Source organism: Budorcas taxicolor, chromosome 4 (genome assembly GCF_023091745.1).
Source record: "Budorcas taxicolor isolate Tak-1 chromosome 4, Takin1.1, whole genome shotgun sequence".
Lineage (NCBI taxonomy): Eukaryota > Metazoa > Chordata > Mammalia > Artiodactyla > Bovidae > Budorcas > Budorcas taxicolor.
Genome location: NC_068913.1, coordinates 7,981,804 through 8,270,161, shown reverse-complemented (window position 1 = coordinate 8,270,161; position 288,358 = coordinate 7,981,804). Strand labels below are relative to the sequence as shown.

Genomic DNA, 288,358 nt, shown 5'->3' with positions numbered 1-288,358 from the left:
TGGGTCTTTGTGGACATTTGGCCAATTATCTCATTTCTTTCTTCAACTCTGACTCGTTCTTAGACCCTCCTCAACATGACTGTGCAAATTTTTGCTAAGGTGGATTTGCTAAGGCAAATTTTGCTAAGGTGTGCTAAGGCCACCACAGAGGCCTGTGGGTACATGTCCATGGTTATTATGGGGGGCCCCCCATTTTTTGACCCCCAAGAAGTCTTTTTGTGCATGTGCACACAGGTAAATCTTCTTTGACCTCAGAAGTGGGCACCTCATCTCTTTCCTTCAGCAGAGATCAGCTTTTGTCACTAGCTTCATCCTTGGAGTGTCTGGATGAGAACAAAGCTTGAATTTTACTCTACTTGATAAATACCAGCTGTCCAGCCTAGGGGCCCATCTGTCTTCTACCTCAGAATGACGGTTTCCAAGATCTTTATGTATTGAAGGTAAAGCCAAAAATTCTCTAAACTTCCTTTCAAATCTCGAATAGTTCCCAAATGAATTGATCCATTTTCTCTCATCCCCTTTCAATAATCCTAGGAAAAAGAAACTGCCAACACCTTGTCTTTCATGGAATATTGTAACAACCCCCTAACTGACGTCCACACTGCTACACTGTCACCCCAGCTCCAACATATTCTCTGTACACTTGGAGAAGCATATTAAAATGCAGCGTAAGCCAGTTACCTGCTTAAAATTATCTCCTTAAAGTTCCTTGACAGTGGCAATGAAAATTGAAGGGAAGACTCTTCTGCCTCAACTTCTAAGATTTCATACAAACAAAATATGATGAGATAACAGCTACGAAATGTATGGTCCTGTAGAAAAGAAGCAAAGAGATTTAGAGAGAGGAGCATGATTAGACATGTTATAAAAGGGAAGATGGAAAACAGATGGATGCAGGGACAAGGTGTGAGAGCCGCAGAGAAGGTGGACAGCTGAGTTTGCGGATTTGGGGCCTTAGATGTGCTGCTGCTGGGTGAGCAAGTATCAGGGCACTGGTGACTTTTCAGAATGCAAGGGAGAGGCCCAGACCCTCTGAGAAATGATGCCAGGATACCCAGGGGGCAATGAACACGGGAGGATGGGTAAAAAGTCTACCTAAGGAGAAGTTGGACACTCAGATATATTCCACATTCTAAGATATACTCCACATTATAGTCACCCCGACCTAGAGAATAAAAACAAACCTGGAATAAGTGTGACTCCCTAAAGAGATTAAATCAGAGCAATTTAGGAAGCAGACACTGGTTAGAGCTGAAGGCAAGAACGAGGTACACAGTGAAAAGAGGGGATGGAACACAAATGTCCATACTCAGGTGTTAGACATACAATGGTGCCTTCGGTGCTCAGTGAGCAGAGTAAGAAACAGCAGAATGAATAAATGAGGGATTTAACCAGTTGACTTCTGGATACTTACAGCTTCATGCCTTTGAGACTGTACAATTTTCCTAGGAGGAAAAATCAATCTAAAAGTTTGCTAATTGGAGGAAAACATCAACACAGAGGGAATATACCAAACATTGGATGAAAGAAAATACCCAACTTCTGTTTACTGGTAAAAAGCTGTTTCATCCCTTCGATACCTTGACTGTCTTGTGTGTCTTGCTGCAACAGAGATGTGGGGACTCGCCAACTAACACCCTTAGGCTGACTTTTAGTGAGACACAGCATCCAAGTGTCAACTAAAAAATTACAAGCAACCTAAAGTTGAGAGTTATGTTTTATTCAGTGGAAAATTCAGTGGGGCCTTGGATGTGTTGCTGCTGGATGAGCAAGTACCAGGGCACTGGTGATTTTTCTGAATGCAAGGGGGGCTCCAGGCCCTCTGGGGAATGATGCCCTTCAAGCCCTGGAGACAGTGTCTCAAGTAACCCTGAGAGAACTGCTCCAAGGAGGTGAGTGGAAGAGCCAGGTTATACAGAAAGTTTTGCAACAAAAGGTAGGTAGCCTGAACATCAAAAGTGAAAGTTGCTCAGTTCCATTCAGTTCAGTTCAGTTCAGTTGCTCAGTCGTATCCAACTCTGCCACCCCATGAATTGCAGCACGCAAGGCCTCCCATCATCAACTCCCAGAGTTCACACAGACCCACATCCATCGAGTCAGTGATGCCATCCAGCCATCTCATCCTCTGTTGTCCCCTTCTCCACCTGCCCCCAATCCCTTCCAGCATCAGAGTCTTTTCCAAAGAGTCAATTCTTCACATGAAGTGGCCAAAGTACTAGAGTTTCAGCTTTAGCATCATTCCTTCCAAAGAAATCCCAGGACTGATCTCCTTCAGAAGGGACTGGTTGGATCTCCTTGGAGTCCAAGGGACTCTCAAGAGTCTTCTCCAACACCACAGTTCAAAAGCATCAATTCTTCGGTGCTCAGCTTTCTTCAGAGTCCAGCTATTACATCCATACATGACTACGCGAAAAACCATAGCCTTGACTAGACGGACCTTTGTTGGCAAAGTAATGTCTCTGCTTTTCAATATGCTATCTAGGTTGGTCATAACTTTCCTTCCAAGGAGTAAGCATCTTTTAATTTCATGGTTGCGGTCACCATCTGCAGTGATTTTGGAACCCAAAAAATTAGAGTCTGACACTGTTTCCACTGTTTCCCCATCTATTTCCCATGAAGTGATGGGACCGGATGCTATGATCTTCGTTTTCTGAATGTTGAGCTTTAAGCCAACTTTTTTGCTCTCCTCTTTCACTTTCATCAAGAGGCTTTTTAGCTCCTCTTCACTTTCTGCCACAAGGGTGGTGTCATCTGCATATCTGAGGTTATTGATATTTCTCCCAGCAATCTTGATTCCAGCTTGTGCTTCTTCCAGCCCAGTGTTTCTCATGATGTACTCTGCATAGAAGTTAAATAAGCAGGGTGACAATATACAGCCTTGACGTACTCCTTTTCCTATTTGGAACCAGTCTGTTGTTCCATGTCCAGTTCTAACTGTTGCTTCCTGACCTGCATACAGATTTCTCAAGAGGCAGGTTAGGTGGTCTGGTATTCCCATCTCTTTCAGAATTTTCCACAGTTATTGTGATCCACACAGTCAAAGGCTTTGGCATAGTCAATACAGCAGAAATAGATGTTTTTCTGGAACTCTCTTGCTTTTTCCATGATCCAGTGGATGTTGGCAATTTGATCTCTGGTTCCTCTGCCTTTTCTAAAACCAGCTTGAACGTCTGGAAGTTCATGGTACATGTATTGCTGAAGCCTGGCTTGGACAATTTTGAGCATTACTTTACTAGCATGTGAGATGACTGCAATTGTGTGGTAGTTTGAGCATTCTTTGGCATTGCCTTTCTTAGGGATTGGAATGAAAACTGACTTTTTCCAGTCCTGTGGCCACTGCTGAGTTTTCCAAATTTGCTGGCATAGTGAGTGCAGCACTTTCACAGCATCATCTTTCAGGATTCGAAATAGCTCCACTGGAATTCCATCACGTCCACTAGCTTTGTTCATAGTGATGCTTTCTAAGGCCCTCTTGACTTCATATTCCAGGATGTCTGGCTCTAGGTGAGTGATCACACCATTGTGATTATCTTGGTCGTGAAGATCTTTTTTATACAGTTCTTTTGTGTTTCTTGCAACCTCTTCTTAATATCTTCTGCTTCTGTTAGGCCCATACCATTTCTGTCCTTTATTTTGCCCATCTTTGTGTGAAATGTTCCCTTGGTATATCTAATTTTCTTGAAGAGATCTATAGCCTTTCCCATTCTGTTGTTTTCCTCCATTTCTTTGCATTGATCGCTGAGGAAGGCTTTCTTATCTCTTCTTGCTATTCTTTGGAACTCTGCATTCAGGTGCTTATATCTTTCTTTTTATCCTTTGCTTTTCACCTCTCTTCTTTTCACAGCTATTTGTAAGGCCTCCCCAGACAGCCATTTTGCTTTTTTGCATTTCTTTTCCATGGGGATGGTCTTGATCCCTGACTCCTGTACAATGTCATGAATCTTAGTCCATAGTTCATCAGGCACTCTATCTATCAGATCTAGTCCTCAGTCTTGTCCAACTCTTTGCAGCCCCATGGACTATACAGTCCTTGGAATTCTCCAGGCCAGAATATTGGAGTGGGTAGCCTTTCCCTTCTCCAGGGGATCTTTCCAACCCAGGGATGGGACCCAGGTCTTCAGCATTGCAGGCGGATTCTTTACCAGCTGAGCCACCAGGGAAGCCCCTGAACATCAAAAGATGGTTGTAAATTAAGGAAAACCAGATAACCCAAGTTAAGGAATATAGTGTTTTTCTATGTATGGGAAGATGAAAGACTCAGGCCTCCCTGAAATCATCACTTTGCTCTGCATTTCAGCTATCTAGGGGTCAGTATCCTCTTTTTATATCCTGAGTTCCTCAAGGCTTAATGTGGAAAGCGGCTGCAGTCTGATGACTACGAGATGGCAGGTATTCTCCTTCTTGAGTCCCCCCAGGGCTCACCAGCTCATATTGGAGGACCACAGTGGCTGATGCGAAGAGGAACTAAAGACCCTCTTGATGAAAAGGAAAGAGGAGAGTGAAAATGCTGGCTTAAAACTCAACATTCAGTCAATGAAGATCATGGCCTCCAGTCCCATCACTTCACAGAAAATAGATGGGGAAACGATGGAAACAGTGACAGACTATTTTCTTGGGCTCCAAATCACTGCTGATGGTGACTGCAGCCATGAAATTAAAAGATGCTTGCTCCTTGGAAGAAAAGCTATGATAAACCGCATATTAAACAGCATATGAAAAAGCAGAGATATCACTTTGCCAACAAAGGTCCGTCTAGTCAAAGCTATGGTTTTTCCAGTAGTCATGTATGGATGTGAGAGCTGGACCATAAAGAAAGCTGGGCATCAAAGAATTGATGCTTTTGAACTGTGGTGTTGGAGAACTCTTGAGAGTCCTTGGAGAGCAAGCAGATCAAACCAGTCAATCCTAAAGGAAATCAACCCTGAATATTCTTTGGAAGGACTGGTGCTGGAGCTAAAGCTCCAATATTTTGGCTACCCGATGCAAAGGCCTGACTCATTTGAAAACACCCTGATGCTGGGAAAGATTGAAGGCAGGAGGAGAAGGGGACAACAGAGGACAAAATGGTTGGATGGCATCACTGACTCAATGGACATGAGTTTGAGCAAGCTCTGGGATATTGTGAAGGATGGGGAAGCCTGGTGTTCTGCAGTCCATGGGGTCACAGAGTTGGACCCAACTGAGTGACTGAACAAGAACAGAAATGGCTGATGACTGTGACATCCTTGTTTACTGATATGGCAGGAAATAATCCACTCCTCACAAGGCTCTCCTATAAAAGCAGAAATTAATGATGATTTTAATAAAAGGTGGCAATTTTTTCAGGCCTTTTCCAGGCCCATAAAATCATAAATAAAGTTAGACTCACTACTTCAAGAAATATGCTAACTCTTATGCCAGCAACATCACTGCTCATTTAATGCAGCTACTACTAAGATACTCTTCTTGTATCTATACATCTCTCAAATTAATAAAAGTCATGAGTAATTTTTTAGTAATTTACATTTATCTGTATTGGACTCATTTTCAGAAGTCTGAGTTGTAAGTCAGGGCAGGTAAACAAGCTAAACACAGGACTCCCCAGGAAAGGTCAGTATCACTGATGAATGATAAGAAATGGAATATTTTCTGCCATACCAGCTAACAAATGATGTCACAGTCGTCAGAGATTGCAGCCACCACAGAAAGTGACCTGGTGAGCCCTGAGGGAACTCAGGAAGGAAAAAATACCTGCCATCTAGCAGCCATCAGACTCCAGTCACTCCCTACAGTCAGCCCTGAGGAAGCTCAAGATGGGATTTTGAGCCCAGATAGTTGAGATGCATATCAAAGAAATTATTTCAGTGAGCCCAGACTCTTGCAACTTCCCATACATAGAAAAGCACTAAATCCTTCAACTTGGGATATTTGGTTGCCTTTAACTACAAGAACATTTTGATGTTCATGCTACCTGCCCTTTGTTGCAAAACTCCTATATAACTTTCTGCCTTCTCAGAGAAGTTCTCTCAGGTTCACTTTAGATGCTGCCTCCCAGGCTTAAGTTGTAAAAATTTCCAATAAATAATACGTAACTCTCAATTTTTATGTTTTGTGTATTTTTTCAATTGACAATGCAAAATTCTCTACTTGATATTAAACCAAACAGAACAGGTATACAAAGGAAGATGCATCATGATCAAATCAGATGTGCTCCAGAAATATAATATGGATTTGACTTAAAAAAAAAAAAATCAGTTAATACTTCCAACCAACACTAACAGAGTAAAGTTTCTCTCTTTTTTTTTTTTTTTTGGTCATCTCAATACACTGAAAAAACATTTCATGAAGATTCCCAGTGGAGGGGTCCATGTAACAAGGAACAGAGGATGGACAAGCCAACAGCCAGCCAGAAACTCAAGCCTTAGGCTTACAGCTGATACAGAACTCTCCAGGGTCAACTCTACATGAGCCCTGAAGTGAATCTTTCACTGTTTGAACTTTGAGAGGAATCCGTGGCCTTTACCAACATGTTACTTTCAGTCTTGTGAGAGAGAAGTAAGCAAAGGATCCAGCTAAGTCATTCTTAGACAGCTGACACCCAGAATCTATGCAATAATAAATGTATATTTTACACCACCAAGTCTGTGCTACTTTGGTATCTAGCAATACATAACAAATCCAGCATCCATGAGCCACATCCAGCTGGTAGTGATAAAGGGTCTAATGGCCATCTCAATCCAATGACCCTCATGGTCAAGACACACTCAGCCATGTCAAATGCATATGAAGTGAAGGGAAAATGGTTCAGGCAATGTTTAGCAAAGTTTTTAAAAATAGAGACTTTTTTTTTTAAGGAGTTACACTTTCAGAATGACAACACAGGACCTTGACAAACCAAATCCCCAGTAAAACTTGTAAAAAGTATTTTTAAAAAGTAAAACCATTTAATGTTTCTAGAAATGGCCCTGAGGACATATTATACAATGACTGAAGAAACAAGTATTTGAGAAAATCTATGAAAACTTGGTAGGAAGACAGGGAGTCATAGTAAAAGACGGAGGGAATGTGCTAACCCCAGTGTCATCCCAGGTGACTGTGTATAAGCCCAAAGGTGAACCTTCTTAGAGGCAGCAACAGAAATCCCCACCAAGGGAGAAATGTACTTAATGAGAGCAACTCAGCCAGTGGGCATCAAACACATAACAGTAAGGAGCAGTACCCAGACTCACTGCCATATTTTATCTGAAAGATCCAGTTTCCATCAATAAATAAAAAAAGAAGCCCCATACTCTTTATCTGCTGGGGCTATGTCTTCATTATGATAGCATGCAGCTCTTTAAGCTTCCATTCTGTGTGACAGGAAGAAATATCTACATATTCCAGAAGTTCCACCCATTTTCATCTCAGTGATGGCACTGCTGGTTTTCCCAGACTCCGAAACTCAAAACCTGTGAGCCATCCCCAGCTTTTTCCTTTCTTTCCTCTCCAAGTAAATGTGTGTTGACTAGGCCTCTCTCATCTGTCTGAGCTGCTTGCTCACATGACACCAAACCTACTAACTCTGTGTTGTGGGGAGGCTTTACCACCCTGGCCACCTCTGCAGACTCAGCCCTGGGCATTGCTGCTGAAGCTCATTGCACTGCTCCAGGCACCTTGCTCTTCCCAGGTCCCCCTCCAGCTTTTGAAAGTTAGCTCCTAGGTTAGGGCCAGCACTTCCTCAGGCCCCCATGACACCACATCCCATTCATGTTTTGTTCTGTTTTTTAATCTTTGGCTCCTAACATACACTCATGCTCAATAACTGTATACTGATTGTGCGCTAAGTTGCTTCAGTCATGTCTGACTTATAGCACACTAGGTTCTTTTGTCCATGGGACTCTCCCCGCAAAAATACTGGAGTAGGTTGCCATGCCCTCCTCCAGGGGATCTTCCCAACCCAGGGATCAAACCCACATCTCTTATGCCTTCTGCAAGTGTTTGTTACTGAATGCTTTATTATTTGAGTAAACTTGTGTGCAATTCTTTTTAAAAGTAATGCCAGTGCAGAACCTCAATCTCAGAACTCATGAAGAGGATCCATTATAACAACTCTATTAGTAAAATAATGTAAACATTTAAAATCATTGGATAATCTGATTCAGTGATCCCATTTCTTTGAAGTGTGTGTTTTTCTGCTGCTGCTAAGTCACTTCAGTCGTGTCCGACTCTGTGCGACCCCATTGACTGCAGCCCACCAGGCTCCCCTGTTCCTGGGATTCTCCAGGCAAGAACACTGGAGTGGGTTGCCATTTCCTTCTCCAATGCATGAAAGTAAAAAGTGAAAGTCAAGTCACTCAGTCATGTCCGACTCTTCATGACCCCATGGACTGCAGCCTACCAGGCTCCTCCGTCCATGGGATTTTCCAGGCAAGAGTACTGGAGTAGGGTGTCATTGCCTTCTCTGGTGTGTTTTTCACCTATATACAAATAAGTAAAATAGGAGAGCATCTCAAGAATACTAACAGTGGTTACCATTGAGTTATAGAATTTATGGTAGATTTCTCTATCCTTTACATTTTGGTAAAATTTAAAATTTTTGAAATGAATTTATACTATTTTAATATTTATATATCTATTTTTAGAAGGAAAAGAATTGTTGGTTCATAATGACTTTCAGTTAAGGAAAATGGACTAAGTAGGACCTAGCAAAGTTCAAGTCCTTCGTCTTGTCTGGAAAATTTGCCCACACAATGTACATTTAAACTTGTATTTGAAAATGGGGATTTTTTTTTCATTTGTTTTAACCTAAAGGAATAGTACCTACAAAAGTAGAAGGAGTAGCAAGTGTTGATGACTGTCTGACTAGGGCTAGGTGTTTCCACATGCATTACATTAGTAAATACAATAATCTCCGGAAGTAGAAGTTGACAGACTCCCTATTTCAATAGAAAATCACTCCCAGAAGAAAGAAGGGTCAAAGTGAAAACTCAAAACTACCTCATCTTGAAAGATAAATGAAGAGATGTGGAAGGACCTGGAGTGTGTCATACAGAGTGAAGTAAGTTAGAAAGAGAGAAATAAATGCATATTAACCTGCGTAGGTGGAATCTAGAAAACTGGTAGAGAGGACCTATTTGCAAGGTAGAATGCAGATGCGAATGTAGACAAGCAGGCACGTGGTCATGGCAGGAGGGAGAATGGGGGTGAGGCAGATTTGCAGAGCAGCACCGACAGACGTACAGTACCTGGGCGGATTGATGGCTGGCAGGATGCATCTGCATGGCACGGGGCGCTCGACTCAGCACTGTGAGACGACCTACAGCAGTGGGGTAAGGAAGCAGCAGGCGAGGAAGCTCCAAAGGCGGGGGCAATGTGTACATAGATACAGCGGATTCACTTTGCCATACAGCAGACACTAACAGGACATTGCAGAGAGATTATACTCCAATGAAAACACACATATATGTTTTATTTTTCAAAGAATTCTCAATGTTATAGCAATCCAATTTTAAAGATTCGATCCCTGGGTCAGGAAGATCCTCTGGAGTAGGAAATGGCACCACGCTCTAGTATTCTTGCCTGGAAAATTCCATGGGCAGAGGAGCTTGAAGGGTTAGACACGACTGAGCAACTAAGCACACAACTTCAAAAATGATAGGTTTAAAATCTAGAGAGAATAATAGCTAGGTGATTGGTAGATAACACGGATAGATACACAGATGAACGATAGAGTTTTGGCTGAACTGTACGCTCCCAAAATTAATAAGTTGAAGTCCTAACCCCCATACCTCAGAATGTCCCTGTATTGAAGACAGAGCCTTTAAAGAAATGATCAGGTTGAAATGAGCTCCTAATGCCATCTGATTAGTGTCTTTCTAAGAAGACACTGGACACACCAAGGGTGGCAGATGCACGGAAAGACCAGGTAAGGACACAGCAAAACAGCTGCCACCTGCAAACCAAGGAGAGAGGCCTCAGGAGAAGCACAATCTTCCCTCCCCTCGATCTTGGACCTCTGGCTTTCTGAATCCTGAGAAAATAAATAACTGATTTAAGCCAACCAAACTGTGGTGTTGTGTGGGGGCAACCTTAGAAACCAGCAGAGGAAGAGCTCATGCACTTGACAGAGACATTTCAATTGCTCTGGACCCTCATTTTGCAGTTCCCATTATGTTTTGAAAAAATAATATGAGGTAAGCACTCAGGGAAGAGTGTATTTTTAGAAGCTATTTTTGCCTTTTGCTCCTAAATGCACAAATAATTCTTCCTGATAGATTGCCAAGATGATTTTTGTCAGAAGCTGGTTTCTCTGGAAATAATTAAGCTTGCAGACAAATTGCAACTATTGTAGTATCATCTTGCTTGGAGTTTCATCTTCTGAAAACAAAGGTTTTATCTTGATAATATAGGAATAACAGATGTTGTTGTTAATGATCTATCCTTGGAACAGAAAGTGTCTTCCCCTGAGCAATAATCACCAGCAAGGGTCACAGGCTCGCTTTGTCACAATCACATGCTTAGGTGACTAGTACTGGCTCTGCAAGCATTTAGATTTATGAACAAGTTCCTGAATAACACAATTTCTCTTCATTGTAATTCTAGTTTAATACACACAGTTAGTGGGTGTTATTATGGAAACTTTTTTCTTATATGAATTGTTTGTGCCTGTTTGATGACTGTTCTTTGTTCATGGCACTGAATTTAACCTAATAATCTCATTAATGTTAATGGGAACTGCCAAGTTAAAATGCATGGAAGCAAATTAATATGCCCTGCAGTCCTTGGACATGACTTTGATACATTTTATATGATTAATCTCACTCACAAATATACTTTATATTGTTATAATTAGACATAACGAGATTGGATGCCTTCTGCAACCCAGGGAGACTACCTTTAGGGGGTTAATTTAGGAACAGTAGATAGCCAATTGGAAACCTCAGAAAGGAAACTCACAGAACACTTTAGAGGGATTCAGTTATTTGTAAAATGTCAAGCCTCCTACCTTTCATTTGGGCAAGATCTCCCACACCTCCAGAAAATTACTTTCCTCCGGGTGCTTTCAAAGAAAGGGCTGAGTCCCAGTGCTAGCGTGGACCCTGGAGAAATCACCTGTCCCCTATTCCATTTCCCCAGGAAGGAGTAGAACCCTCCACATCTTGGGGTGCTTTAATCAGTTTCAGACACTCCTGGGTGTAGGACTCAGCTGAGACAGGCTGGCTTCTCATACAGAGTGAGAATTTGCTCACTTTCAGTGATACTTTTGAGTGTTGTTTAATAGAATTCAGAGAAGAGTCTTGAGGAGCAGGGTGGAAGCAGAGCGCCTCTGGCTGCCTTTCCTCTGCATCCCCACAAACTGCCATAGAAGTAACCACATCCTCCCAGAGGCTCCCGAGAGGAGACTGACCCCAGAGTGAAGCCCTGCTCAGATTCACCGCCCCTGGCTGTGTTGGTTGTTCTGGAAAACACCAAGGGATCATTTTCTTCTCTTTCTTCAATTTTCTTCTCTTCTCTCCTTTTCATTTCATTCTGTTTTCTTTACGTGAGCGATGAGACAAAGAGCAGACTGTGGAAGCAGAAGGGGCACAGTCCCCACAGAGCAACTTTGACTGAAACACCGGGGTCGCCCTTTGCTCTGCTGTCCAAGGTGCTGAGAGCTTTCCTATGCTGTTTCTTTACCCAGAGGAAGGACTTCACCATTCTGTCGCCATTCATCCCCAATCCAGGTGTGAGAGGATGAGCGGGCACAGAAGCTCCCTTTGCACCGCAGTGATGGAATGACAGCCCCACCGTTGCAGCTGAGAACTTGAGGATGAATGGCGAGCCCGTGGATTAGGAGGGAGGGCTCATCTGACTATGGTCCTTCCTCAGCGTTATCTCCATATCAGTTACTGAGTGAAGCTTCAGACACACTCTATGTGAACTTTTCCCCAAATCCGTGAAAAGCACACTTCCTTGGGGAAATTTTTTCATTTCAAAATCTCCAGAGGTACATAGTATTCCAAGTATTGTTTCATACATTAGTAATAGAATAATTGCTAATGCTATAATAATTAATTAACACAATAACATTTAAATTTAGTCTTCATAGATGGCTTTGAGGTGGACACCACAATATGTTTATTTTACAAATGACAAACTAAAACATGGAGAGATTGAGGGATTGACCCCATGTCAATCTAGTGTACAAATCCTAGTGTACAAAGGAGCTGCATCTCCATTCCAGGTACCCACCTTACATAAGTTACTCCCTGCTCCCTCGTACCATATGTTCCACCATACATCGAGGGGCTTCTCTAAGCTAGCAGACACTGTCTGTTTGCTTGTGGTGTCTTTTTAAGGACAAATTAAAATCGCAATAGCTGAAATCATTGAAAGAATCAGTAAACTTTGAGTAAAAATATTAAAAGAATAAAAAATGTGAAATAATATCTTGTAAATACACACCCAGCATCACCATCAACATCAGCACCATCATTGTCATCCCATTCGTTCCTGGTCCCTGGCACAGAGCTCCTAAAACACTTGTCATTTCCTGAGTGACCATCATCATCTTCAACGTCATCCCATCACCATCGTCATCATCATCACAGTCATTGTCATCCCATCTGTTCCTGGTTCTTGGCACAGAGCTCCTAAAATGCTTGTAATTTCCCGAGTGATGAGACCATTAAGAGTATCCTTTGGTTCTATTAATAATGTTTGGTCATTGGCCCTATTTCTTCACACAGAACTCTTAAATTCCTTGGTATCCACCTTCTCATTTGTCCTCATCTGGCCTTTTCTCACTGTGGACACCTTTGAACACTTCCTTTTCCTATAAGGACACCAGTCTTATTGGATAAGGAGCCCTGGTAACCTAATTTAACCTTAATAACCTCTTTAAATGCCTCATCTCCAAACACACCCCCGTTAGATGTTAGGGTTTCATTCTGTTTTTATTCTGTTTTATTTTCTTCCCTGGCACAGCTGAGTAAAATTCAACTTGTTATGTTACAGAGCTTCTTGACCTCCATGGATTCCACTGCTTTTAATATTAGAGAGTAGGTGCCCTACACACTTAACACCTGTATCCTGAATTAAGTGAGATGTGTTGTTGAGGCTTCCTTGAGTAGGGAATAAGGAAGAAATTAACTTTAGAGGATAAAAGAGTGTCATATGTCTTAGTATAAGACTGGGAGTGTGTGTGAGGGGTCCTCACAGACCTGCATGTGAGGACAGAACGCCCTCAGAACACACACAGAGAAGCTAAGACAAACGGGCAGGGAGCCCCATCAACCCCAGTGCTAACCACTTGTCCTGGACCTCCAGGTAGCAGGGAAAGGGAAAGCAGCAACATGCTTCTGGATTAGAAGTCAGAACAACAGGATCAGGATCCACACTTAGTTACAAGAAAACCCTCTGTGCTTTGTGGTTGAGAGCTTGCTAGAGGCCTGAAGATTGAGCCCTCAGCCTGACTGAAAAGTTGAAGATGAGTGACTTGCAAAGTAATGTTCTCCAGTGCATGGTGACTTAGGAGCCCATCGGTTGTGATGCTGGAGTAAGGAAGGTCAAAGAAAGCAACGCTCATGGTACTTCTTCAGGATTCCCCACAAAGGCACAGATAAAGGCAGCAGAAACAGGCAGAGGGGCATCTGTTTTGACAACCTCTCTGTCCAGTGACCAGAGGACAGAGTTAAGAGGGTTTGGGGAAAGCAGGGCATCAGACACAGTGACTAAAGTAATGCAACCAACCAAAAGAAGAGGGAAATAATGCTTTCCCAACACACCACTGGAGGGAACTGCGTGCCTCCGTCACTTGAAAGGCAAGCTGTCAGAAGAAAGAAGGGTTAAATGATCTCAACTGTCCCCAGGAAGTGATAGGACTCTAATTAGCACTGGGGCCCCCAGCTGGAACTCAGGACTCATATCAGAATGGTATCTCCATATCCCTCCAAATGCAAGAGATTATTACAAATCCCAGGATCATCCTTGCAGCTGTTTTCTAATTGCACAAGTTTGCAGGAGATAATTCAGTTGTGCATATATGTGTTCTTCTTCCCTCACCAGAATTAAAAACGAAAAAAAAAAAAAAAAAGCTAAAAGCTTGTACTCGTCCAAGCCTGTCTGGGGTCACAGGGGAAGGGAAATGGGAATCAATCCAGTGGGGCAGAAGCTGCTGGCAGCAGGCAGAAGACTAGATGAGACAGCCTGGATAAATGCAGAAAACCCAGAGTCAGAGAAATAGTCAGGGAGAGAGAACAGAAGTCAGGAAGATGACTGAGGACCAGTGAGACAGATGGAGGGCTGGAAGCAGAGAATTCCATCCTAAAGAATGCCAGCCTTCTCCTGGAAGGAAGGAGGGGTGTCAGAGCTCAGCTCCTCCAGGTGTTTCAACAGCAAGCACATCCTTGATATTAATGAGACTTTTCTAAAACTTATCAACAGTCTGACGCCATCTCAGAGAACGGTCAAATATGCCCACCACTGGTAAGTCCCCATGCCCAGGGCCTGAGCCAGGCATGGTTCTTGAGTTAATCCCACATCCAATGACAAGGGCTCTGGGTCCCTTTTAAAGAAAGCCTTTTAAAGCGAATAATGCAAAGAAATAGAGGAAAACAATAGAATGGGAAAAACTACAGATCTCTTGAAGAAAATTAGAGATACATTTCATACAAAGGGAATGTTTCATACAAAGATAGGCACAATAAAGAACAAGTCATTAAGATCTTTTTTTGTATAGTTTGCTGTGTATTCTTGCCACCTGTTCTTAATATCTTCTGTTTCTGTAAGGTCCATACTATATCTGTTCTTTTTTTTTTCCTTTTATTTATTTTTTACTTTACAATATTGTATTGGTTTTGCCATACATCAACATGAATCCGCCATGTGTTCCCAAGCACGTGTACACCCGTGGCAGATTCATGTTGATGTATGGCAAAACCAATACAATACTGTAAAGTAAGAAATAAATAAATAAAAAGAACAGATAAGGACCTAACAGAAATAGAAGATATTAAGAACAGGTGGCAAGAATACACAGCAAAACTATGCAAAAAAAAAGATCTTAATGACCTGGATAACCACAAACCATAATGATCACTCACCTAGAGCCAGACATCCTGGAGTGTGAAGTCAAGTGCACCTTAGGAAGCAACACTACAAACAAAGCTAGTGGAGGTGATGGAATTCCAGCTGAGCTATTTCAAATCCTAAAAGATATGCCATTAATGTTCTACACTCAATATGCCAGAAAATTTGGAAAAATCAGCAGTGGCCACAGAACTGGAAATGGTAAGTTTTCATTACAATCCCAAAGAAGGGCAATGCCAAAGAACGTTCAAACTACCACACAGTTGCACTCATTTCACATGCGAGCAAGGTAATGCTCAAAATCCTTCAAGTCCTATGTGAACCAAGAACTTCTGATGTACAAACTGGATTTAGAAAAGACAGAGGAAGTAGAGATCAAATTGCCAACATCCACTGGATCATAGAAAAAGCAACAAAATTCCAGGAAAACACCTACTTCTGCTTCATTGACTATGCTAAAGCCTTTTACTGTGTGGATCACAATGAACTGTGATTCTTCAAGAGATGGGAATATCAGACCATCTGACCTGCCTCCTGAGAAACCTGTATGCACCTCAAGAAGCAAGTTATAACCAGACATGGAATGACAGACTGGTTCCAAATTGGGAAGGAAGTACCTCAACACTTATTTCACTTATATGCAGAGTAATCATGCAAAATGCTGGGCTGCATGAAGCACAAAATGCTGGGAGAAATGTCAATAACCTCAGATATGCAGATGACACCACCCTTATGGCAGAAAGCAAAGAGGAATTAAAGAGCCTCTTGATGAAGGTGAAAGAGGAAAGTGAAAAGGCTGGCTTAAAACTCAACATTCAGAAAATGAAGATCATGGCATCCAGTCCCATCACTTCATAGCAAATAGATGGGGAACCAATGGAAACAGTGACAGCCTTTATTTTCTTGGGCTCCAAAATTACTGCCAATGGTGACTACAGCCATGAAATTAAAGAAGAATTTGCTTCTTGGAAGAAAAGCAATGACAAACCTAGACAGCATATTAAAAAGCAGAGACATTACTTTGTCCATCTAGTCAAAGCTATGTTTTTTTCCAGTAGTCATGTATGGATATAAGAGCTAGACAATAAAAATGGCTGAGCACCAAAGAATTGATGCCTTCAAACTGTGGTGCTGGAGAAGACTCTTGAGAGTCCCTTGGACTGCAAGGAGACCAAACCAATCAATCCTAAAGGAAAGCAACTCTGAATGTTCATTAGAAGGACTGATGCTGAAGCTAAAGCTCCAATACTTTGGCCACCTGATGTGAAGAGCCAACTCATTGGAAAAGACCCTGATACTAGGAAAGACTGAGGTCAGGAGGACAACGGTGTGACAGAGAATAAGATGGTTGGATGGTATCACTGACTCAATAAACATGAGTTTGAGCAAACTCTGGAAGATAGTGAAGGACAGGGAAGCCTGGCATGTTGTAGTTCATGAAGTCGAAAAGAGCCAGACATGACTGAGCGAATGAAGAGCAGCAAGTAGTTAGTAATGTGAGGCACTGGAGAAGGACCTCATGTCACAGTCCAGAGCAGCAGGGTCATGACTCAAACACCCCCCAGCCTCCACCCTTGCCCACCTCATCCTGGATAGGAAAGTTACCCAGCACAGAAATTGAGTCTCCACAAACAACCACCACAGGAAGCCATGAGAAGGCTGGGTTCCAACTGTTTTATTAACCACCCTCAGCTCTGTTTCTAAGGTTGGAAAAGTCTCCAAAGACAAAGTGCTTGGCTCAGCGGAACATGAAGCCGAGCGAGTTTTGAGTTAAAACCCTTGAGTTTGAAGATAAAAATCCTCTCTGACCCTCCATGCAAAAAGGAACAAGGTAATGATAAAGGATCTGGGGGAACTGTCTCTCGACATGTAATGCAAATGCTTATTTTCAGTCCATTTTCCCCAAAGTTGCATTTAGATCCTTCCCACACAAACTTTTGCTTTCGAAAGTATCTGGTCATCGCCCCAACAGAGTGGACTTTTCATATCTACATGTGTGCTGTGCTAAGTCATGTCAGTCGTGTCCAACACTTTGTGACCCTGTGGACTATAGGCTGGCAGGCTCCTCTGTCCATGGGGATTCTCCAGGCAAGAATACTGGAGTGTGTTGCCAAGCCCTCCTCCAGGGGATGTTCCTGACCCAGAGATCAAACCCTTGTTTCTAATGTCCCTGGCATTGGCAGGCATGTTCTTTACCACTAGTGCTACCTGGGAAGTCCCTGTGTGTACATGCATATATACAGACCTCTTTCCTTACTTACAATGTAGTCCAAATGGGCAAGCTCTCCCATTGGAGACTGCCCCTCCCCAACTCTCCTCAGCACCTGACCTCATTCCACCTCATTTGGGCATCTAGGAAGATAGGAATTCAAGTCCCAGTATCTCAGATCCCCAAAGTGATTATGGCATTTCATAAAACCTTTCATTGAGCCTTCTATTCTGTGGACCATGTGAAAATGAATGCAAGCAATTAACAAAAAACAGTATCTGGAAGGCAGAGAGTCAAGTTTTCAGTTTTTGCAAAGCCCATAGAGCCCCACTATGAAAACATGCTTCCTAGAAATGTGTTTAAATTTTTCATAACATCACAGGACGTTGTATTTATTTGGTTTTGACAGCTCTAAACAGACATGAAGATGTTTGAAAATCAAATAGATTGATCTTCAAACCGTAGCTCTTCCAATATCCTAAAATTTTGGCTTTTATGAACCTGTTTCTTCATCTACAGAAGGAAAACAATAACCATTGCTTCAGAGAGACTGTGACTCAAAATTTAAGATTGTGTGTATGAAATTACCTACATGGTTCCTCTTACACAGAAAGCAAATATTAGACTAAATCTCCTTCTTTCCTTCCTTGGGGACATAAAGGCAAGATCACACTCCTCAAGTATGATGTTCTTTAGTACGTGGTCTCTTTTTAGAACTAGAGCTCATGAAATTAAAGAAAATCAGACCAACTAATTATTTTCATTCTGGAGGAGAATTAGTAGAGTCAGGTTTCCAAAGCAATAAATGGAAACTGGGCTACAGCAGAAGAATTCAATTATTTAAAGGGATGTCTCTTTCCAGATAGCAGCTTATGAAAGAAGATTTAGGTAAAGCATAAATGTAGCAAGAAACCAAGCAGAGGAAGAATTTTAATAAAGAAAAGAACCCCAATGAAATGTTACTGGCATCAGAATTTATCTCATTATCTCCAAATATTTTTTGTTTATTTGTTTTTTTCCCCATGGAAATTATTTCACTAGGGACAGACATTTCTCTGAGAACTTGCCTGCTTTGCCGTCTGAGAGGTGGGCTGTACAGCTGCTGTTCCAAACTGAGCCCATGTAAGAGTATACCAGGGAGGATAATGCACTGGGGGAGGGATGTGGAAGGCTGGCCCTACAGGCTATTTCTCCCCACCTGGGATCACTTTAGGATCCTGCTGTGGTTGTCAGGCTCTATATACATCCTCACATGCCAAGAGAAAGCAATATCAGGAGACTCTGTGGAGGCAGACATGTGTTCGGAGTTTCTGCTCTGGTACCCACACTATCAGGTGGTAAAGCTTGTGGTTTTTCATCTTGTTTTTGACTTTATGGTCATCCTAGCTGCCTCCCCTGCATCATCTTATTTAATCCTCAAGACAATCGTATGTGTTGGAATTTCATCCCCATGTGATAGAGAAAAGCTGAAGCTCAGAAAATTGAAGGACCTTGGGCTGAAGTCAGGCTTTTGGATTTAAAAACTCATGCATTTCTTACCACTTCAATCCGACACCAATTTCAGGGCCCAAGCCTTCATACTGCCCTCGGTGACCAGTTGTATCCCTTGATTTCTCTCCAGCAACCATGTTTCTTCAGGGTCATGGCTCCACCGCCCCTTACCACCACCTCTTCACGGCAGGTCTCTGTGCTTGATCTCTGCATACCACTGGCTTCTAGACATTGACCTCCACTTACCTGTTTGCAGCTCCATTGTGGCACCTATGTGATGTAGTAAACAGAGACCTCAATAAAACCCCAGTTGTGAAAGTAGCAGGAAGTTCCAGACAGCTCCTCACTTACAGGAGCCACAGACCACCTATAATACAAGCAAGTCTGCAGGTAGGACAGTGCATGTTGGCGGAGAGTGCAGCTCGTGAGTCTCATGAATCTGTTGCTGCTCTGACTGCAGCCAAGAGTGAGTTCGGAGCACCTGGAGAAACAGGTGTATGGAATATTCTAGACCATCCTCTGTGAATATGGATGCTTACACTCACTTGTGAGATAAGAAATACCTGGTAGGGAGTTTCAGGCTATAATCCCTGAAAAGAATTTGGAGAAGAGAAACAACCATGTTGCCATTCAAGATTGTACCCACATGTTGGAATAGAGTCAAGGTCAGTATCCAGATGTTTTCTTCTCTAGTGCTTGAAAGTATGTGGGAAAGTTCCAGAGAGGGAGGAGTCTCGTGAGCTGACGTTCTCTTTCTTCTTTCTTTCTACTGAAGAGAGTTGCTTTACAATATTGTGTTAGTTCCAGGTTTACAGAAAAATGATTTAGTTATATATACAGACATTATGAAACTATGTATATTTGGGACTTTCCTGGTGGCTCAGATGGTAAAGAATTGGCCTGCAATTTGGGAGACCTGGATTTGATCCTTGGTTTGGGAAGATCTCCTGGAGGAGGAAATAGCAACCCACTACAGGATTCTTGCCTAGAAAATCCACATGGACAGAGGAGCCTGGCGGGCTACAGTCCATGGGTTGCAAGGAGTCAGATACGACACAGCGGCTAAGCACAACACATGTGTATATTCGTTGATGTTCAATTGCTAACTCAACTCTTTGCCGCCCCATGAACTGCAGCATGCCAGGCCTCCCTGTCCCTCACTATCTCCCAGAGTTTGCCCAAGTTCATGTCCACTGAGTCTGTGATGTTATTTAACCATCTCATCCTCTGCTGCCCTCTTCTCCTTTTGCCCTCAATCTTTCCCAGCATCAGAGTCTTTTCCAATAAGTATGCTCTTCACACCATGTGGCCAAAGTACTGGAGCTTCAACTTCAGCATTAGACCTTCCAATGAGTATTCAGGGGTTATTTCCTTTCAGATTGACTGGTTTGATCTCCTTGCAGTCTGAGGGACTCTCAAGAGTCTTCTCCAGCACCACAGTTTGAAAGTGTCAATTCTCTAGTGCTCAGTCTTCCTTATGGTCCATCTCTCACATCCATACATGACTACTGGGAAGACCATGGCTTTGACTAGACAGATTTTTGTCAGTGAAGTGCTGTCTCTGCTTTTTAACACACTATGTAGGTTTTCCATAGCTTTTATTCCAAGGAACAAGCATCTTTGTATTTCAAAGCTGTAGTCACCATTTGCAGTGATTTTTGGAGCCCAAGAAAATAAAGGCTGTCACTGTTTCCATTTTTTCTCCATATATTTACCGTGAAGTGATGCAACTGGATGCCATGATCTTAGTTTTTTGAATGCTGAGTTTTAAGCCAGCTTTTTCACTCTGCTCTTTCACCTTCATCAAGAGTCACCTTAGTTTCTCTTCACTTTCTGCTGTTAAGGTGGTGTCATCTGCATATCTAAGGTTATTGATATTTCTCCCAGCAATCTTGATTCCAGCTTGTGCTTCATTCAGCCTGGCATTTTGCATGATGTACTCTGCATATAAGTTAAATAAGCAAGGTGACAATAAACATACTTGACAAGCTCCTTTCCCAATTTGGAACCAGTCCATTGTTCCATGTCTGGTTCTAACTGTTACTTCTTGACCTGCATACAGGTCTCTCAGAAGCCAGGTAAGGTGGTCTGATATTCCCATCTCTAAGAATTTTTGTTGTGATCACAGTTTTTTGTGATCTACACAGTCAAAGACTTTAGTGTAGTCAGTGTAGCAGAAGCAGATATTTTCTGGAATTCTCTTACTTTTTCTATGATCCAACAGATGTTGGTAATTTGATCTCTGGTTCCTCTACCTTTTCTAAATGCAGCTTATACATTTGGAATTTATCCATTCACATATTGTTGAAGCCTAGCTTGAACCATTTTGAGCATTACCTTGCTAGCATGTGAACTGAGGGCGATTGTGCAATAGTTTGAACATTATTTGGCATTGCCCTTGTTTGGGATTGGAATGAAAACTGACTTCTTCCAGTCCTGTGGCCACTGATGAGTTTTCCAAATTTGCTGTCATGTTGAGTGCAGCCATTTAACAGAATCAACTTTTAGGATTTGAAATAGCTCAGCTGGAATTCCATCACCTCTTACTAGCTTTGTTCATAGTAATGGTTTTCCCTTACAAGTTATTAAAAAATTTTAAGTGTAGTTCCCTGCTCTTTATAGTAGATCCCTGTTGATTACCGTTTATATACAGTAGTGTATATAAGTTAGTCCCAAACTCCTTATTAATCCCACCCCTACTTTCCCCTTTGGTAACCATGTTTGTTTTCTATGACTGTAAGTCTATTTCTGTTTTGTAAATAAGTTCACTTGTCATGTCTTTATGTTCTGATTGAGAAAATTCAAGTAGTAAAATGTTTTATAGTCTAAATAAGACAATGTAAGTAAATGTGTATAGCTAATAATGACACACACCAAGCCTTCTACAGATAAACGTTTGTTGACACCATCCATGCTCCATCTTACCACCCAAGCATGGAGCATGCCATTTATACATGGGGAGCCAGGGCAACTCTTTGTCAACTAATTAGTTTTAACTGAAGAGTTTAATTGGTCAGAACTGGGTAATGCATCTCCCAGATAGGGGACATGCCTATTGGAAATTTTCATAATAAATCGTCTCTATCAACATGACATTTACCAGGACAGGTGCAAACTGCCTTCTTTTGTTTTTGTGAACCTTACCTAATAAAAGTGATCATTAAGGAAGCTGTGGACAGGAGATCAGTTGAGAAGAATAACGAATCAACAATGTTCTGGCATTGGAGTGATGGGTCAGCATAAAAGTCAAAGTAAAGCCCCAGGAAGTAGTCATACACCAAGGACAAAGGACAGAATGTGGGCCATTTACTGGAGAGCGTAAAGTAGAAGAGCTTTCTAGGAGCTCTCAAATAACACTTCCTTCAGCTTTGCCAGGACTTTACACCCAGAGATGATGCACATGGCAGATGTCAGCAGAGCAAGGTCATTCCACAGAGCTCCTTAGAAAGCAGTTTAATCTACAGCTAAATCATGCCTATGTCCACACTGCCTCCATTCTGTCACCTTGCAAACATGCATCACAATTACTTGAATCCCTTATGCTTTGCTATTTCTTCCTCAATAACCAATGTGTCCTGAGTGCATGTCCCACCTTTCTTGAACATTTTATTCTGGTTATTTCATCCTTATCTGAAATATTTGCTTAATGATGTCAGAAATAGTAAATGGACTCTGATAGTTTTGAGTCTTTGCTACTCCTAAAATATCATCTTTTGACCTCCCTGGTGAATAATAATTTGAGTGTGTATGGAATGTAAGGATTTTAATCTGCTTCCTCTTAGAAAAGTGAAAATATTGATCTTGTGTCTTCAAGCATTTAGTACTAAGAGTGGCAAGGCTGGTGATATTCTGACTTGTTTTCATACCCTAACCTGTTGACTTGTTGAAATTTTTTTTCAGTCAGAAGCTTGTGGGTTTTTTCTCTATTTCTAAATTCTGACATTGAACCTGATTTAAGATCTGTCTGTGTATATCTCTCTGCAGTGTTCTGAATGGCCTTAAGTGAGCCCTTCGGATGGGAAGCTGTTTCCATATTTTTAGTCACCATTTCTCTTTCATTTGCCCTGTTCTTGCATTTCTGAGCACTTTTCAGATACCAGCCCCAAATATCACCATGTTTCTGAATTTTAGCCACATGTGCTTGAGGGATTCATGAAAATTCGCTCTGAATTTGGCCCCTGGACTGTCATCTAATGAACATTTTTCTAAATCATTATTTCTGCAAAGTTCCCTCAGCCCTAATTTTATAGTTTTATTAATTGCATGTCAGAAGACCAAGAAATCCCTCTTGCTTTCAATTTTCTAGTTTTTTTTCATTCTTCAGAACTTCTTATTCTTATTCTCTAGATATCATTGTGTCTGAATCTCATTGAAGGTAATGGTTTCCTATGTCCTTTACTGTGTCCTGGGTCAGATCCTTTCCGCCTCATGAGCCTGGTCTGCTTCTGTTGAGATGTTGATTCTCCTCAAGGGATGATGGATTCCTTATCTAGGTCAATGAATGGAGAGCTGAGCTCTGGTTTTGTCAGAGCCCTCTGCCGGTGGCCACCTTTGGGTCCTTCCTGCACGCCCTCTGGAACTAGAGCCCCCAACCATGCAAGCAGCCTTCAGCCTCACCAAGAGGCCCTGGGGAGGCAGCGCCATTTCCATGTTCGGGGCGTGAGTGCCATGCAGAGGCTTTGTGCTGCTCTCTGGTAGCTGATCTCTGAGCCCATGTGCCCAGTCCCACCTGCTGACTCTCAGGAGTACCGAGAAAGGGCAAGAGGGCTGTACCCCCTTGGGACATAGGGAAGGCATTGCCGTGGGAGTGGAGCTGTTTAGACAATTCCGCCTCTGAGATGATTTTCCAACCACTCGCCTGAACTTAGCTAGGAGGTAGATCCTTCAGCACGGCTGTCTGGCTCATGCCTCTGACCCACAGTATTTAGCAAAAACATGAAATATGGATGTGAGAGCTGCTCCTGAGGCTGCCAACTCATTCCTGTGTTTGTCTGCTCAGGCTACAAGTACCACAGACAGGGTGCAGGAAGCAGTAGAAATCCATTGCTTACAGCTATGGAGGCTGGAGTCCAAGATCAAGGCACCTTCCAGTTTGGCTCCTGGTGACAGTTAGCCTTCTGGGAAGCTAAGAGCCACAGTTCAGTTGTGTCCTCATAAAATAGAGAGAAAAGGAGAGGAAGCTGGGGTCTTCAGTGTCCTTCACATAAGTCCACTGAATCCATCATGAGGGCCCCACCCTTGTAACCTGATCTAAACTGGATAAACTCCCAAAGGTCTCATCTCCAAATACCATCTCATAGGAGGTTATGGTTCCAACATTCAGCTGAATTTAGAGGGGACCCAATTCAGTCCATCACAGTATCCATCACTGTATTCTTGACATCCAACCCCTCTCTCCCCCTTTGGTATCCATAAGTTTATTCTCTTTCTTTATAGTCCAACTCTCACATCCATACCTGACTGCTGGAAAAACCATAGCCTTGACTAGACGGACCTTTGTTGGCAAAGTAATGTCTCTGCTTTTTAGAGTTGGACTATAAAGAAAGCTGAACACCGAAGAATTGATGCTTTTGAACTGTGGCGTTGGAGAAGACTCTTGAGAGTCCCTTGGACTGCAAGGAGATCCAACCAGTCCATCCTAAAGGAAATTAGTCCTGAATATTCATTGGAAGAGCTGATGCTGAAGCTGAAACTCCAATATTTTGGCCACCTGATGCAAATAACTGACTTATTTAAAAAGACCCTAAGGCTGGGAAAGATTGAAGGTGGGAAAGGGGATGACAGAGGATGAGATGGTTGGATGGCATCACCAACTCGATGGACATGAGTTTGAGTAAGTTCAGGGAGTTGGTGATGGACAGGGAAGCCTGGCATGCTGCAGTCCATGGGGTCACAGAGTCAGACATGACTGAGCAACTGAACTGAACTGAACTGAAATGAACTTTGTTCTCTACATCTGTGTCTCTTTTACACATGAAGTGCACTCTTGATTCCTTGATTTTGAGGGTGCTTCTGACTACCATCAGAGAAACTGGCCCAGCCTTCACTTTTCCAGGGCAGGTTAGCAGACAGCCTTATTAGCTTATTCTGTGAGCTCAGCTCTGAGCTGTTTTTCCATCAAGAAGTCTCACCAGGGAGTGAGGTATTAAAGCCCTGGCCTATGATTCATTCAACCTTTTAGGCATAAAGACCCCTGTGAAAGGAAGAGATGGGAGCAACTTGTCTAGTTCAGTCTCTTTGACAATCATGTCCACAGTGGATACTCGCATTGCCCAGGTAAATGATGACACAGAGTAAATAAATAAGCCCAGAGTCTTGAGACCTGGCTATGGGGAATGCCTTATAGGCACACAATTTTCTTGAAGGGCTTTGTGACTCCCCCTGCTGCTGTGTATCTGACCTCCACCCTCCTCTGCTGTTCTGATGTAGGTGTGCATGTGTTAAAAAAGAAAGGGAGCATGGAGGCCATTCTCTACAGCCCAGACTGCTCTGAGCTGAGCCTTGAGAGTATCCTCATCTCTCCAATTACCCCCATATCTTGACACCCTGAAGCTCTGGTGAATGGGAACCTAATTTGAAAACCAGATCTCATGCCAACTCCCCAATAGAATAAAAAATAATAGAAACTTGCAAAATGTATAGCCCACAGATGGGACCCTTTTCTGTTCCATAGCACTGCTGAAGGTGACTTAATATCATTTATTTTTCTTGGGTCTTTTCTCCTGGTTCCTGGAGGTGGGAGCAGATGATCTGTGGGTTGAATGGGTTGACGTTAAATCCTCTTCATTGCCTTTAATAATGTCCTTATCTTTCCCTCTGCTGGGTGACAAAATAGAGCATTTCAGATGAAGGCAGAATTTGTCACCTTTATCTACAGCATTTTTATTGGACAGAAACCAGTGATACGAGTCAGAATGATAGCGCCTTGGGAGCCAGGGCTCAAAGCAACTTTTCATGCTGAAACGCTAACAGTGAAGTTCCCTGTGCAGACAGGATGTGCGCTCCGGAGGATTCAGAAAGACAAATCACTAAATGGTCACAACATGATTCACACGTGACTGTGCTGTGCCTACATGTTTCAGGACTCCCTACAAGTGACTGACATCTTTCTGTCACTCTCAGGGTATTTCTCTCCAAGGGGTCCTGAGGCAGAGCTGGCCAAGCAGATAGGGAGACAGTATATGGAGAACTCACCCATGCCAGGTGAGGTCATCAGAGGTCAGTGAGGAAGACATTTTATTCACCTAAATGAGCCACATTACTGAATATTGCCAACATGTGAGTGTTTTACACACATTTTTTGTCTTTAGGGTCTTAATTAATAAACTTTATTTTTAGGACAAATTTAGGTTTGCAGAAAATTTTAGGGGAAAATACAGAAAGTCCATAGAGCTTGCAGGTACCTTACATTCACCCCACACGTACGATTTCCTCCAGCAACATCTTGCATCCTGTGGCATATTTGCTAGGTTCAGTCTTTCATAACATACATAATGTGCAGGTATGGTTCACTTACATTACGGTTTTTACAAACAGATAATAACATGTATCCACCATTATAGTACTATACAGAATAATTGTACTCCTCTGTGATCTGCCTGTTTATCCCTCCCTCATCCCCTCAGTCATTTAAGTCATTCAGTCATGTCCAACTGTTTGCAATCCCATGCACTGCAGCATGCCAGACTTCCCTGTCCATCACTTATTCGAATTCATGTCCATTGAGTCAGTGATACCATCCAACCATCTCAACCTCTGTTGGCCAGGTGTACCCAACCCCTGGCAACCACTAATATTTTTATTGTCCCCATAGTTTTGCCTATTTTGGATGTCATATTATTGGAATTAAACAATGTATAGCCTTTTCAGATTGACTTCCCTCATTTAGTCATATGTATTTAAGTTTCCTCATAGTATTTCTGTGGCTTGATAAATCATTTCTTTTTTATCACTGAATAATATTCTATTGTCTGGATGCACCACAGTTTATTTATCCATCACCCACTGAAGGAAATCATGGTTTCTTCCAAGTTTTGACAACTAGGAATAAAACTACTGCAAACATTGGGCTCCAAAATCACTGTAGATGGTGACTGCAGCCATGAAATTAAAAGACACTTACTCCTTAGAAGGAAAGCTATGACCAACCTAGATAGCATATTCAAAAGCAGAGACATTACTTTGCCAACAACGGTCTGTCTAGTCAAGGCTATGGTTTTCCAAGTGATCATGTATGGATGTAAGATTTGGACTGTAAAGAAAGCTGAGCACTGAAGAATTGATGCTTTTGAACTGTGGTGTTGGAGAAGACTCTTGAGAGTCCCTTTGACTGAAAAGAGGTCCAACCAGTCCATCCTAAAGGAGATCAGTCCTGGATGTTCATTGGAAAGACTGATGCTAAAGCTGAAACTCCAGTACTTTGGCCACCTCATGTGAAGAGTTGACTCATTGGAAAAGACCCTGATGCTGGGAGGGATTGAGGGCAGGAGAAGAAGGGGACAACAGAGGATGAGATGGCTGGATGGCATCACTGACTCGATGGACATGAGTTTGGGTGAACTCCAGGAGTTGGTGATGGACAGGGAGGCCTGGCCTGCTGCAATTCATGGGGTTGCAAAAAGTCGGACATGACTGAGTGACTGAACTGAACTGAACTGAACTGAAACATCTGTGTGGGGGTTTTTGTGTGCACATAGTTTTCAATTCCTTTGGGTGAATACCAGGGAGAGTGATTGTCAGATAAAATGGTAAAAGTATGCTTAGTTTTGTGAGAAACTGCAAAACTATCTTCCAATGGCTGCACCGTTTTGCACTCCCCCCAGCAATGATGAGAGTTCCTGTTGCCCCACCTCCTCACCACCATTTGGTGATGTCAGTGTACTGAATTTTGGTCATTATGACAGGTGTATAGAGGGATCTGCCTGTTCTAATTTGAATTTTTCTGATGACAAATGATGTGGAATAGCTCTCCATATGTGCATTTTCCATTTGCATATCCTCCTTGTGAGAAGTCTGTTCAAAATTTTCCTTTTTAAAAAAATTTTTGCTATTGTCATTTTCTAATTTTTGAGTTTTAAGAGATTTTTAAAATATATTTTGGACACCAACTCTCTATCAAAAACTTGTTTTTTAAATATTTTCTCCCATCCTGTAGCTTGTATTTTCATTCTTTTAACAGTGTCTTTCACAGAACAGATATTTTAATATTAATGAAATCCACCTTATCCATTTTTTATTTCATGGATTATGCTTTTGTTGTTGTCTGTAGGAAAGTGAAAGTCACTCAGTCATGTCTGACTCTTTGCAACCCCATGGACTATACAGTCTATGGAATTCTCCAGGCCAGAATACTGGAGTGGGTAGCCATTCCCTTCTCCAGGGGATCTTCCCAACCCAAAGATCGAACCCAGGTCTCCTGCATTGCAGGTGGATTCTTTACCACCTGCTGAGCCACAAGGGAAGCCCATTGTCTGCAGGGAGTTATGTCCAAATCTAATGTGTCCTGGATTTTTCCTGCTATTTTCTGAGAGTTTTATAGTCTTGCAATTTGCATTAGATATACAGTCTTTATTGAGTTAATTTTTGTGAGAAATGTAAAGTCTTTGTCTAGATTTACTGTTTTGTGTTTTGGCATCATTTGTTGGAAAGACTATCCTTTCTCCATTGAATTCCGTTTTTTTAAAAATGCATTTACAAAAATTAATTCTCATCCAAAAAATCATAGAAGTAGCTGTTTTATGTTCATTTTCCAAAGAGAGAAAAGGAAAAACAAGAGCTAGAGAGTGAAGGCATTTGTCTTAGTGGTCAGCCAGTAAACATAGAACCAGGAAGCAGTTGCATGCTTGAGCCCTGAGACTTTTCCTGAGAGTTTCTCCAAATGGGAGATTTTGGAGGGAAATTCTCTGGTAAGTTTATGAAGTGACATGTAATCAATCTTTTCTCTAAGATCAGAGTATATCTACTGGCAGAAAAGAAGGCTGTGTGTGCAGCACAGGGTTCCCCATGTGTGGTTTCAGGCACCAGATTTTAATTTTGCCTCCAAGATAATGCACCTCTATAGGACACCATCAGCAAATAAACATCTGTGATGAAAAATGTCTGTGAAAAACTTCATCCGAAGCCATTTCAGGCCCTGTGCTGGTTCTTAGATACACATCATCTTTCTGCCCACAGTTTGCTCATCTATAAAATGGAGACACTAAGATAAATGTTTTCTTTGCTTTCCTTCTGTTCTGACATATCAAAGACATATCTGGCATATCAAAGAGCCTGTGCCCTCTCCCTCTTCTCCCAACACTGCATTTTTTCTGGACAGTGTTTTTCTTCTTTGTTGAACAACTTGAATGTCTAGGGAGAATATTCCAAGGCACTAGGAATCTGTAAAAATCTGTCTCTTCCCCCAAACAATGGGCTCCAGGGTCCTCTCTGCTCACTGGCCACATCCCAGTTCTGAGTCCTGGGTATGTACCAGGGCAGTCTTCATGGTCCACCTTCAGGAGACTCACAGGAGACACATACTGACTCGATTTGGCTTCTGAAGCAACTTGTGTGGTGGTCACAATCAGAGGATTTGCAGGCTCGTTTCCCCCGATTCTACAGCACCACAGTGGGCTCCACTCACTCTCAGAGGGTGGATCCTCCTGGGCCTCCTGTGGAGACAGATGCTTCCAGACGCTGGACAGCCTGCACCAAGCAGCTCCCAAAAGGAGCCCTTTAAAAAGCTCTCGGGACCCCTCCACAGCCCACACTCTGTCTTAATTGGAGCAAATGATTTGTACCTCCCTAGCCTCGGAGACTGATCCACAGGGAACACAGGGGCCCAGGAGGATCAAGAGAAACAGAAGGAAACTGCCTCAAGTGCTTTTCAGAGTGAAATGGCAGTGATGATTCCAGTAGCAATTTTAAAATACCTTCTTCAAAGTCAAGGCTTTTGGTCAGTTCCGCTCACCTTAAACGCAATATGTCTTACGAATCCTAAATGGACCTCCCAGAGGAACAGAAGGATGTGGGGGCCCTGGAGGAAGATGTGGGTCAGGGGGTCTTCAGTGCTGGGGTCTCTGCCTGTAGCTCCCAGCTCACAACATTCAGGGGAAGACAAAGAGACTTCCCACAGTCCGTTTTAGCACATGGAAGACACATATTGGGTCCTTAATAAATATTTGGAAAGGAAAGCATGAGTAAACCAATCAATTACTCAGCTCACTTAATCAATAGAACCACGCTTGAAACTTCAGTAGGGAGAAGGAGGATGAAAGGAGAAGGTGATGAGTTGAGAGAACAGCTATTCACCAAGGTGTCCACTCACCCAGGTGTTTGGTCGGGTGTTGCTAGGACAGTGTCACAACTGTGGAGATCCGGATCTGAGAGTCAAAAGTTTGGAGCTGGACTAAACTAGTAAAACCTGACGCCTGGTCATGAGAGTAGAGAGATACTGCGAACAGAGACGACTGTGAGATGACGTCTGGAGCTCTGCCCTGCATTGAGGACAGCCATGTTCAAGGGCCCCCTTGGCCAGGCAGCCCACATGAAGCCTCACTGCGGAAAGGGCAGGCTGCCCCTGGGACTGGGGGTGGGGGGGTGGAGGTGGGGGCTGGATTGCAGCACTGATTATCTTCCATGTGCTTGATAATAACACAAAACAAATTACAGTGAAAGGCAGTCCTTGTCGTGTACAGTCCTTGCTTATACAAATGCATAATTTAATTTGAATTAATTTAAAAAATGCTTGTCTCTTCAATAACACAATTTTCATTTCAGCTATATTCACGGCATATTAAGGACCACAGTATATTAAGTGTGAGTAATCGCAGGACGTTCAAACGTGACTGCAGCTCAACAATCCACAAATCACCCATAGATGAGAGACAGAGCATGATCCACGGCCTCCATGCCACACCCTGGAGAGTCTGCTGGTGGCCAGCCCCTGTGCATCTGTGTTTGATCCACTCAGGTCAGGAGCTCAGACTCCCGCAGAGGCAACTGGGCAGCCCAGTGTCAGTACAGCCAAACAAAGCAGACAGAACTAGCAGCGAAGCCTCCAGTCGTGGCAACGATTTAAGAGACCAGACCCACACAGGGCTGACGTTCCCTGTTCCCGTTTCTACACGGAGAAGTCTAGGAGATCAGCATAGACACAGGTCATCTCACTGCTGAGAGAACCCCACAGCAAACGGTCCTACAGTTCCATGGAACCAGGGACTGAGGGAGTGAGAGGGAAGGTCTGACTCCCTATGGATAATTATATATTATGTGCTGTGCTTAGTCACTCGGTTGTGTCCAACTCTTTGGACCCCGTGGACTGTAGCCCGCCAGACTCCTCTGTCCATGGGATTCTCCAGGCAAGAATACCAGAGTGGGTTGCCATGCCCTCCTCCAGGGGATCTTCCCAACCCAGGGACTGAACCCAGGTCTCCTGCACTGTACGCAGACTTTTTCCTGCTGAGCCACCAAAGTGAGGTGAAGTGGCTCAGACGTGTCTGACTCTTTGGGACCCCATGGACTGTAGCCTATCAGGCTCCTCCATTCATGGGATTTTCCAGGCAAGAATACTGGCGTGGGTTGACATTTCCTTCTCCAGGGGATCTTCCCAACCCAAGAATCAAACTCAAATATCCCACATTGCAGGTGGATTCTTTACCATCTAAGCCATCAGGGAATTCCAATTATATATTATATATTTATGCTATGTTATATGTCTTTCAGGAAGCAAACAGCAGAACACAGAGGTAGGTTAATTCACTGCAGATCTCACAGTGTAACTCATAGAACAGGTGTAAGACCTCAGGCCCTGGACTCAGAGGCAGTGCATCCACCTCCTGTCAAGCTCCTGTTCCCTGCTCACACCCTCTCTCACCCTGTCTGTCCCCCAGTTTCCCTCACCAGCATAAGTGGACCTCCAACCTTCCCTTGTTTCTCATGAGTTCATTTGTAGCATGACCTCTGCTCTTTCCCTACGCACCCTGTAACCATTGCCTAGACCCTCTGCTGGGTCCTGGGCTGACCCCTGCAGACCCACTTCCTTCAGTCCCCTGAAACAGTCCTGTCCCCAAGCCCATGCCCTCCTACTCAAAGCCAGATGCTCCTACTGGTCCTCGGCCCCCGTGACTGTGCTTGGCCTGCCCCTCAGAAATCTGTTAACCTTCAGACAGTCTTCAGAAACAAGATTCTGACTCCAGGAGCTTGAAACTCTGGGCACTTCACAATATGAACACAGTTTACATATATCACCCAATGTCATCTTCTCAGCAACAAGAATTGACTTTGGCTTTTCTTTGTTCATTGTTCTTTTGCTTTTATTTTTAGTTTATTGTTGTTTTTTTCTTTATGGCACAAGAGCCCATAAAAGGATTAATCATAATCCTTAGTTCAACAACACTGGCCATCTAGTTAGTAACTTTGTGCATGAAGCACCAGTGTGTCAACTACCCCAAAGGTCAGGACGTTGACATCTTGATGGAAACCAATGGCATCTTTTATTTTTACCTCTTTCATTTTTATTTTTTAAATTATCAAAGTATGATAATACATTTACAGCAGTCTTGGTAAGTACAGAACAAAGTTACATATAGTTTCACCATGAGTGCGTGTGTGAAGTCACTTCAGTCGTGTCTGACTCTCTGCAACCCTAGGGAGCATAGCCCACCAGACTCCTCTGTCTATGGGATTCTCTAGGCAAGAACACTTGAGTGGGTTGCCATTTCCTGCTCCAGGGGATCTTCCTGACCCAGGGATCAAACTCACATCGCTTACATCTCTTGCACTGGCAGGCAGGTTCTTAACCACTAGTGCCATCCACTATATATTACAATTATTTTTAGTATATAAATTAAGATTTTTAGTTGAAGTTCAATGTCAAAATTTCAAAATTTAATAGAATGTCTATACAGAAATGTAGAAGGATATAGTAGACCTGAAAAGCACTATGAACCAAGTCACATCCACAAGATGTTTACAGTTGTCACACAACAGTCCAGCAGAGTAGATGAGAGCCCTGTGTTGCACATCTCCTCCAGAATTTGCTCTTCTGTGCCTGTAGAATGAGTGTGCAACACAACCTCACCAAGTCTTTGCCTTCATCTCTCCTTTTGATCATGCTGTTACACATCTGTGCATGGGTTTACTACATACACATTTTCATTTTTCAAGTATCTGTTCAAGTCTGTACCTCCTTTCTGTCAGTCATCCATGCTGGTAGTAAGCCTGTCACAGAGACCTGCCTTTGCATCTCCTGCTCAAAGAGTGCAACCTCTTCCAGGCCCCTAACCCTGTGTGAGTCCCCATGCTGTCCTCATCTGAAAGGAAGCTTACTCTTTTACAACTTTAGGGCAAGTCGTTGTCACACTAAAGGCAACTTCAGGCAGCTGAAGAGGAGGGGAAATTAGAGTTTGGCCCAAGACATGCCCTTTGGAATGAGGATATATTTTAGATGTCTGATTGGAGTCTAATGATGGCCTTTAGAAATATGCAGTTGGCAGATCTAGCTGTACCTCCAAGTCTGAACCATCCAGGTGTCATTCAGGCAACAAGAGGACACAGTGGAGGGAATCCAAGCATGAGAACATTAAAAAATGTCCTGTGGGAACATGTTCCTCTCCTGGATCTGTCCACTAAACCAGGATGAAGTTGGAAAAACTTCCCTGGAGGAGGGCTCTCTGTAAGTAGGAGCCTGCAGTCCCAGGGGACGGGCGTTGGTGGGTAATACAAGTGTCCCTACAATCAAAAACCCATGAGTCAACAAAAAGAAGGAGGGTGGGGATGGGTGGTAAGTCAGATCAGGATTTTGCACTGGGCCCACACTTCTATGCCATTTGCAGCAACAGGGATGGAAAGATTGTCATGCTAAGTGAAATGCCGTGCAAAGACAAACATCATACGATATCACTTACATGTGGAAGCTTTATTTTAAAAATGATACAAATGTACTAATCTACAAAACAGAAACAGACTCACATAAAGAGGAAACAAATTTATGGTTACCAAAGGTGAAACTGAGGGAGGTATAAATTAGGAGTTTGGATTAACATATTCACATACTAAAATAATATACACATACATAAAATAAACCACAAGGACCTACTGTATAGCACAGAAAACTGTATTAAATGTTTTGTAATAACCTATAAGGGAAAAGAATCTGAATATATGCATCTGTGCTCAATCACTTCAGTCATGTCCGACTCTGTGACCCAATGGACTGTAACCCAGAAGGCTCCTCTGTCCATGGAATTCTGAAGGCAAGAATACTGGAGTGGGTTGCCATTTCCCACTCCAGGAGATCTTTCTGATCCAAGGATCGAACCTGCATTTCTTAGGTTGCCCAAGAACACTGGAGTGGGTAGCCCATCCCTTCTCCAGGGGATCTTCCTGACCCAGGAATCAAACCAGGATCTCCTGATTTGCAAGCAGATTCTTTACCAGCTGAGCTATATAAATACCTCATATATTTATATAGTAAATAGCTATATATTTATATAAATATATATAGGCACTCCAGTGTGTGTGTGTGTGTGTGTGTGTGTGTGTGTGTGTGTGTGTATATATAATATAACTAATATGAAATTTTGAAAATTAAATAAAAAATGCAAAGCCATAAAGAATAAAATGAAAGAATCACTTTCTAAAGCAGAAGGACCCTGGTCTGCCTGGTGGCAAAGGCTATTCTGGAATCCATTTGGAATTGCAGGAGTCATGGGCCACCTATTCTAGGCAGGGCTGGTAGCTTCATTAAAAGGCTGATAGTTGAAAGACAGAGCCATGAACACATCTTCTGATTCATTCAGGACTGAAGCACTAAACCTTTCTGCAAGAAGCCTGGTTTTGCAAAACTAGAGAAAAGGAATTTATTTTAATGAACATTTTTACACTGTAGATATATTCCAAGCATACGAATTTCTTCAGGGACAGAGTTGCCTAATACGTATCACTTGCTTTCACTTTGCCTAGTAATATTAATAATAATATGCATTTAGCTCATAACCATATAACTCACTGTACTAAACATTTTTTAGTTTTGTCATTTAATTTTTTATCATTTAATTATCACCAGCTATCTCATTTAATTTAATTTAAAAAACTATATAAAGTAGGAGCCAATATTATCCCCGTTTTCCAAGAACACTAAGGTTTAAAAAGTTCAAGAAATTTTCGCAAAGTCACCTGTACAGCAGTTAGAAAAGGAGGCATTTGGGTTGTGTTTCTCAAACTTCTTTTATGCGGAGGGGAAGGGCTCACACAGCCTTCTCACAAGATATTAAGGCCAAGTATAAATTCCTTTTGCTCTCATGCAAATGTGATATGGAAAACACCTACAAATAACATACCAAACACAATACCAATATAACTTAAGCTGAATCGTACTTGGATGCGGCAGAGAATGCCATCTTGAATTGCATTGCTGTGTCTACTGACCTGTGTCTGCAATGATTCACGTCTCCCCTCACTTCCCTGTATTGGAACGACTGTGAAACTTCATTAGTGAGTGTGCCGCGGTGCCATCTGGCCTGCTCTAGATGCAAGCACATCTTTTATAAGTTAATTCACCCTAGTATTTTCCCATTAGCTGGTGACAGGGAAAGAAACATTCCTTGGCACCAACACAATTATGAGCACAAGCCCACATGTGGGCACTAAATGCTCCTGGCTGTGATCAGGTGTCAGCTAGCAATCTCCTGGAGAAATCTGGACCCAATTTGAAAACCGTTTTATTATGTTCACCCGCCTGCCACCAATTCTAATCCTAAGCAGAAAGGCACTAATCCCCACTGTGTAATAAATACCAAGACAAAGCAAAATGCAGGGATCAGGAGATGGTACAGAACACCAACCCATCTGCCGTAAGAGTATATGAAAGGTTTTCTGAAGTGTCCTTCTGGGCTGTCTCTTGAAGAAGTTGCCTGGAGAGGGAGAGAAGAGCTTTCCAGGTGAAGGAAACACTGTAACAAAAGGCAAAGGAGCATGAAGCAGCATAAATGTATGTACAAATCAGAAAAAAAATGCATAGATATCTACAATGAGGAGGGAGAGTAGGCTGGACAGGCATGTACAAGGAGGTCCTGAGGCGTCCACCTCTGTACCTGCTGACAGCATCTCCGCATCTGTATCTACATCCACATCTGTGTCTGTTTTCACGTCTTCATCTACGTCTCCTTCCCCATCTCCGCCCCCAGCTCTGTATCTACATCAGCATCTGCCTGCACACCTATATCTGTGTCTACTTCTATTTCTATGTCCCCAAGTGCCCCTGGCCCACACGATAAATGAGAGGGAAGCAAGACAAGGCAATGCTCTTAAGTATTTCCACTTCCCATCATCCTCTGTACCAGCTATACAGAGAGCACCTCTGCTATGTTTGAAATGGAAACATCATGACCTCTGATGGGGCCATCTTCCTCTATTGCCCTGACGTCCACCTTAGTGTCAGTTTCCTACTTCCTGCCAGGCCAGGGCTGCAGCTCACAGGGCTTTTCAGGTGACAAGAGCAGGGCTTGGAGCTCTGATTTCCCAGCACTGGCATTTGCTTGTATTATGCAGCCATGGTTTGCTAGGTCCTTTCCATTATTCTCCCACCTCCCCACGCTCTGATCATTGCAGCTCTCATGGCCACATTCCTTAAAGCAATAACTTGCATTTACAATAATGTTTCTTTAATAGGGGAATGTTGGCCAATATTCATGTGCACTTAAATTGTACAGTGTTTTCTTCATCCCAGAGCCTGTGCCAATACTAAATAGGTGAATTTAGTAAAAGCAGAGAAGCATAAAGAAGAAAATAAACATGACCCATGAACCTCCCTCTCAGAGTAGTTCCTTTGCGTATCAGAAACATCAAATTCTGAGTTTAACCATTAACATTAAAATATAAAGATATCTATACAACTTTGAATATATTGGAAAATAACTTAACATCTGTGTACTGTTTCTTTATAGGCATCCCTGGTGGCTCAGTGGTAAAGAATCTGCCTGCCAATGCAGGAGACTTGGGTTCAATCCCTGGGTTAGGAAGTATATTGATAAACAGATATATCTTCTTTCTCTCTGAAACATTGTTTTAATGGGTATAAAGTCTCCAGGGCCAAAAAAAAAAAAAGGCAGAATATGACAGTCCATTTAAAAACAATTCCAAAAATAATAGCCCTGCTGCACCAGGACAAAAATCTTTATGAATTCTTTCATTCAACAAGAATATATTGAGGGATTTCTCTATGCAGAAGTTGTAGGCTTCGGGAATCAGCAGTGACACTAGATGTTTTATAAAAACTGTTACATCATTCAATCTTTAAATCATTAAAGAGAAATCATCATTATTTTTCTCTAGCAATGAAAAACTGGAGGAGCGAAGAGTCTAAGTTGCTTTCCCAAAGATCTTACCCAGAAAGGGCTGGTCACCAAGCTGTGCTCCTGTGTTGACTTGAGGCAGAAGGTCCTGGCTCCACCACCAGAACTGGGAGTGGATGTCACCTGTCCCAAGAGACTAGTTTCTGCATCTCCCATTTTTTTTTCTCCATCACAGCATGTTCTTTGCTACTGTCAGTTGTAACCTGCCTCAGTGTGAAACTGTGTATGTGTACAGATGCATATATACACAGAAATGCAAGCATCTGATAATTTGTTGGTCCATCCAGCTCCATTCAGTGCAGCACTGAGGAGGCAGAATCATTTCCCCCTGACAAAGATGACCAGGTCTTAATGCCTGAAGTGTGTCAGTCACTCAGTCTTGTCCGACTCTTTGCGACCCCACAGACTATAGCCCACCAGGCACCCCTGTTCAAGGGATTTTCCAGGCAAGAATACTGGAGTGGGTTGTCATTCCCTTCTCCAGGGGATCTTCCTGACCCAGGGATCAAACCTGGGTCTCCTGTATTGCACACAAATTCTTTACCATCTGAGCCACTAGAAAAGGCCCAGGAACCTGTGAACATTATGACATTACCTACAAAGAGGAAGTAAGGTTACAGATGGAATTAATGTTGCCTATCATCTGACTTTAGAATGAAGATATGACCCATTATTGTCCTGGCAGGACCAATGTAATCTCAAGGACCCCTGACATGGGGAGGGGAGACATGGAACCTGAGTCAGTGCCAAAGCGGTGCTGGATGAGAAGGACTGACCCCCCATCTCTAGCTTGAGGATGCAGTCATCCTCTCAAGGAGAAGCCGGACTACAGATGCTTTCCAGAAGGAAAGCGGCCCACAACACCTAGTTAAGAGCTATTTCAGACTCCTAGCCTTCCGAACTACAAGATCAGACATTTCTGTGTCTTAAGTCACCACACGCATGCCAACTGATGTGCACATCTAAGTCCCCAGCCTAGAGAACTGAGCACACAGAAATGATCAAGTAAGAGCCTCAAACTGCCTCTGCAGAAAGGTGCTTTTACCCTGCCTTGAATCCCACAGTGAGCCCACTAATTGATGCATTCTTCATGCCTCACCTGGAACATTTCTGTTTGTTTGTTTGTTTTTTTGATTCAATATATTTTTTAAATTTCTATTTTCACTTTATTTTGCTTTACAATACTGTATTGGTTTTGTCATACATTGACATGAATCAGCCATGGGTGTACATGAGTTCCCAAACATGAACCCCCCTCTCACTTCCCAACCCATATCATCTCTCTTGATCATCCCCGTGCACCATCCCCAAGCATCCTATATCCTGTATCAAACATAGACTGGTCATTCATTTCTTACCTGATAGTACACATGTTTCAATGCCATTCTCCCAAATAATCCCACCCTCTCCCTCTCCCACAGAGTCTAAAAGTTCATTCTATACATCTGTGTCTCTTTTGCTGTCTCGCATACAGGGTTATCATTACCATCTTTCTAAATTCCATATATATGTGTTAGTATACTGTATTGGTGTTTTTCTTTGTGGCTTACTTCACTCTGTATAACAGGCTCCAGTTTCATCCACCTCATTAGAACTGATTCAAATGTATTCTTTTTAATGGCTGAGTAATACTCCATTGTGATACGTACCACAGCTTTCTTATCCATTCATCTGCTGATGGACATCTAGGTTGTTTCCATGTCCTGGCTATTATAAACAGTGCTGCGATGAACATTGGGGTACACGTGTCTCTTTCAATTCTGGTTTCCTCGGTGTGCATGCCCAGCAGTGTGGAGATTCCTTGAAAAATTGCAAATAGAATCACCTAGAACATTTCTGTAGCCTCTAGACACAGGCTCTCCATCTTCAGGTGAGACTTTCTGATCTAATTAGTGTCTTATCTTCCTGCTCAAAGTCTATGAACAGTCCCTCACAGTTTTTCTGAGCAACAACAGTGTGACCGTAACTATGCTACCATCTCTATAACTTCTGGTTGTGTGTATCCAAACCAAAGCACTAGTCCTTCGCCATGAGGCCCTACGAATCCCACTGGATCCCTCTGTCTGGATTCCTCTGCCCTCTTCTCCTTGGGCTCCCTTCTGTGTTGGAAAAAGGCTTATGAGCACTGCCCCAACCCTACTTCTCAGCACATGATGACATACTGGCCCCCAGGATCAGTATTTGTGAGGCGGAGACAGACATCTTTAATATCTGAAAGTTCCACACATGCCAGCCAACTGGGAAACCACTGGTCCCTTTATTACCTTTCAATGGACCCCACTGTTCTGTGAAGACTTCCTAAGCCAGAAATGTCCTCTCCCTCCTTTGAAATTGAATGTCAATTTAACTGTACTTCTGGCTGTCAAACTTAACAGGTTTTAGCTTTCATTGCGTATTTCTTACCCACCAGCAGGGTACTGGTCTGCAGGAAGAGTTCCTGCCAGCACAAGTGGATGTTACAACGCCCTGCAGGCCCACATTTCACTATGCACCCAACTACAGCATCATCAAAAGAGATTCTTGAATGAGCAGTAACAACCATCACCAAGTCTGCACTTTACCATATGCATAAATCATTTCGTTTAATTACCCGAAACTGCCAGAAGACCATGCATCTCAGCCTCATTTTATAGACAAGGAAACTAGACTCAGTGACTTTAAATAATGTGCCTGAGTGTCTGGGCAGGACTCATGCTTGGATCCCATGATTGCCGATCTGCGCTGGTTTAAGTGGCCTTCCCTGTCCAAGAATAAAAAGCCTGACCTGTCTAGATTATATCTTTCAGATCCAGAAGTTTCTCCAGGTTCTGCTTTCAGCTCTCCAGCCTGAAACTGCTCCCTTACACAAACAGCACGTCCCCAGTTTCTCTCCTGTCTCCTGGTTCCAAGATTCCTTGCCAATCCCTCTTGGATTCACAACTTCACCAGACAGTTTCCTGCTGTGAACTGTCTACAGGATCCTCCCTCAAAGCTTCAAGCTTCTCCCACAGCTGGTCTAGTGGCTCAAACTCCCAACCAGGACCCTGAAACTTGGGTTTTTGGGGGAGGGAGCCACAGTCAAAGAAAGTTCCTTGCACAGAAGAGAGCCCAGTGGATATTTGTTCATCTGGAAAATCGTTGAAATGAAGCAACTGCTGTACAGATGGGTCCACGTGTTCGCCCTCTCAACCCCCTCCCCTACTACCCCATCACCAGATCCATAACCAGGCTGGAACACTGGGAAGACCAATGATGAAAGAGAGATTTTCATGGTTACAAGGGCCATTGCTGAATAGTAAACTCTCTGTGGAAATTATGCTGTCAAAAATCTGGGAGTGAAATAAATGAAATCAATAGCAAGGCAAGAAGTGAGTAATAGAGCCAGCTCAGAGCTAGAAGCAGGTTTAACTGTGTCCTCAGAGCATCCTGCTCCGGTCTCTGCTGCCTACTTAAAATGCAATAGACACAAAAGTGGGCAGCTTACTCAGTATCACTTCTCTCTTCCCAGGGAATCGAGTACCGCCATCTAGTCATTAGCACTGGGATGTAAGGTTTTAGGTTAAAGCTTCAGCTCCAGTTATTCCAGGGGACTTCAGGGAAACTCCCACTATAATCAGCAGTTTGAATCTTGTTTGTGTTTGTTTTTTCCTGGCTAGTGTTCATCCTTTTGCAACTAGTCCATTCATTCCTTAATCAGGAAATGTTTATTGAGCATCTCCTCTGCCCCAGTGCCCTGCTCCTTAGAGACATTCAAGATGAAGACGATAGACCTCCACGATGGAAAACCTACGCACTAACTGAGGGTGACTAGAAGCTTATGTTTGCCTGGGAATGATGGGTTTCCTCAGTTCTGTCAGTGCTGAAACTGACAAAGTCCTGAGTGAACCTGGACACCTGGCCAGGCCCACCTCCCTGTTTCAGGGCTCCCACTCTTCAGTAGGTCATGTCGTGGTTTGGGGCCCCTGGCACCCATTCCCAAAGCCTGAAATCACTGTGGGATGGTGTCTGGTAATGTCTGTACTCATGACCCGGTCTGTATTGCCCTAGCCTCCCAGACTTCTAACAATAACTGACCCAGAAAGGCCAAGCCACAGACAAACCTGAGTCAGCCAGGCTGCTGCTTCAGGTCAGATGAGCTGAAATGTCCTAGAGGTCAAGTCTGGGAAGGTCATCCTGACCTGCAGAGGAAAGGGGGCAGGAGAACAGTTACTAGAGACACAGACACAACAGAGACCACACAACCCCAGAAACTTACAAAAGAGCAGGCTTCAGATTCTTACTTTCCAGTTTTGGGGAATAGGGAGATGCAGAGATGAGAAGTGTCATGAAGAACCTGAAAGATAGAAAAAGGGGCTTCAGGTCCTAATTTTCCAGTGTCCATGCAAAAATGAATTTCTTTAATGAACCAATACATATGAAATGATGAAGTACATGGTAAACAGGCCACTATTATTTGTGGCATCCATAAGATTGTTGTAATGTTGGAAAATGTAATAAATACTTTGAGTCCACCTCAGCAAAGACTATGGAAATTTACACAGAACATTGTGTTTCCTCACTCTCTGAAACTTACAGAATTGTGGATGGTAGGCATCTTACTATTCAAACTAATCAGGTGCACACAAAGGTTGTTTTCAGGATCCACTGATATCTAAACACATGCCAGCTTCGGTGTTTCTCTTCTTGCTTGTTAATCATATAATTCTGCATAGGTAGGTTTGGGCCCAAATGAGAGAAAGTTTCATACTTTATAAGGATGGCTTATTTTTAAGCCTGAGGGTCTCTGGCTAATAGACACTCAACCAGTGCATGACACTCACCCTGGTCATGAGTTATAAATTAAGCCTGAACAACAACAACAACAAATTTAATTCTAATACTCAGAACCATAAACCTGACAAAATCTATGACTCAGATGGCTGAGCTGGCATAAGGCAGAGTTCAATTCAATACACAGGACTTCCTTGAAGTCATATCAGTTCAGTGGCTCTTTGTGACCCCATGGACTGCAGCATGCCAGGCTTCCCTGTCCATCACCAAATCAAACTCATGTCCATAGAGTTCGTGATGCTATCCAACCATCTCATCCTCTGTCATCCCCTTTTCCTCCCACCTTCAATCTTTCCCAGCATCAGGGTCTTTCCAATGAGTCAGTTCTTCATATCAGGTGGCCCAAAGTGTTGTAGTTTCAGCTTCAATAATCAGTCCTTCCAGTGAATATTCAAGTCTGATTTCCTTTAGGATTCACTGGTTGGGTCTCCTTATAGTCCGAGGGACTCTCAAGAGCAAGTCTCAGGCAAGTCTGGGTCAGTCTCTTGTGGGGACACTGCTCCTTCCTCCTGGGTCCTGGTGCATACAAGGTTTTGTTTGTGCCCTCCAAGAGTCTGTTTTCCCAGTCCTGTGTCAGTTATGGAGGCTCTGTGGTGGGGTTAATGGTGACCGCCTCCAAGAGGGCTTGTGCTATGCCTTCCATAAGCCTCGTATCCTTATTCCTCAGAGGGCAGATAGAATGAAAATTGCAATCACAGAGAACTAATCAAACTGATTGGATGGACCACAGCCTTGTTTATCTCAATGAAACTATGAGCCATGCCGTGTAGGGCCACCCAAGACAGACGGGGCACAGTGGAGAGTTCTGACAAAATGTCGTCCACTGGAGAAAGGAGTGGCAAACCTCGTCAGTATTCCTGCCTTGAGAACCCCATGGACAGTATAAAAAGGAAAAAAGATAGGACACATAAAGGTGAACTCCCCGGGTCTGTAGGTGCCCAATATGCTAGAATCTTAGAAGAACCTTAGCTAGAACCTTAGAAGAAATGGAGCAGCTATCATAGTCAACAAGAGTCCAAAATGCAGTACTCGGATGCAATCTCAAAAACGACAAAATGATCTCTCTTCATTTCCAAGTCAAACCATTCAATATCACAGCAATCCAAGTTTATGCCTGACCAGTAAGGCTGATGAAGTTGAAGTTGAATGGTTCTATGAAGACCTACAATACCTTCTAGAACTAACACACAAAAAAGATTTTCTTTTTATTAAAGGGGACTGGAATGCAAAAGTAGGAAGTCAAGAGATACCTGGAATAACAGGCAAATTTGACCTTGGAGTACAGAATGAAGCAGGCCAAAGGCTAATAGAGCTTTGCCAAGAGAATGCACTGGTCATAGCAAACCCTCTTCCAAAAATGCAAGAGAAGACTCTACACATGGACTTCACCAGATGGTCAATACCAATATCAGATTGATTATTATTCTTTGTAGCCAAAGAAGGAGAAGTTCTATACAGTCAGCAAAAACAAGACTGGGAGCTGACTGTGGCTCAGATCATGAACTCCTTATTGCCAAATTCAGACTTAAATTGAAGAAAGTAGGGAAAGACACCAGACCATTCAGATATGACCTTAATCAAATCTCTTACTACTATACAGTAAAAGTGACAAATAGATTCAAGGGATTAGATCTGATGGACACAGTGTCTGAAGAACTATGGACAGAGGTTTGTAACACTGTACAGGAGGCAGTGATCAAGACCATTCCCAAGAGAAAGAAATGCAAAAAGGCAAAATGGTTGTTTGAGAAGGCCATACAAATAGCTGTGAAAAGAAGAGAAGTGAAAGGCAAAGGAGAAAAGGAAAGATATGCTCCTTTGAATGCAGAGTTCCAAAGAATAGCAAGGTGAGATAAGAAAGCCTTCCTCAGTGATCAGTGCAAAGAAATAGAGGAAAACAATAGAATGGGAAAGACTAGAGATCTCTTTAAGAAAATTAGAGGTACCAAGGGAATATTTTATGCAAAGATGGGAACAATAAAGGACAGAAATGTTATGGACCAAACAGAAACAGAAGATATTAAGAACAGGTGGCAAGAATACACAGAAGAACTATACAAAAAAGATCATCATGACCCAGATAATCACAATGGTGTGATCACTCACCTAGAGACAGACATCCTGGAATGTGTAGTCAAGTGGGCCTTAGGGAGCATCATTATGGACAAAGCTAGTGGAGGCAATGGAATTCCAGTTGACCTATTTCAAATCCTAAAAGATGATGCTGTGAATGTGCTGCACTCAATAGCCAGCAAATTTGGGAAGTCATAAGCCAGGAGGCTTTTGAAATTACCTTTCTCCATGTGTTAGTTTTTCTCTGAGTTGTCAGCGTGGGCTTGGAAGTCTCAAGATGAAAAATAAGGGGCACAGTATGTTGAAATGTTCTCAAATGACAGGGATCACCTATCCCTGGTGGGAAGACTGACAAAGAAGTTGGGTGAAGAAGTATCACCAAGGCTTAACAGACCCATGCCTGGGAGGGACAGTCAGAAATAAGCTAAGGCAAGGACCAGAAGGCTGATGAGAGCAAGTGTTGTCTATTACGGTCTGGAGCTTGTGAACTGTACAGAGGGTCACCCAGAGGGGCTGAATTCCAGCCACCTCCCATTACTAAGCTCTATACTCTGGCACCAGTCTACTCACTGGGTAGGAAGGGATGCCTTCACTAATTCACTGTATATATGCAAAGTCACTCAAGCAATCAATCAAAAATTAATAAATAATTACTTATCAGATAAAGAATCAATTTCCCAAAGACTTTTTTTAAATAGCTTCAAAATTATGACTCTTTCATTGAAAGAAAGCATTTGAGAGGAAGAGAGCAACAGACCTTGATTTTGTATTATAAACTCTTATATACTATTTATTTTATATGATTTTTATAGTAGTTATTACAGATGTGAGAGTTGGACCATAGTGAAGGCTGAGTGCCAAATAACTGATGCTTTCAAACTGTGGTGATAGAGAAGACTCGTGAGAGTCCCTTGGACTACAAGGAGATCAAATTGATCAATCCTAAAAGAAATCAACACTAAATATTCAATGGAAGGACTGACGCTGAAGCTGAAGTATTGGGCTGAAGCTTCAATACTTGGGCCACCTGATTCAAAGAGCCAACTCATTGGAAAAGACCCTGATGTTGGGAAAGATTGAGAGCAGGAGGAGATGGGGTCTGACAGAAGATGAGAGGGTTGGATGACATCATCAAATCAACGGATATGCGTTTGAGCAAACTCCAGAGATAGTGAAGGACAGGGAAGCCTAGCCTGCTGCAGTCCACAGGGATGGCAAGAGTCAGACATGACTTAGCAACTGAACAACAACAGCTTGAAAAGTACGTATTCCTCTCACCAGTCCCCAAAAGTCAGCCTACAGTGAGATGCATGGATAGTCCTCAGCTCAAAGAGAACAAAGCCCATTTTATCATGATATTACTTTTTTCAGTTAGAATAAATGTTCTTTAATCAAATCATAATGTGAAGTTGAGAGGGAGGATTAATTACAAGGATTCATGGGCCATGGGAGTGGAATCCTGTCCCAACCAAGCTGTGTTTGCATGAACTTTTTTGAAATTCAGCTTAGCTAGCTGTCCTAAATATTTTCTTTTGTGTTTTTGAAAATTGGAATGAACACTTAAGATGCACAGTGGAACTGAGTTTTCGTTTTCTGGTAAAAGGAACAAAGCCATGGCCTGCAGATACACACTGTAAGCATCTCTTTGGCAAGATTCAGCACATGTCATTGGAAGATATTTAGAGGAGGAGGTGGGATGGGGTGTTTAAAGTAGCGAATTACTAAGTTACTTCTGAATTTAAAGAAAACAAAATGGGAGTTAAAGAATAAATAGGCTTCCAATTGGCTGCTACCACTAAAAAGTAAACATTTTTTAAAACAAAGGAACAAAAAATTCAATCAAATAATAAACAATAAATACTTGTCAGATATAAAGACAATCATCTCCAAGAATATGAAGCAAATTTGCTTCAAAGTGACGGCTCTGAGGTAGATAGAAAGTACATGAGGAGAAAGAGATAAACTCTTCCTATTTGGGAATGCTAAATCAGCAATACGTGAACCATGAAATTCCAGATGTTCAAGCTGGTTTTAGAAAAGGCAGAGGAATCAGACATCAAATTACCAGCATCTGCTGGATTTTCGAAAAAGCAAGAGAGTTCCAGAAAAACATCTATTTCTACTTTATTGACTATGCCAAAGCCTTTGACTGTGTGGATCACAATAAACTGTGGAAAATTTTTCAAGAGATGGGAATACCAGACCACCTAACCTGCCTCTTGAGAAACCTATATGCAGGTCAGGAAACAACAGTTAGAACTGGACATGGAACAACAGACTGGTTCCAAATAGGAAAAGGAGTACATCAAGGCTGTATATTGTCACCCTGCTTATTTAACTTATATGCAGAGTACATCATGAGAAATGCTGGGCTGGAAGAAGCACAAGCTGGAATCAAGATTGCCGGGAGAAATATCAATAACCTCAGATATGCAGATGACACCACCCTTACGGCAGAAAGTGAAGAACTAAAAAGCCTCTTGATGAAAGTGAAAGTGGAGAGTGAAAAAGTTGGCCTAAAGCTCAACATTCAGAAAACGAAGATCATGGCATCTGGTCCCATCACTTCATGGGAAATAGATGAGGAAACAGTAAAAACAGTGTCAGACTTTATTTTGGGGGGCTCCAAAGTCACTGCAGATGGTGATTGTGGCCATGAAATTAAATTTCTTACTCCTTGGAAGAAAAGTTATGACCAACCTAGATAGCATATTGAAAAGCAGAGACATTACTTTGCCAACAAAGGTCTGTCTAGTCCAGGTTATGGTTTTTTCAGTGGTCGTGTATAGATGTGAGAGTTGGACTGTGAAGAAAGCTGAGCACCGAAGAATTGATGCTTTTGAACTGTGGTGTTGGAGAAGACTCTTGAGAGTCCCTTGGTTTGCAAGGAGATCCAACCAGTCCATTCTGAAGATCAGCCCTGGGATTTCTTTGGAAGGAATGATGCTAAAGCTAAAATTCCAGTACTTTGGACACCTCATGCGAAGAGTTGACTCATTGGAAAAGACTTTGATGCTGGGAGGGATTAGGGGCAGGAGGAGAAGGGGATGACAGAGGATGATAGCTGGATGGCATCACGGACTCAATGGACATGAGTCTGAGTGAACTCCGGTTGCTGGTGATGGACAGGGAGGCCTGGCGTGCTACAATTCACAGGGTCGCAAAGAGTCAGACACGACTGAGCGACTGAACTGAACTGAAAGTGATTTCTACAATATAAAGTGATAGCATATGTTAATTTGTTATATTTAATTATATTTTTATAAAATTTAAGCTATCAGCCTTATGATTATGTTTCTACTTTATTTGTTTAGATTATATCAGTCTTTGAATCTGAAGCCTTGAAACCAATTTATAGATTTATAAATTGCTACCTTCATCAACTTGACACCAAATATGGTTGGGAAAAAATGGAATATGAATTAGATAACACTCAACCCTTCAAATAGCTCTAAAGAAGAAAACCTAAGACAGTTAAGAGAGCTTCTTAACTGTCCTGGAACTATATCTGGTAGCTATATTTTCACAAGTAAAATTCTTATAAGCATTCAGCTGATATATTCATTTCTTCTTTCAATTAGAGAAGACAAAAATCCTTACAGAAATAAAACAGAAACCAGGTCATAGGACTAGCCCAGAGGAAGGACTGCAAGTTGAAGTAAATGATTTCTCTCTTTTGTTATGAAATTACGTCTTGATATTTTAAGCATTACATGGCATATGCCACGACCATGAGGAGCACACATTATGAGCTTCAGAAAAAGATATCCTTTACTTTCTTTGAAGTATCTCTGGAGAAATAAATATTTTACCATGGAGACAAATAGATTCTAATTATCAGCTCTCCCAAGAAACAGAGTCTCCATTACTTCCAGCAAATTCCTGTTCTCAAAGCTACTCTGACCAGTAAAGCCTGTTTATCCTCAGACATACCCATTAGTGCCTGGTCCTAGGGCAGTGTAGTCAGGAGAAATCCGAATACAGTTTGCCCTCTATGTGCATGCATGCATGCTCAGTCACTTTGGTTATGTCTGACTCTCTGCGACCCTATGGACTTTACCCCAAGAAGCTCCTCTGTCCATGGGATTCTCCAGGTAAGAATACTTGAGTAAGTTGCCATGCCCTCTTCCAAGGGATCTTCCCAACCCAAGGATCAAACCTGCATTTCCTGCATCTCCTGCGGGAAAATTGAAGGCAAATTCTTTACCCACTGAGCCATCTGAGAAGTCTCAAGTCCCCTATAGAAAATCTTCAAGTTGTAGACTTTCAAAGACGTGAACATGCATGCCAGACAATGTATGCCAATTATTGTATTTTTCAAGATACTGCACTATAAGATTACAAATGGTTTTGTGTTTGTTTTTTATGTATTATTTGTGTGAAAAGTATTGTAAACCTATTACAGTACAGTAGTCTATGGTTGATTGTGTTAGTTGGGTACTTAGACTAACCTTGTTGGACTTACAAGCAAATTGAACTTAATGTACTCTCAGAATGGAACTTGTTTGTATGTAGGGGACCACAAGAAAGAACTCCCTCCAGCCTGTGTTAAGGCCAGAGTATCAAAGAACCTTACAGTCAACCATTTGTATAAATCCATACTAATTTAATCATGAACAAGTTAAAAATTCACATCTGCTGTGAACACAAATTTGATAAAATATTTTCTGGAAATTTATTCCAAAATATGCTTTAAGACGTTAAAATTAAGACACTCTGTGGCCTAATAGTTTCATTTGCTTCTAGAAAAAAAAGTTTGTTATCAGAAATTCAGGCAGATATTTATATAGAGACCACACTTTTGTAAATAAGAGCAAAAAAGGAGAATCTCCAATATAAAATAATGGTTAAATACAGTATAGTTTACCCATAAATTTCAGTCACAAAATGAAATTAACTTTACTTTTAAAAGCAAGTAAATGATGTAGATAATTCATATGATAGAATGCTAAGTGAAAAACAAAGATGGAGAATTAATATGCTAAATGATTTTAATTTTATAAAAGTATATCATAACTCTTTATCTCTTAAAGAGGTGGAATTTGATTTGCATCTTTTTGTTTGTAACATCCACAGTTTTAAAATTGCATACAAGGATCATTCATCCACTGCTAGAGGAATTCTCTCTTTTTGAGTTTTGCTTATTCAATCCACACACTTGTATACCCAATTTTGTTTGAAGAGAAATTTTTACTTTGCCTCTTCAAGGTCAAAGCCTGGTCGCAGGTACAAAAGTCAAGTGACACTCATTTTTCCCAAGATGCTATTTGTCCAAAGTATCAGTATGATGTGAATCTCCACACTGTGTGCCCTCCAAGACAATACACCTGTTTTAAAATCCATGTTAGGATAAAATTGCTTCCTAACTTTTGCAAAGTGGCTTCCAAGCACAGTACAAGTGCTAATAGTTTACATAGTCTTCACAAAACTGCCAAACTGGCAAGTCCTGAATTTGCAGCTGTTAGAGTTCCTATTTGCTTTAGTAATATGTACATTTTATTATGGAAAGGACCATCAGGCATAAAGTTAACTCTAGTTTCTATTTACAGATGTGTGCATTGGAATTGTCTGCTTGATGCTTACATATGCTTGCTACCAATAGAGTATTGGTCATATCATAATGTACTCAGGAGAGTACAGAGTTTTAAAGTAGTTATACTCAGGTAGTGAAGGATGAGGTTATTGTCTTTCTAATTAGGAAAGAAAATGGTGTCACTGTCATTGTTAAGTCAGATTATATAGCTGCAATTATGTTGGCACTAGAGTCAGATTGATGCCCTTGGTTCTATTCCATAAACCACTCAAATGAGGAAATTGATCTCCAAACAAACAATGTGATTTTCCCCAAGATTATATGTTGCTAGTGTAGCACAGGGAGGTCTAGAATGTAAATTGTCCTGACAGAGCCAGCCCTTTCATTATGCTACATCTCTCTTGAGATATTCAAACAGAGAAAAAAAATCAAACCAGTGATAATATACTGGTAATAACCAATAATATTAGCACAGGCCATTGACTGAGGGCATTACTATTAGAAATAGTAAAATGTATTCACATATAAAAATGGAAAAATGAAAAAATCCTGTGATCCTGAATATAATGTCTTCATGTAAATAAAATTATCAAGTACGTATTTCTTTATGTGTGGCTTATTTCCCTCAATTACACTTGGATCACAAGTCATTCCTTATTTATCACTTTATGATTTTCCATTCCATGGACATATCACAGTTCCTTCATCCATTTTACTGTTGAATCATCATGCTTCTTAATTATACATTCTTTTTTCAGTTTGTTAAAAATGTCAATCCCTTCTCCTAGATAATTTTAAAGGTTTGCTTATTGGTCTGTTTATGGATAAATAAATGTCTTTTGCTAGTTTACCTTTCATAATATATTATCATTTGTTTTCTCTGGAGTTATCAGGAGTTTCTTTCTTTCTTAGATGAAGCGACATTAAGCTATTTTCTATTTCATTATATTTTCTAAACTTGCTTTGATCCATGGTGGTTTTTAATTTTATCTTAATTATCACTGATTAACTCTTCTGCAAGCTTATTCTACTCTTTAATTGCCTCCAAATCCAATTTCTTTAGTTAATTAAAGGCTTCCTTTCAATGTATTCTTTGTTTCTGCCTATTTTTTTAATATATAAATACTCTTCCAATCAAATTGAGAACAGATAAAAAGCATTCTATACTGAAACGTTTTCAAATGGATGATTTTCCTACCAACCATAAACATCAATCAAATGTTTTCAGATGACTGACTATATGTTAATTATTAAATGTGATATAAAATACCACCTCCACATGGTACTTTTCATTGAACTACTCAACTCTGCCACTGAATGGCTCACAGAAATTATTTCATATATGATATAAGTAGACTGTAAACTTTGAAAGTGCAATCCACTGTGTTGGCAACACTGGCTAAATAAGATTAGTATTCCAACAATGGTAGCACTGGATGAATCTGTTCTGTGACACCACAGTGTCATTCTCACTTAGTCACGGCAGCATTCATGGCTCCGTTGGCATGACAACACTGCCATGTGGTCACCACTTTAGCCCCACGTAATCCCGAGGAGTGCTCAGAAGTCAAGCCCAGCTCTGGATTCAAGGGAAAGGAAATGGTGAGGAAACCCTGGCAATCCCTGCCCTTGTCCTCTCTTCTTGTGCCCATTCATTTCATTCGTCATCTCAAAGGGACACTCGCTCCTACCCCAAGGAATGTACTTCACTTCTTACCTAAATTCCAAAATCCGTTGAGATTTCAAAGCTTCTGGGTGATACAGGATATTCACCTTCAAGTGCAGATGGGTTATTCGTGGGTTGATGGTCTGTCAACCAAGGTGGCTGTGTGATCATAACACACCTATGCTCTGGGTACTGGGAGGTGGGGGACGGGGCAACCTCTGCCCACTCTCCCTTACAGTCTTGCACAAACTGCTCTCCTAGACCCAGAGTGTTCCCAGGTCCTGATGGGCGGAGAATTTCCCTGATTATCTCCACTTTGGTTTAGGGGAAGGATCTCCACAGTCCTCTGTTCTTCACATCCCATGGCTCCACCAATTCAGAAGTTTCCGCTTGTTTTCACCCTGTAGGGCCACATCAGACCGGTCATTGCAGATTTTGCTTTCTTTCCTGGCTGCCTGGTCTCTAGAGTAGACTCACAGTTTGTGAGAATGTAAGTGACTCATACTTGCACATTTCTAACAGTTGAGAGAAGATTTGTACAAGCCAGTGAACTCATATTTTCCAAGTGACTGACACTTACGGTTACAAAAATAATGCATGATATTCAATACATTTAAAAAAAAAAAAAAAGATACATCCAGAGAACAAGCTAGATAAATTCAGCAGTGTATGCAAACTTCTTGGACAGTGTCTGACTCTGTGCGACCCCATAGACAGCAGCCCACCAGGCTCCCCCGTCCCTGGGATTCTCCAGGCAAGAACACTGGAGTGGGTTGCCATTTCCTTCTCCAATGCATGAAAGTGAAAAGTGAAAGCGAAGTCGCTCAGTCGTGTCCGACCCTCAGCGACCCCAAAGACTACAGCCTTCCAGGCTCCTCCATTCATGGGATTTTCCAGGCGAGAGTACTGGAGTGGGGTGCACCGCCTTCTCCAAAGTTCTTGACAACTAACCTTTAAGAAAAAGACAGTATATATCAGGAATTCCTTGGTGGTCTAGTGGTTAGGATTCTGAGCTTTCAATGCCATTGCCCAGGTTCAATCCCTGGTCAGGGAACAAAGACCCAGCAAGCGATGTGAACTGCTCCCAACACTCCAGCCAAAAAAAAAAAAAAAGAAAGAAAGAAATTACTCCACACCCAGTTTTGGTAGAAAATCAAAAAAGAAAGTCTTTAATTACAACTATAATTAACATCTACAATGAGAATACTTTTAAAATGCTAGTCCATTTTCAAGCTACATGTAGGTCTGTCTGAAGTCATATTTCTTTTGTATTTACTTCAACCAAAACAATATATTGCAACAGATTGAATGTAGAAACAGGTGGGTGAATCCAGCATTGTCCTGTTAATTTAGACATAAAAGACATTTGCAAACAAACAATACCATTTTTCTATTTTTCTGGATTTATATCTATATTATTACTTCCTTTTTTATTCAAGTATAGTTGATTTTTAATGTTCTGTTAATTTCTCTTGTACAGCAAAGTGATTCAAATATCAGTTCAGTTCAGTCACTCAGTCGTGTCTGACTCTTTGCGACCCCATGAATTGCGGCATGCCAGGCCTCCCTGTCCATCACCAACTCCCAGAGTTTACACAAACTCAGGTCCATCGAGTTGGTGATGCCATCCAGCCATCTCATCCTCTATCGTCCCTTTCTCCTCCTGCCCTCAATCCCTCCCAGCATCAGAGTCTTTTCCAATGAGTCAACTCTTCGCATGAAGTGGCCAAAGTATTGGAGTTTCAGCTTTAGCATCAGTCCTTCCAAAGAACACCCAGGACTGATCTCCATTAGAATGGACTGGTTGGATCTCCTTGCAGTCCAGGGGACTCTCAAGAGTCTTCTCCAACACCACAGTTCAAAAGCATCAGTTCTTCGGTGCTCAGCTTTCTTCACCATCCAACCCTCACATCCATACATGACCACTGGGAAAACCATAGCCTTGACTAGACAGACCTTTGTTGACAAAGTAATGTCTCTGTTTTTTAATATGCTATCTAGGTTGGTCATAATAAGAACATATATATATATATATATATATAATAAGGATATATATATATATATATTCTTTTCCATTATGGTTTATCATAGGATATTGAATATAGTTCCTTGTGCTATACGGTAGGACCTTGTTGTTTATCCATCCTGTATATAATAGCTTGCACCTGCCAATCCTAAACTCCCATCCATCACTCCCTACCTCCCTCTCCCTTGGCAACTACAAATTTATTCTCTATGTCCGTGAGTCTGTTTTTGCTTTGTAGATACATACAAAATGCCATTTTTCTATTTTTGTTATAGAAAATATAGCTATATCTCATGATAAATATTATTTATTTTAACATGGGCTAGATTTATTATTGTTTTTTACATAAATTAACTAAGATTTTCAAAGTTCTCAGTTTAATTTCCTATATAGCAAAAAGAAATACACAGAATACATACCAATAAAAGCATTTTTAGGGTCATCACCAAGTTTTCAAAGTGTAAAGGGACTCTAAGAACAAAACTTAGAGGACTACTGGTCTAGAAGTCAGTCCAGGAAGAAACAGAAGTGGGATTTGTGATATATTATGTCTCTGCTAGAAACACTACAGAATTCATCTTTCCATGTAGAATCCTCTGTTGTGAAAATCCGTAACACCTGAGGAAAGACAATGCAATCATCTGTGATATGAGAATACATCAATCAAAAGTAGCTGATCTGGGCTATTTTGTGCAGAAAAGACTCATGGGTAAGAATAGAGCAAAAGAACATATGAAGCTATGGTGTTTTCATCATATTACTCAACAAGGAAATGAACAGTCTGTGAAGACATCCATCCAACAAGGCTGGAAACTAGCTTACATTCATGTTCTCAGATGCTCCTAAATTTAGATGATGTGATTTTCATTTTGTGCCATATTTCCAGACTCTGTATTTTCAGTTTGGTCTTTAAATGATTTACAATGTGATGCTAAAGCTGAAACTCCAGTACTTTGGCCACTTCATGCAAAGAGTTGACTCATTGGAAAAGACTCTGATGCTGGGAGGGATTGAGGGCAGGAGGAGAAGGCGACGACAGAGGATGAGATGGCTGGATGGCATCACTGACTCGATGGATGTGAGTCTGAGTGAACTCCGGGAACTGTTAATAGACAGGGAGGCCTGGCGTGCTGCGATTCATGGGGTCGCAGAGAGTCGGACACAACTGAGCAACTGAACTGAACTGAAATCATTCAAAGTATGTTCTCTAACAGGAAATTTGGGACATTCTCAAATGTGTATACTAAATAACACATCTTAAATGACCAATTGATCAAAAAGTAAACAAAGGGAATTAGAAAATATTTCCTAGACTGAAGTGGTAATTCCACACAGGTTGATGACATGGTGACTGGTTTGCCACACCTGTGTCTTCCCTGGACCAGCAGTTGGCCAGCTAAGTGACTGTGTCCATTTCCCATCTCATTACACCAGAGGCTGCTAAAAAACCTCAGTTCAGCCATAAAAACACTCTCTATTAGGTTACAGGTCACTCCAAATAATGCCAACCCAGCAATGGACTCAAATTCACCTCTCAAATTTCATACATCTATAGTCAACCCATGACTGTGTTCACCACACATTCTATTCCACTGATAAATAGTACAAATAATATGCAGTTACAACACATTTCTTGTCATATGACTAAAAAGAGCAATTCCCATTGCCATTAGAACTATTACACCCATTGATGTCAAACTCCCAAACATCATTAGTAAATTAGAAGTTAATGCGGAAAGGAAACAATGTACATCCCAGGAATAATTGACACTTTAGGAAAAAATTGTCAAAATGTTTGTGGGAAAAAGTAATAGTTTCCTTTACATAAACATTTAGAATGAAGCAACTGGAAATGTCCATACCAAAGAAAGCCAAAAAAAATCTAGAATATATTACAAAGGTGTCGATGAATCTCACTCAGGTTCATTCAGAATTATTACGCCCATGCACATATATTAAAGTATTATAACTTTTATATTCACAGTAGTTACTAAATTGTTGAAAAGATAATACATGCATATGATTCAAAATAAGAAGTAGAAGAACAAAGTGAATAATTCTCGCTTGGCATATGATATAATCTTTCTAGACGTAACAAAATAAAAGAACAATCCTAGCACTTGTGCTCCTCCTCTGCCCAATTAACATCCATCTCACCTCCAACCAAGTAACTACTAATATTATTTTCTTGTATATCCTTCTAGACATACTCTCATGATCACATAAGTAAAAACTATAATGCTGTCTCATCTTCCAACTTCTTAACACAGGTGGTAGCATATGGCCCAAAGTGGGCTGAATCTTGGTTTATTTAATCTATGATAGACACTAGAGATATTTTTATTATACAACAGAGTGGGTTCTTTTATTTTTTTAACTGTTTCATAGTGGCAGTTTATAGACAAAAAAAAAAAAAGGACTTGTATTCATGTTACCATCCTGTATTAATGAAAATTTAGAACATTTTGCTGTCAGAAATAATGTTGCAAAAAATTATATGGTGCATATGCTATTTTTACCATGTGAATATATTCATGGGACATATCCTTGAAAGTGGAATTGATAGGCCAAAGGGTATGCATTGATAATTTTGAACAATACTGATAAATTTCTCTCCTATAGAACAATTACATTTTCACATTTCCAATATATGTGATTCCTTGATCCCACAGCCTTACTAGTAGAGGATATTGACAAATTTTCAATTTGCCAAATTTGATTGAGAGTTGAGGAAACTCAATCACATAGCCTGATGCATCTTTTTATTTAGCAAAAATCTAATCATTAAAATTGTGACTATGCTCAGTTTATGTTTGTTTGTTTTTGATCAAGTATATGTTTTGTGGTTTGATTACTATCTCTAAAATAGTGAACTTGTCAGGCTGATTTTTTTATGGCTTTTGGATTGTAAGTTACAGTTAGAAAGTTCTTTACCACAGTTAGGTTATAAATAAATTCCAATTTTCATTAATTACATTTAAATCTTTGACCCACATAGAGTTGTTCCAGCTGTTCATTGGAAGGTGGAGATCCAAATTAACTTCTTTCCAGATGGCTAGCCTCATTTTCTCAATAATATTTATTGCATAGTCCATATTTTTCTCCACTGATTTGAGAAGCCAATTTTAGCTTATACTAAATATCTGTAAGTATAGGTTTTTTTCTATATAGTTCTATTAGTCTACATGATGGTAGTAGAAGAAAGGTACAAGGTAGGTAGGTTTAGTCACCCACTCATGTCCAAATCTTGAGACCCCCATGGACTACAGGAGCCCACCAGGCTCCTCGGTCCATGGAATTCTCCAGACAGGAATACTAGAGTTGGGTTCCAGTTCCTCCTCCAGGGGGTCTTCCTGACCCAGCGATCGAACCCAGGTCTACTGCATCGCAGGCAGACTGCTAACCGACTGAGCCACCAGCGAAATATTTAGTTTATACTGCACACATGTAAGTATAGAGGTTTGCTAAGATATTTCCATTCAGTTCAGTTCAGTCGCTCGGTCGTGTCCGACTCTCTGCGACCCCATGAACCGCAGCACGCCAGGCCTGCCTGTCCATCACCAACTCCCGGAGTTCACTCAGACTCATGCCCATCGAGTCAGTGATGCCATCCAGCCATCTCATCCTCGGTCCTCCCCTTCTCCTCCTGCCCCCAATCCCTCCCAGCATCAGGGTCTTTTCCAATGAGTCAACTCTTCATATGAGGTGGCCAAAGTATTGGAGTTTCAGCTTCAGCATCAGTCCTTTCAAGGAACACCCAGGACTGATCTCCTTCAGAATGGACTGGTTGGAGCTCCTTGCAGTCCAAGGGACTCCCAAGAGTCTTCTCCAACACCACAGCTCAAAAGCATCAATTCTTTGGCACTTGGCTTTCTTCACCATCCAACTCTCACATCCATACATGACCACTGGAAAAACCATAACCTTGACTAGATGGACCTTTGTTGGCAAAGTAATGTCTCTGATTTTTAATATACTATCTAGGTTGGTCATAACTTTTCTTCCAAGGAGTAAGTGTCTTTTAATTTCATGGCCATAATCACCATCTGCAATGATTTTGGAGCCCCAAAAAATGAAATCTGACAGTTTGCACTGTTTCCCCATCTATTTCCCATGAAGTGATGGGACCAGATGCCATGATCTTAGTTTTCTAAATGTTGAGCTTTAAGCCAACTTTTCACTCTCCTCTTTCACTTTCATCAAGAGGCTCTTCAGTCTACTTGATATCAGAAGAAAAATACCAAGCTATTTTAATTATAAAGGTTCTACAAAAGTGTTCCTAATCTGTTAGAACTAATCTACTTACATTTCTCTGTTCCTGTATAGTGTTTTTGTTATTGTTTCTTTTTTGATATAGCCTTAAACATTTTGTGTAAGATCAAATAATATGAAACTCCTAGAGGAAAACAGGCAGAAAACTCTTTGATATAAATCATAGAAATATTTTTTGGGATCTGTCTCTTAATGCAAAGGAAATAAAAGGAAAAATAAATAAATGGGACCTAATTAAAACATTTTGCACAGCAAAGGAAGCCATCAACACAATGAAAAGACAGCCTATAGCATAGACAAAAATATTTGCAAATGATATGACCTGCCTGATAAGGGGTTACAAACAGCTCATACAACTCAACATCAGAGAAACAGACAACCCAGTTTTAAAAATGGGCAGAAGAAATGAGTAGACATTTTTTTCATGGCCAACAGGCACATGAAAATATGCTCAACACTAATCACCAGGGAAATGTAAATCAAAACCACAGTGAGATGTCATCACACACCTGTCAGAATGACCATCAGAAAAGAATCTGCAAATAATAAATTCTGGAGAGGGTGTGGAGAAAAAGGAACTCTCCTATAGTGTTGGTACAAATGCAAAGCAGTGCAGCCACTGCGGAAAACAATATGGAAGTTTCTGAAAAAAATTAAAAATAGGGTTAGTATATGACTCAGCCATTCCACTCCTGGGTATTATCAAAAGAAAAAAAAAGACATTAATTAGAAATATTCAGAGCAGCACTACTAACTGCCAAGATATGGACGCAATCTAAACCTGAGTGTTCATCAGCAGATGAATGGGTAAATGATACACGTGCTTGCACACATGTACACACACACACACACACAGAATGCAAAACATCTAGCCATTGAGAAGAACAATATTTTTCCATTTTCAGGAACATGGGTGGAGTTGGAGGACATTATGCTAAATGAAATAAGTCACACAGAAAAAGACAAGCACTGTATGGTATCATTCAAATGTGGAATCTAAAAAATACAGCAAACTAGCCAATATAACAAAAGAGAAGCAGACTCACAGATGTTGAGAATAAACTATTGTTACCACTGTGAAGAAGGAAGGGGAGAAGGGAAGTAGGGGATTAAGTAAGTGATATAAATTATTAGTTATAAAATAAGCTACAAAGATATATAACACAACACGGAGTATATAGTCAATATTTGATAATATCTATAAATGGAGTATAACCTTTAAAAATTGTGAATTACTATGCTGTATACTTATATAAAATTGTACAGCAACTATACTTCAGTTAAAAATACTAAATAAATAAAATTTACAACAGTAAGTAGGTATATAAAAATATAAATCAACATTCAAATTACTTTGTAAGCTTATAGTATTTACAGTTCTGAAGTTAATAAATCTTAAAAATGCTCAAAGAAAAAAACTGTATTGCTAAAAAATGCTAAGCATTATCTGAGCCTTCAGTGAGTTGTAGTAGTAACATCATAGACTATAGATCACCATAACAAACGTAATAGTAATGAAAAAGCTTGAAATATTGCAAGAATTACCAAAATGTAACACAGAGACATGAAGTCAGCAAATGATGTTGGAAAATGGTGCTCAGAGATTTATTGGAACGAGGATGCAACAAACTGGCAACTTGGGGGAGGCGGGGGGGGGGGTGGGGGGGGTGGGGGAGCAGTATCCTTAAGATACAATAAAGTAAAAAACACAGTAAAATAAGTTGTGCCTGGCACTTGTGTGTGAGCTCCAATAGCTTTATCACTGTGTGCCTCACAGTTAACCATTTTAGGGAAAGTCTTGCTTGGCGTACAGTATAATCTTTCTAGATATAAACTGGAATCTTAATTTTATTTCTTCAAGTATATCTTTAAATATTTTTCATATTACTGCTTTGTTCTATCCAAATACCAATTTTGCATGTGTTGGATTACCTTTCCTTGTGTTTCACGGTTTGAATTCTCTTTTTAATTTTTAACAAACTTTTATTTTTCGTTTATTTTGCTTACTTTTTTCATTTTTTCCCCTCTCTGTCCTCTACTATGCTTCCCACAGTATCCCCTCTGCATTTTACTTGCCTTTATTTCTATAACAATTATATTATATTTCTCTCAGCTCGTTCCTCATTTCCTCCTTTGTCATATATTGTCCTTGATTGTTTCAAATTATTCTTGTTTTGTGGTCTTTCCTCACAGGCAACTATTCACTACGTTTTGGTGTATTGTTTTTAACTTAAGCCAGTGCTTTAATTACAATTTTTATCTCCTCCAGGGAAATATTTCTCCAATGAATGTTCATTGTTGTTGTTCAGTCACCAAGTCACATCCAACAGTCTGTGACCCCATCAGTTCAGTTCAGTTCAGTTCAGTTCAGTGACTCAGTCACGTCTGACTCTTTGCAACCCCATGGACAGCAGCACGCCAGGCTTCCCTGTCCATCAGCAACTACCAGAGCTTGCTCAGACTCATGTCCATTGAGTCAGTGATGCCATCTACCCATCTCATCCTCTGCCATCCCCTTCTCCTCCTGCCTTCAATCTTTCCCAGGATTAGGGTCTTTTCTAGCCAGTCAGTTCTTCGCATCAGGTGGCCAAAGTATTGAAGTTTCAGCTTCAGCATCAGCCTTTCCAGTGAATATTCAGGACTGATTTCTTTGAGGATGGACTGGTTGGATCTCCTTGCAGTCCAAAGGACTCTCAAGAGTCTTCTCCAACACCACAGTTCAAAAGCATCAATTCTTCAGGGCTCAGCTTTTTTTATAGTCCAACTCTCATACCCATACATGACTACAGGAAAAACCATAGCTTTGACTAGGTAGATCTTTGTTGGCAAAGTAATGTCTGTGCTTTTTAATATGCTGTCTAGGTTGATCTTAGCTTTCCTTTCAAGGAGGAAGGAAATTTAATCTCCTCCTTTTAATTTCATGGCTGCAGTCACCATCTGCAGTGATTTTGGAGCCCCAAAAAATAAAGTCTGTCACTCTTGCCACTGTTTCCCCATCTATTTGCCATGAAGTGATGGGACTGGATGCAATGATCTTAGTTTTCTGAATGTTGAGTTTAAAGGCAGCTTTTTCACTCTCCTCTTTCAATTTCATTAAGAGGCTCTTTAGTTCCTCTTTGTTTTCTGCCATAAGAGTGGTGTCATCTGCATATCTGAGGTTATTGATATTTCTCCTGGCAATCTTGATTCCAGCTTGTGCTTCATCCAGCTCAGTGTTTCTCATGATGTACTCTGCATATAAGTTAAATAAGCAGGGTGACAATATGCAGCCTTGACGTACTCCTTTCACTATTTGGAACCACTTTATTGTTCCATGTCCAGTTCTAACAGTTGCTTCCTGACCAGCATACAGATTTCTCAGGAGACAGGGCAGGTGTTCTGGTATTCCAATCTCTTTAAGAATTTTCCACAGTTTATTGTGATCCACACAGTCAAAGGCTTTGGTGTAGTCAATAAAACAGAAGTAGATGTTTTTCTGGAACTCTCTTGCTTTTTGTATGATCCAACAGATGTTGGCAATTTGATCTCTGGTTCCACTGGCCTTTTCTAAATTCAGCTTGAACATCTGGAAGTTCACAGTTCATGTACTGTTGAAGTCTGGCTTGGGGAGTTTTGAGCATTACTTTGCTATAAGTGTAATTGTGCAGTAGTTTGAACATTCTTCGGCATTGCCTTTCTTTGAGATTGAAATGAAAACTGACTTTCCCCAGTCCTGCAGCCACTGCTGAGTTTTCCAAATTTCCTGGCATATTGAGAGCAGCATTTTCACAGCATCATCTTTTATGATTTGAAATAGCTCAACTGCAATTCTACCACCTTCACTAGCTTTGTTCGTAGTGATGCTTCCTAAGGCCCACTTGACTTCACATTCCAGGATGTCTGGCTCTAGGTGAGTGATCACACCATCGTGATTATCTGGGCCTTGATGATCTTTTTCATAGAGTTCTTCTGTGTATTCTTGCCACCTCTCCTTAATTCACAGCCTTGTCTGACTCAAAGAAATTATGAGCTGTGCCATGTGTAGGGCCATCCAAGGCAAACATATCATGGTAGAGTTGTGACAAAATGTGGTCCATTGGAGAAGGGAATGGCAAACCACTTCAGTATCCTTGCCTTGAGAACCCCATGAACAGTATGACAAGGCAAAAGGATAGGCTACTGGAAGAGGAACTCCCCAGGTCAGTAGGTGCCCATTATGCTACCAGATAACAGCAGAGAAATAACTCCAGAAAGAATGAAGAGATGGAGCCAAAGCAAAAACAGCACCCAATTGTGGATGTGACTGGAGATGGAGGTAAAGTCTGATGCTGTAGATAACAATATTGCATAGGAACCTGGAATATTAGGACCGTGAATCAAGGCAAATTGGAAGTGGTCAAACAGGAGATGGCAAGAGTGAACATTAACATTTTAGGAATCAGTGAACTAAAATGGACTGCAATGGGTGAATTTAACTCAGACGACCGTTATATCTATAATTGTGGGCAAGAATCCCTTAAAAGAAATGGAGTAACCATCATAGTCAACAAAAGAGTCCAAAATGCAGTACTCAGTTATAGTCTCAAAAACAACAGAATGATCTCTGTTCATTTCCAAGTCAAACCATTCAATATCACGGTAATCCAAGTCTACGCCCCGACCAGTAATGCTGAAGAAGCTGACGTTGAACAATTCTATGAAGACATACAAGACCTTCTAGAACTAACACCCCAAAAAGATGTCCTTTTCATTATAGAGGACTGGAATGCAAAAGTAGGAAGTCAAGAGATACCTGTAGAACAGGCAAGTTTGGCCTTGGAGTACAGAATAAAGCAGGGCAAAAGCTAATGGAGTTTTGCCAAGAGAATGCACTGGTCATAGCAAACACCCTCTTCCAACAACACAAGAGAAGACTCTACACATGGACATCACCAGATGGTCAATACCGAAATCAGATTGATTATATTCTTTGCATCCAAAGAAGGATAAGCTCTGTATAGTCAGAAAAAACAAGACTGGGAGCTGACTGTGGCTCAGATCATGAACTCCTTATTGCCAAATTCAGACTTAAATTGAAGAAAGTAGGGAAAACCATCAGCTCATTCAGGTATGACATTAATCAAATCCCTTACAAGTATATAGTGGAAGTGACAAATAGATTCAAGGGATTAGATCTGATGGACAGAATGTCTGAAGAACTATGGATGGAGGTTTGTGACATTGTACAGGAGGCAGTGATCAAGACCTTTCCCAAGAGAAAGAAATGCAAAAAGGCAAAATGGTTGTCTCAGGAGGCCTTACAAATAGCTGTGAAAAGAAGAGAAGTGAAAGGCAAAGGAGAAAAGCAAAGATATACCCATTGCGACCCCATGGGCTGCAGCAAGCCAGGTTTCCCTATCTGTTAGTCATGTCCGATTCTTTGCGACACCAAGGACTGTAGCCCTCCAGGCTCCTCTATCCATGCGGATTCTCCAAGCAAGAATCCTGGAGTGTGTTGCCATGTCATCCTCCAGGGGACTCGAACTCATCTCCATTGAGTCACTGCTGCCATCCAACTATCTCATCCTCTGTCATCCCCTTTTTCTCCTGCCTTCAATCTTTCCCAGCATCAGAGTCTTTTCCAAACAGTTGGCTCTCTACATCAGGTGGATGAAGTATTAGAGCTTCAGCTTCAGCATCAGTCCTTCCAATGAATATTCAGGGTTGATTTCCTTTAGGATTGACTGGTTTGATGTCCTTGCTGTCCAAAGGACTCTCAAGAGTCTTCTCCAGCACTGCAATTCTAAAGTGTCAATTCTTTGACTCTCAGTCTTCTTTATGGCCCACCTCTCACAACTGTACATGATTATTGGAAAAATCATAGCTTTAACTATACAGACTTTGTCAGCAAAGTGATGTCGTTTATCTACTAGTAATCTTTGCTGCTCTTTTCTTCATTTTTCTTACACTTTCCTTCTACAAATACTATATTTCTTTTATACCTCATTGTATAATAACTTGACTTTCCTGGAATTTGGTTCCTACTAGCTGAGGAGGACAGAAAGGCTTCTCATGTACCGATGGCTCTTCCTGCCACCTTCTCTGCTCCTTTGACTAAATATTCTCCAGAATGTTTCAGCTGCTAGATTTTTACACTCAAGTCTGTGATTTTCTCTTTCAACACTAGTGTTTCTTAGTATGTATTTCTTATACCTGATGCTACTGGTCTCTTCCTTTATTCATTCCAGCCTAGTATTTTTTTCTCCACTCCTGTTTAGTCTCTTGAATGTTTTTGGAACCTATTAATAATATCTATTTTCTATTTTACTAAAACCTGAGTTAAAAAAAAAGTTTTTTTGCTTATTTTCATTTTATTTTTTAAATAATTTCCAGAAGAAGAAAAATGCAGACTTTTGTTGCCATGTTCAAGATACAACTCCTCTTGATTAAGTTATTGAAACTTATTGGCTTTTTTTTCTAAAACTGAAATAAAAGGCACATGAATTCTTCACAATTAAAATATTTATCAGAAAATAAATTTTAGTTATGAACTTGACACTAAGCTATGTACTTTAAAATATAACATTTCACTTTGAAGCAAAACATATACATGAGGGCAGAAATCTTTTATGATTATATGAGTCTTAGAAAAGAGAACTTAGATACTTGTGTAAATCAAATGTTTCATAACAGAGAATAGTTAGAATTTTTTTTACATTTAAAGTTTTAACTTAAGAATTTGCATCATGTAAATCACTTGGGGGACTTTCTTGGTGGTCCAGTGGTGAAGAATCTGCCTTCCAATGTGGCGGATGTGGGCTGGATTGCTGAGTAAGATTCCACCTGCCACAACCAGAGAGAAACCCATACTTCACAACCGGAGAAGCCAGCAAGCTGCAACCAAGACAAGTACAGCCAAATAATGGGCTTCCCCTGTGGCTCAGTGGGTAAAGAACTTGCCTACCAATGCAGGAGAGCCAAGTGACACAAGTTCGATCCCTGGTTCAAGAAGATCCTCTGGAGAAGGAAATGGCAACCCAGTACTCTTGCCTGGAAAATTCCACGGGCAGAGGAGCTTTGGGGTCACAAAGAGGGAGACACAACAGAGTGCGCACACATGACTGGGTGCGGTCATGACAAGAGTGTGCGCACAGCCAAATAGTAAACAAATATCGGTTGAAATAGTGTACCTCACAGACACATTTCACTAATGCTAGAGTTGTATATTCCTAAAATGTAACAGTAGGTCCAAGATTCATAAAAGAACTTGTCAAACAACATTTCCCATTTCTTACATTCATCTGTTCTCTGTGTCGGTCTCTTGAGGTGGTTGATGATGAAGAAAATTCTCTCCTTTTCTCAGGTTCTTTCAACCCCCTGGAATTCTGCATCCGTGTGGGTGGGAGGGGTCTGCTTTTAACTCTCCAATTCTCCGGATAGATAGATGATTGATAGATAGATAGCCACAATGTTTCTATATAATATTTTGGGGATAAGAAATATGTTCTTGGTGAAGTATCTCTCATGTTAGCAAGATGTTAGTCAGTTTTTTTTTCCATTGTTAAACCTAGTTTCTTACTTTTTCCTCAGTAATTTTTACTTTCTTACTCAACGCTTTATACTGTAAGTCTTCTTTTACCAGCTTTCCTTTTTATTACAAGCAAATGTTGTTTGAAACTTGACTCTGAAAAGTTCTCTGTAGAGTTTGCCTTCAGAGTCTCTTTCTTAGGCACAATCTGTCCCCATGGTTCAGCTCACATCTCCAGTTAGAAATCAGCGCCCATGGTTACAAATGGGCACACTCCCCTAAAGGTGCCAATGACCACAACAGCAATGGACTGTGAGTGCAAGCTGGCAAAGTCCATTTCTTCTTCCAGCAATTTGGAATCAGGATATTAAAACTAAAGTTTGTCCAATAACTATTTAAACTGAGGCTCCTTAAATGTAAGGGTGAAGCCAGGTTTATGAAGACAAGAAAAAATTGAGAGCAAGAAATATAGTGTGATAGAAAGGGGAGAGAGGGTGAGGGATTGGTATGAAAGATGAAGGGCAGATGGGAAAGCATGGGCTCCAAAGGGAATGGAATGACAGCTACGTGGTCCGAGCTGTCAACCCCCCTGAGCCCAAGCCCACCTTTTTAATGCTGGGATCTGCTAGTTTGCTAATGATCCTTTCAGATTTGCTTTTTTGCTTGCCCTGGTTTCACTAAACCAATTCTTTGTGAAACAATTATTCCATAAGGACTTCCCCAGTGGCTCAGAGTTAAAGAATCCACCTCCAATGCAGGAGACCAAGGTTCAATCCCTAGGTTGGGAAGATCCCCTGGAGAAGGAAATGGCAACCCACTCCAGTATTCTTGCCTGAGAAATCCCATGGACAGAGGAGCCTGGTGGGCTACAGTCCATGGGATGTCAAAGGAGTTGGACATGACTTAAACTCTAAACAACAACAATTTTTTAACATAAGACAACATGAAGACACTTATTGAAAAAGACGAGCTTAGTAGGGAATGGACTTGTGGACACAGCAGGGGCTGGTGAGGGTAGGACAGACTGAGAAAGCAACATTGCCATATGTGCACATCAGGTAAAATAGAGGAAGTTGCTGTGTAACACAGGGAGCCCAGCCTGGCACTCTGTGCTGATCTAGAGCAATGGTATGGGGGGAGGGAAGGGAGGCTCAAGAGGAAGAGGATTTTCCTTTCAACTGATTTTCATTGTTGTACAGCAGAAACCAACACAATTTTCCATCATTAAAAAATAAAAGAAAAATGCCACAAAATATTTGAATTCCTATAATAACAGCAAAGATTCAAATTAAAGGTTAGGTGGAGGGGCGATGCTGGACCGTTTGCAGTTCTGACCTATGGGAAATGACTTGTTTGTGCCAGCTCATTAGGCTTCAAAGAATCCTCAATGGAACATATTATGTAGAATAAAATTAAAATAAAATATCACAAGCTCCTAAGTTTTCAATCCTGCTATGAAAATCAGAAAGCTATGCTTCCAAACCTGCTTACACACCAAAGATGTTAATCATATCCTTGAGGACCACTTCAGATGAATTAATCCGGATTCACAGACGTGGGATGAGAATGATTCTTCTTCAGCCAACTGGAGAACCTCTCTAGAGGATAAAACAGCTATTGTCTAGGCATAAACAGTATTTTTAAAAAAGAGAGAGAGAGACTAGCACAAACAGTGGGCATAGCAGGAGGGTGAAGGCAGTAGTCCCACCTGGAAGGGTAGCTCTGCTGAAGCTCAAATCTCAGACACAAGACAGGTCTCCCAACCTCAGGCTTTGGTGAGACATCAAATGAGACATTAAGTAAGATTAGCTATTAAATCCCACTCATGGAAGAGATGCACTGGATGTCCGATGCCTGTCCCCCTAGGGCTCATGATCCGACTTTCACAAGGCATGTCTCCCGTTGTCAAACCAGGGAATCCAGGTGTGTACACACGCACGTGTGAGCCAGGCACAAGCAGGTGCATGCTTCTTCAGATGTGTTTTCTGTCTCCCTACCCATGGTCTCATTCCCATGCTCTGTGCTACTAAACCCATCAGCATTTGCTTAGGAGTTTCCAGTAATGTTTTCTCGCCTAAGTGCAGACTACCTATGAATTTAGAAAAGTTGATGTAGAGCAAGAAGAAACTGGATCACTTTACTCTTTATTCAAACAGAGCTGCAATCATCTGTCTCTGATTGAGTGCATAAACACACTCACTTAACTCGCTTATCTTCCCATGGGAGTGGAGAGCTGAGTGTGTGTATTCTGTTTTTATCCATACACAGGAATGAAGAGGTTTATGTTAATGTTTGTTAATGTTTCTTCCTTTTATTTTATTGCCCAAATGTTTAGTGTTCTAAACAACATCTGAATGCAGATTCAATATGTAGGATCTAGGAGAATGGTATAGATGATCTTATTTGCAAAAGAGAAATAGACACACAGAGGTAGAGAACAAACATGGGCACTAAAAGGGGAAATGGGGGCGGGGTTTGAGATGAGCCAGAAGATTGGGACTGACACGTATACACTGTTGATACTATGTATGATATAGATAACTAGAGAGGACCTGCTGTGTAGCACAGAGAAATCTACTCAGTGTTCTGTGATGACCTAAACGGGCAGGAGAGCCCCTTGGACTGCAAGGAGATCCAACCAGTCCATCCTAAAGGAGATCAGTCCTGGGTGTTCCTTGGAAGGACTGATGCTGAAGCTGAAACTCCAGTACTTTGGCCACCTCATGCGAAGAGTTGACTCATTGGAAAAGACTCTGATGCTGGGAGGGATTGGGGGCAGGAGGAGAAGCGGACGACAGAGGATGAGATGGCTGGATGGCATCACTGACTCGATGGACATGAGCTTGAGTGAACTCTGGGAGTTGGTGATGGACCTGGGAGGCCTGGCGTGCTGTGATTCATGGGGTCGCAAGGAGTCAGACATGACTGAGCGACTGAACCGAATTGAAATGAGAAGGAAATCCAGAAGATATGGGATACATGTGTACGTTCAGCTTATTCACTTTGCTGTGCAGTATAAACCAACACAACACTGTAAAGCAAATGTACACCAATAAAAATTAATTTTAAAAATAAACAGTAAGATCTTGGTGTATAGCGCAGGGAAGTATATTCAGTATCTTGTAATAACTGTGTGTAATGGAAAAGAATCTGAAAAAATACGCATATGTATAACAGCATCACTTTGCTGTACACCAAAAACTAACTCAACATTGTAAATCAGCTATATTTTAATATGGGGAAAGAAACAGCAACCGATTTCAATATGCTCGTCTGGGAAATCCCATGGACGGAGGAGCCTGGCAGGCTACAGTCCATGGAGTCACGAGAGTCAGACATGACTTAGTGACTAAATAACAGGACTTTAATAAAAGACAATTAGCTTAAAAAAAAACAAACACTGAAATATGGCCAGAAGCATATTTGTCCAAAAAGAACTGTATCTAAAGTCTCTCTATAACTTGTTTTGCCCTTGGAGCCCTGCAATCAGGGTGGGCTCCAGCCAGCCTACTTCTCCATCTAGAGCAATGGCCCTGGGAGTGAATGTTCCTGGTAATTTAATAGAAGGTGACAAGTAAAGAATTTGTTTAGAATGTTTGGGTTCACTCTTTGGAATTATAACAATGTACATTTAGCGTTAATATGGAGTCTTCTTGTCTGCTTTCTTAAAGCACCAAGCATTTTTTCCCTTAAAAAAAAAGAAAGAAAAATCTGATTCTAAACCCTGGTATGTTGAATAGGGCAAAATGCAAAACAGAGCTGCTGCATGTAGCGCAGTCATTTCCGACTCTATGTGATCCCATGGGTTGTTTCCTCTGTTCATAGGATTCTCCTGGCAAGAATCCTGGAGTGGGTAGCCTTTCCCTTCTGTAGGAAATCTTCCCAAACCAGGGATCGAACCCAGGTCTCCTGCATTACAGGCAGACTCTTTATGGTCTGAGCCACCAGGGAAGCTATTTCAATACTTCCCAGGAAACTCAAGAGCTTCCTCAGACACTGGCACATGTCTTCATCCCTTCGGTCATCTCTGACTCTTTGCAATCCTATGGACTGTAGCCTGCCGGGCTCCTCTGACCATGGGATTCTCCAGGCAAGAATAGTGGGCTGGATTGCCATGCCCTCCTCCAGGGGATCTTTTTGACCCAGGGATCGGATCCGTGTCTCCTGCAGCTCCTGCATTGGCGGGTGGGTTCTTTACCACTAGCACCACCTGGGAAGCCCAGAACTCTGGCACATAATGAGGAAAATTGAATAAAATAGCCTTTCCCCCGTGGAAGGATGCAGTTTAAACTCTCGTTCTCTTGGATTAAAAGAATGGGCATTAAAATGTCCATACTATTCAACGCAATCTACAGATGTAATACAATTTTTATCCGAAATTATTGGTACCACGTAGTTTATGAAGTTTTTAAAACAGCTTCAGTTATTGCCAGGCCTGAATTCTTTTTTGAATTTTCTTCTTTTATCCCATCCTTTTCTGAGTCCACATGATATAACTGTGAGTTCATCCTAATCTGAACCATATTTACATGACAGTGCTAGTCTTCAGCTCTGTTTATTGACACATTCAAACTCTATCTGATTCTGTTCCTAATCAAAAGCCCTGTGAGGGAGGCTTCCCTCTGTTCATAAGCAAATTAAATATCTGCTACTAAACACATCCGACCCTGGGAAGTGGTTCCCTTCCCTTTTCCTCAGTACTTGAGTCATATTTATAACACGTGTTTAATACTCTTTAGTAAATGTCAGAGTCAGCAATTATCCTTCTCTGACTGCTCCCCTCATAGGTGTGTTTTGCTTTCATTGATAACCATTCTCTGATTCAAATTCACACCGTGGATGGCCTTTACCATGGGACAGAATGACAATCCCGGTGGCCTGTTCAATGTTGAATTTGACCATTACCATTGGCCTGACAGCAGGTCATTTCTTTTCTGTCTATCCAGGGCCTTGTGCCTTTGGTCCAGATGGTTTTGACTAATGAAGTAGAATTTAAATACATCAAATAGAATCAGAATCATTTTGAGGGTCCTGTTGGATTTTTCAACCTTGGCTTCTTATTAGAATTACCTGGGGGAGAATTTTGAAAATGCTGCAATGTCACCCATGTCCAGGCAAATTCATTCAGACTGCCTGGAGGCAGCACACAGCGTTTATGTCCAGCACTGTTCAGGTGATTCCAGCAGCAGCTAAGTGCCGAGAGCTGCCAGGTGCGATATGGGAGTTCTGGCAACATCCAGGATACAAGGGTTCTAAATGTGTCCTGCGGGCTTTTCTACCCCATTCTCCTTGCGTGGCACTACATTGTTTTTCTCTCTAAGCAACACTGTGCTAAATTCGCATTTGAGTGCCCTCCATCTGCCCTCCACCGTTTTAATCGTGTTCCCTGTGATGGGGCACCTGGCTCTGCCTCGGAAGCTCCCTACAGGCAGGAGCTGCCCAGCCCCACACTCCCTGCGCCCTGCAGTGAACACGCAGGGAGCGGACCGATCCAGTGGAGGGCGCCCAGCGGGGCTACTGTTGGCATTTCAAGAAACTCAGGAAACTGAACCTCCAAACCTTGCTATCTTCAGCAACACAGCAGGACTAGTCACTGTAATATTTTAATTCTCACCTGCCTCTGAGATCATTTATCAATTGGTTCAAGATCTTTGCAGCAGAGAGAAGGAATGAATTATAAGATATATAATGAATATATACAATTATATTAAATTAATATATATAATTATATAGAATATAGAACATAATTATATATTATAATTATAAAAATGGTTTCTAAATCTGCACAGCTTGCACCATGGCTGAGCTTTATGGGACTAAGGACTCTGCACAGAGAGGCAGAGTGGCTGCCTCTGAGGGGAAGCAATGGGCATGCTTCAGGCATCCACAGGCACCTCGCCCAGCACCAACACCAAGTGGAAGATGAAGGACGCTCCCACTTCTGCCTGGAGCCAAGCACAGCTCCTCAGTAGTGATAACAGGAGGGAACAGCATCCCTCAGGCAGCACACAACATACATCGCTATGGGGTCATCAGGACACCACCTCATCTCCCACGGAGAGCATGACTGGTGAGGGGAAGCAGCCTGGGTTTTTCCCCTCACTCCTCTTTGTATAGCTGCTGATAAGATGTGGGGTTCAAGAATAAGTACAATTATATTCAGGTTAATAGTAGAATCATTTTATTTCTAAAGGTTCTGGCTAATAATGATTTTTATTTTATTGTTTTCCTTAGCTGAACTTTCCAATCTGAAGTCTGAAGACTTACTGTTTATTGAAAAAGAACAAGAATCAAAATGTATTACTAAAATAAAATGGTGGTTTTGTAATTGGTTTTTTACATTCGTGCAAGTTTATTTAGTAGAAACTATCCCCGACTTTTGCTTTAGATTGATGTCTTGCTTAAATTAAGCCACATGGCAGCTCAGATATTAAAATGCTCAGGATCCTGAAAACATACAATGGGACAGGAATGCAGTTGGTTCTTTATGTTAAATCTGTTTAAAGGAGATAAATTGTTCCTATTTTACGAGTGAAAAACTAAAACACACACACATGTGTACTCACATGCCCGAATCCCCGCCTTCATTCTGAACATCTTATAATGGCCTGGTAAGTATGCTTTACCTTCATTCTGAATGTCTTACAATGGACTGGTAAGTATGTTTTGTACTCAATAGTATGGTCTTTTTTTAATCTAGTCTAAATCAGGAATCAGTTTTCAAAGGGTTGTGTGTTGAATAGCATAAATATTTTAATGTGAACATAAACTCTGCTTTCCCAAACTCTACTGCTTTAATCCATCACTCTCTTCTATTGCATTTTTTTTTTAATTTATATTTGTTAGTAGACGAGTACAAGCTTTGGAGTCTCATGAACTAGACTTACGTCCCGGGTCTGCCTGATGTAGGAGACATGAGCGGTAGCTTTGGATTCAGAGGTCGGGGTTTCAATTGAGAGCAGCCGCTCATTAGCTATATGCTTGGTGCTTCCAGAAGCTCATTTTCCTCATCTGGAAAATGGTGGTTAAATGGCTTTCTTTGTGAGATTATTGTGAGGACACAATGAAGTAATGCCTATAAATACTATTGCACTGTGACTGGCACATCATAAAAGCTGAATTGCTCACACTTCCCTTTCTCGTCTGTTAATCATCCACACAGATATTTCAAGCTTGTGTAGCAAAACCCTTGTGCTATTCAGAGAGTCTCCATCCATATGTCTTTGTGGCCCCCTGACTCTAGTGTAACTGATTACTTAAGAAGGGGTTGAAGTTTACAGCAGCAAAAACATTTCAGTTCTCCCTAATGAATCAATCCAACTTAATGATTCTATGTCAAGAACAATAATAGAACAGAGAAGTGTCATCAGGGCTTTTTCCTCCAAAAAACCACATTTGAGTTTCAACCCCTAGAGTGAAGGCTGAGACAGGTAGAAGTCAGCAGAGCAAGGGAGGTTTCCTCCTAAGAATTCTTTTGCTTCCTGGCTTACTAAGCACTTTACAGAACACTTGCTACCAGAATTCTGGGGGTGGGTGGGGAGGGCAGGAAGCAGATGACAAGTGATCACCTATTTCCAGAATTAAACCCACATTCAAAATCTTCTACCCACTGATGCCAGTGCTACAGAGCTCATCCTAGAGTTTCCAGTGTGTTCATGAAAGAAGAACATAAAGTCATGAGTATTCTCCCCATAAAGTATTTGCCAACTTTGCACTGCATTAGATATTACACTGTCCACTGTGTTCACCCCTGGGCTGCTGTTTATATTATCATAACTCAAAGGACAAGCGGATCTGTGCAAATGGACATGTCGGCTCCCATGGGTACAAAGTCCTGTGTGTCTAGCTGAATCAGACCTCTGAACAGGTCAAGTTCAACCTGCGCTTGTTTCTGGTTACAAACATGCCAGTGTCATCAGCAGAAGAGACAGGCTGGAAAGAATATTTCTTTGTAAACCTACCTATTGCAGAGGTGTCTTCTATACCTTCCCTTATAGCCAGGCATGTGGGCTTCCTGTGAAAGGTGATGAGCTGAAAATATAGTAGAAAAAGCAAAAAAGTAGGCAACCAGCCAGATCTGGGCTCAATTCCTGGCTGCATTACTTACTCAATGCTCTACCCAATTTGAAAATTTTAAGCTTCAGTTTCTATGAGGGATAGCAAGGCCAGCCCCACAGAATGTTCTTCCTCCTTCTGTTTCTCTGTCACACATGGATCCTGTCTGCCTTAATGTGACTTCTGCTCTTGGCCCTTTTCTGTCTTGGTGGCTACCTGTCCTTACCAGGATTTATCTTCAAATAACCTCTCCATCTCCTCATCCCAGGCTAAAGCAGCATCCTGTTGTATTACCATCTTGTCAGGGGAAGGAACAAAAACCCCCTCACGTGCCTTAAGCCAGGAACGGGTTTTATCAGCTCAGTGAGTAGAAAGTTAGGAAGTTCATAGGTTTCACGCTTAGTCTTCTTGGTACTGTTGGTGCAACAGCTATTTCTCTGTGAGGACTTGAGGTTTCAATTCTTAAATGTGTTGCCTTTGCCCCCAAAGATGGCTGTTAGTATTACCAGAGTGCCATGCTGCCCATCTGGGGAAACACCAAGTCTCTTTCATACCGATTATAAAATGTCTTCAGCTTCATTATATGGGGAGCATCTCAAGCCATAAGCCCACTTCCCAACCAATCACCGTATTCCCCTGATTGACCCTCCTGAGTCAGAGGTGGAGTCTACCCAGCTGAGAACACATGACGGCCACATACAAGAAGGGTAGCATAGATTCGAAGAAGGCAGATAAAACTCCCACATTCCCTCACCACCACCACGCCTCCACATTCTTTGAAGTTTCCCAGCCCTGACACCTTTGCTTCTATGTTATGATGTTCTAATCCAACCTGATCCTAGTAGCTGACTCTAGAAGGTTCAATGGGAGGGGCTGTGGCCAGAGAGCCATGTGGTTATGCATCTGCGGGAAAAGGACATCTAGTTGACTGCCTGGTAATATGGAAAGGATTTGCTAAAATTATAAAGACTCTTTATAAACTACACATGAGTGTGAAAGTCTCCTGGCTGGTTCCAAGTAAAACTCATCTACAAAACTAAACTCGCACACTGGTGCAGAGACACTGATTTACGGGAGAGAAAATTGGGGGTGTGGGTGTGGGGGGAGAGTCCAACAGCAGAGGAATCATTACCTAAATGATGGTTTATTGCTTGCTCAGTTACTGCATAGTCATGAAACGTGCTGCTGCTGCTGCTGCTGCTAGGTTGCTCCAGTCGTGTCTGACTCCGTGCTAACTCATATCAAATTGATGTTTTGAAGTAAAAGTCTGTTTCTGATATGATTATATTTACATGAAATAAACTTTACAAAGCAATGGTGGTGAAAATTTTAAAAAATCATGAAAGCATTAAGAGTGTCCATGTGTGGCATTATGGATGTATTTTCAACGATGGAAAGGAGATAAATATTAGCTTTTAAATTACAGATTCCAAAGAACGTTTACCGTATTATAATGAATATGTACAGCCTTTCAAGTGACTGCTTTAAATGAGTAATACATGTTATATTTAGTGAAAAAGAAATAAAAAACAACCTAATACTTAATATATTCAAGATGGCACCCATAATATTGGTTCTGTCATTACTTGTTAATATAGACTTATTTATCATCTCTCAAATTTTTAGACTGTGCTAAACAGTTCTATTAAGTATCCATCCCATCAATATTCAGTCCTGCAGAAAACTTAACAAACAAGCTTCACATAAATACATCACAATAAACTTCTCAGATAAATACAAATATGTCTCTTTCTTTAAGAAATGGCATTCTCATCAGCCAGTAGAACCCTACGTTAGAGAACACCTGTTACAGGACACCCTAAAATATTATTTTTCTCTCTTGAAAACCTGGAGTCACAAGCATCTCCCTGGCTGAATTTCCAGATGCCTGGTGCTTCAGTTTTATTACAAAGCTTGCCCCTTTTAATCTGATTCTTTCTTCATGATACATGAGCCTCTCCTTGCAGGGTACGTTCATCTGAGTATGGTCCTTTCATTTTAAATTAATCGGCTGCTTTCAGCACCATCTAGATTGAAGTGTTGATTGTGTACTATTTATCTTCTTAATAACAAAAAATTAATCTGCAAAGCAAAGATCTAATAGGATGCTCTGTTCTCCATGGTGAGAGATGAAATGGTTTGATCCTCTCACCGAGGGTAACATTTGCCTTCTTAGAGTTATTCCTGGGCAGTCATTATTTTGTTTCATTGTGATTGCTTTCTGGAGTTTATATTTTATCATTATTCCCAGAACACCCATCAGGAACACCTCCAGGTCTCACCAAGATGGAGCAGCTGCTGCCAGGAATGCTGAAAAGCACCTCCTAACTTTCTCTTTTAGGTCAACACCCTTACATCCTTTCTTGGGGCCACAGATGTAACATCCACACCAAAAGCAAATATTACAAAAGGATACTCATGTCTACAAAACACGCCTCCATCCTGTTTGGTCAGTGCAATTCCTTCCTAACATCTCTGCATCTGTTGCTTCCCAGAACCATCTTCCCTAGCCCCTTTGCCTTCCCATTCCACAGGGTTATGCAGGAAATGCCAGGGGGGACCAGGAACACATCCTCAGAAGCCTAAAAAGTAGGTCCCATTCTAATTCTGCTCAGGACTCTACCTACCAAGAAGTCCAGCCTGTGCTTTGAGGAAGAACAGCTGTCTAGGATTGTGCATGATAAGTCACTTCAGTCATGTCCAACTCTGTGCAACGCTATGTTTGTAGCTGGCCAGGATCCTCTGTCCATGGGATTCTCCAGGCAAGAATACTGGAGTGGGTCTCCACGCCCTCCTCCAGGGGATCTTTCTGACCCAGGGATTGAATCCAGCTGTCCGACCTAGGGATTGTCTTTTATGTTTGATGCATTGGCCGGCAGGTTCTTTACCACCTGGGAAGCCCAGTTAGGATTATTCCCAGGTTAAGGAAAGATGCAGAAAAAGACAAGTCCTTCTATGAACTATGCTCAAAAGAATAAACAAAGGAGATGATTAAGTCAGGATAGACGTAATGACAGAGCCCTGCGATGAAGTCAGGTCTCTGTTACATTCCTCCCACCAAACCTCGGCCCTGCACTCAGCATATGGCAAGTACCAACCACTCGCCCTGCCCTGGAAAGACGGCTGAAAACCAGGAGGTCACAGCCCCACCCCCAGGGGACTTGGAGGACATGATAACAAGGCTTTAGATGCCTGGCATTGCCCTACATGTTTCCCAAATATTCATCCTTTCAATCCACAAAAAATACTGTATAGATATTCCTATCATTGTCTCTATTTTTACAGATGAAGTAACATAAAACAGAGTATCTAAATTACTGGTCCCAAAACAGAGGGCCAACGAGTTGCCAAGAGGAATCTGTGAACAGGCAGGAATGGCCCAAATCTGTGTTCTGACCACTCTGACTGCATTCATGGTCCTTGCCACGCTCAACAGTCACCCTCTCAAAACAAGACAAGATTACAGCCTCTTTATGGCTGCAGTCAAGGTGGAGATCATCTCATCCAGCTGTTTGCCATGAGGAGACTGGAGCACAGGCAGGGTTACTAAGAGATCAGGTGGAAGGATGTTTCTGCATTCGCCAGGCTGTCTCCCCCAACTTAAAAGTAGTTAAATGCTTGGGGGTGCATCATACCCAACACAATATTGTAAAGCAATTATCCTCCAATTAAAAATAAATACAATTTTTTACAATAACAATACCAGTTATTTATGGAATCTAGAAATATGATGCAGATGAATTTATTTGCAAAGCAGAAATAGAGATGCAGATGTGGGAAAAAAATATGGACACCAAGGGGGGAAAAAGGGGTGGGATGAATTAGAAGATGGAAATTGACATATACACTACTGATATTGTGTATAAAACAGATAACCGGTGAGAACCGACCGTACAGCGCAGGGAACTCTACTCAGTGCTCTGTGGGGACCTAAATGGGAAAGAAATTCAAGGAAGAGGAATATATATATATGTACGGCTGGCTCACTTTGCTGTACAGCAGAAACTAATACAACATTGTAACACAACTCAACTCCAGTAAAAATCAAAATTTTTAAATGGATATGGGCTCCAGAACAGTGAATATCTTGTACAACTGCCTGAAAACAGCACTCTGATTGTTGATGAGTGATTTTTATTCATGTTGGATGCTTAGATGTTTTCACTTTGCAAAGGTGTATATTTCTTTTCAGCTTTTTTTAATAACAATTTTTTATTGAAGTATTTATTTAATTTGCAATGCTGTGTTAGCTTCAGGTACACAGCAAGATGATCCCATGTGTATACATATACATATCTATATGCCTGTATACATATATATATATATATTCTATTTCAGATTCCTATCCAAAAATGTCACTTTTGATCTGTACTATTTTCTGTTGATTCACTAAAAAATGCATGTGATTCAAAATCACATGGACCTGAGTCTAAATCGCCAGATGCTATTCACTTCTACCTTTGATTCTGGGCAAGTTTCTCAATCTATCACAAATAATCACACCTCCCAGAATTTCCCTGGGAAAATGAAAGTACCCTACACATACAAAGGCATCTAGAACACAACAGCATTCTCATAAAGAAAGAGAATGCCTTTTTTTTAACCTTTTCTCCCAAATACCCACCATGGAATAGCTTAATCAATATTTTGTTTTTAAAGTATTTATTAAATGATTAACTGACTTTTCTCAAAGGGACAAAGCCTTTTATTTACAAAAGGCAATTCTGACAATCCTGAATTTGAGGACTTAGGACTTGTGTTCTTTACACAACCCAGTAGCAGAGGAGATGCTGTGGATCTCACCAAGACTGAGCATTGCCCCGCTGAGCTGGTTAAAGCAGTCCTTCAGGACCCAGTTCTCCCTGAGCTGTGCTCAGCCACCAGACGTGGTGCAGGCAATGCTTCTGTAGGATGTAATGGCCTGATTTGCACAGCTGATCACCCTCCTTCCCTGCCCTGCAGCCCGGCCTGTGCCAGCAGTCTGATGTGGGGCTGAAAGCCAGCCAGCCTGGTGCAGACTCTCTCTCTGCACTGCATTTGCTGAATAGTTCAGACAAATCACTTAGAGTGTCCGCATCTCAATTCCTGCTCTTGAGAACAGTACCCACAGTTTATACTTGTTTATCCATTAGCTGCCTTAGTTAATAAATTTAAATTGCTTTGTAGATAGGTGAAACTGAGTGTGCAGAAGTGTTAATTATCATGATTTATGGACACTTCTCAAGTCCTGCATCTTGTATGCAAATGAGGCAGTAACTACCTCATTTGGTAAAAAGAGAAATAAACACTAAGTAGAAATCATGTCGGTGAGTACAAATGTTTACATGAAAGCGGAAAGGAAGAATGAGAAGACTCTTTGGTGGGAGAGTGTCGAGTTGCCAAAATCATCTGTTGCTTGCGGAGTCTAAAATCTAAAAGAGACGAAGCAGATAAGAGCGTGGGACAGCCTCAAACCTTCAGAGAGGGTGGGTGAGAATCTCAACAACTGGCTCTGGGAGGAGGCGAGGAGCCCAGCAGTCACAAATGCTTCCCTTGGGAGTAATTAACTATTAGATATAGCATCCCTGAACTGAATGTGGATTAGGAATTGCAGACTCTGTGGGGTGAATTGGTGTGACTATGAGAGACAAGAACTAATAATGAGTAACTTTCAGCCCTTGAAACACCCATGGTCTAAGAAGGGAGCGCAGGCAGGTGAATGAAGAGCTACAGTCAACAAGCTGGTAGGAGCAGTCACGAGAGGCTTCAGGAGGAGGTGACATTTGAACAGGGTTCTGGTCATTAAGTAGGAATTCACCAGGAAGAAATGAGGGAAGGGTCAATGGGATACGCCACTCCAGGCACTATATAGAATGTGGACACTAAAGGCCCAGGAAAAGCCAGTACAGGTAAGAGATGATCAGGATAGTGGATGACAGAGAGCAAACGATGACACCTAGGGAGCATCTAAGGCTAGGTCTTTAGTACATCATCACGTAGAAAACCAGATTCTGTGCCAAGGACAGATTTCAGGTCTACAAAAGGATCTCTTCCCTCAGTCACTAAAATTTCCCTTTACCACCAGTTTCAGGAGTGTAACCCATATCAATTAGAAGGTATAAAAATGTTAGGTTTGTGCTACTAAATTTACGAGCCTACAGACATCAGTGGCCTTGACATTATGGATACTCATTTCTGCCATGATACTATACAGGATCATTATCCTTTACTCATGTCTTCATCTGCCCACCTGTCACACAACAGACCCCGCTAAACCTAAGAGTCTGTGCTGGGTATTAGGCCATGTGGGCATCCTGGACTAGTATCCAGTACACTTGGTTTCACCTATTTACAAAGCAATTTTGATTTATTAACTAAGTCAGCTAATGGGTGACCAAGTATAAACCATGGCTGCTTCCTGTTTAGGGGACTCACACTGTTCGCTCCGGGGAAGGCAGGCTCCTCGCTCTGGGGAGGCCACACCTGGAGTAGGGAGGGTGAGTGGAGCAGGGCCACCCTCTGAGCTCCAACAATATGGTCCTGTCCAGGCTGTGCAGGGACCAGGCTTAGCCAGAAAGCACGTGTGTGATGATCGTCATGTCAGTGCTGGCACCCCAACCAGAGCCTGCCTGACATCTCTGGTTCCAGCCTCTGCCCCAGGACCACCATGCTTTTCCCAATAGCTTTTGTATGAGTTTGTGCTTGATTTCTGTTCGAACTTACAAACAAGAATGCTGACTTCACTGAACAAGTCCCATCCCTTATGGAGGAGCATGGGGACACCTGCTCTGGCCAGCACTTCCTGGGGCTCTGTTGGGTGCCCTCTCAGTGGGCACACGAGATCGAGCAGAGTAAGAGGGGGCTGGAAGCTGCCTAGCAGCAAGTCTGTTTCATCTATATCCACACCCCTCAATCCACATAACAGAGGGTGCAGGCAACCATGTATTTATATCCACTCTATGTTTGTCTTGTGCTTTAACACAGACCATCTCATCTAATCTTATTGTTTATGTGGAACAGTGTTATTGTCCCTGTTGACAGAAACAGAAGCTGAGAGTCAGAAAAGAGAGGTGATTTGCAAACAACACAGAAATAATACAGGTTTGCTGGACTCCTGAGCCGCATTGTTTCTGTCTCACCAAACCACCGTCCGCCTGAGACAGGTAGATGTGGGGGATCTATGCTGTCATTTCACACCTGATGGGTGACAGCAGGGCAGAGCAGAATTCAGAAAATAGGTGCTTATTTGTAGGTTTTCCTGTAATAGGCAAAGACCCCTATTATCCTCCAGAAATAGAAGCTGTCTTGCTTTTATCCCTCCAGTATCATTCATGCATACAAAGAAAAAAATCTTTACAAATAATATATCCAATGACATGTACCCAGAATACATAAATAATTCTTTAAAGTGGGCAAAGATTTGAATAGAAATTTCTCCAGTCAAGATAGATACATGGCCAATAAGCACATGAAAAGATGCTCAACATCATTAGTCATTAGGGGAAATTCAACTCAAAAGCACAGTGAGATCACCTCACATCACTGGAATGGCTAAAGTAAACACAAGAGAATAGTAAATGTTGGCAAAGATGCAGAGAAATTAAAACTTTGATACTTGCTGATGGAGATGCAAGATACATTTAATAGCATGCATAAGCCGCAAAAATATTATGCCAAGTGAAAGAAGCTGGTCTCAAACAAGGTACATATTTATGATTTCACCATAGGAAACAATCTGTGATGGATGAAATTTAGAGATAAAGGCTGATTAGTGCTGCCTAGAGCTTTGGGTCAACAAGATGGGGGCAATCATGGGTAGAAATGAGGAGTGACTGATGGTCAAAGGCAGTTTTGTTGCATCTTTTATTTCATTTAAATAAGTTGTGACATGAAGTTCCTAGTTTCAGTTGCCATTAGAGTGCCTTTAAAAACAACCTAGACCTGCACAAACCAAAGCTGCATTTTTTACCTTTTACAAAGATTATATCAAACCCATATTTTCAGTTTTTGTATTTTTAATCAGAACTTAACGTCAAAACTAATATTATATTTCAACAGATGTGTGCAGGAAATGGAATATTCTCACTAAAAATTATTTGTAGGTTCATTTTCTATCCTATCCACATCTGTAAGCTAATTTTAAATTTATTACTGTAACATGACTCTAGAAAGTCCTATTCTTTTCAAAAACTTATTTTTATACAATTTTAAAGGTTACTTTCCATTCACAGTTATTACAAAATGTTGGCTAGATTTCTCCTATTGCACAATACATCCTTGAGCCATCTGACATCAAATAGTTTGTACCTCCCCTTCCCTCACCCTTATATTGCTTCTCCCTGCCTCCCCACCAGTAGGTCAAAGTCTCTTTGAGGGTTAATAACAATGTTATAAAATTAGATTGTGGCTGATTTCTGAATAAATGTGCTAAAAAGTGTGCAAAGCGCACTCCAAGTAGTGAGTTTTGTGGTATGTAAATTATATCTCACTGAATCTTTCCACAAAAAAAAAGGAAAAAAAATGCCATTTTCAATTGATAACCATACCCTCTGACATATTCTCCTACTCAAATAACCTCACAAAATTGGTTTAATGGTTGCCCCTCTCCATGGTGGAGGAATGTGAGGCTGCCGCGTCGGGGCAGGTGACCTTCTCAGGGTGACGTATCCAATGAAGGCTGGATCCAAAACCGATCGTCATCCCTTCTTACAGTGATGGAGCAGCGAGCACCATCGTGTTCTTAACCAAACATCATCTTCAAATGAAAGGACCCAATATATTTTGGAAGCTGTACATTTAACCTCACAATAAGTTTATCCTGTCTTTAATATTATTTCCATTTTAGGGCTGAATAAACTGAGATGCAGAGAGGGTATGTTTCGATTTTGCACCGTTTATTAGTAAGGTGTCCAAATCCACATTTTTGGGGCTTCAAAACGGTAACTCTTTTCTCCTATACACATAATGTTTTGTTCTTTAGTCATTCAAATCCTTAACTTTTTGCTTCAAAGCTATTGAACCTTATGGAAAGCAAAGTTGCAAGCTTCTCATAACTTATACCAAAAAAAATGCCCCAAAGGACATTGTGAAAATTGTCAGAAAGAAACACATTGTGTAGAAATGATGATTCACCATCCACTCTAATATTTCTGAAAATGTTTATATAGTGCAGTTCTACCTAGAACTCATATTTAATTTTGTTTTTGTTAATTGTTGCAAAATATACGTACTCTATTTTTTTCTTCTTTAGGAAAGTGACATAATTAATGCACAAATGACTACAAAAAAAAAAAAAAAAGACCTTTCCATTCTAGAACAGGTGTTAAATTAGCCACAAGAGGACTCTTGTGTTATTTCCCAAATGTAATACAATAAAATTACAAGGAAAGCATCACTAAAAAGGGAAATGCTTTTTAAACTCCTCTTCTCTGGTCTAAATTAATAGCTTCTAGGTTTATTGGTTCCCAGAAGAAAACAAGCTGAATTTGTTTACTCCTACATATGAATAATCATGTCAATAGTGTTCCAAGGGAAGGAAACACGCTAGAATGATCAATGTTCCTGGTTCCAAGAAGTAAACAGAAAGCTCAGTCAGAACGAGGAGGGAGGGTCTGAAACGGAACAGAGATAATGGAGTTTGCCCCAGGAAGTTTGTGTGTATAGATGGAGAGAGTAAGAAGCAATAATTCAGGAAGACAAGAAAGACGTGACCCTACCATGTACCAACCAGCATGGATGAGAACTACCTCCCCCTGCCCCACCCGGCACAAAGCTTATGGCTTCCTCAATTCCGAGTCAGTGGAGTGAGTTTCATTTATGGGGAACAGGGAGACAGAAAACAGGGAGATGGGCATAAACAATTCCCAAAATAAAATGACCTATATATAGATATTTTTTAATTATAATAAAATTACCCTATTTATACAGTTATTTAGAATTTACTCAGTTTGCAGTTTTAAAATATTTTCAAATATTGAATAGGAATTATGAGGTAATAAATTTGCAGGAAAGAATAATTTTTAAAAAAATTCCACAAAGCAAGCCATATAAAAGCAGCAGCCTTTGTATGTCTTTCCTCATTCCTCATGGCTAGAACAGAACAACAAATGCTATTATTCTGTAACAGTTAGCAGTGCAATCTTAAGTGAAAATTTGCCCCTTTACTGTCAACTAGAGCTGGGTGTAAAGAAACATCTAAAAGAAAACTGAGTCACTGAGTGGGAATTGAGTGTAGAATGCATTCAATTTAAAGCTTTAACCAAAAAAGTGTAAACATGAGTAGGCAAAGACATTTCTAGAATCCTTAACCATCTCTCAACCTCCATTCAACCACTAAGGACATACTATGACAGAAACTTGATGATCTGCGTCATGCCCCTCACAATGTATTTTCTCGGTTGTGCTTCTACACAATGCACCTGGAGATGCTGAGCAAGACGGGGAATGAGCTTTCCTGTGGATCCAGGGAACACCTACAGCCTTTTATTCAAAGTTCACGTGTGCACGTGTGTGTGCGTGAGTGCATGCATGCTCAGATGCTAAGTCTGAGCCCATGGACTGTAGCCTGCCATGTTCCTCTGTCCACGGAGCTTTCTAAGCAGGAATACTGGAGGGGGTTGCCATTTCCTTCCCCATTTTTACCCAAAGTGAGGACTCTCAAAATGAAGGTTAGACAAATAGAGGAAAGTAAACACAAAATAAAAGCAATGACTTAAGTACGTTAGCTAAGCATAAATACCATAAGCAAATCTCATTGAGCAGATTAAATTTGCATAACAAATGATTTATTCCTTTGTGCTATTTGTACAAGCCTTATGAGATGTTGTGGTCCACATTTTCCAGATGGGAAAACTGAGGTTAGAGCAGGTATGTGCACTCAAGCTTAAGTGGCCTGGTCCATCTACCATGCAGGGACATTTGACTCCCCAAACCATCCTGCTAATGCTTGTGATTATCATTTTCTCTTGGAAGATCGGGCAGACAAAAGTCTGAAGAAAATCATTCCAGGCATGCACGCCAGCAGGGAAATGATGTAACCAACACAACATGCTCAAGGAGATGCCAGCCTATGAAGCCCCTGGGGAAAAATCCCCAGGGAAAAGCAGGGAGAGGAAGCAAAAGAATTAGGAGGTTCTGGGTCCGAGGCAGTGCTGTAAGGTTTGTAATGGTCAGCTCTCACTGGGTAACAGACAAGCTCAGCATCTCACAGACATATGCGTGTAAGCCTCTGCTTCTTACTCACATGTTAGTGCATCAGCTGGGGTAACTGGTCCGTGTGTCTTTCATCCTCCACGCAGAACCAGACTCTCCCAGTTCCTGGAGATGGTCCGAGAGCCCTCCCAGCTGTGCAGCTGACAGCAGGCGCCCCTGCCTGAGGTCAGCTGTGACCTCAATGGTCAGAACTAGCCACAAGGCACAGCCCACAGCTGAAGGGGAGGGAAGTGGACTTTGTCTTTGTGGGAACAATATCAGGGTGAAAAATCATGGGATGTAAAGACAGTGAGGTATGAGAAACACACACATCACATCCCAGCATTTAAAGAAATTTGACTTCGTGAGAAGCTTCTGGGGAACCACTCCAGCCTTTACTCATCAGTTTGAAACAGATTTGTTTTAGGGAGAAAAAAGGACTTTAGAAGAAGAAATCAGTTTGGGGGATGCTTGATTAAGGGAATAACTTTTTCCTTTTCCTAAAAGAATGTGTGGTGCTAGAAAGAGAGATTCTACTCCGTCTGAAGAGGATGGATGGAATACGTGTGCCCGAAGCACTCGGATGGCTTCTGTGATCTGAGTGCAGATTTTTCCCATCTGACTCTTGTAAATATGTGACTGGAAGCATTTTCCTGGAATTTTTATAGCCAGTTGTTCAAAGACAAAGAAGCCAAAAAGGAACTGGGATGAGATTTCAAACCTGTTTCAAATTAAGCAACATACTTAATACCTTTAAATATAGTTTTGTACTTTTATTCAATAGACAGTTAAGTTACCAACTGACTAATTTTTATTCAGTATGTACATTTCCATTCAATAAATGTGTATGGTTTTCTCACTGTGTCTTTAAATTGACACAATTATTTTTACAGCCCACTCCCAGCTCTACCCACCACTTGAACATGACTCTTTTACCCAAATGTGTGAGCATGCATGCTTGAAATGAACATCATCTGCATGTTTCTGGACTTTGAAGTCATATATCTGAGCACTTAACTTTTCTGAGCCTCAGTTTCCTTGTTTTCAAAAGAAAAATACTAAAACCTACATTTTAAGGAAATTGTGGGTGTTACAAAAGATGCATAGCCAGCATCAAGCCTGGCACAGGGCCTCCAGTAAAGGGGACAATGATGATGGTGACAGTGGTACCACTCAGTTAAAAGTGGACACACAGTTACAACCCTTCAAAGACTTCTCTAGATGAGGATGAGCCACTGCCAACCCTTTTAGAGTAACAACAATCAGGAGGAAAATTGTTTTGTTGCTTAAGTATCCATCAGGCAAGCAACAGGTTTGCAAAAACAAGCTGTGGCATTTTCTTTTTCTTGGTTAGTCTGAATCTAGATCTGTATTTTGAAGACTAAAAGTGATTACTGCCTGATGGCCTGCAATAAAGAACGTGGAACTCTCCATCTAGGGCTGTGGAGACATATGTCTGGCCCAGTAAAATGAATGTCTGTAACTTCAGGGGATGCTCAGAGATGCTGAGATGGATGAAGGATCCACTGAGCACACTGTTGTGTGATGCACAGCATCTCTGGGGGGAGGAGCAGGGAGAACACACACAGGCTTCTCTTTCACTCTCTTTTAATAGAGAGAACTAAGCAGCTTCTTATGTAGCACCAGCAGTTCAGTGAACTCTGGACATTAGGTTCTTACAGTGTGAAAAGCAAGTCCATGGGGATGATGTGGCCCACACTTGACAAAGTTTCTATCACACACATTTGAAGGTCAGGTCCATCCCTTTCAAACACATACAACAACAATACCACAAAGCATAAAACACTTAATCACTGTGAACCATAAAGGAAAGGAGACAATGTATTTGGATTTAATCCCTTAAACACAAGAGCGCTCAGTTCTTCTCAAGATCTCCCAACAATGTCTGAGCAACTCTTCTGGTTATGTCTGCTTTACCCCATAGGAAGAACTATCTGGGTTTTCAGACATTACATTGGAGAATAAGACTATGCTTTGTCCAGATTTGTCCTACAAATGTATCGTAGACATAGTTGACTATTTATTTGGACAGTGCACTCATTGTTTCTTTTGAGTGGACAAAAGCCAGGGTAATTAGCAAATTTATTGAATGCTAGCATCTCAAATGACTCTAATAGCAGTGGCAAAGCCAACGTGATGAAAATTGACGAGGATGAAATTCCCTGCACTAGTGTGGGTAAGGGAGACGGAACTGTGTGTTTGTTTGTTTGTTTTTCTCCTTGCAAATCTGTCCCTCTGTCCAAAAAATGCTCAACTATAAGTCAGGAAGCACACGTGAAGTATTCAGGTAAAGCAAGGTCAACTTCAAGAGCATCAGTGAACTGTGATACCAAAGCTGCTGCTGGTGGCGGTTTAGTCGTTCAGTCATGTCTGACTCTTTTGCAACTCCGTAGTCTGGAGCCTGCTAGGCTTCTCTGTCCGTGGGATTTCCCAGACACGAATACTGGAGTGGGTTGTCATTTCCTTCCACAACCAAAGCAGGAGACAGGGACAAAAATAATGTGGGAAGAGGGATCTTCAACCCAGAGCTTAGGGCAGACAGCAGGGAGGCACGGTTGGTTCCAGGGCAGGTTTGTGAACACAGCATTCCATGTTTGAGAGATTCGTCCAACCCTGAGCAGAGATGGTAAGGATCACTCTGTGCTGTGGAATGAGTATGAGCAGGCTACTCATGTGAGTCCCCTAGAATCTTCTTGAAAGACACACATCATGATCTTGCCAAATGTAATCATGGGAGTGACATCACCTCTGCCACCTCCTGCTGGAGACAGACCCTGCCCACACTAAAGTAGAGAAGGACAGAAAAGGATGCGAGATCCAGGAGATGCACTCCTTGGGAGCTCATCCCAGAGTCTGCAGTCACCCGGCGTCTTACCTGGGGTGTGGGAAAGGAAATGATACAACAGACAGCTAGGCAAAATCCAAAATTGCATGAACCCCCTGCCCAATTCCACTGCATCTCTTCAACTCATTCTCAGAGAGGTCTCTCTACAATTAGGACTTACAAGAGACCCCATGGAGAGTCAAGGGTCATGAGTAACCACCAGAGTTTCCAAGCGGAGGCAGTACAGCTAATCAATCCAGATACCTGCAACCTGCTTACACTACACAGATGTTTGATATCCAGCTTCTAACATAGAAAACTGGAAGAAAGACATGGTCTTCCCTGAGAGTCCACGGTTAAGACTCTGCCTTTCAATGCAGGGGACAGGTTTGATCCTTGTTCAGGGAACTATCAGAGAAGGCAATGGCACCCCACTCCAGTACTCCTCCCTGGAAAATCCCATGGATGGAGAAGCCTGGTAGGCTGCAGTCCACAGGGTCACTAAGAGTCAGACATGACTGAGCGACTTCACTTTCACTTTTCACTTTCATGCATTGGAGAAGGAAATGGAAACCCACTCCAGTGTTCTTGCCTGGAGAATCCCAAGGACAGGGGAACCTGGTGGGCTGCCATCTATGGGGTCGCACAGAGTCGAACACGACTGAAGCGACATAGCAGCAGCAGCAGCAGCAGCAGGGAACCATGGTCACACATGCTATGGGAGGGTGGCCAAATTTTTTTTAAAAAAGAAAATTTGAAAGGACATTCACATGAGTTGCACAGCTACTATTTGCCAGACACTATTATGGAAGCTTTACAGAGACTTGTTTTTAAATTAAATAATGACACACCTCGAGAGCAACTCTATTTTTATAGAAAAAAGAAATATGATTCAGAGAGAAAAAGGATCTTATGAAAGATTTTGTATCTAGAGAATGTCAGAGCTGGGATTTAACCAGAGCCAATCAAGCTTCTATTTTATTTCATGGCAGGGTCAGTTTGCTTTGCTTCGCCTCCCAAAACTACCTGACAAGCCTCGCACATGAGTAATGATCATGTACAATCAGAAGGTGATTTGATGGAGCCTGGCATTTTTCATTAGTGACTAAGCACGTTACCCTGTGAGTCAGAAAGAAAAGCAAATAAGGTATCAGTTTCTGTGGCATCATATCCTCCCAGTAACTTGACTGGACGCAAATGAGAAAAGCAAAAGCTGTTTAAAAAAAAAAAAAAAAAAACTTTGGGGAAAGAAATAAAATACTATACTCCTTAAATAAAAGAAGAGCCTTTTCCTGGCTCCCAACTATCCTGAAGTCAAAAAATGTTAACTTGGCAGACGTTGGGAGGAGAAATGCAGAAAATCAAAAGCTTTCCTTTATAGTAGGACAGGAACACAGAAGAATTATCAAATTTCTAGTTTAGCCCAGAATCAACAAAGAATCTCTACTCAACTTTCCAAATCCCAGGGCTTCCTTGAAGACAAATTAAAATGTCTTGAGTAGAATGAGATGGCTCTGCTGGCTGGAAAGTCTTTGTGAAAGTGAAGTGTTAGTTGCTCAGTTGTGACTGACTCTTTGTGACCCTATGGACCTGTGTCCCGCCAGGCTCCTCTGTCCATGGGATTTTCTAGCAAGAATACTGGAGTGGGTAGCCATTCCCTTCTCCAGGGGATCTTCCTGACTCAGGGATCAAACCCTGGTCTCCTAGATTGCAGCCAGACTTTCTACCTTTTGAGCCACCATGTTGCCTAAAACCTCCCTGTGGAATCCTCAATTTCTGGAAAAGCTGTCAAGAATAGAAAACAGTGAAGAAGGATCTCTCTTTAGCCTTGTTCATAAGAGCAAAACTAGCCAGCCATTTGAAAAGGGGAGACTTATAAGAGAAGGATGCTCATCATGACAGAAGAGGCATGGGAGATGAGATGGGCATAGGTCAACCTTCAAAACCTTCAAAAAGGCAGTGTGACATTGCGACCCCCTCAGATCTCCCAAACTCGGGTTTGGAATTATCCACAGCCCTTCACCCACCCCTTCATTTGATATGGGTGGGGCTTCCCTCATAGATCAGTTGGTAAAGAATCTGCCTGCAATGCAGGAGACTTGGGTTCGATTCCTGGGTCGGGAAGATCCCCTGGAGAAGGAAATGGCAACCTGCTCAAGTATCCTTGCCTTGAGAATCCCATGGACAGAGGAGCCTGGCAGACTACAGTCCATGGGGTTGCAAGAGTCAGACATGACTTAGCGACTAAAGAGAGAGAGAGAGAGAAGATCTTACGTGTTGAATACTTTTCTAACTGCTGATTTCAGACACACAGCATCATTTCTTTGTAGGGACCCAGGACTGTTAGGGAGGGTGGGATCAGCTAGCCAGTGATCAAACTTAGCGTTCTAAGTACTGCACTAGCGGTAGGCTTTCTATATCAACGTGATGCAGAGAGGAGGAGGAGGGGCTGAGCTCCCCTCAAGTTGGGTCAGGGCTTAAACAAAGGAGCTGATGTCAACCAAGCAATTGATGTGACAGTATCAGTCTTAGGCTAGTTCAGTATAAATAAGTACATTAGAAGAGTCAGAATTATGTTTATGTTTCTCATTGAATACAAAAGTTGGGGGACTTCTCCAAAGTCAGATTGCTGAGCTCCAACATTTACTATCTATATAACCTTCAAAAATGTTTCACTCTCGAAGCCCCAGGGTTTTTTTAATTTATTTTATATAATTAATTTACAATGTTGTGTTAATTTCTGCTGTAGAGCAAAGTGAGTCAGTCATACACACACACACACACACATACACACACACACATATGTTCTTTTTTAACATTCTTTCCCATTATGGTTTATCACAGGATACTGACTATATCCCCTGTGCTATACAATAAGAACTTGTTGTTTACCCATCCTATATATAACAGTTGCATCTGCTAGCCGGAGCTCCCAAACCTTCCTGCCCCACCTCTTCTCTCCCTTGGCAAACACACTCTTCTTTATGTTCTAAGCTCCAGTTTTTCAACAGTGTAATGAGTAGGTCCTACCTCGTGGTATTTTTATAAGAATAAGCAGAGGTATCTATGGTTGGCATAGTACTTAAAACATTTGTTGCTATTCAGTTGCTAAGTGATGTATGACTCTTTTATGCGACCCCATGGACTGAAGCCAGAGAAGGCAATGGCACCCGACTCCAGTACTCTTGCCTGGGAAATCCCATGGACAGAGGAGCCTGGGATCCATGGGGGTCGCATAGAGTGGGACACGACTGAGCGACTTCACTTTCACTTTTCACTGTCCTGCTTTGGAGAAGGAAATGGCAACCCACTCCAGTGTTCTTGCCTGGAGGATCCCAGGGACGAGGGAGCCTGGTGGGCTGCCGTCTATGGGGTTGCACAGAGTCGGACACAACTAAAGCGACTTAGCAGCAGCAGCAGCAGCAGCAGCAGGATAACTGGGCTACAAAATAAAAAAAAAAGTTTGCAGTTACTGAGACGAGCCAGTAACATTACTATATAGAAAAGGAAACCGGGTCTTCTACAGTCTAATGTATCCAGTAAGGAAAAATACTCCACCACAAAATGTGAGTACCTGGATGTGCCATTTAAGGCTTTCAGGCACCGCCCACATCAGGGCTCCAATATCCTACACTCATCACAGTCTAGGAGCAAACCACTGACTTCTCAACAAGGAATGCCACTTTTTCCAGCTTCTGACTTTGTTCTGGGCCTCGTTTATAATCATACCTCACACCTCAGTGAGGATGCTGTCCAGCGCCTCCCATCATGAGGATAGCTCCTCCCCTTGGTGATGCTCCAGGCTGCCCTTCCATCTACATGTTTGAGAGAATGTCCCACTCCATGTCCAGAGCCCTTGGCAGGCAATCCTCAAGGGCAAAGCCTTCTTCAGTGCAAGCGATGCTGTGTGTTTCCACGTGCATCTGGCCACAAAATTGATGCAGACGAATGGCAGGGTCTCTTACTCAAGAAGGTGAGAGTGGCATTCTAAACCAAGCATGGGCCCCTCCATGCGGGCATCTGCACAGTGCACTATTTAGGGTCCAATACCCAATTCCATTGCTTGTGAGGGTGCAGGGGGTGTTCCCCCAAAACACCAAGCAGTGCTCCAGACTCCAGCTTTGGGGGGGTCCCACAATTCAACTCAGTTCTGACACTGTCTGCCCAGAGACTACATGAGACCCCCTAAATATGGGGCATAGGTGTGTGTGCTCAGTCGTGTCTGACTCTTTGTGATTCCATGGACTGTAGCCCACCAGCTCCTCTCTCCATGGAATTTTTCAAGCAAGAATACTGGTTTTCACTTCCTTCTCCAGGGATCTTCCTAAAGCAGGGGTGGAACCCAAGTCTTTTGTGTCTTCTGCATTGGCAAGTGGATTCTTTACCAGCTGAACCACCAGGGAAGCCAGTCCCATAAAACCTCCCTCCACTTCAGACAGACAGCCACCACAAGACCAGGCACTTATCTGTACTTCTGACTGGCTATACAATAGCTTCCCACAATTCCTCCTGAGGTCTGATTAATTTTCCAGAGAAGCTTGTAGAACTCAGGAAACTGATGTACTTACTAGATGACCCATTTTCTGCAAAAGGCACTGAAGGATAGAGAGGGGTGAAGAGATACAGAGGATGAATCCCAAACAAAGAGCCTCTGTCTTCATGGAGTTTGAGGTTCTACACTGTGCCAAGTGAATGTGTTCTGGTTCATCAACCCAGAAGCTTTCTGAACAACCCTGTCTTTGTTGGATTTTTATAGAGGCTTCATCACATACATGCATGCTGAGTCACTTCAATCATGTCTGACTTTTTGCAACCCTATAGACTGTAGCCCATTAGGCTTCTCTGTCTGTAGGATTCTCCAGCAAGAATACTGGAGTGGGTTGCCATTCCCTCCTTCAGGGGATCTTCCCAACCCAGGGATCGAACCCGTGTCACTCATGTCTCCTGCACTGGCAGCCAGATTCTTTACCACTAGCATCACTTGGGAAGCCCATCATTATATATACACAATAGATTAAATCATTGGCTATCAGTGATTGATTCAACCTTAGACAATAAAGCAGCTCAGTCAATCCCCTGGGAACTGGAGATGAGGAATTCCCTGGTAGCTCAGTCAGTAAAGAATCTGCCTGCATTGCAGGACACCTAGGTTCAATCCCCGGGTCAGGAAGACCCCCTAGAGAAGGAAATGGCAACCCACTCCAGTATTCTTACCTTGAAAATCCCATGAACAGAGGAGCCTGGGGGGCTACAGTCCGTGGGGTCGCGGGAGTCTGACATGACTTAGCAACTAAACCACCAACAAGAACCTGAATATCTGCTGTGTACAATTCTTTTCTTCAGGTGTTTAGTTAACACTAGTCAACATCCTTCAAGCTCAGTCAGTTCTACAACTCTGACAATATTGAGTGATCAGTGGGAAGAACTCAAAGTCCAACCCCTGGGCTCAGTGTGACATCATATCTTGTACAGAATATGGCATTTCAGCCAGCCTTCCTGGCTATGGGCCAGCCATACTACCTTCCTTAAAAAGTCAGTAGTCTCACTGACAATATTTCTCTTATGAAAAGCTTAAAATGGTAAAATAAGAGGTATCGAAGGTCGCTGGCAGCCACCTCATCCTGGGGAAGGAGCCTTACCTCGTGGAATTCCCACATCTTTGCCTTCTGAGGTTAGTATCTCTTGGCCTTGATCTCTAAACGACCCTTGGTTAGTACTCACTGCAGGAGAAGTGAGTGCACAGATGAGTTCTTTCTTAAAGAGGGCAATGCCCATCAGGGTGTGATTAGAAAATGGCCTAAATAGTAGTGACTGATGTGACAGAAACACAACTTAAGCTCTAGGCGAGAGAAGGGCATCTATTCCAGTTTTATCCACTGCAGAAGCAGCAAACATCCGGGACTCCTATTCCCCAACTCCAGGTAAATGATGCCTATACTCTACATGCTAGCCATCTTTGACATCACTTCCATGTTCAGATTGATGAAGGCTATGAGGATGACTGCAAATGATGGATGCAGCCACCACATCCCTTCTTGCAAAAATAAAATCACATAAAGGTGATTAATGGACTAGGAGTGTCAGCGAGTGAATTGCAGGAAATAAAATACATATTCAGCAGTATTTGTATTCTCCTTCCCAAGGGAGATCTGTGATCAGGCTGCGTGTGGTTTGGATCCTTAAAAAGCCTACTGTTCTTGTAAAGGAAGCATGCCTGATGCCTAACAGCCTGTGTGAAAGGACCAGCCACCACAAAGTGCCCTGAGACTCACCTGCACAGAGGACTCATTTGGGTATGGCTATTTTTGAGGATGCCTGTTAGGGTGACATGGGGCATCTCTGAACATTCTTTACTTTCATCTGAGCTTCCTTCTGATAATATTGACAAAGTTCAAAGTGTTTGCTCAGCTTCATTTGATCTGTTCAGAAATAACTATAACTGGAAAAGACTCCGACGGTGGGAAAGATTAAAGGCAGGAGGAAAAGGGGACAACAGAGGATGAGATGATTGGATGGGCATCACTGACTCAATGGATTTGAGTTTGAGCAAACCCCCAGAGATGGTGAAGGGCAGGGAAGCCTAGCGTACTACAGTCCATGGAATTGCAAAGAGTTTCACATGACTGAGAGGCTGATCAGCAATTTCATATAGAACCTTGAAGGCGTGAACAAAATTCTAATTGAATTTTGTGCTGGTGGGAGGAGCTTTTAAAACTTTAACCCTCAAGAACTGATGCTCACGAAGGAAAGTGAAGACCAAAGCACTCACCTCTTCCCAGGCTTATGAGAGTAAGGGGCAAACATGATCTTTCAAAATCAAGTGTAAAAAAGAATGGCAACCTCACCAGACACTAACCAGTGGGTTAATACCCAAAATAGTCAACTGGAAGGAGATTATTAAAATGTGATGTAGGAGACTGAATAATGGGAACTCATGGCCACAAGAAACTCAAGTTCTACTCAAAGGAAGTGAGAACTGTTCAAACAAAATACAAGGTTGCATATCTCAAGGGAGAAAAGTCAAGGTTCCCAGATATACAGGACTGAGCCAGTGTTACACAGAAAACCCGGATATCTTTGCTCCAGAGATGCGGGTAAGGCAGTCTGTTGGTCAGGAAGTTATACGAGAAGGGGTCCTTAGAGGGCAGCTATGACTCAGAGCCCATGTGTATAAGACAGGAGTCTTTACAACAGCAGACCTGGTAGCCTTGACTTCATGACATCAACATTCAAAAATTTGACTTACTACTAGCAACTTGGAAAATCCCAGAAAAAAAATCATAACATGAAAAATCATAATCCCAGAAAATCACAATACACAGTAAGTCCCCTACAAATATGAATGAGTTCCATTCTGAGAGGATGTTCATTAAGTCCAGTTTATTCGTAAGTCCAACAAAGTTAGCCAAGGTGCCCAACTCACACAATTGGCTATACAGTACTGTACTCTAATAGGTTTATAATGCTTTCACACGAATCATACATAAAAAACAAGCACAAAAATGAAACGTGTTTAATCTTACAGTACAGTACCTTGAATAGTACAGTAGTACAGTACAGCAGCTAACATGCAGGGACTGACATCCAGCGAACAGGCAAGAAGAGCTATGGACCGGAGGAGAAAGGAGGTAGGAGGTGGTGGAGCTGAGGGATGGTCAGCGTTAGGAGACGAAGGGCAGGCTGCAATCTCACTCGCAGCTGCTGCTGATGGCACGGGTTCTACTTCCTTGCTGAATTCAATTCTATCTACCCTCTTGAAAACACGATCCAGTGATATTTGGGTAGTAACTCTTCTTTGCTTATCATAGATGACACAACTGTACTGAAGTGCATTCTGAACGGATGCTGCCACTTTTAGGAACTGTTTGTTCTACATTCGGGTCCTGTACCTCACCTCAGCCACCAGGGAAGCCCTCAAAACTAACAGTGCCTCCTTAAAGAAAATCCACCTGCCACTTCCTGCATCATGAACCTCTTCAGTTCTTCAGTTACTTCTTCACCCTCTTGTCTCTCTTCGTCCTTTCTCTAGGCTTCCAATTCCATCAGGTTTTTGTTAGTAAGCACCTCATGTTGCACAGCAACAATACTGTTCAGTGAAGTACACGTAAAAGCAAAGGATGCATGCATAGGCCTCTATACACTGGACATGAACTAACGTACATGTCCGGACATGTTTGTTGTTGCTGTCATTGTTTTTTTTCTCACTTGAAGGACAGTCAATGCCTATTGCATTCCTCGTGAATAGGAAAATCAATTTTCTTTCCTGCTGCCAATGAGCTGGGAGGACCAAGTGTCTGACTGGGCCTGTCTTCTGCTGGCCTGCTGCCTAGACAGCGTTTAGCTTGTAGCACTGAGACCTTATTAGGGACCGAGACAGGCAGCCAAGGGCTCGAACATGGGGTTGTCTCAGATCCACTGAGCTCCAAAAAGTGTGAGAAAGGATTTGGAGAGAACTGAAGAGGCTCACAGAGCCAGTCAGGACGCAGGGCAGTCAGTGCAGGGGCTGTCTCTCTGGAGGTGGATACCAGGGGGAGGTACTGGGTCAGCCTCAGCCTCCAAAAGAGCAGAGCAGTGATGGGGCTTCTAGGCACAACATCCACCAGGAAGTGGCTAAAGGAGAATCTCGGGTGGTGTTGGCTCCAAGCAGAGCCCTGCTGGTGTTCATGTCCCCAGAACATCCCAGATGTAGCTGATGATGCACCATGAGATTTGAGCTCCCAAAAAACAAACAGTGAGGAGTTCTGGGTAGAAGTTCTGCTGTGGGTAAGGAAGGGATCAGGGGAGCAGAGCTACTTGAGCACAGCTTAGACACAGGATCAGAATTGTAGTAGAGTTACACTTGGAATACTGCTCAGTCATCAAAAATGATGCCATTTGCAGCAACATGGATAGACCTAGAGAAAGTAAGTTAGACAGAGAAATAGACTCACCGACATAGAAAACAAATTTTTGGTTACCAGGGAGGAAAGCTGAGGAGGCATAAATTAGGAATTGCGGATTGGAATGCACACACTATAAAACTGATTATCAACAAGGACCTTCTGTATAGCACAGGGAACCACACTGAACGTATCATAATAACCTACAAGGGGAAAAAAATCTGAGAAAGAATATATATGTTATATAAAATCAGAGAAGGTAATGGCAACTCACTCCAGTACTCTTGCCTGGGAAATCCCATGGACAGAGGAGCCTGGTAGGCTGCAGTCCATAGCGTCGCAAAGAGTCGGACATGACTGAGAGATTTCACTTTCATGCATTGGAGAAGGAAATGGCAACCCACTCCAGTGTTCTTGCCTGGAGAATCCCAGGGACGGGGGAGCCTGGTGGGCTGCTGTCTATGGGGTCGCACAGAGTCGGACACGACTGTCTTGACTTAGCAGCATATATATATATATATATATATATATAAACTGAATCACTTTGCTATACACCTGAAACTAACACAGCATTGTAAATCAACTATATTTCAATTTAAAAAATCACAGAACAAGCAAAAAAGGTATACTTCAATAAGAGCTTCCCCAGTGGCTCAGCAGTAAAGAATCTTCCTGCAAAGCAGGAGACATGGGTTCGATCCATGGGTCAGGAAGATCCCCTAGAGGAGGGCATGGCAACTCACTCCAGCATTCTTGCCTGGAGAATCCCATGGACAGAGAAGCCTGGAGGGCTACAGTCCATAGAGTCACAAAGACTCAGAAACGACTGAAGCAATTGAGCATACATGCACGCACATGCTTCAGTAAAATGGAAATAATTTTTCTAAAAAAGAATCACCAGGAAGAGACTAATAACAGGATAAGAGCCTACAATTGCCATCAGCAAACTTTTCCCAGTAAAGGTCAAGATAATAAATACTTCAGGATTTGCGGGCCATATGGTCTCTGCTCAACTATTCACCTCCGCAGTTGTTGAACGCAGAGGATCAGACAACAGATAAGCAAGTGGGCGAAGCTGTGTTCCAATCAATTTCACTTATAAATTCAGGTTGCTGGCTTGGTTTGGTTGTAGTTGGCCAATGAGTGTCTTAGTGAAAAGGCTTTACATGTTTAAGTAATATTTTATTTCTTTGTCCTGACAACAACAACAACAACGAATGTGCTTATTGTTCAAAATTTAGGCAAGATAGGGAATTCCCTGGCAGTCCAGTGATTAGGACTCTGAGCTTTCACTGCCACGGCCCAGGGTTCAGTACCTGGATGGGGAACAAAGGTCCCACAAACTGCACAATATTATAGGCAAAATAGAAAAGTCATTGAATGTATTCTATCCACTATTTCTGCCACATTTTACACAACATTTAAATCCTAATGTGTGACTGACCCTGACTACTGCTTTTTCATGGAAAATTACATCATGTATATAGACTGGTTCCAAATAGGAAAAGGAGTACGTCAAGGCTGTATATTGTCACCTTGCTTATTTAACTTATATGCAGAGTACATCATGAGAAAAGCTGGACTGGAAAAAGCACAGCTGGAATCAAGATTGCCAGGAGAAATATCAATAACCTCAGATATGCAGATGACATCACCCTTAGGGCAGAAAGTGAAGAGGAACTCAAAAGCCTCTTGATGAAAGTGAAAGTGGAGAGTGAAAAAGTTGGCTTAAAGCTCAACATTCAGAAAACTAAGACCATGGCATCTGGGCCCATCACTTCATGGGAAATAGATGGGGAAACAGTAGAAACAGTGTCAGACTTTATTTTAGGGGGCTCCAAAATTCTCTGCAGATGGTGATTGCAGCCATGAAATTAAAAGACACTTACTCCTTGGAAGAAAAGTTATGACCAACCTAGACAGCATATTCAAAAGCAGAGACATTACTTTGCCAACAAAGGTCTGTCTAGTCAAGGTTATGGTTTTTCCAGTGGTCATGTATGGATGTGAGAGTTGGACTGTAAAGAAAGCTGAGTGCCAAAGAATTGATGCTTTTGAACTGTGGTGTTGGAGAAGACTCTTGAGACTCCCTTGGGCTGCAAGGACATCCAACCAGTCCATCCTAAAGGAGATCAGTCCTGGGTGCTCTCTGGAAGGACTGATGCTGAAGCTGAAGCTCCAATACTTTGGCCACCTCATGCGAAGAGTTGATTCATTGGAAAAGACTCTGATGCTGGGAGGGATTGGGGGCAGGAGGAGAAGGGGACAACAGAGAATGAGATGGCTGGATGGCATCACCGACTCAATGGATGTGAGTCTGAGTGAACTCCGGGAGATGGTGATGGACAAGGAGGCCTGGCGTGCTGCGATTCATGGGGTGGCAAAGAGTCGGACACGACTGAGCAACTGAACTGAACTGATATATACACATGATGTCATACATTCCTCATAAATATTCTGGAGTGGGTTGCCATGCCCTCCTCCAGGGGATCTTCCCGACAAAGGGATGGGACCTGTATCTCTTTCATCTCCTGAACTGACAGGTGGGTTCTTTACCACTAGTGCCACTTGGGAAATCCCATATAATATTCTACCATATGGATATATCAACTTTTATTTAATCCATATAAACTGGATGAAAAGTTGCTTTTAATATTTTACTGTTATAAAGTCTTGTCACACAGAAATTTATGTTTACCCACAAATCTGTGTACTCACAAACCTTTGATACACGAACATTTCTCCATGTGTCTTATTGTTTTCCCATAATCTCCTACTTCAAGTCAAAGCTGAGGGGAGAACCCAGTTTGTACATTGGAGCACAAAAACAAATCAAAGGAAGGGCTAATTTTCAATATTACCCATAGACTGGCTTTTAGGACAGAGCAGAGAATAATGACAGTGCTTTTTCTGCAATTAAAAACAATTATTCTTGCTCTCCGTGACCATTCTATTAGCATGAAATTTGAACCAAAGACAGTTTTACAACTATGTATGTGTGGTGATAGATGTTAACTAGACATACTGTGATCATTTTACAATATATACAAATATTCAATCATAACACTGTACACTGGAAACTAATATATGTTATTTACACTTCAATTAAAAAGTAACTATTATTGCTATCCATCATCATTTTACTACCATGAAAACTTGAACCAAAAATTTGTGGGTGTGTCCATTGCTCAGAAACAATAACAAGGTTAAAGCACTCAATTTCAGTAGTTGAGTTTTAAATTTGAATATTAAGAAAAAACATCTGCAGCCAAATACAACGTTATAGATCATAGTTATAATAATAACTCGCATTTGTATCATGACTTACTGGTTTTAAAATCATTTTCACATCCATTATATTATTTGTCTGTAGAATTAGCACTTTCTTTAGATGGGTATTTTAAGACAATAGATGCATGATCTCAGTTAAGCAAACCAGCTCTTAGATTAGATCCCCAGCATCGAAGCAAATCCATATGCTCTTTGCACAATCCCAAGCTGAACTCTGAAATCTCTTTCTAGGAGAGGAATTTGTGGACAGGCATCATCCTCTGCTTTCTGTCTCCTGCACCTGCTGTGCTCACAGAGGGTCTGATTATTTTCTCTTTGATGGCAGGCATTTGGAAATTCTAAAGCAATTAAAAACAGGCTTGGCAAAAAGGCCAAATTAGTATCTGAGTTAAATAAAATCAAACATTTATGTAACACTTTACTATTTGCAGATCTAAACATTAAAACATGAACTATTTAACAATGAATTACTTTTTCATTCTTAAAAGTAGTTGTTTTCCTTAATTATTATTTAGCATAAGAATTGTCCATTTTATATGCTCATGTTCAAAAAATGACTTTGAAGTACGATTATACTGAATTGCGTAAAGACTTTAAGTTCACAGTAAACCAAAAGATAACTTATATGATTCAACTCTGTTTCAGTCAGTCCAACAATCATTGCTTGTGTTTTCTATGTGTGGACTATCATCATAAACTGCAATAGCCATTAGATAAATGAAAATAAGGGCCTAAGGAACAACTGTTTTCCAAAGTATTGCAGTTGACTTCAATAGAAGAGAAGAGAGCAGAAATTGTACTGTTTAAAAAATTTGTGGTAGATTTTTTATTAGGACACAAATTCAAATAAAAGAGAGAAAATTAAGATCTATATTAAGAAATGATTTGCTTCTGGTCAGAAATATGATGGTGTCCCCATATCTTGAGGAAAAAAAAAAAGAGTGTTATAGTATATAAGCCACAGCCTATAGCAATTAAAACTTCATAATATAAGCAACAATTTCTCTGAGATCTTACACTGGTAAGGTAATCTCTGGTTCTGAACTACTGTTTCCACTGAAACGATTAACCATTCAATTGCCTAGAAATTCTACAAATGTCCTCTCCATCTGTCATACTGATAAAAAGAATTATAGGCACAAAACAAATTAACATAGCTACAGAACCAAATTTATTGAAAACTTCTTTAGGAAGGGTAGAAGAGTTTAGTTTTAGCAACACAAAGAAATTCATAGTCATATTCTTAAAAGTACTTCTGGAAGAAACAGGTTCTGAAAGCTTGAGCAGACCTAGAATTGAGAGTCTAAATGGTGATCTGTGTTTAGGGGTGAGATATGAACATCACACCTTCAGGTGTGGATAAAAAACAATACTGAAAACCAGAAGGGAACAACAGGAAACATAGTTGTTTACAGCTAAAGTATAGATTTAATTAGAGATACCAAGGGAATATTTCATGCAAAGATGGGGACAATAAAGGACAGAAATAGTAGGGACCTAACAGAAGCAGGGGATATTAAGAATAAGTGGCAAGAATACACAGAACTATATAAAGAAGATCTTCATGGCCCACATAACCACAATGGCATGATCACAAACCTAGAGCCAGAAATGCTGGAATGCAAAGTCAAGTAGGCCTTAGGAAACATCACTATGAACAAAGCTAGTGGAGGTGATGGAATTCCAGTGGAATTATTTCAAATCCTGAAAGATGATGCTGTGAAAGTGCTGCACTCAATATGTCAGCAAATTTGAAAAACTCAGCAGTGACCGCAGGACTGGAAAAGGTCAGTTTTCACTCCACTCAAAGAAAGGCAATGCCAAAGAATGCTCAAACTACCACACAATTGCTCTCATCTCACACGCTAGCAAAGTAATGCTCAAAATTCTCCAAGCCAGGCTTCAACAGTACGTGAACCATGAACTTCCAGATGTTCAAGCTGGATTTAGAAAAGGCAGAGGAACCAGAGATCAAATAGCCAATATCCCTTGGATCATGGAAAAAGCAAGAGCGTTGCAGAAAAACATCTATTTCTGCTTTATTGACTATGCCAAAGCCTTTGACTGTGTGGATCACAATCAACTGTGGAAAATTCTGAAACAGATGGGAATACCAGACCACCTGTCCTGTCTCCTGAGAAATCTGTATGCAGGTCAGGAAGCAACAGTTAGAACTGGACTTGGAACAACAGACTGGTTCCAAATAGGGAAAGGAGTATGTCAAGGCTGTATATTGTCACCCTGCTTATTTAACTTCTATGCAGACTACATCATGAGAAATGCTGGGCTGGATGAAGTACAAGCTGGAATCAAGATTGCCAGGAGAAATATCAATAACCTCAGATATGCAGATGACATGACCCTTACAGCAGAAAGTGAAGAAGAACTAAAGAGCCTCTTGATGAAAATAAAGAGGAGGGTGAAAATTTAGCTTAAAACTCAACATTCAGAAAACTAAGATATGGCATCCAGTCCTGTCACTTCATGGCAAATAGATGGGGAAACAGTGGAAACAGTGGCAGACTTTATTTTGGGGGGCTCCAAAGTCACTGCAGATGGTGACTGCAGCCATGAAATTAAAAGACAGTTGCTCCTTGGAAGAAAATTTATGACCAAACGAGACAGCATATTGAAAAGCAGAGACATTACTTTGCCAACAAAGGTCCATCTAGTCAAAGCTATGGTTTTTCCAGTGATCATGTATGGATGTGAGAGTTTGGCTGTGAATAAAGCTGAGCACTGAAGAATTGATGCTTATAAACTGTGGTGTTGGAGAAGACTCTTGAGAGTCCCTTAGACTGCAAGGGACTCAGTCACTCAGTTGTGTCCAACTCTTTGCGACCCCATGGACTGCAGCATGCCAGGCTTCCCTGACCATCGCCAACTCCCAGTGCTTGCTCAAATTCATGTCCATCGAGTTGGTGATGCCTCCAACCATCTCATCATCTGTCGTCTCCTTCTCCTCCTACCTTCAGTCTTTCCCAGCATCAAGGTCTTTTCCAAAGACTCATTTCTTTGCATCATGTAGCCAAAGTATTGGAGTTTCAGCTTCGGCATCAGTCCTTTCAGTGTATATTCAGGACTCATTTCCTTTAGGACTGACTGGTTGGATCTCCTTGCAGTCCAAGGGACTCTCAAGAGTCTTCTCCAACACCACAGTTCAAAATTATCAATTCTTTGGTGCTCGGCTTTCAAATAAAAGAGAGAAAATTAAGATCTATATTAAGAAAAGATTTGCTTCTGGTCAGAAATCTGATAGTGCCCCCATATCTTGAAAAAGACAAAGTTTTATTGTATATAACCCACAGCCTATAGCAATTAAAACTTCACAATGTATGCAACAATTTCGCTGAGTCTTATACTGGTAAGGTAATCTTTGGTTCTGAACTACTGTTTCCACTGAAATGATTAACCAGTCAATTGCCTAGAAAATCTATGAGTTGCCTAGAAATTGCCTATAAATTCTACACTAAAAGGGCTGTCTAGTCAAAGCTATGAGTTTTCCAGTAGTCATGTATGGATGTGAGAGTTGGACTATAAAGAAACATGAGTATGGATTATGAAAATTTATTCAGAGTATAACACAGAGAAAAGAAAATCATAAAATATTTTTAAATATAAAAAAGAGGTTAACACACATACATTATTAATAAAAATTCAGAGAAAAGATTGTAGAAGGATTAAACAGGAAGGCAATATTAGTTCAGGTAATGATTGAGAACTTTTCAGATTCTGCACCAGAATCACATTGAAACCTAAAATCAATTACAGAAATAATGATATTTTACTGAAAAGAAGTGAGTTTCTTTTTCCACTAATAAATAATTTAGTAACTTCTACAGAATATATTTTCAGTAGAGATTAATAATCCAAGCTGAAAAGTCAAATAAGCAAGGAAACAGGATAAGTAACAAATTTAATACTTAATAACATAGTTTACTATTTAGACCTAAAATTAATATTACTGTTCAATTTAAAGATTCAATAAAATAGGATAAAACAAATACACTGAACAAAAATATTGAAAAGTTGAAAAATTATCTAAGTCAAAGCACTCAGAGGTAGGTCCTATCTTGTTCATGAAGATTATAAAAAGACTGATTATTATTATATAATCAATCCAAAAAATACAGAGATCCAGTCTAAAAACAAATAGCACAATAAAAAGATGAAAAACATATTTAAAAATATAAAAATTAAAATAAACATTAAAAAATCAGAGATTTTTAATAAATGACAGATTCTCATGCAAAGAGAGATCAAAACCCAGAGAGAACAAAGTTTAGGTGTGGAGAATTATTGCCAGATATAATAACCATAAGTAAAGTGGTGCTGTTATATTAGTAAATGGAAAATAGTCTTTTGGTAAAGAACACTTCTAGAGACAAAGTTTCAACATTCTATTCAAAAGGTACAATTCATCAAGAATAATAAAATACACAGATGTGAATTTGTATATATGTATGTCCCCTAACGAGAAACAACCCAGGTGACCATCCATAGAAGAATCAATAAAACAACAGTGCTACAGATATAGAAAAAAAAGATGGAATCACATTCAGCAATAAAAAGGAAGAAACAAAACAACATGGATAAATCTCGAAATCACAATACTATGTGAAAAAAAAAAGCCTTATAAAAGATGCTGTATTATTACATATATAAATGTCAAAAACAGGTAAAACTAATCTGGGGTAGAGAAAAAAAAATCAGAGGAGAATTTGCCTGGGTTAAGCAAGGATTTATCAGGAGGAGACATGTTCTACATATTGACAAAGGTTTTATTTGCACAGGTGTGCACAGTCATGGGAACTTATCAAAGATACACTTATGCAAGTAAATTTTATCTCAATTCTTTTAGAGTAAGTAAATATGGAATTCTTCTCAATGTTATACACGATACACGCTGAAATATTGGGCTTCCCAAGTGGCGCTACTGGTGAAGATCCCGCCTGCCAATGCAGGACACAGAAGATACTCAGGTTCAATCCCTGTTTTGGGAAGATCTCCTGGAGGAGAGCATGGCAACCCACTCAAGTATTCTTGCCTGGAGAATCCCATGGGCAGATGAGCCTGGTAGGTTACAGTCCATAGGGTCGCACAGAGTCAGACATGACTGAAGTGATTTAGCAGCAGAAGCGAAAGTGTACTGAAATTTACTTTGAAATGTGTCAAAAGAATAAGCTGGATTGAAAAGTGGAGAAAGAAATGAACATATATGTGAAAAAAACAAGCATCAGTTCAGTTCAGTCGCTCAGTCATGTCCGACTCTTTGCGACCCCATAAATCACAGCACGCCAGGCCTCCCTGTCCATCACCAACTCCCGAAGTTCACCCAAACCCATGTGCACTAAGTCGATGATGCCATCCAGCCATCTCATCCTCTGTCGTCCCTTTCTCCTTCTGCGCCCGATCCCTACTAGAATTAGGGTCTTTTCAAATGAGTCAGCTCTCCGCATCAGGTGGCCAAAGTATTGGAGTTTCAGCTTCAATGTCAGTCCTTCCAATGAACACCCAGAACTGATCTCCTTTAGGATGGACTGGTTGGATCTCCTTGCAGTCCAAGGGACTCTCAAGAGTCTTTTCCAACACCACACCTCAAAAGCATCAATTCTTTGGTGCTCAGCTTTCTTCACAGTCCAACTCTCACATCCATACATGACCACAGGAAAAACCATAGCCTTGACTAGACGGATCTTTGTTGGCAAAGTAATGTCTCTGCTTTTGAATATGCTATCTAGGTTGGTCATAACTTTCCTTCCAAGGAGTAAGTGTCTTTTAATTTCATGGCTACAATCACCATCTGCAGTGATTCTGGAGCCCCCAAAAATAAAGTCTGACACTGTTTCCACTGTTTCCCCACCTATTTCCCATGAAGTGATGGGACCAGATGCCATGATCTTCGTTTTCTGAATGTTGAGCTTTAAGCCAACTTTTTCACTCTCCTCTTTCACTTTCATCAAGAGGCTTTTGAGTTCCTCTTCACTTTCTGCCCTAAGGGTGATGTCATCTGCATATCTGAGGTTATTGATATTTCCCCCAGCAATCTTGATTCCAGCTTGTGCTTCTTCTATCCCAGTGCTTCTGTGCAATGTTAACTGTAATATTTAGGTGGCAGTTTTATAGGACTGCACTGTAAACTGCTTTCAATCTTGCTGTATATTTGAAAATATTTATACTAAAATTATAGGGTAAGAAGTAGGCTGACCTTCAATAAGACACACACAAAAAATAAGGACAATCTTCATAGAACATTTTAGCAAACCTACCCTATTTGTGGTTGATAGATTGAGTGCACATAAGAAATATGTAAGACTATAGAAGATTTGAGTTATAATAACCACCTTGACCTAATGAACAAATCAAACCATAGATTTGTTTCATTCCTTTTCAGCCACCTCAACACATTTCAAGGCTTTGACTCAGACACAATTTTTTTTCTCATGAAAATACAATTATGTAGAAATCAATAACAGACACAAATAAGAAGTCCATACGTTCAAAAATCTTAAGAACTGTTTTAAACACTCAGAGTCAGAAAAGAAACACAATTTGAAAGTATTTACTTTGAATGACAGTTAACACTAATACTTACCCAATGAGTTTTAAAAGAAAACCCAGCCATAAATACTTGCATTATAAGTGAAGAAAAAGTGCAAGGACAGTAATCATTAACTTTATACTGCAAACTAGTATTGTTACTCAGTGCAGTAAGACAATAAAATAAAATAAACACTATCAAGATAGGAGACAACAAAAATAAAATAGCATACAGATAATACATTTGCTTATGAAAAAATCCATGAGGATAGCAAGAACGCTAGATATACAATTAACCTACAAACGCTATCATGGCCACATAGTGTCAACATAGTAGAAAATATTTTTAAAAAATAAAAATCTTCCATAATTAAATACACGTATATTATGTGATATAGAAATTCTGAGCTTAGGTATGTATCCAAGCAGAAATACAAGCATATATACCCCAAACAGTAATTCAAAAAATGATCATCCCAGTATTATTATTATTATTTGCTCATGCTTCATGAGCTATGTGACTTGTGCTTTTGTTGTGTTGTCTCTGAAATATCTAAAAAACAACTCAGTATCATTAGAAACTGAATAGGGCCCATTTGGGCTTTTGTGGTTACCTTGTCAAGGTTAGGGTTAGTGGCAGAAAAGTGGGTATTGCGTGACACTAACAGGGGAGCAGGAAAAATATCCATGTGGTTATGGATCAGTTCTGATTCTTGACCATGGTGTTAAACGTAGTCACGCGACAGAATGGCAGATGACACACGCACATTGCACCAATGTTACTTCCTACTTTTGATATTTCACTATAGTAACATAAAATGCAACCATCAGAAGAACTGTGTGAAAGGTCCGTGCAACCTACTTACAACTTCCCGTGAATCTAATGATTTTAAAATAAAAAACTAGAAAAAAAGATTTGTTCCTACATTAACCACTTTAAAATTAAGAGCTTCTGCTAAACAAATAAACAAACATAAACACTTCTCCAAAGAAGACATACAGATGGCTAACACATGAAAAGATGCTCAACATCACTCATTATCAGAGAAATGCAAATCAAAACCACAATGAGGTACCATTTCACGCCAGTCAGAATGGCTGCTATCGAAAAGTCTACAAGCAATAAATGCTGGAGAGGGTGTGGAGAAAAGGGAACCCTCTTACACTGTTGGTGGGAATGCAAACTAGTACAGCCACTATGGAGAACAATATGGAGATTCCTTAAAAAATGGAAGTAGAACTGCCTTATGACCCAGCATTCCCACTGCTGGGCATACACACTGAGGAAACCAGAACTGAAAGAGACACGTGTACCCCAATGTTCATTGCAGCACTGTTTATAATAGCCAAGATATGGAAGCAACCTAGATGTCCATCAGCAGACAAATGGATAAGAAAGCTGTGGTACATATACACAATGGAATATTACTCAGCCATTAAAAAGAATACACTTGAATCAGTTCTAATGAGGTGGATGAAACTGGAGCTTATTATACAGAGTGAAGTAAGTCAGAAAGGAAAACACCAATACAGTATACTAATGCATATATATGGAATTTAGAAAGATGGTAAGGATGACCCTGTATGCGAGACAGCAAAAGAGACACAGATGTATAGAACAGTCTTTTGGACTCTGTGGGAGAAGGCAAGGGTGGGATGATTTGAGAGAATGTCATTGAAACATGTATATTATCATCAGTTCAGTTCAGTTCAGTCACTCAGTCATGTCCGACTCTTTGCGACCCCATGAATCGCAGCACGCCAGGCCTCCCTGTATCATATGTGAAATGAATCACCAGTCCAGGTTCGATGCATGAGACAGGGTGCTCAGGGCTGGAGCACTGGGATGACCCAGAGGGATGGGAAGGGGAGGGAAGTGGGAAGGGCATTCAGATTGGGGAACACATGTACACCCATGGTGGATGCATGTCACTGTATGGCAAAACCACTAAAAAAATGTAAAGTAATTTGCTTCCAATTAAAATAAATAAATTTATTTACAAAAAAAGAAAAAACAAAGAATGAAAAGTGAAACCAAGAATTTGGTACGGATATTGCCACATATACAGTCAACAAAGGGCAATGTAAAAACATATGAGGAACGCTTACAATTCAGTGCCAATCTGAAAATCAATCTAAGAGAAAATAAGCAAACTACTTAAAAAGCTATTTCTGGGAAGAGAAAGCATGAATGACAATTGAATACACAAATAAATACTCATCTTCACTTAAAACAAGTGTCAATCAAACCACTATTGACTCTTTCATAGCCTGTAATGTTGGGGAGAGGCACAGAGAAACAAGAGCTGACACCCACTGCTGGTGCTGTGTAACTGGTACAGTCAATTCCAAAAACAATTTGATGAACTTGAGTAAAGTCAAAGACTTGTATATCACACAATCCAGCACATTCCTTCCAAATCACACACCTTAGCGAATCTCTGGCAGGTGTGCACTGCAAGCTAAGACAACATTGTTAAGAAACAAACAAGTGGAAAAAAAAAAAAGTCTAAGAATAGGAGAATCAGGATGAAGAATGTTGTATTTATTTCCATTTTTATAATTTAATTAAAAAATATTTTTACAGTATTGTGTTGATTTTTGCCATATAGCAACACAAATTAGCCATAATTATACCTACATCTCCTCCCTCCCCAGCCTACCCTGCTCCCCCCATTCCATCCCTCCCGGTCATCAGGAAGTGTAGGACTAAAATTCGAGAACCATGGTTACATTTGCCACTATGGCAAAATACATTTCTCATGAGAAAGATATCAGATTAAAAAAATACTGAACAGTACATATATGCAAAGTTTCAAACAGGCTACAGTAAGTGAAATTTAGACGACTGAGATAAAACCATAAATAAAATAATGAGCTACCCAGCATCCAGAATGGTGGTTCTCTCATTGGCGTTGGAGGGAAGGTAATGAAAGTAAGAGGTCCGAGGGAGCCGTTCCTGCCCTTAAGGCCGGTGGTGAAGACCTGGGTGTTTGGACTGTTGTGTACTTCACAGCATTTAGATTTCCTTTGAGCCTACTGGATAATACAAAAAAAAAAAAAAAGAGAGAGAGAGAGAGAATTTAAGTGAAATAAAGTTAACTTAAATGGTTATTTAGCCATCTGCCCACTCGAGGGGGTGGACACTTCATCCCATATGCATCCCAAGCTCAGACCATGTCACTGGCTTCCCACCTCTTTCCCCTTCTGTCTCCCCTCTTTAGCTTCCTTTTACCTTATTATGCAAAGTAGTGAGCAACGTTCCACAATTTCCAATGGCAAACACCTCAAAGCTCATCTGTAGATATTCAAATTCCCTGCAGTGTAAACCTAGGCTCCCCAGGTGTTGCTAATGGTAAAGTATCCACCTGCCAATGCAAGAGACATAAGAGACCCGAGTTTGATTCCTGGATCTGGAAGATGCCCTGGAGAAGGGTGTGACAACCCACTCCAGTGTCCTTGCCTGGAGAATCCCATTGACAGAGGAGCCTGATGGTGTACAGTTCATAGGGTTGCACAGAGTCGGACACAACTGAAGCAACTTCACATGCATGCAGCATAAACCTAGCAATGTTCAAAACATTTAACACTGCAGTAGAACAGACACTGATCAATTAGAATGGACTTGGAGATCAGTCAGAATGTTAAATGATGATTATAAAGCAACTATGAGAGCCTCTCAGACTGAACTAGCTGCATCTCGGCCCTAGTTCAAAGCAAATCTACTCAACAATGCAGACCATAGACATCCATGTACACTCTTTGTGGATGTCCTGTAAACACTTGTAATTTGGCTGAGTTATGATCCTGAATGGTTTGCCCAGTTGAGGCTAAGTGGAAGCAAATCACTTAGCTTGCAAGGAGTTCAGCCTGCCAGCAGACCGGAAGGTCCTTGTGTTTTCACCTACTGCAGTGGAGTAAACCCTAATCTTACCCTAACCCACTTCCACCCCAACACCATCAATCTGAGACCATACCCCTGACACCATAAAATCATATTATTTACTATTCATGGCACTAGAGACCCATTTTGTCATTTCAACCCACCTCCATATAGAAACCATCCCAGGACAGTCTTTCTTCTCTTTATTCCTACTACCAATTGTAATTACTAGAATAAATGTGAATTACTAATAAACATTGCAGTCTCATTGTTCAAGATGAGGATAAAACTTTTAGTCTCCATAAGCACTTAAGGTATTTAAGGATGATCTGTGTTTGACATCCTCCTTTTATCTTTTTCTTGACAGGAAAGCAGTTAAGAGAGAAGGGACATTTTATAGAGCTGCTAAAGTGGCAGTTGTGTATACATAGCTCATCTTCACTTTGCAAGGAAAATAATTTACAGTTCATGTCAGTATGTCTATAAAATGGTGCTTGTCAGATAATATTTAGTAGAAAAACCAGGACGTTCATATAGAAAAAAGTGTATGAAATAATAAGAAAATTGAGGTTTCAAACTGTAAAACCCTCGCTTACATTCATTTTGTGATTTAGAAGTTCAGGCAATTGAAGTCTCTAAGTTGTTTGTAAACTGTTGTGGCAATTTGCATTATTATATAATTCATGCCATGTAGAATATTTGAGCTTATAGAAAAGTAGAAAAAATAATAAATAATGTTACAATGAGAATATGTGAGACTACAGAAAATGTAAAATGTTTATAATTAGTTACGTATTTTTCTTGACTTCATCTATTGATTTTGTTCTGAAAGAAAAGTCTCATCACAAACATCTGCTAATTGCTCATTTACTTGTTCTAATATATAATTATTTTATATTAAAAATATAACAATTGCCATGTTCACGGATGGGAAGACTGTCAGCTCCACAATAACCATCATCAAGGCGCTGGTTCTTCCTAACTTGATCTATAGATTCAATGCGGTCTCAATAAAAATCCTAGCAAGTTATTTTGTGGATCTTGAAAAAATGATTCTAACGTTTCTGTGGAGAGTCAAAAGACACCGAAATTGAACACAACATTGAAGGAGAAAGTCAAAATTGGAGAACTGATCCTACCTGATTTTAAGACTTAATATAAAGCTGCAGTCATCAGGACACTGTGGTTTTGGCCAAAGAGAAGATGAATAGACAAGAACAGATCAGTGGAACAGAATAAAGAATCCAGAAACAGACTTACAGAAATACAGTCAACTGGTTTCTGAGAAATGAACATAGGCCACACAGTGGAGCAAAGACTGTTTCTTCAATAAATGAAACAAGCTACATCCACATGCAAAAGAAACAAATTTAGACACAGACCTTATACCCTTCACAAAAAGTCACTCAAAATTGATCATAGACCGAAATATAAAACAAACAAAACAAAAACTAGAAAATAGCACAGGAGAAAACTTACATGACCTAGAGTACAATAATGACTGTTAGATATGAAGATAATAATAACTGAGAAACTGGACTTCATTAAACTTTCAGACTTTTGCTCTATGAAAGACAATATCAAGAGAATGAGAAGGTAAAACACAGATTGAGAGAAAATACTCGCAATAGACAAATCTGATAAAAGACTATTATCCAAATATACAAACAATGCATGAAACTCAGTGGCTCAGATGGTAAAGAGTCTGCCTGCAATGCAGGAGACCCAGGTTCGATCCCTGGGTTGGGAAGATGCCCTGGAGAAAGAAATGGCAACCCTCTCCAGTACTCTTGCCTGGAAAATTCCATGGACTGAGGAGCCTGGTAGGCTCAAAGAGGGTCGCAAAGAGTCGGCCATGACTGAGCAACTTCACTTTCAACAATAAGAAAGCAATTCAATCAAAAAATGGGCCAAGACTTCACAGGCATTCCACCAAAGATATGTAGGTGGAAAACATGCATATCAAAAGATGATCCTTATCATGTCACCAGGGAAATGCAAATGAAAGCTGCAGTGAGGTACCACTGTACATATATTAGACTCACCATAGTCTGGGACACTGAGAACACTAAATGCTGGCAGGAATGTGGAGAACAGGAACTCTCATTCATCACTGCTGGGAGAGCAAAATGGTTCAGCCACTCTGTATGACAGTTTGGTGGCTTCTCACAGAACTAAACATTATCTTACTATGATACAACAGTCGTATTACTTGGTATTTGTCCAAAGGAGTAAAAAACTTATGTCCACACAAAAACCTGCACATGGATTTTTATAACAGCATCATTCATAATTGCCAAAACTTGGAAGCAACCAGCCTGTCCTTCAAGTAGGTTAGTAGGTAGATAAACTGCAGTCCATTTAGACAATGGAATATTATTCCGTGATAAAGGAGTCATCAAGCCACAGAAAGCCAGGAAGGAGTCCTAAATGCCCATTACTAAGTGACAGTAGTCAATTTGAAAGGCTACACTCTATATGATTCCAACTATATGACATTCTGGAAAAGGTAAAACCATGGGAATTGTGAAATGATCAGTGATTGCCTAGGGTTGGAGGAAGGGAAGGGTGAACAGGTGGAGCACAGAGGAGTCTGGGGGCAGGGAACATACTATACAATACCATAATGATTTATTCATGTGATTTTTCACTTGTTCAAACCCCTAGAATACACAGCATCAACAGCTAACAGTACTGTAAACTATAGATTCTGGGTAATAATGATGTGTCTGTGTAGGTTTATCCATTTCCACAAATGCACCCTCCCTCAGTAGTGAATAACCTTGGGGCAGGCTATGTTTGTGTGCTGGGGGAGAGTGCATACTAGAAACCTCTCTGTCCCCCTCAGTTTTTCTATGAAGCTAAAACTGTTCTAAAAACATATTAATAATATTATTTTTTTAAACATACATAACTGTTTCACTTATTAACATTTCAACTTTTTGTTCTCTCCTTTGTTGATCTGCAATTATTCTTTGTTAACGCATTAAGGCCTTATTTATACTAAAAGTCTTCCCTGTGGTTCAGTGGTAAAGACTCTGCCTGCAATGCAGCAGCCACAGGAGACGTGGGTTCGATCTCTAGGTCAGGAAGATCCCTTGGAGGATGAAATGGCAACCTATTTCGGTATTCTTTCCTAGAGAATCCCATGGACAGAGGATCCTGGTGGGTTACAGTCCATGGGGTCTCGAGTAGTTAGATATGATCAAAATGACTGAGAATTCATCCTAAAATTCATTCTAAAGAGCTTCTATTTAATTGATCATCTGGGATTTCTTAATTGCTATCCATGCATATGTTTTGTTGGGCTTGTGTGCGTATGTGCGTGTGTGTGTGTGTGTAAAAATGAGATCTTAAGCAACCTAGATGTGCATCAACAGATGAACAGATAAAGAGGCTGTGGTACATACATACAATGGAATATTACTCAGTCATATAAAGGAATGAATTTGAGTCCATCCTAGTGAGGTGGATGAACCTAGAACCTGTTATACAGAGTGAAGTAAGTCAGAAAGAGAAAAACAAATATATACTAACACATATATATAGAATATAGAAAAATGGTACTGATGGACCTATTTGTAGGACAGAAAGAGAGATGCAGACATAGAAAACAGACTTGTGGACACAGCAGGGAAAGGAGAGGGTAGGACAAACTGAGAGTGGCATTGAAACATATACATTACCACATGTAAAATAGCTAGTGGGAAGTTACTGTATGACACAGGAAGCTCAACCCACTGCTCTATGACAACCTAGAGGATTGGGATGGGGGGGGGGTGGGGTGGGGGGAGGTTCAAAATGTTAGGGATGTATGTATACTTATGGCTGATTCACATTGTTGTATGGCAGAAACCAATATAATATTATAAAGCAATTGTCCTCCAATTATAAAAAATAAAATAACATAACTTTCAATGACCAAAAAAAAAAAAAAATGAGATCCTTATTTCTTTTGGGGGTCTTTCCTATCATTAGATCTATCATTAGATGCAACAGAGAAGCCACACAATATATGTTTTAATAAAGAATGAGACAGGTCATCTCCTATTGTCTTCATTTTCAAAATACACTTTGCTAACCATGGAGATGGTGTGGGGTGGAATTCAGGCAGAGTGCACTCCATTTCTGGATTTAAATGAAAGATTAAACACAGGTATTGAAACATGCTCCTTCCAGATACACTTTAAAAATAAAGGTTCACTTGAAAAAACACATAAACCTACAGAAAAAGTGAGACCAAGTAAGGAGATAAGAACAGAAGATACTGAAGGCTTCAAATCAGATGGATAGGGTGGGAGCTGACCTCAAAAACCTGAGCAACGAAAGTCCAGAGCAGGAGGCAGCTGGAAGCTGAATGATTGACGGAGCAACATCCTGAGTGTGTGTATGGTGATTGATGACTCCAGTCTCTGTGATCAGAGTTGCTATGGGGATGAGGCTGCATACAGAGGAGGGAGGCAGGCCATCTCTCCGTCTTTCACATGGACCCTCCTCCCAACAGTTACAGTCAGTCACTCCTGGCAGACCTCCAATCCCACCAGAGAACCCCTCAATATCAAATCAGAGTGGGGCCCCCTCTGACCCAAAAGACAAACAGATTTCAGCAGCTCCCTCATCCCAAGGCCAGCTAGGGGCATGGCCCCACAACAGCAGGGAACTTCACTGCAAAGAACTCTTCATGGCATGGAGCAGCGATATGAGGGGCTCGCCTAAGCCACAGCCCGACAGGCTTCCTTGAGGACTTCTTATGCTCTGGAGCAGTCAGCTTTGCCCAGCCCTTCTTCAGCTGTGTCCCCACTTTACTCATCACTCCTGCAGATGACAGGAGGATCTAGGTCAGCCCAGGGTGCATGTACATGCCCAGTCCCTTTAGTCCTGTCCGACTCTTTGTGACCCCATGGACTGCAGCCCGCCAGGATCCTGTGTCCATGGGATTCTCCAGGCAAGAATACTGGAGTGAGTTGCCATGCTCTCCTCCAGAACTCTGACCCAGGGACCAAACCTGGGTGTCCTGCAGTGAAGGTGGATTCTTTACTGCTGAGTTACTGGGAAAGTCCCTAGAGATCTGCTTTAATCAGATTTTTCTGAGACCAGATACATTCTTACTTCAAAGTATATATTTCAGTATTTCTCAGGAAAAACTAGGATGAGTACATTTCTTGGAGTGCTTTTAGCAATTTCCAATCACATGTCCACTTCATTAGCTTTTTTATAAAAATGAAGCAAAAATGAAGTTAACCTGTATTTTTGAAAAATTTGTCAAAAATGTATTAGATAGGAATACCCTAAGATGGCAGAGGAATAGGACGGGGAGACCACTTTCTCCCGCACAAATTCATCAAAAGAACATTTAAACGCTGAGTAAATTCCACAAAACATCTTCTGAATGCTGGCAGAGGACATCAGGCACCCAGAAAAGCAGCCCATTGTCTTCAAAAGGAGGTAGGAAAAAATATAAAAGACAAAAACAGAGACAAAAGAGGTAGGGATGGAGCTCTGTCCTGGGAAGGGAGTCTTAAAAAGAGAGAAGTTTCCAAACACCAGAAAACAGTCTCACTGCCGAGTCTGTGGCGAGCCTTGGAAGCACAGAGAGCAACATAACAGGGAGTAAAAACTAATAATTAAAACCCACAGATTACGAGCCCAACAGTAACTCCCCCAGCGGAGAAGCAGCGCAGACGCCTGCACCCGCCACTAGCAAGCAGGGGCTGGGCAGAGAGGCGCGGGCTGCATTGCTTAGAGTAAGGATCTAGCCTGAATGCCCTGAGGGCAATCTGAGCGAACTAACATGGGCTAGCAAACCAGACTGTGGGATAACTACCACGCGAAAAGCCAGCCCTAACCTAAGACACCACCAGGCCCATGCACAGAACAAAGGACTGCACAGAGATAGCCGGCTGCAGACCATCCCCTCCAGTGACAGGCAGCCAGAGCTGGAAGGGGGCAATCGCAGCCCCAGACATCACCTACAAAACTGTAAGCAGGCTTCTTTGCTAACTAAGACTTCTTGGGGTTCTGGATGGTCAACATCCACCTGAGAAGGTGCACCGGTTGTACACCCAAAAAACCGAGCGGCAGGGACAGGGGAGGCAATAAATCTCAGCAACTGTGCTCACCTAACACCTCATCACCTGAGTTGCTCGGACCTGGGAAGAGCACAAAACGCAGGCCCAACCGAGTCTGCGCCTCTGAGGACTACCCGAGTGTCTGAACCTGAGCGGCTTAGACCTGGGAGATGCATGCAGCCCAGGGCCGGCCTCGGAAGGTTCCCGGTGGAGCAACCTAGAGCCTGAGCAGTGTGGGCAGGGAGGGCACATGCACGGTGAGTGGGGGCAGGCCCAGTGTAGCTGAGGCACTGCGAGCACACACCAGTGTTCTTTGTTTGCAGTGTCCCTCCCTCCCCACAGCGCGACTGAACAAGTGAGCCTAAAAAAAGTGTCCACCACTGCCCCCTTTGTGTCAGGGCGGAAATCAGACACTGAAGAGACCAGCAAACAGAAGAAGCTAAAACAGAGGGAGCCGCCTTGGAAGTGACAAGTGCAATAGACTAAAACCCTATCATTAGTACCAACTACATAGGAAGGGGCCTATAGATCTTGAGAAATATAAGACGGACCAAGGAACTATCCGAAAATGAACTGGCCCCACAATACTCACAACAACACCAGAAAAAGTCCTAGATATATTTTTACTATTTTTATGATCATTCTTTTTTTTTTAATTTTAAGTCCTCTATTACTCCTTTAATTTTCACTTTTATAACCTACTATTACTTTACAAAATAAAAAAGACCCTATTTTTTAAAAGCAAACTTCATATATATGTATATTTTATAATTTTTGTGACTTTTTTCTTTCTTTCTTTTTTCTTTTCTTTAATATTGTATTTTTGAAATTCCAAACTGTACTCTAGATTTTTAATCTTTGCTCTTTGGTACTTGTTATCAATTTTGTACCTTTAAGGACCCAATCTTCAGTACCCATTTTTACTTGAGAGCGAGATTACTGGCTTGACTGCTCTCTCCCCCTTTGGACTCTCTTTTTCCTCCACCAGGTCGTCTGTGTCTCCTCCCTACCCCCTCTCTTCTCTACCCAACTCTGTGAATTTCTGTGTTCCAGACGGTGGAGAACACTTAGGGAACTGATTACTGGCTGGATTGTCTCTCTCTTTCTGATTCCCCCCTTTTATCCTCCTGGCCACCTCTGTCTCCTTCCTCCCTCTTCTCTTCTCTGTATAACTGTGAACATCTCTGAGCAGTCCAGTTGTGGAGTGCACAGAAGGAAGTGATTACTGGCTAGCTTGCTCTGTCCTCTTTTGATTCCACCTCATCTCATTCGGGTCACCTCTAATTCCCTCCTCCCTCTTCTCTTCTCCATGTAACTCTGTGAATCTCTCTGGGTGTCCCTCAATGTGGAGAAAATTTTCATCTTTAACCTAGATGTTTTATCAGTGGTGCTGTATAGAAGGAGAAGTCTTGAGACTACTGTAAAAATAAGACTGAAAACCAGAAGCAGGAGGCTTAAGTCCAAATCCTGAGAAAACCAGAGAACTCCTGACTCCAAGGAACATTAACTGATAGGAGCTCATCAAATGCCTCCATACCTACACTGAAACCAAGCACCACCCAAGGGCCAACAAGTTCCAGAGCAAGACATACCAGACAAATTCTCCAGCAACACAGGAACACAACCCTGAGCTCCAATATACAGGCTGCCCAAAGTTACTCCAAAACCATTGACATCTCATAACTCATTACTGGACACTTCATTGCACTCCAGAGAGAAGAAACCCAGCTCCACCCACCAGAACTCCAACTCAAGCTTCCCTAACCAAGAAACCTTGACAAGCCACCCGTACAACCCTACCCACAGCGAGGAAACTCCACAATTAAGAGAATTCCACAAACTGCCAAAATATAGAAAGGACGCCCAAAACTCAGCAATATAACCAAGATGAAGAGATAGAGGAATACTCAGCAGGTAAAGGAACAGAATAAATGCCCACCAAACCAAACAAAAGGGGAAGAGATAGGGAATCTACCTGAGAAAGAATTCCGAATAATGATAGTGAAAATGATCCAAAATCTTGAAATCAAAATGGAATCACAGATAAATATCCTAGAGACAAGGACTGAGAAGATGCAAGAAAGGTTTAACAAGGACCTAGAAGAAATAAAGAAGAGTCAGTATATAATGAATAATGCAATAAATGAGATCAAAAACACTCTGGAGGCAACAAACAGTAGAATAACAGAGGCAGAAGATAGGATTAGTGAATTAGAAGATAGAATGGTAGAAATAAATGAATCAGAGAGGAAAAAAGAAAAATGAATTAAAAGAAATGAGGACAATCTCAGAGACCTCCAAGACAGTGTTAAAAGCCCCAACATTGAATCATAGGAGTCCCAGAAGAAGAAGACAAAAAGAAAGACCATGAGAAAATCCTTGAGGAGATAATAGTTGAAAACGTCCCTAAAATGGGGAAGGAAATAATCACCCAAGTCCAAGAAACCCAGATAGTCCCAAACAGGATAAACCCAAGGTGAACCACGCCAAACACATATTAATCAAATTAACAAAGATCAAACACAAAGAACAAATATTAAAAGCAGCAAGGGAAAACAACAAATAACACACAAGGGGATTCCCATAAAGAAAACAGCTGATCTTTCAATAGAAACTCTTCAAGCCAGGAGGGAATGGCAAGACATACGTAAAGTGATGAAAGAAAATAACCTACAGCCCAGATTACTGTACCCAGCAAGGATCTCATTCAAATATGAAGGAGAAATCAAAAGCATTACAGATAAGCAAAAGCTGACAGAATTCAGCACCACCAAACCAGCTCTCCAACAAATGCCAAAGGATATTCTCTAGACAGGAAACACAAAAAGGGTGTATAAACTCAAACCCAAAACAATAAAGTAAATGGCAACAGGATCATACTTATCAATAATTACCTTAAATGTAAATGGGTTGAATGCTCCAACAAAAGACAAAGACTGGCTGAATGGATACAAAAATAAGACCCCTATATATGTGGTCTACAAGAGACCCAGCTCAAAACCGGGGACACATACAGACTAAAAGTGAAGGGCTGGAAAAAGATTTTCCATGCAAATAGAAACCAAAAGAAAGCAGGAGTAACAATACTCATATCAGATAAAATAGACTTTAAAACAAAGGCTGTGCAAAGAGACAAAGAAGGCCACTACATAATGATCAAAGGATCAATCCAAGAAGAAGATATAACAATTATAAATATATATGCACTCAAGATAGGAGCACCGCAATATGTAAGACAAATGCTAACAAGTATGAAAGGGGAAATTAACAATAACACAACAACATTGGGAGACTTTAATACCCCATTCACACCTATGGACAGATCAACTAAACAGAAAATCAACAAAGAAATGCAAACTGTAAATGATACAATAGACCAGTTAGACCTAATTGATATCTATAGGACATTTCACCCCAAAACAATGAACTTCACGTTTTTCTCAAGTGCACACGGAACCTTCTCCAGGATAGATCACATCCTGGGCCATAAATCTAGCCTTGGTAAATTCAACAAAAACTGAAATCATTCCAAGCATTTTTTCTGACCACAATGCTGTAAGATTAGATCTCAGTTACAGGGGGGAAAAAAAACTATTAAAAATTCCAACATATGGAGGCTGAACAACACACTGCTGAATAACCAACAAATCACAGAAGAAATAAAAAAAGAAATCAAAATATGCATAGAAACTAATGAAAATGAAAACACAACAACCCAAAACCTGTGGGACACTGTAAAAGCAGTGCTAAGGGGAAAGTTCATAGCAATACAAGCATACCTCAAGAAACAAGAAAAAAGTCAAATAAATAACCTAACTCTACACCTAAAGCAACTAGAAAAGGAAGAAATGAAGAACCCCAGGGTTAGTAGAAGGAAAGAAATCTTAAAATATAGGGCAGAAATAAATGCAAAAGAAACAAAAGCGACCATAGCAAAAATCAACAAAGCCAAAAGCTGGTTCTTTGAAAGGATAAATAAAATTGACAAACTATTAGCCAGACTCATCAAGAAACAAAGGGAGAAAAATCAAATCAGTAAAACTAGCAATGAAAATGGAGAGATCAAAACAGACAACACAGAAATACAAAGGATCATAAGAGACTACTATCAGCAATTATATGCCAATAAAATGGACAACGTAGGAGAAATGGACAAATTCATAGAAAAGTAAAACTTTCCAAAACTGAACCAGGAAGAAATAGAAAATCTTAACAGGCCCATCACAAGCATGGAAATTGAAACTGTAATCAGAAATCTTCCAGCAAACTAAAGCCCAGGTCCAGATGGCTTCACAGCTGAATTCTACCAAAAATTTCGAGAAGAGCTAACATCTATCCTACTCAAACTCTTCCAGAAAATTGCAGAGGAAGGTAAACTTCCAAACTCATTCTATGAGGCCATCATCATCCTAATACCAAAACCTGACAAAGATACTACAAAAAAAAGAAAACTACAGGCCAATATCACTGATGAACATAGATGCAAAAATCCTCAACAAAATTTTAACAATCAGAATCCAACAACACATTAAAAAGATCATACACCATGACCAAGTGGGCTTTATCCCAGGGATGCAAGGATTCTTCAATATCCACAAATCAATCAATGTAATTCACCACATTAACAAATTGAAAAATGAAGCCAGATGATTATCTCAATAGATGCAGAGAAGGCCTTTGACAAAATTCAACATCCATTTATGATAAAAACTCTCCAGAAAGCAGGAATAGAAGGAACATACCTCAACATAATAAATGCTATACATGACAAACCCACAGCAAACATTATCCTCAATGGTGAAAAATTGAAAGCATTTCCCCCAAAGTCAGGAACAAGACAAGGGTGCCCACTTTCACCGCTACTATTCAACATAGTTTTGGAAGTTTTGGACACAGCAATCCGAGCAGAAAAATAAATAAAAGGAATCCAAATTGGAAAAGAAGAAGTAAAATTCTCACTGTTTGCAGATGACATGATCCTCTACATAGAAAACCCTAAAGACTCCACCAGAAAATTGTTAGAGCTAATCAATGAATATAGTAAAGTTGCAGGATATAAAATCAACACACAGAAATCCCTTGCATTCCTATACACTAATAATGAGAAAATAGGAGAAATTAAGGAAACAATTCCATTCACCATTGCAATGAAAAGAAGAAAATGCTTAGGAATATATCTACCTAAAGAAACTAAAGACCTATATATAGAAAACCATAAAACACTGGTGAAAGAAATCAAAGAGGACACTAACAGATGGAGAAATATACCATGTTCATGGATCAGAAGTATCAATATAGTGAAAATGAGTATACTATCCAAAGGAATCTATAGATTCATTGCAATCCCTATCAAGTTACCAACAGTATTTTCCACAGAGCTAGAACAAATAATTTCAAGATTTGTATGGAAATACAAAAAACCGTGAATAACCAAAGCAATCTTGAGAAAGAAGAATGGAACTGGAGGAATCAGCCTGCCTGACTTCAGGCTCTACTACAAAGCCACAGTCATCAAGACAGTATGGTACTGGCACAAAGACAGAAATATAGATCAATGGAACAAAATAGAAAGCCCAGAGATAAATCCACATACCTATGGACACCTTATCTTTGACAAAGGAGCCAAGAAGATACAATGGATTAAAGACAACCTCTTTAACAAGTGGTGCTGGGAAAACTGGTCAACCACTTGTAAAAGAATGAAACTAGAATACTTTCTAACACCATACACAAAAATAAACTCAAAATGGATTAAAGATCTCAACATAAGGCCAGAAACTATAAAACTCCTGGAGGAGAACATAGGCAAAACACTCTCTGACATACATCACAGCAGGATCCTCTATGACCCACCTCCCAAAATATTGGAAATAAAAGCAAAAATAAACAAATGGGATCTAATTAAACTTAAAAGCCTCTGCACAACAAAGGAAACTATAAGCAAGGTGAAAAGACAGCCTTCAGAATGGGAGAAAATAATAGCAAATGAAGCAACGGACAAACAACTAATCTCAAAAATATACAAGCAACTCCTGCAGCTCAATTCCAGAAAAATAAATGACCCAATCAAAAAAATGGGCCAAAGAACATTTCTCCAAAGAAGACATACAGATGGCTAACACACACATGAAAACATCATTCATTACCAGAGAAATGCAAATCAAAACCACAGTGAGGTACCATTTCTTGCCAGTCAGAATGGCTGTGATCCAAAAGTCTACAAGCAATAAATGCTGGAGAGGGTGTGGAGAAAAGGGAACCCTCTTACACTGTTGGTGGGAATGCAAACTGGTACAGCCACTATGGAGAACAGTATGGAGATTCCTTTAAAAACTGGAAATAGAACTCCCATATGACCCAGCATTCCCACTGCTGGGTATACACACTGAGGAAACCAGAATTGAAAGAGACACGTGTACCACAATGTTCACTGTAGCACTGTTTATAATAGCCAGGACATGCAAGCAACGTAAATGTCCATTTATAGATGAGTGGATAATGAAAATATGGTACATATATACAATGGACTACTACTCAGCCATAACAAAGAACGAAATAATGCCATTTGCAGCAACACGGATGGACTTAGAGACCTTATACTAAGTGAAGCAAGTCAGACAGAGAAAGACAAATGTCATATGCATATATGTGGAATCTATAATATAGCACAAATGTACTTCAAAACAGAAACAAACTCACAGACATAGAGAAGAGGCTTGTGGTTGCCAAGTGGGAGCAGTAGAGGCAGAGAGCTGGAATGGGAGATGGGAATAGCAGATGCGAACTAGTAATTGTAGGATGTATAAACAACATCCTACTGTACAGCACAGAGGACAATATTCGATTTCCTGTGATAAAACATGATGGAAAAGAACAATAAAAGCAATGTATTCATGTGTATGTGGGGGGGCGTTCCTAGTAGCTCAAGCAATAAAGAAGCTACCTGCAATACGGTATATATGTGTACAACTCAGTCACTTTGCTGTACAGTATACATTAATACAACATTGTAAATCAACTATACTTGAACAAAATACATTTTTCTAAAACTCCCTTTCTGTGAGTCTCTGACCTTGCACACAGCTTTGCTCTGTTGTTTGTTCGCTTCACTTGGGAGTGGACGTACAAGCCCTGTGTGTGTTCAGAGGCCATGCGTTTCCCTCACGTGGTCACTGGGACACCCAGAATTCCCTTCCCTTTTTTAATGAACCCAGGGAAAGAGCTACATCTTTGAGAGTGTTCTTCAAATGTACAAAACATGTTTTATTTAGAATAATGATAACCCTGTATGCGAGACAGCAAAAGAGACGCAGATGTACAGAACAGACTTTTTGACTCTGTGGGAGAGGGAGAGGGCAGGATGATCTGTCAGAATGGCATGGAAACATGTATAATATCATATAAGAAACAAATCGCCAGTCTAGGTTTGATGCAGGATACAGGATGCTTGGGGCTGGTGCACTGGGATGACCCAGAGGGATGGTACGGGGAGGGAGGTGGGAGGGGGGTTCAGGAGTGGGAACTTATGTACACCCGTGGCGGATTCATGTTGATGTATGGCCAAACCAATACAGTATTGTAAAGTAAAAAAAAAAAAAGTAACCTTTGGAAACGTTTTTTAAAGGAGGATTGAGTGACAGCAAGAGGAGAAGCCATTCCGCCCTGAGGAGCCTTCTGCTCTACATGGCCATGCAGCAGCCTGAAGCCTGAAAATGCCTTTGGGGATCCGAAGCCCACCTGGGAATACAGGTACATACTCACCACAGAAGGAGAGTTCAGTGACTGAGAGGGTCCTGCTAGGAACAGAGCCCCCCCCCCCCACTCCCCACACCAGGCTTCCCGGGGATGATGGAAGGAAGGCCCTTACCCCATGATGGAAAGGCTCTTCTCTGGTTAATTCAGTGAACCCAACAGGAAGGACCTAGAGATGAAATGTCAACGGTTACCCCACAACAGCTCTGCTACAACTGAGATCAAAACTAACAGGCCTCACCCACGACAGAGCCTCTGATCAGCTTTTCAGCCCTTTTAACTGTCATTAAAAAAAGCCATGTATGATCACATATCTGAAGAAAGCTCCTCTCACAGAAAAGAAAGACTTCCTGAAATAATAGGAATAAACAAACAAACAAAAATAAATAAAAACAACTTGGAGGCAATAGGGACCATGCTGGGAGAAGAAAAACTAAAACATAACAAACATTAACATGCTCAGAGAAAGAAATGTACTAGCCTATAAATGAAGTCAGTAATTATATATAATTAAGAGATATATATGGTACATATATGACATCTATCTTGTATATATAATATATATAATTAATTACATAATTATAGATAATTGCCTATAAATAAGAACTCTATGCACAGAAAATATACATACATATTTGACATACACATGGCATGTGTGCTGGGCAACCCCATGGACCATAATCCATCAGGCTCCTCTGTCCATGGGATTCTCCAGGCAAGAATACTGGAGTAGTTTTGATTTGCATTGAAACGTGTATAATATCATATAAGAAATGAATCACCAATCTAGATTTGATGCAGGATACAGGATGCTTGGGGCTGGTGCACTGGGATGACCCAGAGGGATGGTATGGGGCGGGAGGTGGGAGGGGGGTTCAAGATTGGGAATATGTGCACACCTGTGGCAGATTCATGTTGATGTATGGCAAAACCAATACAATATTGTAAAGTAATTAGCCTCCAATTAAAATAAATACATTTAAATTTAAAAAAAAATAAATTAAAAAAAAAAAGGTTGCCATGCCCTCCAGGGAATCCTCCCAACCCAGCAATCGAACCTGCATCTCTTAGGTCTACCTGTGTTGATAAGCTGGTTACCTCTAGTGCCACCTGGGAAGCACCTGTACATGGCATACATTTCTGTTATATATACTACATTCAGCAAAGAGTAAAGAGACCCTAATAATGGATCACATGATAGGGTGACTATAAAACAGAAGAGAAGAATTTCCATGTAAGGTCTAATCAAGATTGCAGAGTAGCAAGACCCTGAGCTCAGGGATACATCCACATTACAACTACATAGACAACAACCTCTGAGAATGCGCTGAAGCCCAGCAGAACAAGTGGTCTACAACTAGGGATATAAGGAAAAGGCCACATGGGGATGGGGAGGAGGGGGAGAGACACATCCAGTCAGAACCAGCACCTCAAGAGCACAGACTTACAGGTCAGGGGACTATCACCACCACGGAGGCCCCCACCCCCAAGGAACCAGGAGTCCGAGCCCCACATGGGGATCCTCTGAGGCAACTCTGCCAGAAGAATGAAACACCCCTGCCCATTCCTCTGAGTTTAGAAACCAGCAAGGCTCCATCCTGGAGCGCCTGAGGGCTGAGCAAGGCTGAGACTTGAAGGGCTCCCACACAGACTCCGTCCTTCTGAGCTCCAGAGCAGAGGCAGCAGCTTGAAAGGCACCTGGGCCTCAGGAGCAGGAGATACTTTGACTAATTTTAAAGAGGGTGCCAGGGAGAGAGGGACCTCCTGAAAATTCCTTGAGGATGGAAGCATGGGATGGTCCCTTTTTTCCTCACTCTCCTTCCACCTGCTGACCCATCTCTGGGGGGTCCTATTTCGTCACTCTTATCATACTAGCTCACCCTGTGTGCCCTATCTGGTTGTCCCTCTGATGACCTGTCCTGCCCAACCCACACACCCCAGGGTGGCCCTACAAAGTGCTCCCACCTGGGGGATCAGCCCTGACCATTAGGATGCCTGCAGCAGTCACAGGCAAACCACAACAGGAGCCCCTCCCCTCACCGGGATGACCCTGGGGAAACCAGTTCTGGTGATGAGTGGGCGCTGCACCGCTGGATCCAACAGGACATCTTCCATATCAGGCCACCCCTTCAAGCCTAGGACATGTAGCTGATATATCTGATACAAAGGACAAACACAGACAGACTGGCAAAATTAGGAGAAATAACCCTGATTTTAAAAGTGGGCAGGGCACCTGAATAGACATTTTTTTCAAAGAAGACATACAGATGGTCAACAGGCACATGAAAAGATGCTTAACATCACTGACCATCAGGGAAATGCAAATCAAAACCACAAGGAGATATCACTCGACACCTGTCAGAATTGCTATTATCGAAAACAACAAATTTTGGCCAGGATGTGGAGAAAAGGGAACCCTCATTCACTGCTGGAATTGCTTCAGCCACTATGGAAAACAGTTTGGAGGTACCTCAAAAAATTAAAAATAGAACCACAATATGACCCAGCAATTCTAATTCTGGGTAATTTTCTGAAAAAAAAAAAAAAAAGACACTAAATGAAAAAGATATACACACCTGTACATTCATTACAGCATTATTTACAATAGTCATGATATGAAAGCAAATAGGTGCCCATGGACAGATGAATGGATAAAGAAATACATATTTTGTATGTATTTGAAATGAAATATTAGATTTTCATTTTTAAAAAGTCTTATTTGTAACAACATGGATAGGCCTAGAGGGTATTGTGCTTAAAATATGATAATCTGAATTGTCCTATATCTATGAAAGAAATTAAATTGACAGTTAATCATCTTCTAGCACAGAAAACTGCAGAAGATGGCTTCACTGTTCAATTTTTAAGAAACACTTAAGAAAGAAATGATACCCAAACTACACAGACTTATCCAGAATACGAAAAAGAGAGAATGTGTTTTGTGATGCAAGCCTTACTCTGATACCCAAATTAGGCAACGATGGAACAAAGACAATCACAGAACAATATCAATTAGGAGCATGAATGCACACATACTTAGTCAGTCCTCACAAATGAAATTCTGCACCACGTGAAGACTGTCACATATCCCAACATATCCCAACCAAGTGTGTTTCATCTCGAGAACACAAGCTGGGTCAATGTTCCAAAGTCAATCAATGTTGTTCATCATGCATCTCCTGTTAAGTATTTTTACCACAGTACAATGAAATAAAATATTAAAAAAAAAAAATAGTATGACCAGTCAAGAGTACTAGGCCATTGGGAAATTTAGGTCATTGGGAAATTTGAGGGGAGACCTACTGTCAGGGTTGCCAGCAGGTGAAAGCCCAGGTGGGATGGAAATCCTCTGTGAGCAACTCGCTGATGTGAGTAGAGTGATGGGGGTTCTTGTGAGCAGGCCCAGCCACCCTGCAGCTCCTGCTCTAATCTCCTCATGTTTGAAACAGGCACAGAACACAGGGCATTAGAATGTTCCCATCATCAGACTGGAGAAGAAGAAGAACAGGAATGCAAAGGACGAGAAGAGAGGCTCACTAAGCTCTGCATCACAGCTCCTTACACCTTGAGAAACAGATAAATGCCCCCAAATGATTGCTTTCCTGTTTTGTTTTGTTTTTTACTTTAAGCTGTGCATTTCATTGTTGTTGTTGTTTTTTTTTTTTCAATAAGCTCAAGTAATATAGTCATCGTAAGAGACTAGGAAGTGTAGGTAAGCAAACATGGGGAAAAGGTAATATAAAATCCCATTGTCTAGAAAGAACCACCGCTGATGCGCCAGTTTGGGTGAATATGTGTGTGCATGCATGATAATTCTCTGTCTTTACTAATCTCCTTTCTCTCTTCCAACACAAAGCTTTCCTTGTAATAAATAAAATAGCTTTATCATTTTAAATAACTATTGCTTTGAGGATCCCATAATTTCTTTTAAAATGGTTAGCTCAAGGCGAAAGAAGCTTTATCAGTAAAGATGGACTTTTAAGGATATAAAATGGCAAAAGATCTTGGGAGACCATGTGGGCAAGTACTTCGTATTTTAATAAATGAATCAGTTTACTAAAAACCATTTGCAGTGAGTATTCTGCACACATGGTAATCCTCTGTGAAATAAAGAAATAAAGATGAAACAGAAGGGGATTCTGATCTCACAGTGTAAGAGCTCTTACTATGTAAGAGCTACAGAATCAATTTCTTCAGAGAAACATTTATTCAACAAGCTACATAACAGGTGAAATGTGAAAGTGTTAGTCACTGAGTCGTGTCTGATTCTTGGGACCCCATGAACTGTAGCCTGCCAGGCTCCTCTGTCCAGGGAATTCTCCAGGCAAGAATACTGGAGTGAGTTGCAGTTCCCTTCTCCAGGTGACCTTCCCCACCAAGGGATTGAACCGAGGTCTCTTTCATTGCAAGCAGATTCTTTACTATCTGAGCCAGAGGAAACATTTATGGAGGGTGAGATGGGTGTAGAAAAGCATCATGATTGTACAGACACTTCAGCTATGCCCCGCTGGGAGACTGGAGTGAGGTTTTCTGGAAAAGATGGCATTTTACTGGGTGCTTCACAGTGATGATTCTCAGGCCAAAATTGACTGGGAAAGTTCCCAATGATGAGAGAACAGCCTGAGCAGAAGGCAGGGCAGGAGAGAGAGGCCAAAGCCTGGGGCTCTGAGGGCAACACCAGCTCTAGGCTGAGTGGGAAGAAGGGGCTGGGTGGTCACCAGATCAGAGCTGACAATGAATTCATCAGAAGCTCCACCAATAAAACTTGCAATTGCCCAAGAGGTTTACTGGACAGAATGGAAGAGGAGGAGTACCTTAGGGCCCTTGCAAATGACTTCCTCTTGTGGGAAAAGTCTTCCCAGGCAGTGTTAGTGGTAAAGAGCCCAGCTGCCAATGCATGAGACATAGGAGACATGGGTTCCATCCCTGGGTAAGAAAGATCCCCTGGAGGAGGGCATAGGAGACATGGGTTCCATCCCTGGGTAAGAAAGATCCCCTGGAGGAGGGCATGGCAATCCACTGCAGTTTTCTTGCCTGGAGAATCCCATGGACAGAGGAGCTTGATTGGCTCCAGTCCATAGGGTCGCAAAGAGTCGGATATGACTGAAGCGACTTAGCATGCATGCACAAATCACATAACCTCATTACCCACCAATTGAGTTTTGCAAATACTGAGGATCATCAAATTTGTCCTTCAATCAACAGATAAGAAGTGATAGAAACGCATTAGCTTCCAAAGACTATTTCAATCCCATCGCTGCTACCCTGAAAGTGATTTAAGTGCAGGCAGTCACCTGAAATGAGCTTCTCAACGAAAGGAAGGTCCAAGTTGATGGAAGAGTCCCAGAGGAGATCTGAAGCTAAAGATGAAAAGAGGAAGAAAAAGAAGCAGTAGGAAGATCCAGTCCAGCTGACAGGCTTGGACCACTAACTGATGCTTCCTCTCAACTCCACTGTCTGGCAAAGAGGCCCTCTTACAAGCTGCAAAATACTAGCGGAACCTCTTTCCCATTATGTCAACCACACTTCAGACAGCCGTCTGAGAGAGGACCAGAGTCTCCAGGGTACATGGTATCCAGGGAAGAAGGGACTGTACCGTGCTCTGCTTAGTCACTCAGTCGTGTCTGACTGCAACCCCATGCACTGCTGCCCTCCAGGCTCCTCAGTCCATGGGGCTTCTCCAGGTAAGAATACTCGAGTGGGTTGCCATGCCCTCCTCCAGGGGATCTTCCCAACCCAGGGATGGAACTCAGGTCTCCCATATTGCAGATGGATTCTTTACCATCTGACCCACCAGGGAAGCCCAAGAATACTAGAGTGGGCAGCCTATCCCTTCTCCAGAGGAACTTTCCGATCTAGGAGTCAACTGACGTCTCCTGCATTACGGGTGGATTCTTTACCAGCTGAGCTACCCAGGAAGCCCCATCCAGGGAAGAAGGGGGACCCTGCTTAAATCATGATTTACATTACTCCAGACTGTTCCGAGTAAGCTGGACTTGGGAAAATCTGCAGCCAAACCCCGAGCACCTGAGCAGGGAGCACGCAGACCTGTACTGACCGTTGCAGGGCCTGGTCTTCTCACCGTCCATGGGGAATTTTTGCTCTGGGAAGGAAAAGGCACAGCTGAAATCTATGTGTCACCTACAGCCCCAAGAGCTCTGCTGTGAGCCTCTGAAAGAGCTGGGCATTCAGGGACAAGACATTTTTGAAGGCTGGGGGAGATTTGCAGCAGGAGAGGAAGATGGCCAAGCTCCAGACACTTGGCAGGTGGAGAAATATTTATTCAGTGAGTTTGAGACCAAGTATGGAAATGACTTTGCTCAGTTCCCCAAAGCAGGTGGATTTGTGAGACTTGGAAGCCTTCTTGAGAATTTATATTTGAAGAAAAAATTGGGGGAATATCAAACAGGACTCCCTGGTAATCAAGACTCCTGACATTTAAGCTCTATTTCCCGCCCACAGGAGCACCTATTTTTGAAAGCAAGGGCCTCCTTTCGTTTCTGTGCTATGGATCCCCAACATCCATGATCTGTGGAGAGATTAGCTTTTTCAGGATGGGTTTTTTCAAAGCAAAGACATATCCAGGGCCACCTATCAACTAAAGATATTAATTTGAAGTATCATGTTATAATACAAATGCTCTATGCACATACAACCATGCAGAGGACCATACGGCTCCTGCAGTTACTATTTATCACTGCAGGAACATATCTGTAGACAACATTCATCCTCTAATAAAGGGAATCAAAAGCTAGACTGTTGAGAAGGCCTAAGCCTACCTCTAAGAATTCCAACATCTTCCTCCTTGGGATCAGTTTTAAGGTTTCTTCAGTTATGGGGTGGCTGCCACTCTAGATGTCTCCAGCCCGCTTTGGCACTGGATGGACACAGCCAAGAACGAGGTCAGGGGGATGGGAAAGCCAGCTAACGGCTGGACTCAAAGCCACAAACAAGCAAGCAAGTAGCTGCTACAATGGGAACAGGTGGGTTTCTGCAAGGAGGGATCAGGGAGATTCTAACTGGGAGGTTCAAGGTTGCCTGTATTATTTGGAGAAGCAAGGGATCTAGGGTAACAGAAAAGACAACTATCATATCATAGCTTATATGAGGAATCCAAAAAAATGATACAGATGAATTTACTTATAAAACAGAAATATGTGGCTTCCTTGGTGGCACAGTGGTAAAGAATCTGCCTGCAATGCAGGAGACCTGGGTTCCATCCCTGGGTTGGGGAGATCCCCTGAAGAAAGGAATGGCTGTCCACTCCAGTAGTCTTCCCTGGAGAATCCCATGGTCAGAGGAGGCTGGTGGCTACAGTCCCTGGGGTTGCAAAGAGTCAGACTAACACTTCCACTTTCACAAAACAGAAACAAGGACTTCTCTTGCACTGCAGTGGTTAAGACTCCACACTTCCATAGCAGGGGCAAGAGTTTGATCCCCAGTAGGGGATCATGCTTGGGGATTCTGACAAAAAAAAAATAATAAAAATAAATATTTAATACATTTTAAAATGTTAAAAATATTTAATAAAGGGCTAGCACTTAGAAAAATAGAAACAGACTTACAGACATAGAAAATAAACATGGTTACCAAAGAGGGGGCGGGGTAAATTAGGAGGTTGGTATCAACAGATACTCGCTAGTGTGTATAAAATGAATGACCAGCAAGGACCTACTGTATAGCACAGGGAACTATATTCAATATATTGTAATAACCTATATGGAAAAATAATTTGAAAAGGAATATACATAAATATATATGTATAAAACTGAATCACTTTGCCACACACCTGAAATGAACACATTATATCAACCGTACTTCAATAAAAAATAAGTACAAAAAATATGCAAAAACTAACCACCTCCAAATTTTAAAAAAATGAAAGAAAAAACAATTGCTAAGACACAAAAGGCAGAGTAATCTTAAGCCTTAAGAATTGCATCTGTGTGTATGTAGTCAGCATTTAAAAGTTACCTTGCAGGCTACGACAGGAAACTGTTTCTGTATATAGGCATATAACTTTGCTCACAGGCTGACTTCTGGAGTCTGAGAAACAGTGATTCTAAAATTATATACACACAGCCTTCTTCTGTCTATATAAAGAGGGAAAGGAATGGGTCAAGATGTGAAGAAGCTTTTCTCAAGTGGTCTAATCAGTGTTTATTGCTTTCCTAGGCATTGTTTTAATTCTCCAAATGTTCTTAAATGAGCAAGTTTAATTTTTTATTAAATGCTTTTCAAATAGCAATAAGAAGACTGTGACCTTGTCCTCAAGGAGGTTACAATATAACAAAAGAAACTTCAGTTCCACAAACATTTGCTTGGATCCTTTCCCCAGAACTCAGGACCATAAAGTGACTTCACTAAATGTCAAAATCTCTACCAGCAAAGCTCTGATCACAGAGAGGAGCAGAATGTTAAAATAGGCATTTATTTTTACCTTTTGACTTGGAAAACAGGGAAAGCTGTCATTATCATGTCTTCTTATAGAAACTCTTAACACAAAAAGTCAGCATTATGCAATCAATGGAAATGGGGTTGTCAGGTTTAGCAAACAAAAATGCAGGATTCTCAGCTAAATTTGAATTTCTGATAAACAATATACAATATTTTTGATACAGTATATCTCATAAGTTATTTTACCTGTCTGTCTGGCAGTCCCAAGAGGAAAGAACCCAGGAATAAGAAGCCTGACTCTTTAGCTCAGACTCTTGCTCTGGCTCTGAGGAGGATCTGGCTCTCAGTTTTATGGGTTAAATAAGAGGGCTTTCTGCTGACTCTTCCAATATTCTATGCATAGGCTTCCAAGGTGAGGAAAAGTTCCTCATTAACTTCACTTCCCAGGGAGATGTGATTGATTCAAATAATATTTTTTCCAATGTGACACCTGAGGATCCTGAAAACTCATAGATGTTGCATATAGATGTTGAGGTTTTTGTATTTGTTTCATTGACTTTCAGTTAATTTTCATTCATCAAATAATTTTTAAAATCAGATGAGTAGGTTCCACTTCACTTAGTATTTAGAAGGATGTAAAAAAAATTAGACTTATTATATCAATCAAAAATCATAAGAAAGTGTTTTAATGAATCATTGAGGTGCTGTGAATGCAAAGAAATCTAAAAGGGCAAGACTACAGATTGTCCTAGAGATCAAGGGCTAAGGCATCGTTTCACAGGAGGAGAAAAGAAGAGGAGAGAAAGAGGAAAGAAAATTGGTTTTCTGATCTTGACCAATTTTTTTAAAAATCTTAATCAAAAACAGTAACCCAGAGATATAGAAAGCTCTGAAATCTTTAAACAGAAGTATAAATGAAATGACACCTAGGAACAACAGAGTTAAATGACTTAAAAGCACATATAGAAAAACTTTAAAGAAGCCAAGGAAAAAGTCATATTAGATACAGGTAAACAATGTTTGAAAAATAATAGACTTTGCATTCAAAACAATGGAAGATCAAAAATACTGAAACAACATCTTTGAAATTTCCAGGGAAAATAAAAATCTATCAGTTTAGCATTTAATATCCAGTGATAAAAATTTTCTAAAATAAAGACGAAATGTTCAGATAAATGAAAGCTGAGGGATTTTTATTGCCAGCAGATAAGACAAGCTAAAGGAAGTTTTTCAAGTTAGAAAGAAACTAAAAAAGGATACCAGATGGAAAATTCTATGTTTAGAAGAAAGGAGGAGCACTAGAAAGAATGAGAATGTGAGCAAATAGAAATATTGTTTTGTTTCTTTCCTCATTAAAAAAGTTTGTGACTGTTCAAAGCAATATATATATATATATATATATGTCTGTACACACACACACACACACACACACACAAGGAAAGTTATGACCAACCTAGATAGCATATTCAAAAGCAGAGACATTACTTTGCCAACAAAGGTCCATCTAGTCAAGGCTATGGTTTTTCCAGTGGTCATGTACGGATGTGAGAGTTGGACTGTGAAGAAAGCTGAGTGCCGAAGAATTGATGCTTTTGAACTGTGGTGTTGGAGAAGACTCTTGAGAGTCCCTTGGACTGCAAGGAGATCTAACCAGTCCATCCTAAAGGAGATCAGTCCTGGGTGTTCATTGGAAGGACTGATGTTGAAGCTGAAACTCCAATACTTTGGCCACATCATGCAAAGAGTTGACTCATTTGAAAAGACCCTAATGCTGGTAGGGATTGGGGGCAGGAGGAGAAGGGGAAGACAGAGGATGAGATGGCTGGATGGCATCATCGACTCAATGGACATGGGTTTGGGTGAACTCCAGGAGTTGGTGATGGACAGGGAGGCCTGGCGTGCTGCGATTCATGGGGTCACAAAGAGTCGGACACAACTGAGCGACTGAACTGAACTGAACATATTTTACATATATTAATTAATTATATTTGGGTTTATATCATATGGAGAAGCAAAATGTCTAACAACGGTAGCATGAAAAATAGGACAGGGTGCAAATAGAATTCAATTCAGTTCAGTCGTTCAGTTGTGAACCCATGAATCACAGCATGCCAGGCCTCCCTGTCCATCACCAACTCAAATATAATTATATTGTTGTAAATTCTTACCTTACACATAGAGTACTCCAATATTAATCAAGCTGGAACTTCAAGTTAAGGATAGTCATTGTAATCCCTATAGCAACCATGACAAAAGTAATACAAAAACATGTACCTAATAGTCAATAAAAGGGACACAATGAAATGACATAAAATACCTAATGAACCCACAAGAAAACAACAAAGAGGGAACAAAGGAGCAATGAAAATAAAGGACACACAGATAGCAAACATAAAGCTGATCACGTGAATAATTGCAATAAACTTAAGGGAAAGGCTATCCACTTCAGTATTCTGGCCTAAAGAATTCCATGGACTATATAGTCCACAGGGTTGCAAAGAGTCGGACATGACTGAGTAACTTTCACTTTCTTTAAATAAAAGGCAGAATTTTTCATTTAAAAAGCCAAAAGAAGGGACACAATTGTTTATGCCTCAGAATGGCAAGGTTGGTCTGGCCCATCTTTATGCTGGTCCCAGGAGATGAATGTTAAATAGTAAAGTACGTAGAAAGATTGCAAAAACAGAAGTAGATACACCATACAAATGGTTGCTGTTGTTCAGTCGTTCAGTCGTGTCTGACTCTTTGCAGCCCCATGGACTGCAGTGCACCAGTCTTCCCTGTCCTTCAGTATCTCCCACAGTTTGATCAAACTCACATCCATTGAGTCAGCGATGGCATTTAATCATCTCATCCTCTGTCCACCCATTCTCCTCCTGCCTTCAATCTTTCCCAGCATCAGGGTTTTTTTCCAATGAGTCAGTTCTTTCCATGAGGCCAAAGTATGGGAGCTTCAGCTTCAACATCAGTCCTTCCAAAGTATATTCAGGGTTGATTTGCTTTAGGATTGACTGATTGATCTCCTTGCTGTCCAAAGAACTCTCAAGTATCTTCTTCAGCGCTGCAGTTTAAAAGCATCAGTTCTTCAGCACTCAGCCTTCTTTATGGTCCAGCTCTCACATTCTACATGACTCCTGGAAAAACCATAGCTTTGACTATACAGACCTTTGTCAGCAAAGTGTTGTCTCTGTCATAGCTTTTCTACCAAGGAGCAAGCATCTTTTATTTTCAGGGCTGCAGTCACCATCTGCAGTGATATTGGACCCCAAAAAATAAAGTCTGTCATTGTTTCCATTCTTGCCCCATCTATTTGCCATGAAGTGATGGGATCAGATGCCATGATGTTAGTTTTCTGAATGTTGAGTTTACAGCCAGCTTTTTCACTCTCCTCTTTCATTTTCATCATGAGGCTCTTCAGTTCCTCTTCACTTTCTGCCAAAAGGGTGGTATCATGTGCATATCTGAGGCTGTTGATATTTCTCCCAGCAATCTTGATTTTAGCTTCTGTTTCACCCAGCTCTGCATTTCACATGATGTATGTACTCTGCATATAAGTTAAATAGGCAGGGTAACAATACATAGCCCTGACCTACTCCTTTCCCAGTTTTGAATCAGTCCATTGTTCCATGTCTGGGTCTAACTGTTGCTTCTTGACCTGCATACAGATTTCTCAGGAGAACGGTAAGGTGATCTTGTATTTCCATCTCTTTAAGAATTTTCCACAGTGTGTTGTGATCCACACAGCCAAAGGCTTTAGCATAGTCACTGAAGAAGAAGCAGATGTTCCTCTGGAATTCCCTTGCTATTTCCATGATCCAAAGGATGTTGGCAATTTGATCTCTGGTTTCTTTGCCTTTCCTACATTGAGCTTGTACATCTGGAAGTTCTCAGTTCATGTACTGCTGAAGTCTAGTTTGAAGGATTTTGAGCATTACCTTGCTAAAACGTGAAATAAGCACAATTGTATGAGAGTTTGAACATTCTTTGGCATTGCCATTCTTTGAAATTGGGATGAAAACTGACCTTTTCCAATCCTGTGGCCATTGCTGAGTTTTCCAAATTTGCTGGCATATTGAGTGCAGCACTTTTACAACATTGTCTGTTAAGATTTGAAATAGCTCAGGTGGAATTCCATCACCTCCACTAGCTTTGTTCATAGTGATGCTTCCTAAGGCCCACTTGACTTCACATTTCTGGATGTCTGACTCTAGGTGAGTGACCACAGCACTGTGGTTATATAGTTCATTGAGACCTTTTCTGTTCAGTCCTTCTGTGTATTTTGCCACCTCTTATTAATATCTTCTTCTTCTGTTAGGTCCATACTGTTTCTGTCCTCTATTGTTCTTATCTCTACATGAAATGTTTCCTTGGTATCTCTACTTTTCTTGAAGAGATCTCTAGTTTTTCCCATTCTAGTCTTTTCCTCTATTTCTTTGCATTGTTCGGTTAAGAAGGGTTTCTTGTCTCTCTTTGTTATTCTTTGGAACTCTGCATTCACATGGGTGTATTTTTCCTTTTCTCCTTTTCCTTTCACTTCTCCTCTTTTCTCAGCTCTTTATAAGGCCTGCACAGATGACCATTCTCTCTTGTTGCATTCCCCCCCACCCCCACCCATGGGATGGTTTTGATCACCACCTCCTGGACAGTGTAACAGAACTCCATCCATAGTTCTTCAGGCACTCTATCAGATCTAATCCCTTGAATTTATTTGTCACTTCCACTGTATAATCATAAGGGACTGAACTAAGGTCATACCTGAATGGCCTAGTGGTTCTCCCTACTTTCGTCAATTTAAGTCTGAATTTTGCAATAAGGAGTTCATGATTTGAGCTACAGTCTTGTTTTTGCTGACTGTATAGAGCTTCTCCATCTTCAGCTGCAAAGAATATAATCAATCTGATTTCAGTATTGACAATCTGGTGATGTCCATGTCCATCTGGTATTTGCTATGACCAGTGTGTTCTCTTAGCAAAACTCTATTAGCCTTTGCCCTGCTTCATTTTGTACTTCAAGGCCAAACTTGCCTGTTACTCCAGGTATCTCTTGACTTCCTACTTTTGCATTTCAGTCCCCTATAATGAAAAGGACACTTTTTTGGTGTTAGTTCTAGAATATCATTTTGGTCTTCACAGAACCATTCAACTTTAGCTTCTTCAGCATTAATGGTTGTGTCATAGATTTGGAGTACTGTAATATTGAATGATTTGCCTTGGAAACGAACCAAGATCATTCTGTAGTTTTTGAGACTGCACCCAAGAACTGCATTTCAGACTCTTTTGTTGACTATGAGGTCTATTCCATTTCTTCTTGCCCACAGTGTTAGATATAATGTTCATCTGAATTAAGTTCACACATTTCAGTCCATCTTATTTCACTGATTCCTAAAATGTTGACATTTACTCTTGCCATCCCCTCAGTTTGACCACTTCCCATTTACCTTGATTCACGGACCTAACATTCCAAATTCCTATGTGTTATTCTTCATAGCATCAGACTTTACATTCACCACTAGACACAACCACAGCTGGGCATCATGTCCTCTCCATGCCTTATGGAGCCATTTCTCGACTCTTCTCCAGTAGCATATTGTACATCTACTAGCCAGTGGAGTTCGTCTTTCAGTGTCCTACCTTTTTGCCTTTTCATACTGTTCATGGGGTTCTCACAGCAAGAATACTGAAGTTTGCCATTCCCTTCTCCCAGAGGTCCACGTTTTGTCAGAACGTTCTGCAATGGGCCATCCATCTTGGGTGGCCCTACATGGCATGGCTCATAGTTTCATTGAGTTAGGCAAGGTTGTGGTCCATGTGATCAGTTTGGTTAGTTTTCTGTGATTGTGGTTTTCATTCTGTCTGCCCTCTGATGGATGAGGATAAGCAGCTTGTGCAAGCTTCCTAATGGGAGGGACTGGTTGGGCGTGGGGGGCTGAAATTCAGTCTTGCTAACTCTCAGTAAATGATAGGCAATATAAACAAAAAACCACTAAGAATATAGAGATATGAATAATATTATCAACCAACTTGACATAATTGACATTTGTAAAACACTATGCCTAATAACTTCAGAATACATAGTGTTTTCTAGAGCTGCTGCTGCTAAGTCGCTTCAGTCGTGTCCGATTCTGTGCGACCCCATAGACGGCAGTCCACCAGGCTTCCCCATCCCTGGGATTCTCCAGGTAAGAACACTGGAGTGGGTTGCCATTTCCTTCTCAAATGCATGAAAGCGAAAAGTGAAAGTGAAGTCACTCAGTCGTGTCAGACTCTAGCGACTTCATGGACTGAAGCCTACCAGGCTCCTCCATCCATGGGATTTTCCAGGCAAGAGTACTGGAGTGGGGTGACATTGCCTACTCCGGTTTTCTAGAGCTCTAAGACTATTGATCAAGGCAGATAACATACTGGGCCATGAAACAAGTCTCAGTACATTTCACAATACTGAAGTCCTAAGTATTATGTTCTCTGACATTCAAATTATATTAAAATTCAAGGCCATTAATAACAATTACTAGGTCATTGTAATAACAATTACTAGGTCAATGACAATTACCTTGTCATTACTGACAATACAAGGTCAGTAATAACAATTAGAAACTTTCAAAATATTTGGTGTATTGTGGAAGATTTCAAATAAGAACTAGATCAAAGAAAAAAATCTCCAGAAAAATTTTAAAATATTTTTAACTTAACAGTAAGAAGTTAACATATCAACATATATAAGATATAGATATAGTGTTCTTCAGAGTAAAATTAGTAGCCTTAAATGGTTATATTTTACTAGAAGAATATAAAATTAATTACCTAAGCTTCTAATATTCAAACACTAGGGAAAAGAGCAGAACACAACATAGCCAGTGAAACAGAAGATAAACTATAGAACACATCAACAGATCCCAACATTGTTTTTTGAAAAGATGAAAATTTCAAGGAAACAGAAAGAAAACACAAGCTAGAAGAATGAAATTGGAGAGACAACTAAGACTGAATGGCTTCAGCATTAACAGAATGACAGAGGCATAGTATGAATAACATTCTGCCAAAATTTGACAACTTAGATAAAATTACCAAATGTCTTGAAAATATCTTACCAAAGAGGCACAAACTAGAAACATTAGCTGTGATATATTTATTTTGCAAGTAGAATTTATCACTGAAGTTCTACTCACAGTGTTGGTTTGCAACCTCAGGACCTTCCCAGGTGAGATCTAAACGTGGTCTTCACACTCAGAGGGCAGGGAAAAAAACAAAGAAAGAGGCAGACTCTCCAGATGGGAAAGTATCAGGCTCAGTAAGCAGGGGACTTACATATGAGGCTTCTCGTGGACACCTCAAGATGAGTAGCTCTCTGCACCTGCCCGCCAGAATCTTGAAAGTTTACAGAGAGGACTTACCTGGATTCAGTCACATGTATCATCAGAGTGGTCTCAACAACACTCTATTCTCTCAAGGCTGTGTCCTCCAGCAGCTTCTACCCTGGGGAAGACAAGCAGATCACACCTTCTAAGAACAGGAGGAAGGGTGGAGTTGAGGAACCACCAGTTACCCTGGTCCAGCAGTCATGTCCTCTTGATGACTTCCTCCAACAATATGGAACCCTCAAGTATGGATGGCTTCACTGGTGAGTTCTATTAAACATTAAATGAAGAAACTGTATGAATCTTAAATGCTTTCAGAAAAGCGAGATTGAGAAAATGCTTCCCAATTTCTTCTGTGAGGCCAGCATTACATAAGAGCAAAACCTGATAGAGATCTTAGAAGAAACAATGTAAATCAATATTTCTCTTGAAAATGTACATAAAAGTCCTCATTAAACATTATAAAATTGAAATGAGCATCCTAACCTTGTTGGGTTTATCCCAGAAATGTAATATTTGTCCAACATTCAAAAATCAAGCAATGTAATTCTCACATTAGGTGAAAAGCATATACGAAGGTTAACAGACACATAAATTAGATAAACAAAATTCAACACTTGTTCATCATAAAAACAACCAGCAAAGGAAAAAATAGAAATGTCTTCAATCTAATAAAGATGAACCATAATAAAACCTAAACATTATATTCAATCATGTAATGTGAATGCTTTCCATGTAGAATTGGAGACAAGGCTCTGAATATTTTTCCCACATGTTGTTGGAGGTCCCTAAAGAAACATTAAAAAATAAAACATAGTAATTGAAAAATAATTAAAACTGTCTTTTGTTGAATCCCATATAATTTTTGCTTAGAAAATTCTTAAGAAAATAAAAATAATATTAGAATAATTATTAGAATTAATAATTCTAATATGACAACCAGGTCATAAGATATAAGGTCAATATACAAAAACCAACTGCATTACTATATATACTAGCAATAAACAACTGGAAAATAAAATTTTAAAGTATCATTTCTGATAGCATCTAAAAACAGAAAATATTTTTCTAATAAATTTAAGAAAGTATGTGCAGGATTTTTACATGAAAATTCTATGGAGAAAATAGAGCTAAACATTTAGAAATATACTATGTTCATGGATTAGGCAACTCAATGTTACTAAGATGTCAGTTTTTCTCAAATGCATCTATAGTCTCAACACCACTCCAGCAAGCATTTCTATAGAAACTGACACATTGATTCAACTACTCACATGAAAATTCAAAAGACTTATTAAAGCTAAGAAAAATTTTTAAAGGTTGGAAAGACATTAATTGATTCTTCCTAAGAAGTTATCATGAGAAATGCTGGGCTGGAAGAAGCACAAGCTGGAATCAAGACTTCCAGGAGAAATATCAATAACCTCAGATATGCAGATGACACCACCTTTATGGCAGAAAGTGAAGAAGAACTAAAGAGCCTCATGATGAAAATGAAAGAGGAGAGTGAAAAAGTTGGCTTAAAACTCAACATTCAGAAAACTAAGATCATGGCATCCGGTCCCATCACTTCATGGCAAATAAATGGGGAAACAGTGGAAACAGTGGCTGACTTTATTTTGGGGGGCTCCAAAATCACTGCAGATGGTGACTGCAGCCATGAAATTAAAAGACACTTACTCCTTGGAAGGAAAGTTATGACCAGCCTAGATAGCATATTCAAAAGCAGAGACATTACTTTGCCAACAAAGGTCCATCTAGTTAGTCAAGGCTATGGTTTTTCCAGTAGTCAGTTATGGATGTGAGAGTTGGACTGTGAAGAAAGCTGAGCAGCGAAGAATTGATGCTTTTGAACTGTGGTGTTGGAGAAGACTCTTGAGAGTCCCTTGGACTGCAAGGAGATCCAACCAGTCCATCCTAAAGGAGATCAGTCCTGGGTGTTCATTGGAAGGACTGACAGTGAAGCTGAAACTCCAATACTTTGGCCACCTGATGCAGAGAGCTGACTCATTTGAAAAGACCCTGATGCTGGGAAAGATTGAAGGCAGAAGGAGAAGGGGATGCCAGAGGATGAGGTGGTTGGATGGCATCACCGATTCAATGGATGTGAGCTTGGGTGCACTCTGGGTGTTCATTATGGACAGGGAGGCCTGGCATGCTGCGGTTCATGGGGTCACAAAGAGTCGGACATGACTGAGTGACTGAACTGAATTGAGTGAAGTTATTTAAATAGGACACAATAGGTGTTGCCATAAGGATGTTTGTATTAATAATGCAAAAAACTGCTGCTTCTGCTGTTAAGTTGCTTCAGTCGTGTCCAATTCTGTGCGACCCCAGAGATGGCAGCCTACCAGGCTCCTCTGTCCCTGGGATTCTCCAAGCAAGAACACTGGAGTGGGTTGCCATTTCCTCCTCCAATGCATGAGAAGTTCAAAAAATACAGTGGTTGATAGAATTTTGACAATTCTATCAATAATTCTGAAAGAAAACTTGTCTTAACAACAGTGCTGGAAAAAATAGATATCTATGTGAAAAGTAAATCAATAAACCTTGACCTCAACCTTGGATAAACCACAAAATGATATTGACCTGAACATAAAAACTAAAACTGTAAAGCATCTGGGAGAAAATATGGAAGAAACTATTCTCAATCACAGAGTAGACAAAGGTGTCTTACAAAGCACATAACCAAAAAAAGAGCACTAATGAATAAATTTGATAAGCCAGAATTCATAAAAATTTACTGTTCTTCAAGAGACTTTGGTTCAAAAAAATGAGCGTATGAACTTTTAAAAGTTTATCTTCATGTCATTATTAAAAACTGTTGAAAATGCAAGCTTTAAAAAAAATTTTAAACAGTGAAAATGGGAGAAAGCATTCACAATACTTTTATGAAGGGAATTGTATCCAAAATGTATAAACTCCAGAAATTCAATGAGATAGATAACCAATTTTAAAAGGGCAATTTCAAGCAGTTCTCAAAACATAAGACATACCAAAAGCCAAGAAAGCACATGAAAAGAATCCAGCTTAGTTAAGTTAATAGTAACAGCTAACATTGCAAAAGCAAATGAAAACCACACTGATTCACCACCACTAGAGTGGCTAAAGCTTTAAAAATGGATCACATCAATGTTGACGAGGATATGGGACAGTAAGTACACTCTTACTGCTGGTAGAAATGTACAATATTTACAATCATTTGTGAAAGCAATTTGGTAATTTCTTATAAAGCTATGCACACACTTATAGACACAGCAATACTATGGGGGAAAAAATGGAAACATGTATCCACAAAAAGACTTGTATAAAAATGTTCATGTCAGCTTTTATTCTAAAAGCCAGCCAACATGCTAAACGTCCATTAGCAAGCAAGCACGAAAACAAGCTACTGCAGAGCCATACAAAGGAACATTACTCAGCAATGAGAATGAACGTCCTCCTGGCCCCCATAATGTATGCAGGAATCGCAGGCATGTCAGAGTTACTGGAAGAAGCCCAGCATGGAAGGCTCTGTGGGGCTGCACGAGTCCAGGCAAAGGAAGTGTTGAAGCAGCAGAATGAAAGAAGTTTTCTGGGAGGGAAGTGAGGGGTGGTGCTGGCAGCCAGATAGGGATTGACTCCAGGCTTTAATAAGGCCCTGTGTGAGGTGTGATCATGTATCTCTTGATTGGCATCTGGTGACACAAGTATGATCAAAATGTAGCACAATATACATATAATCTGTGAAAATTATTGTTTATAGATTGCTCCTCAAAAACGCTGGGGATCTAGACCCCCAGAGGATCCCCTCAGGGAAGATGGTGACATTTTTCACTTCCCACAGCTCTGTTACGATCGTCAGTATGCTGACACCACACTTGGTACAATTTTAATGCTCACAGACCCAATAAGAAAGAGCAAGGAATGAACTTACTGACAAAACAGAAACAGACTCACGGACATGGAAAACAACTTCTGGTTACCAAAGGGGAAGCAGGGAGGAAAGATAAATTAGTGAGATGGGGAGGGGGGATACATTAGAACTTTGGGATTAACAAATACACATTACTATATTTACATAATAGATAAACAGCAAGGACCTACTGTATGCCAGGGAACTATACTCAATGTCTTGTAATAATCTATAATGGAAAAGCAGCTGAAATATAAAACTGAATAATTTTACTATACCTGAGGCTAACACAACATTGTAAATCACTATATTTTAATTTTTAAAAGTGGCTATTAAAAAAAAAAGAATAGTAGTGAGCCTTCACAAATGAATGTTGTAGCTCTGATAGGTAGAGGCCAGTGACTTTACAGGAAGCCGTGCTCACTGAAGTAATGTGAATACAGAAAAATGCTGAAGGACCCACACCCTGCCAGGCATGAGCCTTCTCACCATGCTGGGCTCAGAGCCCGCATAAATGACGACACGGCCCCCAACCCTGCCCACAGATCTTTAGGAGGGGCCCTCCCCGGTCTCCCCAGATGAATGTGGTTTGCTTCAGTTCCATTGGTTTTGTAGTTTATTTTACATCCTATCAGTAACTTTATAGGTGCTTTTTAAATGGGTACTTACAAGCTAAAGGCCTAAGAGTTTGTAGTGTTTTCTATTTGCATACATTTTTTACAATGAAAAGAACTGAAGCAAACATTGGAGATCTGTGAGTATTTCTTCTTTTAAAGGGATCAATACATTATTCAAGGCTGGGAGATGCTCAGTATTTCTAAACGGTGTTATAATTGGAAGAGACCCAGAAATCTTGATTGGATGCTGGGGCTGCCAGAAAAAAATGTAGCAGCGCTGGCTATGGAGAGTCTTTGTGCGATTCAGACACAGCTCTGCCTCAGCACACAGAGAAGGGTTTGCTGGGGTGGCATGAAAGGAATTCTTGTGTAGAAAAAGCAGTGGCTTCATTTCTAAGTGAGAGGGCACTTTTTCGAATGCTGCGGAAAGGACTAAAACTATTGGCAGTCTAACCATTATGGTGGGATTTTGGTGTCTGCAGATATATGGGGGCTGCTATTAGAACTATGACATTGCTGAATTCCATCAATGAGCCATTATATTTGCCAAGTCTTTCTAATTTGCAAGGGATGGAAAACTCGAATTCAAATAGACTTGGGCAAAAAAAAAAAATGCTCATTGGCTTTGACCATGGAAGACACCAGCCTTCTCTAAGGCTGAGAGGATCTCACATATTATTTTCAAGACTGAATCTGTCTTCTCTTCTTGCTTCAGTTTTCCTCCGTATTGTCTCCATTTCAGGTAAAAACCCGGGCAGGTCCAGGCTGGATTTTCACAAGACTCAAGTCAATGAGAAAGAGAAAAAAACTTTAGTTCTCAGATGATTCAAGCAAAAGAGGTAGATGTGACTCTCATAGCTTTGGAAGGACCGCATCAACATCGCTGAAGCATCCTCTGTGGTTGGAGGACCACGACGCAGGCCAGACCAGGTCCCTTGCCCCGTTTGACAGTTCTGCCTGAGAAGCAGGTGGTTGAGGATGGAGTAGGGCTTGGTTCTTCTCTAGAGGAAAATAGGTTAATATTTGTTATTAGAAGAATGGGAATGGATATTGGGTGGCAAACTTTGATATATCCAAGGCTATATCTCTTTGACTGCATGCAATCTCTAGTAAAATCAGTATGAGCATAAACTAGTAAATAAGCCTCTAATGAATGAAGGGAGAAGGGAGAAAGATGATTTGAATGTAAGTATAGGTGGTGGCCTTTTCATACTGTTCATGGGGTTCTCAAGGCAAGACTACTGAAGTGGTTTGCCAGTCATTCTCCAGTGGACATGTTTTTTCAGAGCTCTCCACTGTGACCCATCCATCTTGGGTGGCCCCACATGGCATGGCTCATAGTTTCATTGAGTCAGACAGGCTGTGTTCCATGTGATCAGATTGGTTAGTTTCCTGTGATTGTGGTTTTCATTCTGCCTGCCCTCTGATGGAGAAGGATAAGAGGCTTATGGAAGCTTCCTGATGGGAGAGACTGACTGAGGGGGAAACTAGGTCTTGTTCAGATGGACAGGGCCATGCTCAGTAAAACTTTAATCCAATTTTCTGTTGATGGGTGGGGCTATGTTCCCTCCCTGTTATCTGACCTGAGGCCAAACTATGGTGGAGGTAATGATGATGATGACCTCCTTCAAAATGACCCAGATAATCACAACGGTGTGATCAAAAACCTAGAGCCAGACATCCTGGAATGGGAAGTCAAGTGGGATGCTTAGGAAGCATCACTATGAACAAAGCTAGTGGAGGTGATGGAATTCCAGTTGGGTTATTTCAAATCCTAAAAATGATGCTGTGAAAGTGCTACACTCAATATGCCAGCAAATTTGGAAAACTCAGCAGTGGTCACAGGACTGGAAAAGGTCAGTTTTCATTCCAATCCCAAAGAAAGGCAACGCCAAAGAATGCTCAAGTTCAGTTCAGTTCAGTTCAGTCACTCAGTCGTGTCTGACTTTTTGCAACCTCATGAATCGCAGAATGCCAGGCCTCCCTATCCATCACCAACTTCTGCAGTTCACTCAGACTCACGTCCATCGAGTCAGTGATACCATCCAGCCATCTCATCCTCTGTCATCCCCTTCTCCTCCTGCCCCCAATCCCTCCCAGCATCAGAGTCTTTTCCAATGAGTCAACTCTTTGCATGAGGTGGCCAAAGTACTGCAGTTTCAGCTTTAGCATCATTCCTTCCAAAGAAATCCCAGGATTGATCTCCTTCAGAATGGACTGGTTGGATCTCCTTGGAGTCCAAGGGACTCTCAAGAGTCTTCTCCAACACCACAGTTCAAACGCATCAATTCTTCGGCGCTCAGCCCTCTTCACAGTCCAACTCTCACATCCATACATGATCACAGGAAAAACCATAGCCTTGACTAGACAGACTACCACACAATTGCATTCATCTTACACGCTAGCAAAGTAATGCTCAAAATCCTCCAAGCCAGGCTTCAACAGTACGTGAACTGTGAACTTCCAGATGTTCAAGCTGAATTCTGAAAAGGCAGAGGAACCAGAGATCAAATTGCCAACATCTGTTGGATCATCAAAAAAGCAAGAGAGTTCCAGAAAAAAAATTTACTTCTGCTTTATTGGCTATGCCAAAGCCTTTGACAGTGTGGACCACCAGAAACCGTGGAAAATTCTGAAAGAGATGGGAATACCAGACCACCTGCCCTGTCTCCTGAGAAATCTGTATGCTGATCAAGAAGAAACAGTTAGAACTGGACATGGAACAACAGACTGGTTCAAAATAGGGAAAGGAATACATCAAGGCTGTATGTTGTCACCCTGTTTATTTAACTTATATTTAACAGAGCACATCATGAGAAATGCTGGGCTGGAAGAAGCACAAGCTGGAATCAAGATTGCTGGGAGAAATGTCAATAACCTCAGATATGCAGATGACACCACTCTTATAGCAGAAAGCAAAGAGGAACTAAAGAACCTCTTGATGAAAGTGAAAGAAGAGAGTGGAAAAGTTGGCTTAAAACCTTCAGAAAACTAAGATCATGGCATCTGGTCACATCAGTTTATAGCAAATAGTTGGGGAAACAGTGGAAACAGTGACTATTTTGGTGGAGGGATCCAAAATCACTGCAGATGGTGACTTCAGCCATGAAATTAAAAGACACTTGCTCCTTGGAAGAAAAGTTATGACCAACCCAGACAGCATATTAAAAAGCAGAGACATTACTTTGCCACCAAAGGTCCATCTAGTCAAAGCTATGGTTTTTTCATTAGTCATGTATGGATGTGAGAGTTGGACTATAAAGAGAGCTGAGTGCTGAAGAATTGATGCTTTTGAACTGTGGTGTTGGAGAAGACTCTTGAGAGTCCCTTGAACAGCAAGGAGATCCAAACAGCCCATCCTAAAGGAAATCAGTCCTGAATATTCATTGGAAGGACTGATGCTGAAGCTGAAACTCCAATACTTTGGCCACTTGATGCAAAGAACTGACTTATTGGAAAAGACCCTGATGCTGGGAAAGATTGAAGACAGGAGGAGAAGAGGTTAACAGAGGATGAGGTGGTTGGATGGCATCACCAACTCAATGGACATGAGTTTGAGTAAGCTCTGGGAATTGGTGCTGGACAGGGAGGTGTGGTGTGTTGCAGTCCCTGAGGTCACAAAGAACGACTGAGCAACTGAACTAAACTGAACTGAATAGGTGGTAGCTTTGGAATTGTTTGAAAAACTTTATTCCAAGAATCCCAATTAGTGAATTGGTTTCTACCTGGAAGCAAGCCAGCAGTAGGGCCCTGAGATGGCCCACTTTTGGCTATAGAAACACCAAGCTGTGCTCCTCACATCTCCAGATGAAACAAACATCTGCTGGTGAGCCAATTTACAGGAAGATAAAATGAGGCTGTTGAGAATGATGGACCCAGCTGAATAACTTGATGTAAAGAATAAGATGGCATACAGATGTACAGAGGACCAACTCCACAAATATACTATGGAGGACCCTTGCTGGCTATACAACTTCAGTGGACACCTAAGTGGCTCTTCACTGACCAGGTTTTAGTCAGTGAAAAGCAGAAGGAAACGGTCAGGGGTTGGCGCTTAACCCAGGAGGAATCAAGGAGCAAGGACCCAACTTTGGTGGATACCCAACTGACTCTTTACTGACCAGTGGTGGGGACCAGGTTTTGAACCCCTCAACCCTCAGCTGACTCCTTAAAGTGTTTCTTTCTTGAATCCTGCAGGAAAGTGGAAGGAAAAAGACACAGAGGGCAACAACAGGGCAGTGGACAAAGCTTCTTCTTGGCTCAAGACCACAGAGAAGTTTCACTCTTCCTTCTGCTGGCCCTGGAAGAAAGGAGTTTCTCTCAATGGATGGAGATAAAACCTAACTTGCACATTCTCTAGTGAGGGCAAAAGGAAGTCCTCAAGTGCTCCTGTAGGACTGCGATGAGTGACTCAGCCCAGTGCGAAGGTTGGGGAGTCACAGGAGATTCGGGCAAGGCACGGCCCTCAAAGCTCACGCTGTCTGGATTCTTCCATAATTCATCTGACAAATGTTTGTCACAACCCGGCTACATACTGCAGAGGCCACAGGAGCTAGAGACACAGAAGTGACTTATGGTAAGGGGGCTGGGCTGCGGAAGGTGACGGGCATCATTAAACAAGTATAAGCAACACTGTTCTGCAAATGCTCAGAAATGTAGATTTGAAAATAAAAAGCTCTTGGCCCTGCGGGGGCCATCATATAATGTCAGCCTTGTTCTGGTTTGCAGGTCCAAATCACCACCCCCTATCCCATGAGGACCAGCAGAAATGGACTCCAGGGAAGGCTCTGTGTGCAGCAGGATGTCGCGGACTGTTAACGTGAGATACACGATGGATGACATTGACTGACATCCTGCCATCACAGGCTCCCCACAGTCTCCCTTGGTCCTGAGTCCTCCTGGTTTAAGCACCAACCCTTCACCATCTCCTTCTGCTTTTATCTCAGATCTGTGACTCAGTCACCGTCCTCGTACCCCTAAGTCCCAGATATCTGGGTGTTCCCATGTTCCAGGTCTATGTGGAAGTAGTTTGGGGCGAGGAAGCACTTCCTTATGATCGTTGTGACATACACGCTTATGTCAGAAGCCCAGGGTCTGAGCCCTAGTAGTGTTCTGGGCCACTATTTCCAAAACGATTCTCTTGAGGGTCCGTCCCCATCCTGTCCATGACTCCAGTAGAGGGGAGAGTGCTGAGATCCCCCAGGGATTGGCATACCATGGAAGGATCAAGAGGCCACTCAGCCTGGGGTCCAGGGAAGAAGCCATCCAAGGAAGACAGGTCGTGTGACTCTCTACCAAAGACACTTGTACCACCCAATGGTGTTACTGATCCTCCTGGGACTACCCTCTGCTCTGTACTCTGCTTTATTTTCCTTTGTTTTCAATACAGCAGTATGTACATGTTAATCCCAAACTCTCTGACTATTCCTTCCCCCCAACCCCACCGCAGTAACCATAAGTTCATTCTCTGTGAATCTGTTTCTCTTTCGTATCTTTTTTTTTTTTTAGATTTCACATATAGTTGATGTCATATGGTATTTGTCTTTCTCTTCCTGACCTACTTCACTCAGTATGAAGATCTCCAGGTTCATCCATGCTGCTGAGTAATATTTATGGCTGAGTAATATTCCATTGTGTATACGTGCCACGTCTTCTTTATCCATTCCTTTGTTGATGGACATTTAGGCTGTGTCCATGTCTTGTCGTAAACAGTGCTGCAGTGAACACTGGGGTGCATGTATCCTTTCGGATAATGTTTTTCTCTAGAAAAGTGCCCAGAAGTGGGATTGCTGGATCATATGGCAAATATATTTTTAGTTTTTAAGGAACCTCCATACTGTTCTCCAACGTAGCTGCACCAATTTACGTTCCCACAAACAGCATAAGAGGTTCTTTTTTCTCCACACCCTCTCCAGCACTTACTGTCTGTGGACTTTTTGATGATGGCCATTCTGACTGGAGTGTTATGATAGCTCATAGTTTTTATTTACATTTGTATAACAATTATGGCACTGTTGAACATCTTTTCACGTGCCTCTTGGTCATTTGCATGTCTTCTTTGGAGAAATGTCTATTTAGATCTTCTGCTTCGTGCTGTGCTGGGCTCGCAACCCACTCTGGGGGACCTAGGAGTGGAGTATAAACAGAGCTAGGTCTCTGGCTGTGCCACGGCCCCATCGTGCCTGACTCCTGGGAAGACCAGGGGCCAAAGATACAGTCATGAGAAAATGCACCCCATCTCAGAAGTGCTCCAGAGTGGACCCCAGACTCCCTTCATCAATTGCAAGGAAAACCCAGCATGGCATGGCATCCGGCATCTGATAGGCTGCCTCCTTCAGAACTGTCCAAAAGGAGGAGGAAAACCTTACAGAGTGGTGCTTGAGGCTTTTCACCTCTGTTCCACCCAGGCCCCTCCTCTGAGAGCACTGCCTGTGACAGGAGAAGCCCACGACCCCATTTTGTCCTTCTCAGGCCAATCAATTCTGAGGGGCCCTGGTCCCTTTAGGATTGTTTTGGAAACTTCTATACGGGTCCATATGTCTGTGCTCTGGGGGTCTGGAATGTAAATGCAGTGCAGGTCTTTACAGTGTATTTGAAATGGATCCCCGGCCACTTCCTTTCAAGAAACATGCTTTGCCACTGATTTCAGAAGAATACCTGTAAGTCATCCATTCGATTATCTGAACAGATGCTGCTGACTTTGGGCAGAACAGCGGGAGGGATGAGTCTCCGAGGTGTGGGCTAATCAGGCCGCCTGTGCAGCGGGCAGGCCCGGGAGCAGTAACTCTCCGCTTCGGCCATGGATCAGAGGCTGAGTGGGATGGAGCTGCTGCCTGCATAGCCTGGTCCAGAGTTGAACTTTAACTGGGGGCTCCCTTAACGGCCAGGCTTTCTCTGGGCACAACTATAAAAAGGCATCTGAGTGTCCGAGGTGGCTTCTCTCATTTGTTAGGTTGAGTTAGTGATCAGCCTTCTGCCTGACCACAAACATCTGGCTGCCCCTGATTTCAGGTGCAAATGGCTTTCAGTCTCTCCAACTTGGAAAGTCGGAGATTTAATGGCTTTTCTCTGGCCCAACACCAGAATTCAAGAAAAATGCAACTTTAGCAAAGGTGTGAACTCAATAAAGGTAACCCTTAGGCTTTGGGCCCAGACAGGCAGAGGCCTGCAGGATGTAGCGAGAAGCTCAAAGCTCTGCATTTTCTGCCCCGTCTTTACTGGAACGGAGTTTCCAGAAGGCTCTCCTTCCCACAGAAATGACTCTGCATCCCCTCCCAGTAAGGCTGGTAGTGCTGGCAGCACCCTGCCATCCACGGCCACCTCTGGAGAAGCTCTCCCTGCATCCCAATTCTCTTTGCTTATGGAGAAAATGCACAAGATGCTAGGCCCCCAGGCATCCACTTTCTATTCTCCTTCAGACCCTCTGTACCATGGCTGTTTGTTTGTTCATCCTAAGCTCATCCCATGGGCTTCCCACGTGCGCTAGTGATAAAGAACCCACTCGCCAATGAAGGAGACATAAGAGATGAGGTTTCCATCCCTGGGTTGGGAAGATCCCCTGGATGAGGGCATGGCAACCCACACCAGTATTCTTGCCTGGAGAATCCCATAGACAGGGGAGCCTGGCGGGCTATAGCCCATAGCGTAGGAAAGAGTTGGACTCAACTGCCGTGACTGGCACATACGCATGTAACCTCATCCCATAGTCTCTTTTCTAATCTCAAGCCACAGACACCACCTCTTCCCCCTCGAGTCCCGCAAATGACCCTGTCTCATCCCTCTAGGGAAGTTGGGAGCAGACCCAAGCTTCATGACATCACTTGCCACTTTATTTCTGAATACACCTCCATTCCAGTGCATCTGGTCTAATTCTTTCCTGGAAGGAGTTACCGTCCTTCAGTTATGCAGGTATCACTCTGTCCCTGATTACTCGGCAGAAGCACACTGAGCCCCTAGGGTAGGTTAGTTTGGCCTGATCTACACACGTGACCACTAGGACGTCCCTGGAACTGACCACAGGGCACACAGCCCGCTCTGATCCCTCCCATCCCCTCTGCCACTGTGTGCTCTCGGGAGAGTAGGACCTGGGATGCAAAGTCAGGAGGGATCGGCTGGATTGGGAGGTTGAGAAGTCCCCATGACATGGACAGTTAAGTCACGGGCAGAGCACCACCAAGGCAGCAGTGGTGCTGGCCCAGCAGCCCTGGAGTTAGAGTTGGAGGCTCCAGAGTCCCCTGGCTTCTGCCCTGTGAGTCGGGACCTTAGCCAGCGCACAGCTCCCCAACGGCGAGCAGTAATGGTGTCCCAGGCGTGCCTCATGGAATGAATGAGACGGCTCTGCGCATGCCCAGGACTGTGTGAGTCGCAAGCACGGCTCTCCCCGCTTTTCCCACCCCTCCCTCCACATGTGCTTCCGGGGCTGAAGGCACGCGAAGATGAATCAAGTCTAGCAAGAGCCCCTAGTTTAATAAGCCTCCTTTTCAAAGGTATGTGCAGACACCCCAGAGCTAAGATAGTCTGCGGCTACAAGGCCTGTGTCAGCCAGAAACAAGCCTTGATGAAAAGGAAAGTAAACGAGTTATACCTCAGCAGACGGAAAAACTGAGGACGCGGCAACTCTGAACTTGTCCTGGACCCGCCCGCCTTGCCTGCTGCTCAGGATGGGCCTGGGGGCTGTGGGCCCACTCAAGTCTTCTGTTGGTTGGTCTAAGACTAATAAAGTCAGTTACAACAGGTCGGGGTGCAGAAACATGCCATGGTCACAGAGCTCTTTGGGGTTGCTACCTACTCAGAGATGCTTTTTTCTTCTTCCTCTTCTTCCTTTTAAAGACCAGAAATGGTGACTCTGAGACAGCAGGTGAATTGTCTGAGGTCACAAAACTGCCCTGAGTAGGACCCAATAAGACCTTGTCACCTTACTCCACAGCCAGAAATCTTTCTGCCGCTCCCTCCTACTCTGCAACCTGAGAAGAACTCAGATAAAAGAAAGAATGGAAGGAAGGAAGAAAAAAAATTGAGGAAGGAAGAAAGAGAGGGAGGGAGAGAGAGGGAAGGAGGAAGGGGGAGGGAGGAGAAGGGAAGAAAGAAAGAGAGAAAGAGAAAAGGGGAATCAGATTCCCCTTTATTTCCCAGATATTGCCTTGAATTTCCCAGCTAATCAAGGTGGCGTGGACATTGTTCTCCACTAAGGACAGAAATCCTTCTAAACGGCTTCTCCCCTCATCTCATCGGCCCTCTAACAGCACCCCTGAGAGTCGCCTGCCATGAGGTAGTGTTGGGACACTGGGCAGTGTAATTAATCCCTCATTTTGTCAGGCCTCTTTGACACAGCTCTCCACTGTGCCCACACACGGAGGCACAAAGCCTTCTGATTCAAGGGCTCTGTGACTGAGGTGAGATCAGAAGAGGTTTCCTGATTCCCTCCATCGGACCCCAAACCAACTTATTAGCCAGAAGTAGAATCTTTTGCACATACCATTAAAGTTTTATTCTTCTTAGTCACATCTACTAGGGGTTACACCAATGTAACTATCTGAGATTCCTTGGTATTAAAACAAAGACAAACATGATGTGAAATGATTGGGTGGCCAGGCTGCTCAGTCCCACAGGCCAGTGTGACCAGTCTCTTGAAGTGACAGGATGCAAAGGCAGAAGGGCTTAAATCTTTCTGGACATTGAAATGCTCCACCCAACTGTATTTTTCTTTCTTTTATTTTCTCTCTCTCTCTCTCTCTCTCTCTTGCTCTCTTTTTTTTTTTTTTTTTTTTTTGGTGGTTGAAGGTTGAAGGTTGAAGGTTGCTTAGGTGAATCAGGAGAAACTTCTTCTGCCCAGTCTTTCTGTGGCTGGGAGAGGGCCCTTCCACAGTTCATTCAAATGGTTTGTTCACTATCAAGAGGTCGATGCTTTGCGTGCTTAGTTGCCCAGGCATATCCAATTCTTTGGGACTCTATGGACTGTAGCCTACCAGGCTGCTCTGTCCATGAGATTCTCCAGGCAAGAATACTGGAGTGGGTTGCCATTTCCTCCTCCAGGGGATCTTCCCCACCCAGGGATCCAGCCACATCTCCTGTGGAGGAGGAAAGCAATTGCTCTCAAACACCCATCCCCAGGCCAAGGCCTGGCCTTGTAGGATAAAGGTTATGTGTTTATACATCTGAGTATTGTCAGTGATTTTAAGATGACACAGTAAGAACCCACTGACTGGGAATAGACATCTCTACAAAAAATTTCATTTTAGGGGTTAATTTGAACAGTTTCCTTTTCTCCCTCCTTTTCCTATCCAAGAAAAGTAGCATGTTCATTGAGCAAGATCAGAGTAAAAAAAAAAAAGTCTGAACCACACAGGCTTCTGCTGGACAGCTTAGCATTCCAGCGAAGTTAACCTCGCAGATGTTTCTATTCGGTGACAGGAGTCCGTCACCCAGGAAAGGGGAGGCAGAGGGACCGGGGTGGGGCTAGGGAGTAGAGAAGAGAGCTTGGCAGAGTCTGAAAGGACACTGCACGCATTGTTATGGGTTTCTGACTCTTACACGTCTATACTTCTGGGTTTCTGAATGTAAAGAGAGAAGTAAAAAAAAAAAAAACTACTAAGCTAACACGGCCTTCGAATTCCAAACTGAACAGTTTGGTTAGGGTTTTTCAACAGTCGCAAGACCAGGCTGTCCGCGGGGAGGAAAGCCGGAGGGGGCCAATTAGGAAGGAAGGAATTAAAGGGAAGAATAAAGGAGAGGGAAAAGCCCAGATGGAAGGTCCAGCGGAAGGTGAATGACAAGGCTGGAGAATGGCAGCCGGCGGCGGAGGTGGGGAGGCGGCTGCGCGGGAGACTGACAGGTGGGTCTCCGCCGCGAGGCGGGCGGCGGGGCGGGAGGTCTTCCAACCCCCGGGTAGCTCGGGCCGCCACGGCGACGCCTCCCAAACCCCGGCCGCAGAGGAGGGCGGGGAGCGCGCGGGGCGGGAGGCGGCTGCGGCAGGGGAGGCGGGAGCGAGGGCTCTCACTCCAGCCTCCGGGCCCGTAGCCCGCCCGCAGCGCTCCGGGCGTCTCTTCTGCCTCCTACGTGCTGCGGACGCCCCAGCCTCCCGGCTGCCTGGTCCGGGGAGCTCTCCGCGCCTGCCCGAGGAGAACAAGAACGAGTTGGGGCGCCCCGGGGCGCGATTCGTGGCGGAGACGCTGGGACCAAATCGGAGGATGAGCGGCGGCAGGCGGCGCAGAAACTGACGCGAGTTGGGGCCACGGCTCCCGGCCGCCGGCGCGACGAGCCAGACCGCGGAGACGCCCTAGCCGAGTGCACGCGCCGGGCGGAGCGCGCGCAGGTGGGGCTGAGCTCTCGGCGGTGCGCTCCGCTCCGGGTCCTCGCCGGCCGGAGGATGGGCGCCGGCGCCCAGGGTCCGTGCCCGCCGCTGCTGTCCCTGAGCCCGCCGCGAGCCCGGCGTCCGGCCGGCGCCCTGCGCTCATGTATGTAGGCTGGGCGCCCGCCCTCGGGGATGAGGATGCATGCTGGGTGTCCGCGCCCCGGGCGCCCTTCCGCCTCCCTTGCTGCTCAGGAGGAGTCCCCCCACCCCAGACCCCAAGTTTGTAAATATGGGTGATCTCCCGGGCTGAGGTCCACCGGGCTAGGGCTGGAAATGAGCAGAGGGCACAGAAGAGCCCTGCTTACTGGAAGAGGGTGGGGAGGCGGAGGAAGCCACTCCGGGGCGCACAGATTTGGGGAGTTGGACGGCTAGGTGGAGAGAGGCTGGGCGGCCAGTACCCTGCAGCGTCTAGTCTAGGGTTCTGTCGGCCCCTTTGGGCCACAGAAAGTTTGGGAACCAGAGAGGTTTTCGGAGACCGGGAGACTGAGGGGCGTTCGCCCCCGCCCTGCATCTCCAGCCTTCTCCACCGCACACCTTCAATCTGCCGGGCCCTCCTGCTCCACCGCCACGACCCCCTCCAGGGTCAAAGAAATTAGGAGACTGCGCGCTGCGGCTCACACGGGGGTCTCTGGTCTGCGCCCGGAGTCGCTGAGCCGCTGCCGGGTGGCTGGAGGAGGAAGAGAAGCCTGCGGAATCTCCCACCCGCAGCCGGGAACTGGGGGTGGGCTAGGGGATAGTCGGGGACCTTCCCCCGGCAGCGGGATCTGAGCTGGAGGGCGGAGAAGGGGCTTCTGCGCCCCGCACTGGCGGCGTTTGAAAAGTTTTTCAGATGAATCACCGGGCCCTGCAAGGTTTCTTCCCTTCCTTCCGTCCCCTCTTCCCCAAACACCCTCAGGCAAGCGAGGAAGGGTTTCCCTCTTATTTTTCTGCACAGTCTTCACCGTCCACTCCACTGCGGAATTCTTCACCGCGCGACCTTTGGGGAAGTGTGGCCGGGACCTGAAGAGGGGCGCCAGGCGCTGGAGTTATGTGGCTCCATCCGAGCCTTGCAGGGGGCGCGGGCCCAGCTCGCTGCAGCCCCACCGCTCCACCACCCACTAATAACGACTACAGGGGGCACACTGCGGGTCGGTGTTTTTCTGGAACTCGCTTCCGTGTCCAGGCCCGCAGTCAGATCTGTAGGACCCCCGGCGGCGCCGGGAATGCAGCCCCTGCCCTCGTGGTCCGGCGAGTCCATCTAGGGAGCCTCGGGGTCGGGCGGCTCGGGGCCGGGCGGGGACCGGGCGCGCGCGGGCCGCGGGGCTCAGCTGTGCTGCTGTTCTCTCCGCAGGGACGGCGGCTCCCGGCTGGCGGCGGCGCGCCCCCGGGCTGTGAATGCGACTCGCCCCTCGGCCGCGCTTCCCGCCCGCCCGCCCGCCGGGACGCGGTAGGGAATGCCCAGCTCCACTGCGATGGCAGTTGGCGCGCTGTCCAGTTCCCTCCTGCTCACCTGCTGCCTGATGGTGGCCCTGTGCAGCCCGAGGATCCCGCTGGAGAAGCTGGCCCAGGCGCCGGAGCGGCCGGGCCAGGAGAAGCGCGAGCACGCGTCTCGGGACGGCCCGGGGCGGATGAGCGAGCTCGGGCGCCCGGCGAGGGACGAGGGCGGCGGCGGCGGCCGGGACTGGAAGGGCAAGAGCGGCCGCGGGCTGGCCGGCCGGGAGGCGTGGAGCAGGCAGAAGCAGGCCTGGGCCGCCCAGGGCGGGGGCGCCGGGGCCGGGGACCTGCAGGGGCGGCCCCGCGGGGACACCCCGCTCGAAGAGCCCCCGGCCGCCGCCGCCCAGGACGTGGCGGGTCCGGAGTCGGAGCCCACGCCCGAGCCGCCGGAGGAGTACGCGTACCCGGATTACCGGGGCAAGGGCTGCGTGGACGAGAGCGGCTTCGTGTACGCGATCGGGGAGAAGTTTGCTCCGGGGCCCTCGGCCTGCCCGTGCCTGTGCACCGAGGAGGGGCCGCTGTGTGCACAGCCCGAGTGCCCGCGGCTGCACCCGCGCTGCATCCACGTTGACACCAGCCAGTGCTGCCCGCAGTGCAAGGAGAAGAAGAACTACTGCGAGTTCCGGGGCAAGACCTACCAGACCCTGGAGGAGTTCGTGGTAAGAGGCCAGCGCCCGGGCGACTTTGCACGCCCCGGGAGCCGGTGAGCTGGCTCCTCGCCCCCACTTTGGAGAAGAGGCGCCCTGTGGTTCTCAGAGGTGGACGGCGCTGTGCCTGTGTCCCCTCTCTTTTTCAGTGCAGAGGTAATTTTTGAAAGCCACGTGCCCAGCTGACATGCTTTTGCTCCAAAAGGGTTTCCTTAGGGTAAAGCCCGTGGCACCAAAGCCCAAGCGAAAGAACAGGCTGCGCTGTTACCCTTAATTGGCTGCTCCGGACTTAAAAGTGTTGCTGCTGAAATGTTCACCCTGTTTTCAAACACAGGGCAATTTACCTTGCTGTTTGGGATGCATTCTTCAGTTAATAGGTCATTAAGGGAGACTATTCATATAAATAAGCCATTTCCCTGGATTATGTGCTGGGTATCAGGCAGATGTTCTGGAAATTAAAACAAAACAAAATTCTTGCTGATTGGATGAAGAAACATGGTCCATGGCAAAAATAAGTCCAGGTTATGGTTCTTAAAATGGTTTTATTTTAGGTGAGTATTGGTCATGATGTTAGTAGCGCTATTTCCTGAATGCCTACAGTAATGTCACACCCCCAGGCTGCATTTTCACCTATACTAACTTAGTTAAACCTCAAGCTAGGCTATAAAGTCTGTTATGATCTGTTACCTCCAGTTGATGGAGAAGAGGAAACTGAGACACAGAATATTTAAATAAGGTGTCCAGGGCAACAGAGCTGCTAAGGAGCAGATTCAGTGCCTCAAGCCTGCTTTGATACTCTAGGCTCTATTTACACCAAAAGCCTAGCCCCACGGGTGCTGGGTGGACAGACTGCCCAGTGGGTGTGCTGGCCAGGGGCTAACTTGCCCAGAGCGCTGCTTCTTCACTAGCAGCCCTGGCAGACCACCTGCACCCCTGCTCAGCCTTTCCAGCCCCCCAGGGTTGGCTCAGCCTCTGGCCTGCCTGGACTTGGCTGATTGACTTGGCATGCCAGAGTTTTCCTGGGCAGCAGAGGGTGTCCTGGGACCTCCGGCCCCCAAAGCTGAGTGAGGAGGCAGATGGGGAGGAATCTCCTCCAGGGTCTCCAGAACAGAGCCTCTGAGATCTACAGATTGAGAATGTGGCCAGGGTGTGAGAGCAGGTAGTGAGTTTCAGGGATGAATTCCTGAGTGCTATAGAAATACTCTTTCCTCTCCTCTGTAAAGTAAGGCTAGCCATTCCTCAAGGCTCCCTGGAGTTCTAACCACCTGACATTCAGGGTCTAACTCCAGGCAAACATGCTGAAGACAATTCCTGGCTTCGGCCCTTTGGAGGACCAGACAACTTTGAGGAGAACTTTATGGGTACCAGGCCCTGCCCATACAATAGCAGTCAGGAACTCTGCTCTCCAAATTCTCCTAGAGGACTGAAGAGCCAGACAGATGACTCTCCAGAGGTTTTGGGTGCAGCCCGGAAGTGCAGAAGCAAAGCTGGCCCTGGGAGCTGGTGGGACCCAAAGGAGCCACTTTTTGTGTTGGCCAGAATGGAGCTGTAGCCAAACAATTCCCTGGAGTTTCAGGTTCATCGAAAGTGTTATGAGATCAAAGACAAGGAGTTAGTTTTTTATTATTAGTATTTACTGTCTGCACTATGTGTGGTAACATAATCATTTCTTATGTATCCCACGAGGTGGGCTGAGGAATTACTAACATTTTGACCTCAGAAGCCCAAACACATCACAGAGCAGCCATCACAGGCAGAAGGAAGAATTCAAATCTGTTTGAGTTATTCATTGCTAAATGCTGGATGCCATGGACTGTCTGTGTATATGGTTGTTGGGGGATTCTCCTGTTGGATTCCTGTTTCCAAAAATTAGTGCCTGCCCTGATGGCTCAGCTGGTAAAGAATCTGCCTGCAATGCAGGAGACTCAAGTTTGATGCCTGGGCCTGGAAGATCCCCTGGAGGAGGAAATGGCAACCCACTCCAGAATTCTTGTCTGGGAAATCCCATGGACAGAGGAGCCTGGAGGGCTCCAATCCATAGGGTCGCAAAGAGTCAGACACGACTAAGCATGAGAATGAACAAATGAAATGGAATGTGTTTTCCACTCTGCAGATGGGAGATTTTAGCAAGAAAAGGGAGTTTGGAGAGATGATTATCTCGGGAAGAATCAAAATATTAATAAAGCTATTTTTAGAGTATTAAGTGCATCTTTCATCTTCAAGTGACACTTCATTCTTAACTTTCATCCAATCATTACCAGCTGCTAGGATGACACATGCATGAGGGTTGAGCAGCTGCTGCAAAATTTCCACTATATTCCTGCTCCTATGACATGTACAATTGCAAAAGGATTTCACTGTATGTATCACGCTTGTTCATTTCTGTTAGTATCAGGAACATTTCTAGGTATTTCCCTGATTTAGTGCAGCTTTGTGCAAGTTTCCTTCCAAGACCAAAAGGATGCAGGCTTTGTCAGGGGTGTTGGGAGGTTGAGCTTAGAAGGGTTTAGGGTCAGCTGTGGTGGCTCATTGGTAAAGAATCCACCTGCAATGCAGGAGACCTGAGTTCAGTCCCTGGCTCAGGAAGATCCTGTGGAGAAGGGAATGGTTACCCACTCGAGTATTCTTGCCTGGAGAATCCCATGAAGAGAGGAGCCTACTAGGCGACACAGTCCATGGGGTCACAAAGAGACACAACTGAGCAACTAAGCGCACGGGGTCAGCCGTGAGTCCATGGGGTTTGCCCCCATGCCTGGTCTGGGCCCACTGGGCTTCCAAAAGGTCCTCCAGGGCTTGCAGGTTACATAGCAGAGAAAACAGAAAAGGAAAGCATTTTATATCTGAAGCTCTGGGGGCTTCTCTGAGAAAAGTGCAGATCAGTGGAGGTTGTGGTCTCAAGGGTCACGCATGAAACACTGCTGACCACGGCAAAATTGGAGGTGAAAGGGAGGCTGGTTCTGGTCCGCTTCCCCTGAGGCACGCAGGCGCTGTGGTAGTCTCTGCTCTACTTTCTGAGAGAGAGATTACTGATGGAGACTGGGAGCTTGGCAGAACTGATCCTGTGCCTGTGATGTGTAGGCAGCCCCAGGCAAACATCACTCCTCCCAGCCCTCCTGTGAGTCTCCGTTCTGGGGGCCTATCTGCAGTCACTGTGCCAGCTGCACACTGAAGCCAAATCAACTGACACCTCAGAGTTTGGAGCAGATAAAGGTGTATTTATTCCAGGGCCATGCGTCCAGTAGTCATATATGGATGTGAGACTTGGACCATAAAGAAAGCTGAGTGCCGAAAGACTGATGCTTTTGAACCATGGTGTTGGAGAAGACTCTTGCGAGTCCCTTGGACTGCAAGAAGATCAAACTAGTCAATCCTAAAGGAAATCAACCCTGAATATTCATTGGAAGGATTGATGCTGAAGCTGAAGCTCCAATACTGTGGCCACCTGATGCTAAGAGCTGACTCATTAGAAAAGATCCTGATGCTGGGAAAGGTTGAAGGCAAGAGGAGAAGGGGATGAGATGAGGATGAGATGGTTGGATGGCATCACTGACTCAGTGGACATGAGTTTGAGCAAGCTCTGGGAGATAGTGAAGGACAGGGAAGCCTGGCGTGCTGCAGTCCCTGGGGTCGCACAGAATTAGACATGACTGAGTGACTGAACAGCAATAACAACAATGCAAGGACCATGGGGAGGGAGAGGGGTTTCGGACAAGATTTTACTGGCAAAATTTGGGAGGTAGGCTGCTGGGTATGTAACCCTCCTCTGATTGGTTGGTAGTGAGGTCACAGGGCGGTGCTCCAGGAATTTTGTGCTCAGCCTGAAGTTACTGTTGCCCAGGAGGGTGGGTGCCTTAGTTCCTGCAAAGGAATTCAAAGATATATATCAGAGGTCTGTGTCCATGCCCCAGGAGCAACTGGGGCCCTCCTCCATATGCACTACTGTTTCTTTTTGCATTCTTCATGCCCCTAATTACTGATGTTTGACTCTGCTCTTTGGAGCTCAGGGAAGGTCTTAAGAGGCTAAAATCTTTGTCCTACAAAGGAGAAATAAAACACAGAAAGGTTTTTGTAGTAGGGAGGGCCCCACAGAGTCCTGCTCACTTTCACTCTCTGCCCAGTTTTCTCTGTACTTCAGTCTGTCTCTTCCCTTCTCTCCAGGCTCTTTACCCCTTTAAAACCCTCATTCCTCACAGCCTAGTTGATCTTGGGCAGATGTTAGCTGACGACCTCATTCTTCAATGAAATACCATTGAACTGCTAGTAATACTTAGAGTAATACCCTCATCCCGCCGGGGGTGTTTGCAATTTCATTTGTAGATCCAGAAAAAAACATAGTTACTACTAGAATGCCTTCCATTGCCTCTCAAATCATACCTAGTATCCTGCTCTTACACCAACAAGTCTCCAACTTTGAACAAGGAAGCCTGTCTCTTGGTTTATATTTTTCATACATGAACACTATTCCGTTTGCTTAACAAAATGCCCCAGACCTGGTGGCTTTGACAGTAGAAGTTTGTTGTCTTACAGCCCTGAAGGCTGGGAGTCCAAGATCAAGGAGTGGGTGGGGCTGTTTCCCCCGGGGCCTCCCTCCTGGGCGGGCCTGTAGATGGCTGTCTTCCCGAGTCCCCGCGTGGTCATCCCTCTGTGTGTATCTTGCCCTGATCTCCTCTTCCTGGATTAGGGCCCACTCGTATGATCTTATTTCACCTTGACGGCCTCTGTCAAGACCTTGTCTCTAAGTACAGTCACATGCTGAGCCCTTGGGTTTAGGATTTCAACGTCTGAATCTGGGAGGGGACCCAGTCCAGCCTGTAACACTGGGTGTCGGTGATCAGAGTTAACCTCATAGGCTTGGGTCCAGGGAGGTGTAAAGAGTGCGGTGGGACAAGGATGCATCAGCAAGAGTGACTGGAAGAACGAACTCGTAGAAAAGGCACAGAGGGACGGGTCAGACAAAAAATGCCTGAGAAACATAAAGAAAACGTAATGAAGCTGCCCACACAGATCACGATGATTCGGTGTCTGTTCCAATCGGAGCACCATTTTCGGAATTATCATGCTACTTAAGTCAGTGGGTGCTTGTGTCATGTGAAGGCCTCACTTTTAAATTTGCCCAGAACTTCCATGCAGACCAGTAGCAAGTCAAATTTGAAACTCTTTCATTAAAAAATGCCTCCATTTTGAGCAACAGAAGAACTTGTTCTCCTCCTGGGAATCCTGATTGCTGGGGGACTGTGGGGACAGAATTGGGGTCTGCAAATTTGTTTCACTGTTTCATAGGATCTCATGGAATGTGTGACTCCACTAGATAAGGCCACTCAGGAGAACTGAACTTTCACTTTGCTTTTGTTGGAATGACATCAGTTCTGTGTATCCACACTGGTTATTATGGCAGATCAGGAGCTCTGACTGGCAATTGTATAAGCGTTTGAAGAAAAGAGAAAATGAATTATTAATACGTGCTCCTTGCTAGGCTGTCTTTCAAAGCACGGGGAAAGTTGGACAGGAAATCAGTGAATGAGGGAGTCACGGGTGAGATTATTGGGGACCACTGAGTTACATGCCTTTCCTGGGGCCTCAGCATCTGACTTGTTACAAAATCTCCTTTCTAGGAGTTTATTAATGGAAAACAACCTACATGAAATTTGGAATCAAAAGCATCATCTCAACAGATCTGTAATGCAATTATGAGAAAGTGCCAAGAAGGAAAAAGACACAATTCTCCATGTTTTTCAGTCTAATAGGATTTATATTCTTTCTACTGATGCTATTTAAGTCAAAATAATACCAGTATTGTTATCCTTTGCAAAAGAAAGTGAACTGAGTTGTGTAAAGTGGACGTTCTTTTATGGAAGTCAGTATCACGTGTGTGCTGTTGCTACCGCTGAGTTTGTTTTGGTTCCTAGTAAGATTTGATGAATTCCGGACTTCTTAGTTTCTGCCTTTCTGTCTAAAGCCATTTAAGTGGTAACAATTTTATTTTTAAAGCAAGGAGAGTACATATGGTTTCTCTAGATCTTTCGATGTGTCCCTAACTCAGGTAGGAGAAACTTAATATGACTGACTGCTTTCTTTACCTGGTCCACATGGTACTTTCTATGCACATATGAGATGGGTACTATGAAAGTTCCTGTAGGACAGTTGTTCATATCCAAACTTTCCTAAAAACTCTGGTCCATAAGATGTTCAATCTATGCCAAAATGTCCTTGATATCTGCATGATCACTTGGTCCAGTCCAAAACTTTCAAAAGATATTTGCTCCATGCCAAGAGGTCCTTGAAGCAACATGCACGGACCTAGAGATTATCACACTAGGTGAAGGTCAGACAAAGAAATACAAATATCATATGATATTGATATCATTTATATATGGAATCCCCAAAATAATGATACAACTGAACTTATTTACAAAAGAGAAATAAACTCAAAGACTTAGAAAATAAGCTTATGGTTACCAATGGGGAAGCCTGGGGAAGGGATAATTTATGATTTTTGGATTAACAAATACACATTCAGTTCAGTTCAGTTCAGTTGCTCAGCCGTGTCTGACTCTCTGCGACCCCATGAATCGCAGCACGCCAGGCCTCCCTGTCTATTGACAGTTTCCGGAGTTCCCTCAGACTCACATCCATCGAGTCAGTGATGCCATCCAGCCATCTCATCCTCTGTCGTCCCCTTCTCCTCCTGCCCCCAATCCCTCCCAGCATCAGAGTTTTTTCCAATGAGTCAACTCTTTGCATGAGGTGGCCAAAGTACTGGAGTTTCGGCTTCAGCATCATTCCTTCCAAAGAAATTCCAGGGTTGATCTCCTTCAGAATGGACTGGTTGGATCTCCTTGCAGTCCAAGGGACTCGCAAGAGTCTTCTCCAACACCACAGTTCAAAAGCATCAATTCTTTGGCACTCAGCCTTCTTCACTACTATATATAAAATAGTTATTTAACAAGAGCTTTACTGTATAGCCCAGGGAACTATATTCAGTATCTTGTAATAACCAGTGATGGAAAAGAATCTGAAAAAGTTATATGTACATATATAGATATTTATATATATACAAAACTGAATCACTTTGCTGTATATCAGAAACCGACACAGAATTGTAAATCAACTGTATTCATTAGAAAAGGAAAAAGTACCTGCTGTTTGGTCCTGTCCCAAATCATTTGGCATGGATTCTTTGAACAGGACCAAATTTTAAGGGCCTTTTGGCATGGACCAATTGTCTTACAGACATTTTAGACAGGACCAGTATCTGCTAACCTAAAAGTTTAGTCTTTTATGACAAGAAGAAGAAAACCTACATTTATCCAGGGCTTATATGTTTTATATTTTGGGGGTGTGATTTATACAACAGACTGACGAGTTGGTGGTATTTTCTTTATGGAGAGAAAACTAAGTTTCAAAACAGGTAAGTAGCTTGATGAAAGTCATCAAGCTAATAACAGGGTGTTGGGGCGCAGGATTTGAGTCCTGGTCTGTTGGACCTTTCCTTCCCGCCCTGCCCCCTTATCTTCCTGATCCCAGGGGGTGGAGGGGCATTTTGTGAGTGGCTGGGAGAATTTCTGGTACCTGGAAAAGGAAAGGCTTATACTGGCCTGGTAAACACTGAATGAATTTGGTTGCATTTATGTGGATGTGTGTTATGTTTCACTTATAACATAGGGGACAACACCATAGGGAACAAAATGAGCATCTGTGGGCTTCAAAGTATGAAATCTTGAATTGTAAGGAGAACATGAGCTCTGAGCTCCAGGAGCTCCCTGAGGGCAAAGAGGAAGGTTCCAGTAGGTTCCAGATCTTGGCCAGGGTGCAGGACCTCAAAGGTCGTCAGGCCATGGGGTACAGACTGATGGTCTGACAACCAGCCCTGGCCCAGGGAGTGCTCTGCTTGGCTCGCAGAGCATCAGCTGTTTGTGTCACTGGAACAGACATTTAACAAGTGAGAGGTTCATACAGATACTTCAATTGCCAGTTTGTCATGAGAACAGGGGGAGTCCCAGACGGTAGCCATCTGCCAGGGCCAAGCTGCTCCTTGAGAAGGGCATTGGCTCCCCAGGAGACCATCACCCCCCTGGCCTGACTTTCCCATCGTCCTACAGTCATGTGGCTTTGTGATGCTGTCTGTTCACAAGTGAAGAGGTGTCACCATATAAAACCAGTAACTTCTTCAAGACCAAACAAGCCAGCCTGCATCAGAGGTGGCTCAGGGACCCTAGCCACCCTCTCCAGACTTGTCCTTCAGTTGGCATGGAGAGTCAGTCTCTAGTGAGCCCTTGTTCTGTGCCCAAGGGTGGTAATCGTGCATGCTCAGTCACTCAGTCATGACCAACTCTTTGTGATCCCATACTCTTTGCAACCCCATGGACTGCAGCCTGCTAGGCTCCTCTGTCCATGCAATTTTCCAGGCAAGGATACTGCAGTTGGTTACCATTTCCTCCTCCAGAGGATCTTCCAAACCCAGGGATCAAACCCGTGTCTTCTGCATTGGCAGGCAGATGCTTTCCCACTGTACCAACTGGGAAGCCCAGGCAACAGAGCCTCCTTATCAGCTGGTAGGAAACTGTAGCGGGGATCCTGCTTGTCTCTCGTGTTATAGGAAGGAGGTGAGAGATGTGAGAACCCACAGGGCTCTGTACAAATAGCAGAGCAAAAGCCTGCTGCTCATGTGGCCTGGGGGGTGAGCATCTCAGGAGTGGTCCTGCCTCCAGTGAGGCACTTGGTCTCCAGGAGGATGGCCCATGAAGAAGGTCCTCATTGTTAGAAGGTGACCCTAGGGGGCTGTGTGTTCCCATAAATAGTTGCTCCTCGGATCTGATACATCCCAACAGAAAATTTATTCTTGTATTATTCAAATACTTTTTTGAATAAATCTTTGCAGGCATTGGCCTAGATCCTGGTGATACGGTGACAAACTGCCGGGACCTTGTAGAGAGAGATGTGCCCAGAGGTTGGTCATGGGGCACAGGGTGTCTGCCGGGCAGGTAGGTGGAGGCCACTCATTCAGACCCCACGGCTGTTGATGGTTTGCCTTAAAATGGCAGAGGAATCCTGGGGCCGATTTTGGGGGGGAAGACCAAGCCTGTTTCAAATAGAACAGTTGTGAGCTTGAGTAAAGGACCCAGTTTTCCACTCAAGTCTGCAGCCCCTGTAGCCATCCTTCATGGCATGGTTCTGACCACGTAGCCGGAAATCCTTCTTGCTGCTTATCTGTTCCAAGGCTGAGATCCTGCCAGCTGGATTTCACTTCTCTTTCTATTTCTGCCAGGCACTGGGGTGCGGCCAGGACACAGAGTGCCTTTCGAATGGATGCAGAAAGCGATGATGTCAGGCATCTGCCCGTGGCCCTGTGAGTTCTCAGGGAGGCCCTAGCCCGTGGAAAAACAGAGCGTTGGCAAATTAAGGCTCTGTGCATTTCCGATCATGGCAGAGGTGATTTTGCCTGAGAATACGGAAGAATTATAGCCTGAAAACCCACTGTTTTTATAAAAGTCATGAAATCTTGGATCTCATACAATAAAGCACATCTTCTTAAAAGCACAGCAGAAATGGCAAACACACACACACACACACACACACACAGAAATTAATGTAGAGAGGAAAGTCAGCCAGAGGGGCGGCTGGCTTCAGGGGTGGCTGGCTGAGGGCCATCTCTGATACCTGGGACCTGGACGCTTGGCACTTATGGCCAGGCTGGGGCACGTGGCAAGCCCAGGACCCCAGGTGGAGAGAGTCAGATCAGAATGTGTCTCATAAAAGCGGGCTCCCCAGAAGAGTCTGTCCTGCAGGAGGGCAGTGCAGACACAGCCCTGGACAGCCTCAGTGTGGGCAGAGCTGGGGCTCACGGTCAGCAGTTGCACATCCCCTCCTGTGGATGTGGATGGTCATGCTTCCCTGAGTGCTCTGGATAATCCTCGTGGAATATTTTCATTTAAAGGGGCCCCAGACTAGCAATGCCCACAGGTATTGGGCAGAGGCAAACACTCTCTGGCCTCAGGGACTCCCCGCAAATACAGTTCCAAGGAATATGATGTCAAAATGACAATAACACATAAGGAGAAAGAGCAGCTGAACCAAAAGCAGTCAGGTCAGACTCAGATGTCAGGGTATGAATGGGAATTATTTTTCATGCCTAGAGAAATAAATGCGGGAATAAAATAGATGGGTAAGTAATATCGCTATGTCCAAAGTACTCATCAGCTTTGGGAAGGAATCAGATAGAACCTCTGTAAAGGAAGGCTACAGTCATTAGAACTGATCTTCAAGGGGAGAGTTTGGCAGGATGATAGATGCAGGTTCTGAGATGATCTAGTGAACCTGGGGGTGGACTTGAAGCAGTGGCCCGGAATGGAACACAGGGGCACAGGTGGAATGTAGGAAAGACGTGCTTGGGGACATGGAGGATTGAGAGAGAAGTAACATACGTGCAGTTAGAATTTTGAGAGAGGTAGCAGGGAATGTATGAAAAGGAAGAGATAGTGCCGGAGACTTTCTCATTGAAAGACCCCTATTTCCTGGTTCAGGAATCCCAGTAAAGCTAAAGAAAGATATATGCATGTGTATATATTTATACACACACTTATACATTAAGTGTACATAACATTATACGAGCTTCACCAAAGAATTGATGCTTTCGAACTGTAGTGCTGGAGAAGGTTCTTGAGAGTCTGTTGGACAGCAAGGTGATCAAACCAGTCGATCAAAAGGAAATCAACCCTGAATATTCATTGGAAGGACTGATACTGAAGCGAAAACTCCAATACTTTGGCCAACAGAGGCAAAGAGCTAACTCACTGAAATCATACCCTGATCCTGGGAAGGATTGAAGGCAGGAGGAAAAGGGGACAACAGTGGATGAGATGGTTGGATGGCATTACCAATTCGATGGATATGAGTTTGAGCAAGCTCTGGGAAACAGTGATGGGCAGGGAAGCCTGGCGTGCTGCAGTCCATGGGGTCACAAAGAGTCAGACACGACGGAGCAACTGAACAACAAAAACTGGTGGCTCAGACAGTAAAGAATCCACCTTCAATGCAGGAGACATGGGTTTGATCTCTGGGTTGGGAGGATCCCCTGGAGAAGGGAATAGCTCCGGACTCCAGTATTGTTGCCTGGACAGTTCCATTGACAGAGTAGCCTGGTGGGCTATAGTCTGAGAGGTCACAAAGAGTCAGACTCAACTGAGCGACTGACACTCACACACACTACATAATATATTTAAGTATATATATGTGTATATATATGTCCGTGGGGTCGCGAAGAGTCGGACACGACTGAGTGACTTCACTTTCACTTTTCACTTTCACGCATTGGAGAAGGAAATGGCAACCCACTCCAGTGTTCTTGCCTAGAGAATCCCAGGGATGGGGAGCCTGGTGGGCTGCCGTCTATGGGGTCGCACAGAGTTGGACACGACTGAGGCGACTTAGCAGCAGTAGGTGTATATATGTATATGTACATATATACACACATAGGTATATATATATACATACACACACGGTATAAAACCACAGCTAGTGATGCCACTTCTTAGTGATATGGCCCTTCTGCTCCTGAGGCAGCTCAGAAATAAATCGTAACACACACTCTCCTAGAGATGCTGGACCTTCTGCCTTGTGTCTCTGCTTTCGTTGGAGGTTGGCATGGTACAATCGTTTACATTTCCCTGGTCCAACTTTAAAAATTCCCTGGGGACTTTCCTGGTGGTCCAGGGTTAACACTTCGCCTTTCACCTCAGGGAGCACCCTTTTGATTCCTTGTTGGGGGGCTCAGATTGCACATGCCTTGTGGCCTCCAAACCAAAACATAAAGCAGTGGCAATGTTTTAACACATTCAAAAAAAGACTTTGATAACGGTCCATGTCACAAAATCATTTTAAAAAAATTGTTACTTGCATTTTACTTTTAAATTCTGTGAGTTTTTTTCCCCAAAATCTATCTACATAGTTTGGTTTCAAAAGGCTTGAAACAAATAAAGTTCATTTCAACAAGCCAGGACTCATATTTATTCATCCCTGTTGGGATGTCAGGAGCCGTAGTTTTAGGCCTGGTCACACTCTGAATTGTTGACAGTTATGTTCTGGGGACACAGGGCTCCTGGCCGGTGGGTGCTGTCGTAGGGGCATCCCTGTCCCCCAGGCCCCAGTGCAGGGAAGCTGGGTGGCCAGGATGTTGGCCGTCTATTCCCATGGGGAGCAGGGCCGCCCGGAGCACCTTTGCCTCCACTGGCCAGTAGTTCAGTCATGTCACACTTGCAGAAACGTCAGAGTCTGGGAGGCAGGAAGAGAAAGAATTCTGACAAGCCTGCTGCCTTTGCCTGGGCCTGTGAGGAGCAGGGGGCGCCAGTGGCCTGAGGGATAAACTGTGCTGTCAACCACTGGCTCAGGTCACCTCCCGCTGGCAACAGAGTTCCCCTCAGGCTCCCTGTGCCCTCCAGGGAGCCGAGGAAGTAAGCTCATCTTGCGCCGGGCTAACAGTGAGGGGCCACTGGCACAATTGAATGGTCGGCTCTCAGGGAGGTGTCTGAGCTCAGAGATGGTCCCTTTCTTGTGAGTGAGCCCCATGGTGTTTTAAGCCTCTGTGGAAACGGACCTCATTAACTGCAGAAACCGCTGGGCTGGCCTGTTGTAGCTGCAGGATGCTGTGGAAGAGGCTGAGCTTCAAGGGGAAGTGCAGGGGCCAAGGTGTGAGCTGAGGATGCCTGTGCTCCAGGCTCAGCCCGTGGTCCAGCACTTGCTGGGTGATTGACAGCTGAGGCAGGCTGCTGGGAGCCAGGCTCCAACCTCAGATGTGGCCACGTGGCCACTTTCTAGTTGGGGATTGTGACCCTTGTTCCTTCCAGCTCCACTGAGTCAGCTCTCCTCTGGAGGTCTTCATCTCTCCCCGTTTAGCGTTTAAACGTTATTACTTCCATCCCAAGTGAAGAATGATGAAGGAAAGCAGCGTGGTTTTGTTTGCTTTCGGTATGTGTACGTGTCTGTGTGTTAGGAAGGGATACACATATGGGCTTCAGTGTGTTAAGTGCTTTCTCCATTTTCCAGAGTCCCCACCACTCCCTGTTATCACCAGTTCACTGCCTCATTTCTGAACTTGTATCCCCAAGGAAACCAGTCCTCTCATCACATCTCACACCCACCTTTTAAAAGCCTGCTCTTGGAAGACACTTAGTTTTTGTCATTTGTATATTAAAGGAAGGCTGTGCATGCTCAGTGGCTTCAGTCATGTCCAACTGTTTGTGACCCCATGGACTGTAGCCCACCAGGCTCCTCTGTCCATGAGATTTTTCCTGGCAAGAATACCAGAGTGGGTTGCCATTTCTTTCTCCAGGAGATCTTCATGACCCAGGGATCAAACCAATGTCCCTTGCGTTTCATGCATTGTAAGCAGATTCTTTACCACTGAGCCACCAGGGAAGCCCATTCATTTTATTGCTTCTTTCTCCTAAGGATTACTTATCTTTAACCTTTATGCTAATTCCAAAACAAAAGAGTTTAGAGTCTCTCATTATTTAAAAGGAGTTGGGCTTTTCAAATTTTTTCGGTTGTACCACTCAACTTAAGGCTCTTAGTTCCCCAACCAGGGACTGAACCTGGGCCCTGGCAGTGGAAGCACTGAGTCCTAACCACTGAACAACCAGGGAGGTCCCAGAAGGAGTTTGGCTTTAACAGAACATCTCCCCTGGCCTTTTCCCCCCATTTGGCCCGAGTGGGTGATCATGCCCAGTTGCGCTCATGTCCCATCTATTAAAGTCTTAATTTTAGAAATCTGTGAATAGGTGAAGTATTAAAGCTGCTCCATCAAAATCTCACCATCCCCCGTGATCCCAAGTAGAAGGAGAGGGGCCCTCCCTACTGGGAGTGGGGTCCAGGCTGGGGCTCTGAGCCTGGCTGCCTGTGGCCCTGGGGTCATTCCAGACCTTGTTGGCCCCGCCTCCACTCTGCCAGCTCTGTTTGCAGCAAGCCAAGAGCTGGAGGCCATGGCTGGGTCCACGTGGACACACAACTCTCCACTGCGGAAATAGGGGTGCAGGTGGTGTCTTAGCTCAGGCTGCTAGAGTGAAATACATGGGACTGGGTGCCTGAAACAACAGAAGTTTGCTTCTCCTGGTTCCGGAGACTTGAAGGCCAAGATTGAGGTGCCTGCAGGGTCTGATTCTGCTTGCTCTGTTTTGTACACGGCCACCTTCTCACCATGTCTTCACATGGTAGAGAGAGGGCCTTCCTCCTCTCACAGGAGGACACTAACCACACCCTAAGGGCCTCACCCTCATGAACTTGGCCTCGTCTTACCCTTATGACCTCCCACAGGTTCTGCCTCCAGAGACCATCACGCTGTGGGTGAAAGCTTCACCGTATGAATTTTAACCATATGACTTTACAAATGTTCAGGTCTTAACGGGAGGCCAGCAGGTTTTTTTCTACATCTTATTTGACTGTGTGATCTGTCAGATTGGAACCCTTCCAGGACATTCACCAGGTCTGGATCTTCATCTCAGAAGAAACAGCCTTCTTTATTCTCATCCCATTGATTTCACTGCTTGCCACCAGGTGAAATACACCATGTAAACACTGTCCACATTTTTCCCCCTTCTAAGTGAGTTCCTGCATGATCCAAATTTATCCAAAGGACTTATTCACAAGAAGTTTTGAAAGATGTTAGACAGAGGGTCCTGCTTCAAGGTAAACTATAAAGGAGAAAAAGTCAGTCTTTGGTGCCTGCGAAGAAAGCAGGGCCTTGTCGGGTTGTCAGACTGTTGTTCTGTTCATCTGCTGTGTGTATGTGTATGTGTGTGTGTGTGTGTGTATGTGTGTGTGTGGTGGGTGAAGTTGTGTTCTTCTTGAGACTAGAAACTGACAGCTCCTGGGGACAGTTCTTAATTAAGTCCCTTTGTGTGCAAATCCATTCTCTGACAGCCAGGGGAAAGACAAAAAGAACAAAACAAAAATCTCTAAAGGCAGAGGAAGCAGCCGCTTGCTGTAGCTACGAGGGACCATTTGCTAGTGTGGTGGCTGGAAGCTGGCTGTGGATCAGTTCATTTCACTCCAGAGCCGCTGTCCTTGTGGTAGGGGGAGGACAGAGAGCCTTATAGGGAATGGGCCCCCCCCGTGGCCCTGATGGACAGGGGTGGAGCTCAGAGAGTGCTCGGAGCCTGGGAGATGCAGGCTGCTGGTTGGTGCCCCCATGTCCCAGGCAGGCCTCTGCTGCTTAGGTGCTTAGTGAGGCCTTGCTCCAATTTAAGACAGTTTCAGGTGTGGAACCTGTAGAAAGGTTGGGGAAGGATTTAGTCCAAAATGATTGTTGAAAAGAAAGCTGAGACCCGCATAGCATTTTTCAAGCTTCTTGCTGAGAGTCAGGAGATATTGGTCAGAGTAGGAAGAATGGCCCAGGACATACTCATGAAGCTGATACCTGAATGACCCAGTGCCCTGACCAGACCCTCAGTTCCAGCCACTGCTCTGACTTGCTAAGCAGGTTTCTTGGCTGTTCATCAGCCCTGCGGGTGTGTGTTCACTCCATACAAAAGCAGGGTTGAAAAGCATTGCTCCTGCCTTTTCCTCCAGCTCCAAAATAACCCAGCTCCCAGTCATCAGAAGCTGATGAGACCTGTGGTTTAAGTAGCAGGGACTTTTTGATTCCCCTTAAGTGCATCCTGCTCAGAAGTGTGACTCTGGGCACTTTTGGGAAGACACTTAGCAGCTAGAAAGGACACTCTCGCCATCTGGTGACAGAAGTGTGACAGTGGCTTTGGGAGGATGCTGTCATCCAGGGCCAAGCCTAGACTGCTTTTAGGCAAGGGCAATTTTAGCTCCTGCCTCTTATTTCTTTCTCTCTTTCTCTTTTTTTTTTTTTAGTTTCGATAACATTTACTTTTATCACATTAATTTTTTTCTTAAAATAACTTTATCCTATGAAAATATAACATTAGAAAAGTAAAGAGTGGTTATTAAAGAAGTTACTATCCATTCGGGGGGGGGGGAGAGAAAAGATAATATGTAAACAGAGGAATTCTTTTTTTAAGAAAATTTTATTTCAAAACTTTAATTTAGATTGTTGTTTTGCAGATTAAAAAAAATGAAATGAGAAAGTGATATAGTATCTCAAACTTGAAATCACTTACTTTAGTTTTTATTTTGAAACTATTGAAAAACTACTCCTGAAAAAAAAAAGTTAAAATTTGTACATATCCCTGCATGACAACTTGTTCCTTAATTGGATATTATCAGAATAATTAACCAAACAAAGTCATAGTATATCCCTGGGTTGGGAAGATCCCTTGGAGAAGCAATGGCAACCCACTCCAGTATCCTTGCTTGGAAAATCCCATGGACAGAGGACTCTGACGGTCTACAGTCCATGGGGTCACAAAAGAGTCGGACATGACTGAATGACTAATATATAAATAAAACTCAGATGCACCAACACTGAGTTCTTGTTCTTTAGTTTCAGAACAGTTCTTTTAGTTCTGCTGATGGTAGAAAATGTTTGTTCTCACCAGGTCAGATTTCTGAGTCTCTTTAGGGTAGGTTCTCGGCCCCAGGAGGGAACTGTGGGGCAATGAGACATCCTCCCTGCCTGGATGGGGCCCCTTCTCTGCCTGCCGCCTTCTCTACAGCTGACTTAACCCCATTCCAGTCTATACTCTCTCCTCTCCCTTCAACCCCTAGGGACAGCTTTGCCTTTAGGAGTTGTAACATGCCTACAGCTCAGTTGGCACCTGCCATTGTCTGCAGACTGGGCACTGAGGTGAATGACTTTGGCATGTCTTTGTATTTCTCTGTGAGATACAGGATTCTGTTAGGTAGGGAGCCTCTAGGATCAGCCAGTGGAGGTGGAGGATTTGGTGGTAGGTCCTGGGCAGCCTGTTCCTGTCTTTCTGTCCCAGGATCCATGCCTGCATAATCCCCAGTCTGCAGGGTGAGTGTGTCCACATCTGGTAATTTCCATATTTGTATTTGAAGTTGGTCCATTGGGTAAGTAAGAGAGTATGTTTGTTGGTGTTTGGTTGCTAAGTTGTGTCTGAGTCTGCAGTCCCACGGACTGCAGCACTCCAGACCCCTCTGTTCTCCACTATCTCCCAGAGTTTGCTCAAATTCACGTCCATTGAGCAGTGATGCTATCTAACCGTGTCATCCTCTGCCGCCCTCTTCTCCTCTTACCTTCAGTCTTCCCCAACATCAAGGTCTTTTCCAATGAGTCAGGTCTCAGCATCATGTAGCCAAAATATTGTATCTTCAGCATCAGTCCTTCCAATGAATATTTGGGGTTGATTTCCTTTAGGATGGACTGGTTTGATGTCTGTGCAGTCCAAGGGACTCTCTAGAGTCTTCTGCTGCACCACAATTTGAAAGTATCAGTTCTTCAGCGTTCAGCCTTTTTTATGGCCCAACTCTCACATCCATATATGACTACTGGGAAAATGCTAGATTTGACTATACAGACCTTTGTCAGCAAAGTGATGTCTGCTTTTGAATACGCTATGTAGGTTTGTCATAGATTCCCTTCCAAAGAGCAGTCATCTTCTAATTTCATGGCTCCAGTCACTGTCCACAGTGATTTTGGAGCCCAAGAAAATATTCTATCACGGTTTCCACTTTTCCCCTTTCTATTTGCCATGAAGTGATGGGACTGGATGCCATGACCTTACTTTTTGGAATGTTGAGTTTCAAGCCAGCTTTTTCACTCTCTCTTTCACCGTCCTCAAGGGGCTCTTTAGTTCTTCCCTTTCTACCAATGAGTGGTATCATCTGCATATCTGAAATCATTGGTATTTCTCCCAGCAATCTTGGTTCTAGCTTGTCAGAGTATGAGTCCTCAGATATGCCATATAAGTTTTAGCTATTTATAGGAGAAGGCAATGGCATCCCACTCCAGTACTCTTGCCTGGAAAATCCAATGGATGGAGGAGCCTGGTGGGCTGCAGCCGATGGGGTCGTGAAGAGTCGGATTCGACTGAGCAACTTCACTGTCACTTTTCTGCATTGGAGAAGGAAATGGCAACCCACTCCAGTGTTCTTGCCTGGAGAATCCCAGGACTGGGGTCGCACAGAGTTGGACATGACTGAAGCGACTTGGCAGCAGCAGCAGCAGGAAACCGTGACACACAGAAGAGAACAGCTAGGAGAGATGTAACAGGCAGAGCACGGTGAGACACCTGCTTCCCACGTGCAGGACTGGATTGCTCCAGAATCTCCAGGATTTGCTTACTGATGTCAGGCTGTGGGTTTAGGGGCCCAATTTCCGTACATCCCTCTATGCACTGTCGGATCCTTTCTGTAAGTCTCCATTTTTGAGTTTATATCAGTCTAACGTCTGTATCTTCTCGTCCGTTTGTGGATTAGGCGTGTAATCCAAATCTTGATCCCTTGTAATAGAAGGATCTGTCTTCCCTTTGCCTTGTGTGTGGGCATCTAATCCTCTGAGCTCTTTACCAGGTGGTGACCAGCCCTTTCTGAAGCAAAGCTGTAGATTTCACTTTTTTCTGTTTCTCACATACTGTGCAAGTTAATTTCAGCTCTTGTGTCTTTCCGTTTTTTCCTTGACTCAGTCAATATTTATTGAACCTGTGCAGCATTTTGTACCAGCTCAGTTGCTATAACTATCCCGATGTGACAGGGACTCAGCTCTGGCTCTTGAGTTGTGCTGAATCTAGCTAGCAGCTGACTGCAGGCTGGGAGTAGGACTGTACTCTCGGCCAGTGCTCCTGGAGGAATTCAAGGGGCCCTGGGGCTCACAGAGATTTGAAGAAAGGAGAGGATGGAGGAGCAGGAATGGGGAAGGAAGAGGGAAGCCCCAGATTTCAGTGTTTCTCTCTGTTTTCATGTTAATCTTACTTTGCAGAATCCAACAGTACAACAGTTAGAAAAATAAAGAGGATCTCTCTGCTGATGGATGAAATAAAGAGAAGAGTTTATTTCAGGTTGAATGATTTTAGTTGAGAAAGGTCTGGGCTGACATCTCTTCATGCATAAATTAATCACATTTATGAAAATGTTACGATTTCTTGGGACATTTTACTAGGATTTTCATGGTCTCTCATTCGTCTGTTCTGGCAGAGGCATCTGCATTCAGCGTGGAATTAGTGGGCTTTCATGGCTTCCATGCCAGCAACCCCAGGACCAAGTTCCAGATTGGAAATATAATGCTGGTTGTTAGTCAGACAGCAGAATTCACGTGACACAAGGCATCTTTGACTTCTCACCTGGGCCACCGGCCTTTTCTGGCAGCACAGGACAGAAACCTGTGTAGAAACCAGATTTAAGAAAAGTATATTGGCGTTCCCAAGTAGGTGGACATTCTGGCGGATGGTGAGGAGAAGGTGCTGTGTAGGCGGGATGGAGCAGCAGGAAGTGTCTGGAAATTGGTTTCTCTTTTGTGTCCCCGAGTTTTCATTGCAGCTTTATGGGTAAGAGCCCCAAACTAGAAACAACCCAAATGTCCATAAGCAAGTAAATGGATACACAAACTGCAGCATGTCTATCCAATGGAATATGATCAAAAAGGAATGGTATGCTACAGCACAGATACATCTCAAGGTCACAATGCTGAGTAAAAGAAGTGAAAAAAAAAGAAGAGTACACGTTGTACAAAATAAGTTGCTGTCTTGAGAATAGAAAGACGTTTAGGACACACACAAGAGTGGGATTCGAATTCAGCCTTTGAACACAATAGTTTCCTGCTGTGTTTCAGAGCCTGGTCCTTCTCACTGTTATAATGATCATCACCATGGTTATGAAATGACACAAGGCAAAGCTCCTTACAGACAGAGATCTGACTGCACCTGAATTCATGAATGTGAAATATATGGGATAAAATACAACTGCTAATAGATGACTTGCACAGAACGTCTTCCCAAACCACTACTCACTTACACAGATCATTTACGTGTGAGGCGATTGATGTAAGTAGTGTCCATCATGAAGGCCTCATTTCACATTTCATGTGTAAATCATTTCGTGTGTAAATTACATTGCTTGTTCCTACTTAATTGTTTAGAAATAAACTCAGTATTTAGAGTCTTACTGCCTATGCACATGTGATATGGACATGCACGTCATTACTGAGCATTCTAAGGTTCTAACTATGAAAACACTTTAGTCACTGTCAAGTTAGTATCTTTCTTATATCTGTTCATTGATGGTTCAGCGAAAACATGTTCCGGCAAGTCTGTTCTTCATGGTTTTGCTTCAGGTTAAAAGTGAAAATGTTAGTTGCTCAGTAGTATCTATCTCTTCGCAACCCCATGGACTGTAGCCCGCCAGGCTCCTCTGTCCATGGGATTCTCCAGGCAAGGATACTGGAGTGGGTTGCCACTTCCCTCTCCAGGGGATCTTCCTGACCCAGGGATAGAACTGGGGTCTCCTGCATTGCAGGCAGATTCTTCACCATCTGGGCCACCAGGGAAGCCCTTCAGATGAGATCCGCTTTGAAGCTGTTCGTAAGTCACGGTCACTGGGGTGACTCTGAAAGCAGAGGAGGCTTGTGAGACAGAGCGGCCCTCGGCATCCAGACTTGGATCCCAGGCCGGCCAATTGCTAGCCCCTCACCAGCCTTCCTAGCCATCACCCACCTCCCAGCCATGACCAATATTCCCACCTTTCTGGAAATAGCACACAGTGGGGGCTCATCATCTGGCCTCCGGACTGGGATAAATGAATGAACGACATAGAGCTTATCTTTACTCTCATTCTGAAAAATCGTTTTCTTCTCCTTCAACACAACAGTTGATTACTTCATTCCATGGTGGGTTCCTTGAGAGTGGACTCCTTTTCCTCAAATGACCAAGTGCTCTTCCAGGCTCTGCATCTAATTTCTAATCTGTACAAAACTTGGATTTGTAACTGGAAGACAGCAGAGGGTGATATTTCAGTCACTGGATGTGTTATACACATTGTAGGTAGCTATTGCTAACAGGAGAGACTGCAGAAATGCACCTTAGAAGCTTACGTTGCTGCTCACAGATTCAGGAATGCACTAGGCATCCTTACCTTCAGTTTGCACTGAAGGACAGAACACGGGGTGGCAGGAGGCCTTTCGGCGCTCCGGCTGGTAGCTGAGGATTCTGTGGCTCGGGCAGTGCTCAGACCTGGCGCCTGGAATCAGAGCAGCCGTGTGGAATCCGATCAGGCGCTGGGCAGGCCGACCTCCCACCAGGGTCCTAGAGGCCAGTCTGCTGCCCCTGCCTGCTACCATTGGGCAAGGGGGTTTTCAGCCACACACGTGGTTGGGGAAGGCAGAGCACGGACTGAAGTCTGGGAGGGACACCCTTGTGCTCTTGACTGTAAGCCTAAACTCCGATTTTTGAGAAGTAAACAAACCTCCACATAGTTGAACCAGGATTTCCAAATATTTAGTGATAGTAAAACCCACAATCCAATCTTTGATCAAGTTGCAAAGCTTTTTTAAAAAAAACTTATTTATTAGCTTAAGTTACTTAATTTATTCATGAATAATTTGGCTGTGCCAAGTCAGCATGGGACCTTCTATCTTTGTTGTGGGTTGCAGTATGTGGGATCTAGTTCCCTGACCAGAGATTGAACGCGGGCCTTCTGCACTGAGAGTACAGTCTTAACCACTGGACTGTTGAGGCAGTTTGAGCATGCGTTGGAAAATAATTTCCAGACAGAGCATTTCAGAAGGGAGTGTTTATTAAGAACAAAGAGCAGAGATAACGTGGATGCTGTGAGCACGGAGGGCAGACTTCCTGCAGACCAGGGACAGTCAGTAGTTTTCGTAGGTTAGTAGCTGATTTTTATAGTCTCCAAACAAAGAAAATTCCTCCTGGAAGGTTGGCACTAGGTGACTGGTTAGGGCAGTGTAGGGTGGTGTGTGTGTGTGCTAAGTCACTTCAGTTGTGTCCAACTTTTTGCGACCCTATGAACTGTAGCCCTCCAGGCTCCTCTGTCATGGGATTCTCCAGGCAAGAATACTGGAGTGGGTTGCCGTGCCCTCCTCCAGGGGATCTTCCTGACCCAGGGATCAAACCCGCATCTCTTATGTCTCCTGGATTGGCAGGTGGATTTTTTACTATTGGTATCACCTGTTGGGCATCTTTGCCTAATTTAGAGTCACCTAGTCTGTTCGTGAAGATCACGGGGGCTTTTGACAACAGTTACAAAGGGGGTGAGTCAGCTTCAGAGGTGACTTTGGTTCTGGGCTCCGCTTCTGTGGCCTTAGTAAAAGGCTGCGCACCTGTGGCCTTGAGGCAGGACTCAACACGGACAACCAGGGAAGTCCCAAGTTGCAGTCCTTAAAGAAAACAGCAGTCCACGCTGCTTGTGTGATTTGAGTATGGCTCTGTGGTGGGGCAGGGTGCTGTCTCAGGCCCAGAGCAGCAAGAAGACTGATTTTCAGGAGGGGCTACTTAGGACCTGTGACGAAGCCTTTCTGGCCCTGTCCTGGCAGGGGGGCCCTTCTCTCCTTTCAAATTCCCAAATCCAAATGGGGCTTTTTCCTGCTTCCTGCATGACAGCCAGGGTGTGCTGTGGTGCCTGGCTGTTGCCCTTTTTTCGGCCACACCATGGGGCATGCAGGGTCTTAGTTGACCCCGGGGATTGAGCCTGTGCCCCTGCGCTGGGAGCATGGAGTCTTCACCACTGGCACACCAGGGAGCTCCCTGGGCCTGTTTTTTGAGGACAGACTGCAGTGACTCCCGGTCCTCTTGCTCCTCCCTGAGTCTCTAGCCCTCCCAGTGGGACGATCCTCACTTCTGGGGCGGGAGGTGCCTCCCCTCTGTCTAACCCACCCACTCTGTGCTTTATGCCTCTGCTCTGGAGCCTCTGACCTGTAGTGAGCTGGAGCCCTTGCAACTCAGGATCTCTGCTTTTGAAAATCCCACAATTCTTTTCATATCCTGCTCACTGAGTAAACCCACCCTGGACACGAGGATGCTACAGGCTGAGCGGGGAACTGGTAGGAGACAGAGGACAGAGGGGCGCAGCGGAGCCATGCTTGTTACAGAAGCAAGAGAACATTCTCATGCCGACTCCGTGTCTCAAATATGTGCCTTTACATTGCTGGCAGATTGACTTTCACTTCTAAGGCTGTAATACAAACCAGTCAAGGTTTTGTCCTGGGCAACTCTAAAGTGCTTTTTCAGTGTTTTATTTCTCTTATTTTTCAAGTGTGAACACACACACTTACACCCCCCTCCTGATTCTCAGCTACATGGTGGTATAGTGCCTGAAAACCATGCCTTTAAGTACAGGTAGAGATTTTGCTTCATGCAGTAACCAAGCCACTCGGTGGAGATGTCAGTTCACTGAGTGGAGATTTCAGTTTGGGATATCTGCACTGTTTAGTCCAAGGGAGCAGCCACGAGAGTCATTTGTGTGGTGTTGGTTGTGCCACAGGTATTACCGGCAAAAGTGAAGCAGGGCCTCCCTGTCCAGAAAACTCAGTTTGACAGCCCTCCCCACATCTGCACTGTCCCACATCACAGTGTCTGATTGCTGGGTCTGCATGTCCTGTTTCACTTTGTCCTGGGTCGACCCAGATGAAAACTTACTCCACTGGGGATTTCCAGGAAAAGAAATATCATCCCCACCACGACCTGTCTGAGTTACTACAAGGGGATTTGTTGGCAGTGTCCAGCCTTGCCAGGAATGGCCGTTAACACTTGATTGCATGCTAGGTTGCTTCAGTCGTGTCTGACTCTGTGCAACCCTATGGATTGTAGCCCTCCAGGCTCCTCTGTCCATGGGATTTTCCAGGCAAGAATACTGGAGTGGGCTGCCATGCTCTCCTCCAGGGGATCTTCCCAACCCAGTGATGGAACCCACGTCTCTTACATCTCCTACTTTGGCAGGCGGGTTCTTTACCACTAGCACCACCTGGGAAGCCCCTTATTGTGCTGGATTGGAGAGAGCCAAAAGGGGAGCATTGGGGCCAGCGGCTGGCAAATTCAGCGAGGCCAGGTGGAGCCAGGATGTGAAGGACGTGGTGACACTGGGTGATGGAAGCGATGGCCCATGAGTGGCCTTGGGCTCTGGAGCCGAAGCCCTGCCTCTGATGAAAGGTCTGCCCCACCTGTGGCTGGTTGCCTGACACCTGAGTCTCAGTTTCCTTGCCAGAAACAAGGGCCTTCATTGGAGTAGGTGTGGTTACTGCTGCCCTGAGAGTTAAATGAGGTCATGTTGGGACAGCCCCTAGCCAGGTGCCCACCTCTGAGAAGCCCTAGGTTTCTCCTTCCCTCACCCCTCCCCTTCCTGTCCTGCTCTGCTCTCTTCACTGGGCAGAGATGATAAGAGTGGGCCCTGAAGGCCGGCCCTGGAGCCCTGGGCAGGGCTATGCAGGATCTACAGGACGCCTGAGTGGGCAAGAATTCTGTACAACCTGCTGTGTAAGTTTTAGAGAAACAAAAATATTTCTTCAACAGAAAGCTTGTAAAGAAGCTCACTATGTGGGTTAATAAAAACAGAGGCTCCCCGGTGTGGAGTTAGGAGGGAGAGAGCAACCTCGGGTCCCCGGCGGGTTGGTGCACTCGCGCCCAGGGGAGCCTCCTCAGCCTCAGTCCCTGTCCTCATGGGCTGGGGAAGTGTGTGAGGCTTCAGCACTGGGTGGAGACGCTGTCCCTGACCATGGCCTGTGTTGCAGGTGTCCCCGTGCGAGCGGTGCCGCTGCGAGGCCAGTGGGGAAGTGCTGTGCGCGGTGTCCGCGTGTCCACAGACCGAGTGCGTGGACCCCGTGTACGAGCCGGACCAGTGCTGCCCCATCTGCAAAAACGGTAGGTGCATGTGCGGTTGGCCCTGCGCGCCGCGATGACGCACGGGTTCCCGAGCGCTTTCCGTGGATGCAGGAAGAGAGGCACGATGGGATGCAGGACAGGATAAAGAACAGGATGCAGGATGGGACGCTTGTGAGTTTCGGTATTTGCATTCACGCCCTAGCCCGCGAGTCCTTGCCCTCTGGGCCCCGGGGAACCCACAGGAGCTGGGTTCCAGTACGGCCTGCCCTCTTATTGGTATCAGTCCCATGTTTTAAAGGTGTTTAAGTTCTTTGGAGGAAAATTCAATTTCCACTGTCGGGGCGAGTCGCTTACTTTAATTTAACTTTGTTTGTTCTTGCAAAGCAGTTTCTCTCTTTCCATCACAAATCAAACATGCCGGTTGGGCTCATTTACTTTTCATTACTAAGTGAATTAAACGTGGAACATCGTTGAATATTTTTCTTAAGCAAATTCGGCAGGAAGAGAAAGAAGCCTCTCTTTTTCCATCTGAGAGGTCAGGGGAAATCGGAAGCCGCCTGTGCTTTGTCAAAGAGAAATGGCAGGAGGGACGTGATTAGCCAGGGAGAGTGTCTCCTCAACCTGCAGGATGGAAACTGCTTTGTACCTGAGCTCTGAGCCTGTCTGGGCACCACTTATGGGGGTGTTAATGAGAGTGGGTTCTTCAGGAGGGGCTTGAAGGACTGTGACCCAGGTGGGTGGGTGGATGAAGCGCTTGGAAGAGAGTTGACTCTGGTCATGCGTGCGCATCTTCAGGTACAGGGCGTCCTGCCTTGGGAGGGAGTTGGGCCGCCTCTGTGTGGCCCCAAGGCCATGATGCAAGATGAGCCCAGAGCAGGGTGTCTCAGAAAGATGAAAGCAACTCCCTCATGACCAGAGTGTGTCAAAGAAGTGATGAGCTTACTTTTGAGGTCACCAGCTTGTCAGCTGTGGAGTTGCTGGACATCAAGCCGGGAGATGTGGGCCTTGTCAGTGGCAGACGGTTACCCGGGCTGTTACTAGTGTCTGAGGTCATTCTGAGATTCTGCCATCATGCCTATTGCTGTTGTGTGGCTGTGAGGTGCCACAGACACAATAATCTAAGAATCCAGATTTTTAGATTATTGAAAGAAGTCAATAGGAGAGAAGGTGACGTTTCTGTGGAAGCAGGATGTGGCAGCATCTCAATGGGCTGTGGAGTGAAGGGAGCCTGGAGAAGTGGGAGCTGGTAACTGTAGGTTTGGGACCAGGACCTTTGAGGTCCAGGCTGCAGTATGCTGCGCTTGGCGGCCTGGTTCTGCCTTTCCCGGAGTCAACAGTATTTAGTGAATAGCTCCAATACAAGTGGCTCAAATAGTTGGCGTCCTAAGTATCCAAGAGACTGTGTCTCACTTGTCAGTTATGATAAAAAACAAAGTTTTGGCCTTAGACGGTCAGGGAGTCCTCATCTCAATGTTTACAAAAGATAGGAAAACATGACTTGCATCCTTGAGGATTTTTTCAACCCCCAAACTTTATAAAAATTTCAAACCTACAGAATATTGATAAATAGCACAAGGAACAAAGATATACCCTTCACTATATATACCCATTGTTCAAATTTCCCTGTTTTGTTTGCTTTATGTCTTTTGATCTCTATCTTTGTCCCCATCTCTGTATATAACTCAATATTATCAATATTTTTGCTTAGTTGTTCTTTTCCATAAAATACACAGGATATCTTCTGTTTATACCACAATCAGCATGAAACCTACTGGGCAAAGTTCATGATTTTTTTGCAGTTCTTTTTGCCCTTAAGATATATCCCAGTTAGGGTATAGTGTTAGAAATTATTTGAATTAATTTTTTATCTTGTGTGGATATATTGAAATGTTATGAAGATTTAAAGTCACTTATTTCTGTTTGGTTCAGTTTTTATTATTAAGATATAATTTTATTTTTTTGATAAGCAAACAGTGTTCAAAAGTAAAATCTGTATAAATAAGGTCTGATCAGAGACTCACGGGATGTTTTAATATTATACTGATGTTTTGGGGGGAGAGTAGATGGTTGTTCTGAAATCAAACTTCTAAATGCTCTGCCTCTAACCTTGAGAGACAGCATAAGATGAAATAAGGCAGGATTTGGTGAGTATTATCTTAGAGACTCTTAGAAGGAGGACGAATATGTTTTTTAAAAGATAGATTAAGAAGGATTATTACAAAAGGATTTGTATTCAAAGGTTTGATCCATTATATAAAAAGAAAACAACTTTTTATTTTCAGAAATGGACCCATAAATAAATTTAAATGTGTCTAATCATGTAAGTTCTCTTTAAGTTTTGTTTCAACATATTCACTAGACATAATCTGGCTTTCATCTGTCTCTAGGTGTAGGGTATAGAATTTTGACCTTGACGGGGCAGATGGTGCTTGGAATTCTTAGTGAAAATTTTGCTTGAAAAATGAGAACAGTTTCTCCCAAATATCAAAGTCCTGTAATAGCTGGTTGAGATCAGTGAATAATTTATGGTGGTCTGTCCCTATAGCTGCACACGGAAATCAGTGTCTTCATAACAAAAGGTTACACATCTGACATGTTAGATTACAGGACATCAGAAGTGATGCCTTATATAAAATTACATGCTTGGATAGACTTAGCTTGGGTGGAACATGAAGGTTTTAACGCCTGATCTTGGGAAATCAGTCTTCACTTTCACAGTCTAATGTTTTAACCTGTGGCATTAACTAACTCCTCCCAACAGAAGCATAATAACAGTTCAGTTGCAAGCTGCCAAAATCACTTGCATCAAAGGTACAGAAGTTTGAAATCAAGAATGCCTGGAATATAAATAAATGATCACAAATTACATACAACCTAAAACATTCACGTTGTTGACTTGTATAGATCAATCTCCCAAGGATGTTCTCGGATAAAATGGTGGTTTGTGCGGGGCTGGTTTTCAGATTTTTTCTGCGATACAGTGAGTGTCGTGCTGGCTTCAGGATTCTGGGCTCTCTCTGGCACTCCTGCGCCTCAGAGGCAGCTCACATTCACACTCATGGCACGCGTTCCCTTCAAGCCGGCGACCAGAAGACTCCATCCTGCACGTGAACACGTTTTCTTACTTTGAGCACTCAGAGAAAGAAAGCTGGCAGGTGTAGGGCGTTGGCGTTGAAATGTGAGAGTCTTGTTGGGATTAACTCCGGTTCTCCAATGTGGAATGTTATACCTGAGGGGAAGTATGTACACCGAAAGCACAACTCACAGGGACTGTGTATCTCCCTGAAGTATTCAGTGCTACTCAATGTTAGTTATTTACAGCTTTATTTCCACTAGAGAATGAGGATGGCTATTTTTTAGAGAAAAAGGACAGTTTTTACGAAATTTTAAAGATAAATACAGAGATTTCACATTATTAGGAGCACTTTCTTGGAAAATACGTGAGAGGCACTAAGAATTAGACACAATTGGATTTTGTTTTTTCTCTTGTGTATTTCAGACAGCAGGATAAGATCATAATTAAACCGCATGTAGTGAGTTGCACAGCATCGAATGATGTGTGTGTGTGCGCAAGATATCCTTCTCATAAGGAAAGGACCATTCCCGCATGGCTTCAACAGTATACTTTTCTAAAATTTTTACCAAAGAAATAGTACCTATCTCATGTAAACACTTGGTCATTGCTTAAGATACTATAATTTTGTCCATAAAAAATAAAGGAAACTATGAGTATCAGAATTAATACTTGATTATACTGTTTCTTTTATAAAATTGGTATGTAAAAATCAGCTGTTATGTATAGATACCAGCAACAAACAAATAGAAATGAATTAAAAACTACTCTTTCAAATAACATCATACATATCAAATGATTAGAAGTAAACATAACAAACTTGGACAAGATTGCCACACTTAAAAATCTTAAAGTTTTATTGAGAGAAATTAAAGAAATCCTCAGTAAATGGAAGGATAGACAGTATAATAATCAGAAAACTCAGTAATGTAAAGATGTTGGCAGCCTCAAATTATTCTGTTAAATAAACAAAATCTATGTATTCAGCATAATGCCAATAAAAAATAAATACAATGACTTTTATGTGCAAATTACCAAGTTGGTTTTAAAATCTACATGGAAATACAGAAGTTAAAAGCTAGCCAGTGAAATACAGAAGAAGAATAACAGAGCTGTAAAATCTACACTATAAAAGTGATGAGCACACTGTGGTATTGTCTCAAAGATCAAAAAACTGGCAAATGGGAAAAGAATAGAGTCAGAAAAGACTCAGGCATAAAAGATCACCAGATGCATGATGACGCTGATCCTGTGGCTCAGGGGAGGGGGTGATCTTTCCAGTAAATGGTACTAGGTGAGTTGGACAGCAGCCTGGAGATAAAGGTATCTTGACTTCTTCCTCACATAGTACCAAAAATTCAATTCCAAATATATTACAGATTTAAATATGAAAGTTAATGCTTTCAGAGGAAAACAGAGAACATCTTTATAATTTTGATTCAGCAAAGTTAAATTTTAAAAGATTCTTAAAAGACTTATATGGAAAGAATTGATAAGTTGAATTTTATTAAAATTAAGAACCTCTATTCATCAAACAACACTATTACAGCAATGCAAAGCAGCCCACATGTTGGGGAAAATATGCAATACATATATCTGACAAATGAATAAGCCATTCTAACGCATCAAAACAGAGAGATGGAAAAGTAGGGATGAAGAGTAGAGAGAGAAAAATTTAAAGGAATTCCCACTCTGTGGACCTCAGTGTCCTTCTTCTAGTTCTACGAATCATACAAACAAGTTTTCTCACTGAGTTTTACATACTAGAATGTTGCTACTCACCACTATTTTCGTTAACACTCTGTAATAGGGTATGTTCTTGGTGCACAGAGTCACAAGAGAAAAGTAAACTGAATTTCCTATTTTAGTGACATTAAGCTAGTATTAATCTGGAGTAGATAATGATAAATTAAGACACATATTTTAATGCTTAGAAAAATCACTAAGAAAATCGACAAGGTGGTTGACCCTGGTGGTCCAGTGGCTGAGAATCCACCTGCCAATGCAGGGGACATGGGTTTGAGCCCTGACCTGGGAAGATTCCACATGGTGTGGGACAACACAGCCCACGTGCCACAACTACTGAGCCTGCGTGCTCCAGGGCCCGTGCTCCACGAGAGAAGCTACCACAATGAGAAGCTCCCATGCTGCAGCTTGAGAGTAGCCCCTGCTCACTGCAACTAGAGAAAGCCCATGTGCAGCAGTGAAGATGCAGCACAGTGAAAAACGAATGAATGAATTTTTAAAATGAGAATTATTATGGCCCTAGTACTAAAGCAAAGCAAGGACATCACACAGAAAACACAACTACAGATCAATTTTTTCTGTGATTATAGGTGGAAAACTCCTTAACAAAATATTGACAATCTGAATTCAGCACCATAAAAAGGATGATACAATATAACCATGTGAAATTTATCCCCAGCTTGCAAGGTAATATACGTATTATCAAAAAGATGAAGAATAAAAAATAATGACCTCAAAAATGAAGGAAAAGTCTTTGACAATATTCGTCACTCACTGATGATTAAAGCTCCCAACAAAATAGCAAAAGTGAAATGTCTCATCCTGATAAAGTCCAGCTAAGAATGCAAAGTAAAGTGTTAGTTGCCCAGTTGTGTCTGATTCTTTGAGACCCCATAGACTGTAGCCCACCAGGCTCCTCTGTCCGTGGAATTCTCCAGGCAAGAATACTGGAGTGGGTAGCCATTCCCTTCTCCAGGGGATCTTCCCAAGCCAGGGATCGAACCCAAGTCTCCTGCATTGTAGGCAGATTCTTTACCCTCTGAGCCACCAGAGAATAATCCATAGCCATAGGTAGCATTATGCATAATAGTGAAAGACTGGATGCTGTGTCAGTAAGATCAGGGAAAGGGCAAGATTATCCACTTTTGCCACTTGTATCCATTACTGTAGTGGATATTCTACATGATGGGGAAAAAAAGAAGAAAATAATGATAAAGCAAATTAAGGGGTCAAGTTGCCTTTGCTCTGACATGTCATGATTCTGCATTTGAAAAATTCCAAAGTATACACATGCACACACACAACAATTAGAACTAATGAAGAGTAACATCAGATTGATGTATAAAAAGTCTATTTTGGGGTAGCAAGCAGTGAACCACTAGTGACCACTAGGGACAGTAAAAATGAAACAGAAAATAGTTCCATTTGCAATAGCATCAAAAAGAATAGAAGACTAAGGAATTTAACAACAAATGTGCAAGATTTGTACACTGAAAGCTACACATTATTATGGAAAGAAAGGAGATATAAATAAATGGAGAGACATTTTATGAATAGAAGTCTCAATATCATCAAGATTGCAGTTCTTCCAAAATTGATCTATAAACTCAATGAAATTGTATACAAATCCCAGCATACTTTTTGAGTCAAAAATTGAAAAGCTGATCTTAAAATTCCTACGGAGCATAAAGGATAGACAAAACAATTTGGAAAATAACAAAACTGAAGAATTGGTGCTCTCCAATTTCAGAACATACTATAAAGTCTTAATAATCGAAAACTGTGATGTTGGTACAAGGACAGACATGCAGTAATGGAACAGAATTGAAAGTCTAGAAGTCCTGAATGTAAATCCTTACATATTTATTTTTCACCAACATACAAAAGCATTTTCCGTGGGGGAAAAAAATGAAAGTCTTTTCAACAAATGGGGCTGGGGCTATTACATACCCTTGTGTAAAAAGGGGAAAAAAATAACTTAAATCCTTGCTTAGATCACTCCACATACAAACATTAACTCAAAATGAATCACAGAATTAAATGTAAGGCTTTAAACTATGTAATTTTTATATAATAACAAATAAAACATCATCATGACCTTTAGTTGGGCAAAGAGTTCTTAGATTCAACACCAAAATCATAACTCATAAAAAGGGAAAAACTGATAAATTGAATGATATAGAAATGAGAAGTTTCCATATTTCAGAACATGATTACAAAAGTGAAAATATAAGCTACAGACAGTGAGAAAATGTTTACAAATTATATATCTGATAAAAGTCTTTCGTTCAGTATGTATAAAGAACTCATATAACACAGTAACATAAACAACCCAATAAAAATTGAGCAGAGTATTTGAACAGATAGTTCAGCAAAGAAGATAAACACATGTAAATAAATAAGCACATAAAAATATTCTCAACCTCCTTAGTCCTTAGGGAAATAAAAATTAAAGTCACGGTGAGATACCAGTGTACCCCGCTAGAATGGTTTTGATAATAATAATAAAGACAATACCAGGCCTTGGCAAAGATGTGGAAGATGTGGAGAGACTAGACTCAGCACCTAGAACACATTGCTGGTGGGAATAGTCCATACACTTTGGAAAACAGCTTGGCATTTTCTTAAAAAGTGAAGCAAGTTAATTCCTTGGCAGTCCAGTGGTTAGCACTCAGAGCTTTCACTGCCAGGGCCCAGGTTCAATCCCTGGTCAGGGGACCAAGATCCCATAGGCCTCATGATGTGGCCGAAAGAAAAGGAAAAAAAAAAAAGAGAAAACGTACCATCTGCCCTAGCAATTCCATCCTGGAATTCAATCCCAGAAAACTAAACGTATGTCTATGCAAAGGTGTTAGATGAATATTCATGACAGGATTATCCTTCATGGCTGAAAAAATGAAAATAATCCAAATGTCCAGCAGTAGTGAATGGATAAATAGCATGATTTTATTTCCATGCAGTAGAATATTCAGTTCAGTCTCTCAGTCATGTCTGACTCTTTGCGACCCCATGGACTGAAGCACGCCAGGCCTCCTTGTCCATCACCAACTCCTGGAGTCTATTCAAACTCCTGTTGATTGAATCGGTGATGCCACCTAACCATCTTATCCTATGTCATCCCCTTCTCCCACCTTCAATCTTTCCCAGTCAGGGTCTATTAAAAGAAATCAGGGACTTCCCTGGGTGTCCAGTGGTGAAGACTTTGCCTTCCCATGCAGGGGCTGCTGGTTTGATCCTTGGTATGGGAGCTAAGATGCCACATGCCTTGTGGCCCCAAAACCAAAATATAAAACAGGAGGCAAATTGTAATGAATTCAATACAGACTTTAAAATGGCCAACATTAAAAAAACAAACTTAAAAAAAGAAATCTGCAAACAATGCATGCTACAAAGTGGTTGTACCTCAAAAACATCCTGAATGAAAGAAGCGAGTTGCAGAGACCACATATTGTATGATTCTACTTATTTGAAATGTGTAGAGAAGACAGAATTTTTACAGGGAGAAAGCCCCTGGGATCAGACAGGGGATTAACCACATACGGGTGTGTGGGAATTTACTGAGGTGATGGAAAGTTTATTAATTGGGTTGGTTACTAAGATCATTAAATTGTATGCTTGCATTGAGTGAGTTTTATAGTATTTCAAATATGCCTCAATAAAACTGCTAGAAATATAGACAGATCTCTTTAAAAGATGGCCCAGTGCAGTTTTTGTAATTTCCTTTGGCTGATTTCTAAGGCCAGCCTTGAGTACACAGCCTTTCATCTTTCCTTAAGCTTTTCAAACCTGTGCTGGTGCCTTAGCTGAGACCCTCCTAAGTATATACTGTTATGCACCTTGAGGGGCTTGGAGGTTGTAAAAAGTTGCAGACACACAAGCCCATAAAGGTTTGTGGCTTTTGCTAGACTTTATGGGCTCTGGGGCCCCATACCTGATGTAGATGTGCAAACCTCCTGTTCTCTACCCTTCACTTACAGTGTGGACACCTCTCTCCCTCCTTCAGTGCCTATTCCCCATGCCATTCTAGACTCTTCTTGCTGATCCAGCTTCCTAGGACATGGGGCTGCAGATCCCCTGAGAATGGAGGTTGCTGGCTGCCTCCTGATCTCATGCAAATATTGTGCTCTTTGGAGATTCCCGACCCCAGAATACAGTGTTCACCCCATTCAGGCCTGGTGAGCATCACCTGCAAGGCTTGTTATAACACACACTCACTGATCCCTCCCACTCTGCACAGTTCTGGATCCAGCTGGTCTGGGGCCAGAGAGGGCCTCCCTGGTGGCTCAGACAGTAAAGAATCCACCTGCAATGCAGGAGACAGAGGTTTGATCCCTGGGTTGGGAAGATCCCCTGGAGGAGGGAATGGCACCGCACTCCAGTATTCTTTCTTGGAGAATCCCATGGACAGAGGAGCCTGGTGGGCTACAGTTCTTGAGGTTGCAAAGAATTGGAAATGACTGAGCAACTAAGCACAAGAATGGGGCCAAAGAGTTTGCATTTTTAGTATGTGCCTCCCTGGGCGCTTCTGGTGCTCTTGGTCTGGGGCCATCGTTGAAAAACTGTTGCTTTGAGGTACTCACCTTCTCACTCTGATTTTTCCTCCCAAATTTAAGAAAAGAAGCATACTGTGAAGCTGTGCAACTTTAGGCATGAATGAGATCTTTTTGAGGTTGTGAAGCATTTTGTTGTTTTTCTAGAGATTTCAGAGTTTATAGGAATATGTAACATGTAATCTTATTTTCCTTTTTATACTGTTTGTGGGGTACTCACAGCAAGAATACCCGAATGAGTTGCCATTGCCTCTTCCAGTGGGCCACAGTTTGTCAGAACTCGACATTATGACCCTTCTTTCTGTCTTGGGTGCCCTGCACGACATGGCTCTAGGCTTCATTGAGTTATGAGAGCCCCTTTACCATGACAAGGCTGTGATCCGTGAAAGGGATCAAACCAGTCCATCCTCAAGGAAATCAACCCTGAATATTCATTGGAAGGACTGATGTTAAAGCTGAAGCTCTAATACTTTGGCCTCCTGATGTGAACAGCCAATTCATTGAAAAGGACTCTGATGCCAGGAAAGACTGAGGGCAGGAAGAGAAGGGGGCAGCAGAGGATGAGATGGTTGGATGGTTTAGTACAAATCCCTGCTCTCCAACACCCTGTGTTTCAACAGCTCATTGTTAGAGTCAGCTGCAGAGATGACTATAAGTTTTCTAGTAGCTGAAGCAGAAAAGAAAGTCCTGATAAATATTACCTACAAAAAGAAATGCCCCAGAGAAAATTACTTCCTGCTGAACAATTTTCCTAAAAATGATACATAATTAAATATTTTTCTCACTCCAATTTATAGTCTCTTAGGACATAGAATTGTTTACTATTCTTATTTTTTTATATTAAACAAAAAACTAAAATGAAGACAGTTTAAATCTGATCACAGTGATTTAGTAACTTGCTGATATGAGGCATGTGGTATATTTTCCCCTGGTTTGGTGTGCTTTTGTTTTTCAATTTTATTGAAGTATAGATGATTTACAATGTTGTTTGAAGTTCTGTACACCAAAGTGACTCAGGTATACAGATATATATTTTTTTCATTGTGGTTTGTCATAGGATATTGAATATAGTCCCCTGTGCTATACAGTAGGATCTTGTTGTTCATCCATCCTGTGTATATTAGCTTACATCTCCTAATCCCAAACTCCCAATCTTTCCCTCTCCCCTGCAACTCCTTGGCAACAAGTCTTTTCCATATGTCTATGAGTCTGTTTTTATTTTGTAGATATGTTGATTTGTGTCATATTTTAGACTCCACATATAAGTAATATCATGTGATATTTATCTTTCTCTCTCTGACTTACTTTACTTAGTAAGATCATCTCTAGCTCCATTCATGTTGCTGCAAATGGCATTTTAAAATATTTTTTAATGATTCGGTATTTGTGTATTTCACAAAATTTTTACAAAATTGGTTTATGTCCAATGGTTAACATCCATCACCATACAGTTACAGATTTTTTTCTTTTGATGAGAACTTTTAAAATCTAACCTCAGCAACTTTAATGTACACAACACAGTATTAAGTAAAATCACCATCCTGTATGTTATATCCCTATGACTTTTTAAATTTCCAGCTCAAAGTTTATACTTTTTAACTCCCTTCTCAGTATTTTTAATGTAAAAACGTTATTCACCTCCTTGTTAGCATTTCCCAAGAGCTCAACTCCAAAGTGCTGGCATATTTCTATTCCATGTGTTGACTTACACTTTGGTTTTGTGGGAGCAATGATTCAGAGGCTATTCCATGAATCCTCACAAAACCCAATGGGCACCCATATTTATGTTTTAGAGAAGCATTCACCTGCCCCACAGTGTTCCTCATCCTTCCTGAACTAAGATCAGCTCTGGGTTAGCTAAGGTCCACGCCACATCAGGGTCCTCAGTGTCCTAAGCGCAGATGGCTCTCAGATCTCTTCACTTCTGACACGTTAGACCAAGAGAAGAGAGGGGTCGGGTTTGACCTCTTGAGTTCAGGAGCTTAATTTGCTTCCCATCTCCTCGGGAGATCTTTGAGTCATCAGCTCCTCATTGGAAATTTGTGGATAGCTTAAAATGACACTTTTGTTTGCAAACATTGGGCATAATCTCAGTTTTTAAGAGACTGCCACCAAGTCGCTGTTGCCTGATTATCACAATGAAGTGCTTTTCTGAGTGAAGTGCATGTTGAAACTTCTGGGCAGAAAGTGCACGACTCTGGCTTTATTTGCGTGTTTCCTAGAGTCCAGCCACATCTGACCTTAGATTTCAGACAGTGCTAGGACTCAGGTCACAGACCAGCCTCCGCAAGGCTCGGCCACTTTATACCATGCTCTGTGAACTTGCAGAGGACCAGGCCTGGAGCCTCTTCCTAGTCCCCCATCCTTATAAAGACGTGAGCACAAATGACCTCACTCAGAAAACCTTCTCTAACCTGCTTCCCAAAGGAGGTTAATTCCCCTGTGGGGTCCTTCTCACAGGCCAGAGCTTGAATCACATTGTCTTCTTATGTAGGAAAGGTGGAGACAGGTAATTAAAACTGTTCTTTTGTTGAATATTTGACTCTTTTTTTTTTCAGACTTTTGTAGAGGAGTTTGTGTGTGTGTGTGCATATTTATTGCTTTTATAAAACATGGAGGCACTTATTATATATTTTCCATCACATGCAAGGATGAGTCTGGTTCCTGCCCTTAATGAGTTCATCAACTAGAGGGGAAGTGGTCTGTAAATATTGTGTCTGCTGCTTTCCTTGAATGATGATGAAAATGGTAAGGAAAGTAGGGGAAAAACTGCAGGAAAAATCGCCAAGTGTACAGCCTCTGTTTGCTTTGAATTATTTCTTTAGGATAACTTCCCAGGAGTGAGATGATTAGGCCAAAGCCTTGGAACATTTTTATCACTCTGATAATATCGCCATGTTGTTTTATAGGAGGTCGTATACAATGTGAAACCTCTGGTTCTGTGATAAAATTGTTAGCCTTGTATTAATTTAATTTATAGAAAACAGTGTCCATGGTTTGAATATTAAGCCCCAAAACTTGACAATAGCTTGATGATATTTTTTGTTTCAATGTGTTCTACTCTTCCACATTCTTAACAAAATAACTTTAAAGAGAAGGTTGAGTGGTTCTTGATGGTTGAAAGTCATTGATGTGGAATCCAATTTTGGGGGACTTCCCTGGTGCCCCAGTGGTTAAGAATTTGCCTTGCAATGCAGGGGACTAGGGTTCGATCCCTGGTCTGGGAACTGCAATCCTATCTGCTGAGGGGCAACTAAGCCAGTGTGCTGCAACTAAGTAAAATAAATAAATAAATATTTTAAAAAATCATATTAAAAGACAGTTATTGGACTGGCCTGGAATACAGTGAAGTCTTCAGAATAAGAATTTGATCAAGTAACCTCATTTCTCTGTAATCCTTCCTGGAAAATGAGCATATTAAATGTAGCTACATCTGTGGATGGTTTTTTGACAGTTAAGTAAGGAGGTGGGTTTAGATGAGTTTCATTCATCCAATCAGCAGATACTGTTGGGTCCTCTGCTGTGTGCCAGGAGGTAAGATGGCAAATGGAGAAGATCACAGGAGGGGACCAGGGTGATCTTGCTGGGGGGAGGAGGCTGTGATGGGGACAGGCAGGACTGCAGTCCTGGGGGGCTATGGAGGGGTGAAGATGCCCCTTTGTGTGGGCTGGGATAGTCCCACAGGCCTGCAAGAGGAGGCACGGCTGGGTCCTGAGAGGCGGGGGCAAGGGGATGGCACAGACCAGCTCTCGAATGACCATTAGGCCATGTTAGGGGGTCAGATTTTATCCCGAGGTAGCAAGGCACCAGAGAAGTGCCTGGAGGGTGGGAGAGGCGCATTTGCATTTGAACAGAAGCAGTTATTCTGCTGGCGGTGCTAGGGTGCTCGGAAGGGAAGGTTGAAGGTTCTATTGGAAGAAAGACCATGATTCACAGATACTCTGTCCAGCGTGTGCAGCTGTCAACTTAGACTAAAGCTGGAGAAGCATCATGGAAAACCCTGGCTTTGGACCTGGACGCATGAATCTCCAGCTGAACCCCTGTCCACTGATGGGACTTGCTTATTGTCTTCACCTACTTAGGATGAAGGATGCTTATCCCTAGGTACCCACCAGACTTGTCATGAGGATTAAATGCAAAGTGCCTGCTGCCCAGTCAAGCCTCAGAGCCATTTTCTCCCATCCTTGGCCTCCTAGGGGCTCCATTTAAAATTGTGCTTCTTATCAAATAGATAATCAACAAGGACCTCCTGTAGAACACAGAGAATTCTACTCAATACTCTGTAATAACCTATATGGGAAAAGAATCTGAGAAAACTAGAAATGTGTATATGTACATATAACTAAATCACTTTGCTCTTCTATCCCTGAAGCTAACACAACACTGTAAATCAACTATATTCCAATTAAAAAATAGTTTTTAAAATACTTAAAAAAATGTTGTGCTTCCTAAAAATTCCACATGTTTTTCTTTCACCAGTTTATCTTTTAAGGAAATCCTAAATTCGTACCACAAATGCTGTGGCAGCTTGTCCAGCCTCAGCCAGGAGTGAGGACCGCAGCTGTAAAAGAGGTCGCATTTCCAGCTGTATTTCACAAGCAAGATTATTTGTCCTCTGTAAGATTATCCATACATACTCCCTCGCCATCATTCATCTGTTAAAAGCCACTTGGTCATTAATACAGTTGTCTCACATTATCTCCAGCCTATGTCCTCAGCAAAAGGGAAATCAATTGTCACAAGATACAATAAAGCCATTCATCCAAGGCAGGCAGGTACCTTCACCCCATCCACAGCTTGATCAATAGTGCCATTACCAGAGGTAACTTGAATTGCTTTCAGAACCCTTCCATGGGATGTGTTCTGGTAGAAATGAGCTGTCAGTGGCCGACAGTTTGAGACAAATGGCCCCACGGACAGCTCACCCAATCTGTCTCCATCTCGAAGAGAACAAGCCAATGAATATTCTCCTCAAAGACCTTCAATGGGTATGTCCATGAGATGTCAAATATCCTCTTTGATGATCAGCAGACACATTCTGCTCTTACACTAACAGCAAAACCCAAAGCTCTTATTTGTCTTTCAGAAAGATAAACTCCAGGTATAAAAGAGCCCATTACCCTGGGAGGTACCCATAAACCACTGGTTCTGAAAATTGCATCTCATCTTTTCTCAGACAAATGCCTTCACTTAAGAGCAGTTACAATTTGGTAATCCTGACAGCTGTGAACTGAATTTATCTTTAATCACACATTCACTGAGTGCCTATGGGAAGCACGTCAGCCATCACTGAGTAAAGCTTTATTGTGGGGAGAGAGACATCAGCATTCGTCAGGAGCACTCACATGTTTTAGGTAATAGGAGAGGTAGGCCTCTGAGTAGACTGTCTAGATTTTAACCTATGTGATGCCCTGATCCTCATAACACAGGGTAAAAATGCAGTAGTTTGAACAATGCTTTGGTCGCCTGAGGATGTGCGGTCCCGGTGGGTACCAAAGAACACTTTAAAGTTCATCCCTCAAGAGCGCCAGACGCTGGTACACCTGCATCCAGGTCCTTGGAGGGGACTGACTAAAGATGGCTGGACTTGGAAAGAGTGCAGACAGTGATGCAATGCCCAGCACTCTCTTCTGACCATTAGAACTATTCCTCAGCAGTTTTCAGAGGCCAAGGAGCCCAATTCAGAGATTAATAAATACTTTCCAAATTGGACCAGATGACTTGAAGAGCCCTTCAATGCTAAAACTTTATTATTATTTGACACTATGTATATTCTGACACTATATATTTAGTGTCTCACAATAATAATAACTCTATTATTCTTTGACGCTAATGCAAACCTGTCCCAGGCAGCCTTACTCAACAATCCACTTTGGGGACATGGAAGGAACAAGATTCCTTTCTTTGGTTAATTCAGATGTTTGCTTGTTTTTTTTTTCCCATCTTCATTATATCAGTAAGTCATTCCATAAATTAACAAGATAAAAGTTAAAACACTTCCTCTTTGAATACCTGAAGAGAGAAGATCCTATATCACCTTCCCCTAAAGTGAGTGGAAAGATGTATAAAATCCAGGTAGGGGTACTGGAGCCCCCCCAGGGGCCTAGAGCTGGCAGCAGGGTTGCTGGCTCCGGGTTCCCCCACCCTGTTGTACTGCATGTCTGGACCTCACTTTCATTTATGTCAAAGGGGATAAACAAAATGGGGGAGAATATATATGAAGTTGCCTTTATAAATTTTATATGTATATAATGCTCATTTGCTCAGTTGAGTCTGACTCTTGGCAACCAGCCCCATGGACTGTAGTCCACCAGCCTCTTCTGTCCATGGGATTTCCTGGGGAAGAATACTGGAATGGGTTGCCATTTCTTCCTCCAGGGGATCTTTCCAACCCAGGGATCAAACCTGCATCTCTTATGTCTCCTGCATTGCCAGGCATGTTCTTTACCACTAGCATCACTTGGGAAGCCATGTGTATATATATTTATGTATGTATGTATATATGTATACTAAAGACGGTGGACTAAAGATGGTGGACTTCCTGTGCACTCATCTTCTCCGGCGAGAACACTAAAATCGTATAGTCAAAGCTTTGGTTTTTCCAGTAGTCATGTATGGATGTGAAAACTGGACCATAAAGAAGGCTGAGCACCGAAGAATTGATGCTTTTGAACAATGGTGTTGGAGAAGACTCTTGAGAGTCCTTTGGACTACAAGGAGATCCAACCAGTCAATCCCAAAGGAAATCAAACCTGCATATTCATTAGAAAGACTGATACTGAAACCGGAGCTCCAATACTTTGGCCACCTGATGCAAAGAGCCAACTCATTAGAAAAGACCCTGATGCTGGGAATGACTGAAGGCAGGAGGAGAAGGGGACGACAGAGGACGAGATGGTTGGATGGTGTCACTGACTCAATTGACATGAGTTTGAGCAAGCTCCAGGAGATGGTGAAGGACAAGGAAGCCTGGGGTGCTATAGTCCATGAGGGCACAAAGAGTTGGACGTGACTGCACGACTGAATAACAATAAAAAATATATAAACTTAAAAGGAGGGCTATGTCTTAGGAAATAAGTGATTAATATTTTCAAAAGTATAATACATTTCCCCCTAAAAGTCCCAAATTCAGTTATCTCCCACTATTTAGATTTTTTAAAGCCCCTCACCACCTCTTGGAGAGGCCCAGCACACAGCCCCTGGCTTTCCCGCAGGCCCGGCCTGTTTGGGCGGACCCTGCCCAGAGCTTCGCCCGTATCACTAACCTGCTCTGCCGCGGTTGCTTCCTCCACCTGGAGTACGTCAGAACACTCTGGAACAGACCCATTTTCCAGGGCCAGTGCCCACGTCTGTGTCCTCTATGACACACGCTTCTCACCTTCCTTCACAGAGAACCCTGCGGCCCCCGGACATTGGCTCCTCCAGGAGTGATGCCTCGCTGGCTGGTTCCTTCCTGTGCAGCCGTGAACGGCCCCAAGGCCAGGGAATTGCTTGCTTTATTGTCCATTCTTAGCTGTTGAGAATAAAATGTTGATTACAGTATTTTTTTAATATGTTTCCAGGATCTTATTTCCTTCTACATAAGACCAGTCTCCCTGCCCTGACTTTGAAAGAGTGAGCATACCAAGCTCCCGAAACCCTGGAAGGAAATTTTGTCTTTTCTTCAGCTCTGGTAAATACCTTCCTGACCCTCAGCCCCACTGGCTCTCCGGGCACTGACCCATCTTGAGTGCCAGGAACATCTCACACCAACTGCTTCAAACCCCAGGCTCCAGGAAATCATGATCACCAAGGCCGCCTGCTGTTCATTATGTAAGATACAGCATCGAAATAATGAAGATGTAAGACTGTTCCCTCTGGCCCCTGAGTAATGAAAAGCCTCCAGGAAGGGCTCATTCATTAAGATTTTATAAGCCGGGGTGGGGTGGGGGTGGGAATAAAAGGATATTTGTTTTAAGGAAAGCTATTTTCATCCAGTCTGGTCTTACTTTGGAGGAAATTTGGAGAGAATGTAAATTTATTTAAAAAAGAAAAATGAAATCCAGTGCCCTCCAAGTGGTCTTTTACCTGTGGGGGAAATGCTTAACTAGTAACATTTTCTTCACAAATTCTAATCAAACACACAAGAACCTGGTTTTTGTTCTGTGTTCTGATGGCATGTTCATATACTGGGGATGCAAAGAAAAGCTGAAATTGGCTCTTCTTCCCCATCATTTAAACTTACAGTGATTTACAATACCTCACTAAATGGGCAAAAATTCAAAATTTCAAAAAAATTTTTTGAAATTGCTAAAAAGATGAAAAAGACCAGTTCTACCCCCAAGGGATTCTCCAGGCAGAGGAACCTAGTGGGTTACAGTCCATGGGGTTGCAAAGAGTAGGACATGACTGAAGTAACTTAGCACACGCACGCTCCCCAAGGGAGCAGTAGTCTGGCAGGATGGGACTCCCTGAGAAGGTGATTGGACGGGAATGAGCACCTGAGCCTTGCCCCCATACTCTCCTGACTCCTCCACCCTTGTCATGCAAGTCTGAATAATGCTTCACTGTTTAGCAAATAGGGCTTCCCTGACAACTCAACTGGTAAAGAATTTGCCTGCAATGCAGGAGACCCTGGTTTGATTTGGGTTGGGAAGATCCCCTGGAGAACGGATAGGCTACCCACTTCAATATTCTTGGTCTTCCCTTGTGGCTCAGCCAGTTATTAATGATTTTCTTAGCATCAGGCTTAAAATGTTTTAAAGGAATGCAATTAGGAAGAAAGTGAACATTTAAAAAACCTTCAATATTGATTTTCTGTTTCTCAAAGCTATTGGTGATGAACTTGCAATTTGCACAAACTTTGTCTAGTCATTTTGGAGGGTTGTAGTAAACTCACTGAACACATAGGAATAAACTAGAAAACATCCATCTATTTAAGAAGCATCAGCATCTAGTTCATAAGTTGGTAGTCATTTTAAGAAGACCGTCTAAAGACAGTGATTTAACAGGCATGACAGTAGAAGGCATGACAAAGCTATCATTCTCTGAGCTGTGAGTTCTCACTGAGAGTCACTTCATCCATCCGGATTAACTTTACTCCTTTTCAATCACAGCATTTCATGTATTTGTACAGAAAGTAAAACAACAGCTGTCAATAAGTTGTCTCCAACAGAAACAGAAAAACAGTAAAAAAGTTAAATAATATCAGTGTTATATCAGTATTTCATGTGCTTCAGATAGATCAATTTGGCTATTTTCATAAACAGAGTCAACTGACTTTTTTACAATTCAGTTTCAGGAATCAGGGCCAAGCTTTTGGAAATTAATTTCATCAAAGACAAAACATCTAGTGCAATTGCTAATTCTATTTTAGGTGCATTTTGAGAAGTCTGATGTTGAAAGTAACATTATTTTTAACTTCTCCTATGAATTCAATTTTGCAGAAAAGAGCATCATTATAAAAACATGGCCTACCTAACTTAAGGAATCAGTTGGGTAGATTTGAAGTTGATTGTGTTACATATATTATTCATAATTGTATCCCAACAAATTGATATGCTAGAAATAACTACAGAAGCTATAATTGTCAAAATTATTAAATAATTTTCTAAGCATGTCATTTTGTGAATAAAAACTCAGCTTGGCAATAGCGCTTCTTTTGCCAGCTGGATTTTTTTCTTTAGAAATTTTTGAACCTGGGAAGAACCACTGTGAAATCAAGCTAAGTGCTTGAAAACAATTTTTGACTTATTTTTGTAGATGAATTCTCTGTATTTTGGCTGCATGTTTCTTTCGAAATCAACTGGAGATCCTTAATCAGTATTCAACAAGTAGAAAAAAATCTGCTTTTGAAGTCTGAAAAAATTACCATTGTTGCAACAAAACCTGTGAACCAGACAGTGCTGAGATGTCTCCAGAGCAACTGAGCCAAGCATACAGTGGGCCCCCACGTATGTTTAAGATTTAATTTTCAAATTTTCTTAGTGTGTTTTCGGCTATATCAGTTTGTGGGTAGAATGTTTGGATTGAGCTTATATGTTTTGCTGGATCTCTAGATATTCTGTACTGAGAAACCCCATGACTTTTCTAACATCTGAATTCAGTGAGCACTCAAAAAAAAAATCATAAACAAAGATGATTTAATTGATGATTTTTGTCTTCAAACCTATTTAATAAGGAAAGTTCCTATACAGTGTTGTAAAGATGTAACCTGTGAAAATATTTGGCATATCTGTGAAAGTAGCAGTTAAAAAGGAAGATGTCTCCCATTTAACATAAAATGTCACTGGAAAAAAAAATTCCAGATAATTTGATGAAATATTTAAAATGATAGGCAACTTAAAAAGATCTCCCAAATTAAGATTATATAGTTAAGAAATTGAATAGATTTCATGAACTATACCAAAAGTAATTACTCCTAGTGTAGGGGAGGAAAAAATTTTCTTGATTCTCTTAGGGTTCATGGCTGTGTCTGAAAAGAAAACCAACAAAGACAGATTCAAAAGAGAAAATTATACAGACTGTATTAAAATTTGACACATATATGGGAGCCTTCACAAGAGAGTTAAAGATCCGATGAAGTGATCAAGGAGGAGGCTCTTCTACCTTTGGACAAATAAGCCATACATTTTTGAAGAGTTGACAAGACAGAGTTTGGGGCTAAGTGTAGTAAATGATAAATTAAGTAGGAAGATAAGGGTGGCTTTAACAAGTTTGTATAGATTTTTCTTCATGGTTCAGTCAGTTTTGCTTCATCATATATAAATTATGTAGTGTTTTTACTTTAGTTTTAATGGGTGGGTTTTTTTTTTGTCTTTGTTTTGTTTAGCATTTTTAAGTTGCATATAAGAAAAGGCCTCTTTTTGGCTCTGCAGTTCCATTCGCAGCTCTCATCCCTAACCCCCTAACCCATACACTCTGTTCCCAAGCAACTGCCGACCAGCTTTCTGTTGTGATGGTGTTTTTAAGTTGCCTTTTGTAGAATTTCATGTGACTGCAGTCAGAGAGATGGATCTCTGTCAGGCTTCTTTCATCTATCATGTTCTGAGATCCATCGACACTATTGTTGCATGTATCCGTCACGTTCTTTTTCTTGTTGGGTATCATTCCACCATACAAACACACCATATCCTATTATATTTAATTGGATGGATATGCCATCTTATTATATTCCATTATAGGGTCTCACCACATTTTATTATACTCCTTTGTAGGGATATACCACATTTTATTATATTCCGTTGTATGTATAAACTACATCTTACTGAATTACATTGTACAAATACACTATGTTTCTTATGTTCTGTTGTATGGATACACCACATATTTGTTGCATTCCATTTATGAGTATACCACAATTTATCAGTATACCACTTGATGGACTTTTGAGTTGTTTCTCATCTCTGACAAATACCAATAATGTTGATATTATCATTGACATATAAGCCTTTGTGCAGAAATGTGATAACTTGGATAGATTCCTAGGAATTGAAACTTCTAAGTGTGAGTGTATGCACAAGTTTAACTTTGTCAGAAACTGCCCAACAGTTTTCCAAAGTGACTTTTCCATTTTGCTTTCCTTTCAATAAATATGAGTGCTCCATTCTGTTTCATAATTAGATGATACTGGGGTCCCTGAATGGAAGAACACAACAGAAAGATATTGGAATGATGAAAGGCAGAACTCTTTGTCACTTACCACTCCAAAGGGGCTGCCTCCAAGGATAGGGTGACAGGAACCTGGGGAAACTTATACATGGAGATGGCCTGCAGGTTTTGGATGGCCAGATGTTCAAGCTGGACTTAGAAAAGGTAGAGGAACCAGAGCTCAAATTGCCAATGTCCTCTGGATCATCCAAAAAGCAAGAGAGTTCCAGAATAACATCTACTTCTGCTTTATTGACTACACCAAAGCTTTTGACTGTGTGGATCATGACAAACTGTGGAAAATTCTTAAAGAGATGGGAATACCAGACCACCTGACCTGCCTGCTGAGAAATCTGTATGCAAGTCAAGAAACAACAGTTAGAACTGCACATGGAACAACAGACTGGTTCCAAATCAGGATGAGAGTACGTCAAGGCTATATATTGTCACCCTGCTTATTTAACTTATATACAGAGTACATCATGAGAAATGCTGGAATGGATGAAGCACAAGCTGGAATGAACATTGCTGGGAGAAATATCAATAACCTCAGATATGCAGATGACACCACCCTTATGGCAGAAGGCCAAGAAGAACTAAAGAGCCTCACTGATGAAAATGAAAGAGGAGAGTGAAAAAGTTGGCTTAAAACTCAACATTCAAAAAACTAAGAGCATAGTCTCTGGTCCCATTTCTTCATGGCAAATAGATGGGGAAACAATGGAAACAGTGAGAGACTATTGTTTTGGGTTCCAAAATCACTGCAGATGGTGACTGCAGCCATGAAATTAAAAGATGCTTGCTCCTTGGAAGAAAAGTTGTGACCAACCTAGACAGCATATTAAAAAGCAGAGACATTACTTTGCCAACAAAGCTATGATTTCTCCAGTAGTCATGTATGGATGTGAGAGTTAAAGCTGAGCGCCAAAGAATTGATGCTTTTGAACAGTGGTGTTGGAAAAGACTCTTGAGAGTCCCTTGGACTGCAAGGAGATCAAACCAGTCAATCCTAAAGGAAATCAGTCCTGAATATTCATTGGAAGGACTGATGCTGAAGCTGAAACTCCAATACTTTGGCCACCTGATGGGAAGAACTGACTCATTTGAAAAGACCCTGCTTGATGCTGGGAAAGATTGAAGGTGGGAGGAGAAGGGGACGGCAGAGGATGAGATGGTTGGATGTCATCACCGAACCGACTCCATCGACATGAGTTTGAGTAAGCTCTGGGAGTCGGTGATGGACAGGGAAGCTTGGCGTGCTGCAGTCCATGGGGTCGCAAAGAGTCAGACATGACTGAGCGACTGAACTAAGCTGGCCTACAGGTGGAGCTACTTGGCTTCCTAGCATTTGGGGATTTTGAATAATTCAGTGGTCTGCATAAGAAGAGGCCATTCCTGCGTGTGAAGTGTTGGGGCAGGTAGAACATGTGTATTCTAACTTTGGAGTGTCAGAGCCTGAGAAGGGAAGGAGTTAGGATGGGAGCTTAGTTACTGCAAGGGAGGGTACTTGAGAGATTTCAGCCCCAACTTCAGAACAGGGTCAACACAACCCTTGTCACACACCATATTACACCATTACCTCCACAGACTTATCAGCGTTCGGTTTGGCGGTGTTTACTTTTAGAAATTCTGGTAGTTCTAATAGAGATAAATTTGCTTTTTCCTTTTGACTACTGAGCATCTTTTCATGTAATCAGTTACCATTTGTACAGCTCATTTTGTAAAGACTCTTTTCAAATTTGGCTCAATTTTTATAGAGTTGTTTGATCCTTATTATTGACTTAAAGAGATTAATACAAATCTTTTGATATATGGTGAATATTTCTCTTAGTCATTAGATTACATTTTCATTCTCTTAACGGCATCTTTCAAAGAACAGAGGTACTTAATTTTGGTGGCAGTTTAATTTTAGTGGCATCTACTGTATCAGGGAAGGAACACAGCCCCACCTATCAACAGAAAATGGGGTTGAAGATTTACTGAACATGTCCCCACTCATCAGAGCAAGACCCAGGTTCCACCACATCCATTCCCTCCCATCAGGAAGCTTCCACAAGCCTCTTATCCTCATCCATCAGAGGGCAGACAGAGTGAAAACCACAATCACAGGAAACTAACCAAACTGATCACATGGACCACAGCCTTGTCTAACTCAATGAAACTGTGAGCCATGCCATGTAGGGCCACCTGAGATGGAAGGGTCATAGTAGAGAGTTCTGACAAAACATGGTCCACTGGAGAAGGGAATGGCAAACCACTTCAGTGTTCTTGCCTTAAGAACCCTGTGAACAGTATGAAAAGGCAAAACGAGATGACAGTGAAAGATGAACTCCCCACATTGATAAGTGCCCAATATGCTACTGGAGAAGAGTGGAGAAATAGCTCCAGAAAGAATGAAGAGGCTGAGCCAAAGCAGAAACAAGGCCCAGTTGTAGATGTGACTGGTGGTGGAAGTAAAGTCAAATGCTGTAAAAAACAACATTACATGAATCAAGGTAAGTTGGAAGTGGTCAAATAGGAAGTGGCAAGAGCAAACATTGACATTTGAGGGATTAGTGAACTAAAATGGACGGAATGGGTGAATGTAATTTAGATGACCATTATATCTACTACTGTGGCAAGAATCCCTTAGAAGAAATGGAGTAGCCCTCACAGTCAACAAAAGAGTCTTAAATGCAATAGTTGAATGCAATTGCAAAAATGACGGCATGATCTCTGCTCGTTTCCAAGGCAAACCATTCAATATCACAGTAATTCAAGTGTATGTTCCAACCACTAATGCCGAAAAAGCTGAAGTCAAATGGTTCTATGAAGACGTGCAAGACCTTCTAAAACTAACACAAACAAAAAGATGTCCTTTTCATCTTAGAGGACAGGAATGCAAAAGTAGGAAGTCAAAAGATACCCAGAGTAACAGGCAAGTTTGGCCTTGGAGTACAAAATGAAGCAGGGCAAAGGCTAACAGAGTTTGGCCAAGAGAACACACTGGTCATAGCAAATGCCCACTTCAAACAGCACAAGAGACGACTCTAGACTTGGACTTCACCAAATGGCAATACAGAAGTCATATTGATTATATTCTTTGGAGCATAACATGGAGAAGCTCTATACAGTCAGCAAAAACAAGACCAGGAACTGACTGTGGCTCAGATCATGAACTCTTGCAAAATTCAGACTTCAGTTGAAGAAAGAAGGAGAAACCACTAGACCGTTCAGGTATGACCTAAATCACATCTCTTACGATTACATAGTGGAAGTGACAAATAGATTCAAGGGATTGGATCTGATAGACAGAGTGCCTGAAGAACTATGGACGGAGGTTCATGACACTGTACAGGAGGCAGTGATCAAAATCATCCCCAAGAAAAAGAAATGGCAAAAAGTCAAACTGGTTGCCTGAGGAGGTCTTTAAAAAGCTGAGAAAAGAGAAGTGAAAGGCAGGGGAGAAAAGGAAAGATACATGCATCTGAATGCAGAGTTCCAAATAATAACAAGGAGAGGTAAGAAAGCGTTCCTAAGTGATCAATGCAAAGAAATAGAGGAAAACAATAGAATGGGAAAAACTAGAGATCTCTTTAAGAAAATTAGAGATACCAAGGGAACATTTCATGCAAAGATGGGAACAATAAGGACAGAAATGGTATGGACCTCACAGAAGCAGAAGATATTGAGACGAGGTGGCAAGAATACACAGAAGAACTGTACAAAAAAGATCTTAATGACCTAGTTAACTACGATGGTGTGATAACTCACCTAGAGCCAGACATCCTGGAATGTGAAGTCAAGGGGGCTTTAGGAAGCATCACTATGAACAAAGCTAGTGGAGGTGATGGAATTCCAGCTGAGAAACTTCAAATCCTAAAAGATGATGCTGTGAAAGTGCTGCACTCAATACACCAGCAAATTTAGAAAGCTCAGCAGTGGCAACAAGACTGGAAAATGTCAAATTTCATCCCAATCCCAAAGAAAGGCAATGCCAGAAAATGTTCAAACTACCTCACAATTGCACCCTTCTCACAGACTAGGAAATTAATGCTCAAAATTCTCCAAGCAATGTTTCAACAGTACATGAATGAAGAAATTCCAGATGTTCAAGCTGGATTTAGAAAAGGCAGAGGAACTAGGGATCAAATTGCCAGCATCTGCTGCGTCATAGAAAAAGCAAGAGAAGTCCAGAAAAGCATCTACTTCTTTATTGATAACACCAAAGCCTTTTACTGTGTGGATCACAACAAACTGTCGAATATTCTTAAAGAGACAGGAATACCAGACCACCTTCCCTGCCTCCTGAGAAATCTGTATGCAAGTCAAGAAGCAACAGTTAGAACTGGACATGGAGCAATGGACTAATTCCAAGTAGGGAAAGAAATATGTCAAGGCTGTCTGTTTTCACCCTGCTTATTTAACTTATATGCAGAGTACATCATGCAAAATGCCAGACCGGATGAAGCACATGTTGGAATGAAGATTGCCAGGAGAAATATCAGCCTCAGATATGCAGATGACACCACCCTTATGGCAGAAAGTAAAGAGGAACTAAAAGAGACTCTTGATAAAAGTGAAAGAGGAATATGAAAAAACTTAAATCTTAACATTCAAAAAACTAGACCATAGCATCCGGTCCCATCACTTCTTGGCAAATAGATGGGGAGACAATGGAAAGAGTGAGAGACTTTATTTTCTTGGGCTCCAAAATGACTGCAGATGGTGACTGCAGCCATGAAATTAAAAGATGCTTGCTCCTTGGAAGAAAATCTATGACAAACTGAGGCAGCATATTTAAAAGCAGAGACATTACTTTGTCTACAAAGACCCATCTAGTCAAAGCTATGATTTTTCTAGGAGTCATGTATGAATGTGAGAGTTGGAACATAAAAAAGCTGAGAGCCAAAAATTTGATGCTTTGCACTGGGTGTTGGAGAAGACTCTCTAGAGACCTTAGACAGCAAGAGACTCACACCAGTCAATTGTAAAGGAAATCAGAGCTGAGTATTCATTGAGGGGACTGAGGCTGAAGCTAAAACTCCAATACTTTGGCCACCTGACGGGAAGAGCTGACTTATTAGAAAAGACCCTGATGCTGGGAAAGATTGAAAGCGAGAGGAGAAGGGGATGACAGAGGATGAGATGGTTGGATGGCATCACACTGACTCAATGGACATGAGTTTGTGCAAGCTCCGGGAGTTGGTGATGGACAGGGAAGCCTGGCGTGCTGCAGTTCATGGGATCCCAAAAAGTTGGACATGACTCAGCGACTGAACTGAACTGAACTGACTGACTGTATCAGTTTTCCTTCTGTGGTTTATAGTTTTTGTATCTTATCGATGATGCATTTGACTAACTCAAATTGCTAAAGTTTCCCTCGTTTTGCTTTTCAGAATTTTTGTTATTTCATGTCTCAGACACATCATCTGTAGTTCATGCTTGGTGTAGATGGTGGAAGGGAAGGGGTAATATTTGTTTTTTTCCCCCATATTGATACCAAGTTGTCCCAGAATCATTTGTTGAAAAGATTATCTTATTTCCATTTAATTACCTTGACATTTTTGTCAAAAATCGATTCACCATATAAGTTTGGCCTATTTTTGGACCATCTATTCTGTTCCATTGATACTTCTGCTAGTGTTGGGCTCTGCATTCCTATGGAATTATTATAAATCTTGTGTTTTAGATTGCTTTGAACTTTGCATTGTCATTAAAAAATTTAAATCAATTTTCTACAGAAGCCTACTTGTATTTTGATTAAGATTGCGTTAAGTTTATAGATTAATAGTGGAGAATACATACCTTGACCTAATTGAGTCTTCCAGTTCACCACTATAGCATCTCTCTCCATTTATTTAGGTCTTAATTTCTTTCAGTGAGTTTCATAGTTTTTATTGTGTAAGTCTTGCAATACTTTTGTTCATTCAGTTTCTATTATTTTTCCCAATATTAAATGCAAATGCTATTATATTTTATTTTCCACTTGCTTGCTGCTTCAAGATATAAATACATTTTATTTCTGTTTATTAATCATTGTCTTAGCACTTTGCTAAGTTCACCAAATTTGTGAGAGTTTTTATTTAGTTATTTATTGTGCTTCTTTTTCTCTCCTCTGTCCTTGGATTCCAAGTACACATGTGAAAATGTCTTAAATTGTCTCGTAGGGCTTTGAGAATCTGTTCATTAGTCCTTTACCTTTTTCTTTTCTGTTTTTTGCTTAGATAATTTCTACCGATACACCTTCAACTTCACTGGCTCTTTCTTCTGCCCCCTCCAATCTGCTATTGAGTTCACCTAGTGAGTTTTTCATTTCAGTTATTGTCCTTTCAGCTGTAGAAATTTTACAGAAATATTTGTACAGTTCTCATTTTTCAGTTTTGAGTTTATATGTTCACTCATTGACTCATTAAGACCACGTTTAAAAAGATTCTTTCTGCTTATTTTGATAGCTGCTCTATTGTCTTTGCACATCCAACATTTAGACCATCAGAGTCAGTTCCTACAGCCTTTGTCCCGAGCATCGGTAGATGTTTTCGTGGTTGTTCCTTTTTATGGCTATTTACTTTTGTTTAAAAATTAAACAACCGGATTCTACTGTATAGCGTAGGGAACTGTATTCAGGATCTTGTGATACACCAGAATGGAAAAGGATATTAAAAGAGTATGTATATGTGTGTAAGTTAACCACTTTGACAGCAGAAACTAACTTTGTAAATAAACTATACTTCAACTGAAAAATTTAAAAAACTATATAGTGTAGATGGATGCTTCACCGCCTCCAGATCCGCTGTGTGTCTGAGGACTGCCGCTGTCTGCCCAGGGGGCCCTGGCTTTCCTGGACCCACTCTGTGCGTGTGTGTCTCTGTGCTCCCGCAGAGGCTTTGCCCCGGCCTTCGTGCCTCAGCTCCTCCTCCCCAGCCCCGCATCTGGGGGCCGTGCGCCTGTGCTGTCCATGCTCGCGTCAGCCTAGCCTGCCCGTGTCCTGCTTCCAGGTTCCTCTCCCTATGTTCCCACTCCCTTGCGTCCTCAGACACTTCCCGCCAGGAGGGCTGCAGCTCCTTCTTGCGCAAGCCGCGCGCTGCAGGAGGGTGTTTCAGGGCGCCCTGCACTTCAGGACAGACGCCCCTCACACACCTCCTTCAGGCCAGCGCCACGGATCTCGCCTGCAGACTCCTCCTTGGTGTTGGTGGTCACCAGGGAGACAGATTCAGGGCTCAGATTTTGCACCTCTGTGTGACTCCACTGGAGCGCCCTCCCTGCTGTTTCCAGCTTTCGCTGACTCTCTCCTGGAGGCAGTAGCATGGAGTTTTCTGTGAGTGGAGTGGAAAGAGCGCGTTGGGCTCTCCGTGAGCAGAAAGATACAAAGTCGTGATTCTCACCCTCTGTTCTCAGTGTTTGTTCAGAGTAAAATCTCTCAGACTTTTTCCTGCTTTTGTTTCCCAGTGCCTTCTAATTGTTAGTATTTCATCTAGTTTTCATCCGTAGGAGGATTTTTCAACTGTACCACCACCGTTATCAAAATCTTCTATTTTCAGTTTTCAGAATGAAGGTTCTTTAACAAGCTATACTCTATGTTCTCACACACAAAAGAATCTAATAGTCAAAAAAGAGAATCAGTGGCTCAACAACTTAGAACATTTAAATCATATACTTGGTACAAATGAATCATTCATTGATTTTAAAGTATGAAATTTATAGTTAGTGATTCAAAGAGTTTCATTGAAGACTCATGATAACCCAGGTGTGATTCTAAGAGTATAGTCTGCAGATCCACTGGCTGGAGTCCGTGTCTGAGACGCAAAATAGAAAAAGCCTTCTCTCTCTCATTTTTAGCTTAAAGAAGAAATCACACTGAAATTGTACATTGTTTAGAAATGAATGGAAATAAATATTACATGTCAAAATCAGTGATATTTTTATTATTATTAATGTTTTTATACACTGCAAATCTGGTGTGAGGTTTTCAGCAGTTACATTTAAAAAGTCTTTAACAGATTTCTTAGGTCTCTAAGTCGATTGTTTGAAGTACTTACTTGAAAGTTTGGAAAACATCATAGAAGATGACTTAAGTTCTTTAATGAAGGCTGACACTTAATAGTTGTATTATATAAATAAAAATGTGTGGTTTTTCACAGAAAGTACTATATATTATTTGACTTATGGTAAACCTAATATTATGTGAATTTGATATATTTTCTTAGGTAGAACATTCATCTTTAGTCACTCAAGAAAAACTATTGATCCACAATTATTTTTTCCTTGTCTTTATTCACGTGCACATCAATGGCATCACCTCCTTATTACTTTTACATGTTTTCATATGTTTATTACATTTTCAAATATTTTTATTATCTTTGCTTAGCCTAGTGTTTCATACTCTGATAACCCAATTAGATATCTCAGCTTGCAGTTATATTTTTGAATAGGGCTTGGATTTTTTATATTTAGGTTTTGTAGCGTTTTTAATAATCTTGAAGTTTGATAGTCAATTCAGAAGCTTTTATACTTATGCAAATAGAGTGAAGCTTTGCCCATTCTACAACTTTAGAATATTTATTTTGATTTTGTGTTTATTCTCAGTGAAGTTGTTTTGACCAGCTTCAATTTGTTTTATTCATCTGAAATGCAGCAATATCTTCCTTTTTGTGGAAGAGTCCAGCTCTTTTGTGGAGAAGGCAATGGCACCCCACTCCAGTACTCTTGCCTGGAAAATCCCATGGACGGAGGAGCCTGGTAGGCTGCAGTCCATGGGGTCGCTAAGTCAGACATGACTGAGCAACTTCACTTTCACTTTTCAATTTCATGCATTGGAGAAGGAAATGGCAACCCACTCGTGTTCTTGCTTGGAGAATCCCAGGGACGGGGGAGCCTGGTGGCCTGCTGTCTATGGGGTCACACAGAGTCGGACACGACTGAAGCGACTTAGCAGCAGCAGCAGCAGCCGCCAGCTCTTTTGAGTGTTTTATCAATACTGAACCCATTTTCGGATGTGTTCGACATTGCTGCCAGCCTTTGTAGTCTCCTTTTGTTTCTGTATTTATTAATGGAACCTTCTTTTCTTTGTAAGAGACAAGAGGTTATCGTGTGACTAAGTGGTGCTAAGTCACTTCAGTCGTGTCCGACTCTGTGTGACCCTATGGACTGTACCCACCAGGCTCCTCTGTCTGTTGGATTCTCCAGGCAAGAATACTGGAGTGAATTGGCGTGCCCTCCTGCACTGGCAGGCAGGTTCTTTACCACTAGTGCCATGTGGGGAAGCCCCTGCCAATGCATAAGACTCAGGAGACACAAGTTCGATCCCTGGGTTGAAAAGAACCCCTGGAGGAGGAAATGGCACCCCACTCCAGTATCCTTGCCTGGGAAATCCCGTGGACAGAGGGGCCTGGCAGCCTACAGTCCAGGGGGTCTCAAAAATCAGACACAACACACACACTGTGTCAAATGTATCTGCTAGATTTTACTGCATTCGAAAAAGCTGCTTTCGTTAGTTTCTGCCATCATTACCATTACATCCTATTTTTACTTTTCATTTAAAAAATGTTTTTTTCAGTTGCACTTCACAGCATATAAGACTTTAGTTTCCAAGCAGGGATGGAATCCGTGCCTCCTGAAGTGGAAATGCAGTCTTAGACACTGGAATACCAGGGAGGTTCCTACATCCTATTTTTAAGAGGAATCGCATTTAGGAAGTCTGCTTTGTACCAGGAACTGTCTTAAGGTCTTGGCACGTAATAGCCCAGGTGCCCCACCATGCTACTGGGAGACTTCCGTTGTGGGGACAGGCCCTCTGGACAGCTCGTCACATCTTGGTCCTATAGTTTTCCACCATGAAATGGAACACTTTCCCCAAGCTCTTCTGTGCATATGTTTCCAGAATGAATTTTGTCTGCTTCTCTATTCAGATCAAGGTTTTAGTGAGACGCAGTTTAGGTATAATACAGTGCACGGTCTTCATCACCCAGTCTTAGTTTTGATAATTATGTCCATCCACTGAACCATCACTCAAGAAAATTTCTTCACGTTCATTATGTTTTAATCCCCACACTGCCCCACTCACCAGAGGAACGTATTTTCCTGTTTCTATCTCTAGAGATAATTTATATGTGTTTCTACACGTCATATAAGTGGAGAGAAGTTTTGTATCTAGTTTCTTCTACTCAGGGTAACATCTTCTACCCTTCTACTCAGGGTAGCTTCATTCATGGTGCTGTTTGTCTTTCAGCTTCTTTTTCTTGCAGAATAATACCTATTGTATAAACATCCTACAATCTGATGGACCTCTGGGCCCCTCCAGTCTGGGCTGTGCTGAGCGCAGTGCCATGGACTTCATGCTGGTCTTGTCCTAAACATACACATGCCCTCGGTGGCTCAGGTATATATGGAGCAGGCTGTGGGTCGGGCTTGAATTTAAAGTTACAGGAAGAGTTTATGCTGTGTTTCCCCTCCATCGACCCCGCCCTCCACTAGCACTTGACCTTGTGGCTCTCTAACTGCAGCCCTTACAGCAGGCAGCTGCTGGTCCCCTGGGGTGTCCTCACCCTGCTGTCCCCAGGTGGGTTCAAGCCATCTGCTGGCTTTGGATGTTTTCAGGGTGGGGTCAGGACTTGCCCTCTCACAAGGCTTGGGATTTAAACACAGTTTGCCTGGAGTTTTTTTGTTTGTGTTTTGCTGAGTGTTAAATTCCAACAACCAGCTTTCTGAAACGTTGAGTCTCTCTCCATTTACAACCTGGTCACTGACTTTTTGGGTCTCTGGGTGTTGCTCCCCAGCTGAGATGCTGGCTTCTTTATCTTCAGCAGCTTCTCTGCTCTGCAGGCCTCGGTGGGCACACACCTCCAAGCCAGGTGTTCTCCTGGGGTCTGAGTATCAGGCTGATCCTTGTTCTCACAATCGTTCAAGTTGGTGACCACGTTGATTGCCTCCTCCCCGCTCTGCCACTATAAAGACATCTCTTGTCTCATACAAGGTTCTCTCTTTCCGGATTTAGCTCACTTGGGTCTTTCTGCAGATGCAATACTCTAATGCTTAACCCATTAGACAAATGACAGCCACAACAAACCAGCTTGGGTTTTATAGTTCCCCCAACTCCCTCTCCATAGGGTGGGAATGGTCCTCGTTTGAGACATTTTATACTGAACCGAAGGCAGAGCTTCATAGCGATTCCTTTGAATCTCATCCATTATCCTTTGAGTTAATGTTATTTTCTCTAGTTAATCTGCTGTTGGATCTCTATTGCTGCTTGCAGTGATTTTTTTTTACAGTCTCAGGAATGTGTTTACAGATTTTTCTCATGTCCTCCAGCGACTGAGACATTTTTCTTGTGTCTTCAAAGCAAGAGTCAGCATCATGGGATGAGTATTTGCAGGGGGGCCTCCCTTTCTTCTTACTGTGCTCATCACATCCCCTTCTTCAAAGTCTCCAGGAGGAAACCTGAAGCCTTCTCCTTTTTGTCCTGGCAAGTTGTTGGATATTCTTTTTTTTTTTTTAGTTTAAAAAATATCTTTCCAAGTTGAGTCCTGGAACAGGAGAGAAGCAGTTTCTTTCAGAGTCCCTCCTCCTTGGGGTGCTGGGTACGGTGCTGAGGCTCTGGTTTCCTGGAAGCAATTCCAAATGTGCAAGCTCACCCTGTGACTGCTGTGATTCGTGTCTATTTGGGGGGCTTCCCTGGTGGCTCAGATGGTAAAGAATCTGCCTGCAATGCAGTAGACACGAGTTCGATCCCAGGGTCAGGAAGATCCCCTGGAAAAGGAAATGGCAGCCCACTGCAGTATTCTTGGAGAATTCCATGGATAGAGGAGCCTGGTGAGCCACAGACCATGAGGTCGCAAGGAGTGACCAAGCACGCATGCACGACTATTTGGCCGATGACAGTTTTCCTGGGCTGCTGTTTATTTGATGTCACTCTTTCGTTATTTCTCACTTTTCAGTATTTTTCACCTCATGGAACATTTATTAATTGCCAAGTACCCTGGAATTCACAGCTTTAGCATGGCTAGAGCAGTAGCATCTGCTTGTCTGCTTTTTCCAGGGAACAGCCGTTCTTTTGCTTTGAGAAGGTTCTCCTGGGTCCTGAGTGGAGCGTCCTTGTCCCGTGCTGCCCGCTCTGCTCCTGTGTTCCCATCAAACTGGTTTTCATGGGTGCTTTTGGTTTTGTAATCTCTTATCACTCTTTGGAGCCATTCTAATTTATTTTAATGTGGATGTTCTGTCTGTGAAATAATATCCTGTGCTTCAGATTGTTGATAGCTTAATTTAAATTTTTTTTTTCAGTGGCAGTCCTAAAGAGGATCATGCCATGTTGCAGACACCAGGATTTAGGAACAATATGACAAATAGTGTATGTCTTTAGCTGAATTTTTTAACCTGAAGAAGAGAATATGCTGAGGTTTCAAGGAAGAAATGTAATAATTCAGTACTTATTTCCTGGGAAAGGGACTAGATTTGTTTTGCTTAGCTTCCGAGGGTCTGCTGCTGCTGCTGCTGCTAAGTCAATTCAGTTGTGTCCGACTCCGTGTGACCCCATAGACAGCAGCCCACCAGGCTCCCCCGGCCCTGGGATTCTCCAGGCAAGAACACTGGAGTGGGTTGCCATTTCCTTCTCCAATGCATGAAAGTGAAAAGTGAAAGTGAAATCGCTCAGTTGTATCTGACTCTCAGTGACCCCATGGACTGCAGCCCACCAGGCTCCTCTGTCCATGGGATTTTCCAGGCAAGAGTACTAGAGTGGGGTGCCATTGCCTTCTCCGTCCGAGGGCCTACATGTGTGGAATAAGCAGGTGGCAGATTTTGTCTCAGTGTAAAGAGGTGATGCTAGCAATGGGGCTGTTCCCCATTGAGACAGACACTGGGGGGGCATGACCTCCAGCACTGGAGGGGTGGGCAAAGACTGGGTGCCCATGCCTTTGTGGCAGTGAGAGCAAGTCCCAACTAGGGCAACGATGATACCATCCTGTTCTATCAACAAGACAACAGACTACCAGTAAACTCTCAAGTCAAGGAAAAGAGACATTTATTCAGAAGGATTACTGCAAGGGGAAAAAGGGACCATTGCAATACCACACCATCACACTTGCAAGAGTCTCCAGCCCAGCCAAGTAGGTTTGCTCTGATAGAGAAGAGAGAGTGATCATGGTGGACAGAGCTGGGTGTGGATACGGGGGGCAGTCAAAGGAGGATGACTGAACAGAAGGTCAGAGAACATTCTACCTGAGGCCAGGCTCTCCTCCAGGGGGGTTGTCTGCTGCTCAGGCTGAAAGGTAATGAATTACCATACTCCATCAGGAACTGAGAGACAGATTGGGAGTAAGAAAAAGTATTTTTGGAAAGGCTTCCTTTTTATTTTATTAGCCTACATTTGTATGAATGTGTGTGTTTTAATAATTTGACTAAAGATCTCATAACCATGATTTTTAATTGATCATTTTCCTCACAATAAAATATAAATGCTTGATCCGTTTATGCATCCAGATTCTTTGTAGCCAGTCTAGTCTTAGGATTTTTAGTCAATATGAAAATTTTCACTTTATTTACTATTTATTTATGGGTCATTTTCTCACCATATGCAAATCAAATTAGAAATGTAAAATGATGTCAAGGCCTGGGAGAGAGGTTAGCATGCATTTCATTCTGCTTGATCTTTGGGGATAAAGCAATTGAGCTAATCATTTATGAAACAACAATGGGAGGGTCTAGATATGACCTTTTCCTGGGTAACCAAGGGGTCCTCTGTGAGTTTCATCTGTCCCTTGGGGAAGAAGGATGCTTTACAGTCCACTGTTTACCAGAACACAAAAGAATGGGAGGATTTCTTGACTTTCAGATGACATTCAACATTAGCAAGGCTTTCTCAGATTCTATTAGCTTCTTGACAATAAACTGTTCCCAGGGGTCATTTTGCTTCCCTCAGGGGCTTCATCGGGCCCTGGGGTTGAAGTGTGGTCCTCAAAGAGACCACACTCTATACATGTCCCAGGGAGAAGAACTTTTCTAGAATCATAACTATGGACCATGTACATCTTGATTTGGAAATGTGCAAAATCCAAGAAATTAGGATGAGCAGAGAGAGGGCTGGAGATGAAAGATCAGACCAGTCATCTTTGCTGATGGGTTGAATCCAGGCATTCAAGACAGAGGTCCAGGTTCACTGAAGGGACCTCAGCCTGAGCAACAAGATGAATGGGATTGATGTCGTGCTGATTCTGAGAAGGATGTAGGCACAGCAAGGTGGTGGCCGGGGCAGATTAGGAGTTCACTTTTCAATGAGCCTATTTATTATTGATAGCCTATTAGATAAGCTTATTGATAAGCCTATTAGAAATCCAAGTGGTTTTATCAGGTAGGAATTTCGATTCTGGAACTCAGAGGAGGAGTTCAGGCCAGAGAGGTGTCTGTGGACGTGGCCTTTGGATCATCATAGCCAGGGTCTATAAGGTTGGCCTGTACATGGGGGCTGGTACCTTGGTAGGGTGAGACCAGCAGAGGCCCAGGCTGATGCGTAGGATTCAGGAGGGATGACCACTTTCCAGCTCTTCCCTCATTCTGCAGCAGGACTACTCTGATCCACTGAATAACATCGTGTGGGTTATGCAGGCCTTGGGGCAGACTTCAAGGTTGGCTTGATGCCGTTCATTTGTATGTTCTTTGTCCTCTATTCATTATCCCCAGAGGCTCATTCATTTCCATGAGGGACTCTGTGGGAATCCAATAGTTCAATTATATGGAGGATGAATCTGGGCAGAGAGCTTTCTTCACACATTAAGAAGCCCAGGCTGGCAACAACATTCAGAGCTTCCAGAGTCAGATTCCAATTATATAAATAGAAATGCCTGGAACAAGTTAATGAGAAACTGATTACTCAGCGGATTTGTTAGTCCCACTAACAAAAGTGTCTGTAAAATATGCTGAAGAATCCAGGGAAAATGCTAGCATTTCTGGCAACACAGCACTTGGAACCTCTCCTCCTGCAGATACAAAATGCTGAATAAATATAGATCTTTTTGTTTCTTTTTGAAAAATATAACTTCATTTGAAAGGAGACATGTAAGTAAAATCCCACAAGGGCTACAAGTGAAGAAAGAATAAACTCTAGAGGAATATCAGACAACCGATGCCACAGTGACTCTGGCAGTCTGAAACGCTGGGGGCTTCCCAGGTGGCGCTAGTGGTAAAGAATCCACCTGCCAATGCAGGAGGCGTAAGAGACGCTGGTTTAATCCTTGGGCTGGGAAATGGTAACCCACTGCAGTGCTCTTGCCTGGGAAATCCCATGAACAGAGGAGCCTGGCGGGCTACAGTCCATGGGGTCGCAGAGTCGGACACAGCTGAGCAACAGCACTATGGAGGACCCAAGGATTGGCTTGTGACCTCCTGTGTGGACAGGAAATTTGGCTGCAGATGCTGAGACTCAGAAGACCTAGAACACACCCTTTCAATAGTTTTCTACTATAGACTGTGTTCAGTGGTGAGTGGAGGGGGGAGATATACCAACAGGTGACACGTGTAAGGAAGGAAAAATAATTTTTCCACTACCTTTTGAAGTTCTTAACTGAGACCCCCTATAATAACAGATTAATGAGAGAAAAGCAGAAATGTATTAACTAAAGGCAAATGAGGTTGAGAGTGATGAGTGGGGGGTCAGTTAGGATATGACCAGGAAAAGCACAGAAAACAAGGGGTAGGTTGTCCTGCAGACTTGAAGTTGAGAGCTTTCTCTGTGGAAGAGAGTTTCTTCTGCTTAGTTATCCTTCTGTTCCTGATACCTAGAGGGAGTTCAGTTCAGTTCTGTTCAGTTGCTCAGTCGTGTCCGACTCTTTGCGACCCCATGAATCGCAGCATGCCAGGCCTCCCTGTCCATCACCAACTCCCAGAGTTCACTCAGATTCATGTCCATCGAGTCAGTGATGCCATCCAGCCATCTCATCCTCTGTCGTCCCCTTCTCCTCCTGCCCCAAATCCCTCCCAGCATCAGAGCCTTCCAATGAGTCAACTCTTTGCATGAGGTGGCCAAAGTACTGGAGTTTCAGCTTTAGCATCACTCCTTCCAAAGAAATCCCAGGGTTGATCTCCTTCAGAATGGACTGGTTGGATCTGCTTGCAGTCCAAGGGACTCTCAAGAGTCTTCTGCAACACCACAGTTCAAAAGCATCCATTCTTCGGCTCTCAGCCTTCTTCACAGTCCAACTCTCACATCCATACATGACTACTGGAAAAACCATAGCCTTGACTAGACGGACGCACCCTTAAAATGTAGATTTCCCATATAAATTATACATTTCCTTCACAAAAGCATAATTTGTGCTTTTTTGAGACTCTCCTGGGTTGGCTGCCAGTCAAAATAATCAGTCCCCAACAATCTTCATTCCAAAGAGGCCTGTTCTGCTCCTCTTCACACATGTGGGCCAGGGGTGCAAATGTTGCTGTGAGGAGCGGGGTGAGCAGAAAAAATCAGGCTTGAAGATTGTCCACGAGCAAAACACTAGGCACTGATAAAAACAGCAAAACTGATCTTCAAACCAGGGCAGTGGGGGAGAGACCAGTGTAGAGGACCTCAACTCCAGGTGAGAAGGAGGTGAGGGAGGTTTCTAAGGGGAGAAGAAAGAGCAGAAAGGGGATGCGGACCCTGGAGAAATAGAGGGCGGTAGAAGAGGGGTGGTGGGGAGGTGCTCTGTGTGGCTGGGCTCGGGGGCTGGACAGGGGCCCTTTAGCAGCTTTGCATTTTCTTGAGCAGAGACTCAGTGGACTAAGGGGGCTGGGGTGGCCCTCAGGACAGCATGCAGGTGCAGCAGGGCTACAGATGGGTCAGTCTCAGCACAGTGCTCGGCAGTGCAGTGCACTCCCTGGCTGTTGCCAGACTACAGATGGACACTTAGACGTGGAATTCTGGTGGAAGGAAGCTCAGACCACGTGATGGCATTTTCACACGTCAGAAATAAAGAAATCAATCCCAGAGATGATCAAACTGTACTGAAGGTGAGACTGCGATTCAAAATAATAGTAAACTCACAAGCTTGAGCAGAAAACAGAGAAAAGACGGGTGACAGGAGAAGAGGTCTGAGACTCAACTACAACTGTAATTAAGGTTATAAAAGAGAATACAACACACTCTTTTTAAAAAAAAAAAACAATACAGTGTGTTATTTTTCTTTTAGAAAAAGAATACAGTAAATAGTTTATGTGAAAACATTGAAACTTAAATAAAAAAATAATTTTTTGTGAAACATAAGTTTCCAAAATTGACTGAAGAAAAAATGTAAAGCCCTAAATAACAATGTAAACTTTTAAAAAATAGAACTGGTGATTTAGCTTTTAAAAATCTGTTCACAAAAATAAGGTCTCATTTGTTTCACAGGAAGGCTTCATCAAATTTCCCATAAAGAGGCAGACCTTGTGTTTCTTTGAATAAGGGATAGGAAATTCTCCCAATTTATAAAGAATTGAGAGGCCAGAAAACCTTGATAAGAGACAGTTTCTGTAACTCAATTTTATTTACAAACATAAATAAATTATTATATAAAATACCACCCAACCAAATCCATTAATATGAAACAAAAACAAAATTATGATCTGATAGAGTTAACTTCCTGATTTACAAATAGTCAAGGTAACAAAGTCAGTGAGGTATCAGTCACATTAAAACATTAAATGAGAAAATGTATGATTTTCAAAAGATTCAATAGAAAACTATGACAAAATTCTGTCCCCATTAATGCCTAAAAAATAAAAATCATCTCAAGAACAAAGTTGAACAATCTGCATGTAGTATGAAGAAAACCTAAAGCAAATATATTTAAAGATGCACAATAAGTATTCTTTTCAAGGAAAAGAAAAGAATAACCATTCTCATCATTTGTTAAAAATTCAAAATCTTATTGAGAATTCTAATAAATATAATGAAACAAGTAAACATAAAGGGAGTAAGAATTTCAAGGGGAAGAAAAATATTTCATTCACAGAAGACAAAATGTAGAAAATCCGAAGACTCTATTGATAAGCCATTGCAACTAATAAGGGAGTTCACTAAACTGTTGATACAAAAAAGTCAGTAGTATTCCTGTAAACCAGGAACAACTAATCAGAGAGTGTAATAAAATAGGCTAGAGATTTGTTTATTCTCACCAAAAGGACATATACAAGTGAATGGTATTGGCTATTTGTCTTAGAAAGTTATTAAACCTTTTGGTTTTTTATTTACATATTTCTTTCAATTTGTTATAATGACCATTGTATTTTAAACCAAAAGAAATTGTTAACCGAAAATAAATAGACTGTAGTTTATTTGGGATCAGCAGAGACTTGTAAAACAGAGTCTGCAACCCTGGGGAGCCAAGTGCAAGTTCCCACATGGGGAGGAGGAGGCTTTTAATGGAGGATAAAGGAAGGTGGGAAGGCTTAGTAAACAGAATCCTTGGCTTCTCATTGGCTAAGTCTTCGACAGAAAAAAGGAGGGGTCTGTCTTTCTGTGCTTCAAGCTGCGGTCTCTGGGTGTGAGAGTGCCCCCTGCTGGCCTTCCAGCTCTATTTATTTGGGGTTTCTGTTTATTTTATTTTATTTTTTAACAAAAACAAAGCCTCTAAAAATAACATGATGACTAAGTTCCTTATACAGACAGTAGAAGATAGTTAAACTGCTTTAGGAGAAAATACAACTCTTTGGTTATCCATCCGTGGACATTCAGTGATAACATGAAGACATCAATAGAAGCCAGAGAAAGGGACCTATTAGGTATTTCATATTCATTCTGGGTTTAACCAAAGTCTGGGATTCTGTTCCCACATTTATCCAATACAGCATCAAGTCATCAAATTTAATTTAGATGGACTATTTTAGCCCAGTAACTAAAGGAGGACGTTTCAACTGGTAAAATTTTTAATTAAATTAGATAAATGTATGTGTTGATGGCATTCATTAATATTTCTACACTGAAAGTAATGTCTTGCCAATGGCTTTATTTTCAACCATATTTAAAATCTATGCTTAGGCATGCACAGAATTCATACATTTTTTTTCTTGGAGTCAGGCAACATTTTTTCAGAATTTTGGGTGCCAAAAAATAATTTTATCTATGTGTATTCTGAAAAAGAAAACAAACCATTGTTTAGTTATAGATATAGCTATAAGTAGATCAACTTTCTCAGGTTAGAAGTGCACACTACCTTTGTTCTGCCTGTGAACAAAATTTCAAAAGACATAAGAATGAATGTAGTCACTAGTGACTTGAAACTTTAGTCTTTGAAGTCTCAGTTACTTGGTTTGTGTGACATTAAAAATTGGCTTTATAGAGGAAAATATGTGGCAGCTATTGAAGTGAATGGAGAACCTTAAAAAAATCACCCAGTCTTTTCAAATACATTTTAAACATATTCCATAGAGATGTGAGGACTTTAAATTAAGAATTGCAACTGCAAGATTCAATGAGGGATATTTAAATAACCAGAGCTGTGTGAAACTCAATGAACCATGCAAATGTTTCCATACCACCTTATGTAATCAAACATTATTAAGTTCAGACATCTTAGAATAATTGTTGAAAATTACCTCTATCAGAAAGATAGATACCAAAAAAAAAAAAAAAAAACCAACTAGTATTAAATACAAAGAAGCCAGTAATGACAGATAACGTCAGTTATGAGCTTGCCATACCAGGTGGGGGAGAATGGGTATCTCCAGGACACAGGAAGGACCTTGAGGGTCCTCTCTTACTGGCTTAAAGTGAAGATTCATCCTTCATGTGAAGGATGGGCGTGGAAGTGGAGAGTTTAGGGTGTGGATCCTGACCACCCCATCAGAATAGGCCACCTGCACTTGGCCCAGCCATGGGGGAATCACTGGCTTGTGTGTGTTCTTCGGTCAAAGTTGGGAAACTTGCATGAAAAAGGAGTTTTATCTGCTTCATTTCACTTCATTTGAAAAAGTACTTGACAAGGCTCATGGAAAATACAGAATATGAGGCGATTTAAGATTTAAAAACTGATGCAATTTGAAAGAAAGGAGGAAAAAAAATAAATCGAATAGCAAAGTCAGGACCCCCCCAATGCTTTCTGAAGGTCATATACACTTATTAGAGGCAGAATACACATTTTGTTTTGCATTCACTAGTAGCCAAGGGGGAGAAATCTAATACCTTCCATGATCCATGGTGTTAATAATGTAAATAAAATGCATTGCTTGCATAGGGGCATATCAATTTCTTTTCTTTCTTTCTTTTTTATTTTTTTGAGGCCCCAGTGAAATTTTCCCATTAAGTTCTTGGGATATAGCATAATAAGAAACATCTTGGAACTCCTTGCAGGAAATACAAGCATAAAGTTTGAAAATCTGCTTACCATCTTCTCTGTCTGCGATGGGAAGGTGCCGAACAGCTCAGTGGAAGCAGATCCAAGAGGAGCTGCCTCTCCAGGCAGATAAGCAAGTCTCAGACGGTCTGGTTAATCTGAGTATTACTTTACAGCAGCGGTGAGCTGCAGCCAGGGGGTCCCAAAGGTGCTCTTCCATGTGGGCCAGCCTGGTGATGGGCGCTGGGAGGCAGAGTCAGGGGCTGTGTCTCTGGCTGGTGCCAGGAGCACAGAACCAGGAGAGGGGACCTGCTCTTCGGATGTGAGGCACTTTCATCCAGGACTCCTGAAGGGTCTTGTGTTAAAAGATTTGCAATCAGATTTACCTATAATCTCTTCTTTAAAGAATGCCTTTTTGGCAGATGAGTGCTCTGTTTCATTTGCTAGGAGATCTGCTTGGACTTTTCATGGGGTCTGGCTCTTAGCAGAGGCATGTGAGCCAGGACAGGATTTGAGCAGACTCCTGTCTCTCTAGGTCTTATCCGTGGAGAAGCAGATGTTCCTAGCTGGGATCCTTGAAGAGGCTTGGGGAGCAGGGACCCTTACCATTCATTGGGGGTGGGGAGCCCTCAAGGGCCTTCCTCCTAGAAATTGCCTGTGGTTTCTGTCTGCTTTTGGAGGACAGGTCGGCAGGGTGTGATCGAAGTCCTGCAGCAGAGATTAACTGACATGACCAACATCCTCATCAAGGCTAGCTGTGAAAATAACTGCAATGTATTTTTCAAGACCCAAAATTTTCCAGGATTGTCTGTGCATTTTTAATCGATCCTTTAAGCCTCACAGTGAATCTATGAAATAAATATAATGTACATTGTGCAAATCAAAAACCAAGGCTTAGCAGTGGTGTATAAGGTGCCCCATGTCACACAACTATTAAGGATTGCTAGGGACAGAACAATTTCCCTTTGCAATGCTGTGTTGAAGCCCTCACCCCCAATATGACTGGTTGAAGATGGCCTGTGAGGGGTGGTAAGGCTTAAATGGGTCGTGCCGAGGACCTTAATCAAATCAGGGTCCTTATCAGAAAAGGAAAGGACACCAACACCCGCTTTGTGCCACATGCAGACACAAGGAGGAGGAGGTGTCTGCAGCCCAGGGCCCCCTCAGAAGCGGAATCACCAGCCCCTGACCCCACCTCTTAGAACTCTGAGGAACACGCTTCTGTGGTTCAAAGCTCCCAGTCTGTGTGTTTTGGTGTGGCCCCTTTAGATGAGTAAGGCAGGATGCAAAGGCAGAACATGGACACAGTCCGTGTGTGTCCTGAGGTCCTCATTGCTGCTGGGATCCCGCTGGGCAGTGGTGCCGCCTTGCCATCAGCAACACCCTGTCACCTGCAAGGCTCTGTCCCACACACTCTAATACCTTCAGCACTGAGGGGCATCCAGGCTTCGCTTGTTCCAAAATGTCTGGAATCCCTCCAGAATTGTCTGCACTGAACTGTGCTTCACATTCGTGTTGACTGGAGTGGAGAGAAGCCTGGGGCTTATCACAGAGGAGATCTGGGGAGGCTGGTGCCTTCAGTAAAGGCAGGGCTGGGGTGTGGAAACTCGGTCTGCTTTCCTTTCCCGAGATCAAAGTCCCCACGTGTGGCCCAGGCCTGAAAGGTCCAGGACCAGGTATGTTGGACCAGTGCAGCCGGGAGCCCTACAATGGTTGCAAATATTGCGAGGTTGAAACCACACAACCCAGACGGGGGCCCGAACCCACTGTCTTTTCATTGAGACCACACATCCGGTCTCAGGTCTTAACAAAGCTCAGGTTCTCAATGTGTCGTTGCAGAAAGAATTCCGTGAGACACCAAGTGATAAGTAAAAAGTGAATTTATTTACAGAGAAATCCACTCCACGGACAGAGTGTGGGCCACTGCAGAGGGCGAGAGGCCCGGAATATGGGGTGATTAGTTTTTACGGGCTGGTAATTTCATAGGCTAACGAGTGGTAGAATTATTCCAACTGGTCTGGAGAAGGGGCAGAGACTTTCAGGAGCTGGCCACTGCCCACTCTTTGGCCTTTCGTGGTCAGCCTGGGAGCTGTCACGGTGCCTGCAGTTGTCTCGTTTAGTGGATGTGTTACAACCAACATGTCAGGAGGCTCAAGGTCCACCAGAAGCCGGAACTTCTGTCATCGTGGACCTAGTTGGTTCTCACCAATTTTCGTCGTGTCCTCGATGGCTGGGCATCCTTTTAAACGTGGTGCCCTGCCCCCTTCCCTCCAGTTTTAAGCTGGGAGAGCTGCCTACAGAAAGAAAGTCACTTGAGGAAGAGTCTTCTGACAGGAGGCCAGGTTGAACGCTGGGGTTGGAACCACATTGCTAATTGTGAGATCCCATGTTTCAAGAACCTAACGTTAGAAGTATCCAAAACAGATGTAGTGTAGTGGCTTCTGAGCTAAGATTTTCTTGATGATTTTCCTACATGAGTGATTCCAAGTTGTGTCTTCCTAAGGTCAAGGCTGTGGTGAGCCCCCTGGAGTGGGCGTCACGCTTTTCTTTGGGAGATGGACACGGGGGCGTTTCTCTCTCACGGTAAGGGGCCACTCACCCCACAGGGCCTGCCCTGAAGTCTGGCTCCTCCTTCCTGCCACCTTACTCTCCCCACGAAGACAGGCTGCCTGAGAAGAGCCCTTGGGTTGAAGGTAGAGTCAATCTTGAAAGCTATTCTATTCCCTAAGCCAGCATGTAGATAAATACACATTTCTTTGTATGCCAAATGCAAGCCATGAGAATCCTCATCGTGTTCTAGAGCTTTGGAGAACATGGGGAGGGGTAGCCAGCACTGAGTGTAGGGGGCAGCCAGTGTAGTGTCCTAGGCGTGGTAGAGGGCACACACCAGCGGCATCAGAGCTACAGCTCTCATGGAGCACCTGCTTGGTGGGGACTACTTGTCATGCCTTGTCAGGACCTGACTCTGTGTCCACCCATTTCTTCCTGGACTGTTCTGCTGCTTTAGTCAGGGTCCCTGGCTGTATGAAGAAGTCCAGCGTGGGAGGGGTGCTGCGCACAGGGGTCACTGAGCACAGACCAGGGTGTCAGGTGCCCAAATCAATAATCGCTTGGGGAATTCCTTTGCTTTTATTTATTTTGGAAAAAGAAGATATATTGATAACATTGTGGAACATAAGTTCATGTGCCTGACACACAGTGAGGCTAAACAAATGGAAACGTCAGTCAGTTTGGAGCAAAGAAAGATTTATGCAAGGCTGAGCAAGAAAAATGGGTGGCTCATGCTCAGAAGACCCAAACTCCTGGAGGGGTTTCAGGGAAGAGCTTTTAAAGGCAGACTGAGGTGAAGGCTGCAAGGTGTGTGGCTCTCTTCAGATCGGTTGGGGGTGAGGTCAGAGGGCAGTGCTCCGGGTGCGGGACCTCAGCCTGAAGCCACCGTCCTCCACTAGGGCAGGGGGCTTAGTTCCTGCAGAACTCAGAGATATTGTTATGTTCAACTACTGTCATTTCTTTCCTTGCTTGACTGCTTTTCCTGTCTCTGCATGCCCTCACCTCCCTAATTAGCACCTGTTTGCATCTCTTCTTTGGAACTCAGGGCAGGCCTCAGAGACTAAAGTCTTTTTCAACAAACAAGAAAAGGGAACAAAGGGGCTTTTATACCCAGGAGGGCCCCACGGGTCCTGCCTGCTGTCAAAATTAGTATTTTTTCTTCCCAAATATCAACGTAACTTGCTTCCGTGACGGTTCAAGAACTTTATGTACAATAAGCTGCTTATTCTGCTTATTCACTGTTATACTGTGGTTTTTTTTTTTTCCTTTTTCAAACTTTTTATTTTGTATAGGGTATAGCCAATTAACAGTGTGATAGTTTCAGATTAACAGCAAAGGGACTTAGCCATATATATACACATGTATCCATTCCCCTCCAAACTCCCTTCACATCCCAGCTGCCACATAACATTGAGCAGACTTCCCTGTGCTGCAGTCGGTCCTTGGTTATCAATTTTAAATATAGCAGTGTGTACATGTCCTTCCCAAACGCCTTAACTACCCCTTCACCCCATCTTCCCCCAGCAACCATAAGTTTGTTCTGTAAGTCTGTAAGTCTCCTTCTGTTCTGTAAGTTCATCTGCATCATTTCTTATAGATTCCACATACAAGGGATGTCATACGACATTTCCCCTTCTCTGTCTGACTGACTGCACTCTATGACAATCTCTAGGTTCAGTCACGTTGCTGAAAAGGCATCATTCCATTCTTTTTAATGACTAATAACCCACTGTATATATGCACCACATCTTCTTTATCCGTTTCCCGGGCAGTGGACACTGAGGTGGCTCCCATGTTTTGGCTGTTGTAAACAACGCTGCAATGAGCACCGGGGTGCCGTTCTGGAAGACTCTCCTGAATTTCCAGCTGGAGCTCCAGGGGCCCTCAGGTTCGTGGTGAGCCAAGCCCCTTTCATCCTCGCTTGGTTTCTCTTGCCCTCTCTCAGCCTGAGTCAATGGGTAACCCGACCCAAGCGTGAGTCTCTGGGCAGCACTGCCGCTGGTCACTGGGGCTGAGCTGATGGCACCGGCAGGTGGGGGAAGGGCAGGCTGAAAGGGCATCAGCAGGGGGAGAAGAAACGCTTTCTTCCTGACTGGATCCCCTATGAAGAGGAGAGTTGAGATACTTGGTTTGATTTGGAAGCCTCGAGGAGTGTGTGTTGGTTTTCCTGTCCCTGTGATGAGACGTAAGACACAGGAGCAAAGCTGTCTGGCGCAGGAGAGGTTCCAGAGAGAGTGGCCTTTGTGTGGCAGCCTCAGGGCACAAGAGCAGGGACAGCCCCCTACTGGCCGGAGAACACAACCAAGGCTGAGGCTTTATTGTGGACACTAGCATTTGTTGAGACAGTCTGAGATGTTTACACAGCATTTTGTTAAGAGAATCTGGCAAAAGCAGTAAGCAGAACTGAGCGTGCATAGAACTGGAGGCGAGCAAAAGTAAAAGGCTTCAGAGCAGGGAGCAGAAATTAAACGTGTTGGCAAGTTTAAGGAAGGGCTCGCTGCTCAGGATGTGAGGTCCTCCCTTGACACAGCTGCAGGCATCTTTGCCTCGGAAGCTCACGCCGCCTGTCTAACATGTCAGTGTGACTGGAGGCTGCAGGACAGGTCACAAGCTTTGAGAACAGGTTTGGATGTGGAGCTATTTCCCTCAGACATTCTGGCAAGAGAGAGGGGTTATGGGCCCACTGGAGAGGGGGTCTTTTCCAGGAACCGAGTGTGGGCTCTAACCTCAGAAATGGATTGTCTGAGGAGACACACATGATGAGAAACAAGAGGCTTGATTGGGAAGGGGTGCCCAGGTGGAGAGGAGGAGGGGAAGGGAACCCAGGAGAACTGCTCTGCAGCATAGCCCACAGTCTCAGATTCTATGGTGATGGGATTAGTTTCCAGGCTGTCTCCGGACAGTCATCTTATTTGGCCCATATTTAGTCCAACTCAGGGTCCTTCCTGGTATGGTGGTGTGTGCATCCCTCAGCCAAGATGGATTCCAGTGCAAAGGATTCTGGGGGGTTGGCAGGGCATGTTATGGGCTAACATGCTCAAGCAGTGTTTCCTCCCTGCCTTCTGCTCCTCCTGAATACTTCCGGTTAGTTCTTACCATCAGCACTGTGTTCCATATCGGGACTTCCTATTGTCAGACAACTCTGCCAAGTTGTCATCATCGTGCCTGGCCAAGATGGGCAGGTTTAGTCGACGGTTCCCTGAGAAGGCTGTGGTGCAGACTGACTCAGAAAGGTCTGTTTTTCTTGTAATCCCTCTTCCCATTCCCTGTTCTCATCTGTGTGTCCAACGACGTGTCAGTCTATGGAGACATGTTTCAGAGAGCCCCCTTTCTGTAGGAGACCATGTTCGCCTATTACGGTTCCTGAGCCTGGGGAGCCTGTGTGCAGGGCCTCTTTTCTCATTGTTTCTGACCGATCACCAAACAAATTTCACATTCTACTTGTTGAGGAAAATTAATTAGTCAATCCAAGACATGGAAAATTTTATGTGAAACAAATTTGAGGATTATAGCCCAGGAAGAGCATCTCAGAAAGTTCTGAGAGCTGTTCCATCCATTAGAAGTATAGACACAGTTATATAACTTTTAGAGACAGAGGGCTCAACATCTAATTACATATTATTGACAGTTCACATGATCCAGATCTAAGCATCATTGTGGTGGGTCACGTGACCCCTTACAAGATCAAGAAGCAATGTTGTGTCAAGCAGTTGTCCTGTTGACACGTGGAGAATGCTGCTGTGTGCATTCGAGCAGGTGTTCCTGCCTGTGGGGAACTTTGGTGGATGCATGATTGCAGACACACAGTGCACACTGCTGGGGAGATAAGGGGCCAAAGGGCAGAGAAAAACGTTTATATTTACATTTTTCTTGTCTGGCTATAAAATAAGAATTTTATGTCATGTGCTTCACAGACAATGTGCAGCTCTCATGAGGAGAACCTTTTAACCTCTTTTAAGTGCTGTTGTTAGCATTATACTCAATAAATACATGCTAAAGTTTAGCGTACAGACATGAATGAAAAAAGCGGCTGTTGCCACACCACAGCTTATATGAGAATAGATCATTCAGGAAACAAAAAAATCTAAAAATATATGGCCCATCCACTCTAGCTCACTTAGAGTAAGGAAGAAAACGAATGCGCTGTAACTTTCATTTTTAAGTGGATGCCTGCTAGGTGTGACCATTTAAACTATACAATAGTTTAAACAATATAAGGAAAACTCTAAAAGTTTAGAGCTGACGTGAGAACAAAATAGGAGTTAGGATACTAATGTTGGAAAAGGCCACCTCCATAACATGACAGTCTTGTCTGTAGGATCATTCCTTAAACAGATAACCCAATAATCATGTAGCAGTGATGCCTAAATCTCAGCCTCTGCACTGGTGCCAAGTCAAATCTTAGAGACAGAGTTTTGGGTGAAATAGAAAAGAATAGCTTTGTTGCTTTGCCAAACAAAGGGGGACAGAGCAGGCTCCTGCCTCATAAACTGTATGTCCCGACCCAGGGAGATTTGGTGAGGAGTTTTACAGCAATGGTTCAAGGGCAGGGCTGCTTCTAAGGATCGGGGTGTTGTGTTGGGCCTGCGCTCCTGTAACCTGGCTTCCCAAGGTTGCCAAACTCTGAAGAATGCTGGCATCTCGCATTTACTGAGGGGTTCTAGTTCTGTTGCTGTTCACTCACTAAGTTGTGTCTGACTCTTTGTGACCCCATAGACTGCAGCCCGCCAGGCTCCTCTGTCCATGGGAGTCTCCAGGCAAGAAGGCTGGAGTGGGTTGCCATTTCCTTCTCCCGGGGAATCTTCCCAACCCAGGGATCAAACCTGCATCTCCTGCATTCCAGGCACATTCTTTTAGCCGTTTATATTCATTAATGAGCATACAATTCATTGAGTCATGTGGTATAGAGATGGCCCAGGAAAGGATTTACAGGAGGGTTTCAGACGCATGTCTGAGTCAGCTGACTCCACTGTAGCAAAGCCCACCAACCCAATGGGCTTCTTCCCTGGTGCAGAGAGAACGGGGCCTTAGGAATGAAGCAAGAGTCCCAGATGGAACACTGGGGGTTCTGAGTTGCTTTAAAGGTGGAGCAATTAGCACGACTGCCCTCAGAGGATTCTTACTCCATCCTCCTCCGCCGCTGGGCTTCCCTGGGAGCACCAGGAACCCTCTCCCCTCTGGCCCAAACCCAGAAATCTTCATGGACTTCCTCCCTTTTCTCCCTGGTACCCACAGCTGCCCCTCATCCAGTTAGTCCCACCTGTTGAATTTCCTGCCTCCTCCATGTCTCTGCATCTCTCCTCTCTTCTCCACCCGTCAAACCCAATTACTCTGACCGCCCGTCTCCTTTTCCCGTTCACCTGCCGCAGGACCCACAGGACCGACACGTCTAAGATGAGACGTGACCTCACCCCTGCCCATTACAAGCCCTTCCTACTTTGGGCAGCCTCGGATGGACAGTCACGCACGGGGGCTTCTTGCTTCTGTGCTCGAGCTCTGCCTCCCTGTTCCCCAGGGGATATTCTGACATCTGGAAAAGAGCTAGATTCTCCCTCACCTCTGTCTCTGCACCTGCCCTTCCCCGGGTTTGGAAGGCCCTTCCCCTCCTTGCTAATTTGGATGTGGTCCTGCAGAATGCAGAAAGCCTGGGGGTCTACGACAGACCACTCTCTCCTTGTATGCTGATCAGGCTGTGTTACTAGCACTGCCAAACTCACTCCCTGCACTGGGCCATGAGCACCACACAGATTTTCGTCTTGTACCCACGGTGCCCAGAGGTCCTGACACACTAGCCTCTCCCACCGCATGTGTCGAATGAACTCACAATTTCATAACATACGAAGGAGCACGTTTCCCCTTCTCGTGTACAGATGCATATGTAAATTTCCCCAAGCATCACTTGACAGCCAGGAAAGTAGGTTTCTTAATCATGCTGACACCTTGGCAGTTTTACCTGGATGAGGTAAAATATTATGATACAAATATCTGATTGTTTTTCTTTGAAGGAATAATTAGCAGTTTGACAGATTGCATACGTGAATTATTCAGTGTGAGGCTGTGAATTTCCTACATGCAGAATTTAACTCTCTAGCTTGCGGGGAGCAGAAGGTCTGTGTTACAAACTTTGGGTGTCTTTGAAAATGTTGGCTTATTATTCGGAAAATGCTTCAAAACAACAGAAGATGTAGAGATGACCTTGTTAAAAGAGTAGATGAAAAGTAGATGTCACCGCCAGGAAATGAGTCTTCTGTGGGATGCAGTGTTAAGAAAAAGTTAATTTGCTAACTTAATGACTGATTAGGCTCTAAGTTCCATCTGTGATTAGTATCAGCTACGTAAGTTTTGACAGTGTACGTGTTAACTGTCAGACCCGGGTTTTTCCTATTGTACTTGCATCACAACGTTGCCTGTGTTGTAGCATTTTAGAGGTTCACACGGTGAGTGAGACCTGGGTGGTGTCCCGTGTATGCCAGCCCTGAGCCAGACCCGTGACCCCATGGAGGGCATGGGCTTCACAATGTCGGTTTCGCAATTATTGGAATGGTGAGGCCAGCAGATCAGCCAATGACTGCTAGTCACAAGAGAGCCCGAAACATAGATTCCCAGGAGGAAGGAGCATGCGCGCCACAGGGGGCGGTGCCGGGTTTACTCGGGGGGCCGAGGGACCAGGAGCTGTGGGCCAGAGGCTTGGTTCTGCGGTCTGGTCCCCTGGGGAGGAGCAAGGCTTACAACGGACACTTCTGGTACCCAGTCCTGGGAGGATTAGGGCAAGGGGCCGATTGTGCTGAGTGGCAGTCTGTAGAGCAGGTGGTGCGGACCAGGGCTCTGAATGGGTGTACGTGTGTATATGCACGTCCCTGCATGCTCCGTCGCTCCAGTCATGTCTGACTCTTTGCAACTCTACGGACAGGCTCCTGGGTCCATGAGATTCTCCAGGCAAGGCTCCTGGAGCAGGTTGCCATGCCCTCATCCAGGGGATCTTCTTGACCCAAGGATTAAACTCAGGTCTCCTGCAATTACAGGTGGATTCTTTACCATCTGATTCACCAGGGAAGCACACACACACACACACATATATGTCAGATGTCAAAAACTCTGATGCTGGGAAAGACTGAAGGTAGGAGGAAAAGGGGAAAACAGGAGGAGTTGGTTGGATGGCATCACAGACTCAATGGACATGAGTTTGAGCAAACTCTGGGAGAAGATGAAGGACAGGGAAGCCTGGTGCACTGCAGTCCATGGGGTCGCAAACAGTGGGATATGACTTAGCAGCTGAACAACAGCAACTAGAAGTCAAAGCCTCAGAACACAGGAGATAAAGACAGGCTGATGGAACAGCCCTTCCCACAGCCCTCTTCTCGGAGCGGATACCAGCCTGGGCCAGCCTCTAGGGAGAAATCCCGCAGGCATCTGTGTGGGATCCTGAATGCCCTGCACTGCCCTGGACCATGTTGGATGGGGAAGCCGGAAAGTGAAAGGGTCCTGCAGTCATGCACCATACTCTTATGTGTGGTGTGAGCCTCTTGGGGATGCAACGGGCATGGCACAGCCACCCACCCACAACCCAGACCCGCCCTGGAGGGTCACCCAAGGCCGTGCCACAAGGAGCCGGTCAACAGCCCAGGTACCCCTACGCGTCTGGTCACTGCCCTCTCTCAGGATCCCTCCCCACCCCCAGGGGCTCTCCTCTTTCAGGGCCGCCCCTCTGTCTCCATTCCGGGCATCCTGCACCTGCGTGTATTCTGAAGGACCCAAATTGGAGGGCTGTGGCAGGCTGCCCACAGCGGGGACCCCCGGGACCCAGTGGCTGTGGACCACGTGCGGCTGATGGACTTAAAGGGCTTGGCTCTGCCCCACGTGTCAGGGAGATGGTTTCTTTCCATCTTTACATCAAGCCTTTATCATATTTTAAACTGAGGGGCTGCTGCTGCTGCTGCTGCTGCTGTTGCTGCTAAGTCACTTCAGTCATGTCCAACTCTGTGCGACCCCATAGACGGCAGCCCACCAGGCTCCCCCGTCCCTGGGATTCTCCAGGCAAGAACACTGGAGTGGGTTGCCATTTATCCATACCCAGGGAGAACGATATTCAGTGGTATTCCTGTTTCTGTGGCTTTTTGATTTTCATCTAAATTTGGAGATGATGGATCTGGGTTGAGGGCAAAGAGGTGGGGTTGGGGGGAGCGGGCGGAGTGGTGGGGGCTCTCGCTCCTCTAGACAAGGGTAAGACGAAGAGCGTTTCTGTCTTAAATTAACTTTCTCCAGAGCCTGGGCCGGCACAGGCCTTGGGGACTTGGGCTTCCTCCCCACCTGTCCTAGATGATCTCTTTGCAACCCCGAACCCCCAAACAGAACGAGTGTTAGGGGACGACCCAGATAGCGATGCTGTCTGCTGGCAGCATCCTTGAACTGCGCGTGCAGACAACCGCCTGCGGAGAATGGCCCTCTGATGACTCCGGTGACAATGAACAAGCTGGCGGTGGGGGAGAGGCGGTCGTTCGACTGCCATAAAAGTCCATCTTACTACACACCTCCAACCCAACCCTCTTCTCATGCCTCTTCACACTGAAAACACCCGCAGTAGCGAAGACCAAAGCAAAAGCCACAGGAATTCAAAGCGGGGTGGGCAGTGCCAGGGGAGTCTCTGAGTGAGGACGGTCCCCAGAGATGGCTGTGCTGTGTTGTGTGCCCGGGATCCCCTAGAAGCAGGGAGCAAGCCCAGAAAGCCGGGGTCCCTCTGCCGGGTGGGGTCTCAGGCTCTACGGAGCAGTCCTCCCAGGCGGCTGCAGGATGGTGACTGATCGCCAGCACCACCATGAAGGTGTCCACCTCATCCTTCCCAGGGCCCGTGGGATCTGCGTGAAGGGGCCTTGGCCTGGGTGGATGCCCGGGGCTGATCTGCTCTGCCTGTTGGGGGAAGATTGCAACTCCAGACTTGAGTCTTGTGTCCGCCATTCCAAGGATGCCACGGGATAAACCAGGTGCGAACATTTCCTGATGGCGGTAGCACCCGATCCTTCGGATAAGGCTAAATGAGAGGATTTACATAAAGGACATTCACTTTTCTACCTGCTGCCTCCTGTATCTCTAGCATGAGCCAAGCATGTGCTCAGCGCTCTAACGGGGTCACATCTGGCACAACGCTGAATGAGAGAGCTGTTGTCATCCACGCTTGTTCAGATGAGGAAGCTGAAGCTCAGAAAGCTTATTTGTCCAGTGACTGGCATTGGTGACTACCTGGTTCAGGGTCAGGGAAGGAAGTATTACTCATTGTCTCGAGAGAAATGGGACGTACTGTAGAGACCTAAGACCAGGTATGATGTCCTATCTGTTTGGGAGAGATGAGGAGTTCTCAGCTTTCATATTTTAAAACAGAAATGACTGTGGTCCTCAGTAAAGCTGGGAAAACAGAAATCAATGAGATGACAGTGTGAAAAGCTTGCTCACATCTGGTTCTTACTAGAATAAAGGGTGTATCTAATAGTTCCAAAAGGCACCACTTTCTTTTTGGCATGTTATTGTCTTTGAAGTTAGGATTTTTCACAGTCATTGATTAAAGTGGTTGGTAACAGTCTCCTGACAGTCCATTTTCTCTCTTAGCAATATTTCAGGATCCTTCTCATCATCCCTGACAGCTTGGATTAATTAGACACCGCATCGCTAATGGTGGGGTACACGGGCTTGACAGGGATCCATCTACTGTGTCTGAACGGGAGTTCACCTTTCACGGGATGAGGGTTCGGTTTGATTGGTCCAGGAGTGAAAGAGAGTAGGGGTCCAGGAGAGGTGATAACAGGAGGCCAGTCAGGATGGTGTGAGGGAAAAGCTGAAATTGTAGGCTTTAGGAAGATCCTGCTCCTTTAAGTCAGGACAGGATTGGTGCTTGAGCTGGAAGGCAGGGCAGTTCTCCACAACCATTTCTGGGGGTCTTGTGGTAGCAGATGTGAGCAGTCACTCAGCCAGAATCATCCCCTAGGGCCAGCTTGGTCCTCAGCCTCCAGGCTCCCTGCCTCCTGGACAGGTCTGCCCTCCCCACAGGCAGGCAGGGTCCAGCTGGAGCCGGGGCAAGAGGAGACTCAAGCCCGTGAGGAACAGGCCCTGCAGTTTACCCGGCCTCTGCTTTGTGCGGGTGTGTAAGGCTGCCTTTCAGGGCTGGCGCCCCTTCCATGCCCACAAACACCCTTCTCAGGACTTTCTAGATCGTCCTCCTATTATCTCAGATCAGTCTGTGCCTGGGACAGCTGCTGTCCACGGACTTGATTTCTTTTATGAGAGTGAAATTGATTACCAACAGACATTCTGTCCTTCCCCATCAATAAAGCTATTTGGCCCTAATAATGTGATTTGCATTGTTGTTTTTTTTTCTTTTTTTTACTTGCAGGGTTTTTGGTTGTTCTTTTTGGGGAACAAAAGGAGAGTTTATTTATTCATTCATACAGTTCATTCAACAAATATTTATTCTAAGACTCCCACTCTAGACACAGGGGTAGACTGATCAATGATGACTTCCAGGCAGATGAGTTCCCTGCTCTCCTGAGGCTTCTATTCAGAGAAGGGCGTTTGATAGGATGGGAAGGCAGAAAGGAGATGGGAGACTGATAAACAAGTAAATAAGTCACAATGAGGCTATTCAAGTCCTCTGTCTATTTTTTAAATTAGGTTGTTTGTCTTTTATAGCTGAACTATAGGAATTCTTTATATTCTGGATATTAAGCCATTATCAGATATACAGTTTTCAAATATTTTCTCCCATTCTGTGGGTTGTCTTTGCGTTGTCTTAATAAAATGTCCTTTGATGCACAAAAGTTCTTACTTCAGATGAAATCCAATTCATCTGTTTGCTGTTGTTGCTTTCGTCTTTGTGGTCTAACTAAGAATCCATTGCCAAGTTTGGGGCCATGAAGACGTACTTGCTTTCTTCTATGAGTTATATGGTTTTGCTGTTATATTTAGGTCAAAGTCCATTTACAGTTCATTTTTGTATATTGTGTGAGGTAGGATTCCAACTTCATTCTTTTGCATGTGGTTGTCTGCTTTTCCCAATGCCATTTGTTGAAGACTGTTCATGTTATTGAATAGACTTGGCATCCTTGTCAAAAACCAGGGGCTTCCCTGGTGGCTCAGATCTGCCACATGCAGGAATTGTGGGTTTCTGAAAAAGAATCTGCCGGCAATGCAGGAGACTCAGGTTTGATCCCTGGGTTGGGAAGATCCCCTGGAAAAGGGAATTGATACCCACTCCAGTATACTTGTCTGGAGAATTCCATGGACAGAGGGGCCTGGCGGGCTACAGTCCATGGGGTCACAAAGAGTCGGAGACAGCTGAGAGACTAACACTTTTCACTTTTTCAGAAATCAGTAGCCATAGATGTCTGGGTTTCTTTTGGGACTCTCAATTTTGTTTCATCGTTTTTTGGTCTCTGCACTGTTTTGACTACTATAGCTTTGTATTAAGTTCTGAAATTGGGAAGTGAGGATTTATGAATTTTTTTTTTAAGATTATTGTGGCTAATTGAGACCTCTTACAATTCAATAGGAATTTAAGGTTTGGCTTTGTATCTCTATTTTTTAAAAAGTTGGTGGAATTTTGAAGGAATTGTATAGACTCTGGGGATTATTTTGAAGAATATTGCCATCTGAGCAATATTGTCTTCCAAACCATGAACATGGGATTTTTTCTGTTGATTTGTAGCCTCCTGAATTTCTTTCAGCAAGGTTTTATAGCTTTCAGTCAACAGGTTTTTTACCTCGTCATTGAAGTTATTCCTAGATATTTTCTTCTTTTAGATGCTATTTTAAAGAGAATTGCTAACTGACATTTCTTTTGGATTGTTTGCTGGTGTATAGAAATACAGATGATTTTTGTGTGTCCATCTTGTAACCTGCAACTGTGCTGAGTTCAGTTGTTACCTCTAGCAGCTTTCTTGTGGATTCTCCAGGGTTTCCTGTGTTACCTGAGAATTTGTTGTTGTTGTCGTTCAGTCTCTCAGCATACCCGACCCTTTGCGACCCCATGGACTGCAGCACGCCAGGCTTCCCTGTCCTTCTCCTGGAGTTTGCTCAAACCCATGTCCCTTGAATCAGTGATGCCGTCCAACCATCTCAGCCTCTGCCGTCCCCTTCTCCTCCTGCCTTCGATCTTTCCCAGCATTGGGGTCAGAACAGAGAGAGGAAAACAAACAGTCTCTGCAGCTGGCTCAGTCTGTGCTGGGGCCCTACTTCAGTCCTCAGCGAGGCTTCTGCTGAGCGTAGGGGTCAGCCTGCAGTGAAAGCTTCGAGCCCTTTTAGGAGCTTCTGACCATGTGTCTTGCTCTGGGCTTCTGCATGGTTTTCCAGAGCTCCCGTAAGCATGGGCCCTTTTGATTGACCTAGCATCACGCGGACTCTTCGCAGGCCCGTCCTCGCGCTCCGGTGGACTGTCGCGTTTGATCCCGCAAAAGCTCATCAGCAGTCCTGTGATGCCTCCCTGGATGCAGGTTGCTTGTCCTCTTACAGTATCTGCTGCTTCTCTGCCCTAATGCGTTATGAGTGAGCAGAAGCAGGGACCCTGTGTGGCTCCTTTGGGGTGCCCCAGACAGCTTCAAACAGACAGGCACGACACTGCGCCGATACGGTCAGCTCTGCTGCCCTGGAAACCAAGGGCTGCGCTCCCACCCCGGCAGGCGGGCTGCAGGCTTCCACACCGTGGCTGAACTGGGGACGGCAAGGGAAAGCCCCGCGGGGCCAGTACTTCCCTCTCTCCTGCTTCACTGGCCGCTGAAAACCTTTGGAAGCCTTCCGTGATGCCCACAGACTTGACTGATGGCCGCTGGCGTCTGTGGGGGTGGGTGTGTAAAGCTGTCTCCTCTGCTTTCTCGCTGACACCCTTCTCTATTCTTTTTGATTAACCTTTATCGGAGTAGAGGTGCTTTACAATGTTGTGTTGGTTTCTACTGCCCACTAAAGCGAATCAGCTATACGCACACACACATCCCCTCTTTTCAGCATTTCCTTCCCATTTAGGTCACCACAGAGCGCTGAGTACAGTTGCCTGTGCTTCACAGTCGGTTCTCATCAGCTACTATTTTGTACAGTTGTTATTGTTCGGTCACTAAGTCATGTCCAGCACTTTGTGACCCCACGGACTAGCCTAGCTCGCCAGGCTCCTCGTCCATGGGATTTCCCAGGCAGCAATACTGAAGTGGGCTGCCATTTTCTTCTCCAGGGGATCTTCCCAATCCAGGGATCGAACATGCGTCTCCTGCATTGGCAGGCAGATTCTTTATCACTGTGCCACCAGGGAAGCCCATTTCATACACAGTGATGTATATATGTCGATCCCAGCCTCTCGGTCCCTCCCACTCTCCCCTCGTCCCCCTTGGTGTTCATGCATTTGTTCTCTAACTCTCTGTTCTTAAAGATTTAATTTTTTGTTTTAAACTATTGTCAATGGGATGTGATGTTTCTGATTTTTGTTGTATAGAAATGTAATTGATTTTGTATGACTATGAAGTGGCCCATGGGTGGTGACTGAAGGGCTGGACTCTGAAATCAGATCACCTTGGACCAAATCACGGGTTCTCTCCTGCCCATTGTGTCATCTTTGATATATTACTTAAACTTTCGGTCCTCAGTTTTCTCAGCTGAAAATGGGAATAGCATGAGTACTGAACAATGGGCTTTTGCTGTGTAACTGACCACCACAAAGTTTAGGGTCTCAAGCGAAACTGACTTTCTGTAGCTCATGATTCTGCAGATGGTGAGGGGGTGGCTAGCATGCTGAGGCTTCTTTCCACGTGTTCTTAAAGGTCTCTCCTTATCTCAGGGTCCACAATATAGTCCTCTTTGCCTGAATTTCATATTCTTAAAAGATCAGTGTACAAAATCAATTCTATCTCAACACACACAAAAATTCAGTTAGAAAACTTGACCCAAAGCATGTACCTTTTACCTTTGTTTAAAATGAAAGGTAAGACCTTTCCTGGTGGTCCCTAGGGAATTCTCTGGTGTTTGGCTGTTAGGAGTCACTGCTGTGGCCCAGGTTTGATCCCATGTCCAGGAACTAAGACCCCACATCGTATAAGCCTGAGGACCAGCACCCCCCCCCCCAAAAAGGTGGTCCCTCCCTCTCTGGGAGGCAGGCTCACCCAGGCTCCTTCACTCGAGGGGTGCAGGATTCTGAAAAACAGCAAGAGGAGACAGCCCTCCTTCTGCTTGTACATCTCTTGCTGTTATTGTGTTGTCAAAAGCAAGTCACAGGTGGAGTAGAGAATCAGATTGGTGGAGACCACCAAAGGATGCAGCTTCCCTGGTGGCTCAGAGGGTAAAGAGTCTGCCTGCAATGCGGGAGACCTGGGTTCAATCCCTGGGTCAAGAAAATCCCCTGGAGGAGGAAATGCCAACCCACTCCAGTATTCTTGCCTGGAGAATTGCATAGACAGAGGAGCCTGGTGTGCTGCAGTCCATGGGGTTGCAAAGAGTCTGACACAATTGAATGATTAACACTTTCACTTTCATGTAAGGGTGCAGTTTGCAGAAATGTTCTCAAGGGGACAGTCATGGCAGCAGCCCAGCACCAACCACCCTCAACACCAATGATCCACCCTCCTCCACCTCAGACACTCAAGTGAAGAGCTGCCTCTCAACTCCTCCCGGTTCTCCTGAACCACATAGGTCTCAGCACCCAGGAATCCCTCTACTATGGCAGCATCTCAACTGTGACACAAGGTCCTTGTGACTCTCAGCACCCATTGTCCAGCAGAAACTCTGCAAGGTACCACCTGAAATCTTTCTTAGGTCTGTCTAAGACCTTGAGGCCATGCCTTGATTTTATGTTTTTCTCCAAGGCCATTTCTTCCTTTGAGACTTCTCTGCCAGTTCGTGATATTAGAAATGTGAAACTGTTTTTCATTTCAGAAGGTTCTAGCTGCTCCAGTTTTGCTCTAAATTCTGCCTTAAGCTAAATGGTTCCTTCTTTGGCTCACCTCTATCCCATCAGGAGGGCCAAAGACGCTTAGGCAGAGGTAGGTTTTTTCCTACAAGTCACTGCCAATGTCGGGGACGCTGGTATTTCCTCATTTGTTAGAAGGGGATAAAATGAGATGCGGCTTCATAGGATGGTTGTAAACACCACCTTGGGGGCTGAGGTTCTGGGCAGCATCCAGCTCCGCTTTAAGACCTGTGGGTTCCTCTGTGGGTGGATTGGCTCTGCATTTGCTTTCTTTTAGTCTGGACATCCTGAGGCAGGAACGTGCCTAGAGTGAGCAGGGGTGGGGAGGCAGAGCCCCCTTTCCTCCCAGGACAGAGAGATCTGGAAGCCGTCTGTGTCCTCCTCTTTCTAAGAGATTCCCAAATGAGACGTTAGCCCAGAGCGGGGATCATCCAGAACTGAGTACATCATTATCCTTGTAACTCACAGCAGAGAGCAGATGGCTCATGAAATTTAAATGGCAACACCCAAGGGTCCCACAGATATCCCATGGCTGTCTCTCCCGGGTCCACTGGATACAGAAGAGCGGGGAAGAAAGCCTTTTCATTGTAGCAACTTCCTGCAAAGAGATCGAGACTGTATGTTTCTATATCCTTGAACAATTCCACAAGGAAATATTGACCAAGATCTCACTAAAATACATGTTTAAAGATTTTTCACTCCTGGAGATCGCTGGGAAGGGAGAGTTGGGAGAAAATGAGACAGGCTATGTTCTCATTAATTTATTTTGTGTCAAAATTTGCCGCTCAGCACAGACTGGAGGGGTGGGGGGAGCATGGTAATGGCCCAGATGTCGGAACCAGGAGGGGTGGGGCTGCACGGCCCACTGTGAGAAAAATGTTAGCGAAGTGATGCTCCACACTAAATGAAACATGCCCAGACACTGACACCTGCTACTTGCTGTTAAAAATAAGAATGTAAAGCATGCGGAACTCTATTCAATATCCTTTGATAAACCATAATGAGAAAGAATATGAAAAAGAATATTTTAATATATATGTATAACTGAGTCACTTTGCTGTACAGCAGAAATTAACACAATGTTGTAAATCAGCTATACTTCAATTAAATAAATTTTTAAAAATGAGTGGAAAGCTCACAGAGACATCCAGGTCCTGGGCTATGCCTCAGGGCCTGAAAGCCTAAGGCTCTGGCTCCTCTGGGCTCTGGGCTAAGGACACAGGAGACAGGTCCTAAGGTACACCTGTCAATCAAGCATGAACTTGAGGGCATGAGGCTGCTCCCAAGGCCCATGTACAGAAGCAGGGAGAGAGAAGATCTGCCCAGATTCAGGTGCCCACTGCCTACAGCAGCATGGATTTTATATCCGGAAAATCCCATCAAAGGGATAAAGATTCAGGTAATAATCCATTTTCCTTACAATAACTGCGTCCTTATCTTTTGCAGTAATGCACATAGATTCTCTAGAGCTTAAGGGACGATTCAGTTTAATTAGTAAGACACATGCATGCTTTATTTTAAAGCAGACACCAGCCTCTTTTGCCAATTTAACTTTGTATACATTTCAAAATATCCATTGGTGATTTATGTCCTTGATCACAAATCAACTGAGGATGACACTTAGTGATTGTGAGATGATGTACATCTAATTTAGGGACACCATATCTTCCTGGACATAGTGTGCTTTTATTTTTTATTGAAGTATAGTTGATTAAGTGTTGTGTTAATTGTTGCTGTATAGCAAAGTGATTCAGTTATGTACATATATACATTCTTTATCCAACCAGCCCATCCTAAAGGAGATCAGTCCTGGGTGTTCATTGGAAGGACCGATGTTGAAGCTGAAACTCCAATACTTTGGCCACCTGATGTGAAGAGCTGACTCATTTGAAAAGACCCTGATGTTGGGAAAGATTGGGGGCAGGAGGAGAAGGGGATGACAGAGGATGAGGTGGTTGGATGGCATCACCGACACAATGGACATGGGTTTGTATGGACTCCAGGAGTTGGTAATGGACGGGGGGGGGCCTGGCGTGCTGTGGTTCATGGGGTCACAAAGAGTCAGATATGACTGAGCGACTGAACTGATACGTTCTTTCTTATATTCTGTTCCATTATGGTTTATCACAAGATATTGAATATAGCTCCCTGTTCTATACAGTAGGACCTTGTTGTTTGTCCATTCTCTGTATAATAGCTTGCATCTACCAATCCTTATGTCCCACCCCGTCCCTCCCCCACCTCCTCCCCTGCCTGGCAAACACCAGCCTGCTCTCTGTGTCCACAATTGTATTTCTGTTTCATAGGATCATTTGTGTCATATTGTAGATTCCACATACAAATGACATCATATGGTATTTGTCTCTTTCTGACTTATTTCACAGAGATCATGTTTATATTTTATAAAACATCCAAATCACCTAGTAGAGAAAGTGGCTACAAACATTCCTATCCATGGGTGATCAGACACCTATGACCAGTTTTTATAAGCATTCACATGCCTCATTTAAATAGTCTCATGAAGGGAGGTAAGAAAAGTGTTATATGGAAGGACTTTTGGTCTCAAATTTATATAGGGTTTCCTAGAATATAATTTCCAGAGGAATAAATTACAACTTAGAAAAATATCAGTTGTTTATCTTTCTGAATGACAAGGAATTTTTGAAAACCCTATAAGTAAGGGATCATTTACTTTTTCATTCACTTTTTTCCATGAAATTCATGGAACAGTAGGTGCTTAAATGCTGTGGTAAGTTGTGGCTGTAAATATAAGTAACATATGTCATCCGAAAGTTTAGGAGAAGAGGCAGTATTGACAATAATTCCATGTGACAATTAAATTAAGCATTTTCAAATAACACAGTGAGTGGAGGACTCATGCCACCCAGGACTCCAGGGAGGTATGGTCAAGTTATCTGAAAGGCTGTGTCCACCTCTCTAGGTAGAGAATGGGGGAAGGACTATTCCAGACAGATGAAAGACTGAAAATCAAAGCCTCCAGTAGGGTAGGAAGATTCCAGATAGGAAAACAGAATGGTCTTAGATACTTCAAATTTGTTGAGAATCTTCCTGCAATGCAGGAGATCCTGGGTAGGGAAGATCTGCTGGAGAGGGGATAGGCTACCCACTCCAGTATTCTTGGGCTTCCCTTGTGGCTTAGCTGGTTAAGAATCTACCTGTGATGCGGAAGACCTGGGTTCAATACCCGGGTTGGAAAGATCCCCTGGAAAAGGGAAAGGCTATCCTCTCCAGTATTCTGGCCTGGAGAATTCCATGGACTGTCTAGGCCATGGGGTCGCAAAGAATCAGACACAACTGAGTGACTTTCAGATACTGCAAAATAGGTGTTGCAATCTCTGTGTCATGATTATTTCCGAGTTTTAAATTGCTTAGATTTTTATACTGATCCTTGGGCAAAATTTTAAATCCTTATTTTGATATCTTTTGGTCAAAGGGGTTAAAATAAAAGATAATCTTAAAAAAAAGGATATGTTTTTCCCCATAATGGTTAAAATTTTAAAAAGCTTGCCAATAGAAAGTGATCTCAAGGATATAAAGCAGCTGGTTCTTTAAAAAATTCTTCTTTATAGAAGTGTAGTTGATTTACAATGTTGTGTTTATTTCTGCTGGGCAGCAAAGTGACTCAGTTATACACATACAGACATTTTTATATATTCTTTTCCATTATGATTTATCACAGGATATTGAATAGAGCTCCCTGTGCTATACACTGAAACCTTGTTGCTTATCTATCCTGTATACAATAGTTTATATCTGCTCATCCCAAAGTCCCAGTCTTTCCCTCTCCTACCCTGCCCACCTCCATTGTCAACCACAAGTCTCCTCTCCATGTCTGAGAGTCTGTTTCCTCTGTCTGTAGATTCCACATGTAAGTGATATCAGATGACATTTGTCTTTCTCTTTCTGATTTACTTAACTCAGTTTGACAACCTTGAGGGTCATCTATGTTGTTACAAATGGCATTCCTTCCTTCTTTTTGGTGGCCAAGTAATATTCCATTGTGTATATAAATCACATCTTCCTTATTTATTCCTCTAAGGTGGACATTTAGGTTGTCTCCATGTCTTGGCTATTGTGGCACTTGCTGCTGTGAACATTGGAGTGCAAGCCTCTTTTTAATTATACTTCCGGCTGGAAACATGCCCAAGAGTGAGACTGCTGGATGGCTATAGATGGCAATTCTATTTTTAGATTTTTGAGGAACCTCTATACTGTTCTCCATAGTGGCTACACCAATTTATACTCCCACTAAGAGTGTAACAGATTTCCCTTCTCTCCACACCCTCTCCAGCATTTATTCTTTGTAAATTGTTTTGATGCTGGCCATTCTGAATGGTATGAGGTGGTGCCTCACTGTGATTTTGATTTCTCTCATAATTAGCAATGTTGAGCATCTTTTCATGTGCCTATTGGCCATCTGTATGTCTTCTTTGGAGAAATATATATTTAGTTCTTCTGTCCGTATTTCGATTGAGTTGTCTATAGTTTTTTGTTGTTGAGTTATCTCAGCTGTTTGTATATTTAGGAGAGTAAGCCCTTGTCAGTAACATCACTTGCAAGTATTTTCTCCCAGTCTGTAGGTTTCTCTTTTCAATCTGTTCATGGTTTCCTTTGCTGTGCAAAAGTTTATAAGATTGATTAGATGCCATTTGTTTATTTTTATTTTTATTGCCTTGGGTGATTGACCTAAGAAAACATTGCTACAATTTATATCAGAAAACATGTTACCGGTTATTTTCTAGGAGTTTTATGACATTGTGTCTTATGTTTAAATCTTTAACAAATTTTGAGTTTATTTTTGTGTGTGGCATGAGGAAATGTTCCAATTTCATTGACTTACATGCAGCTGGCCAGCTTTCCCAAAATCACTTTCTGAAGAGAATGTCTTTTCCCCATTGTATTCTTGCCTCCTTTGGCACAGATTAATTGACCACAGGTTCAGGTTTATTTCTGGGCTTTCTCTCCTGTTCAGTTGATCCATGCATCTGTTTTTGTGCCGATATCACACCATCCTGATTGCTGTAGAAAAGCACCTTAACTTGATGTTGCAAACTTAACCCCAAGCCTCCCAATGCACACAGCTGTCTTCCTAGATACATGCCCAAGAAGAGTGCACGGGTCCACTGGAAGATGTTTATAGAAACGTACATGTCTGCTTCAGTCAGAATAGCCCCAAACTGGAAACAGCCTCGGTGCCCATCAAGAGGCAAGCCGGTTAACAAGCTATGACAAATTCCTACAGCAGAGAACCACTCGGCTGTCATAAGGAATGAACTGCTTCTTACATGCAAGGCAGGGCTGGATTTCAAAAATACTACACTGAATAAAAGAGGCCTTAAAAAAGAGTACATAACCTATGATTCTATTTATTTGAAGTTCATAAGATAAGTTCAAGATAAGTAATGGGTGGTGAGAAAAGAATATCCTAGTGTGAGGGGCACGAGGGGGGACTTTCCTGGGGACATAAAAACGTTGTAGTTTATGATCAGGCTGGCAGCTTCGCAAGTATGTACATGTGTAAATATTCATCAACCTGCAGCATTTACATCTTCTACTATACAGGAAAGTGGGGCTTCCCAGGCAGTGCTAATGGTAAAGAACTCACTTGCCAATGCAGGAGATGTAAGAGACACAAGCTCGATCCCTGGATGGGGAAGATCCCCTGGAGGAGGGCCTAGCAACCCTCTTCAGTATTCTTGCCTGGAGAATCCCATGGACAGAGGAGCCTGGCGGGCTACAGTCCATAGGGGCACGAAGAGTCAGACACGACTGAAGCAAATTAGCATGCATGCATGCATATAGATAACTAAACGTTTTAAATGATGAGTAGACGGTAGTGCTGACAGTTACTTGGGTAATAAAGGATAGGGTGTATCTTGCAGGTTGAAATCTTCACACCTGCACAGGTGAGCTAAGGCTCTAGAAGCCCATGTGCATCAAGAAGGTTCAGAGAAGGCTCTCCTCTTAAAGCAAGAGCTGGGAAACCATGACAGTAGTATGAGTAAGTAACAGAAAATCCCCCCTGCCCTGCATCCATCTAGACAGCTGAAGATGCAGTATGCATAGTAAGTCATGACTGGAACAGAGTCACCCTCAAGAGGGAAAGTTAGATCCGCCACTTCTTCCATAATGATGTTGGTGGGGCAACCTCAGTTCAAGAAACTAGCAAAAAGCTGATTAATAGCAGCTAAACTCCTTAGCACCCAGGCAAAGTGACCATGAAACTGCTCCAGGGTATGGGCTGGGCTCTCTTAGACTCTCCAGCTGCTTTGGAATACGAGTTTTTATCAAAAATAGTAAAACAGACTAAAAAAAAAAAAAACGAAGCCATGAAAAAAATCCCACAGAACCAACAAACTGGAGATTTCTCCCTAAGGATGTCAAGAGAGTGGAACATTCCAAAATGGACTTGAAGAAAGTATTTTTGAAATAAAGTGATCAAGAAATATAGTATCAATTTATAGCAGGATTTGAGTAGTGAAAATAAAAAATGCGTGCTGATACCTACCACTTGTATCATTTTAAAAAATATTATTTTTATTTATTTAGCTATGTTGGGTCTTCATTTTGGCACATGGGCTTTCCCCATGGCATGTGGAATCTTAGTACCCCAACCTGGGATCGAACCGACATCCCCTGCATTGGAAGGTGGATTCTTAACCACTGGGCCACCAGAGAAGTTCTGATCATTTGTATCTTTATGAGACTTTTACTGCCTCCTGGGTAAAAAGGAGAGCATGATTGCCTAGAACTGAAATCTCATGTACCTTTCAACCCAACAGTTTAACCCCTGAGACCACCGTACAGTGAAACCCATGACATCAGTTTCTTCTTCATATGTTATTGGTACAATCAGAAAAAGTAAAGAATTATGGTGAATTCTCATCAGTAATGGAAAGACTAAAGGAAATACGGTGTGTGCACACATGAGCTAATACAGAGTAATTATAAGGGACAATTTAGTTATAGATGAGTTGCTTGGTGAAGATTCCATATTATGTTTTTAGGTAGAAAAATAAGAGAAAGAAAAGTAATTTCTCCTAAAAGAAGCATTGCAGAAAACAAAACAAAAACCTCTGTATGCTTTTATTCATTTCGTTACTATATGATGTGATAATAGAGTGTTGTGGAAGGAAACACAGGGTAATGCCTGAGTTTGTGCAGATATGGGGCAAGAGATTTGGATGAGGTATAAGAGAAATTAAAACAGATAAACGATTTCTTCCAAAAAAGTAGTGACCACAGAAAGTAGAATCAAGCTTATGGGAAATTACACCCCCAAACACATACATATACATATGTGTTTATGTGTGTGTGTGTGTGTATGTGTGTACACACATACATAGAGAGAGACAGAGAGAGAGGGAAAAGAGCAGGAAAAAGGAGATACTAGAGACAAAAATTATACAAAAAAATATTCAACCTTAGTTTTCTGGGGAAACTACAAAACAATACAGAAGAAAGCCAGTTCTCATCCAGTATTTTGGAAAATTAGAGTAACAGCTCTTGGCTCACCATAGGGAAATGATGCTGCACATAGCTGGGGCGAACATGCAGGGAAGTCTGGCATAAGATTTTTAAATTGTAAATATGTATAGCAAGGCAACGGGCTTCCCAGGTGGTGCTAGTGGTAAAGAACTTGCCTGCTAGTGCAGGAGACATAAGAGACACAGGTGCGATCCCTAGGTTGGGAAGATCCCCTGGAGGAGGGCATGGCAACCCACTCCGGTATTCTTGCCTGGAGGATCCCATGGATGGAGCAGCCTGGTGGGCTGCAGGTCTATAGGGCGGCACAGAGTCAGACACGACTGAAGCAACTGAGCACACACACATTCCGATTCTGGGTACATAGCCCCATGGATTTCATATTAATACGAGGAGGCTTGAACATGTATACTTGTTGAATCACTGTTTTTGATACAGAAAATGGAAACAGTCTGCATAGTGTTCAGCAGCAGAGTGGATGAGCTCAGTATGGTACATTCTTTACCAAACAGTATATTACCATACAGTACAAACACAAAATGTACTGCTTTATAGAATTTGAATTTTTGTCAACATGGAGAAATGTCAGGCCATAACCAAGGAAAAAAATCAAAAGCAAGGTATATTAATGTTATAAATTATAATGTGCTGTACCGTGTTGTGCCGTGCTCAGTTGCTCCAGTCCTGTCCACTCTTTGTGACCCCACAGACTGCCAAATTCAGACTTAAATTGAAGAAAGTAGGGAAAACTGCTAGACCATTCAGGTATGACCTAAATCAAATCCCTTATGATTATACAGTGGAAGTGAGAAATAGATTTAAGGGCCTAGATCTGATAGAGTGCCTGATGAACTATGGAATGAGGTTCATGACATTGTACAGGAGACAGGGATCGAGACCATCCCCATGGAAAAGAAATGCAAAAAACCAAAATGGCTGTCTGGGGAGGCCTTACAAATAGCTGTGAAAAGAAAAGAGGTGAAAAGCAAAGGAGAAAAGGAAAGATATAAGCATCTGAATGCAGAGTTCCAAAGAATAGCAAGGAGAGATAAGAAAGCCTTCTTCAGTGATCAATGCAAAGAAATAGAGGAAAAGAACAGAATGGGAAAGACTAGAGAGCTCTTCAAGAAAATTAGAGATACCAAGGGAACATTTCATGCAAAGATGGGCTCGATAAAGGACAGAAATGGTATGGACCTAACAGAAGCAGAAGATATTAAGAAGAGGTGGCAAGAATACACAGAAGAACTCTACAAAAAAGATCTTCATGACCCGGATAATCACGATGGTGTGATCACTCATCTAGAGCCAGACATCCTGGAAAGTGAATTCAAGTGGGCCTTAGAAAGCATCACTATGAACAAAGCTAGTGGAGGTGATGGAATTCCAGTTGAGCTGTTTCAAATCCAGAAAGATGATGCTGTGAAAGTGCCTCACTCAATATGCCAACAAATTTGGAAAACTCAGCAGTGGCCACAGGACTGGAAAAAGTCAGTTTTCATTCCAATCCCTAAGAAAGGCAATGCCAAAGAATGCTCAAACTACCGCACAATTGCACTCATCTCACATGCTAGTAAAGTAATGCTCAAAATTCTCCAAGCCAGGCTTCAGCAATATGTGAACTGTGAACTTCCTGATGTTCAAGCTGGTTTTAGAAGAGGCAGAGGAACCAGAGATCAAATTGCCAACATCTGCTGGATCATGGAAAAAGCAAGAGAGTTCCAGAAAAACATCTATCTCTGCTTTAATGACTATGCCAAAGCCTTTGACTGTGTGGATCACAATAAACTGTGGAAAATTCTGAAAGAGGTGGGAATACCAGACCACCTGACCTGCCTCTTGAGAAATCTGTATGCAGATCAGGAAGCAACAGTTAGAACTGGACATGGAATGACAAACTGGTTCCAAATAGGAAAAGGAGTACGTCAAGTCTGTATATTGTCACCCTGCTTATTTAACTTAAATGCAGAGTACATCATGAGAAATGCTGGACTGGAAGAAACACAAGCTGGAATCAGGATTGCCAGGAGAAATATCAATAACCTCAGATATGCAGATGACACCACCCTTAGGGCAGAAAGTGAAGAGGAACTAAAGAGCCTTTTGATGAAAGTGGAGAGTGAAAAAGTTGGCTTAAAGCTCAACATTCAGAAAACGAAGATCATGGCATCTGGTCCCATCACTCCATGGGAAATAGATGGGGAAACAGTGGAAACAGTGTCAGACTTTATTTTGATGGGCTCCAAAATCACTGCAGATGGTGACTGCAGCCATGAAATTAAAAGACGTTTACTCCTTGGAAGAAAAGTTATGACCAGCCTAGATAGCATATTCAAAAGCAGAGACATTACTTTGCCGACTAAGGTCCGTCTAGTCAAGGCTATGGTTTTTCCAGTGGTCATGTATGGATGTGAGAGTTGGACTGTGAAGAGGGCCGAGCGCTGAAGAATTGATGCTTTTAAATTGTGGTGCTGGAGAAGACTCTTGAGAGTCCCTTGGACTGCAAGAAGATCCAACCAGTCTATTCTGAAGGAGATCAGCCCTGGGATTTCTTTGGAAGGAATGATGCTAAAGCTGAAGCTCCAGTACTTTGGCCACCTCATGAGAAGAGTTGACTCATTGGAAAAGAGTGTGATGCTGGGAGGGATTGGGGGCAGGAGGAGAAGGGGACGACCGAGGATGAGATGGCTGGATGACATCATGGACTCGATGGACGTGAGTCTGAGTGAACTCCAGGAGATGGTGATGAACAGGGAAGCCTGGCATGCTGTGATTCATGGGGTCGCAAAGAGTCAGACACGACTGAGCAACTGAACTGGAACTGGAGAATATAGCCCTCCAGGCTCCTCTATCCATGGGGTTTCCAGGCAAGAATACTGGAGTGGGTTGCCACACCCTCCTCCAAGCGATCTTCCAGAGCCATGGATTGAACTTGCATCTCCTGTTTCTCCTGCATTTCAGGCAGGTTCTTTACCACTGGGCCTCCTGAGAAGACCATATTTTATAATATGCTTGTTAAAATTAAAAATTGAACAAATTAAAATTGGTGATTATGATTGGAGTGTTTGTGTGTGTGCGCGCACATGTGTTTGTGTGGTTTTGTTGATGGAGCCAGAGCAGACACAGCAGAGATTGATATAGGCTTTCTCTGGGGATGAAGAAGAATGGGATTGGAATTAGTGGGGAGAAGAGACCCTCACCTTAGGTGTTGTAGCCACAGTTTGCAAAATCAAGGAACAGCACACACCACACAAACATATAAAACAATTAGAGTTGCCAAGTCTGGGTGAGAGGACCTAGGGCATTTATCTTACTCTATTGTCTTTCCTGAGATTTGATATTCACTGACATTAGTTTGGGTAAACTCCGGGAGTTGGTGATGGATAGGGAGACCTGGTGTGCTCCGATTCATGGGGTCACAAAGAGTCACACACGACTGAGTGACTGAACTGTACACATGGAAGACCCCCTTGGCAGCCCTGAGCAGGCCACCCTCCTTCTAAGGGATGTGGGGTGATGAGTCAGCCCTGGGTTTTATATCTTCTGAGTCCATCTTTTCCAACCTGCCCTGCACCTCCCCCTCTTTGTAGGAGAGACCAGATCCCTGGAATTCCCAACTTCTATACAAATGAGTTTTAAATTGCACAAAGATGTAGTTAAAATAATTTTAGCATTCTAATATCATTTCAGATGAGTAAAATAAGTTTGGGGGACAAGGCTAGAAACTGTTTATGATATTGTTTCTCTGGGAAATAAATTTTTAATGGACTTATACAGTGGAAAAATACAAGCATTTGGATCCAATACGCTTACCATGTGGGGCCCCAGTGCTGAGCTAGCAATGGTCTAGGAAAGCTGTGTCCTTGGGGAGCACGCTGCAAGGGGGAGCATCCATCTGAGCTATTACAGTAAGTCCCCTGCATAGAGACCTTCAAATTGTGAACTTTCACAGATGCAACGATGCATTCCACCAGTGCAGGCATGAATGGGATCGCAGCCAGCCCTCCGTCTACTGTTGCTGCTGACCCTTCGGCTCTGCCATCTCCTCCAGGCTGGTCCCTCAGGGCCCGTCTCTGTGGGCCAGCTGCTGTGCTGCACTGCTGTACTTGTCAAGGTGCTGTACTGTAAGCTTAAACAGGCTTCACTGTTTGTGTTTTTTTTTTAGTCTTATTTGTGTGAAAAGTATTATACACCCATTACAGTACTGTACTACAGAGCCGATTGAGTTAGTTGGGTTCCTCAGCTCACTTTGTTGGACTTATAAACAAACTGGACTTACAAATGTGCTCTTAGAACAGAACTCATTCTTATGTAGGGGACTTACTGCACTCCCGTAAAGGGAGGAGAGTCAGAGGTTGGGGGAGCACACCCCTCTCCCTCTCAGCTCTGAGGCTCAGGGTCACCACCTCGCTCCTGGTACCCACTTGTTTCCTCTGTACAGTGAGGGGGTTTATTAGTGGTCTGACGAGATCGGATTAGGGTGGCATCACTTACTATGTACTCAGTGCCTGGGACACAGCTGGCCACAGTCAGTACACCCAGGCAGTAGTCCTGTTACTACCACTGTCCATGGCATCTGTCTGCCCCGCCCAGACCCCAGTCTCGGTTCCATCAGGATGGAAATCACGCCCATGGTGTACACCACTGTCTCCTTGGCATTTGCTACCATGGCTAACAAGTAGCTGTAAGAAGGAGCAGAAGGCCCCGATACTGTATTGCACTCAAGCCCTCATCTTCTGCACCAGGAATGTGAAATCACACAGCATTTCTGAAACACGACTTGATCACATATATAAAGTACTAAAAACTTTCAGAATGGGTAACCCAGGGATTCTACTTCTGTAAGTTCATTCTCAGGAAATAACCCACTTCATAGGCCACGACTTATACAGAAGCTGTTTCAGGAGTGTGAGTTACTCTTGAGCACCTGGACTCCAGGGTCAGTGGGTCCAGGGTCAGTGGCTAAGTCATTGTCCACATGGAAGGACACTAAGATGCACTGTCTAAGAAAGTTAGACAAAACAGGGGACTTTTCCACATGGGGAGCAGTTATGGTTGGTGCAATGAAAAATACATATGCTTTTCATTTAAGAGTCCCGATTTTTATTTTTATGCTTGCCACCCTGTGATTGACACACTGACAAATAGCTTAACAGCTTCGCGCCTTGGTTTTCACATCTGTAAAATGGGAAAGTAGCACCTACCTCACAGAGTTCTAAAAATAATCAAACATAGGTGCAATCCCTTTGAAGACCACAAACTCATAGATAATATAAGGTAGTTCTTAAGCTGTATTCAGAGATATGCTTTTTATATATCATTATGCACATGTTCAGTCATGTCTGACTCTTTGCGACCCCGTGGACTGTAGCCCTCCAGGCTCCTCTTTCCATGGGATTCTCTAGGCAAGAATACTGGAGTGGGTTGCTCTGCCCGCATCCAGGAGATCTTCCCACCCCAGGGGTCAAACCTTCATCTCCTGCAGCTCCTTTATTGGCAGGCAGATTCTTTACCACTGAGCCACCTGGGAAGCCCATGCTTTTATATAATTCATATTTAATTTAGTACTTTAATTAAATACCCATGTGAAGAAGTATATGAGCATTAATGGAGAGCAGCTTCAGGGCGAGGGTCAGGGGAAGAGTTTCCTTTTCATAATCTTTGACATTTTATCCTGTTTTCAGATCCCCCTCACCTGCCTTTCTCTTGACAGCCTATATCTGTATTCAGTCATTACCTGTCAACACAGCTTCATTAGGTATGCATAAATATGGCTCAATTAGCTAGAAAACTATGCTCTTAATTACTGTGGTAGAGTTCCTTTATTTGCTCAGCCTTCATATCTAAGGAATATGACACAACCTGCCAAGTCATCTTAAAACACAAAGTCCAAATTTATCAGCGAGATGCTTTTGATGTGCTCGTTTCATGGTGGTTTTGCCCAATCCCTTCTGACAGGTTTGGAGAGTTCAAGTGCATTTAACCACGTTTATTCCTCACAACACCCTGGAGTTGCCGAACTTTCTATCTGAATGTCAGTCTCTGCCAGAGTGAGAGGTGCTGCCAGGAGGAAGCGGGAGGAAAGATGTCGCCGCTAGCATGCATCGTTGTGGTGTGAAAACCCAATGAGAATACACTGGAAGAAAGAACACAGCGCTTTCCTGGCACACAGATGATGCTCAGAGATGCCCCCCAACTCACTCGTTCATCCATCCACCCTTTGCCTTCCTCCATTAGGACCCTACCGTGAACAAAGCCCAGACTCGTGGATGGACAAGTACTAGTCTGTAGCTGTGGCGCTTCCATCAGGGAGATGACACAGAGAACCCGTCTGGTCCTCTTATCCCTGGAGTGCCATGGTCACTCTTCAGGCACAGGCTGCACCATGGAAGCCCTGCTTAGTATTTTTGGGGGCAGGTCGTGGTCTCTGTGCTGCCGCCATTCCCCGCCACCCCTGGTGGGCACCTGTGGCTGCCCCATCTGCCTCTCCCTCCCCTGGAGTGTGTGCTGGGTTTTGTGAATGTTGTTGGAGAGTGAGTATTCCCGTGTTACAGGGGCCAGCCTCCTGCAACCTGTCTCATTTGGCTTAAGTCTGCTTCTCCTTTCTTGATTTGATTTGTCTGCTTGGGGGTCTTTTACAGCTCCCACCTTCCATTAGCTCAAGCTGTCCATCACTGCACATGGTGACTTTGTGTTAAGATACATCACAAACATGAAATGATTATTAACTGTAGTCACCATGCTGTCCACTAGGTCTCCAGAACTTATTTATCTTATAACTGAGAGTTTGTACTTTTTGACCAACGTCTCCCCACACCCGACCCCTGATAACCACAGTTCTTCTCTTTGTTTCAGTGAGTTTCTACGTTTGGAAATTTCACATATAAGATCATGCTGTATTTGCCTTTCTATGTCTGGCTTATTTGATTTAGCATAATGCCATCCAGTTATACCCATGCTGTTGTAGAATGTCAGGATTTCCTTTTATTTTAAGGCTAAACAGTAATCCATTGTATATATACCACATTTTTCTTTATCCAGCAATGGCTGTTTAGGTTGATTCTTATCTTGTATATTTATCTCTTTACATTAGTGATTTTATTTCCTTTGGATGTGTGCCCAGAGGTGGGATTCCTGGAGCATATGGTAATAATATTTTAAAAACTGGGGGGACCTCTACACTGTTTTCCCAGTAGTTGCACTAACTGACATCCCCACCAACAGTGCACAAGGGTTCCTTTTTTTCCACATCTTTGCAAACAGTTATCCTTTTTCTTATTCTATCAGATGTGACATGATATTTCATTGTGGTTTTGGTTTGCAGTTCCCTGATGATTAGTGATGTTGAGCATCATTTCATGGTCACTTGCGTCCTTCTTTAGAAAGGTGTCTCTTCTGGGCCTCTGCCAATGTTTTTCCTTGGGTTCTTTATTTGATTTTGTGACTGAGTGATATAAATTCCTTATGGATTTTGGATATTAACCCCTATTGAAAATATAATTTTGCAAATATTTCCTTCCATTCTGTAGGATGCCTTTTCACTTTGTTTTTTCCTTTACTATACAGAAGTTTTTTTGTTTCTTTCCATTTGACTTCGTCTCATTTATTTATTCTTACTCTTTTCCCCTGTGCTTTTGGTGTCATATCTAAGAAATCAGTGCCAAGACCACTGTCAAAGGAGTTATTATTTAAGTTTTCTTCTGGCAGTTTTATGGGTTTAGGTCTTATTTTTAAGTCTTTAAGTTAGAGGTCCAGTTGTATCCATTTGCATGTGTAAATCCAGTTTTTCCAGTGTCATCTTTGAAGAGATTATCCTTTCTTCATTGTATATTCTTGAGCCTCTTGGGAAGAGTCATTGAGTTTACTGTGGGGGTTTATTTCTGGGCAACTTCATCTGTTCCGTTGGCCTATATATCATTCTTTAATGCCAATACCATTATGCTTGTATTACTATATCTTTGTAATATAATTTGAAATCAGGTAACCTGCTCCAGCTTTGTTGTATATATAGCAATACATTAATACTGTCATTTTCTCAGGCGATGTTCATTTGTATCCACTCACATATTTATGATTTTGCTGCTCTTTTGAGTGTCTGCCAATCTGAGTTCCTTCTGGGAAAGTAATTGTCTTGCTTGAAGATTGCCCATTAGTAAGGTCCTGGTAGTCATGAGTTTCCTCAGTACTTGTTCGTTTGAAACCCACCCAAATGTGAAACCTCAAAAAGTCTCCCGGAATTCATGTAAAGAATTTTTAAATGTTTGCTCAGTGTGTCCTCTAGTTTAACTGTCATTTTCTCTCAAAACTCTGAATGTACTTTTTCATTGTTTTCAGTCATTTAATTCCCAACATTCAGCTTTACATTCAGGCTGCTCTTTGCGGTTTTCCTCTGGTTGCTGTTAAGATTTTGTATTTGATTTTTTTCTGCATGTTTGTTTTTGTTTTTTTCTGAGCATTTTTATAAAATGCTATTCCAAGCTGTTTACTAATTTATTAGAAATTTTTACTCTGTTTTATAGGAGTTCTTTGATCAGTGACATAATGTCTTTCATAAGTTTTGGAAGTTTTCTGCTATAATCTTTTCTTTTTCATTGGAGGGTAATTGCTTTAAAATGTTGTGTTGGTTTCTGCCATACAACATGAGTCAACCATAGGGATACATATGTTCCCTCCCTCTAGATCCCCCCACACACACTTTAGGTTGTCACAGAGCATCAGACTGAGCTCTCTGTGCTATACAGCAAACTCCTATTAGCTATCTATTTTACATATGGTAATGTGTAATGCTGAAGAAGCTGAAGTTGAACAGTTCTATAAAGATCTACAAGACCTTCTAGAACTAATATCCAAAAAAGATGTCCTTTTCATTATAGGGGACTGGAATGCAAAAGTAAGAAGTCAAGAAATACCTGGGGTAACAGGCAAATATGGCCTTGGTGTGTACAGAATGAAGCAGGGCAAAGGCTAATAGAGTTTTGTCAAAAGAATGCACTGGTCATAGCAAACACCCTATTCCAACAACACAAGAGAAGACGCTACACATGGACATCACCAGATGGTCAATAAGAAATCAGATTGATTATATTCTTTGCAGCCAAAGATGGAGAAGTTCTATACAGTCAGCAAAAACAAGACTGGGAGCTGACTGTGGCTCAGATCAAGAACGCCTTATTGCCAAATTCAGACTTAAATTGATGAAAGTGGGGAAAACCACTAGACCATTCAGGTATGACCTAAATCAAATCCCTTACAATTATACAGTGGAAGTGAGAAATAGATTCAAGGGATTAGATCTGATAGATAGAGTGCCTGAAGAATTATGGACAGAGGTTTGTGACATTGTACAGGAGGCAGTGGTTAAGACCATTCCCCAGGAAAAGAAATGCAAAAAGGCAACATGGTTGTCTGAGGAGTCCTTAAAAATAGCTGTGAATAGAAAAAAAGCAAAAGGCAAAGGAGAAAAAGAAAGATATACCCATTTGAATGCAGAGTTCCAAAGAACAGCAAGAAGAGATAAGAAAGCCTTCCTCAGTGATCAGTGCAAAGAAATAGAGGAAAACAATAGAATGGGAAAGTCTAGAGATCTCTTCAAGAAAATTAGAGATACCAAGGGGCCATTTCATGCAAAGATGGGCATAATAAAGGACATAAATGGTATGGACCTAACAGATGCAGAAGATATTAAAAAGAGGTGGCAAGAATACACAGAACTATACAAAAAAAGATCTTCACAACCCAGGTAATCATGATGGTATGATCACCAACCTAGAGCCAGACATCCTGGAATGTGAAGTCAAGTGGACCTTAGGAAACATCACTACGAACAAAGCTAGTGGAGGTGATGGAATTCCAGTTGAGCTCTTTCAAATCCTAAAAGATGATGCTGTGAAAGTGCTGCACTCAATATGCCAGAAAATTTGGAAAGCTCACCAGTGGCAACAGGACTGGAAAAGGTTAGTTTTCATTCCAGTCCCAAAGAAAGGCAATGCCAAAGAATGCTCAAACTACCACACAACTACACTCATCTCACATGCTAGTAAAGTAATGCTCAAAATTCTCCAAGCCAGGCTTCAACAGTATGTGAACCATGAACTTCCAGATGTTCAAGGTGGATTTAGAAAAGGCAGAGGAACCAGAGATCAAATTTCCAACATCTGCTGGATCATCAAACAAGCAAGAAAATTCCAGAAAAGTATCTACTTCAGCTTTATGACTATGCCAAAGCCTTTGACTGTGTGGACCACAACAAACGAGAGAAAATTCTGAAAGAGATGTGAATACCAGACCACCTGACCTGCCTCTTGAGAAATCTGTACACAGGTCAGGAAGGAACAGTTAGAACTGAATGTGGAGCAACAGACTGGTTCCAAATAGGAAAAGGAGTACGTCAAGGCTGTATATTGTCACCCTGCTTATTTAACTTCTATGCAGAGTACATCATGAGAAACACTGGGCTGGATGAAGCACAAGCTGGAATGAAGATTGCCGGGAAAAATATCAGTAACCTCAGATATGCAGATGACACCACCCTTATGGCAGAAAGTGAAGAGGAACTAAAGAGCCTCTTGATGAAAGTGAAAGAAGAGAGTGAAAAAGTTGGCTTAAGACTCAGTATTCAGAAAACTAAGATCATGGCATCTGGTCCCATTACTTTATGGCAAATAGATGGGGAAGCAGTGGAAACAGTGACAGACTTTATTTTGGGGGGCTCTAAAATCACTGCAGATGGTGACTACATCCATGAAAATAAAAGACACTTGTTCCTTGTAAGAAAAGTTATGATAAACCTAGACAGCATGTTAAAAATCAGAGACATTACGTTGCCAACAATGGTCTGTCTAGTCAAAGCTATGGTTTTTCCAGTAGTCATGTATGGATGTGAGAGTTGGACCATAAACAAAGCTGAGCACCGAAGAATTGATGTTTTTGAACTGTAGTGTTGGAGAAGACTCATGAGAGTCCCTTGGACTGCAAAGACATCCAACCAGTCCATCCTAAAGAAGATCAGTGCTGAGTGTTCACTGGAAGGACTAATGTTGAAGATGAAACTCCAGTACTTTGGCCACCTGATGCTGAGAGCTGACTCATTTGAAAAGACCCTGATGCTGGGAAAGATTGAAGGCAGGAGGAGAAGGGAGCGACAGAGGATGAGATTTTTGGATGGCATCACTGACTCAATGGACATGCATTTGAGTAAGCTCTGGGAGTTGGCAATGGACGAGGAGGCCTGGCGTGCTGCAGTTCATGGGGTCCCAAACAGTTGTACACGACTGAGTGACTGAACTGAACTGGACTGAATGTGTATGTTTCAGTGCTACTCTCTCAGTTCCTCCCACCCTTTCCCCGAGCCACTGTGCCCAAAGTCTGTTCTCTGTGTCTGCCTATGTCTCTATGCCATAATCTTTTAAACAATTGCTTATGCATATTTTCTCCTTGACTGCTGGCATTTTAATTTTTCATCAGTTAGACCAGGACTCAGCAGTGTGGCTGGCTGACTGAATTTGGCCCTTTGCCTGTCTCTGTAAATGAAGTTTATTGGAACACGGCTGTACTTACTCAAATTCCTGTGTTGTGCTCGGCTGCTTTCATCTGGCAGTGGCAGAGCTGAGTTTTCTGGAGACTGTTTAGTTCACATGCGAAGAACACTTGCTCTTTGTGACCCTTTAAGAAAGGGTCTGTGGACCCCTGGTTTAATGTGTTCTTCTCTCGAGCCCCTTTGTGTCTGTCACATGCTCCCCGTAGGTTTTCATCTTTCGTCTACTTGTGATTCATTCTGCATATTTTCTTCTGAACTGCCTTCCAGCTCATTCACTCTGTCTTCAGATATGCTTACTCTGTGTTATTTTTTCCCATTGCCACGATGATATCAAACACTACTTTTTATAGTGCTCAAACTACTACTACAGATAGGATTTCCATTTGATTCTTTCTTTATAGTTTCTAGTCTCTGCCAAAATTCTCAATTTTCATCCTTTCCCTTCTTTAGTATAATGAGCAAATTGCATTCAAATTCTGTGTCACTTTTATAATGCATAAACAATTAAAAGGTATAATATTAATCAAAAATGTCTGCATAGTGAGCCGGGACTTAGAACCAGGGGGATTATTTATGAGATTCAAATTATTGTGACTTCCTTGGACATTTATCTTTTGTGATTGTATTCTTCATGTGCTGATGTGGATGATCAGTCTCCTTTATGACTGACATTTTGTGTGTGTTGGGGGCACTATACTAAAGTATTGAGTTTACATTCATTCCTTTCTGGTCTTGGAGAATTTCTATCTCAGGACATGGAGAGATGGAAGTACAGTTACCTAAGTATAGCCAATTATGTTCCGTAAACACTCTAACATTATCTGGGACTAGAGATAGAAAAGTAGATGGGATTTTCTATCTCCATACAGCTTCAACTGCAGTCTTGTATAAAACACCATAATAGTAACCTTATACTTTTACTTAATATTACCTTAAACTTGAGTATAAAAAAAAATTCTGTGTCAGGTAATTCCAATATCTGAAGCAATTATGTTTCTATTCTATGTGTTTTCTTCTTGTTGACTGATCTCCTTATGTGTTTATTCATTTTTATTATTTGCTACATACTCTCGGCAACATTGCAGAAATCATTTGAGACTAAAGATGATGTTGGGTTTCTGTTTGCACGTTCCAGCTTGCTCTACTGTGATCAAGCTGACCAAGGAGCGCTTCTGTCCCACGAGGGCCCAGCTACTCCTATTTCACTTTTACTTCCTAGGGGTAGTAATTCAGGGCCCTGACTCAAAGACGGTGGCTTGACTCAAAGAAGGTGGCCTTTGCAAGCAGCTCTGCCCCAGCCCCAGTGGGCAGGCCCTGAGCCACAGTATTTGTGACGTAAAATGTCTCCTTCCTGGTGTACAGTGTATCTTTCTCTTTGGTTCTTGTGTCATTTCTTTCAACAGCTATTTTTTTCAGTAAGCTTTCGCTGTCTTTGTTAATATTATTTCTTAGAATCTTTCGGTGTGATCACTGTTGTCAGTGGATTGTTTTCTTACTTCCTTTTTCAAAAGGAGAGTTATTTGGTTTTCTGTGCGTCTCATCTTAACCAGCAGCAGGATGTTAGACTCCTCGGTGGTTTCCCAGTATTTGTTGAGTGATTTCATTCTTTGCCCCTTTTCATTTTCTACAGCCTTCAAGTATAAATAAAACAGTTATGAGAGGGGACATGCTGTTTTAGTCCTTGTTTTTTGCGTTTTTTCAGTCCTTGATTTTAACTGAAATGATTTTAGTGTCTCATCATTTAAGAAGATAATTCTAATTCGATTTTTTTGGTAAACTAGTTTATTTTAAATTTACGAACTTTTCTGCTTTTGCAATATTTTACTAGGTATATCTGCTAAATTTGATCAAATTATCTTATGATAAAATTTATATATATTAAAACATATTAATAAATTTTCTAATTTTATCCATACTTGCATTTCTCAGTACATCATTATTGTCTTTATTAGGCTTCCGTAGTAAAGTTTTCCTGACTTCCTGGGAGGTAGTCTTCATTTTTTCCTATGACAGGATAATTTAAATAGCCCTGGGGTTAAAGGTTACTTTAAAATCAACTGTTAGTTTACCTGGCCTTGGTATCTTTTTTGAATAGCAGTCTTTTAATCCATCTTTTCTATGGTAATTGATCCATTCAAATGTTTCACCCTTTGTTGGTTCCTTTTCAATGGTCTGGGGGCCTTGGTCTTGCTGGAAGTATTCATTCATGACCCTGGTTCTTCTGGGCCGAGGGAGCCAGTTTTGTTTCACTTGCATGCAGATGTCTTCAAGCTTTAGAAGCTACTGGTTCAAGAAGTGAAGATGCATGAGCCTGAGGAGACGAGAATAGCTTTGGCCCCAGCTCTCCAAGTCTTTTTACTAGTTCACAGCTTTGGAGTGCTGCCCACCTAGCAACTCCACTTTATCTGACAATGCAGCTTGCCCAACTTGAGAAATTCATAAGACCAGGGGAGAAATTGTTTTGGGGGTAAGAGGAAACCTGGAATAACAGTGAACTATTTGTTTAAAACAATAAAAGCTCATTAGGTCAAACCTCTATCCACCTCTACCCTTGGGCAAGATGTCCATTTGTCTTCTGTCATGACGTTAGCTGTTTGGGTTGTCTTGGAAATAATTAGGAGACTCAAGATAGGTGTTACTAGACCCACAAAATGTGTGCCATGGTTTTATTGCAGAGGAAGAAAGTTTCCTTAAGTTCTTCTGGCTGGTCTAATAGTTAAACAGACATGAGACAGATTAACAGGAAAAAATAAAGAAAGTATAATAACCTGTATACATGGGAGAGACCCAGGAAGGCTGAGTCACTCACTGCTGCTGCTAAGTCACTTCAGTCATGTCTGACTCTGTGCGACCCCATAGACGGCAGCCTACCAGGCTCCCCCATCCCTGGGATTCTCCAGGCAAGAACACTGGAGTGGGTTGCCATTTCCTTCTCCAATGCATGAAAGTGAGGTCGCTCAGTCGTGCCCAGCTCAGCGACCCCATGGACTGCAGCCCACCAGGCTCCTCCGTCCATGGGATTTTCCAGGCAAGAGCACTGGAGTGGGCTGCCGGTGCCTTCTCCAGAGTCACTCACTAAAATGGTCAAATCCCTCACCTTAAATACTATCTTCAAGTAAAGACAGAAGAGGATGTTGGGGGTAGTGATTTAGGACTTCATAGTGGAGGAAGGCAATTCACATGAAGAGGGAAAAGAAAACAAGTGGGTGCTCAGTCATGTCCGACTCTTTGCATCCCCATGGATTGTAGCCCACCAGGCTCCTCTGTCCATGGGATTCTCCAGGCAAGAATACTGGAGTGGGGTGCCATGCCCTCCTCCAGGGGATCTTCCCAACCCAGGGAGCAAATCTGTGTCTAACTGTACCTCCTACCTTATAAGTGGAATCTTTACCACTGAGCCATGGGGGAAGCCCGGTGAAAGAAAATGCTGATGAGCCAATGTCTGCTGGGTCAGTGCAACACAGTGAACTCTGATGTCTGGGCCCTGCCCATTCACCCCACTCCACCCCTCACCCCAGTTATTTGCAGACTCATCCCTCCCTGGTGATGCTCTGATCCAGTCCCTTTATCTCAATTCTTTAGGCAGCTAAAGAGGAAGCAAAAATAAACTCTTCTGAGTCTTCTGTTTCTTAAAAATAATCAGCCTAAATTAACCCTCATGCCAAAGAAACACATTTAGGGGGGACAAATTGTTTTTCCCAACAGTTTGTTTTTTAGTTTTTAAAATATTTATTTATATAGTTTCACTAGACAGAGTTGCAGCATGCGGGATCTAGTTCCCCAACCAGGGATTCAGCCCTGGGCCCTTGCATGGGGAGCCAGGAGTCTTAGCCACTGGATTGCAAGGGAAGTCCCCCAGCAGTTTCCTTCAGACATTCTTACTGTTTCCATCCAGAATGCTTTGCTTGTGTCCATGAAACATGCCACCATGATACTGCTCTGCTGCTGCTGCTGCTGCTAAGTCGCTTCAGTCGTGCCCGACTCCGTGTGACCCCATAGACGGCAGCCCACCAGGCTCCCCTGTCCCTGGGATTCTCCAGGCAAGAACACTGGAGTGGGTTGCCATTTCCTTCTCCAGTGTATGAAAGTGAAAAGTGAAAGTGAAGTCGCTCAGTTGTGGCCGACTCTAGCGACCCCATGGACTGCAGCCCACCAGGCTCCTCCATCCACGGGATTTTCCAGGCACGAGCACTGGAGTGGGGTGCCGTTGCCTTCTCCGTGATACTGCTCTAGGGTGTATCATTTCCCTTAAATGTCTTTCATTCAGTTAGATTTATATTAGCATAACCATAAATAAGCTATGAAGGGAAGTTTCTCTTTCCTTAATGGTGACTGAAATTATTTTGACTTAATAATAATTTTAACTGAAATAATTATAAATTTATTGTTGGACTATTAGAGATCTCTATCCAGAGTTGAACCTACGGATTTATTTAGAAACGAAGAGCAAATACTACAATTACTAAAGTAAAAGTTTATTATGTGGTATAATCTCCGATTAGGTTTTTCTATTCCTTGTTGAAATTTATCTTGAGGATAAATTTATTTTCACATCATTTTATGTGCCCAAGAGAAGAAGAAAACCGTCCCTAGATCAACATTGAAGTACCACCTGCCTGCTTAACTGTCGCTCGCAGAATTTTTTTTCTATTTTAGAAATTATTTAACATGGAGAATGATTGTATATGAATATTTAAGAGTAGATTTACATATACCCAAAAAATTGAGCTGGCGATGCAATCAATATTTGTTCCATTTTTTAATTAATTGAATAGAAAACAAAACTAATGGGAGGTAATTTTCCCTTCCAGGGAAGTTGTGCAAACTTTACAAAGAGAAATAGGAGGACAGATCCCTGGAATGTTCTCTCTGTTCTGCAGAGCCTGGCTTCCTCCCCCACCCCCATGCTCCTGCCCCCCTTGCATTAACCATTTACATGTATATGACGGCAATAAAACACAAGTTAGAAAGGAGTATAACATGCTACTATTTCATGTCTGCAAACCATCCGCTGTTTTCATTTTTGTGTTCTCTTCCAATCTTTTCCCCCATCCGTCAGTTCAGTTCAGTTGCTCAGTCGTGTCTGACTCTTTGTGACCCCATGGCAGCACACCAGGCCTCCCTATCCATCACCATCTCCCAGAGTTCACTCAGACTCACGTCCTTTGAGCCAGTGATGCCATCCAGCCATCTCATCCTCTGCTGTCCCCCATAGGTCCCCATAATTTAGAGTGTCACTATGATAGTTTGGATACAACTATGCAAGGTTTGTAGGGGAAGAGAGGAGGGAGGGAGCAGGAGGGAGGGAGAGGTAGATGGGGAAGGAGAGACAGGAAAGATTTAGGAACCAAGCCCTTGCGTCCAATGTCCTGAAAGCGTGTAGTGTCCCCGCCCCCAGACTGCAGTTGAAGAGACTAGTGTGGGTCTCTTGAAGCCCTGAGATCAGAATAGTCTCATTCCAGAAGCACAAGCAAAAAAATATTAAAAGGAATCAGACTCTTTAATCCCTTAAAGGGGACTGAGGTGATCTATAAGCTGCGTCTACATCTCTTTTTTCTGCGTTTTCCTGCCCCTCATCTGCCCTGAAGCAGCAGCCCATGCCCACCCTGTCCTCTCAACATGTCTAAGTGTGTTATGTCCCTGCTCTCTGCCTACCCCACCACCCACCTTGTTACCTGGATTTTGTCTTCCTCACTGTGCTGATCCGGACCCTCTGAGATAGACACCAAGACAGGATTAGACAGACAGGGGATTTTCAAAAAGAATCATCTTTGAGGAAATGAAGAGGGAGGCCCTGGAGCTGTCTGACCCTGAGGAGAGAGGGAAAAATGGAGGTGAGCTCATCTGAACCGACAAGCAGAAACCCGGTCTAGGGAGACTTCTCCCAGATCAGTGACTGGACATGAAAGCAAGGCCCTGCCGTGGAGAAGCAGCTCAGGCTGATGGACATGTGGCCAGGTGCCCTGCGGATCCAAAAACAGAAACTCACATGCAAAAGTAAATGTACCAAATAAAATAAAATAAATGTACTAAACAAAACAGGGAAAAAAGTGGAATAGAGGTAATTTGAGTTTTCAAAATAAATGAAAAGAATGACCTATCTATGAAATTAGATTTAAAATAGGGAGATTAGGAAACCCATTAGAAAATTAAAATCTTATTTGCTAATGTTTAAAAATTGCAGTGGCAAACACATAGAATTGAAGTGAGCTAGCTCAGAGATGTGGATGGGCAAACGGTGTAAAGATGGAAAGGGCCATGATGACAGGGAAGTCAGGAAGAGCATCAGGACAGTGAACTCATGAGCACAAATTAACCCCAGAAAGGTTCCTGTTGAAGAGACGTTTGGGTTTGTTACTGGAAATGGCTCCCTGAGCATCAGTGGAAAGCACTGAAGAGAGTCCAATATGTCAACAGAAACTAGTTAATGTTTGAATTTCTAGAATTATGAAAGAAAAGAGTCCAACAACTGTTAAGCAGAAGGGAATTAGAACTTCGGAATTTGTAACATTCTCAGTGTATCCGTATTTCAAAAATAAGAAAGCTGGTTCTAAAGAGAAGACTAAAGATGCAGCTGAAACCACTTGATAAAGTGATCCTGGTGACTCTTGGACTTATTCGGCCACCCCAGTAAAAGCCAGGAATAGAGACGGGTTATATTAGCAGGAACATGGCCAGTCTGAACTAAAGGGACAGAGAGAAAAGAGCAGAATGAAGGAAGAGATTCTACATAAGAAACCCTCAAGCTAGTCAGCTGTGAACGTGTACTAGTCCTCAAGGAATTCACTGTCTTAAATATTTCCCTTTCTAAACAAGGATAAAAATAAATCAAGCAAAGTTTCCAACAGAGAGGGAAAAACAGAAAGTCTAAAAATAACACAGAAGTTAGTGGCTTATAAAACAAATAGAAAGATAGTGAATTAGAAAATTTTTTAAAAATAGAAATGATAAAAGAACTATCTCTGTGACCAGAAAATAAAATTATAACTGGTAACATGTCAAATGAAAAAAAAGATGAAAAACGTTAAATTGATAAAATTAGGACTTGCCAGTGGCTCAATGGTAAAGAAATCTGCCTGCAATGTAGAAGATACAGGAGACCACGGTTTAACCCCTGGGTCGGGAATATCCCATGGCGGAAAGTACAGCAACCCACTCCAGTATTCTTGCCTGGAGAATCCCATGGACGGAGGACCCTGGCAGGCTACTGTCCTCAGGGTCGCAAAGAGTCTGACACAAGTGAGCACATACGCAGTCATGCACACACACAGTTTGATAAAATTATGGAATATAAGGAGGATATAATAGTGGTAAGGGCTGAACTTAAAGTTATAGGAGAATACTTTGTACAACTGTAACTTTTATTAAACTCTCAATGAAGTGGAATATGTCTGGGTTTACTAAAAATGTCTCATAATTTCCTGTTTTGTGTGCCATAAGATTTGTCTTTCCATAGAATTGGACAGAATTATCAAATGTCATGTTAATGGCATTGTCCTCTGACTTGAACAGCATGGGTTTTGTGCCCACATGGTCGGTCACATCTGCCTCCAAGTCTGCGGCTCCATCCAGAGTCACATGTTTGCAGCTCCAGGGTGGACACGGTGACCGAATAAATGGTGCTTCTGTTTCCTGGGTCTTCTTTCCTTCTCCTTTTGTACCTGAGAGCCACCTGCTAAACACTTTCCAGACCATCACTAGATCTCCTTTCAGCTTTTCTCTCCTTAGGTTGAATCCTGGCTCATGTGACACAGAGACAGTACTTGGTTTCCTTTTCCTTACTTGTTCATAGTAACTTAGTGTTGCTCCATGTGGTTAGCTCTGTGGCTATTGTTTAGCTGCTCAGTGGTTTCCTAAATCCAGTTCTCTTTCAGATATCAATTTATGTGTAAAACAGGGTGAGGAAAACTCTGGTTCCAATACATTTTATGCCATTATGAGTATAGATTTTTTTTTTTCTAATTCATAACATTATTACTGATTGCACAGCTTACCATTCAAAATCAACGAGATCCTCTAGGCCTTTGGAGAAGCCCAATATGGTGATGGTGGTGGGGGTCCACCCAATCCAGGAACCACCTTGGGGCTGGCTCAGAATCCCATCATGCCTGGATGGATGGGCTGCATGGACCAGCCGACTCTACTGCTGTCCTCTTGTGGAACTGCAAGACCAGGAGTTCATGGGACAGGTATCTTTTGTTGCTGCTGGCGCATCCCAGGGGGCTGTCCTCACATTTCTGATCTCACCACATTCACTTCACAGGTTTTGCCGGGAGCCCAGTCTTCTAGATCAATGATACCTTTTTCTGCTCTGCCTCATCTTTTTAGCAAACCCTCTACTGAATTCTTAATTAGTTATTGCATCTTGCAGTTTTAACTTTTTCAGTATAGGCAGTTCTGAGTGAAATTCTCCAACTTTTCTTCTGTTTTTCTGGATCACGTTAATCTATTACTTAAAAAAACCTTCTGTAATAGTCACCTGGTCTCTCATTTCCTATTTTGTGTCTCTTGGCTTGGGGTTATTTCTTGGCTTACCTGGCTATTTTTAATTAAATGACAGATACTGCGAAAGGGACATTGTACAGGCTCTGCATGGAGCCTCTGGGCTGACAGAATACAGGAGAGTACAGTGATCTGGCTGAGGATGGATGTGAGGCTTTGTTCAGGCATGTCTTTTCCACCGCTCCCCCTCCCCCTCCTAGGGCACAGCCTTTCTGAAGTCTTGGTTGAAAACCCCTGCTGTTTGTCAGGGCCCCTCCACTCTCCCTCCTGAGCACTGCAATCCTGGTGGGTCTCTGCAAGCTCCAGCCGCCCAGCCACTGCTTTCTGCTTGGGTTCTGCTTGTCTTGCCTGGCACATCGCAGCTCTGCAGTCTGTAAATGCCTGTAAGGAAAATTCCTCTATTCCCTCTCAAATCCCAGCTGACCTGGCAGCTCCAATGCTGACTCCCATCTCCCAGCTCAGTCAGAAGGCTGCCACCTTGAGCTCCATTTTCAGCAGATATGCATCTCTGCTCCAGATCCTGCAAACACCCTGAGCACTGGGGCTGTGAGTGTGGAGTTCAGTTCAGTGAACCTGCCTTTTCTTTGACGGCTAGACCTCCAAGTCCTTTGCTGCCTGACATCGTCAAACCATTTTTTTTTTAATCCATGTATATTTTATCCAAACCTTAGAGTTGATCTCAGTGGGAGAGTTTTTCATACACTCTATCATGCTGTGAATGGAAAATGTTGCTGCCAAGCAAAGGATACTGCAGCCATCAAGCCATCATCACGTTACAGCTTCCCCTAAGGCAAGGCCTTAGGGCACTCGGGATGGAGACAAGCAGGCTGCCCGCCTGCTGGCAAGCCCTCAGCCACTGCCGCTCCCCCACCTTGGTGCATCCTGATGAGACTCAGGATGAGAGAGCACAGGACACTGGCCCCAGATAGCTGAGGTGCAGATCAAAGGGATGACTTCAGCGAGCCCAGACTCTTGCACCTTTCCCTTGGTAGAAAAGCACTGAATTCCTTAACCTGGGATATCCAGTTTTAATTAATAGTAATCTTTGGATGCTCCAACTCCCTGGTCTTGTTTATAAAATCCCTGTATATCCTGCCCCACCACCTGTTACCTCTTCTGAGCCTCACAGTTATCTGAGAGGCTGTGTCCCAGGCTGAAGTCCTCAGTGTTGTCTACCAAATACAACATAATTCTCAACTTTTAGGTTGTGCTTTTTTTTTTTTTTTCATTCAACACAGACTATTCCCAAATGAGTAAGGAGAAGATGATAAGGAGCCCTGTAGGATAGTGTTGACTGAAAAAGTACACACAGCCTAGAAGTTGAGTTATGTTTTACCCAGTGGGAACTTTTAGGACTTTAAGTCCAGGAGATAGCATGTCAAGTGACCCTGAGAGAACTGTTCTGAGGAGGCAAGGGGAGGAGAAAGGTTATATAGAAGTTTTGCAGCAAAGGACAGGTAGTGTGAACTTCAAAAGATTATTGTGAACTAAAGAAAATCAGATATCCCAAGTTAAGGAATTTAGCACTTTTCTATGTATGGGAAGATGCAAGAGTCTGAGCTCACTGAAATCAGTCCTTTGTATGCAGCCCAGCTATCTGGGGCCAGTATCCTGTGTTTCCACATCCTGAGTTTCCTCAGGGCTCACCATAGGGAATGGCTGCAGTCTGATGGCTGCTAGAAGGCAGGTATTCCTTCCTTCCTGAGTTTTCTGAGGGCTCACCAGCTCACCGTCTGTGGTGGCTGGAATTCCTGGTGACTGTGACATCTTTGTGATTCCATCCTGATATGACAGGAAATATTCCATCTCTTGTTTGTTTACTCTCCGTTTTTTCTACAAGAGATGCCTGAGTGTTAACTGCAAGGTGGAAAAATTGAGGTGAAGAATGTTCACACTACAAATATTAGATTCTGGAGATCTTTTGTTCAGACTCCCTCAACACGCAGATGGGAAAGTTGAAACTTAGAGAAATCAAGAGATTTGAAGTCAGGTGGCATATTTGACTTTCTTTTGCAAAACATATATCTTTCTCTGCAAAGTTTCTGGTATAATCTAATAAGCCAGCTGGCCCTCCTAGTTCAGAATCCTACATGTGAATGATGACCACAGGGTACATACACATTTGCCACTGCCAAAGGCCTTCTAAGGCTTACTGAATTCAGATAGAATATTTAGAGGTTACGTTAATTGTTTTCATTTATTTCCAATTTACACCATCTCTTCCAATATAGTTTTAGTGGTCACTGTGGAAAGCTGATGAGGGAGGCTTGAGCTCCTGGGACTCACTATCCACTCTTGGGGTGCAGGCAGGACGCAAAGGGATGCCCATGAGCATCCCCAGATTCCATCTAGGCCACCAGCCTGCAGCCACCTCCTGGTTTCCTCTCCTGTGATGGCTCTGAGTCTCCAGGCCCTGGGACCTCCTCCTTCAAGGGACCAGTCTACTGGCTGAGGTCCCAGATTCTGACAACATTTTCTGCCTTCTCCTGCTTCCCTCTGATCCCACACACAAGGTGCAAACATTCACCTACTTGAGGAAACACAGGTGCTGTGGCCAGGCTGTTTAAATGATTCATCATCTTACTCTGGTAGTTAGGCCTACCTTTATTCAATACGATGCGAGACAGCAAAAGAGACACAGATGTAAAGAACAGACTTTTGGACTCTGTGGGAGAGGGAGAGGGTGGGATGATTTGGGAGAATGGCATTGAATCATGTATAATATCATGTAAGAAACGAATCGCCAGTCTAGGTTCGATACAGGATACAGGATGCTTGGGGCTGGTGCACTGGGATGACCCGGAGAGATGATATGTGGAGGGTGGTGGGAGGTTGGGAACTTATGTACACCTGTGGCGGATTCATGTCAATGTATGGCAAAACCAATACAGTATTGTAAAGTAAAAAAATAAAAAATAAAATCCCTCAGCCACTAAAAAAAATAAAAAAATGTAAAAAAAAAAAATATGATGGCACATCATCAAGTTTAGCCTTCAAAATAGAAGCCTCAGTAGTATCACAAAGAGTGGAAGAAATGGCATGCCAGGAAATAATCCTTTTCCAAGTAGCAGTAATATATCTGTCACCTGCCATTCCAGTAAAGAATAAATTTGGGGCCACCAAGGCATCAGCCACTGTAGCTGCCCCCTCAGCCTGACATGAACCCTCTGGGTGGATTCAGGATGGAGAAAATCAGGATGATGGCCCTAGATAGCTAAGATGCACATCAAAGGGATGCTTTCAATGAGCCCAGACTCTTGCATCTTCCTATACACATAAAAGTGCTAAAATCACTAACTTGTGATGTTTGGATTTTGTGATTAGCATAATCTTTTGATGTTCAACTACATATTTTTTTTCAGCAAAAATTCCCATGTGTCCTGGCTCCTCCTTTATCTCTTCGGAACAGACCCTTGGAGTTCACTGAGAGGCTGTTTCCCGGGCTACAGTCCTCAAAAACGTGCCAAATGAAACATAATTGCAACTTTTAGACTGTGCATTTTTTTAGTTGACATATCTAAAGTCATCTGAAACATATACAAGGTCAGCTGCCCTGGTTTCTCTTCCTCAGTGTTCAGTCTCCGAGGAGGAGGAAGAGCCCCCAGGTACCCATTTGGGCCCTTCTTCATTAACATCCTGTCTTCCTGTGACTCACCAGTCCTTGTAAAATCTACACCATGTTGGCAGCTTACCCATCAATATAGCCACAGGAATTTTATTTTCTTGAGTCAATTTATTATTTTATTCTAAAACTGTCACTCAGGTATACCTGTCCTGAGCTCTGGCTCTGTGTAGGTGCAGTGTTGGACCCTGGGATGCAACTCCAAGGTGATCATGGCTCTGGCTCCCGGGAGCTCCCCATCGGGGGCCAAGGGGAGTACAGGGAGCAGGGGGCATGGCAACAGGCAAGAGACACAGGAGCAGCTGGGAGGAATGCTGGTGTCAGCCATCCAGGCTGGGTTTGAAATTCGTGAGTCTCAGCCTAGTTTATTGTTAGTTCAGTGAATGCACCTATCTTGGGCTGGGTTGTACTAATGTTTACTGAGAAAAAAAAAAAGCACAACCTAGAAGTTGAGAATGATGTTTTATTTGATGGACAAAACTGAGGACTTAAGCTCAGGAATCAGCCTCTCAGGGTAATCTGAGGGACTTCTCTGAGGAGGTAAGGAAGGAACCAGGATATATAGGAACTTTTGCAACAGAGACAAGGTGGTCAGAACATCAAAAGATTACTGTTAATTAAGGAAAACCAGACATCTCAAGTTAAGGAATTTAGCACTTTCCTGTTTGTGGGAAGATGCAGGGTCTGGGCTCACTGAAATCATTCCTTTGATCCACACCTTAGCTACCTGGGGCCAGTCCTGGGCTTTCTCAACCTGAGTCTCCTCTGGGTCCATCTTGGGGGGTGGGGTGGGGTGGCAGCAGTGGATGAGGGCTAGACGGTGGGCTTCCTGTCTCCATGCTGTGTTCCCCCAGGGCTCACATCTGGTGGCTGTAATGTGATGGCTTGATGGCTGCAGCACCCTTTGTGTAATGATATGGCAGCCACACATTTTTATTCACATTGGTAATTAGGACAAACCTGGGGACTCAACACAGACTCCCTTTCAGGAGATTTGATTTGGGCCCATAATGGGGGGAGAGACCTCCTTGTCTTCCAGCCCCTCCACTGGCACCTCGGGGCCTGGGCTGGGCCTGACACTAACTGTTCTGACACTGTGTGTCAGTCACAGTGAAGGGGTGCCCATATGAATGGGGTCCAGGTGATGTGAACAACAGCCACCCCCTCACCATGACCCCCCTGCTCTGAAGTCAGAAGGACACAGAAAAGCTCAGCTCAGCAATGCTCATCAGCTGCCTACTTGCACAACTGTTCTTCAGCAAGAAAACATTATATGATGTGTCCATTCTGAAATCAGCCATTTTTAGCCTGAGGGTCCTTGAATAATGGCCAGGCCAGATCAACAGAATTTAATGTATCAGTAATTAGTTATGAGTCATGTGACTTGGACTAATGGTCTAAATCTCATTTCCGTATTTATAAAACTCTGCATGCTTCGTATTTCTTCTAAAGTACCATATAAATAAGAAAGTTAGATATCATAGTTATATTAGTTAGTCAAGATTAAAATCTATTTTTCTCTATTTCCTACTTTCTAATGAAGGTTTATTTGACACTGAGTAACTGTGGTGACCAGAATCTGCTTCTGTATGTCACGGTTCTCTTCACTGACTTATATATTAGTTCATCAAATTCTCATATGTGGTATTTTTTCTCAAGTCTCTTAGTGGTTCTTGGGCTACAGGTCTATAATATTGAGTGTTCCATGAAAATGAAAAGACAACAACTACACATCAAAACTTCTGAGACCACAGCTACAGTAGATTTGAAAGGGAAATTTATGGAAGTAAAACTTACACTTGAAAAGAGGAAAATTCTCAAATTGATAATATAATCCATCAACTCAAGAAACTAGAAAAAGAAAAGTAAACTAACTAAAAGTAATAGAAAGAATAAAATAGCAAAGAGAAGAACTAAAAGCAAAACTGAACACCAGTTTTGAAAATTAATGAAATAAAAAGCTGGTTTTCCAAGAGCAATAAAACTTAGAAACACCTAGCAAGACATAGGAAAAAAAATACAGAAGATGCAAACTACTAAGATTAGGAATAAAACAGGAGATGTTATAGATCTCACAGAAATTAAAAGGATTATAAAGGAGTACTAACTACAGTTCTGCACACATGCATTTAACAGTTTAGAAGTTATGAACCAACTCCTTGAAAAATATGAGCTGCCTCAACTTACTCAATATGATACAGATAATCTGTATGAAGGGTGATTCCCTGGTGGTTCAGATGGTAAAGAATCTGCCTGCAACACAAGAGATCCAGATTCAGTCTCTGGGTTGGGGAGATCCCCTGGAGAAGGGAATGGCTACCCACTCCAGTATTCTTGCCTGGAAAATTCCATGGACAGAGGGGCCTGGTGGGCTACAGTCTATGGGGTTGCAAAGAGCAACACTATTGAGCAACTAATTTTTTAATCTGTGTAAAAGCTATTAAAGAACTTGAATTCATAATTTTAAAACTCCCCTCAAAACTCCAGGTCCTACTGTTTTCACTGGAGAAAAATACCAAACATTTAAAGAATTAATATCGCTTCTATCAAGCCTTCCAGCAATAGAAGAGGAGGAAATAATTCCCATCTCATTCTATGAAGTCAGTATTATCCTGATACCACAACTCGACAAAACAATATTTTTTAAAAGTACAAATCAGTATCTTTAATGAATATGTGCTAACACAATGTCTCAACAAAATATCAGCAAGTCAAGTGCAACAATATATAAAATGAATTTTATGCTATGACCATGTGGGATTGTTTTCTCCAGTAATGCAAAATGGGCTCAAAAATCTATCTATAGGATTTCCAGTCACCTTTTCTTCCTAAACACAAGTGAGAAGCTCAGCAAACTGAAACATCAGTAATATTTTTTAGATCCATCGGAAAAGTAAGATCACAAAGCAAACTGAGTCCCCCTAAAATTGCAGACATAGAGACAGATATAGTGTCACAACTCAGCAGAGCAGAGACCTCCATAGGAATCAGCGCCCGGTAGGGAAGCATAACTTGTACTTGATGAAGACCTAACCTGGGTTTTCAACTCTGAGTTTAAGGTGATGAAACAGCTCTGTCCTGGTTCTGGTGGTGGTCACATGGAGCTCCACCTGTGATAAATGACACAGACGTGTACACACCCACTGTACCCATCAGTTCCTTTGATGTATGTGTGTGAGTACATCTATCTATACATATATGGGGATCCCCGCATAGCTCAGTCAGTAAAGAATCCGCCTGCAGTGCAGGAGACCTGGATTCCAACTTCTGGTCGGGAAGTTCCCTGGAGAAGGAAATGGAAACCCACTCCAGTATTCTTGCCTGGGAAATCCCATGGACAGAGGAGTCTGGCCAGGTACAGAACAAGGGTTGCAAGAGTTGGACAAGACTTAGTGACTAAAGCAACACCATATATGCATACATATATATATATAAAACATATATTTTATATAGACATATAGAGATATATACAGAAAAATATAAATATCTATATAAATCTCTCTATATAAATCTATCTATATATAAATCTATATTTATATATCTATATAAATCTGAGCCACCAGGGAAGCCCATAAAATATGTATATATATATGTATATGTGTATATAAACCTATATAAAATATATGCATATATAAATTATATAGAATAAATTATATATATATATAATTTATTTTGTAAATTCTTCAGGGGTCAACATTTATACAGCCTAACTCTGTGTCACTGATAGAACCACACAGAGACAAGAAAAAAGAGTTAAGTGACTTTTGAACAAAATGCACAAAGTTGGAACACAAATCCCTTTCCCCTTCTGTCAATCTTGCCATGTTGGACAAAACCATCCCCTCGTGGTGTGCATACCAACACAGATGGTTCTACAAGGTGTTGAGAAGGGGCTATAGGACATAATCCACATGAAACAATGGTCAAAAATGTAAGAATTTTGTCATAATAAAATTTTACCAGGAATTATAACTTTTTTAATTGCAGGCCTGGGAGATAAACCTCTGATGGTCCAGATGCTTGTAGCACTTTGCCCCAAAATTTATCCAGAGTTGATCTCAGTGAGGCTGAGAATCAGGGTTTCTTCTTATTATTCATCAATCAACAATAGGGAGATGACATTATCAGTATTTTGTTTTGTTTTGTTTTTTTACTTTACAATACTGTATTGGTTTTGCCATACACAGTATTTTGAAAGCTTATAGAGCAAAGACTTTCTTATATGAGACAGTGTGAGTTGCTACATTCCCCTTCTCAGATCATGTGTTTAAATTACTTTTTTTGGCCTCACCATTGGGCTTACAGGATCTCAGTTCCCTGACCAGGGATTGAACTCAGGCCCACAGCAGTGAACGTGCTGGCTCTTAACCACTGGACTGCCAGGGAATTCCCCTAATTTTCTTTTTTGAACACGTGGTGTTTATGTGGGATTTTGCTTTTCCTCATGAGTACAGATATTACTAGGAGGCTATCAGTGGTTTCTTGCAAGCCTGGCTCTACCATATCTCTTCCTTGCCTGAAACAAATGATAACAAACACACTCCACATTTAAGCATTTCCTATACACGACGGGGTGAGGGGGCAGTATCCAAGTCCCCACTGACCACGTGTGTTGGGGGACACAGGGCCACTGCCTCACATGAGCTCTGTGTACAGAAGTAGCGTGACCCCCCCCAAGACAAATTAGAAGTGAAAAAGCCAAATACATAGTTAGGAGAATGTTATCTTTTGTGAAAGAAAGATGAATAATTTGTTTACTCTTTAAAAAAAAAAATTACCCTAGGGGATAAATTAGAACTAGTAAAAGTGGTTACTGCAGTGGCTGGGGTGGCAGGTGGCAGAGGAGGAAGGAAGATTGGAGGGGGAGGATACAGTGAAACAGATAAACCTCACTCCACACATCACTGTCCCTAGGCCACAGAGAGAGAAGACTGAGCGACTTGTGAATAAAATACATTGACTGTAAGAACTATAAAAATTTTTTTTCATTACTAGGAATAACACTTATGGTGTCATTTTAAAACATTTATGTAACTGTGTAAGAGAGAAAATAGATGGATATGTTAATTGTTGTTATTATCATTATTATTTTGGCCATGTGGCATGTGAGATCTTAGTTCTCTGACCAGGGATTGAACCAGCGTTCCCCTGCAGTGGAAGCGGGGAATCTTAACAACTGGACTGCCAGGAAAGTCCCAACATGTTTATGGTTTAAGAAAGAGTCTCAGTGCAAGAGAAGGTAGATAATTTAAAATCTAAGTACAATTGAGTTAATGGGATCACTCAAATAAATATGTTAAATTTGAACTGTTTCATTGTAAGAGAAAAGATATACATATATAAAATCTAAGAAGAAAGGATTTTGAATTCTAATAATGTACACTCACAATTTAAAACCTCTGTGTGTGTGTGTGTGTGTGTTCCTTCCTACCTGTGCCCACTGAGAGGGGCTGGGAGCAATGTCACCGCAGTAGTATCAGGCACTTGCAATAATCAGGTCTCGGATCCTCAAAATTCCTTTCTACCAAAGGACTCCCGGCCCCTCAGAGAAGAGGCTGATTCCAGAGGAGCTGAGGTGAGCTGAAACATGTTGTTGGTGTAGACATGGAGGAGGCTGAGAGCAGCTGACGGAGTTAGTCAAAGGACCTGGGAGCAGAGCAGCCTGACGTCTGGCCTCTCTCACCAGCTGAATTTGGGATAATTGAATATAAAGACTGCAGTGGTTGCAAATCATTGACAAAGAAAGATCCAGAGTCCAACAGTGACCGCAGCCACTGAAGCATGCATACTCTGCTTAGAATTATTGTGACTAGAATTATAAAAAGGCCAGTTTTTATCCTGGAGTTTTAGTGAAGCAACTTATCTTTTTTAATTTTGTAAATTTTTTTGATGACTTGAAAAGTGTCACTGAATGTGCTTTGGTGTGAGCATATTGTCAAGAGACTTTAGAAGCAAAGGAAGGAAGAATGAGCATGAGATCCCTGGGCTGAAACTCAGGGTCAGCACGTCTCTTCAGGCTGCAGTGAGGACCCAAGTCTTCATTTTAGAAGGTTTGGAGTCTGCACAGTTGTTCCCCTCTGAGTTGGGGGTGTGAACCGTAACATAGAAACCATTTGCTCCAATGGAAATAATCCACACTGGAACTCTCCCTGATACCCATCTCTTTGTGTCCTGGATTTTACATGGAATAAAATGCACGTTGCACCTCTGTTGGTAGAGAAGCTTGTACAGGGTGTGGATTGAGAATTGAAGGGTCCTCAGTTCTCCAGAAAGACTGCTGACAATGGACCCTTGGTCCCGGCTAAGCTGGTGCTTCTCAAAATGTGGCCCCAGACCAGCATCAGCATAACCTGGAGCTTGTTATCCAAGCAGGGTCCATGGCCGCAGCCCAATCCTGTGAGTCAGAAGTCCTGGGGCTGGGATGAGCAATAAGGGTTTCTAGAGTCATCCAGGTGGCTGTTCCATCCACTGACTTTTGAAACCTGCTCTGAGATGTGGTGGTAACACTGAGTTTAGCTCAGTTTGAGCAATATGCTTGTTTCTGCTGTCTCTCCTAATAAGCCTGGTTCTCTGAAAGTCCCAATTAATCAAGTTTTTCTGTGATGACTTGGAATTAATTCAATCAAGCGATTGCAGATTTGGCCCCAGAACAGAATAGTCTGTCGATGAAAGTCACAGGATTTTCACTTATAAAACTTTTCAACAACATGGCTTGCATTTCAGGAAAAAAGTGGGAGCAGTTCCTAGGCTGAAACGGTAACTTTTTCACCGTCCTTCTTGAAAGAGAGTGGATAAAACCTGTAGGGGAGAGCAAAGTCCCCAGTTAAATCTGTGGTATACTTATGCACACGTGTCATACATCAGTATAGCCTGTTTATTCTTTTCAGGCCCAAACTGCTTTGCGGAGACTGCTGTCATCCCTGCCGGGAGAGAGGTGAAGACAGACGAGTGCACCATCTGTCACTGCACCTATGAGGAAGGGACCTGGCGGATCGAGCGCCAGGCCATGTGCACCAGGCACGAGTGCAGGCAGATGTAGGGCGGGCCGCTCGCGCCTCGGCGTCTGCTGGAACCCTGTCCCGGCCGGGACCTTCTGGGCAACTCTGGGAGGCGCCAGCCAAATGCGTAAGACTTTCGATGAGGAATCGTGAAAAACTGTGGGTCCTTTTGCTTTTCTGGGTCACAAAGACTGCAAGAGAAAGAACTGGACATATTTCAAAACATCCACAAGAACTTTGGGCAAAAAAAAAAATTCCATCTCTAAATAAATGTGCTATTTTCACAGTAAGTACACTGAAGTCCACTATTATATATGAAATGTATTTCTATAATCCCTCTATTAGAGAGCTTCTATACATGTTTTCTATAGATACAGATTAAAAATGCTGTGTTGTCAACTGTCTGAGCTGTGTACCTGCATTTCTTTTTCAGTCCTGATTCCATCACACGAGGTTATTTGCAGTCGCTGATTCTCCTTCGAATCTTGAGAATATTGCACCCGTGAATGGATCATGAGATAAGAGAATGGATTTTTCCTGAGATCCTGTCCAAATTCTTTTTAACTTTTTATTTTACACTGGAGTACAGCTGATTAACAATGTTGTGACAGTTTCAGGTGGGATCCTGTCCAAATTCTGTTTCATTATAGAGATGGATATAGTGTTGATCCTTACATGAAAGTGAAAGTGAAGTCGCTCAGTTGTGTCTGACTCTTTGCGACCCTATGGATTGTAGCCATGGAATTTTCCAGGCAAGAGTACTGGAGTGGGGTTGCCATTTCCTTCTCCAGGGGAGTTTCCTGCCCCAGGGATCAAACCCAGGTCTCCCGCATTGCAGGCAGAGGCTTTACCTCTGAGCCATCAGGGAAAGGATCCGGTCTAATTCACACAAATATTAGTACTTCCTTCTTGTAACTGTCTGCTTTTATTATCTCCATGCTCAGTCATTTGGGAGATGCAGCTACAAAGGTAACTAATACACCAGTTTTCTGTTCATTCAAAGCTCCCACACCGTGGGCCATGGGTAGCTGCACACAAATATGTCATTTCATGTAGTTTACTTCTTCATCTAAGCATGACTTTACATAAGGCCATAAACTGAGGAACACAATAGGCTGGGCAATTTGCATTATTGGTGCCTCATGCTGAAGAAAGCAAACAGGGGACCCTTATTTCATGGAAGAGTGGTAAGGGAAACTGAACCCTTGAACAAGTCTATGCCTTCAGTCTACATGTAACACAGACAACCCAGCTAAGTCCACAGACTCGTGGGTCTCTTGGGACTGATCCTTTCTCCTCCACGATTGGCACAGTCCAGTCCTCAATGAAAGCCCCATGTTCATCACTCTGCAAGAGCCAAGTGAGAAAGCAGTTCTGTTGAATATATTAAAATAGCACTGAAGGTCACATGCAATGTTCCTGGAGTTACGTGTCCTTCCAAATTGACTCCATTTCTCTTCATGTGGATAAAAGAAGCCACTGCCAGTCCCTGCTGATCTGATCAGTGTGTGTTAGAGAATACTTCTGCCCTTATCAATCACATCAACCTTTGGCACATTGATGAAAAAGGTAGCCAGAGATTAATCAGTTTATGGAGAAAAGGCAGAATTATGGTCACTCTTTGACATCTTTAAAGCTTTTTGTCCCAGGCATTTATTCCAAAATTTAAATTAAGCATCCATTAAGTACAAATTAATTGTGACCACAAAAAAGGAATAAATCATGGTTTCCTGCCTTAATGGACTTTTGGCCTCTGGTGTAACATGAATAAGAAATGACTATGCGCTGTGCTGGGAGCTGTGCTAGAGGTCAGCAGAGGCAGTCGCAGAGGCTTCATTCCATACAAAGAAATCATTCAGTCATAAAGTATGAATAATAGTCAAGCAAATTTGATACTTCTGTCATCACTAAAATATTGACCCATGTGGACCTTAGTAAACTGCAAAGCCACTGCTAACTGAATCCTCTGGAAATTTATAAATGCTTATATTTCATTTTTATCTTGGGCCTGATGGGTTTCGCACACTGCTTTTCATGAAAATCCTCAGGGGAAGTGCCACCTAGACGATCTCAGGTATGATCAGCTTTCCAAAATTTAATTTTTGGCGTTAAAGGCTACTAGACATCAGCCATCTCTCCATCGTCCCAGGGAAACGTTTTATGGGACAAGGTTATACAAAGGTATGATTCTGCCAACAAACGGCCCAGTGCCCTGCGGAAGTAGGGTTGTTGCAGCACACAGGAAGCCCCTCTGCTTCCCAGAGGATGCGTTGCCACTAGAGACCCCACCTAGGCGGCCCAGAGTCCCCCTGCTTCCCTTGGTGAAGTCATCTCTCCCCAGGGAGCAGTGAGCTCAGTGAGAACTTCAGGTAACCTGCTGCCGTGTTGCACACAGAGAGTGAACCTGATGTCATCCTGGGACACCATCTAAAGTCGTGTGGCCCACCCTGGTCCCAGGAGTGTTTCTCAGAGTCGGAGTCCTGGGGCAGTCATCTCAATAAGCTAAGCCCCCTCCTCTTTCCACATAAGGATGATGTATCACCAAACACAGAGCAGGACATGGATTAATGACACAGCACAGACTCAATACAGGATGTTACTACGTGCACTGTTGTCCAAGAGAAACATGTGATTCTCGGGTTCTTTATTTCATAGTGTTGATTTAGACTTTCACATCCATACAATACGTCGGGGGGAGATTTGGTTTCCACCTTTCTTCTCCATAGAACACTTTGCTGAGATTTATAACGATGAAACTGCTCTATTCAATAAATGTAATGACCTCAAAACCTGCATTATAAATAGGGGACAGATTAAAGTTACTGATTCCAGGTTAAAGTTACTGATTCCAAAATATGATGGTATTGACATAGCACTGAGGAAGGAGCCTCAAAATTCAAGAGCAGAAGTGGTGCGTGCCAAGTCGCTTCAGTCATATCCGACTCTTAGTGACCCCATGGATGGTAGCCCGCCAGGCTCCTCTGTCCATGGTATTCTCCAGGCAGGAATACTGGGGTGGGTTGCTGCACACTCCCCCAGGGGATCTTCCTGGCCCAGGGATGGAACCCGTGTCTCTTATGTCTCCTGCATTGGCAGGTGGGTTCTTTACCACTGTGCCACCTGGGAAGCCCACAGAAGTGGTGGGAGAACGACAATTCTTAAAATTCAAATAGGTCTGCTCCATGAATACCTAATAAATCTTGTGGAATGACTGATTCAAGTGAAAAAAAAGGAACTCATGCTTACCAATGTATTATGTTAATTCACTTCAAATTATTCAAACTGCACATCTGAAAACACGAAGGTACTTGTGTAACAGTAGAATGATTCTGGAACTTTCTAATCTGACCTTTTAGATTTCCAAGTAGAGTCATTCTTTTGGTTATAGGCTCTTTCTTTGTTGGATGGATCCATCAGTACTTGTACGTTACACAAAAGCCCTGGGGAGTTACCAAAGCTCTTATTTCACTATTGCACACAACAGACATTAGCTGTACCCTTAGCGATGTGCCAAACCTGCAGTCCAGATGGAGAGGTGAGCATGTGCTTGCCTTCAGGTTTATATGCTTCGAAACTCATTTGCATTTGATTATTTTCTTTTTAATCTTGTCATACCTTCCATGCCTTCATCTCTGGTGTGCAGGAAAACATATTAAAGGACAAATTCTCAACATTAAAAAATATTTGCCATCATGAATGTTTAATAAACTCTTTTCTTCACTCCCCCGATGTTGTGTTATATATCTATAGTGTTACAAAAGAAATCCAAAATTTTTCAGAGAATTCAGATATTTTTGATTATTTTGTTTTGCTTTTAAGCATTGAAATGGGTTTCGTAATATGTCCATTAGTTGAAACATGCAAATACACAGTTTCTAACAAGCATTATTGAAAACTTCATCAATTATTTTAAATATAGATGATTGAAACAGTGAAAACAAAAGCATAGACACAAGCCAAATTAGTTAAATAGTAACAACTAACTCTATTTGCTTTAATAGGCAAGAGATCATCTGCTTTTTATTTTCGAATGTCACCCCACTGACACACGGGACAGTTTAAGCATCCCCATTAGTGCTGTGCTGTGCTAAGTCGCTTCAGTCATATCTGACTCTTCTCAACCCTACAAACTAGAGCCTGCCAGGCTTCTCTGTCCACTGAATTCTCCAGGCAAGATTACTGGAGTGGGTTGCCATGTCCTTCTCCAGGAGATCTTCCTGACCCAGGAATCGAACCTGAGTCTCTTGTGTCTCCTGCGTTGCAGGCAGATTCTTCACCCACTTGCCCCATTAGTGGCACCATTGATTACAGCACATGGTTTCTCTGGCCAGTGTAATTTGGAACATAATGTTCTTACTAGATGCCCACCCACTAGCACTCTCATGGCTGATGCTGTCATTTTCCCTGAATAATCTGGTTTACAGCAAGCAATACACACATTCTAGAAACAATGCATTTTTATGGTTCGTACTTTTCCCATTCCAGCTGCCGCTCCTCATGGCTCCATACTCCTCACTGCAAATCAACTCCCAGTCTACTTTATTTCCCTAAACACAGACTTCCATTTTGACTGAATTCTCCCCACTGCACACAGAACTGCCAGACTCCTCAGCATGGCAGACTAGCGTCCCCACAAATAGGTCCTGGTCCACACTCCGACCCACCCACTGGCTCATAGCACTTGGGCCCTGCGTGCCTCAGACAGTGCTCTGAGTTATGTCTCAACCTCCCACCCCTGCCTTTTCAGTGCTGGGAGAGTGGAGCCACTTTTCAGGATGAAACTTTAGGGTCATTACTCATGAGGAGCCCTCCTTAGTCCAAATTATATGGTCATTCTATGCCCCACTATACTATTCATTTGGTATCTTATTTTAGCATGATTTACTTTCTAAAATTAAACTATTGTCGATTTACAATGTTGTGTTAATCCTGCTGTACAGCCACGTGATTTAATTGCACATATAAGTACATTCTTTCTTATATTCCGTTGTGGCTTATCACAGGATATGGAATACCGTTCCCTGTGCTGCACAGTCGGACTTTGCTGTCTACCCATTCTCTATACAATAGTTTGCATCTTCTAACCTCAAACTCCCTATCCATCCCTCCCCCACTCTGCCCCCTCTCGGCAGCTGCAAGTCTGTTCTCTATGTTTGTGAGTCTATTTCTGTTTCATTGATAAGTTCATCTGTGTAATATTTTAGATTCCACATATAAGTGGTATCATATATTTGTCTTTCTCTTCATTCATTTAGTACAATCATCTCTAGTTGTATCCATACTGCTGGAAGTGGCATTATTTGTTTTATAAGGCTGAGTAATATTCTATTATATATATACCACATCTTCTTTATCCACTCCTCTGTCAATGAACATTCAGTTTGCTTCTGTGTCTTGGCTATTGTGAACAGTGTACTTAAGCATGACTTCAAAATCATGTCGTACTTTGCCTTATGGTTCATTTTGCTCTATTCTTTAAAATCTCTCTGATTCAGGCTATTACCCAATCCCTACTGTTGCAGTTTAGGTTCAGCAGCCATAAGACAATAATTGGCCATTTCTGATGTAAGTCAGGGAAGTTTAGTGAAGTGAAAGTCACTCAGTCGTGTCCAAATCTTTCTAACCCCATGAACTGTAACCCACCAGGTTCTTCTGCCCATGAGATTCCCCAGGCAAGAATACTGGAGAAGGTAGTCTTTCCCTCCTCCAGGGAATATTTTGGTGTAAACTTTCTCATGCTGAACATAATTCATTGCTTATACTGAGAAGACACTGGTACTCACTCATGATAAAGCAAGTCTATAGTGTTGGTATTTATTTCCTATTTTTGGAATGTAAATCTCTTATCTTAGACCTTCTTACATAGTTATCAGTGCTCCTGCACATTTGAATTTTTTACATGATTAAACAACTTGATAGTATCTAATGAATTAATGAATCAATGAACTGAGTTATCAGTACATGAAAGTTTTCATTCAGTTCAATTCAGTTCAATTGCTCAGTCGTGTCCAACTCTTTGAAACCCCATGGACTGCAGCAGCCAGGCCTCCCCATCCACTGCCAACTCCCGGAGTTTACTCAAACTCATGTCCATTGAGTCAGTGATGCCATCCAACCATCTTATCGTCTGTCGTTCCCTTCTCCTCCCACCTTCAATCATTCCCAGTATCAGGGTCTTTTCAAATGAGTCAGTTCTTCACATCGTGTGGCCAAAGTATTGGAGTTTCAGCTTCAGCATCAGTCCTTCCAATGAATATTCAGGACTGATTTCCTATAGGATGGACTGATTGGATCTCCTTGCAGGCCAAGGGACTCTCAAGTCTTCTCCAACACAACTGTTCAAAAGCATCAGTTCTTCGGTGCTCAGCTTTCTTTATAGTCAAACTCTCACATCCATACGTGACTACGGGGAAAACCATACTTTTGACTAGATGGACCTTCGTTGGCAAAGTAATGTCTCTGCTTTTTAATATGCTGTCTAAGTTAGTCATAACCTTCCTTCCAAGGAGCAAGCGCCTTTTAATTTCATGGCTGCAGTCACCATGTGCAGTGATTTTGGAACCCCCCAAAATAAAGTCTGACACTGTTTCCACTGTTTCCCCATCTATTTCCCATGAAGTGATGGGACCAGATGCCATGATCTTCGTTTTCTGAATATTGAGCTTTAAGCCAACTTTTCCACTCTCCTCTTTCACTTTCATCAAGAGGCTTTTTAGTTCCTCTTCACTTTCTGCCATAAGGGTGGTGTCATCTGCATATCTGAGGTTGATATTTCTCCCACCAGTCTTGATTCCAGCTTGTGCTTCATCCAGCCCAGTGTTTCTCATGATGTACTCCGCATAGAAGTTAAATAAGCAGGGTGACAATATACATCCTACCCCTATTTGGAACCAGTCTGTTGTTCCATGTCCAGTTCTAATGGTTGCTTCCTGATCTACATACAGATTTCCATAGCCTGTTGGAAAAGTGTTAAAAATTGATGGCTGCCTATATTTAGGGCTTTCCCATTGGCTCAGTACGTAAAGAATCTGCCAGCGCCAGTGTCAAACTTCAGTCGGAATTTGCAAAGAGCCTGCTGTTCTAACCTAACAGAAATGTGGCAATTAAGTCCACATGCCTAATTTTAAAAGTAATAAATCTCATTGAACATTAAGTGACACAGGACAGTCATGCAAGCTGAGAGTACTCAACCAAAGTTTTACTAACATTCAGAAAACGTAAATGAAGATGTGGTCTAACTGCTTGGCACATGGGCATTTTTTGGTGTAAGGAATACATTTTATTTAATTCCTACCTGTTAGGTTCAGATAAGTACATAAAGCCTGTGGCTGCCACAAGATTTAGACACAGAATCAAAAATAATCAGGATTTTTAAGCACATTATTGACACAGTCTGATGAATGAAAAAAATTGTAAATAGTTACACCTAAGTTTTAATTCAATTTTCAGAAAATATAAACATTTCTCAATTTTATATAACATTTAATAATTAATTTCTTACTTTAAAAAATCTTGGAAATAATTTCAGGCAAACTGTTCTTCAATATACTTTCTTAGCATATTTGTTTGCCCATTTTATTTACCTTATCAAAAGAACACAACTATTTTTCTGTGTAATTTGAGGTATTTTTTTTCCTTCATAAGCATGTATTTTCCTACAATTAAAAAGAAAAGACTGAAAGTATACAGTAATGTTTTTATGAAATTATCAGTATACTATATATATAACAGACTAGTTTATTTCATAGTCTGAAATAACCCATTTAGGCAATCAAGAAACACAAATTGTAAGCCAAGAATTATGCAGTTTCCCCAGGCAGTAGTTAACGTACCCTTTTTTTTGTTTTTTTTTTGTTTTTTTTTGCAGAAAAGTAAATGTAGACTCAGAAATTGAAAAAGTGACTCAAGTTTCAGCCTACTCACTCAATGATGGAACCAGACTCACACAGACTTGAAGCCTTATCATGTGCTTTTATAGCAGACACTGGGAATTAGAGGGAAATTTCCAAAATGCCCTTCTACTCTAGCCCACTGACATACAGGGAATGAACAGCCACAGATTCCCCTAATTCGGCTACGGTGATCTCGACAGTTGTGAGACCGAAATGTTTTTCCTCACAAAATACGACTCTCTAGTCTAAAGATTTGTCATAAGGTTTTTACTTCTAAACAAACTGTACCAGCATTCCTTGTTAAGAGTGTTCAATAATCAGTGGTGTTTTATGTCTTGTGTAGGTATGGTCCTTGCACTGAAATGTATAAAATATGACCAAATATTAGCACTCATCTTCCTGAAACTAAATGAAGTAAACTGCTGTTTATTGTGTGCCAGTTTTACGACATGCAGCACAACAGACATTTCAGATTCTTTCATCTGATTTCTTCCTTTTGTCAACTCTGCTGTATCAATGAGGGGATGGTAGATGACTTGTTTATATTTCAGTGTTAGGACTGAGGCCACATCTGTCTGGTCCATTTTTCTGCATGGGGGGTAGTCAGGGCTGGAATGGGTGGTTCCACCTTCATCAAATTTTCCAGAGCAGCATCTACTGACCTTCCTTAACCACTGAAGTCATATTACAGATATTTTTTGAGTGAATCCTGTATGTTGAGTATGGTTTAGGCCTGGAAGACCAAAATATACCTGGCCTTTTGGCCCAGGGAGCTCTTGTTTAGGACACCGACTCTTTGTGATTCCATGGACTGTAGCCCGCCAGACTCTGTTGTCAATGGGATTTCCCAGGCAAGAATACTGGAATGGTTGCCATTCCCTTCTCCAGGGTATATTCCTGACCCAGGAATCAAACCCGGGTCTCCTGTATAGCAGGCAGATTCTTTACCTAGGCCAGTAAAAACAGCTCTGGCATCACAAGCCACTTTGAACTTTTGCATTAAAGTCATAAATTTGCATCAGTAACACCATTTTTAAAATTTAAAAACCTTGCGATCTCCTGATATATAGTAGGGATTGAATTATGAGGCTAAGATTGCATGGAACCAGTAACAGTATTAAGTGCTTTCTTGGGTTACTTATACTCCACCCACATTTTATTTTGACTTAATCCTTGTAAACTTTAACTAATATAAATTATTTATAAATGTAATCTGCCCACATTGTGCATGTGCTCAGTCACTCAGTTGTGTCCAACTCTATGGACTATAGCCCACCAGGCCCCTCTGTCCTTGGAATTTTCCAGGCAAGAGTACTAGAGTGCGTTGCCATTTTCTTCTCCAGGGGATCTTCCCAACCCACAGATCAAACCCATGTCTTGCACCTCCTGCATTAGCAGGTGGCATTCTGCCATCTGGGAAAAGCCCAATGTGCCCACATTCCATGTTTAATCTGTGGTTTCAAAGCACTTGTTACATCTCAAAACGAAGGCAAAGACTGTCCCCAGTGGGAACAATCGCAGCGGTGGTGAGGGTGGTTGGGGCAGTGAGAAGGTCCCTCTGGGCGTCAGTGTTGACTGGCCAGCTCAGTCCACCAGCCAGCACCCTCCATTTTTCTCTAGAAGAATTTCTACTTAAAAATAGGCATCAGTGCAATAAAGGATATTATTTCCCATCTTTTTATAGATTTGGATTAATTATAATGAATCAATACCATAGAAGGTACAGATCTTACAAACAGAAACACTAAAAAA

The 288,358-nt window shown here is 42.7% G+C and overlaps 1 protein-coding gene across 1 annotated transcript; it reads left to right on the top strand.

The window, feature by feature from the left end:
• Nucleotides 1-156,455: 156,455 nt before the first annotated feature.
• Nucleotides 156,456-278,755, top strand: VWC2 (von Willebrand factor C domain containing 2). The gene is made up of 3 exons (XM_052639120.1): nt 156,456-157,154; nt 181,732-181,861; nt 278,604-278,755. Exons 1-3 carry the CDS (start codon nt 156,456-156,458, stop codon nt 278,753-278,755), a joined length of 981 nt encoding a protein of 326 aa, XP_052495080.1.
• The last annotated feature ends 9,603 nt before the right edge of the window (nt 278,756-288,358 follow it).

Excerpts from the sequence above, each read along its gene's own strand:
- VWC2 (XM_052639120.1), top strand. The coding sequence starts at position 156,456 with ATGCCCAGCTCCACTGCGATGGCAGTTGGCGCGCTGTCCAGTTCCCTC. Across the intron at positions 157,155-181,731 it reads AGACCCTGGAGGAGTTCGTG|GTGTCCCCGTGCGAGCGGTG; the intron begins GTAAGAGGCCAG and ends CCTGTGTTGCAG. Across the intron at positions 181,862-278,603 it reads CTGCCCCATCTGCAAAAACG|GCCCAAACTGCTTTGCGGAG; the intron begins GTAGGTGCATGT and ends TATTCTTTTCAG.